Below are 245,716 nucleotides of genomic sequence, written 5' to 3' on the forward strand. Positions count from 1 at the left end.
ACTTGAGTACCAGAGTCGGCTAAGTGGTATGGCGAAACTGAGGAAGGATATAACAGAAATGGATGAGACTAACAGTCAGTTACCCTGCAAAGCCCAGAGAGGCATTATCGACATCAGAGAAATCATAGTCTAAGATTTCTAAGATTGGGATCTGAGAAGACCGGAGATGATTGATCGCAAAAGCATCCACTGACTTAATGTTCATTGCGAGTTGTCTTCAGAAGCAAGAGGCAGACTTATAAGATATTTTATTGTTGGAAAATAGTTCAATAAACATCTTCAATCTTTTTACTCAGCTAATAGCAAGCAATGGCAGGTTTCTCAATCTACGACTGCAGTCTGTCAAGCACCAAAATGTCCTTTGGATGAAGCATGAATAAGCATGATAACATAAACATATGTTCGATTTTAGTGGTAGGTGATTTTGGTCCATTGTAAGGGGGGCATGCAGTCTGTCGGATCCGGCCTCAGATAGGTGTGTTTCTGCTTCTCTGACTCACTCAAGCGCCAGCTCAACCATCAGAGGGAGGGGACCCTCATACTTGTTGGTCTTGATCGCTTTTAGCTTCTCCTGGTAGTCTTTTGGCAATCTGTTTTGCTCTGCCCCCATCACAATCACCTTCAAGGAGGAAAATAAAAATAAAATAAATGTTCCATTATTACAGTTGCTGCGATTGGCATTCATAATGTTGCCTGTAAGATTACTGCAGATTTTATTTGTAACTACGGAAGTGTGGAACTGCAAATTTTGGAGTAAAAATGTTTCACATTAATACATATTTGCAAGTACCGGTACATTTGAACATACTTGTAAATATGCATTAAAAAAAAAGAAGCTTTTTTGCAATTAGCCTACATTATATCAATACATTTGAAAGTTAAGTTAGCAAACATTCTTTATTATTATAGATCATTTTTATGGTTTTATCCCAAGCAATTCCGCTGAGCTACAGTCCGTTGCCGCATTAACTAAGATTAGAGATGGGCAACTTCAATGGTTGGCGTGGCCACAATTTTTAATAAGCGCCACACGGGGGGCACACAGGACCACGCACTTCGTAACCAGATGTACCGGTAATGTAAAAAAAATAAATAAATGTCTTTATGTACCGGGTAATTGTTGAGAAAAATTCACGCCCCCCCAGCCCCCTCCAAATACACATGGCATAAAATTCTTCAAAAAACGGGGCTTGAAAAACGAATTTTATCCCCTCCTGAGATTGATAGAATTTACATTATTTAACATGCTCCTTTGCCATACACAAACCTACATAAGCCTTAGTTGTCATGCATGTTATAAGCATATTAGCATTTCAAGAGAGCAAAGGTCACCTCTTGTAGGGATCCAACACAACAACAAAAAAAGTGTTCCACATGGTGGGCACATGGCGATTGAGCGCATACACTGTATGTCCAGTAGAAGACGGAGCAAAGGTCACAAGGCCATACTGTCTTCATCTGCATTCATTCTCTCAGGCATATGGGCATTATTTGAAGCTCTCAATGTCCACAAGAACAATCTGGCATTCTCACAAAAAAAAAACAACTGTGTGATCACGGAGCCTGGCAGAGGTGTGCGTGTAATGTGACCGATTGGTTGCTAACTGTAAGGTGACGATAAGGGCAAGCAGACTGAGCCCTTTTCTGGATGGTTCATGGGAGGAAAATGGTGAGGGTAAAGACGCGATGTTACATGACAAGATCCTATTTTCGGTATACCCTTCAATCCAATAGTAACTTTAAAAAAATATTTTACAGGACGATTTGGTAAATTCAAAAATGCTTTTGAGAGTATTCATCCACTAACACTGATCAATCTATTGATTAAAGGGGAAGTCAACCCCAAACATTTCTTCACAATAATATGTTCCATGTGCCTCCGCTAGTCTCAACATGGCATTCAGATTAATATTGTGCTTGTGAAATATGAGATAAACAGCAACATCCACCCGTTGTTAGCCATCTCAGGGGGCGGCCATTTTGCCACTTGCTGTTAATTGATTGACAATGACATCACAGTTGCTCAGGCTCAAGTAAAAAACTATAACGGCTCTCCTGTTTGTGTTTGTAAAAACACAATATTAATGAGAATACCGTATTTAGACCAGTGGGGTTGCAAAGAACATTTGTAAATAATTTGGGGGAGTTGACTTCCCTTTTATGGGGTAAGGACTAAACACTGTTGTTCCACCTGAACAGTTTTTAGGGCTTGGGGTGCTCAGCCTCCAGCAGATGCACAGGATGTGAGCGAATGCAGCACGTGAGCACAAAATTTCACAAGCACCTAAAGAAGACTGGAAATAAAGGTCAATATTAGATTTGCAGCATCATTTCAGCCGTGGGGGGGGGGGGGGGGGAGGGGTTGTGTTTTTTTTATTTAATACTGTACACAAAACATTGGAATTAGTCTATGGGTCAATATAATCAACCACAACTGTGTTGCTTTCTCAACTCATGTCCTGATTTACAGTTCTACAGTTCAATTTGGTTGGGGGAATAACATAATTAGTCCATTATCGATAAAGGTCATATTATTAACTGATGACGACCATAAGTGGATGGATGAATGGATGGAAATTTTAGTCAGCTTTTAGCAAGCATCATGGAAGTTGACATGCTTGATTTGTTTTCACGGCCCACATAAAATGATGAGGCGGGCCAGATCTGGCCCCCGGAACTTGAGTTTGACACTTGTACTTTAGACATTTATATGCTTCCAACATTGTGGGGGCAGTTTGGAAAGTGCCATTTTCGCTTCCAGCATGGATGTCAAAGCATGAGACGACCATAAAAGGAATCATTCTCCTCATTAGCTTTGTTTGCTCCTCATCTGGGAGAAATCATGACATACTGCTGCCTTACAGTGAGGCATGTGAAATCCATTTTGGCTGATCAAATATGGTTCCTCCTTGTGCTAGAAAGAGCAACAACCCAAGAGGGACTCAGTAAGTCAGTAGCCAAGTATGTACAAAAGCAACATGTGGCAAATGCCCACTTACCAGTAGGTACTGTGGTGACGGTGCGGCGTACACACAGCTGTTCATTAAGTAGGTACGACAACGAAGCTCCTGGCCTTTTGTCCTTACCGATATTTCCACAGGGCTGTACGCACCCAACATGACGTTCTCTTGACTGTGTGTGCATATTTGAACACACACAAACCCAAACGTCAGTTTCACCGGGAAAACATTACACTGTGTCAGAGTCACTTGCAAGATGGCACGTCACCTATCTAGCGACTTCAGATCAGACTCGTTCATCTTCCACACCACACCCCACACTTCATCTCCTGGACTGCGCTCGATAGAGGCCACACCTCCATGCCACCGCTCACTGGCGAGTCCTTTATAGTTCCCAAATACCAATTTATAGTCCTGAAACAGAAACGAGTTATCTGCGTACAACTGTGAAGTTTTATGTGGGACAGCTGTAGTGAGCGTACCTTGAGTCTGGCCACACAGTGCAACGTTGCAGACGGGTTCTTGAGCTGCAGTCGCTCCTTTAGCAGGTTGCTACCATATGCGAAGTACAAGAAGGTGTGGCTATCCTCCATGCTGTTTCCACAGTTATCAGGACGGGAGTCAAACAGTGACTAATATAAGCAATTGGGATAAGGTAAGGGTGACCCAGCTGGGTCCGAGCTTTGTGTGCGAGGCATTATGGGGCAAAGGTGAGAGAGCATGAGCTGGATTGGGATCGAAATGAACTACTGACCTTCCAGCGCTCACACACCATTCTCATGCTAATCCCCTGTGCTGCGTGTGAGGCCATGCAGTTGATGTTCACAGGGTGCCTTGTGGTTAGTCATTGTTCTAGTTAGTACATTTAACTGGGACTACAGTGAACCACCACTGAATCGCAGGTTGAGCATTTGCTGCCATATACTTCTAAACCTTGTGGTGGAAAGCCTTCCCAGAAGTGTTGACGTCGTTATAGTTGCAAAGGATGGTCATGTTGATTAAAACCTTGACAGTCGATCAAAATGGGATGTCACTGAAGTTCACGTGTGAGACATTGCAGGTGAGCGAACACCTTTGGCAATCTGGTATCTCTATTTAATTATAATACTGTATAGACATGTACATGACATATCTGAAAACCTATGCTTTTGTAGCTTGTAGTTCGAATCTCTTCACATGCTCTTTTCAACAAAGGGCAAAACAAATTGTGACAACACATGCGTTATTGGTGTGGGGTCATTGTTGTTGTTGTTTTACTTCAACCATCCGTCCATCCATTTTCTGAACCGCTCTATCCTCATTAGGGTCACGGAGCTAGCTGGAGCCTGTCCCAGCTGTCTTCGGGCAGTAGGCGGGGGACACCCTGAACCGGTTGCCAGCCAATCGCAGGGCACACAGAGTCGAACAACCATCCGCGCTCACACTCACACCTAGCGACAATTTAGAGTGTTCAATCCGCTTGCCATGCATGTTTTTGGAATGTGGGAGGAAACCGAAGTACCCGGAGAAAACCCACGCAGGCAAGGGGAGAACATGCAAACTCCACACAGGGAGGCCAGAGCTGGAATTGAACCCGGTACCTCTGCACTTTGAGGTTGATGCGCTAACCACTAGGTCACCGGGCCACCCTACTTCAACCAACCTATATAAAAATGTGCGTCAGGGTTTCATCAGAGGAAACTTTTAATTAAATCCACCAGAGAATAAATTGAGTGGAATCAAAAGAGCAGTGTGGGTTACTTCAACATGAAACCATAAAAAAATTCTCACATACAATATGCAGTGCTGTGGACACCACATTATATCGTGAGTTAAATGCACCTGTGTTATTTTGAACAAGGTAGACTTAAGGTCTCTCACGTGGTCTCATTTCACTGATTGACACTGATCCTCTGAATACAGTCATCTCAACAGTACAAAAACTCAATTAGATGATTCTAAGTTATTCTGAAAGCCTTTGGTGTCCTATTTCTCTTTGTGGTTGATGGCGAGTTGCACTGCTTCGATTATTCCACTTGCATCCCGGGACGGAGAATTGCTTCCATGGCTTCTGGTCAATGAACTTTCCCCAGTGGGTTGTGGTACACCCAACCGTCACCCTGTATACACACCAAAAAAATGAAATACTCTTTGTTTTCATTAGAGTGGATATGTCCGTCGAAATCTTTACAAACAACTTCATGGCTAAAGTATTGGAGAAAACATCAGTTTGTGGTGTTCCAATTCTAATCATGAATGACAAACAATGTTTGCTGTGTTTGCAATACCAAGTGAAATGTCATTTCAATCTTCCATTTCAAATGTTAATATGCTTTGTGTGCTCCTGCCAATTCTTATATGATTAAGATTCACATATAACAGTACCTGTAAAGCAATTGTATGTGACTTCATAAATGGAATGATTTCAACAGGAAGGGAAAAATACTGTTGCGATAGATTTGGTTAATAAGATAAGATAAGATATCCTTTATTTGTCCCACACTGGGGATATAAAATTGCCTGTATTGGAATTTTGCCATGAAGATCCATTTCGGTTTGCATTAATTGGGAAGAATTCACTGCATATGATTGTTTATAACATTCCTCACCTCTTTGATAAAATGCTTGGGCTTCCAAGGAGTTTTGGTGGCAGACCTCTGTTTGCTCTCGATGCGTTGCCTCTCCTCAAGTCGATGTTTGTGTTCTGCAGCGTCATCCATTCTTCCTGCCCTCAGAGAGGCTGTTACATGCTGCCAAAGGCGCCTAGACACGTCACACAAAAAACAACGAGGGTGTTATTTACAACCCAGAAAAGCCCAGCACATCTTCAAATATTCCATTGCCTTTGTTCCCCCCTCAAACGAACACTTAAAATGTACATCTCAAACCTCAGTGAAAAAAGTGTGCCTCTAGAAATGTTGATGTCCATCAACTGAAATTAGAATGGTCATTGAATACCCACATGAAAAAAACCACTGGATTCAGAATCATTATCAACATTAAAGTGGAAAGAGGAGATCACGAGCTTCAACTTCTGTGAATGTAGGCGCTCGCCGACGCGCACTGGGAGACGCGACTGAACGCAACTTTGTCGTGCATGGTTATGCAACTAGCTTTCTAAGTGGCCGACTTTTGGCAACTCGTTTTGAGGCGATTTTAAATTTGAATGGCAGATGAATGGCCTCCCATCATCACATATGAAACAGCCAACCAAATATGGCATGTTGTATCACATGAACTTTAACAACAAGAATGTTGTGTTTGGGTACGAAGCGTGATTCAGGTTTCCTCTCACATTATAAAAAACATGCACTGTAGGTTAATTGAACACTGTAAATTGTTCTTAGGTGTGAGTGTGAGCAGCATTGGTTGTTCGTCTATGCGTGCCCTGCGATTGACTGGCAACCAATTCAGGGTGTCCCCCGCCTACTGCCTGAAGACTGCTGGGATAGGCTCCAGCACGCCCCGCGACCCTCTTGAGGATAAATGGATTAGAAAATGGATAGATAAATAGATGCATGGTTCACTTTGCATCAGAAGTGAATACTGTAATCACCAAATGTTTGTATTCATTTAATTATGCATCTGACTAACTCACCGTGACTCATTCTGCTCCTGCTTCTCTATTGGCCTGATCTTCTTTTTGATGACAGGCAGCTTGGAGGTATCAATCACTTTGCTTTCTCCATTACTGTAGGTAAACTCCAGCACACCATTCCATTCGCCTTGGACTTTGCATACGATGTTTCCTGTCTGGTTGTGTTTAACTTCAGCGGTTACTCTGTAAAAGACAGATTTGTTTAAGCGAGAACAAGATTTCAAGTGGGATGTTTTAACGGCAATAGTGCTTACACGGGTTCTACTTTATCGCTATACCATCTTTCAACCACTGTTTGCTGACAAAGAAATTGTTATGACACGCAAAACACTCTTTGTTTAATGCTTATATTATACAGTGGACAGCGTCATATACAGTGGTCTGCGTCAGGTGCTGGGGAACCAGAGCACCTTGATGAAAAATGGGCTACTGGAACAAGCCGGAGATGGGCGAGATGCGATAACATGGCTCTGTTGGAATGCTACTACTCAAGCAACCCTAGTCAGAGGGGTTACATGCAGAGAATGTGGGCTAAATGGCTACTTCGAAACCCACAGTCACGGTTGACCACGAAACAACTAGTAGCTCAGTGTTCCAACATCCACAAACGGCAACTGCTGTCACAACTTGAGATTGATGAGGTACAACGCAGGTTCCATGGTGTAGGGCCCCAGGCTGCCAGATCAGAGGAGGAGGTCATACCAGAGATTGGGAGGCAAGCCCCAATGAATGCAGATGATGAGATTGGGAGGCCAGCCCCAATGAATGAAATGCTGAGCGAGGCAGCAACTGACCTGAAAGCTAAGATCATGGCGAGAATGAAAGCTGGGCAACCTAGAAACCGATTACAACGGCTATGTGAAGTACCACCTGAAAGTCTCATGGAAAGTGTGAATACAGCAATGAGGGCGATCCCTACCATAACGATCACGGAAACCAATGAGCTGATATACGCTTCAGCATCAGTGATCCTTGAGATGCTTGGCTATAAGAGCAACCATGGAAGCCATGAGATACGTTACCCACCATGGAAAAGACGGTTGGAGGCTAAGATCAAGGCGGCTCGGAAAGATGTGAGTCAATTGACGGAGGCCCAGAGAGGGGTGATGAAAAGGCCGATACCCGAGAGGTACATCCAGATGACCATACCTGAAGCACTCGAAACTGCCAAACAAAGGCTCCAAGCCTTGTCCAGCCGCCTAAAGCGGTACACGAAAGAGAATGAGGCCAGACGAATAAACAGGCTGTTCGTAACACAACCTGCGAAAGTGTACGCTCAGTGGCAGGGTCCTAACAACAGAGCTGACCCACCAAGACTGGAAACTGAAAGGTACTGGAAAGGCATATGGGAGAAGGAGGTTACACATAACAGCAGTGCACAATGGCTGGTGACCCTGAGAGAGGAGCACAGCAACCTCCCTGAACAGAACCCAGTTACCATAACAGTGGCAGACATACAGGAAAGAGTCTCAGATATGAAGAACTGGACAGCACCAGGCCCGGACATGGTCCACACCTACTGGCTAAAGAAACTCACAGCACTCCATGAGCGCCTAGCAGCACAAATGAACCAGCTGCTGAGGGATGGGACTCACCCAGGATGGCTAACCGAAGGGCGAACGATCCTGATCATGAAGGATCCCTCAAAGGGTGCAGTCCCATCCAACTATCGGCCAATAACCTGTCTCTCCACAACATGGAAGCTCATGTCAGGCATCATTGCGGCTAAGATAAGTGGACACATGGATCAATACATGAGCGAAGCACAGAAGGGCATTGGTAGAGATACCAGAGGAGCCAAACATCAGCTCCTGGTTGACAGAACAGTCGCACAAGACTGCAGGTCCCGACATACCAACCTGTGCACAGCCTGGATTGATTACAAGAAAGCCTATGACTCGATGCCACATACATGGATCACTGAATGCTTGGAGTTGTATAAGGTGAACAGGACCCTAAGAACCTTCGTTGCGAACTCGATGAGGATGTGGAAAACCACACTTGAAGCCAATGGCAAGCCACTTACCCAAGTGTCCATCAAATGTGGCATATACCAAGGTGATGCACTCTCCCCACTGCTGTTCTGCATAGGACTGAACCCCCTAAGCCAAGTAATCACCAAGACAGGCTATGGATACCGCCTCAGAAATGGAGCTACAATCAGTCACCTCCTCTACATGGATGACATAAAGCTGTATGCTAAGAGCGAAAGGGACATAGACTCCCTGATCCACACAACCAGGATCTACAGCAGCGACATCGGGATGTCATTCGGGCTTGAGAAATGTAGTCGGATGGTGACTAAGAGAGGAAAGGTAGTCCGCACTGAAGGGGTCTCACTCCCTGAAGGAACAATAGCAGACATAGAGGACAGCTACAAGTACCTCGGTATACCACAAGCCAATGGCAACCTCGAACTGGCAACAAGGAAAGCGGCTACGGCCAAATACCTCCAGCGAGTGAGGCAAGTCCTAAGAAGCCAGCTCAATGGCAAGAATAAGACCCGGGCAATAAACAGCTATGCCCTGCCAGTGATCAGATACCCTGCAGGAATAATAAGGTGGCCAAAGGAAGAGAATCAGACCACGGACGTTAAGACCCGAAAGCTCCTAACCATGCACGGAGGGTTCCATCCCAAATCCAGCACCCTGAGACTGTACGCAAGCCGAAAGGAAGGAGGCCGGGGACTAGTGAGTGTGAGAGCCACTGTCCAGGATGAAACATCCAAGCTCCATGAATACATCAAGGAGAAGGCTCCAACGGATGACGTACTCAGAGAATGTCTCAGACAATGGGGAACAGAAGATGAGGCGCTGGAAGAGGGACCATCATGGGAGGACAAGCCCCTACACGGGATGTACCACCGGACCATAACTGAAGTGGCCGATCTCAAGAAGTCCTATCAGTGGCTAGAGAGGGCTGGCCTGAAGGACAGCACAGAGGCACTCATCCTGGCTGCTCAGGAGCAGGCCCTGAGCACCAGAGCCATTGAGGCCCAGATATACCACATCAGACAAGACCCAAGGTGTAGGTTGTGCAAAGAGGCACCTGAGACGATCCAACACATAACTGCAGGGTGTAAGATGCTGGCAGGGAAAGCCTACATGGAACGCCATAACCAGGTGGCTGGCATAGTCTACCGAAACATCTGTGCGGAGTATGGACTGGAAACCCCAAGGTCAAAATGGGAAACACCTCCGAAGGTGGCGGAGAATGACAGAGCGAAGATCCTGTGGGACTTCCAGATCCAGACTGACAAGATGGTAATGGCGAACCAACCAGATATCGTGATCATAGATAAAGGGCAGAGGAAAGCCGTTGTAGTGGATGTAGCGGTCCCAAGTGATGGAAACATCAGAAAGAAGGAACACGAGAAACTCGAGAAATACCAAGGGCTCAGAGAGGAGCTGGAGAGAGCCTGGAAGGTAAAGGTGACAGTCGTGCCTGTGGTGGTCGGAGCACTCGGGGCAGTGACCCCCAAACTAGATGAGTGGTTGCAACAGATCCCGGGAACAACATCGGACATCTCAGTCCAGAAATGTGCAGTGCTGGGAACAGCAAGGATACTGCGCAGAACCCTCAAGCTTCCTGGCCTCTGGTAGAGGACCCGAGCTGAATGAGGGACGGACACCACCCGAGGGGGGGTGAGACGAGGAATTTGTTTTTATATACATATATACTGTATATATATGTTGTGTTGTGTTATTTTTGTTATTTTGACTTCAAAATGGCGCCGCGAGAGTGGCTGCCTTTCCAGCAGCTCCTATATTTTGTTGTTCTACTTCTTCCTTTCATAACTTTGCTGCTGTGAATCGGGAATTTCTCCATTGCGAGACTAATAAAGGTTTTCTTATCTTATCTTATATAAGTTTAAGTTTAAAAGTATAAGTTTAAAACTAATAAAGGTTTTCTTATCTTATCTTATATAAGTTTAAGATAAGAAAACCTTTATTAGTCTCGCAATGGAGAAATTCCTAATTCACAGCAGCAAAGTTATGAAAGGAAGAAGTAGAACAACAAAATATAGGAGCTGCTGGAAAGGCAGCCACTCATGCAGCGCCATATATATATATATATATATATATATATACAGTATATACACACACACATTTTAGGTAACCTATCATCTGTTGTTCACATAAAAATTCACATATTTGCTATTTGCCACGTTGAATATAAATATATCAGATTTAAGGTTTTTTTTCCCCCCTAGTCTGGAGAAAAAAAAGAAAATCTTAAATTTAACCAATAAGTAGACTGGATGAACGTCAAAGTTCTATAAATATATTGCTTTATTGCAGTCTTGTGGCATCATGGAGACAAGGAAAAATGTTGAAGTGAGAATCATAGCCTTGCCTTACAGGAACAAAGACACCCAAACTCTTTGGGTAGGTGCCAGTTACTCATGGAATGTTGCTATTCGTGCCGGGACTCGGTCCCCACCCCTTGGTTATTAGCAGGAGAGCACCATAGCATGGTATAGTGTATTAAAGCATAGTAAAAGGATCATACAAAATTGTGTACCTGTGAACTTTCCCTCCATAGAAAGGTTTGGTGTGGAACGTGACTGTCGCTGAGTATCCAGTTTTGGCACAACTGATTGTAACCTTTCCCCCCAGCTCCACCCAAGGCACGGCCAGAATGGAGCGGGCGTAGGCACAAGGAAGCGTGAACACATACTCTTCATTGTGCTCTAACAGATGCAGTACACCTGGGAACAACAAGGCAGAGACATGCTGATGACTCATCGATTTTTTTCCTTTTGATGGACAGAGACAACAAGGACACATGACTTGTACACTTCATACTTTGATTTTAAAATGCAATCCTTCAGTGAAAGAAACAAGCATTTAAGACGGTCCGGGACAGTTTCGCTTGACCTCAATTACAATATATTGTTATCTGAAAACTGCCAGCCACATTTCCCTACTGAGCACCCATCATGCTGTGCTCCCCTTTCCTTCCTGACGCTTATATAATGGCCAGCTGTCTTATGTCCAGGTCAAATGTATTCACATCTGTTTCCCCAAGACACACACACACACACACACACACACACACACACACACACACACACACACACACACACACACACACACACACATACACACACACGCGCGCGCACGCACGCACGCACACGTGCACATTTTTAGCTTTCCTGCTTTATACTGTCTTTGTTATTAATTTATTGTTTTGTTGTTTATTGTTGTATACATGATAATTGCTTCATGTACAGCACTTTGTATACAACGGTGGTTGTTTTAAAGTAATCTTGCGGCCCATGAAAAAATGGATGGCGGGCTACCAATGGCCCCCGGGCCGTAGTTTGGACACCTATGACATAACACATATAACTCTGCACTCAGACATACGATTTGTGAAACTTTTTGCACTGCGCTGCACATCTTGAAATAAGGTTGACAAAACATCACAGGTACTTCTTTCTGGAAACCCTCATGTCATCATATTGTAGATTTTAAAGGAGTAGTTCTTTTACCTTCTCCAACCATTGAGACTCCAACAGACATGCCCAAGAACTTGCTCTTGGTCCATACATGAGTATTAACACACATCCTCTTCTCCTTGCACTCGAAGTAAAAGCCTGATACAGGCGGGTGGTGAGACACCTGCTCTGCCACATAGCGAACCTGGTAACAGTCGGATTTGAACCCACTGCAACTCTCTGAGGAGTTTGAAGTCGGAGATGTGAAGGCAGCTGCTGATTTGGGAGCCGTGGAGTTGGTGGCTCTGAGGGATCGAACACACTCCCGAGGCACACACCAAGTACAGTGGAAAGTCTCACCCAGGATGGGGTTGTAGGGCTTTTTGGCCACCGCGCCCTTTCGGCCCTCATGGAAGGCAGTAAGATAGTACTCAACAAAGCGGATGATGCGCTCCTCTGACGTAGTACCGGTGGTGATCGAGAGGAACATGTCAGGGTGAGCCATGAAATTGGCATACATCTCTAGCAGAGAGCGCTTCTCTAGGATGAATGTCGGGAGCGCCACCTGTGGGGGCGAGCGAAGGGTGAAAGAACAAAGTTATTATAGTTAATCATTCTCCAGGCATTTTCTATAGCGCTAGTACTAATTCAGTTTACGGGTGTGCTGGAGACCATTTCAGTTGACTTTAGGTGAGAGGCGGTGTACACGCTGGTCACAAATCACCGTTCACGCAAATGGACAATTTATTGTGTTCATTTAACTTAACATCGATATTTCTGGAATGCGGAAGGAAGCCGGTGTACACAGAAAACTCACACAGGCGCGGGGAGAACATGCGAACTGCACACTGGGCTGACAGAGCTTCAAATGCAAACGCTTTTTTGATATCTTGAATGCAAATTCTTCTTAGCATGTTCATGTATTGTGGTTGGATGAACACATTCAAATCAAAACAGGCGATGGAGAAATATGATAAAAATGAAAATGCTTTTGAAAAACAAAAACTGAAACTACATATTATGTTTATATAACTAAAGCCATTATGCCAACTGAGGGGAGAACAACTGTGACTCTTGGAAAAATGCTTGTTCACGTCACAGTTCGTTAAAGGTCGCAAATGTTCAAGAAACATTTGCCAACAGTTTTAGCATTTTTTTTCTTCTCTGTCTTGTCAAGTCTTGTTAGGTTGACCTGTGCTTGTCATCTTGGTCTCTTGTGTTTTCCCGTCAGCTCCCTCAGCCACTTGTGTCTTGTCATTGTTTAGTCAGTTGCTTGTATTTGAGTTTCCTGGTTATGGGCAGAAGAAGCCTTGTAGACCTTTGAAGCTTTCCATCTAATTGGTTCACAAAAAGGTTCAATTTGTGAGACTTCATGTGCACATAAACCAACCTGTTGGCCAAAATTTTGATTGTCATTTGAACTGTGTGATTGCGTCTTTTCAGTGTCCACATGTGTATAATCATTTGGATCAAAACAAGAAAATTAGGTCTTCTGGGGGGTTAATTTCTGTAATCTGTTAATGATTAATTTGTGATTAACACTATGGTACACATGACATCCCATGTTTCTTTTCAAAGTTATGTTGAACAAAAGATTGTGACATTGAGTTTGATTGTGTTAATGAATGCTTTTTCTGAGAAGGATAAAAAATCTTTCTGAACTAACTGGGCTATATGCAATATTGCTGTACTGAACGGCGCCAGTCAATCGATCCATCTAGCCCGCGACCCTCAAGAGGGTCACAGGCATGCTGGGGCATATCCCAGCTGTCTTCACATGCTACAGAAAGTAACATGGAGTTGCAGCAGTTACTACTTGTAACAGATTTTACTTGTCCGTTCATGGATCATGCCGACACATAAACCAATTCTCGAGTCCGCATACATCACAGGTGTCCAACTCAAGGCCCGGGGGCCAGATATGGCCCACCACATCATTTTATGTGGCCTGCAAAAGCAAATCTAACATGTCAACTTTCATGATGCTTGCTAAAATCTGTCCCAAAATTCATATTCTCCTGTGTAATAAATAAGAGAGATATTGTTAGCATGTTCTTGTTACTAACCCCTCAGTACAGTAACTTAAAGCAATAGTTCTTGACTTCTTTATATGGTGTCAGTCATAACGGCCCTCCAAGGGAAACGGGAACTAAAATGTGGACCGCGATAAAAATGGGGTTGACACCCCTGGCATACATCATCAATGACATCTTTTATGTGGGACGAATCACGCTTCGAGACGTGCTTCAGAAATTCGATCTTGGATTACTCGACACACGCTTCTAAGCCTTGGAACATTTTGACCCATCACTACTGGTTTCTTTCTGTCTTTGTCGGTTCGTTGTTGGAATTGGTTTGTTGTCTCAGTCTTTCAAGTCAAGTCTACCCTAGTCAAGTCTTTTGCCTCATGTTTGTTCAGTTACTTTGAACCCTGTTAATTTGGGCTTCTGTTGATTTAGTGTTTGTGCTGATTCAGAGTACCTTGTTGGCATCTTTGGTATTCCGTGATAAAATTGTTTTCTCCTCCATCTCTGCATTTAAGTCCTCAACCCCACGTTTATTGTGACAAAATCTGCAGCTTAGAAATGTGGGACGATCGACTGGGGGATAATCGTTACGCGCTTCAGGGCAGTTAGCCCACTCATGTCCCCTGCTGCAGTCACCCATGCGTCCTGTTTACATGCCACCGCTTCATGATACCATGATACATAACGAAAACTTTCCTGCATGTGACTACACGTCATTCATTCTGCTTATTTGTAGAACACAAGGTGGTAGTACAGTAATCACTCACAACTGACAGGAGGAACAATTGCATTGGTGATACTTTACTACACATGCGGGCCAGAGAGCACTCGCATCAAAATCTCATGACTTTTAGAATCAAGCGTGACTGAGCGCTGCACGAATCGGCTGGTACCAGTGTACCCTTAAAAGGGACCTGCACGATGTGCCAAACACAATCCATCCATTTTTTATATACAGTCGCTCTATTTAGAGGAGGGAGCTATAAACAAGTGGATGCGTGCAGATGGACAGATGGCTCCAGATTTCGAGAATGGATGACTCCGATTCTGTTGACACTTTCAGCCGCCTGAGAAGCACACAGTCTAAATCCTTGTCTTTCTTCGATTCTATTCGATCAGCACATTCTTCTTGTGATCCAGACCAGTGGGTCATCAGTAATCACATTAGCTCATTGGTCTGAAAGAGTCACCATAATCACCTGAGCAGAAGCCATGTGATTGCAGACTACAACCAAAAACCCCAATAGTTGATAAAATAAGAGAGCAAAGTGCTTGCAATATAACAATTGAAATGCAATTGACTTTATCAATCTTTTTGGAGCTCACACCAGCGAATGAAAACCAGAGTTAGTGTTGATCCTTGACTGTCCTTTTATCCGGGTAGCCTCTCATCTTCTTTTTTTTTTTTTTTTTTTTGTCTCCTCAGACAAAACTTTGCGTTTCTTTGGGCGCTTTGCAGCTTCAGCCTTGACAGCAGTAATCATACACAGACATTTGAATCAACTTCCGTCTTTGTAACGAATGGAAAAAGGGGGAGGTGGCATATGGCGTAGCAGTCAGTGCATTTGTAGTTTTTTTGTGTAGCAAGGAGCCTGCCACCCTCCTCAAAGTTGCGTAGGGCCAGTAAAAGCAATACAGCCCCCCTCCTGGGCCAAGAGTAAGGTACTCTTCAAAGCTGTAATGTCGATGTTTCATCAGAAGATTGATGAAAATATTTTATGAAGGTTGAAAAGTTCCTTTGTGTTGATTTCAACTATAACATACAGTTAATTAAGAGTTTTATAATGGTTTGCTATTAGAATCGTTGTTTATAAAGCGTTCATCCTTCATAATTGGGGAATGTGGCCTATTTCCAATAGTTTTGTGTCACTTTAATAACTTTGTATATCACACACCATTAACTTCTACACAGAACTCTGATGATTATGTTTACTGTGACAAGACTGCACTTCTCCTTCACTAATTTAGCTGCATTCATGACCTCCAATTTTTCTATTGTTATACCTCCCATCTCAATACTCAGCCTCTTACAGAAAGTGAAGGTATAGTCCCCTAAAGAAGGCATAACAAAGGCAGAGAGGAGAAGCTCACCTTAGTGAGATCCATTCCAAGTTTGAGCTGGGACAATAGATGACGGATGATGCTGCGCTGCTCATCAAGAACTCCCAGGTCCTCCTCGTCATTGTCTTCTGTGTCTGTGGTCTCGTCACTTGGATCCAGGCTCTCCGGGCTGCTGGGCTGCTGTTTTCTCTGCTAATGGACATGTTTTGGTTATGCTTTTATTCAAATTGAAATGCAAAATCCAAAAATACTGCACACTTCGCAATGACAGTCTGCTGAGTGTAAATATTTTCCAGCATTCTGTCCCGTCTTGTACAGGCACAACTGTGGTCAAACATCCATTCATCAGTATACAACAGCAGGACAAAGTTGCTCTGTAAATAACTACACACCGTTCATACACCACCAGGCAATTATGAGGATTCTATTAGGTTTTGTACTGTGAGCGGAATGACAAACACCACGCACGAGCCACTTTTCTACTTTGCCACAGTAACTCAACTACTAACTACTGTACTATAAAACTGTAACACACCTACAATGTCTATAGCCCACAAACACAGACACAGAGCCACTCACTCTGCGAGGCTTGCAGTCAACCATTGCAGGCATAGGAGTCCTGTTGGATTTCATGTCCAGCATCCACAGACAGAGAGAGCGAGAAAGAGAGAGACAGAGAGAGAGAGAGAAGGAGAAATAAGAGGCAAGAGTGACAGAGAGAGAAAGAGAGAGAGAGAGAGAGAGAGAGGGGGCAGGAAGCAGGAAGGGGTAAAAAATAACTATATAGATGTATAGAGTGGAGAGCAAAGTTTAAAAAAAAAGTGGTATGGAAAGAGAGAGAATGTCTGTCTCTGTGTATTTTTGAGAGGCAGATTAACACCGATGCTAATGACGATTCTGTCTTGTTATCTATCCAGCTTTACACATAAGCCCCACCCCTTACATGCTCACCATGAACATCACAACTTGTCCTACTTTAATAGCTCCCTCTCACCTCCTCACTCTTTCATTTCCCTCAGGCATTCTGCCTCTTCTGAACCGGTTTCACTCATTTGCTTTTAACGCTCTTAACAGCAATATCATTTGATTTTGCTGTCTTTTGGAGTCTTGAGAAGTACGGCGGGACAGACATGTATTCCAACACATTCTGATGACTAAATCATAGATGAGACTGGTTGTCGAGATTTCTCATGACAAGTTCTACTTATTATTTTTTTTATTCAGAGTTCATGGCCATAACTACAATCCAGTAATATTTCCATTCCTCCCTTGTGATAAAAACATACAAGAATCAAATGTCAAAAACATGATCTAAGACACCATTTGACACACAGCTGCCTCAGATCGGTAACGTCTTTCCTGATGTTGAAATTTAGCTGAGTATAAAATTAGAGTATAAATCACACCGTTTTAAACTAAGGCTAAAAAAAAGGCAAATGTCCCTCACTGCAGTTTAGTCAACACACTAGAAGACTGTCACTGTGAGAAATCCTAAATCAAAATGATACTATTATATAGATTCGATTTGGAAGGTGCGAGTGTGACACAAAGGTGTGAGGTGTACTGTGACTTGCTGCACAGTGGTAAGACCATACTGATGTGCCTTCTATTATCTTTCTATTGATTAAATTATATATTTTTAATCTACTCAAACCTTAAGAAAAACATTCATCTATGATGAAGAATGCCACATTTAATGAGAAAATAGCAGAACCAACAAAGACATGCCAAGACGACCAGAGGCACAGTTGCTTCTGGAAAAGCAGATGTTCACCTGCGAGTGTCTTTTGTCAAATAAATAAATAACCAATGAGAACATATGCTCTGAGACAAGACAGTACTGTGGTTTGACTGCAGTGTAGAGAGGCGGCTAGGATGTCCATAATATGACAGGGACAAAAATAATGAAACAAATTTGCGTCATATACTTTGCACAGAAATGTATTCATCTGTACCAAACTGTACCACAAACTTGTTTTGCTTTGTATATTTTCCCCAAATATTGAACATCGTGAAAATCTGAATAACTGACACGCCCCAAAAGGTTTGTAATTGCCTATATATGCCACAAGATAGCAGCAAAGCACTCGTTTTGGCGAAATTAAGAGCCTCAATTCACTCCAACAACGTTTCTAGGCAGCCACAAGATGGCACCAAAGTAACACATTTTATATTTTGCCCTAAGCACAAAAATAAAAACAAAAATTGTAACTCATGGTTTGGCAAATAATGCTTTCATGCACTTCTAGGAAAATAGGAGGTTTTTTTTTTTGTCTGTATATGATATTGTGGTGATCTGGCAGTCAAGTCTTAATCAATTGCTCCTTCCACAACTTCACTAAATTGTGTTTCAGTTCTGCTCTATTTCTTCCAGCCCTGGGTACACATAGACAGGTGGAGATCACTACCCCGCCTGTTGCACACCAAAGACTTTCCCGCCCGTCTGTAAATTACCTCTGCCAGCATGTCTGATCTGCTGATGCGACTTGAATTTGCCTATGGCATCCGTAAACGAGGTCGGAAAACGTGTCTGAGCATAACAGATATAATCAGCTTAATCGATGAAGGCCTGAGTCTATATGTACTATCATACCAAAATACAATACAATACATGCTGATTTATATAGCGCTTTCACAACAGCGGCAGCTGTAACAAAGCGCTTAACAAAACAGTTAACATAAAGTAAAATAATAAAAGAAAGAAAGAAAAATGAACTTTGACAAACAGCAATTTGAAGTCACAGGAAAGAAATCACTGACTGTTGAAAGTTACATCCAGTAGAGTAAGGACACACACACACACACACACACAAAAACCCCCCCACACACACAATGTACAGATGTGACTGCCTTGGGTCTAATAATTCCGAATCAATAGGGTTTTTGCTTGGACTCAACAAAGGCGAACAGTAACAAGGTTAACACTGTCCTGTGCAGCGGTGCCAAATATACTTCAAAAGTCACATAATACTAATATACTTCCATCTGGTCAGAATTGTCTTTAAATTGCCTGTAAAAACAAATTTCTCTCCCCCATAGAGTTCCTGCGACTAAAATTACTCATCATTGCCATTTAGCTCCCAGGGTTTGCCCTTTCCTCTCTCACATGAGGAACATCAAGTTAATGCGTTATGAGGGTTTGGAGAGTGTGAAATTGTCTGTCCATCATTTTGTGCTGCAGAGCTGACAAAGTGGCTTAGCCAGCGGCCTCATGTTTAAAGCACATGGCTACATACACTGGCTTCCGTTTTCACCAGTAGGAGAGATGTACAATATTTGAGGCCATTGCGCCTTTTGCTTTCATATTAAGGAATCCACAGAAAAATCCATATTTTGTTTATCAATGCAAACAAACAAACAAACAAATAAACAACACCCCCCCAATATTTTCATGAACTCACCCAAGTATCATAGCAGGTCTGACATGAAAAAAAAAGTAATCACAATACACTGCGCATAAAGTTGATTTTTAACATGATATCGGAATGAATTTCATACCGAACTCAACAGCGGGGAGGAGTAATGCTCCATCAATACTGTTGGGTTTTTGATTGCAACATACTAAATGTCAAAAAGAAAAACCCTTGAAGTTATTGTGACTGTTTAGCTTTCTATACAAACATTCTCCAGGCCCTTGGTCAACAATTGTGATTGCCTCGTCTTCATCGTGTGGTGCTGGTGATTGAAACTATAACAGGACCAGTTCACACAAAAAAAAACTAACTTTAAATAACCACTGTCATTCATTCATTCATTCATCCATTTTCTGATCCGCGTTATCCTCACAAAGGTCGCGGGGGGTGCTGGAGCCTATTCCAGCTGGTTGCCAGCCAATCGCAGGGCACACAGAGACTAACAACCATCCGCGCACACACACGCACGCACGCAAGCACACACACACACACACACACACACACACACACACGCACACACACACACACACACACACGCACACACACACACACACACACGCACGCACACACACACACACACACACACACACATGGACGTTTTCGGAATGTAGGAGGAAACCGGAGTACCCGGAGAAAACCCACACACGGAGGCCGGAGCTGGAATTGAACCTGGTACCTCTGCACTGTGAGGTTGACGTGCTAACCGTTGGACTACCGGGCCGCACCACTGTTATGCTTTCTTAATTTTCTGTTTGCCCCAGATTGTTTTCACTCTCATCTACAACATTTTAAAAAAACAAACTGTAGCCTTAAGTTAGACATGGAAGAAATACAATCAATATCAACCATAAACTGACAAATACAGCTGGTCCAAGCTCCAAAAACTACAAATTCAATGGCAATGTTCCCGGAGGTAAAAGAGTACTTCAAAATCATCTGATCATGTATGAATGTGTTGTAAATGAAAATTTTTAGGGTTGTATTGTATTACAAATCCAGCACAGACAAAGGCTCACACGCACACACACACACGCACACGCACACACACACACACACACACACACGCGTTCTTAAATATTGCCATCTCCCTAACTATTGTTTGTTGTTGCTATGACATGGTAAAATTGAACAGAATGTGCAATACCTCAATACGATGGGAGCGGTGACTGGACATGGTCGGCTTCAATGCATCATTTGTCATCTGCTTCTGAGGAGAGCTGGTCCATTCAGTCGAACTGTCTGTAGAGTGATACCAAATTGGAAAAAGAAGATGAGCCCCTTCGTCATTTAAAGTAAAACATGAATAGTTCATACAAGTGGCACAAAAAAAGCAATGTTGTATTTGTGTTAGGGCAGAGTGTTTGTTTATTGGAGAAATGCTTCTAGGCTATGAATCAAATTCCATTGGAAGGGCTATTTTATTTTCCTTTTAAATGGTGCCACATTTTAAAGGAACCGACAGTGGTGAGATGAGCAGCAGAGCTGAATTTGAGAGTTGCGCTCATGAAAATTTTTCCAAATCCTTGGCAATGCCAAACTGTTTATTTCGCTGTTGCCATTGACTTGTGGTGCTCACCCATCTAGCATGTTTGGCATGTATTGTATTGGAAGAGAAGATACAAAAGATTTTCATGGACGCAAAAGAGTAATAAACAAATTTTCCATTGGTATAGGATTTTTTGCTAAAAAGCATTTTCCAACAAAGAAATTATCTACCAAACACAAATGTCCTTACTTTTTCTGATGTTGAGTTAGCAAAATTACCTTATGTTACGGATGACTAAAATGTCATTAAAAGCTAGAATATGTCCACCAACCTTACCTTATTAGAACTTACAGTTTCCATTCATACATCCATCGATTTTCTAATCCGCTTATCCTTACAAGGGTAGCAGCTGTGCTTGAGCCTATCCCATTGGTCTTCGGGCAGTAGGCAGGGTACACCCTCAACTGGTTGACAGCCAATCGCAGGGCACACATAGACAAACCACCATTCACGCTCACAACAACACCGAGGGACAATTTAGAGTGTTCCATTCACAGATGGTGCATGTTTTTAGAATGTGGAAGGAAACCGGAGTACCCAGAGAAAACCCACGCAAACACAGGGAGAACATGGAAACTCCACACAGGAACCAGAGCCGGACTCAAACCCTGCAACTCTGCACTGTGAGGCGGACGTACTAACCAGTTGTCCACCGGGCGTCCCACTTACATTATTGTTATTATTATTATTATTTTTTTTTTTTTTTTAGTAGTAGTAGTAGTAGTAGGAGGAGGAGGAGGATGTCATTCTGCCTTTAGTCCACAATTTCAAATCATTTTAGTGTCTGCCACTGTACAGTGAGCAGAGAAATAAACCTTCATTTTTTTACAAATGTGACCCAAAATATTCTCTTAAACCAAAAACCTTAAATGGTGACAAATCATATTGTGGTAGGCATATTGTGTTCTCACAAACAAAGTAAAGATGTGAAGTGGTCACTGTGATTTTGTTCATCTGACGTGAATCATAGAATATGGTTTGAGGTTTTCACACATCCCACTTCACAGTCTCTCATTTATAGGATCTTCAGTGATGATCTCATTGGCAGATTGCAGTCTCAGAGGACTGAAATCGGAAACTTGAGACACTTTATTTACACCGTGTGACAACAACGTATAACAATATAAATAACACCGGTCAACAAAAAAATTCACAAAACTTTATAATGAGAGAAACAAGTAAACTTGTCTTGATTTTTTTTTTTTGCACTGATGTTTGTTGAATCTGCTCTAGTTTTTCTCTAACACATATTAACAACAACAACAATAATATGAATAATAATAAGAACAAAAATAATAAGAAGAAGATGTTCTCCCAGGGCCTGCGTGGGCTTTCTCCAGGTTTCCTCCCACATTCCAAAAACATGTATGGCAGGCTGATTGAACACTCGAAATTATCCCTAGGTGTGAGTGTGAGCGCGGATGGTTGTTTGTCTCTGTGTGCCCTGCGATTGGCTGGCAACCGGTTCAGGGTGTCCCCCGCCTTCTGCCCGAAGACGGCTGGGATAGGCTCCAGCACCCCCCCCCCCCCGTAACCCTTGTGAGGATAAAGCGGATCGAAAATGATGATAATAATAACAATAATTTAAAAAATAATAACATGTAAAATAGTAATATATTTAGTAATATTTATGAATTATGGGTTAGGTTCATCAACGGGTTAAACAAAAAAAAAGATATTTCAAAAACTTGTACATGAAAAAAAACATCAAGCCGTTTTTTAAAAAAAATCAGCTTCGTAAATATAATTAGGGACAAATAAAGCCATTCCTGATTTAAAATAAAAAATAAATAAAATAAGGATTTACCTGTATTGTATTTCTTGTATTGCATGGTATGTACAGTATTGTCATTTAAAAAATTGCTGTTGACCAGCGTAGTACAGTCAATGTTTTGTTCTTCCTGTAGGTGTCAGTAGAACGTTTCTAAGTGTAGCCAACTGCCCAAAACAGTCATGAAGACTATTACACTTTACATCTGTGTACTGGGAATTTTAAAGCTTAAGGGAATGAAAAGAAGCGTTTGTTGACTTTATATGACTTATCATATTTAGGCTCACTCGGAAAGTGACACTACACAGTACTGGCGGCCAATGCCCATCAGTCAGGCCTGTATCTTCTCCACTGTAAAGTTATTTCTCACCTGCATTTCCCTCAGGACAGTCTATTTTTAATTTGATTTTATGTTTCTTTAACGTTTATTGTGTTCCAATTTTGGCTGATTCTTCATTTAAGTCACGTTTCATGTCCATTACCTTTCCTTAACATCTGTTTCATCATTTTCATTTTCAAGCACAACAAACACACAGACGTTGGCCTGTTGGAGTTTGAGGTGCTTTATAAATATAGTAAAGCATGATTAATCGCGAGATGTGAAACTAATGCTGATTTAATAAAAATCGATGACATTTGAGGCTTAGTTTGTATTGTTATTGCCCAACTTAAAGTAACAAATATGGACTTTCCAGGTAAAACACCTTTCATTCTTGATTCTTGTACCACTGCCGACAAGATGTTGAAAGGTGTCTGTGGACATTTTGCCATACTGTATGTGACATTGACATCGGACTGAGAGAAAGCGAGACTGACAATCTGTTATCATGTGTCCAGTGTGCCTGGATTGTATACATATGATACACTGCTAAAAAGCATTTGAAATCTAATATTTTTCATGATTCTCTCTAAACACACGCAGTCTGATCACCATCATCCCTCAACTCACCTGCATGACTCTGAATGTCGTTGTGGTCCTTCTCCTGTCTTCGAGTGTAGCTACAGTGTTTGGGACTTTGCTTGTCACTACCGGAGTGAATCGGGCTTTCATTGCTCGACTTAAGACTGCCGGGTTCCACCTGGTGCACGCTAGAGCTGCAGCGCTGATTCCAGGACTTGACTCTCTCTGCACAGGGTGTTTCACTCAAACTCATTGAATGATAGTTCTGGTTTTGGTTGTGGGCCCGAATACTGTGGTGTAGCAAAGTGAAGCACTCTCCCAAGCAGCTCAACGTGGCTGCAGAGGTAGCTTTGAAAAATAGTAAGTCCTAGAACAAGAGCAAGGAACAGAGTGTGAGAGGGCAGTAATGAAAATGTTTTTCTTCGTTTTTCCACAAAAAGTGGAACATAACGAACAATTGAAAATGTGCATGTTTCTATATTTTTGGGACATCTAATTGATAATAATCATCATTCCTTGTTGGCAATATAATGGAAGTTTTTAACAGAAAAAAATGAACATCTGTTTGAGCAGGTTGCTTTGGCTGCGGTCAAATTGTATTGAACGTTTTTTAATACCTCATTCAGAGAGGAGAGGGGTCCAGCTCTTGGGGGCAGAGATTCATTGGAGTTGACCAGGATCTTCTCTTCCCCTTGTGCCTCAGTCATCACCTACATTCAGATCCACAGACCGGATAAGACAGTTTACAATCATTGCCGATGGCGACCATCTTATGGAGTGTGTTGTTGCAAACATTGATTTGTTCATAAAAGGGCTGCTGTGTTTACAAAAAAGCATTGGTCACCTTCAAAGCACTGCTCACCTCCGTACCACACCTCACTGATGCGGTCATTTGCTCTAAAGTGGGTCACAACCAAGTGCCGAAGAAGGTTGACACTTTTATATTTTAAACCAGTTGGACCTGATTCTATGAGGTTGACCCTGAAGAAATCCTCAAAATCTATTAATTAGGCCTATCTTTGACCACCTAACCCAGCTGTCTTTGCAAGAGAGGATGGTCAGGAAGGTGGGCAGCATGTCTCCTTACAGCGTGTTTATTGTAAAAACAAACCGTCAATTGATTTGGCACTTGCTCAGACTCTCTCACAGTTTATGTTTCTTTTACAGTCTGGGACAATTAATGGTGGAGAGTGAGGCCAGCACACTGAAACATGACCCACAGAAGTGCCAACATGTGGGATTTTATTTTATTTTATTTTTACAAACAGATGTCTCTCAAATGCCAAGAGTAAAGTCTAAAGAAGTACAATTTCTTGAACGTAGGATATGTGCTTCAAAATTTGCAGCGCAGGCTACAGCTCAACTTCATGTTACTGTCAACTGTTCATTATTTTGCATTGATACAGTTAGTTGTTTGGTACTATTATTGCTAATTGTTTTGTCCGACACTGATATGAATTTCTTTTTCTTTTCTTTAACGTCCATTCATTTTCTAATCCGCTTAGCCTCACACGTGCTGAAGCCTCTCCCAGCTCGGGCAGTAGGCAAAGCACACCCTGAACTGGTTGCCAACCATTCGCGGGGCAGACACAGACAAACAAACATTCACATTCACAGTCACACCTACAGATAATTTCGAGTGGATAGATGGTACTGTATGCTCTTCCTGAGCACGTGTGCCACCCCTCGGCGATTTCACACAAACCAGTTTTCTATTTTGTGCCTCTAACTGACAAACCAACGGTGATCAAAACAGAACTCCTCATTCCCTTGTGATTTTTGCCCTTGGCAGAGGTAATACAACAGCAGAAATACTTCCATTCTTACAATGACGAACGAACCCAGGCAGACAAATGTAATTGAGAGCGAAGAAGACTCGTGTGAGAAGAGAGATAATGAGCACTTCCTGTGACCCTTGAATGTAATTAGTAATGGCATTGGCTTTCCAAGTACAACTGGGACAGCAGCTTATTTAACGATGATATGGGAGATGAACTGTGATGACTGTTAACCACATATACATCTGTGAAGTGATTTCAACAGCAAAGACAACAATTGATCAGAAACAGGAGTGTAAACACTCTTTCTCTACGACTGCAATGCTCTACTCCACAGTCAGCAACGTGGTGCCTGCGGACACCCGGTAAGCCCAAAGATCACAGAAGTAGCCTCTTCTACAATAGTTCGCCAGTGACGGGACATGGTGATTTCCTAAGAATGGTGGAGAAGTGATTATTTGAAAACGTAAAGACGGGCAGAGAAAAGTGGTTAAGATTGCACGACTGTTTGTGTCTTATGTGTTGTGTTGTATTATTTTGTCATTTTATGTGAACTGTTCTTTTGATGGCGGCGCGGGCACCCGCAGCGGCTCCTCTCTCTCATGTGGTTGAGAGGAAAGAAATGTCATCTGTGCTGTATGTTGCACATTTGACAATGAAGTTGACTTGAACTTGAACTTACCGGTAATAAAAATAATAATGTGTTGCATATCGATATTTATCTGTTGAAAATTAACATGTAGACTAATATCAACATATGAATGATGGTAATTTGGGCAGATGTGTTATTTCAGAAGGTTCTATCAAACTGCTAGCCTTTCGCACTAATCTGTATCCAAGACTGTATCTGTATCCTCGAATTAGCTCTCAATTTCAAAAAGGTTGGTGACCCCAGGGAAATATTAAAATATACTCTAAACTGCATTAATCACAATGGTGGAACAGTTTTAGATGCAATCTCAAATATTGTAATTTCCATATCTTGTTTTAGAAAGACATTGCCAAGATGCGATGGTCTTGATCTGTGTTTATCAGGGTCCTAAACACAGATACGGACGCTCCTCCCTTCTTGTCGGTAAACTCAGAAATCAATTCAATACTATTTATAGTGCACTACATGGTCATGCATCTGTCTAGAGATGCACTTGAGCATGACATTCAGCTCACTAAAACGCTCCACTCAAGGCCTGTGGTTTTATTTTTAAAGCTGCCTTTCAGTAGGAGTGTTTCTTTCTTTATTTCCGTCTACAATAGTTGTGATTGTTGTGTCTATGATTGTTTTGCTATTTTTATTTTACCATGAGCCAACGCAAGGGCTCCAAATAAGACTCCTGATCCATGTTGAGATCTCAAATACAACGACAATCAGGCCAAATGTGATCTTCTAAATATAACTGTGACCATGTTCAGCACACACATCTCTTCTGTAAACACAGTGAATGAGTTTCCGTGATATACAGTATCATACTTCTACATACAAAAATTTTTAAAAAGCAAACTAAGATTTGACCTGTGAAGCTCAAACAGAAAAAGCTTCATACACAAGGAGGTCCTATACTGAAGAGACAAGAACTACAGTTAACACAAAATGTAGGTTGGATAAGACAGAGGCAAAGTCGAAGTAAGTCTTTTCATAGCACCGTCACACACTCTCACACAGCATCACTCAACACTTGTCATTCTCAGGGGAGGGTGAGTCATCACTCCTCAGACAGCGAGGGAAAGATGCTAAGACACTTTCACAGTCAAAGTCCTGATGTAGCCAAATATAGACTTGGATTCATCACACAAATAACAGGTTCACGTCATCACTGCAAAAACAGGATGGCAAAACATGTGCACAAAATTTAAAGAAAGGAATCTCATTATGTCACTGAATTAACTTCAAATTGACAAAAATAATGGATGTGAATAAAGAAATAACATATATATGTATATATATGTAATCCAAAAGAGGAAAGAAAAGTGTAAAAAAAATATATTTCTACTTATACTTTAAAATATAAGTCTGTTGTTTTTATTTTAACGATTTGGAAAGCATCTTGCATCCTGTCTTTGTTCCCCTCAACACCTTCTAATTTTTCTCAGCGGCTTTCACGCATCATTTTCTCACTTAACCCCCTTGACTCATTTCTCACTTTCTTCTTTCACACCACAGCTCCTTGTCTCTTCTCCACCTTGATAATCAAGACTTTATCTAAACTTCAGCAAGACTTCTTTACTTTCTCCCATCCTTTCTTCTCCTTCCCTGACTTGACATGTTTATCACAAGTCCTCTTTTTCGAGCCAAAATTAAAAACTGAGGCTAAAAAATACAAATTCAAATAAATAACCAGCAGTTATCTTTTGTACCCTTGGAGATCTGGAAGAGAAAGCAGCAGCCACAGGAGGTGAAGGAAGTAGGATGAGAGGCTGTCGTTAACCTAATTCCTTTCTGCCTTTGCACCCGCTGCACCTTCAGGCTACACTGCTGCCATCTAAGTCTAAAAATGCACGGAACAGAATTGGGTGGAAATTAGCAGCCCATTAGGAAAGAGACACGAGTAGAAAGATATGTTTATCATGCGGAATAAAAGGATAAATAACAGGTTGTGGATAGAGTTGGGATGGCATGAGGCAGTGGGACTCCAAAGCTTTCATCCTGACGGATGACCTGCTGCCACCCCAATCAAAATGTGATCATGTGATTTGAGGAGAAGAACTTCACTTCTCCCTGTACTACGATTTCATCAATTTCAGCAATGACACCGAAAGAAGTCTCAGCAGCAGTTGCAGCATCCTGGATCTACCCTTGCCAACTACCACCCCGCCTCTGCCATTGCTAGTCCTTTGCCAGGTTGAATCCACCATCACACCACCTGTTTGATGGCATTTCCCATGACTGCTTCCTGGCCCAACTTTCATGTTGCAGCAGTTCAAATGATTCCAAAGTAACTTCCAAGCAGCACTGGACCGGGTATGATACAATACTTTCTACACCTTATCAGGCACTCCTCACTTAGACCAAGAAATAATCCACTAAATGAAAGCATCTGCTCAATGTTGTGTGGTTTCTGAATGGGTTTTTTTTTGAAAGGATAAAATGGTTGTACACTAAAAGGTGAATGAATTAATACATAAGAATAATCATGTATAGTCTTTACTATATACAGTAAATTTCATACTATGGATGTGTGTTAGATGTGATATCTTGCGATGCTGATTGATGTCTGACTGTCCAGAAGCACAAAGAAAAAATGAAAAGAAATGTATGTAGGTCATAGTGGCTTTAATCCTTTACTGGCCCTAGAAATGTATTGTTGTACATCATGTGAAATTGTTATTTTCTATCAATAAAAGGCCCATATTATTATTAGAAGTATTACCAACATATTTAAGTTATTATAATGAACTTTCTTCACTGATTGGCTGGGAAAAATCAAAGGGATTACTGTTTTAGTATTTCAACAATAGGTGATGGGGCATTTAACTCTCTGTAATCATAAATGCTGTATGTATGTGACACATAAAAAAACTTGAGTCTTGAGTGCTGGAGCGAGGCTTGAAATGAGTTTGCGAGCGAAATGCTCGTGAAGTAAAGCATCTGGTTACAAGACATGGCCACACGGTTATCGAGTTAAACACAGTACACGTAGTGCTCACACAGCACATTAGCAAATGAACCACACGAAGATGTGCTTAAATATATCAGCCGCCTGGTGCAGCTGTGTGTGGAGAAGAGTGAGCAGATGGGAGGCTTTCAGTGGTGAGATGAAAAACGAAAGGACACCAAGTCGTTTTGTGAGGGTGTAAAACAAAGCATCAGCGTCAAAGCATTTGGATTATTTCGGTTGTCCATTTAGTGACAGCAGGTCACGTGAAACTGTACATCACCATTCCGAGCCTGCGTTGCTTTTAACACACCTGTGATAGTCAAAACGTGTCAAAGAGCAGAAACCATTAGAGATCAGACATCTGCTTCATGCCTGAGTGGAGGAGATGTAGAAACTATAAGAGGCTGAATAAAACAAACTGTCTTACAAATACGGTAGCTAATCCAATAAGGAAGCAAGAAAGAGAAGGGAATTGATTGAAGATTGTTGCCTTGTGGTCAATGCAGAATTCAACCAATGGTTGAAATGACTGTGCGTGTGCGTGTGCATACCTTAGCCCCATTGTAAGAATGACATCGAGAACACAGCTGCAGCTTGGTCATCCATAACTCCTGCTCCGCTGCATTGGATGCTGAAACAAACAAAAAAAAACGTGCATGACAGCTGCCCTGCATTCATCAAAGACAGTAACAAAGAATTCCTGCTTGAAAGTGAATGAAATTTTGGTTTCATTGACGAAATTATCAAACAAACAAAAATGATTTAAGCTCTTGATTTACTGTTGCAATGTTTACATCATTGACAAAGCTTTTTCCAAGAACTGTTAAAAGGTTGTTGTTGTTTTCACTGCAATCAGTGAACAATGTTTGTGGAATGAAGGCCGGCAGGTGTAACAATAAAGTGGCTTTCAGCTGTCTGTGTTTAAAAGCTGCTGCAATATTTTTGATCGTCCATATGTAGTTGCCAAATAAAAAGGTTGCCGTAGGAACAGAAATAACGACCAACTGAAATTTGGTTCCCCGATTTTGAAAAAAAAAAAGTTATATCCGTATATCCGTAAAGTTAATACTGCTTACTGTACATTGAGTAGTGAGCTAAAATGTTCTCTAAAAACAGGTGGGTCCAAAATAAGCCAATTTGGGTCAAGAATGGACCAAAATGCTTCTTGGCCAATTTGACCCAAAATTCTGGGTTGTTTTGAACAAAATGATCCTATTGGAAGTGGATTGGTTCCTTTCTAAGAATGTTATCGGCCACCACAAGTTTTGTTGTAGCTGTTTTGTTTCGTTTGACACTGACGATGTCGTCGTTCAATTTCCTGTCTTCCGTGCAGGCTATATGCACCCTGTGATTGACTGGCGACCAGCCCAGGGTGTAATCTTGCCTATCACCACTTGGCTGGGATAGGCTCCAGAAGCCATTAAAATTTAGTGGAGATCTGGATAAAGGTGAAAAGAAATGTACCATTCCAATGACAGTATATGGTCATTATAGCGTTTTAATATCACAAAGTGAATGGTGATCCAAGAGCATTGCACAATACCGTTGCTGCAACAATACCTGTACCTCGAACAAAAGGTTTGAATGTATTTAAGTATTTATTTATTTATTGAGTCGCTAAATCCAGTATTACGTGTCACACTTACCTCTAAGTTTATAGGCTTCGCCAGTCGACGACTGAATAACAAACATGTAAGGAAAGTCACCGGCGGAGACAACCCGTGCTCCGAGTAGAGACAGGGAACCTCTTGGAGGCCGCTGGCTTTTGTTGTGTTCATTTCGATAGTAGTCAAGCCGGCTAACCTCGTGGTCAAGAACAAAATACCTGCAAGAGGGAGAGAATTATGAAAAATGACAGAGGAAAATCAAAATACAGTTTGTTTTTTTTGAGGAACAAATGTGTATAAGGTGAAAATCTCACTTTGAATTGAATGACACTATAAATTGTCAGCAAAATGACATCCAAGTAACATTCGGGAGACCATTTTAGTAGAATGATCAGACCATGCCACTGAAGTATCAACACTGTGATTGTGTAAACAACCTAATGCAACCACAACACTGGGAATAACAGATGCAGAGAATGCAAATATGTTTGTGTGTTAATGCTCAGTCAGCATTCTCAAATGGGGAGGAAAGAACAAACTGAGTGAAATATTTCACCCGATAGCTTTTCCCACAGTCAAGAAGCAGTCTCACATTTGGATGGTTCTATTGATCCAGTTGGACAGTTTAGAAAAGAGAGGAAGACAGTAACAGTTGGGAAAGGGGTGTGGGGGGTGGGTGGGGGGGTCTAGATGGAGAGAAGATGTTGGAGAGGAACAAATGCAGGGCTTTCCTGGATGACTCATTCAGTATTTCTGGGACACTCGCCCACACAGCTCCTCTCAGTAGTGTTCACAATACAAGCTAAAATTGAATTATTGGAAGCATGCACGAACAATTGAATGGCTACAAATATGATATAAGTAGGTGGGAGGTGATGAACAAAAGTTGGCTGCGAAGACGATTTATAGGACACACTGTGAGTGCGTGTGTCAGTCATCCACAATGACATGAGCACCGACGGAAACATTGAGCTCCTCGTTACATTTTTGATCGAAAATGTATGGGAAAGTGAATCGGGCAGGAATTATATTCAGTATTAGTGTGCTGTCTCCCATAAGAGGGCATTTCTTAGAAGTAATGGAACAAAATACTGATAATGTAATGTGTTGTACTGAAACACCGGAAGGACAATCAATGCCTCGATGAAATGAACAACAACAAAATAGGAGCATGTTACACTACTCCAGTATTTTTCCATCATTTTATTCATATCATCATTTGTTCCACTGAAACTGTTTCATGAAGACATGATACAAGGTGACCATGTTTTAAAACATAGACATAGAAAACATAGCTTTGGGCTTTCGGAAGAAGCTACTGCTTGGTTTTCAAACTATTTTAGCAGTCGGTCGCAATGTATTAGATATGATGGTCTCTGTTCTGACATTATATCTGTTCACGAGATTGTGACCCAGGGTTCTCTGCTCGGTCCACTTTTATTTACTATCCATGTGAAGAATCTTGGTCGAAATGTGGAAAACGCAGGACTCAACGCTTATGCGAATGGCACCACTGTCTACTCCTCTGCTGCATCCCTTGCACAAGTCTCTAAAGATTTGCAAAATACCTTCATGGTGCTGAACCTTGTTTCAAATGTAGATAAGATCAAAGTGAGTTGTCGACCCGCAGGCTCCTTCACTGGCACATCTTCATTTACACTACAAGGCAATTCTTGGGCTGCTTCCTCCCTATCTTTGTGTTTTTATCAGGCAGGAAAGTACCTGATTATATTCATTACATTCTCAGTACTTGTTCTTGCTTTGTATCCCAAATACAAGGATAGAAATTGGGAGAAAGGCTTTTGGGAATGTCCTGCAAAATGAAACCAGTGGTTCTATACTAAAATAGGAATTAGGTTTGTACAGTGTATGTTTTCCTTTCTTCAGTTGAAGAGAATTTTTTCTTCTTCAATATTGTGTATGATTTATCACTCAGTTGCTGTATCATGACACCATACTGTAGTGAGGGGCACTGTGACAGCACGTCGGGATACTCTGGTTTCATCCCAAATTCCCCAAACATGCATTTTAGGTTAAGTGAAGACCAGCATTGACAAATCCAGGTCCAGAAAGTAAAGATCCTGTCACGGTTTGGCTTTAGCTACGGGTCGTTTTCATGGTTGAGTCGAAGAACCTGTGGCTAAAACCAAACTGTGGCAAAATTGCACATCATATTTCATTATTATGAAACAGAACAAAATCCTAAATTTTGAAATTGAATGATTAATGTCGGCAACTCCTAAATTATTTCCCTTAAATTTCTCAAGCAGCCGTGTGAGATCAAGCTGCGATAAAGCTCTTTGCAATTATAATTTCACCTTTGGTTAACCTGACAATCTAAACAGAAATCAATAACATTTAGACATTGCCCATTACATATCTACACAAATTAATTTGGCATGCAAGTTAAACATTTATCAACGGCATGTTTGTAGTAAAAGTTTGAAAAGGATATACTGTACATATATTTTTTAATTACACTGCATTTCACTCACCTATTCTGCCAGCCCTGCAGGAGATTAGTGTATTTCCTCAGGACTCCCTCCAAATGCTGTTGTTGCGGCGACGAACCTGCACCACTATGCCCGGACTCGGAAACAGGTGGTCCAACTCGCCGTTCTTGCCTCTTTTCGGGATATCTGGCGGGGCTCTCTTGGCGCACGGACCGGCTCATGCTGCCGTTCCTGTTGCTGCTCAATTCTGTCTGTTCACGGTTGGTTACTATGTTTAAGTGTTTGTAAAGAGACAGGCAAGAAGTGTCAAGAGATTGCTCCTCAGCGATTCACTGCAGCTTTTAGCAATTGATGCAGTGATAATGAGATAGATAAGGACACAAATTCTACAAGTAGAGGTTTGCTGCTTCCTGACAGTGTTGACACTGAAGAGATACGGACTTATTTACTGCGGAGCTGTCCTCCTCCTCCCTCCTGGTGACGTTATTTTGTTTTTTTTCAATTTGGAAATCCCGGGTTGGTCACTCCCCCAAACCAGGAATACTCCCCCCTACAGTCAGTGGATATGAATTATTCAGAATAGCATTACGGTATCGCAGGCTGGGTGGGTGGGAAAGAACTTGCAAAGGAAAAAAAATATCAAAATGCTGTATTTAGGATCGTGTTTGAAAGCAATCTAAAGTTTTGAATATTTTTTGTATTGTAAATTGTTAAAATGTCCATTGTTATTGCATGTCTGCCATTGTTATGTAATGTTGTGAATCTTACCATGGCGTCATCAGTAGATGACGCTGACGTGTGCAGTAATTTAACCGCAGTAAAAATAACACTTATTGGTCGCTTTACTTACTCGCCATATTTTCGATTGTCCGTTTTTCGGACAACTTTAAACTTTGTACTAAATGCAACTGGAATGCTTCTGATGCAAAATCTCCATAAAAAGTCTCTTACTTGTAATAGTTCGTTTCTAATTGAAAACTGGAGCAATGATGACAAGGCATGCAAACTACTCATCGTCCCTTTGTTAGCTCCTTTTTTACGGTTGTCGCAAGTCATTTGCATATTTCACTTCCCACCTAAATTAAATGACTCTCCAATGTGAGTGATTATCATTGTGCATTTAAATGCGTTAGTTGTGGAAGGAAGCTTCGTGTACAGCAGCTAAAACGTCAGCATTCTTGCTGCTAGCACCAACAGTCAGCAATGCACGGGCTGTGGCGGTCACGTGACCATTGCCTTGCTTCTGGACTACAACCAACTGCCGCAGCTGCTGCATAACTGTCGTTGTATCCGCCAGAGGTTCATTTGGTGTTTCTACAATAAATACGTTTTCGCTAAAGAAAAGAAAAAAAAGGAGGCTAAACTCTACACGTGTCACCCATGGCGTCTCCGCTCAAAGTTTGCATTGTAGGATCCGGAAACTGGTGAGTTTTAACAAGATCTGAGAATCGCGCGACACAGATGATGATTTAACTGATTCAACCCGTTAGAATCCATATGGTTCAGTTTTACGTTTCTTAAATTCTGTACGTGGACTCCTCATACTATAGCTTGCCCGTTGCTAATGTGGGCTATAGCAGAAGCAATTGGGTAGTTTACGGCGTTGTATTGCATTACTGTATCATCATTACAACACTGACGGGAAGGGGCTCTGGTACAGTTAAGTAACTACACATTTATCTTTCAGCAGATGGTTGTTACTACAGAGAGTACGAAGAAAGCATTAGTAGAGCTGTGCTGTAACACTACCCCAAAAAGCCAATTTACAGAAAACAAAATCTTTGCGAAGTGTGGGCAATACTGGCATAAATTGGGCATTCCGTCTTTGCGTAAGTATTTAGTTAAAGTGAGTGTAAAAACCGACCTGTGTTTTGTTTCCAGGGGCTCAGCCATTGCCAGGATCATTGGAAATAATGCAAGGTCATTGCAACATTTTGCGACCACCGTGAAGATGTGGGTGTTTGAAGAAAGCATAAACGGTCGAAAACTCACTGACATTATCAACACTGAGCATGAGAATGTCAAGTACCTGCCTGGATACAAACTGCCGGATAATGTGGTAAGACAATCATCTTTTAGACCATCCTTTCGTTTTAAAATGAATGGGTTTCACACACGCAGTGACAGTATTTTAGTTGCCTTGTCTCTCTCAATCTTGAACACTGTCGTCTTGCCCCGGGCAGCTTCATCTCCTACCCAAATCATCCAAATTCATCCTTAGGCTAAAGTGCATTTCCTTCCTTCCTTGCTTGTGCTGCTTGCATTTGAACTGATCATACATGTCAAGATTTTTCAGCTTCAAATCAGCAAATCAAATCATCGCAGTGTAACTTGTATTTTTTCTGTGTTGACAGGTGGCTGTTCCTCAGCTTTGTGATGCTGCTGAGGGAGCAGACCTTCTGGTGTTTGTGGTGCCCCACCAGTTCATCAGGAAACTGTGCGACGAATTAGTCGGCTGTGTTCCAACAAAAGCTCGGGGAATCACTTTAATAAAGGTAAGAGCAATAACTCCACTTTAATACTAAACTACAAAGGGCCCAGCCCTCCCACTGACAGTGGCTATTTGGCTCAAACATCAGCTCATCAACAACCCCCACCCCCACCCATCACACACACACACACGGAGTGTTGCAAGATGTGTGAGTTCAGCACATTCCACGGAGTGAGTGTTAATTTCATACATTGTCGGACAAATCCTGATGCTCACACACAAGATGTGAACAAGGCTGATTGGCCATGTTATTTGTAGGGCTACGTTGTAAGTACTGTATGTCAGTGTTATTCGTTTAGAAGTGGGAATATAAAACTCAACTATTAAGAGCAAGAAATATTGTGAATTGTACACTCATGGTTCCCAAAAAAATATTTATGGCACTGGAAAGAATATGCTAGCAAATACAGCCAACTTTTCAGTGTATGCTGGTAAAAATGTCATCTGGTCGAGGTACTGGTACTTGATAGTAGGTGGGGCGCGTGGGAATAACAGCAAAGGTGCACTTACTGTGTGTCAACCTGTATACATGAAATAAATAGCTAAGTCGGGATGTGTACTTTGCCATCTAACTTAACTCGCCTTTGTTTTATGAAGGACGGCTTCCCTTTCAGCTTTCTCCCGTGAGCATCTCACATCTCAACAGTAGACAGTAGCTACTCAGTCTATAGAATCTAATTAAGATTATGAAATGCCATTCATCAGATTTTGTTGTGTTCAATGCACACATAAATTGGCTTTAAAAATATATATATAATAATTTCTCTCTGAAGTGACAGGCTGCCTACATTTTGATCAGGGACTTTTTTGAGCTATTATCTGCGGTACATTTTCACTATTGCATTTAAGGACTAAGATGAAAGCCAAGACAACACTTTGCCAAACAAGGTCTGTGTGTGCCCGCATGCAAAACTAAGACTGAAAGTCTTCACAGTATCTAGGTAAAAAAGCTGATTGAAAGAATGTGGACAGACTCATTAATTGGGCAGTCAGATTTATAGTATCGGTGCAACACTAGAACACAGCTGTTGGCTTGCATTGCACTGCATACACCAACTTTTTCAAATCCCTCTCACCAAGAAAAATTGCACTACGTCACTCAGTTCGTCCAATGCGCCTTTTTTGGGGAACATTTGAAAGCATTATTTTTGAGAAATGAGATGCTTGGCCCTTCCATATGTTTTTCTTTCAGGGGATAGATGAAGGACCTGAGGGCCTCAAGCTGATCTCTGACATTATTAGAGAGAAGATGGGCATTGATGTCAGTGTTCTCATGGGCGCCAACATCGCCAATGAAGTGGCAGCTGAGAAGTTCTGTGAAACCACCATCGGTAAGCAGAACAAATGTGAATGAAAAATCATTACATACTGATGTCATAGAAGGATCAGATCTGACCGTGCAGTATAGTATGAGTTAGAATACGTCGTTGCTAAATGTCATACGCAAACTAAATATCATGAAGGGAAACACAAGTACGATGCAAAGTCCTCGAGCAGATCTGAGAATTGAAGGGGCTGTGTTCAGTCATGGTATGGAAAGTTTATTCTAAGAAATATAAAATCATACCGCTAAGACTATAAACCTGGATGGCTTTAGTGTGTTTGGATTTTCAAAGCCGACCCTTAATTCAGGAAAACCACGATTCGAAAGATAGAAAACACATCTTTGAAATACCTCATCTGTGTTGTTAATTTTGAAAAAGCTATCCTGTCTTTGTTAATTTGTCATGTGCATACTTTTCGAGGCAGTTGATGTCCTTTTGTGTTCACGTTGACTTTATATGCAGGCAGCAAAATTCTGGAGAATGGCCTACTATTCAAAGAGCTCTTGCAAACTCCCAACTTCCGGATCACAGTGGTGGATGATGCAGATACTGTGGAGTTGTGTGGAGCTTTGAAGGTACACACAATAATAATACAAGTTCTCACTCATTCAGTTATAGTGCTAAATAATGATTGAGATCAACTGCACCACCGCATTTCTGAGGGTGTCTGTTTTTTTTTTGCAGCGTTCGCGTGAGCTGACTAATGCTTTTGACTTTGTTTGGAAGATGAGAAATGTGAAAGCAGCCTTAGTGCCGCCTACTCTTTTGTCCATCCATTATCTACAGCTGGACCCTATCCAGTCTGACACCGGGCAACGCATTGCATCGCCTCTCCATTTAAAAAAAGAATTCATATACACATGCCAAATTGCTGGAAGAAAAGAAAAGTATACAAAGCATCATACATACTTTTCATCAGCAACCAGCCCATACCTCACCTGGGATAAGTGATCTTTTACACTGCTCAAAACATAAAGGAAGCCCAAATCTCAATGAATCAAGTATTACAGATACAACTCTTTCTTGATTTCAAAGTGTACTTAATGGACAACAAGCACAAGTGAATTCAGAGAATCATACTCAGCATCAAAGTGGAAAAAGGAGATCATGATTCCAACAAACTAACCCCCCCCCCCCCATCCCACCCCATAATATATTTAATTGGGCATGAATTCTACATAGGTTTTTGCTTTTTATGGGCCATTCCGCTCCCTGTCTCCCGCGATTAACGGGGTTCACCGTTACTGAAAACTAATCGGATACTTCCTTTGTCTTCTTGTCTGGGTCAGAACATTGTGGCAGTGGGTGCAGGTTTCTGCGACGGGCTGCGTTGCGGTGACAACACGAAGGCGGCTGTGATTCGTCTGGGCCTGATGGAAATGATAGCTTTTGCCAAACTCTTCTGTAAGAAGGACACCGTTTCCACAGCGACCTTCCTCGAGAGCTGTGGTGTCGCTGACCTTATCACGACCTGCTACGGTGGCCGAAATCGGCGGGTGGCAGAGGCCTTTGCCACGACGGGCAAGGTATAGTAGGACAACATAAATCTGGTGGATGTTTGAAATGAAAACGATAAAGGACGAGTTTAATCTGCGTCTGCCTCACCGACCGCATCTCCCAAGACCATTGAGGAACTGGAGAAGGAGATGCTGAATGGTCAGAAGCTCCAGGGTCCCGCGACCTCAGCTGAGGTCTACCACCTACTCAAGCAGAAGGGCCTGGTGGACAAGTTAGTGTGCAACTTTTTTCTCAATCGACCATCGGTATTGAATTGTCCCTTGCAAATGCAATCATTTAATTATCAGTAGCCAGGAAGGTTATTCGGTCCTTAATGCGAAGAAATAGCTGATGCCAAACCACATACAGAATGAATACACTGGTCAACAGCAAATTTTAATCAGAGATGGCTTTATGTATCCCTAAATGTATTTTTGCCACTGATTCAAAAAAGAAATGCCTAGCACATTAGGTTTTTGATATATTTTCAATTTCCTTTTTTGTCTTGAAGTTTAACCTACACTGTCCACTGTAATGATTGACAACCCGAGTTAAGATGTGTTCTTTAACTTCTAATTAAGTCCTTTTTTTCTAAATAATATAGGACCAAAAAAAAAGATAAGAAAATGAGGAAAATAGAACATTTAATTCAAGTGCATTCATTCAGTGGGGAAAGAAATTCCACATTATTTTTAAAATATTTTTTTCACACTCAAAATTATTAGCAGCCTGATGTTAATATGTTGCACAACCCCTTTTGACCCCAAAACCAAATTTTCTCCAATAATGTTTCACAAGATGGGTGACTGCAAAAAGAGGAATCTTCGAGCGTTCCTCTTTACACAATCTCTCTAAATCATCCCGCGACCTGGGTCTTCTCTTCTGCTCTCTGCTCTTCAGTTCACTCCACAGTTTTTCAATGGGGTTCAGGTCTGGGGACTGGGATGGCTGTTGGAGGAGCTTAATTCTGTGTCTGGTACAATTTTCAGTATGAGAGTATTCTTCTGCAATTAAAAATGATGACATTATTATTTTAAGGCTTTCAACACATCTTAACCAGGGGTGCCAATAATTATGCAGGGCTTAACCGGGGCCAATCCACCTCAGTTCAACCAATGAGTGAAACCCTACTTTTTCAGATTGTGCTGAATATTTTGTGTACACGTACTGTATGTCCTAGCATGGAAGGCCAAATTTCAGCTTGATCGGGTCAACCTTTTCCAATATATTGCAATTTTATTGATTTATTTTTTTCACTTTTTCGTGGAAAATGGCCCTGGCTGCCAAATTTCAAATTGCCTTTTCTCCACAACTGCTGGTCCAATTTCAAAAGCCTGGGTATCTGTGGAAAGGGGCAATCCTAAGGAATCCAAATCCAGCATTTATTTTTGCACCAGAGTACTTTAGACATAAGTGTCCCCTTGACCTCTATTTCGACCTTGAAATTCACAATAAGGGAGACGGCAAACCTCAATGACACAAATATAAAAAATGTAACCCTGGGTGTCAACTACAACATAGAAAAAAAGGGGGGGGGGGTTCCTTTTTTTTAACTTCACTCATACTGTATCAATGTTGATGTTGACATACTGGGTACAAAATTCTTCAGAAGAATCCAATCAGTGTATCTCTATCATACATTTATATACAGTCTCCAAGCTGATGAACTTATGACAGTGAAATGTCAATCACAAACCAAACCTCACAAAAAAATTCACGTGTCCAAGTCTTATGGAAGCTGCAGTGTTGACTGTCATTTACTCCTTTTTTTCCCCTAACAGTGCTTAGAAATCTTTCCCACATATTGATGAGAAAGGATGTAGTTGCTTGTTGAAGGTGATTTCAAGACAGGAATGCTTATTACAGAGTGAGCATCTGAATCGGGTATCCAACAGAAGTCATCTCTTGATGGCCAGTAGAAGGTCTTGGCTGGTCCATATGTGTGCATGAACTTTACCCTGGAGTCACCAAATTCTTCTGAAACGTCCTCCACCAGACCAATCCATGGGAGGCTATTGTAGATGCAGCACAAAATGCATTCATGCTCATCACTCGAGGGTCCTTGAACATGCTGAACTGCAACCAAATCAGGAGGGCTTTCCTGTTGACTGAGTTTGTAGACATGCATCTGTGTCAAGGAGATGGGTTCAAACCGAATCGCGAGAGTACCGGTAAGTGCCTTTGACAGTCAGGGCAAGATTGAATCTGTTCTTCATCTTATTCTCACAACGATCCACATCGTCTAGCGGAACATGGAATATATAATGATGATGATGAAAACCTGATGTGCTAGAGAAAAATTAGCGTAGATTTGGAATCAGCACAAAAAAAATGTCTGGAAAAATATGCAACATCTCTACGTTGAAATTTGTTGACCAATGATATTTTTGTGACAATTTGAATTTTGGGCCCATATCAGACAGCTGCAGCTCCAAAGGTGGGCGTGCTTACTATAGTGATTTTGAAGCAGCAACATGTAATTATATGCACTGGTGTATAATGCCACCTACCGTAGCTTTTGAATGTGACTTCATTGTCCTGTCTCCAGGTTCCCTCTTTTCTCTGCGGTCTATCACATTTGTTTTGAGGGGAAACCGGTCCAGGAGATGATCTCTTGTCTGCAGTGCCATCCAGAGCACATGTGATAACTGCATGGACGTCAGCAATATTTCATGCTAATCATTTCTTTCTTTAGCGCGATGAAACCGCTGTCCTTGGTTATGCTTCAAGGCAAGTCATGACAGTATGGTCAATATTTGCACTCTGTTGAAGGCCAATGTAATTTGATCAAATGGTGCATATTCCAGTGTACTGGTCAAGCGATATTAAACTTAACATGAAGGATACTTTCTTTTTTGATGCAAAGAAATGTAGACGGGAAGGACTCAAGGTAGTAACGGTAGAGAAGAATAACATGACTACATACAAAACTTAACTAACAGATGAAAAGAAATTACACCTACAGATGCGGTTTGCTTTTACTTTTTGTAAGACATACTGGTATTTACTTCTATATATTATATTTACTACGCATTTTATTACTGAATTGTTTTGTGCATTTTTACATGGTATATTGCATTTTGTTATAAAACATAAATCAAACCTCTGTCAGTCTGCTGCAGTGAGGTGTATTATGTGTGAGCCAAACCTGCTTTTTGCTTAGACCCTTGATGCTTTTTTATTTTTATTTTTTAAAGGACAACTTGTCAGTTATCACATGTCCCTTCCAGTACAATTCTTCCCTCAGGTCTGGATGAAAGCTATAAAATGGCCAGTCTTTGACTCTTCAGCTAGAAATGAAATATTTAAAAGCTAGTTTTGTAGGAAGGTATTCTCACCTTAAAGCTTTCACAATAATGTACACTCCCAAGTTAATGTTTAAAGTTTGTTTCACAGAATTATAGCGTCAGTTGGCCTACCAGAGCTGCTAATGATCATATGCTCAAGACAACAAAAACACCAGCTGTTATTCCACTGCCAGACCGATGGTGCATAATTGTCTTCTAGATCTCTTTGTTTACAGTATGTCCTGGACTGAATAACAACAAAGAAGCCTTAATGATTCACAGTACTGAATAAGAAGTTATGTATGATTTGTCTGTCATTCAGATTTGTACGGTATTTATATGCCTTTACTTCTCAGGAAAATCAGTTTCAATGTTGCCTATTGTGAAAAGCATCTCAAGAGAAAAAAAACCCACATATCATAATCAACATGGTCCTGATTGCATCCCATTCAGGAGTTTTCGGGAGCTGACTGTCCACTGCTTTCTGTCTGAGGTCTGCCACTATAACAATCATATAATGCCTATCACTTATTAAATGTTTGCCTTTATTACAAAAATGCTCTTACACATTTTTTGGGTGTGTGTTTCACTAGTCTCTCTGAACATATATGAAACGTATCCTGCAGAATAAAATGTGCATATGTACCACTTCTCTGTTTTTGTCACTATGTGGGATAATGTCTTTTTTTCTGCAATGTATTTGATTTGAATAAAATGATAAAATTATGCATTTTAATGTGTGGGTGACAACAGATTCCTTACTTTCAAAGTAAAGCTCCAGGGCCCAGATTTGGCCTGCCACGGCCCTCAAAGCAAATAGTGTCAACTTTGTGTTTCTTCAGACACAAAACTAATTTAGGTGAATACCAATTGCCTGAAATTCTAAAATAATAAAAACAGAAAAATACAATGGCAATTCCTACGCTTTTCACTTGATGACCACTTCAACGTACGGTACAGTAAAGACGTCCATCAGCGAAGGCTCCTCCCGTCCAGCTGGAGGCACTAAATGGCGAATATTTCGCCAAAGAAGAAACCGGCGAAGACTGAAGACACCAACCAGCAGGCAGCTAACATGAGCACCAGGCAAGGCAAGGCAAACTCCAGTCAGCACAGTGCAGTATTTATCTCCTAAAGACTTTCACTTGCCAGTTTAATACCACCTATTAAATGTCTTTCTTGTGTCGGACCAACAGTAAGGATGAAATGTCACGTTCTCACGGCTAGTCATGTTATTGAAGCTCGTAGGAGCCATGACTTGGTGCATTTAATTCTAACGCAACAAACAGGAATGACAGTTGCACCTATTACGTAATATAGTTGTTTGGGCTGGACTAATATTGGTCATGTATTCAATTCCTTATTGCGAGAATGAATGTGTTAAAGACAATAACATCCTTGTGAAACGTAGTTTATGCTATCTCACCCCATCAATGCATGCCATAACTTGTCACGCAGGTGGCATATGTTCGACTTCCAGAATGTTGATATGAAGTGACTAAACTTTTACTTCTCTTGAAAATTGTCCTTTTTTTCAATGGTGTCGTATGAGTGGCTTTCGACATTAATGGTGGTAAAAGTTTTAACTGATCTATCTTGCTCTAATTTTTTATCGAACAAGTTTGAACAGAACTGTGTAGACTTTAAATATCCACTGCACTGTCATTTGTGACGGCAGGACTGCTGATGGAGCCGTTGCTGGGATCATGAGCTAAAGTTAATCTGTCCACCACTCAGCATCAACTATGTCTGTCCACTGCCTCCTCCGCTGCACCATCAGGTAACTGGAGCGCGTTGGGCTATTCAGAACAAAATCGATATTAAGGTTAGGTTAAAAGAGGTGGTGGCTTTTATCTCGAGAGCCACATGAACTACAGTTAGGTTAAGTTGATATATACTGTATTTTATACATTTGGGTGCTTTTGAAATAAAACAGATGATCGAGTATAGACATAAATCTGTACAAAGAGATTTAACCGATGCATGACATGTCATGTCATGGAGCATTCTAGAGTGATGTGAATTTCATGCAGAATTCATCTATTTTGTTGAGGGGCTTAAAAATAGAAGAACAAAATGTGAATTAATTGTAAATCTTTAATACTTCATTGAAACCTATTGACATCACCGATGGACAAACAAGTAGCCCAAAACCTAAATTGCTGCTTGTTTGTGGGTATTTTTCCTCCTTACTTACTCATTTTAAAATACACAGTAGCAATTCATTATTATGTGTCTATACTGTACTCTTTGTTTTATTTCCCTTTGCTATGTGACACACATACAATTCTGATTCTGACTTCGCTGAAGCTCTTGAGTCATGAACATACGATAACATACATACATACTTAAGTGATTATGTGGATCAGAATCAGAATCAGAATCATCTTTATTGGCCAAGTATGTAGAACACACAAGGAATTTGTCTCCGGTATAACACGCTGCATTAGTAGCATCGTAAACAACAAATCATTGAACCATTTTAGAGTAACCAGTAGCAGTATTTGTAGTACAAGAAGAGTGACTACGTCAGTGACTGTTTAAGGAGTTAATGGCTAGAGGGAAGAAGCTGTTTAAGTGTCTACTGGATTTGGTGCGCATGGATCTGTAGCGTCTGCCTGAGGGGAGTATCTGGAAAAGGTGGTGGGCAGGGTGCGGGGGATCCAGGAGGATTTTTTGAGCAATTTCCGTGTGATTGACTGGTAACTGTTCGAGGAACTATGCCGTGTCTCCCGCGAAGTCTGGTGGGATTGGCTCCAATTACCTGTGACCTTAATGAGGACAAGCAATGTAAAATATGGATTGATGGATGTATTGAACCAGTTCATGACGATATATCAGAGAACACTACTTTCATTTCTCTTCCTCGAAACTGAACAACGTGAATTAGAATGTGCTCCAAGGGAAAGCACTTCTCTTAGGTTGGCATATTAGTGTCTAACATTGTTTTTGTAGTGTGTGTGAGTGTTCAGTATTTTTATGCTACTCTTTGAAGAGGTTTCTCTGTTCATATTTTATTTTGTTTTGTTTTTTTCTGTAGACTGGAAAGAAAACATGTAGCCACACATTTATTTCTGCAAAGAGCTCTGTCTGGAGCAGACGCTGTCAATGCTCTCAGACCATTTTACTTTGCCGTCCATCCTGACTTCTTTGGTCAATATCCCAGGGAACGGGTAAGTCAGTCATTCATGCATCCAGAATTTTGCGTTTCCTTGACCTTGCCAAAAATCCATCGTGATTTGCTTTATGAATATATGTGCCTATGAATATAAGGTAGACTCTGGATGATTGAATGCAGTGGTTCTCAAGCTTTTTTTTTCGAAATGTCCCTCGCCCCGCTTTGGAGGATGCACCCCACAACGCAATATCTGTTGTAGCAAAAGTGGTCAAGGTTAACTTTTATTAAGGGGTTAAAAAAAAAGGAAATTTATTTGATTTAGAAGAGCAACCCAATTGGCATGAATGTCAGTTTCCGACAAGTCAAAATGTTAATATTATTTATTAAAATGCGATACTGCATATTTCCACTGAATTACCAACAATTCATAGTCAATGATCACAATCCTCATGAAAAGTTTCCGATGTGGAATATTTCCAAAATCGCCCAACTTACATTGCCATGGAAATTTACCCGAACGTTTCCATAAATCGAGCGAAAAATGTCTCCCCCTTTGCACCCCAGTCATGATGAGCAACACAAAGTCTGTGCCAGCTGCCACATAGACGATTGGTGGAACAACCTGGCCTTGCCATTCCGTGTCACTGCTGTTTATACTGGACAGGAAGATGGAAAAAGCCACAAATAGTCTTGTTTTTTGCATTGGAAACAAATTGGGCCGTTACCTGCCAGACCTAATGGATGGAGTTGTGATGAAATATAGTTTGTGTATGGCAGTGGGCATCCACTCTGTAATTTTCATCACCACCACCAACAAGACAGAAGTAGAACCATTGAATCAGGACCTCCATGACACCATGGTGGCGCTCTGCTGAATGGCATTTGAGCAAAATTTGTAATGCCAGATTTCGCAGAAATTCCTTCCTCGAAATCTGGCTGTCCCCAAAGGATTTGTCCAATGTTTGTAACGTCACGCCGCTGGAGGCTCGTTGCATTATATTTGTATGAGGTGTTTATGGGTCTTCCCATGGGCTCACCACCCATGAGAGGGGCCAAAGGGGTCGGGTGCAATGTGAGCTGGGCGGCAGCCAAAGGCGGGGACCCTGGCGGTCCGATCCTCGGCTGCAGAAGCTAGCTCTTGGGACATGGAATGTCACCTCTCTGGCAGGGAAGGAGCCCGAGCTGGTGTGTGAGGCAGAGAATTTCCGACTGGATATAGTCGGACTTGCCTCCACACACAGCCTGGGTTCTGGTACCAGTTCTCTCGAGAGGGGTTGGACTCTCTTCCACTCTGGAGTTGCTCAAGGTGAGAGGCGCAGAGCAGGTGTGGGCATACTCATTGCCCCCCGGCTCAGTGCCTGTACATTGGGGTTCACACCGGTAGACGAGAGGGTTGCCTCCCTCCGCCTTCGGGTGGGTGGACGGGTCCTGACTGTTGTTTGTGCATATGCACCAAACAGCAGCTCAGCATACCCACCCTTTTTGGAGTCCTTGGAGGGTGTGCTGGAGAGTACTCCTGCTGGGGACTCCCTTGTTCTGCTGGGGGACTTCAATGCTCACGTGGGCAATGACAGTGAGACCTGGAGGGGCGTGATTGGGAGGAACGGCCCCCCCGATCAGAACTCGAGTGGTGTTTTGTTATTGGATTTCTGTGCTCGCCACGGATTGTCCATAACGAACACCTTGTTCAAACATAAGGGTGTCCATATGTGCACTTGGCACCTAGGCCGCAGTTCGATGATCGACTTTGTAGTTGTATCATCGGATTTGCGGCCGCATGTTCTGGACACTCGGGTGAAGAGAGGGGCGGAGCTGTCAACTGATCACCACCTGGTGGTGAGTAGGCTCCGCTGGTGGGGGAAGATGCCGGTCCGTCCTGGCAGACCCAAACGTATTGTGAGGGTTTGTTGGGAGCGTCTGGCGGAATCCCCTGTCAGAAGGAGTTTCAACTCCCACCTCCGACAGAGCTTTTCCCATGTTCCGGGGGAGGCGGGGGACATTGAGCCCGAGTGGACCATGTTCCGTGCCTCTATTGTTGAGGCGGCCAATCTGAGTTGTGGCCGTAAGGTGGTTGGTGCCTGTCGTGGCGGCAACCCCCGTACTCGCTGGTGGACACCAGCAGTAAGGGATGCCGTCAAGCTGAAGAAGGAGTCCTATCGAGCCTTTATGGCCTGTGGGACCCCAGAGGCAGCTGACGGGTATCGACTGGCCAAGCGGAACGCAGCTTCGGTGGTCGCCGAGGCAAAAACCAGAGCGTGGGAAGAGTTCGGTGAGGCCATGGAAGCCGACTTCCGGACGGCTTCGAGGAAATTCTGGTCCACCATCCGACGTCTCAGGAGGGGGAAGCAGTGCACCACTAACACTGTGTACAGTGGGGATGGGGCGCTGCTGACTTCGACTCGGGACGTTGTGAATCGGTGGGCAGAGTACTTCGAAGACCTCCTCAACTCCACCAACACGCCTTCCTTGGAGGAAGCAGAGCCTGGGGACTCTGAGGTGGGCTCTCCTATCTCTGTGGTTGAAGTCACCGATGTGGTTAAAAAGCTCCTCGGTGGCAAGGCCCCGGGGGTGGATGAGATCCGCCCGGAGTTCCTCAAGGCTCTGGATGCTGTGGGGCTGTCCTGGTTGACACGCCTCTGCAACATCGCGTGGTCAACAGGGAGAGTGCCTCTGGATTGGCAGACTGGGGTGGTAGTCCCTCTTTTTAAAAAGGGGGACCGGAGGGTGTGTTCCAACTACAGAAGGATCACACTCCTCAGCCTCCCTGGTAAGGTCTATTCGGGGGTGCTGGAGAGGAGGGTCCGTCAGGAAGTCGAGCCTCAGATTGAGGAGGAGCAGTGTGGTTTTCGTCCCGGCCGTGGAACAGTGGACCAGCTCTACACCCTTAGCAGGGTCCTCGAGGGTATGTGGGAATTCGCCCAACCAGTCTACATGTGTTTTGTGGACTTGGAGAAGGCGTTTGACCGTGTCCCTCGGGGAGTTCTGTGGGGGGTGCTTCGTGGGTATGGGGTACCGAACCCCCTGATAAGGGCTGTTCGGTCACTATACCACCGATGTCAGAGTTTGGTTCGCATTGCCGGCAGTAAGTCGGAATCGTTTCCAGTGGGGGTAGGACTCCGCCAAGGCTGCCCTTTGTCGCCGATTCTGTTCATAACCTTTATGGACAGAATTTCTAGGCGCAGCCGAAGCGTTGAGGGGATCCGTTTTGGGGGCCTCAGTATTGCATCCCTGCTTTTTGCAGATGATGTGGTGCTGTTGGCTCCTTCAAACAGGGCTCTCCAACTCTCACTGGAGCATTTCGCAGCCGAGTGTGAAGCGGTTGGGATGAAGATCAGCACCTCCAAATCTGAAACCATGGTCCTCAGTCGGAAAAGGGTGGAGTGTCCCCTCCGGGTCGGGGAGGAGATCTTGCCCCAAGTGGAGGAGTTCAAGTATCTTGGGGTCTTGTTCACGAGTGGGGGCAGTAGGGAGCGGGAGATCGACAGGCGGATCGGTGCAGCGTCTGCTGTGATGCGGACGTTGTATCGGTCTGTCGTGGTGAAGAAGGAGCTGAGCCAAAGGGCGAAGCTCTCAATTTACCGGTCGATCTACGTTCCAACCCTCATCTATGGTCACGAGCTATGGGTCGTGACCGAAAGAACGAGATCCCGGCTACAAGCGGCCGAAATGAGTTTTCTCCGCAGGGTGTCCGGGCTCTCCCTTAGAGATAAGGTGAGAAGCTCGGACATCCGGGAGGGGCTCAGAGTCGAGCCGCTTCTCCTCCACATCGAGAGGAGCCAGATGAGGTGGCTTGGGCATCTGATTCGGATGCCCCCTGAGCGCCTCCCTGGTGAGGTGTTCCGGGCATGTCCCACCGGGAGGAGACCCCGAGGAAGACCCAGGACACGCTGGAGAGACTATGTCACCCAGCTGGCCTGGGAACGTCTCGGGATCCCCCGGGGAGAGCTGGAAGAAGTAGCTAGGGAGAGGGAAGTCTGGGCTTCCCTGCTAAAGCTGTTGCCCCCGCGACCCGGCCCCGGATAAGCGGTAGATGATGGATGGATGGATGGATGGTGTTTATGGGTTTGATTTGATTTACAGGAAGTGAATGAAAATTCCTTAAAGAGGTTAAATGGCTATTTGGAAAATCTCCTGAAACCTGGCTCACGTTCAGTTCAGCCGATGAAGCTCACTTTTTATGTGAGAGACACAAAAGACAGCAGTGACATGCAGCAAGATCTTCTGACCTCAGGTACAGATTTTCTACTGCAATATTGACCACCGTGTCCATCTGTTGTCTTACTATACAAGCTTGAAACATTCATACTTGGTTTAAGGGTTCCGTTCAGTGAGCTTTGTCTTGCGCACCAGCGATGTCCTGAGCACAGTGACGAATGTGTTGAAGTCCTGCAGTCTGCCCATGGAGCACATGAAGGAACTTGAAGCGGTTGCTAAATCTACCCAAAGTCCAGCTGAAGCCGCCATTCCTTTCTCCAGACCCATCAAGTGGGATAAGAGCTACTATACCTTCACTGGCTTCAGAGACCCTGAGGTGGAGCTGCAGCATGCCGCAAGAGTTGAGCCGACTCTCAAGTTAGTCACAATGGAGACTAATTTGTTTGACTGACTTATTTGCTTGTACACACATAGTTGAGTCACGAGACGAGTGGCTAATTGACATAATACCCGTCTCCACGCTGAATTTCTCTGTCAAAGATTTGGCAGTCTGCCACTTTCAAACTATGGCCAGGCTACACTGTCTCTCAATAGTCACATTCATGTAAGGTTGATAAGACTAAAACATTCATTCATTCATTCATCTTCCGAACTGCTTTATCCTCACTAGGGTCGCGGTGGGTGCTGGAGCCTACCCTAGCTGTCTTCGGGGGCAGTAGGCGGGCGACACCCTGAATTGGTTGCCAGCCAATCGCAGGGTACACAGAAATAAACAACCATGCATGCCCACACTCACACCTAGGGACAATTTAGAGTGTTCAATCCACCTGCTATGCATGCTTTTGGAATGTGGGAGGAAACCGGAGCACCCGGAGAAAACCCACGCAGGCCCGGGGATAACATGCAAACTCCACACAGGGAGGCCGGAGCTGGAATTGAACCAGTACCTCCGCACTGTGAAGTCGACGTGCTAACCTCTGGACTACCGGGCCGCCCAGACTAAAACATATTACTAATAAATACCGTACTGTAACAATCAAACTTTACCTTTTGAAATGGGAACTGTAATCTTGAGATGATGAATAGAAGGGGCGACTGGGGCAGATGGTCGTCAACGTGATACGCGTTGTCAATGACGTTTTATAAGCCATGGTTTCTTCAGCATGGTTTTTTTCTACATCTGAGGTGTCCAAAAAATAGGCAAAAAAGTCTTCAATTTTTTTTTAAGTAACATGGTTTTTTTTAATGTATTTTAACACAAAGATGATAAGTCAGCTTTCATAGAGGACTACAGAAATCTGACAATATATATAGATGAGAGACTGAAAATCTGAGGTTTTTGACAATTCAAACAATGGCTCTAAATGATTAATCGATGATCAAAATTATTAAGTTCAGTATCGATCAGGTGTCCATTAATCGTTGTAGCTCTTATTACATGTTTTCAACAGTTGTTGACACAATGACGGTGGGGGAATTTGGGTTTGGCAATATTTCCCCTGAATTCCTCACATATGCGTAAGCTCATGCACTAATTGACAACTGTGATTCTGTGACTTGATTATGAAGTGCTGTCTTCATGAGGGAAAATGCAATTCATGCTGTCTTTATCGGGGCTCACATTTTTGTTTTTGCGGTTCACCCTTGCTGTTTTTTTTTTTTTTTTTACATGGGGCTCAACAAACAGGTGATGAGGAGTAACCAAAACACTTCACTCTCTGTTGGTGACTGCTGGCATAAACTTGCATCTAAATGTACATAGTGTAATTTGATCTTTTCTTTGGCAGCATGTGGCTTCAAAACAATGAGTCAGAAGCGACGAAGAAGCACAATGATAGTCTTCCTCGGAGAGAAGAACTCAAACGGTTGAAAAAGGAACTGTGCCAAAAATTTGACCTGGCAGACATCAGGTACACTCATCGTTCACAAAAAATTCATGAAAACATCAAATCGCCTTGAACCAACACAAAAACAGATTAAACTGAGAGCGACAGAATTTGAGTCGCCAATTTTAGGACTTGTGACTTGTTTGGCTAAAACTTAGGAAAGACAAAGCATATAACTTTGATACATGTCATTTGTTCAAACATGGCAACCTACTGCATGCTAGACTTGCTGCTTCCCCAATGTAATCTAACTCGCTTCAAACCTTTATTTACAAACCCTAATTCAAATTCAGTTGTCAACATGAAAAGGATATTGCTTTAAAAATTTTTACAGACTTAGAGCATGTTTTATTTTGAATACAAAAAAAACCCATTAAACAGGCAACTACTTTACTACTAAGTAAACTACTTTTTGTTAAGATATTGTAAATAGCACCAAACAGATTTTTCATGCATGCACCTAATTGTGATTGTCAGTGCTATATGGAAGGGACTTACTGTACACAGGAATGATTACCTCCATCATTAGAGTAATTCGACTGGTTTTAGGGGTTAAAAGAAACGGTTCTTTTTCTTGTTTCCTTTTTGAATGAACATGGAACAAAAATAATTGTCTTTTAGGGGGGCTGGAACAGTTGACATTTCACTTCATTTTAAGACAGGATGAGTGTGCATCAGCCCACGGCAAATTTAGCATGTGTTGCCATATTACATGAGGTCCAATGTGCAGGTGGCAGCGCAGTTGGGGAGTGACCCACAGGTGCTCTCAGCTTCAGAGTCTGAATCGACTGGCTGTGCAAAATCCAGAGGCCATGTTCAACCTGCAAGGTAAAAAAAGAAAACTGGCACTGGGGCCATGATCAGCTCATTTCATGTGATATTATTCTGTCTGTTGGAACAACGGTCAGCGCTGCCTCGTTGAGATTCTTGTGGTCTATTACAAGCATATACTACTAAATGTTAAACTGTGTCATGGTGCGGTAGTATCCCTTCTTTTCAGATTTATGGATGTCACACTCCACTAGCATTAAGCAGTTTGCCAAGTCAAGGTAGGCGATGCTGACGGACCGAAAAGGATTCAATACCGGTAGTTTAATTAAAGGAACGATTGTGTTGACGCACATAAAATGTTACAACATGAGGGACAACCTTGAGCTGCCTGAAAATTGTAGATGTGTATCATATGCACAGTAAAACCAATGATAGCACTAAACAATGAATCTGGGTGTTTACAACAAGCCATACAGAAAGCCATTGCCATGTCGGGCATCTTGACATGGGGGCAGAATAAGTACATATTACACTAAGGGTGGGTTTTTTTTTCCAACGGCTCAATTCATAATCACCATCAGGTGCCTTCCGTGGTTGCATGCATATAACAACTCACCTCTTGCCTACGCCACTTGTCGAATGCAGTACGACGACTAGAGTTCCTGCTTCTGCGGGGGTTGAAGTCGCATTTGCCGAAAGAAAGATCATTGGCACGGGAGCCGGTTTCAGCCTGGGTCCAATTAACACTCGCGCACCTGATGTGATCTGCTCAATGTTTGCTGAACCATTATTTCTGTATCCCTTGGAATGGTGAAGAAACTTTTGCCACTCCCTTCACCATTAGTGCAACCAACTGCTACACAATGAAAGAACCATTAAGTGCTAATAAAGCACGTGGAGAGCGACTGAACATGAAGAGCAAACAACTGCATGCCACAGTAGCCACTAAATTGTTTGTCTTCTGAGGTCACAGCTCCGCAAATACCCGAAGACGAGATGATGCGAGATTGAAACCGCAGATTTGAATTGTACTTCGTGATTGAACTGCTGATTACCATTTATCGAATTACTTTTCAGTGATGGCTATGCATTGTAAAGGGGTTCTTGAGGTCTCAAGGAAAACGTTCCAATCTTTGTTTTCTGACCTCTAAGGTGAAATGTTGTACCGCCGTATCTTGTCATCCAAAAACAAGTTCCACTTGATGATGAATGAGCTCATGTCAATTTCCTTCCTTTCCTTTTATCATCCAGGTTACACCGTTGTGTTTGCTGACCAATCTGGGATGAACGCCTCTGGCCATGTCATGCTGGGAACTACGGACGTTCACCACCAGTGGACCAAAGTAATGCGCTTCCTTCCATCTGCCTTGAGGCATGTTAAGTCTCCCCTCTGTGCTCACCTGCGGGGCTCGTGTGCTTCACAGATGTTTGAGCAGCTTCCCGCCTTCCGTATCCTGCAGCAGCAGACAGAGTGGCTCAAGGAGAGGATCAGTCTCCTCCTGGGTGGGACTCGCGTCGTTCACACAGAGAGGCTGGGACCGGTAGAGCCCATCACAGAGCTCTATGGCACCCTTTACACCTTCCATAACAATCTGATATCGCAGAGGCTTTGTCTCCACCCCAGAAGCCTTGAGGGGCTCAACATGATATTGGAGAAGTACACGCTCTCATTTTTTTAATGATCAGTGTGGCCTGGACATTCTCGGTGAAGATGACATGATTTGACTTCATTTCCATCAGGGGCCGCTCGAGTCCCAGCCTTCATGAAATGGGGCACTTCATCATACCTACCAACTGTGACCCCCCCAAGCTGCGGGCTTTCCTCCAGAGCCACGCACCCAATGCCAGACAACGCAGTCAACGGAAAAAAATGTGAGTCGTACATAAATAAAGCAAAACTCATTTTGGTTCATTCGGTGTGTTAACAGCTAACTTCTTTGAAATATAAATAAGCACTTGTTTTAGCCAAAACAAATGATTTCTCAGGAATAATCAGGCTCAATAAAAATAACCCCAAATACTTATTTGACACGTTCAGAGGGAGACCCCCATCTCCGAAGGCCACTCTCTGCAGAGTTTTCATCTTGTTAAATGGATTTTTTATATCATTCTAGCAAACATTGTATACCAATATTGTGTCGAACGTTGCACACTCGGCATCCGTTGCAGCCTGGCCATCCTGGAAGGGGGATTCTCCCATCTAACTCTGGAACTCACTTCCTCCCAACATTCGTAATATTGACTCTCTTTCCATATTCAAAACCCAGCTCAAAACCCACCTATTCAGACTTGCCTACCCGCCTTAAATCTTTCTTTCTTTGTCTATTATTTTATCTGTGTTTTACTATTGCTCTTGGTTGTACAGTGTCCTTGAGTGTTATGAAAGGCGCTTGCAAATGTGATGTATTATTATTATTATTATTATTATCTGCGGCCCCTTCTCAAGGTTTCTCCCCCCCCCCCCCCCAGATGTTTTTTTTTTTTAGTTTTTCCTTGCCCCCCTGGTCAGGGGGTGCCGTGATCACTTGTCAACTGTGGTCATGTGAAGCCATTTAGGGTCTGTTTGCGATTCAGGGCTATATAAAATAAATGTGACTTGACTTTGTGTATGCGCAGGCTGCAGGCAGAAGAGGAGGCTGTGATGAAGATGTGTCTCCAGAGTCTTTCTCTTCGGGGTCTTTCCAAGGAGCCCAGTATCACCTCCAGCCAGATGATTCTTTGCTGTAAAAAGCTGTTGCAGCAGCGTTCACCCCTCTTGCTGGGCCTCCATATTTGTGTTTCTCACTTCTACTCAGTAATGCAGGACGGAGACCTCTGCATCCCCTGGGACTGGAAAGGTTGAACCTGAGGAGGTTCAGTAAGTCCGCAACGTACCGTTTGCAGTTTTGTTTGTACCAGGTAACAAGTATTTTATAGCAGTCAACAAGAATTGAAGGAGAAACAATGTAGTATTAAAGGCAGTCAGTTCACATTGAGCTAACTAAATGGCCATTTAGTTCACTGATATTTTAATAAATGATGAATCATTTAAGAAGCGGCACTTTATTCTTTGCTGAAGAGGACCAAATAGAGGATCTCTGTCAGTGTGTAAACTGTAAATAGGTTTTGCCATTGCTTTACTTGAGTATTTGGGAAACGTGATGATTCAGCCGCAAGTCTGTAACATTGGTTGTGTTCAGGTGGGATCAGTCAAGACAATGTAAATTCAACTTAACAGTTAGGTCTGTTTCATTTTGTACTTATGTACACGTGGCTCAGTCCTTTGGCAGTTATTTGGATACACGTGGCAGTGAACTGTTCCCTGTTTTGTGCACTTTATTGTGGAATTTCGTTTTAAACCAAAATAAAAGTTGCCTTATTCAACTGATCTGCTTGGGATTAGACCATGGCTCGTTCTTTCTCACTCATCCACCAGTTATATTGTCAAATGTTTAGCAGCTAAATATGATTATTTTGGATTCAGTCAAGCCCTTTTGAAATGTGATTTGTGAAAAGAACTATAATCAATCAATTGTGTGTGCATTCGTAGTGGCAGTACATCCGCCTCACAGTGGAGATGTTGAGTTTGAATCTTGGCTCAGGACTTCTTGTGTGAAGTTTGAATTTTCTCCACCTCAAAAGGTGTGTGAATGTGAGTGTTGTGAGTGAGTGAGGATCCAGGTCAGCTAATATCCCTAATTAGGAGAGGCAAAAGAATGCATGGAGCTATTTGCTCAGCACACATCATTCATATACTGTACTCATCTGGGTTTCTATGTGCATTGCTGTATTTACAGTTCTGGTGATAAATTTACATACTTAGGACAAAATTTGTAAAATGTGTCCCATTATGTCAAAGTCAAACACATTTTATTTTTAATGGGATTAAAAATAAACTAAGGTATTTCACCATCATGAAACAAAACAGCAATAAAGAAAATGAGAATGGTCCCAGCATGTTTAAAATATGGAAACTGTATTTATACTTATATGATACATATTTGAGACAAAGAGTACAACAGTACACATTTGCATAAAACTGATTATAAAAGCTTATACAGTAACATTCATGAACATTGCCTTCTGAGAGAAGCTAAGAGGCTTGTGTTGGTGACATAGAAGACGGCTCTCACTTGACTTGTAGGCTTTTGGTTGACTCGAAGACTCTACTGCTGGAGGTGCTGACTGTGTAGCCGAGTTATTTAAACTGGAGAAAAACTGGGTCGCACGATGATGTTCATCATGCCAATGCAATCAGCCAATGCTTTTTTTTTGTTTTTGTTTTTTTGTGAATGAAAAAAAAACCTCTTACCGAGCTGAAAATTTCGGCTGTCACTTCAGTCTTTGTCGGAGCTGTCACTGCTTCTTTGTGACAGGTCTAAAAAAAAAAAAAAAACAGCTGACCGGGTTGGGAAATCTTCAAACTACCGGCGTGTTAAGGCTACGAACCAACCTCCCTGCTGTCCCCATTGAAGCAGTGTGTCCGTTGATGGTGCCATCTTCGACGTGCGGGCTTACATGCTTACTTTCAACTGACTGGAATGTATCCATCCATCCATTCATTTTTGGAACCGCTTTATCCTACCAAGGGCCGTGGGGGGTGCAGGAGTCTATCCCAGCCGTCTTCGGGCAGTAGGCGAGGGACCCCCTGAACCCGTTGTCAGCCAATCACAGGGCACACAGAGACAAACAACCATGCATGCTCACAATGAGGGACAATTTGGAGTGTTCAATCAGCCTGCCATGCATGTTTTTTCGAATGTGGGAAGAAACCGGAGTACCCGGAGAAAACCCACGCAAGACCGGGGAGAACATGCAAACTCTACACAGGAACCCACGACCTCTGCACTGTGAGGTCGACACTGGACCACCGGGTTGCCTGACTGGAATGTACCGGTTTGAAATAGTCAAAGCAACTGATGAACTCAATCCAGCCACATAAGGACAGAGTAACACTGTAAAACAAAGAGTCAAACATGGTATAGTAAATAAAATTTTATTTTTTTGATTCAGGCCAATAGGCAAAATGAATTAAAAATGAGGATGACCTCAGTGAGCCTCAGTCTATGATCACTTCTCACATCCGGGAGCATTCAGATTTGCATTTCATACGGCTCTTGAGGCTGAAGTCGGAAGCATAATAAATAGCAAGACTCCTCAGAGTGAGTGTGTCAGTGGTCGAATGGGATCAAGGTGATTATGGAGGCTCATTTGCGCTGGACTTGTGTGAACGATGAAGGAAGCTGGATTGGCTGCATGGGTTTCTTGCGGGAATCTGGCGACACCCTCTGGACTGCCGGGGGCAGCAGCTGGTTGCGTTTGATGATCTGCAAGGCCAGCTGAGTATTCCCTGAAGACGTGGACACAGGTGATCGATCAGTTTTGAGGCCTCACTCGCATTTTGAACAAATGACGCTTTGGCCTGAGCACAAAGGCTGCATTCAGACTGCAGACATCTGATTCAGATCAGATTCCGCCTCAAATCCCATTTTGGGGACTGCCTGTCCATGTAGTTTTTAGCAAGTGTCCAAATCGGATTTGGCCCTGTTCAGACTGGGCCACATCATTGACGGATCTGACATGTTGCTGCAGCAACGGCATCGCAATGGCAGCGCCCTGCGTGCGTAGTGTTTAACGTCATATAATTGCAATAGTGGCAACACACAAAATACTTTCAGAAATGGACTTGTTTCAAAACGTCCCCTTCAAGCTTTGCTTGTTTCACGGTTTTTCGCTACAGTTGTTTTTTTATTAAATTTTTACTCTTGCATTTTTTAATTCAGTTTGAATTACATTTTAGAGCAAGTTTGTTTCGTTAAGTTTATGAGTTTTAATCGAGTGTTTTGAGTGTAAAATGTATTTTTAAAACAGCTACAGCTAAAATATATATATATATATAAGACACACACAGAAAACAAAAAAAATCCCAAATGACTCTTCGACCTCCCTTATTGTGTACGCCTGAATAGCAAGAGCTAAATACAGCTCACGTATGACACTGACAAAAACGAAGGACATTTTCAGTACAATTATTTTTAAAATAAACATTTTAATAGCTTCTCCATTTTATTTCATGATTTTCTATCAATATTTATGTTGGGGGGGTTGTGTTAATTTTCATTAACCATAGTAAAATTCAAATGTCTTTGCGTGGATGTCACTCTTTGAAGCCAAGGGTCACCAACGTGGTGCCTACATGCTTTGGACTGTACTAAAACTAGCTAACTTGTTTTGAGACAAGTTGTTTTCCTACGAAATTTGTGGAAGATCTCATTTGAAAAAGTTTGCAGAAATGTAAAGAAATAAACTGTTGCATATTGATATTCATCTGTTTCTTTATACTGTGCAAAATCATTACCATGATCAATCAGTGCCTTCACATAAATTATCATTCATTATTCATACAAGAGTAACATTATTAAAGGTAATTTGAGCCAATTATTCTAAATCTGTGTTTGAATGCAGGCTGCTGCCAGCAATGACTGCCTTGATGTGAGCCAACAGCAGTGAACTGGTTTCAGAAATGGAGGTGGCAACTGACCATTCTGTAGCTCCAAGTAGACTCCCAACAAGATGGCTTCAGGTGGAATCTCCTTAGTGTTCACCATTGATGCAGCCTGAAGACGACAACAAACAACATGAAGTGAAATCCCGGAGGAACAGAACTTGTTAAAGCAAACTCAGCTAGGCTGTTCTTGAAAAGGCAAGTAAGTTCATCCAAACAATGTACTCTTGAGAAGCGTTACACAGGGAACCGAGATAATAAATCACACGGGTGGGAATTAATTTAACAAGCTACAGTACAGTGGCAAAAGAGAAATAAAATATTGGACACTGGAGACGCAAAATTGGCTATGCCGCTTCCCTCGCTGAGTTGGAAGTGAACCCATGATGCCGATGTAGAAGACATGTCGCTTTGCTCTTCAAGGACCAATCAATGCCACGTGACAGCTGACTGCGTTTACACGGTTACCTGTTGAAGGCACTTGCGGGCTTTGTCATATTCACTTCGTAAGCAGTACGCACTGCCAAGGTTGAAGAGCATCATGGCTCGAGCTGAAGTCACACTGCTGGGATAACAAAGGGGGGTCTGCTTGCCTGTTGCAGAGAGAGAAAATACACAGTGACCAAAACAAGCTTCTACTCTATCATGTGGTTTTTTTTTAAATGCACAATAATCAGTGTCATAAGCTGCTATTTACCATTATTCATAAAATGCAGATGATTCTGCATTATTTTTGTTTTCTGCATTTGTTTGGGTTGAAGCTGAAATAAAATTTACTTACAAGATTCAACAGGTTCGTCACCTTTATCAGAACCTGCTGAGGAAAAAAAAAAAGATGCACATCAAATTTGGTACTTAGTAGAAAATTCTTGAGCAAATCATAAAAAAATGACCTCTGGAAACACCATAACCAGCCTGCAGACAATGCTTAAAGTTGAGACTAAATTTGAATCAAAATCGTTCTGCAGCCACACTATGGCAGGTTTATATTTCATTTGAAAACTTTTTTTCACATAAAAAAAATTTGTACAAAGCCAACGTGAACAGCTGAACTTTTGGGGTTAATGAGCTGGACTTGAAATGGTGGCAGTTTGTGACGACTCCCATTTATGATTTATGTTTGAATGAGATTTGTAAATTCCGAACACATCCACATCCCCAGGCGCAAGTTGATGGGCTACAATTTCTAAAACTTCTTCCACAAATTATTTTTTTTGGGGGGGGGGGGTTATAACAGACCTTGGCAAGGCTAGAAAATCATCCCTCAACAGAAGATATTTGCAACTACCGTCTGAACACTCAATGTATCCATTTTATTTATCACCCTACTCATGCGAAAAGTAGCAGACCTGGGTCTTGCTCATTGGTCAGCACCCCAATAGAAACGTCGATGACATTCTCTGGGTTGAGGTGTGCGATGGCATCAGAGATCCTGTCCAATGAAATGAGGGCCTCGGCCGCGTAGAGGTGACCGAGGAACCTGAAGTCAAAAGCCGAAAGTCAAACGATTCCAATCATCAGGTTGCTACAGTGGTTGTGTCTTGAGGTCAAGAAGCACTTTAACAGATCTTACTTGAGCGATCCCGAAACCTTGGGTTGGTGGAGCAGTTTCTCAGCATGGTTTAAAGCCATCAGGTTGTCTCCTAGTGCTAAGGCCACGTAGGCACTGCATGCCAAGATGGAGCACCTACAAGGGACAGATACGACAGCCCAATTACCTGAAGTTTTACACTTCCCGATTTTAAAATTTTGCAACTGGCCTATAATTCGCGGAATGGTTTGGGTCCTGAATACTTGAAAGCAAGGCTGATTGAATATAAGCCCAGCAGTGCTCTCATGTCTGTAGCCTTGGGTCATTTAGAGGAGCCCATAGTTCAAATTCAACTCTCGGAATTACTTCTGAATCAACTGTTGTGTTTCTAAATGCTCGTCGGTGTTTCGTTTTTGCTTGTGTGAAGAACGTAGAGTTGCCTTGTGTATGAAATAAAGCGGTCTTGCCTTGCCTTAATATTGTATTTGCTCGCACAGCCCTTAGAAGGTACAAATAGGACAAGTCGAATTACCTGAGGTTTTCCACTTCTTGTTTTCTGAGAGGAGACGATGGCGCCGCGGAGAGTAACCTGTCGGCCTCCTGACCTTTCCCACTGCAAAACAGATGAGGTTCGTCAGAGCACAGGAAAGAGAAGTGACGAGCATACATCGGAGTGACAAGTTACAACACACATGGTTAGGATGTTCACATTCACAAACACTTGTCATTGTCTTGCGCTTTTTTGTCAACTTACGATAAACGTGCCGCACACAGCTATTGAGATTAGATTTTTTTTTTTTTAAAAAAGCTTGATTCGTTAAATAACAGTCCAATAAATTGCGGTAGGTATATTAGTAACGTCTTCGCCATGCATGTGCTTATATTTGTACGAATATCTTGTAGTATGCGTGTGTATGTCAGACCTGCAGGCATCACTGTTCTCACTGCCACTCTCGGTGCTTCCTGACTGACTTGAGCTTTTGGAGCTGTTCTCCATCTTGACGTCCTGCTGTTGATGTTCAGGCAGCAGCAGCAGAGAGTTCCTTAGGCAAATGGCAGCAAACTCCATACTGGCTACTGGAATGGCTGCCGACTGGCCTTCACTGCGAGAGAGACACGCAGAGCAACGTAGAAAATCCAAAAAGGGAATACAATTCAAATGGTGTTAAAATTGCCCTTGCAAGTCCCATCTGTATTTCTCTTGTTTAATCGTATGATAAGATGAATGATGAGGTAGTGAGCTTGAGTACTAACCTGTAAATAGTATTTTGCATGGACTGGGATGCCAACACAATCTTGCGATGGTATCCCTGTCCGACAATTGACTGAACAATGCCTTTTTTACACGGTAAACCCTTGCTCTCTTGTTCTGAACCCTGCAAGCAAACAGTGACAAGAGTCCTATTAGAAAGCAAATAGACCAGACCACAAATATACTGCAGAAGGGTATCAATGATAAAGTAGGGAAAGGTGTTCTCTGTATTAAATATGATCCAGTTTTGAAAGGCATAACATCAATTCTTTTTTTTTTCTCTTTAATTCTTTCCAAATGTTAAGATTTCAATACAAGAATACAAAAACACTTGTAGAAAAAGGCACAAGTGCAACACGAAAGTTGGGTTAAACACTTCATCCCAAAGGAAATCACAGAAATTTGATTTGGCATACCCCTTTATTAGCAGAGATGCAACACTCCGCAAGTCGTAGCCACAGTCGAGGGTTTGAATGGTAAACCTGCACCGCCTCAATCAGACACTCAAAGGCAGCCAGAGGCCTGCCGATGTGCAGCAGCTGGATGCCGCAATTATACAAAAGCTCATAGCGTTTGTTGGCTAGTAGAGCACACATGGGGATACCTGTGAATTTCTTGGCTACAAAGGACAAGAGAGCAGAAGAAAAGGTCAGTTATTAAATATAAGCACAACACAATCACTGACCAATGCGCTCTAAATAAACACCGAATTCAAAGGACGCTACAATTCCAAAAATAACGTGCACATTGTTTGACATAGTCATGGAGGGTGCACGCACGGGAGTTCGCCCAACCAATTGAAATGTGTTTTGTGGAATTGAAGAAGGCGCTCTTCCGTTTCCCTCAGGAAATTCTTTTGGGGGAGGGGCTTCGAGAGGGTGGGGTACCGAACCCCCAGATTCAACCCTTTGTTAATTTTGTGCTATTCACACCCTTCAGATTTTCGCTTAAGTCTCCATTGCAGCAGTGTGTAATTTTCAATAGGCAATCGGACAATCCACAGCACGTGCCACTTTCATGCTTCCGAGGTATAAATGTACTACTTGAACAAACTTTCTGTCAATCACCTTGCCCATTGCCGCCATCGCCGAGCTGTGCACAAGTGTGGTCGTTTTCTTGTAATGCCTTCTTGAAGTAGAAAATTCCGAGGTTATGTTTCCCCATTGCAAAGTGAATGCAGCCAAGATTGTTCCAGAACATACAACGAACACATTCACCTGGATGGGCACAATTGTAAAGGGAGATAGTAAGAAAACCTTTATTCGTCTCGCAATGGAGAAATTCCCAATTCACAGCAGCAAAGTTATGAAAGGAAGAAGTAGAACAACAAAATATAGGAGCTGCTGGAAAGGCACCATTTTGAAGTCAAAATAACAAAAAATAACACAACACATGGGACACAGACAGCCGTGCAATCTTCACCACTTTTCTGCATACACTTTGTTGTCTGAAGCAGTTGTAGATGAAAGAGGAGAGGATCAAAGTGTCCTTTCACCAGTGGATCACAGACGTCATGCTGAAAATGTGCACACGTCTGCTACAAGCTAAGTTTTGAAAGCAAACACGAAGCTGAAGCGTCCATTGACGAAAAGAGATTAGTTCACTTCTTCTGTCCCACGTAATCCGCTTCAAACTCCAAGCCGCGACTCTGCGCTGACGCTCCTTTCTTCTCATCGTCGGCTTCTCAAGCCTTGCATCTGTCCAGCCGCAGACCGTTCAACAGCACCGATCTCTCCGCTGAACAAAGCGGGGCTGTGAAAAATGCTGCCCATAACAGGCGCAAGACACAAGCGCCCCGGGACTGTCCAGCAACGACAGTCAAATGGCGCCGACATTCCTCCCAGTCAAAAACTGTGCTGGTATACCCATGCTGCCGAGAAGGCGCAACCACCAAGCACAGAGTCTCCTCCTTGATGAATGTCATGGCCAAAAAATGCTGGAAAAAGTCCACATCAGGTCCACACGACGTAACAACAAACACAAAGTGACAAAACAAACACAAAAACAACAAAAAGAGCAAGGCTCATGAGAGCACTTGCCGACGGCTGCCTACTCGGGCGCCATCTTGGACTTCAAAAAAGTAGGTAAACAACTGGAACCAGAGTTACAGGACACAGAGAATTTGCAACCGGAGAGTAGAAAAGGGATTCGTTCTAGCATCAGTGGCATGTGAAAACAATGTTCGAACTCGTGCAGAGAAAGACGATCATGAGAGGAAAAGTATAGTCACAGTTACCCGTTTTGATGGGTCCCGGGTGTTCGGCTATATTGGAACTGTTGAGCAGCTTCACTGCTTTCCGGTAGTTTCCTCTCAGATATTCAAAGTTGCTCTTAAGGAAAAGAGACGGCGCAGACTGACATGGAACAGGAATAAAGGTTCATGAAATGTTTTTTAAAAAAAATACATGTCAAAAGCTTTTCAGAGTTTTGATTCCTATTTTACATACCGGTATATCAAAATCAATATTGAAAAAGACAACAGGGATTCCTCGATTTAGGACAACATTGCTGCAGTGGTAACAAACAATTCCCTCCAAATGTATTGGAACGGCAATCCCATCATTCTCCTACGCAAGTTTTAACATATGAATGCTTTAACATGATAATAGTCATATTCCTCATTGGACCTCTTAACTTAAAAGAAAGTGAGTCCATTTAATTTACACAGTACATGCACGTTATGGCGCATGGTCAAGATGGTACCACCTCTGCCTCAATTTGAGTCAGGAAAGACCTTGGAAAAATCCAAGTATGGTGGTGATCTGGCATGCCTTCTAATGCCACATGATACATTGTCATGTCCATGTCCAAACTAGTTCCTTACACGCCATTCCTCACCTCGAAACGTCAGAAACGTTATAAACTGAGGACCCCTCTTATTTAACATGTTATGTGATCGTGTGTATTCCTGTGAATAAATACAGTTCTGTAATTGAACAAAACTGTTAGAAATAATACCTACGTAAATGCTCAGTCTAACATGAAAATGATTCAGTCCTTCAGTTCTTTTATTAAACCAAGCTGATTGATTACTTTACATCGAAATTCAAGCATTTCTCGGGTGACGGTATACTACAGAAAATAAAGATTAGACCATCTCTCTTCCACAATCATTCAAGAGAACTTTGGCTGCGTTTTGATGTGAAATTCGCATTGTATGTATTGCTACGATGGTCCTAAAGAGCTTCTATACGACGAGAAAATAGTGTACTGGAGCGATTTTAGCATTGTTGTGGCATCACAAACATATTCTCTCCTGGGCAATGTGATAATGGGGTTCCAAAAGAGACTCACATTTCCTGCTGTGTTCATCACTGACTTTATCTCCCTTTTACACGCTTTGGAGGATTTCATCTGAATGTGGGCTCTTACTTTGTACTGTAAAAGGAGAGCATGAGTCATTATGGAGGGGAAAGCAGAGTGTCAAGTACAGTATCTAGTTTAGATCTTCTCAAGCATACCTGGTGCATCTTTGATTTAGCTGCCTCAATCATGGCTGAAAACTCCGCCTTCTGGTTCCCACCATCTTTGTTGTTCTGGAAAAGAAACAGGCTTACCATACAGCAAAAAGGAATGGGTGGGCATAATGTTAATCAGTCAAATAAATGTTGAGAATGTTGTTGAATGTGTATTATTTGCATCTTGCAGCAAAAGGGAATTCACGACTTGCCCCATCCCGCAGAGGCGCTGTGGATCAATCTCAACGAGTTTGTGGTCAAAGAAGACCATGACCGACATGCAAAAACACCTCCACATTGGCACAACTGCTTAGGGTAGCTTTATTGTGTTCATTTCGAAAAAGGTCTCAAAAGGAGTTCATTCGCACACAGAGAGGGAGTCTCCTGTCAAATTAAAATACATTTTCTCGAACATTTTATATTTCACTGTGTGTAATGAATCTATGATACGAGATTCCATGATTGAATTGAACTACGAAAAGTTTTGACTTTTCGTCAAGCTCGTCTGACTGTTGCTTGGCATGTTGGCAAGCGGTAAACTGCGAAATGGTTCCTTTCTTTGCAGGTGCCCTAAATGTGGCAAGACCAGACAAAGCTGTTGCCTTCTTTCAAATCTGGAAAGAAGGCAACAGCTTCGCAGCTGTAGAGATGTCTCACACTTTGAATGGTCTTCACATCCCTGGTCAGTCTGAATTTGAAAAACTGTGCAAATGTGACTTTCAATCTTGAAACCGAGTACCTCTCCTTTGCCGTTCTTGTTGCTTCCTTGTACAGAGAGCTTATCCAGCACAGCCAACAGGTGGAGGGCCTTCTCTGGCTGGAACGTGAGCAGGTACAGATCCACCAGCAGGAAACACACAGCCTGAGCAAACTTCTCTTCTAGGACAAATTACAGAATGACTCCATGCCAAACTGGATGGCTATGTGACTAACATCTTTACTTTGCAGATTGCATACATTTTCAAACGCATTGTCATTTCACCACAACATACCAAACGGTTCCAGAAATTGGTAGAGCTTCTCCCCGATAGAAATGGCTTCTGAGTACTGCCGCATATGATAGTGGATAATGGCTTGATTGTAGTACAACAAACTATTTTCAACATCATCCAACCCATCAACATCTTCGGTGGCCGTGTGAACCTGAATGAAGCGATGGATCCAAGGAGGGAAGAGTGTTACGCTATTCTTTACATTTAACTTCAAATTTACAACATTATAAGATGAGAGGAGCTGGAAAAATAGGATCCCCAACCACTTACCTGGGTCTTCATTGCCATTAGGCTTTGCTTAAGGTTTCCTGTGGTAGTCTGACCACTTTTGTAAAACTCTACAATGGCTTTATTCAAAGCAATCTTGTAGTCGTCTTTATTCAACTCTTGCAGAGCATCAAGGTGTCTCAAAGACTCATCATACTTCTTAGCCTGTGAATACAGCGAGGTTGAGAGGGTTACTTTCAAAATGTATTCTGGTACAGGTACCTAGTTAAAAAAAGCACAAACATAATCCAAGTAGCAGAATATTAAGGTAATATAACTTGAATACTTTTCATTACTTTTGAATTACGCCAATAACAAATAACACAAAATAAGAATAAATATTGCTACAAAATACATTTGTATACAGTGGACCTGCGGCTATTTGCGGGGCTGACAAAAAGCGAAAATCCATTGATAGATAGATCATTGATTCGCAACAGTGTGCCCCTGCTGGGGCACAATAGCGTAAGAGCTCTTGAGTGCCACTGTAAATGATGACATTTCACTGAACTGGTTAAAAAAAAATATATAGACAAATAGATGGATGGATGGATGGATATATTCATTCATTTTCCGATCCGCTTATTTAGAGCCCATACCAGCTGTCTGCCTAATGCCGGGGTTCGGCGGGGGACACCCCGAACCAGTTGCCAGCCAATCGCCAATCGCCAATCGCAGGGCAAATAGACGAACAACCATCCGCGCTCACACTCACACCTAGGAACAATTTTGAGTGTTCCATTAGCCTGCCATGCATGTTTGTGGAATGTGGGAGGAAACCAGAGTACCCGGAGAAAACCCACGCAGGTCCGGGGAGAACATGCAAACTCCACACGGGGAGGCCGGAGCTGGAATTGAACCCGGTATCTCTGCACTGTGAGGTCAGCGCGCTAAACACTGTACCACCGGGCCGCCTATCTAGACATATATTTATATTTTTTTTCTACCGTATTTTCGCAAATGTAAGACGCGCATAAAAGTCTTACATTTTCTCCAAAATGGACGGAGCATTGACCAATGCAGGTCACCTTGTGTCTACACCAAGTTCCGAAATCTGTGAATGCTGTTGTGCAACTTCGATGGAGGGCCCGGCCGCTTGACAAACTGATGTTGTGCCGACACGTTGCTTATAAAGAGGAAAGGCGAACTTAACTGAGGACAGCATGCGTACGTAAAAGTGGGAAGGGTGGACGTGAAAGAGGACGCTAAAGGCAAGCCCCAAGTAGGTGCCCATCGGAGCATTGTGCAAACCAACATCCCAAAAATCACACCTACGAAGAGACACTCTTTTACGAAACACAGTTTAAACTGCAAACTATCAGCTTCGCCGAGGACCATGGGAATAGAGCAGCCGCGAGAGAATTCAAGCTCAAATAATCCATGGTGCTTGGTGCTTTTGTTTTATGAAATGGCGCCATCTATCCATCTTACTTAGGTGCAGACTTTGCTACAGCTCAATGTTTTCTTTAGAAATGTTATTTATGACAAATCTTCAGTGAGTGAGTATGTTCCAAACAGTCAATAGTGGTCAGCACACATCTTGGAATTGCTCTAAATGTCAAATGATACATCATAAAGTTTATCTTATCTTATAATACTCAATACATATTTGAGATGCCAAAATATTAAGTTTACCCAATAATTCGTCTTATTAGCATTGAGAATAATATTCATCATTGTGGCACCCACCATGAAAACCAGCTGTTAATTACCAATGGAACTTCCTTATTAGTAAAGATTTCTCAATTATTTTTGCGAGGGGGAGGGCCCATGTTGTTCATGGAAAACACTTTTTAGAGGTTCAACCTGTTTTTTTTCTTTCAGTAATTTTTGGGGTTTAAAAAAATAATAATCCACAAATTAATTCATACTGTGTGTCAATTATAAGCAGATTTTCACTATTTATAGTGTAGCCCAGTCCCTATCCTGTGTGAATAATGGGGTCATTCGTACAGTTTATCAAAATTAAAATGGGAACACTCACCACAAACGATTCATATGCACTGGCTGCCATTTCTTTCTCTTGGTCTGTCATTCCAGGTGATGATGAGTTGTCATGCTTTGCCTCATTTTGCTCTGATCAGAAAGAATGTAAATGTGAGAAAATGTGCAACATGACAGTTCATAGTTTTGCGTTGCATTTACACTGTACAGTGGTCACATCAGCATTATCAGTCATATTGTTTGAGCGTTTTTTATTCATTCATACCCTCCAAATCAATTTGAAATGGGTTTGATATCGACATTGCTTTGTTGACCTTCATCACAAAGCACTCGACAGATGCCTATGAAGTTGGAAAAAGAATGTATACCAAGACACAGTTGGGCAACCCAAAGCTCCAGATCTGCTGTGGTCTTTGCAAAATAGAGGAGTAAGAAGAAGTGACTTTTGGCTTTTCCCCGTCAGGGGTGGCCACAGCAAGCCACTCATATGGTATATTTTGCACGGTTTCTACGATGAATGCCCTTCCTGACGTCACCCAACAATTTTTTTTATCTGGACTTGAGGAGGGCAGTGGCTACGAATGGACGTGTAGAAGAAAGGTTCTTCAATAAGTATTTTTTAATTAGTTCATTTTTATTAATTCGAAAATTACGGTTATCATGAAAATAGATTTTTTTGTTGGTCAAAATATGCACAGCTCACGTCTCACAGATCTACAATCGCCTGCAATCATATGTGAAGATGAAGATGATGACACTCACATTAACAAGGTAAAGTGAGGACTTGAATGGCTATTATTTTGTGAATATACATGTTATACTGGCAAATGAAAGTCTTTTTTTTAAGTCAGGCTTACAGCTGACTGCACGTGATGAAATTCATGACGTCATATAGAAGAAGACTCATTCTTAGGTTCCTGCAGGTGGATAATTTCACTTTTGCTTCATGCACGATTACGCATATCACCATCGACTATTTTATTTGAAAGTAAACATTTCTGTTGCATGCAGATTTTTTCCTCTCTGGAGCAGTTAACTGACTTCGTAATTGTCAAATGCTAGTTTCTATTAATACAATATATTTTTCTTTAATCGTGTATGAAGTGTTACCCTCACTTTCGATGTTATAAAGGGTTCTCTTTGCAAGTATTCTTAAAACGTTTGGGAGGTCAGCAGTCATGTCATCATCAAAGCTGAAAGTTAACGAGGTGCAGATATGCTACGTAGCCAAACAGCTCGGCAAAACTTATACATATCTAAAAAATAAACAGTAGCATTGGTAGTCAGGTACAAAATAAGTTAATAACCACAGGACTGACAAACTGCATCGAAGTCCATCTTCTCACGGATCGTATCCCAAGTTTAAGTGCTGGTTCAACTCCTTTGACTTGCTAACTGGCTAACGTTAACCGATGCCCTTACCTGTGTTTTCTGCCATGTTTTGACCTTTCTCACTTCAGATAGAGATGCGCAATCTGCATGTAAAATGAAATAAACCTTCAATTCAACTGATTTGCGGACTACGCGTAAATAATTTAATCATAAGGGACCACTGTCTTCTGCATTGAAGATTGCTCCAACAACAAAAAAAATCTGTCGCGTTTCATATGCTTCTTTGTGGGTAGGGTGCAGTTTGCAACTAAGGGGTAAAAATAAAGTAGCGTCCTCTGTGGGTTGGAGTGAAAACAACTCGAATCAACCCACAAACGCTTAACGTTGGACGCGAAACAATAACATTGTCAATTGTTATAACAATTTTATTATTTCAGGACAACACGGATGATGATCAGACATCAGAGCGTACATTCAGCATCACATAATGTTTTGATTCCATAGTTCACTCGTAATGTGTTTGGAAATGAAGGCACAAACATTTTAGCATGAATTGCAACTTTTCAATAGAGCTGTAACTATATACTCATGAATAAACCATTGCTAGATAGTTGACACCTGCGGGTGTTGGTGGTTTGATGGGGAGGAGGAAGAAGACTGCCTTGTGATGTCACACACTCTTACATTTAAAAAAAAAAGTCAAACGGCAGTCAGAGTCAGAGATGGACAAGTTTAATGCAGTCCTGAAGATCGCAAACAAACAGACTAACCTTGGTTTTGGGTTCGTCTCCTTGTTGACGGCTGGAGGAGAGCAGATCTTCTCCTCAGTGCTCTTCAGGTGTCCTTGCAATGAGCTGAACTTCCTGTACGGCATGGTGTTCCTTCTGGTGCCTGCTCTGGCTCTACTACTGCTGGCTTACATCTTAAGTAAAAAAATGTGGAAGATGATGACAGGGTTTTGCCAACATGGAACTAATTGGTCCTGCTGCAAGAGGATATCTCACTGTCTGAAGATAATCTTTCAGATCAGCACCACAGCGCTGGTGGCACCATCCAGTTGGATAGCCGTGGCTCTGCTAAATGGGAACTACTTTGAGTGTGCAATGACAGGTCTCAACGTGACTGATTACAGTGAGCGTCTCTGCGGAGGTGCCACTTCTCTGGTCGAGTGTCGAAAGGAACTCCACAAGTTCCCTTGTGGGAGAGGCAGCAGTATCAATGACAGAGAAGCTGTCCTGCTCAACATCAGGGCTCATTCACAGGTGAGTTTTCAGGTACTCTAAAGCAATGCTCAGCTTTAAACCGTATTTCATCCTTGAAACATGGGAATGTACAGTATATGCGAAAATAGTAGGAAAAAAAACAATACAAAAAGCACCAAGTCAATACAGTTAAGTCTTTATACACCACTGGAATGGATTAATTTGAAATAAAACAATCATGCCACTGAAGTGCAGTCTTTCAACAGAAGAGGAATTACATTTTTTTTAATTGAAATTAATTACAATTAAAATGGCACATTTGGAAATATAACTGTGTTTTATACTTGGATAAAAATCCTTGATCCTCAAATCTGGAGATCCGGCACTCAACCACACTCATTTTCCTTGACTGAAGTGTAGTGTTAATGTTCAAAGTATGCATTATGTTAATTAAAGTGGCTTACAACAGTATTAAATATACTTTTTAGTCATAAAAACAACAACAAAATCTGGGCCTTCTACCCTACTATATTTTAATGTTGGTCATGAAGGTGATTTATTTAACGTTTCGAAATGAGAAAGTAAAAACATGTGCTGAAATAATGATTCAATTCAAATGTAAACATTCCATTTCCTCTTGTTCTACATATCGTGTTGCCAACATTTACAGATCCTTGGCTGGCTGTTGATTGCATCTGTCATGTTGTCCAACCTTTTGTTGACCTGTTTGGCTCGGTGCACCTCGCCCGTCAGCTACCTACAGCTCAAATTTTGGAGGGTTTATTCTCAGGAAGAGAGCAACCTCATGGACTCCTACAGCATGATCCATGCCAAAGAATTAGCAGAGAGAAACCTGGAAAGTTTCTTCAAACAGACAATGCCCCAACATGTCATCACTCCCTCCAACAAAGATTGGGAGAAAATCTCCGCGCTCTACAATTTCAGCACCAAAGACTACTACTACAGCACGTTACACAAGTATGTGGAGACTGGGATGATGCCAATAGCCTCAGTTAAATCAACGGAGACACCTGCAGACAATCCTGCTGTTCTTAATTTTGTGGATGAAGGTGGGGTGGGCTTGTAAGAATGTCAGCTGGGCACCCTTATTTTAGACTTAACGTTTGCCAAAATACTGGCTATGTTTTTAAAAAGCTTGTTTAGGTCAGTCAGGTTACATGAATACACAGTGTATTTTCATATACTTGTGAAAATAAAGTCTGAGATGTACAGTCTACATGCTCTGTGGTTTTAAGTAGGCCAAACTTCCTGTACATGGGTTGCTGGTGATGTTCAACTCCACACTGTGTATCAAACTAATGGCAACACACACACACACGCGCACACACGTGCACACACACGTGCACGCACACACGTATGCGCGCACGCACACACGCACACACACACGCATGCACACGCACGCACGTGCACACGCACACACACGCATGCACACGCACGCACGTGCACACGCACACACACACACAAACTAGGATTTCTTGTTTTGGTTGTACTTTTATTTGTCTCACACACAGTCGCTAACCCCACCCACGTGTTTCAAAAATGTTATTTGAATGTTTTTTTTTTCCACCAATGCATTTCAGTTGGCATCAGTTATACATAGATTTCAGGTATTCGTGGGCAAGCCCTATCCCCTTGCAAATAGTGGTCAACTGTCACTCAAGTAAGCCCCTTCTCAATTGTGTGTCACTAACGGTCTGTTTTTGCTTTCCACTACAGTGGTGGGTCAAATGCAGAGGTCAAATTTCATGCTCATTTGTCAGCATAACAAATATAGCTAATGCTTCATCTTCTTCTCAGGTACAACCGCAGGTCCATTTTATCCTACACTTTGTGCCTGCTTCAATCCTGAGCTGAAGTTTTGGAGTGTGGGATTTTCATTGGGAGTGAGAGCCAATTGTTGATTAAAACAAAAAAACTACTGTATTTCTCAACTAGTTGGCATCCGTGGCATCTGTGCATTAAGTCCAATGAGTGTTTGTGCCAAAAGCAATACTGTATATCCTATTATGGATTATGCATAGTTCATGTCTTGCTGGGATTTCACATTAGCAGGCTTTTACAAGGCACTTTGTCTGAGTAGTCACTGTTGTGAGGCTTGGAACAGACAAACCACTGAGAGGATGTGAGTCCATCTTCATTCTGCTGAGCTGCTGCTGATGACTGGCTGTGTTGCAATCACAATGGTATGTTCTGTATGGAAACATTGAATAGAAGAAGTACTGTCATTCTGCATGATTTGTTGTTTGCGAGACTCATTTCCTTGCATGCCGTGTCCAAATGGATGATTTCATCATCATATGATGGTTTGTAATTTTGCTGCTAACTTTCAACTGTGGGTTGTGGTAGCAGGGAGCAGTATATATTCTGACTGAAACTGATTGTTTAACTTGAAAAAGGAATACAAACTGGAAGATCAGACTGGTTGGATTGAGCGCTTTCCGTGTGTTTACCTTTAACGTGATCAGGGCATTACAGTAAAAGCGAGGCTCCGCTTACAAAGCTGCATTACTATCAAGAGACTTGGGTTGCTCATCAGCAAAACTGGATATGCAGGATTTTCATGGTACAGTTGCAACTGAAGAGTACAGACAAAAACAAAGGGAAGTGGTATTCATTCTTAACACGCAATTGCAGCCTCTCTTTTACTGATGGCTACTGTATTTTGTGACTTCCCTTTGGATAAAGACTAGATTTGTTGAATGAAAAACCCAGAAGTGGGTAGGAGTAGCTGAGGGACAGAGGGAGGAGTCAGAAGGGAAGCGCACAAACCAAAGGGAGGGGCACGGTTTTTGTCTTCAGCTGTAACAAGGCAAGACCTAGCACATGCTTGTATCACTTGCTCGTCCATTTTTTTCATTCTGCCGTCTCTTTGTTTTCTGGTTTGTTACATTTGGAGCGCATCTAAAACCCCACTGGTACCATGGATAAATTCCAGACTGTCCTGCGTTTCTTCATGAACCAGAAAGCCACAATTGGCTACAGTTTTATGGCTCTCCTGACAATAGGCGGGGAGCGAGTCTTCTCCATGGTCTCCTTTCAGTGTCCCTGCAACCATGACCAGAACTTTGCCTATGGGCTCACATTCCTGCTTGGACCTGCAGCTGTGCTCCTTGTCTTGGGTCTGTTCTTCAGCGCCAGATTGTGGAGGCTTTACACTGGGTGCTGCCTGAATCCCATGAAGCTTTGTCCCCGTGGAAGATGCTTTGGATGCTTCAGAGTGTTTCTAAGCATCTTTACAGGGGCTTGTGTAGCTCCTATAATGTGGCTTTCCGTGGCCCTGCTCAATGGAACTTTTTATGAGTGTGCTGTCAGTGGTCTCGACGAAAACCTGGTGGTGGACCTCTTCTGTAAAAACAAGACCATGAAGTGTCGAGAGGAGCTAGCCAGAGTTCCCTGTGGCAGGTCCAAGTTATCTGATGAGGAGCGCATGGATCTGCTGCTGATGTTCAGGGCCCAATCTCAGGTAAGGGAATTTTGTCATTTCTTCGACTAATATTCATCCATCGTTTGTGATGTGTACTATGTGCGTATTATATTTTCCATGGTGCCGGAGGCGCCCGACAGAAACAAGCCCCAACACGTAACTTAGAAATGTTGGCTCTTGTTACACCTGCCGGTATATTCTCTCTAGCTTTGTAATGAACAGTCTGTAGTCTGGCTCTCGATTGGGATGAGAGGCAGGGTACACCTTGGACCTAACCTAACCAATAATAATAATAATAATAATAAATTTTATTTATAAGCGCCTTTCAAGACACCCAAGGACACTTTACAATAACAAAAAACACAAAACCAATGCCTGACATATAAAGTTTCCTAAAAGATAAACATTCACACCCTAATTTACACTTACGGGTTGTATTCAGTGAACCGAATGTACATGTTTTTGGGCTGTGGAAGGAAGAGTGAATCCACACAAAAACGGGTAATACTCAATCCCATCTGATTTGCTGATTCGTCATGCTTCGATTTATACGATGCGAACAAGATTGTGCTTGTTTGCAGGAAGTGCTTGTTTGCAACAAATTTGCAAATGAAGACACGATTTGAGAGGCCTGAACTCTGAGTCGGCAATATGGCATAAGAAAAGCAGTCCCCTGCTAGGAAATGTGCTTTTCAAACTTTTGAGAAGACAATTATTGGTATATTAATGATTTTTAGGTAGACAAAGTAGAAATCTCCAGGCTTAAATTGTGTCATAAAATGTCCATCTATCCATCCATTTTGAATGCCACTCATCCTGATCAGGGTCGTGGGGAGTTGCTGGAGCCGATCGCAGCTGACTTTGGGCGGAAGGCAGGCTACACCCTGAACTGGTCCCCAGGCACATAAAGAGACAAACAACCAGTTACACCCACATTCACACCCTCACTGAGTGGGAACCAATCCCACGGTGGCCCCACACAAGTCCGATGGGTGGACCACCACAACATCAGTGACGAGTCATAAAATGTTATCTTTGGTAACGCTCCACTTTCGAAGATTTCATATTGCAACTTTGGCAAAACATGAACATGTAACGGCCATTTAAGCCCCAAGTCTCAGTCAGTTTATATTATCTGAAAGGCCAATTGGAGACTCATAATTGTCCTTCGGAGTTAAGGTGGGTGTGAATGGTTGTTCCCTTATTTGTGCCCTTTGATTGGCTAGCAACCCGCAGTTCAGGATGTATTCTGCCTTTCACTCATGTTAAAATAATCACAAAATTTAATTAGATTGAAATGGCTGTTGACTGCCCAGTGTGTACTTCGCCTTTCAATTTTGGGATGATGGCTAATTGAAAATGAAATGCAATCCGCCGATGTACATTACTGTGTAAACGTTTTGGGCTACATCTAGTGTTGTATCAAGCAACCTGAGTACTGTATAGTCTTGTAACTCACAAACAGATGGATAAAGACAACAAACATGATGCTCCACCATTTTTGTTTATCCTTGGAGTTACATATAACATATACATATATATATATACATATATATATATTCTTTCTGCCTACATTCTTGCTGCTGGAGGCTGTAAATTTCCCCAGTGTGGGACAAATAAAGGATATCTTATCTTATAATCAAATGTAATGGCGCCTCCAATTGTTACACAAATATATATTAAAAACCCTGTATGATACCTTCCATTTTAACCTATTATTATACTTGCTATTATTAGAGATTCATATTGGTGTTTCACAGACTACAATGATGCACAATCATGGGCAACACTCATGTATATTTGCTTTCTTTGATGTCAATATTCTTCAACCTCATCAGTGTAGGGGGGATGATAAAAGTTGAAAGGCATAAGTATCTGGTATGTGTTGAACATCATTTTGTTTTGGTACCTGTGTGCAGATTCTTGGCTGGTGCATCATCATCATCGCAGCCACGTTTGGGCTTCTTGGTACCTGCTACACTAACTGCCGTTCAAATGTTAGTTTCCTGCAGCTCACGTTCTGGAAACGCTATATGGAGAAAGAAAAGGAGCATTTTGATGCCTACGCTTTGGAGTATGCCTCCAAACTGGCTGAAAGAAACCTACAAAGTTTCTTTGAGAACAAGGATCCCGATCCATTTCCTTTTCCCAATCACAAGGCCTGGGAGGAGATTTCTGCACTCTACACTTTCTCAAGGAGCGAACAATATTACAGTACTCTGCAACGTTATGTGGAGAGAGTAGACAGGGACTTTGCACCAGAGAAGAGACCTGTCATGGACTTGGAGTATGGAATTGAAATGAAATAGTTTTGTTTTTTTAATTTTAAGGAGGGTGCAATGAAAGAGCAGTGTGTGGAGACTGTTGCAGAATTAGTGAAGGGGACAACCACTCCGTTTTACTGCCTTGTTACTTTTAATGCCTTCTACTATATAATTTTATAAAATCCATACTTTGGATCTACACATATACAAATAACATGTTAGAAAACTGAATACGTTGTGAATAATATTCAGTTACTCTTTGACTGACAATACCTTGGATTTTCTTTGACATTCCAAATTTGGATGCAATATTTTGATATGGTGGATACATTCAAGTGTTGAAGACAATGATTTCGTGACCTCTGGATAAAAACGCTTAATCTTACATATGTTTTTTATGATGGCGCCCCCTGAGTGGCTGCCTCTCCAGCAGCACATATCCCTGTTTGTTTGTTTTTTCTTCTTCTTTCTGCCTACATTCTTGCTGCTGGAGGCTGTAAATTTCCCCAGTGTGGGACAAATAAAGGATATATTATCTTATCTTATCTTAAAGGTGAACCCATCATCAGTAACATGCTTAGTATTTAAAGTAGTTAAACATGTTTTGGTACATCCACATGAGTAAATGCAGGAAAAAGCTTCTTTTGTGTAAATATAACTGGATTTTTGTTCTGGGATTCTCAAAGTTGTTAAGTGTAATAAATTCAATGTTTGAAACACAAGTTATAAAATGTGGTCAATGCATTTGCTAACTGATATGGTTCTAAGCTTTGATTCTCTCCTCTTTCATCTCAAACTGCTTCAAACCAAAGCGTGTGACGGAAAAGTGGTTAGGACTGCACGACTGTACGTGTTTTATGTTATGTGTTGTGTTTATTATTTTACTTTATGTTAACTGTTTTGTTAAGCGCTTTGTAACAGCTGCCGCTGTTGTGAAAGTGCTATATAAATCAGCATGTATTGTATTGTATTGTAAGCTAATCAAAAGACCTCACTGTTATAACTCGTGTTTGGATTGGAATAACGTGTGAGCCTGGAATTGAACCCTCCACCTCTGCACTGTGAGGACGTTGTGCTAACCAATTGACCACCATGCCACTCACCCAGTTTTTTTATTTTTAAATTTTTTTTATGAAAGTAAAACAGATCAGATGCTTTGGGTGCAATGTACATGAACACAAAAATATCTAAACTTAATAATACGCATCCAGACACACAAATCATTTTTTTCCATTTCTCCCTAAATCCTCAGCGATCGACTTGGGACCAGTCCGCGGAATACCAGTCAACCGCGATCGACCTGTTGGGCACCCCTGAGCTAGGAGGTGAATTTAGGCAAGTGGCCTCACATGGTAGACGTGGAAAATGAATGCCTGGAAAGACAAACTACACATCCAAAGCCATATATCTAGCAAGCAGATACAAAAAAACTCTGCCGACAACCTGCTGGAAGTTTGCAACAGAAATGGGAGTGCAAGAGTTTGACTTTTGACGAACAATATTATGGTCTGTGGCCCCTGATACTAGAACCTCTAATATTAGATTGGAAATTGCAAGAAATTAAACGTAGAAAGTAATTAGAGTTTCTTAGAAATTAATGTTATGAGCAGGGGCAGAATAACTACAGGGATCGTGTGCAGATTTTGTTGCAATACTTTTCTACAGGACGAGTGGGGGTCCAATAGAATTGTATGCGATAGAAATGGCTTAGGAGTCGATAGAGATGTGAATACTGCATCGTGTATGCTTGCATTTGTGTACGTGTGAGCAAACCTCAGGAGATTGGGGATGTGCAAAATTAGTCACCATATTTAAGTCCTCGGCAATCCCTTCCATTTGTGTTGAAGTAATTGTGTTTTAACGTTGCCTGCAAGCTGAATTCTCGCAGTATTTGTTCACAAAACCCCGAGAATCTATCTTGTCCCAAGCCAACTGATTTGCTCCACTGGTTGTGCAGCCCAAGCAACAATGTGTTTGGCGGCGGGATATGCGGCTCTGACGAAAACAACAAGCGTCAAGGGCGGGGGAAACAAACAAACCAAATATAATTTAAAATAAAAAAAATATGGCAACACCCATGGACGAATGCATGACGCTGCTATTGCTTATCAATAAAAAAACCTTTATCCGTACATTTACATTACCAAGGGACAACTGTCACTCAACTCCACGCTGCATCTATGCCAATCATCGCGATGACAGGACTCAGCTACTCAAAACAAGGGACATGCCGGTGACGACATTTTCATCCGTTGACGTGATGGGTCAAAACAAACGTGTTTGGTAGGCGTGTACGTGTTGGCGTTTGGCGTATCGACCAACCAGCTCTTAGTATTATACTGAATGTCCCACCTTTCCCGAGCTGTTTACAGTGGAGCAATAACAGGCACTCATGGCGACAATGGGTGTGCGGGAGAAATGTTGACAGCGAAAATTAAGTCAGTAAGTAATTAAACATTTTATTCGTATTTCGTATGGTTTTCTGCATTGCACGATTTCCATTCGGCCAACGTTTGTAAACGTCTGCCAAATGCTAATGTGACGTTCCATTTGCCCTCGGTCGAAAAGCCCTTTTTTCGTCAACTCTTAACGTGTGTACCAAGTGCCGTCGGACTCTTCGTAGGATGACTACATTTTCGGCATTAAAAACGAGGATGCAAGGGGAATTCTTAGAACGCCAAATTATGGCTCTTCTCTGCTCACAGTAAACGCAAAAGCTGTTTGTCTCTTAAAAGTCTCAAAAGATTTTTGCCTTGATTTCCCGTCCCTTGGGATAGTTAGTGTTCCTCTGGGTTCATCACCTACCATCACTCGGGGCTTCTTACCCATCACCCATTACCCATACCAGGGCAACCAAGCCTGTGACAGGATGAGAGCTGTGTATGAAATGGGCCAGAGAATGTGGCTGGTCTGAATGCTGGTTTCCTTGAAAAGTGCAAAGTGCGCCCGAACACATAAACCCAAACATTGTGTAAAATCCACCCACAAAAAAATGCTACACTGTGTCACTATTGTCAGGTAAAACTCACTTGAACACATGGCTCTTGAAAAAAAAAAACAGATGAGAGGAAGGGAAACAACCATTCCATTCATGACATCAGTGAGCACCCCGAAACTACCCAAGGACTCATGCAACTCAGTCATCAGCAACACTATGAAAATCACAAGAACTGTGTGGGTGAAAATCACCCAATATATGTGTTGCAGGGTTCAGGTGGTGGTTCCAGGAGAAAGCTCGTGAAAATCAACTGATAATAGAGCATGTTGTGACTTACTTTCAATGACCATGCATTGCTTTCGATGGAAATGTTGCCCCGCCGATGTATGTGATACGTAGGCAGTTAGAGTGTGCTGGTGTTTCTCATTTTGTATTCAGATCAGTGACCCGCACCATTTAAAGAAATGCAAAGCGTGTTGCAGCGAGCACAGAACCCCTTGGAGTTGTTGGCGCTCACAGTCCGAATACAAGTTTAAGACTTTCTTTAGGCCTAAAACTAGGACATCAACATTAGACAATGTTGCAAATTCACCCTCACGGTAGATTGCTGTGTACTGTAGATCCCTGTTATGGTTGAAGATAAGGTTTTACAGACAGTGACGTGATCCACTTTTCAACTGCCATGCAGAAACCATATAAACACAAAACGGTTCTGAAAAAAACCAAAACAAAATAAAACTGTCCTGAAATGACGCTTTAACTTTTGGTCTGTTCAATTCGTTAAAAATATTCACTTCTCTGTCTATTATTTCTATTCAGTCGTCCAATAAAATCTTGCTTTCTAGGACAAAATGCGCGATTAATCAAGAAAATGTATTATCCTGTAAATCATTCCTTTTTTGTTTGTGTGGTTGAGTCCCATCCCTACATCCCTACACACATTTGTTTTTTAAATTTCACAACACTCATGATTCCTGAATGTCTCTTTTCTAGATCCACATTGGTCGTCAGCACACAAATCTGAGGAGATGGAGAGGGCAATGGAGGCACTTTGTACTTTCTTGAGACGTCGCAATATTTGCGAGGAGAACATAGTCAAACTACGAGATGACAAAGTAGGTTGTCTGAAGATTCATTTAGCTCCATTCACCGTTGCTCAACTTTAGAACCTTGCATGTCCTCTGTGAATATACAGAGGTGAAATGCCATGTTTATCATACCCATATCGTCTAAATCCTGTTTTACAAGTACAGAAATGTCCACACATTTTCAGAATGTGCATGTCACTCACACTTATTTGCATGATAGAAATTTGTTCCCAGGAATTGACAAATAATAGTGTGATAATGGGGGGACGGTCACGTGATTTTCACCTGATCTGGTATCGGATGAAAAAGATCGGTTTTATTCATTTTCTAAACATTAAAGATCAAAAAGATACAAAATACTCCACATTTCTACACCTGCAAAATAGGATATATGCAAATATCTTGCCAAATGCAGTTGTATGTGCAAGACAATAATAGCCTAGTTTTGTATTACACAATGTTCGTTTCTATTTTCTTTGTTTTATTGATTTTTTTATTTAGTAGTGGTGTTGTGAGTGACACTAAAACAGCTGCAGGCGCGCGCACGCACGCACACACACACACACACACACACACACACACACACACACACACACACACACACGCAGCCACAGACAGGTCTCCTCCCCTGCGCTCAGCCCCCCTGCAGGCAGAGACAGAGTGGTGGGGTTGATTTCATAGATTGCTTGGAGGGAAAGGCAAGCCAAAAGATATTGCTAGATACGTCTTGTCTTTCCTGATATAAAGAAGCCTCCTCACAAAACAGCATCATCAAAGCATTGAGAGAGCGACCGTCAGGTTCATGACAGGTTTGGCGCGTCGAAATGACCTCACTTCACTTCAAATAGAAGTGTAACGATTGTAAATGATTTGGTGACAAGCAAGCCTCTTCCCCACTGGTTGCATTTAACACGGTGATGAATCGATAGCGGTGTTTCTGGATAAGTCACGCACGTACCCAACAACAACTACATAGCTGCATGGAATCTTCATTTTAGCCCGCACAAGCCTATAAATGACGATGTAAATGTATTGCATATATTAGCATTGGATCAATCAAATGCACTCTATCAGAGGATGTCGTCATTCTATAGGTGAGCTCACCAAATTGTAAAGTGTCCTCCACCTTGATATGCATAAGGGTTAAAGTTACACATTCAATTCACATAAATGCTGTGGCTGTAGTTTCTGTGTTTGATCATATTAATGCTACAAACCCAGAGTTTCAGAACAAGAACAATGACATGGGGGGATACACATTTTGAGCTGTTCAATACGTGTATCATCAAATTTAGCGCTGAATAAAAAGAACTGAAAACAAATAAAACTTGAGTGTATTTTGAGAGTGTTACAAAAAACAATTGGCATTGATTTTTTTTGAATGGTCCACATAATACAAATAAAACAACAGAAAAACATACAAATTGATGTATATACATGTCTGTATATTATATTTTAGAAAAATCAGATGCACTGTCTTTTTTCTCAATGCTTCTATGTATCGTATCGGGACTCTGTATTGGCAGATACTTAAAACCAAAGACTCAGATTTCATACTCGGGTGATTAAAAAAAGCTTGATCGGGACATCCCTAGTTAACCTGCACATGGTTAAATATGCAAAACAAAGAAGGCTTTGAACAATATGGCCTATATCTTCAATTGTGTGACCAGGTTATCCATGATTTCACAGCAGCCAAATGTTGTTATAAAAAAAGAAAACGATTGCGTGTGAGACAACTTCAATTGCCTTTGCTATATACATTTTGTACATCCAGCTTTCGCAATGTTTAAGCTATTCCAAGTTTGCAGTCTACCATTTTCAATGACTTGATAACCACTGTCATCATTTTGCTTGATGTTGCAGATAGACTTCTCCGTTATTGACTTGATGGACGACCGCACCCTGGCTGCGTATATTCCCGCCTACGGGGACAGGATAGCCACTCGAAAATTTTGTTCTGTGTATCAAAGAAAAGGTGGGAAAGATACACAAAGGAAATCGCTACTGCAAAAGCTAAGACAAAAGATGGCCAGTAGTAAAGCCTCTGAGGAGCGCGACGAGGGAGAGCCAGGGCCATCTTTCACACATTCCCGACCACATATGAGAAATAATAAGCTTGCTCTTCGACTCACAAGGAAAGTAGAACTGGGGTGGATACATGAGGGGAAACAGCAACGAAAGAATCAAGGAGGTGGGACAATCAGACTTGATGTGTCAAAGGACACCAAAAAAGCGGACATTTTACAAATAGCGCTGGATTTTTTCTTTCCAAATGGGACTTCTAGAAAGGGGAAATTAGAAGACTTCTGCGTCGATATTTTAGATTTTCAAGAAGATGCGGTATTGGATGACGATGTCAGTGTAGGGGAACTTTATTCTGTGTTCAAGATGGGAATGCTGAGGTTCTACCTCTGCACAACATTAAAGGAATTCACAGACTCTGTCCTCACTAAGCCAGAGGGAGGAAATACCTGGCCAGAAGAAGAACACAACGGGCCAAGCGACCCCACCGCTAATACCAGTGAGCAGCATGACGCTGTAATACCCAGTGCTTCTTTTTCTTCTGCTGACATTTCTACCAATGCTAACTCTGATCGCACAAACTGTCAAATCACCAACGTCAACATAAAACTTCACAGAACAAACCTTCTGGATGAATTAATCTCCAAATTCATCGATCCTAATCTGCTAGTCAGCCCTCTCACATTCGTTTACATCAATGAGATCGGTGGAGATGCCACCGTAATGTCTCGAGATGTTTACTCTGCATTTTGGACCGAGTTTTTTGATTATGCGACCGAAGGGCAGGACATGAGAGTCCCAATCCTCTCACCCAAGAGGAAGGAAGAGGAATGGAAATCTGTTGCTCGCATCCTGATGAAAGGGTTTCAGGACCACGGCTATTTCCCTTGTAGGCTCGTAAAAGCATTCACGGTCGCCCTGCTGTTTGGGGAAAACACTGTCACACCAGACTTGCTGTTTGAGTCGTTTTTGTCATACATCAGCCAGGAAGAAAGGGATCTTGTGAACAAGGCTTTAAAGGAGGATCTTGATGATGAAGAGCAGGAGGAAATGATTGATTTTTTAGGCCGCGTGGGAGCCAAGTGTATCCCGGCCAGGGAGAACTTGAAAGCAACACTTTCAGGCGTTGCGCACAAGTTGATTATCCAACAGCCAAAGTATGCTCTCGATAAAATGTCAGAGGCTCTGGGTCCGAAGCTCAGACAGGCTTTTGATAGTGTGGACAGTCTTCAACAAATCTATGAAAATGCGAAACCCACCACAAAGACATCTCTCAAGTTGCTGGAAGCTTCTCCCTCCACACCAGCCGAGCATCAAAGTCTGTGTTACTTAACAGCAGTATATCAGAGGACTCGATAGGCATGGCCTTAGGAAGTTTCAGACGTTTACTGCCGGCACTAACTACTGAATTCTGAATAAGGTTCAGAGCTTCAATGAGATCTGCCATGTTAGTGAAGGCTGTGTTTTTAAACTGCTGCGAGTAGAAACTGTTTTCGGTTAAATATTGGAGAAGATCACTTTTGGGTTTTTCTCAGATGAAGCCGTCGTCATGACAAGATCCCTTTTAATGTCCGAATGCTCATGACAACTCCACGAAGAGAGCAAAGTGAAATCAATATTTCAGTATGGTTAAGTCCTAATAACATGTCGTTCCGAAGTCATGCGAATAATCCTCCTGTTCATGTCCATGATGAGTCTATTTTGTTGTTGTTTTTAATCCTTGCAAATATGAAGTGAGGGTGTTGTCTTCTTTCACATTTTTCAAAACAAAAAAACTGGCTTGCAAGCCAGAGGGAGACATTCTACACAGAATAAATTGACACAAAATTAAAACTCGGGAGTGTCGGGGCGCTCTATTATTTTTGTATTTCATGTCTCTTAGGACATGACATTGGTTGAGGGAGGAGACTAAATTCAACAAAGTTTCTTTCCCTTGTTGTTATGATCATAAAATGACTCTGGAAGAACATATTTTTGTAAAGAATAGGAAAAACATGCAGTCTAAGGGTACCATTGTGCCGTGGTACCACCCGATGACAGCTGTGTGACAATGTGCAGAGTGATGCAGGAATCAACATTTTCTGGAAGCAATGTCAAAATAGTTAATTTTCACTGTTTGTGAGCTTGAGCCTTTTCACCTGTGAAGTGCCTGTAGTGGACAACTGCACATGTGCAAGTCAATAGCCCAGTCCAAACTGTTTACTCCTCATTAGCAGTTCCACGATTCTGTGTTATTGGGTATTTCCTTTCTTTATACATTTTTACGAATTATTGACCAATCTAAACAGCTGAAAATGACTTACTCCAGATGAAAATGCAGTGTGGGTGGTTCAACAAACATGCCATTTTTAGGGTTTTCTGAAAAGCTATGATTTTGTAGTTCTGTTTGTCTGATGTATCAAATACTTATATCATGCAATAAAATGCAAATGAATTATTTAAAAATCACCAACTGTGATTTTCTGGATTTTTGTTTTAGATTCTGTCCCTCGTAGTTGAAGAGTACCTTTGATACAAATTACAGACCTCTGCCTGCTTTGTAAGTGGGAAAACGACTCACCACTGTGTTTGTGTGTGTGTGTGTGTATTTATACGTATACATTTAAATTACCTTGATTGGCATGGTTATGTCAAATACCATACCTGTGACGTATTATGTCTGAAAGTTGGCTAGCTAAATTTGAGATGTAGAGGTCCCTGGTGCATGCGACCAAAGCCTGAACATTTTGTTGTTGTTGTTGTTACTGCCGCGTGGCAAGGCCTTGAATACTGTACTAATACTTGTAAATTTCCCCAGTGTGGGACAAATAAAGGATATCTTAATTAATGACCAGTGACGGCAGGGATGGACAAAATTCTGGCCAAGAATATGTTTTGACAGCAGCCGTCATTTGACGAAAAAAATCATGGGTTGGCGGCCATTCTGCCCAGAACCAGACCGGAAATACACCGGCCATTCGGGAAAATAAACATTTCCCTGAAATTTCCAATGGTTACCCCGCTCCTGGGTGCCAGTGATTTTGGGTATTATCATTTTTGTAGTGTACTATGCATAATACAACTTTCAGTTCGGCAGTCTGGCACACATATCTCTATTGGTCTGGTTATTGCTGATTCCTGCTCCGTTTTCCTTCTCCCCCATATAAGACCGCCACATCTTCCACCGATGCAGTTGAAAGATGTACACTTTTCAAAATAGGAACACACGATTAAGGACTATGTCAATATGGAAAAGATGACACAATGGAACATGGAATTCTACATTGTACAAAATATGATAGGAATAGATGACAATTGAAATTCAGTTGGAAAAGGTGACGTTCAACGAGAGACTGGATATACAATTGTTGACAAGTAGTAAAAGTTGTCACATTGTATATTACTTTATACAGTCTACACATCATTTTTAGGAGATTATAATTTTTTTAACTGGCTTTGTAGTATGAATAACGTGTTTTTTTTTCTTTATACACATACCTGTCAACTTTTCGGAGCGCCAACCTGTATAAACTACCAAAAAAATCCGTATAAAGAGCAAAAAATCCTTATAACATACCAAAGCATTTTATGTCAAAATAACGGCACAGAAAAAAACCCCACGAAATTTTCAATTATATTTATTGTAGATCTCCATAATACAATGTCTGGTTAATGTCTAATCATCATTCTACTTAGTGGCATTACTGTGTTCAGAGTTGTATTCCGGAAATGAAAGCATTCGAGTAGACGAGCACCGTTCTGGGCAAAAGTAAACGGAACTACCTGTCGGAGGGGGGGGGACGACGACAAAAAACGGAAATTTTCAGAATCCGTATGATTTGTGCGATACGGCCATATACGTAAGATTCACCACAAAATCCGTATGAACTATGGCTAAACCGTATGAGTTGACAGGTATGTATACAGTACTTGGATGTTTAATAGGTATATCTGGATCCCACTCCTTGCCGGGAGGTGGCGGTAATGTATCTTAACGTTTCTTGCCAACCGCTATATAACAACGAGAAGACAACTCACAGACAGAAATAATCGAAAACATGAGTTTCCTGTTTCTTTCACGAAAAAAAACACGTAAGAACATTATTGAATGAGGTGTAAATATACAATTATAATCAGAATATTATCACATGGTGAAACACTGCCCTGATTATAGATCGTTTTAAAATTAGCAGGGGGTAAATATAATCGATCGTCATCGAACTACCGGAACACGCAGCATGTGATGGTGGCTGCCTGCAACACCGTGGTGATGATTTTGCTAACTGGTAGATAACCTGCAACAACGCGAAAATGACAGACTACGCTGAAGAGCAAAAAAATGAACTGGAAGCAATTGAGTCTATATATCCAGACTCTTTTACAGGTGTGAATTCATTAATGTTGACAGTGACAGACGGCTTACACTTAAGTAGCTACCACGAGCAATAGACGAGAAAAAAAAAACGTTAACATTTTTTTGTTTAGGTATCTTGAAAACCTATCCGAAGCGTTTTTAAAATACATTTTGACATTGCATTCCATGACATAGTTTATTATTTTTTTAAATGTTACCTTGTAGCATAATGTTATGTATACAGTATCACGTACCCACTACGAACTCAGTCAACTGGGATGGACTGAATTATCTCTGAGGAAAAGTGGTTCAGAACATGGTTGGAGGGATTTCATCACATCAATAAATTTCATGCAATTGCAGTGCTTTCAGAGGACCCCATCAGCTTCACTATCACTGTAACGTCGGACGCGGGGGAAAATGGTGAAAGTAAGTACTGTATGTTGTGGATGTTAGTGAAGTAAACCGTTTTGTCCTTTGTAAAATTATCTTGTCCTTATATAAATGTTTCAATTAAGTTCTGGTTGTGATGATGGTGGTTTAAAATGGATAATACAGTGAAAGCTTCAAAGTTTCTTCCATGTTACTGGTTGTCTTCCAATCAATCTTTATATTTACAGTAAAGTGTCAGGGTTCCATTGTCAACTTTTTGCCATTCTAAAACCTTTATTGACTGTATATTCAATTAGAAGGTGTGTATGCGGACTCTATATAATGGTTTTTCGTCCCCCCTTGCAGCTGTGGAAGCAACTTTAAAGTTTACGTATGTTGAAAAATACCCAGATGAACCACCACTTTGGGAGGTCCACTCCCAAGAGAACCTGGAAAACAATGATATGGATGACGTCCTCACACTACTGCAGCAACAGGTCTGAACATAACTTCACAACTGTGTGTAAATCTTCCATGGAAATTGACGCCTGATTTGGCTTACAGTATATCTTCCTCGCCCTCTTGCCTTAAAATCAGTCTAGGATGTTTTGAGTGCTATATAAATCATCATGTATTGTATTGTATTGTTATAGGAAAACAATATACGAACTTGTTATACAGATTGTATGACAAGGCCTAATTAAAGCGAATCAAAGACTTGTCTTTTCATATACTGTAGCTCTCTAAATATATTTATGCAGTATATGTTAATGTACTCTTTGACTGGTATTTTGAAAATAAGATAATTCAGTCAACTCTTTATAGTTGTTGAACTGCATTCTACGAGTGTAATTAGTTTCAACACGGGATTTTGTCTTTTCTTTTTCTCTACAGGCAGAAGAAAATCTGGGAATGGTGATGATTTTTACCCTGGTGACAGCCGTGCAGGAGAAACTCAATGAAATTGTCGACCTAATGAAGCACAGACGAGAAGAAGAGAAACGGCGGAAAGAGAAGGAGGCAGAGGAAGCAGAGAAGGTACCAGCGGGGCACGACACTGTATAACATTGTCTTTTCGTCTAAAGTTGTTTTTCCTGGCCAAAATTGAGGCTGATGTGTTACCAGGCTGACCAGTTGCACTCCTCTATATCTAGCGCCCCCAACTGGCTCAAATAAATACCTAATCGGTGAATGAAAGATTGAGATGATTTAGTTTTTTGTTTTGTTTTCTTAAATCATTTTGTTTTCTACAATCTTGAATTAAATTTCAGGAACTCTGTTCGATATAAATTAAATCATAAATAACAGCAGGGCTTTATGCATACATTTAAATGTGGTCCTGTTAAAGGTTTGCCATTTCACAGTCAGAGGCCAAATATGTTGTCTTCCTATTTTTACTTTTATAAAATGAAAAGTGTGTATTGAGAATGAGTGTCTTCACCCTTTTTTGATTATGCAGTATAATTTTGAGTTAAGAGATTAGCCTCTTTGCAAATGCAGTCTGCACCGGGCCTGCGAGGGTGATTGTATTCAAAAGGCTCAAGGTCAGAACAACGCATCTGGTGTAATTTACTGAGCATGCCTCTCTTAGTATGTATGAGCCCAGAAGGTACCAGCACTCCAATAAACCGCAGAGCGTAGAGCACTACAGTATTTGGAATGATGATGATGATGACGTGCAATGGAAGGTCTCTTAATTCGCGTGGTGGGATGCCTCAGAGTGGCGCGGTGGGGGAACGCCGGGGCTCATGGGCCCCAGACGCGGCTAAATGCCCCCCAGCCGGCGGGGAAGGAGGTGGGATCTCACCGGAAGGTGAGGCGCCCAGCGCTCACCCCGCTGGAACGGACGGGCGTGGGAGTAGCCGCGCCACAACACTCCTTCAGCAATAATCAGGCGAGGGCCCTTCCGGAGCACGCAATGGGTGTGAACCTCGCGAGGCACCAGCGAGAATCGTACAGGGTGTGGGACCCGGGAGGGGGGGCAAGTCCCTGATGGGGGCTGATTGCCCAGGAGGAGTAGGAAGAGGTCTCTTAATTTGAATATGATGAGGCTACTGCACATGTGCTTGACAGGTGGCGTTCCAGGGCACAGTGGTAACAATTGAGAACTTCCTGGCATGGAAGGCCAAGTTCGAACTCGAAGTGGCTGAAATACGGAGGAAAAAACAGAAGGAAGAGGAGCAATTGGGCAAAGCAAAACTCACAGGTAAATGTTTCAACTTCCACTTGCAGCAGCCAGACATTGGCTTTTGGTCTTGACCCTTTACCATCAGAAGTAGCGTAATTAAATTAGTCTCCAAACAGTAACGTATGAGATATTTAGATAACCTTTTTACAGATTTAAAAGAACACACAACACCAAATTGATTTTCCTTCATTCTATTAGGCAGTGTGGATGAACATTAAAAAAAAGCAAATCTCAATGGCATCTGATTCCCAAAAAAAAGGTTTGTGTCAATAATAATGACATACCTTATTCGCTGCCATATTGTACATCACTGACGTACCGTGAATACCTGCTGTAACACGCTCCTGTTCATTTTGGGCTCGTTTCCACGTCTACTATGCTATATAAATGCTGTATGCCATAATTTAGAAGGCACTCCTAACCATCACAGGTTTCATATTCTTCCTTTGAGAAAGAGAAAGAAAAAAGACATGTATTGCTGAAGTGACTGCCATACAGCATTTTTATAACACAATAGACAAATAAATATGTCGTTATTTTGATAGTTAATCGGCTAAAACTTTTTTTCAGAAGAATTAGATGCATTGATATTTGTACTTTTATTCTTTATGCACACTGACCAATCCAAGTCTGGAAATTGAATTTTGAGGAGTGTGTTGCTTTAAACATTTGCGTTATCTTCGACTTCGTGTTTCCTAAATGAGATCAAATGATACCAAAGCTCTGCAAGTCGCAAAGCTTCATGAACATCACATAAAAAGTTCGGTAAGGGTTGTTGTGATGGAAGCAAAAAAAAATAAATTGGTTGTACACAAAGATACATTCTCTGGAGTAACTGCTGAGTTTTCATGACAGTGTTACAGATTTGAAGTTTGGATATTGATGCTTGAAATTTAAAGGCACATGTTTTTACGCAGGCAAACAACTGTTTGAGACGGACCGTAATCTGGACACATCAGACATCCAGTTCCTCGAAGATGGTAAATGTGTTGATGACGAGACAGAACTCAAGTTTCTGTGGAATAGCGGAATGAAAGAAGCTGATTTCATAGTTGTAACTTGTAGTCTTGTTTTAAATTAAGTTTATTTACTTATCATGAAAGGTTACCGAGCAGTGTTGGGAGTTAGGTCAAACTTCAACAGTAACCTCAGTTGAAGAAGAACATTTCAAGACCAATATAGCTAAAAATTAAAATGCATATATGGTATGTAGTGAAGAAATAAAGTGTAAATGATGTTTTTCTTCTATCTTTGCTTGGGTAAATGGGCAAATAGATAAATGTTGAAATATTTGCTGTTATATTGATTCTTGGTCAAAATATATTTATTCATAACATTGGGGAGGGTCCTCAGCTTACAACGGCTTTGTCACGTGGCTTTTCGTGTTTTGGAATGGCATAAGACCATGTGGTAATGCAGGATAAGCTGATACGCTCAGTATTTGGAGTTGAAAGTCACTTCTGCCGTCTGCCCTCTCCTCTTTTTCAGCTGGAAACAATGTTGAAGTGGATGAATCGTTGTTCCAGGACATCGAGGACTTGGATTTGGAGGATGACGACCCTGACTTTGACCCTTTAGAGATGGGCAGTGATGAGGACTAAAGCTGTAGTACCATAAAAGGGCTGCAGGCGACTGACAGAAGCACCATTTCTCTTGTCTGAAATAATGATTACTTGACCAGAAATCTGAAGATCATCCAATGCTAAGACACTACCAGCAGTTAGAGAGGCAATCTTTGTCAAAGCATCGTTAATTTCCTCCCGTTAAAATGTGCTGTATGAACGCTTGACTTCTGGTCCTATCCAAAAGGGTGAAATATAATCTTAAGTATGGCCATGTAGTTTATACCGGTAGTGCACATATGTATTCACTGAATTCAAAATCGCAAACAAAAAAAGCAAAGCTACTCCATTGGACAAGTGTTCATCTGAAGTACCGGTATTCCAGTTTTGTGGGAATAGCTGGAGCTTATCTTAAATCAACTTCATGTGTTATGAATAACACAAGTTGAATCTCATTTTATTGTAAAAATCATCTTTTGACATAGAGTACATTTTTTTTGTCATCTTTCTGCTGCTCAGCTCATTTCGGGGCCATCCATGCAGAGATCAGGAGATTCTTATGATTTGAAATCTTCATTTACCTGGACTTTCAGCTCATCGGTAGTTGCCACATAATTTGCTTACGTCATCTAAGCTTTCATAGTTTTGTTGACCCAACGTCATCAGGGATGGGCTCGACCAGTTGGGTTGAGAGCATCTCAGTTTATTTTAAACTGTTAATGATCTTTCAATTTCCTCTTGCCCAAATTATACCATATAAACATAGAAAATAATTCAGTCTTCATTTTTTTTCTTATAGCAATAGTATATCAGTCACAAATGCATAAATAAAAAAAGTTATAAATGTGCAAAGTATTTCATCCTGGCAAGACCCAAAACATTATAGCTGTATACTATACCATAGGCGTTATCCCGCCTGTTATTAGGGGTGCTGAAACACCCCAAAACAAAAGCTCCACCAAGATGTAAAAAAAAAAATAAATAATTCTGTATATTTTAACTTGTGTTGTTTATAACAATCTGGACAAAACATCTTACAAAGTTGAAACGTCATATTTTATAGACAAAAATACAGTACATCCCCTTTTGCTGAGCTCAAAGCACTGCTTCACCATCCTATCATGTAGAGCAGCAGGCCGTGAACCGGTACTGGTCAGTGGGTCATTTGGTACTGGGCCGCACATAAAGGATAAATAACTTATATTACTTCCGGTTTATTCATTGGTAAAGAGAGAGGCACTGAGGTATCCAGATGAAGTGTTCGATAACGATTGGACATCCGGTGCTTAGTAGACAGCTCTGACAGCAGCACTGAGGAAGACAAAACACGTGACAAGAGGCTTGAAGAGGAAGAGGGTTCAATTCACAAGCAACAAAACAGTATTGGAGAAGCAAAGTCAAGAGAAGACATATCGCTGCCGAGTCAAACGGGCCAAAAGAACAAAAATCTGCAAAGCAAAATATGGAGAAAAAAACGTTCAGGTGGCGAAAGGCAGAATTTGACCCAACAGGTATTCCATTTTTGAAGAAAGGTTTGGTCATCAGACCGAAATGACTGGTTGCCAATCATAGTCCACATATAGACAAACAACTTGCTCACCTTTACACCATCACAAAGTGGGAACTGAACCCAGGAAGTTAAGTGAACCACTCCACTATAGGTGAGTAATTTTGAACATTTATTAGCAAATGACTGCAGCATACTATACATGTTGAAATGATATATTAATATTCACATTAAAAACAAAAAGATGGTGAGAAGCTTGGGGGTTTGGGGAAAATCACGTTTCAGTTCATGGGATCCTTTCAGCACACAGTGTTCTGGAGTTCAAGATCCGAATCTGTTAAAAGTAAAAGAGCAAAAAATAATCACTGTTGTGATACTTCAAATCACTCAAAATATCATTAACATACAGTACGGTGCAAAAGTCTTGTTTTTATGATCATTTGGACAGCAAAAACACTAAATATTAAGACATGCATTTAGCAGGATCATGTAAAATTTACCAAGGGATTTCCACAAAACTTTGTCGTGGATTAGCTCATTCGCCGATGACAGAATTTAATTTAAATATACTGTACATATTCAGGAATTTATATTCTTTGAATGCCCCTCCCCTACCACCCCGCAATATGTTCATCATCACTCAAGAACCCAGAAGCAGCCTGATAATGCTGTTAAATAGATGAACAGACCACAACTATACACATTTTTCTCCCACCTTTGTAAATGATGGTGGTCTGGGATCTACTAAATCACATCTTAATGTAGAATTGCAAAAAAAATAAAATAAAATCGAATGGCGGGCTGACACTTTCACACGGTACTGTCAGTACAGTACTATATACAACACATCTAACCTGTTTCTCTTCAGCAGACAACACACCCTCGACTCCCACTACCTGGTACTGTTTATGTTTCAGGCTGCCGGGAAGCTTTCGGACATGGCGGATGGCTGTGGATGCAGTGTCTCTACTCATTAACTTCATGGTGTCTGACGATGGTGAACCAGGATCCAAAAGCAGAAGGCACAGGCTTCCATTCTTCCGCTGCTCCAAACCCACGATAGAGCGACTATGCCCTAGGGGACAGAGTAACGAGGAAACCTTTGACATAATATGGTCGCAAAACATTTGTAATCTTATAATAAGGTTACCGCGTTTGCCAAGTGGTTGAACATGAATCGACAGTGTGTTCGTCTTTCCATCCATTTTACATATGGCTTCTCATTGGGTGAGCTGGAGCCTATCCCAGATGTACACCCTGGACTGGTCACCTCACGATGGTAATGACACAACTTACTGCAGTTTTTGAAGGTACCAATTGTTGGTTTATTTTTAATAGTTAAATTTTTTTTTGCTTTAAGTTGCCAGTGCAGACTTGAGATACGAGCACTCAAAGTGTTATACACATGCAGGTCAAAACCCAGCTCAGGTTAAATTACTTATTAAGGAGAAGAGTACAAAATAAGATAACACTGGTCAACATTTAAAAAAAAAAAAAAAAAATCAAACGCAAGTAAACTTTTCTAGATAAATTTTTTTGCACTAATTCAGAATCTGCCCTTTGCGCAAGCTTTTACAGGTCAAACTAAAAAAAAGGGGAAGAAGAAGAAAATATTTCAAAAACCTGATGTGCATGAAAAAAGTAAAATATATTTTTTTAAACCAACGTCCAAAATACATTCAGGGAAAAATAAGGCCGACTGATTAAAATTGGCTGTTCACCAGTGTAATATATCCAAGTGGCCACATGCAGTGTGCAAATCTTGGGGTGCAGTATTGCTGTGTGTGTGTGTGTGTGCGTGCGTGCGTGTATACCTTGATGCTGCAGGTAGAGTGGGGGCACTAAGGTCTGGATGATTCTGGGGGGCAATCTGTTACTCCTGCTGGATTGACTGAAGTACTGTTTGACCCACTCGAAGAGCCGGGGATGGGTACCTCCCGGACCTGTTGGCTGGTGGAAGTCAACGATGCGGCCACTGAGAAAAAAAAAGATTTCATTTATACCTCCTGTATCATTTAAATCAAGTTATTTCACTTTGTACAATAAGAGGATCGATTTGCACAGGGCTGTAGAATTCAAAGAACTTAGTTGAGACCAGACTAATTGAACTGTGTGTGTGTTGTGCAAAAGGGGTAATTAAAATTACAAAGCAAATGCCTGCCCACAACCTTTGCACAGAACTGCAAGATATACAGGATGCCAAATATGACATATTACTCAACACCTGTACTTGAACATCAAGAAAGAGACCGGTGGTACTTGCTCTATGCCATCTACTCTGCCTTTCTAGACATGTGTACTGTAGCACTTTAATAATCAATTCAATTCACATTCATTAACAATATTGGTTGTAATTTGTAAAAAAGTTTTGGAGTGAAATGTCTGTTTTTTTTCTCCATGTCCTGAAAAAAAAAGTACAGACTGCTTTAGAAGACAGCAAGTGTATCTTTTGAAAGGATGCTCATGAGGACATCCAGTATAACAGAGCTAGATGATCTATTAATTAGAAAGACTATTAATAGAAAGTAATGCAACTCATATATGAATCAAGTGAAAAATTGTAAATATTGTAAGTTTAATGGTAAGCACCTGATTCCGAGCGACGTGAGAAGGACGTAGATCTCTGTGGCACCAATCCAGGCTCTTGTTCCCTGTAGCTTATGGTTAAAGTGGGATGCACCTTGAGGATCCAGTCCCAATTTCCATGCATCCTCAATCATAGTCTGCACCCGTGGGATACTTGGCACTGATTTGTCTGGGGCAAAGAGAACATCAAATAAATAAAAGTTGTGTATATTAAAAAATGAATGATTATCTTTTCATTTGCTCTGATATGCAACTGTTTTGGTACTATGATGAAGTTTGTGGAAGAAATGTGCGTCAGTTTCGAGAAAATAGCTGCGTTATATGCCAAATTTTTGTGACATTTCAAAAAAAAAAAAAAGGGGGGGGGGAGACCAAGATAAATCATTTTGAAACCTTTTTCCACCAGTGTGACCTATAACCTCTACAATTCTACTGGAAAAAAACAACAACAAACTTTTTTAAAGACAGCTGGGATAGGCTCCAGCATACCCGTGACCCTTGTGAGGATAAGCGGATTGGAAAATGGATGGACTTCAGATATACAGGTTATCGGTCACATTAATGGTGGGAAAGGTTTTGACATGATTTATCTTGGTCTCACTTTTGGTGAAACCTGAAACATGGCATTTGAGCAGGGGTATGTAGACTTTTTATATCAACTGTACGTAGCAGGTAACTGATGGATGGTGATTGTGTACCTTTTCTCTCATTCCTGCCTAGTGTACCATCAACAGAAATCTGCCCTTGTGCTTCATAGAGTATTTAAGGGGTACTACGTTTGTGCTCATTTCAAATTGAACAATTTGCTTTTAGCGTGTAATTAGAGCCAACTGTGTAAATTCAAAATTAGATGTTCATATTAGGCTAAATGGCGCACCTTGTAAAGAGGAAGCAAATGCATCTAGTCTGTAAAGGGAGGAGAGCAGCATCTGGAAGTTTCTGTAACCGCAGCCCCAACCTTTGTCTCCCGGCGACGAGCAATAGTGGTCAGTGTCAGCGCTCAGCCACACATGCGCACAATCTTTGCATTCAGTCTGATAGTACTGACACAAGGCTCCAATGACACCTAGGCAAAGGTGAACAAAAATACATGGGGAAACTATAACAGTTCAGCTGAAGGATATTCAAAATGGCAGATCAGCAATTACCTCGTGCTGAGACTTCCTCAATTTAACTATACACCATCAATTCCTAATGCACTGTACTTGAACTGCTAGCAGATATAACAATCGAAGCAAATCATTAAAATAGTGATCATACTGTACTGTACTTGGATACTAGCTAACCTTATCATACACAAATTTAAAATCACCTGGTCTACAAATTAAAGAAATATCTGCTAGCACAGACATGCATTTTATTAGGAATATTGTAGTGGTGAGGACAGTCAATAAATTACTGTATTTATTGTTACTCACTATTTCCTGAGTTTGTTTTGTTTGCTGCGAGCAGAGCTCAAAGCTTTTTAGCTGCATGCCACAAAACTTTGTAATGGAACACAGGCCAAGGGAAATTATGTTTAAATTGAGTGCAGACCTGGATTCTACATTCAGGATAATCATTCTTCATAATGAAAACTCACATTCACAGATCACTGCAGCCCTTGCATTTAAAGAAAATATTTGTTTTGTTGAGGTGGCAATTCTCATTTGTAATAGAGCATCCTAGTTGGAATACCGCCAGACCTTGCCTGTCCCCGCAAAAAAAAAAATGCAACTACTTGATGATTGTTGAGATGCTAGTCTGCATCCGGACTAATGCCTGCCACACTCCAAAAAGATAAACAGCTATGTAGCAAGTTTAAAAATCATGTAACTAAATTGATTATGCAGTGAGCATACATTTAGCCAACCCATTCTTATTGGACAATTGTACAGATTAAAAGAAGGAAGACTTGGTCCAGTCGAGGCAATGTTGAAGAACTGGTTGAGTGTACATACATAGGCTGAAATCGAAATCAAAAACGCGTCGTTACATCAATGTCCATTATTGTACTGTAGTATAGGAGCAAGAATGTTCAATGGTAATTGTACACCACAAAACACTGGAATGCTTATTGGATGATGGATAGATTTCCCCCCGTCCATGTAGATCAGAGACAGAATGACGGACAGGCAGATAGATTTATGGAAACTCCATTTCTGTCAATCCGGCGGTGTCTTTTCACTTTTTGCAGAATGTCGGTCGAGACGCAAAGACAGACACTTACCTTGAGTTCTGGTCCTGCCGTCATCAACCCCTGAGGCAAGAGACTCCATCATCTCCACCTTCTTAAAATGATACTCTGCGGGGGCCATGATGCCTCTGGCCACATCTCTCTCCATGGTTTTCTCCATCTGTGCGCGATAACCGCCACTGCCGTCGAGTCCAAACTTCCTCTGCACATGCAACATTCCACACGCAGGTCCAACCGATATGCAGAAACTTTAGAAAAGCACAAGACAAAACTACACAAGCATGTGCTACCGCCATTAAATAAAATGTGGAAGTTCTCAGCTACTACATTTGCAGCGTTCTGCTCTGAAAACTTCAGACCTGCAACTTTTTAAACTGCTCCTTCTCTAGTCGGTTCTCCTCCTCCCTCCTCTTCTTCTCCATTTCCTGCTGAAGTCTCCAAGCCAGTCTTGCGTCTGAATCAGAGCTCCCTGAAGCAATGGCAAACAAGTGTCATGTGGTTATAGTTTACTTTAAGATGAATGGGTCTCTATAATTAGATACATTAGTTGAAATCATGCTAAAAAACAATCCCACCTGCTCCATTGTCTAAATGCAGTTCCACATGTTGCTGCAGAGAGGCGCTGTCGCTGCAAACAGCTGGACACATTGGGCACTCAAGTTTCTCGGCTGCTAAAAGACATTTTGAAAACCTCATGTCCTGTAAGTCCACTATTAAAATAACAGTCTACTTAACAATTTGATCTTTGATTTTCATCCACCTTGGCACATCTGTGCTCCAAACTCAACATTTTAACCTATGTCAGGAATGCTCTGGGAGAACCAGAGATTATTTTTGACTACGAGTCCAGTTTCTTGGTACATAATTTTAACTAAAAGGACATTGCATGTCTTCTGAGGAAAGCAGCAAACCTTGTCTTTCATATTCAGGCAACATTAACAAATAACCCCCCAAACAGATTCATTGTGCACATTAAGGTGATTTATCTTGTCTTAATTTAATTTGGATAATCTATTTTCAGTATTATGGCCTCTTGACACATTAGTCTGTATTACAAAGTACCTTCAGCAGAGTGCTGTTCCTGCAGGTGTAACTCCACATGCTCCTGCAGAATGCTGCTGCTGCTGAAATCTAGTGCACACATGGGGCAAGATAATGGCTCTGTTAAAAAACAAACAAACAAACAAACAAACAAACAAACAAAACTAAAACATCAACTCTATCTTTTAACTCTTAAAAGGATTTCGAATTTTAACATAAAAAATACCATTCTTTGGAGAAGCTTGGCGCTTTTGTTTGGGACTTTTCTGCTCAGATAAATATCCAGCATTTTCCACAACAGGAATGCCCAGGCCACCACCACGCTTTATTTTGGGGTTTACAGATGATGAGATGGCTGAAGTCCCCTCTGATGTTAAAACCCCTTTAATTTGCATTGGCATGGCATCTGCTCTCTCTTTAAGTGGGAATGAGTCACTGGATGATCCGCAGGGTTTTGCTTCTGAATCTGTACCACAGCTACCTGTAGTCTGGGGATATTCAATTTCTGTAAAACCAGTGCTGGTTGTAGAAGGACAACAGGAAGTGGAGTGAGATGACTTTTGGATTTTGTGCTGGTAGTCTGGATGTGCAGAGCTAATATGGTAGCAAAGTTCATCATAGGACACTCCATACAAAGAACATAGAGGGCAGTGCATGTCATTTTCCAGATGGCTAAGGAGCATATGTGTCTTCATGTCCTCTTCCAGCATTATTTCCTCACTGCATATCACACATGTCAGCATAGCCACAGCCTGTTGATTTAAAATAGAGCCAGATTAATAATTTTGAACGAAAAATATCAAACCTCTGAATAGGACACCTACATTTTCTGAGATATTGAGGCACCACGTGAGCTACTGATTCATTAACAAGTCACCAATTCACAAGATCTTTATATATGATTTATTGATGAAATGCCAAATTGTTCCGCATTTTCGGGAAATGTGAAGTACTTAAAACACAGCAAATCATCTCTGAATAAATGTTGAGCCACAGGCTATTCAACGTTATAAAGATTTTGAAATGTGGACTTCGAGAGCCAACGCGAGTAATGAGTAAAACGCTACGTGATTATTTACTAAGTCATACAGTGCTTGATGCAAAGCGACAAACTTGAACACACGTATATTGTTTCAAATTTACACGGCAGTGGTTGCATAATAACATGTAAATTTACTTACCGTAGGAACGATGCCCTATTATATACAGTACATTAGTCAAGACATTTCTCGTCTCAGTCATGCGATTCAAGAGACTTCCGGGCTCAATTTTCATTATAAAACAAAAAACAACGTGCAGGCAATGCACTAAAAAGTGGATACAAAAATAAAAATGTTAATTTTTTTCCCTCGTGTCTTTGTTTATTTTAAGTAAACATTTATATCATAGGACCACTTAATATCTTCTCTAATGGCAGGGGATTACCGTCAAGTTTATATTTTGGTGCCTTCGAACCGGAAATTAATCGACAGCTGGCGGAAATGACGAATGTCTTGTTGTCGCGAGGTGTTTTCTGGGAAAGTTATCTCTAGGACGCCATTTTCCTCTACCGACAGGGGTGGCAGATTTGTAAGAATTTGAGTTTTTCAACAACTGCAACGTTTTCAAGTCCGTCAAATCTTGAGTGGGTAAGAATCAAGTCCTGTATTCGGTGTTGAATATGTTGTTATCACTGTTGGATGTAAACACACCAGTGGGTGAGAATAGCTGCTTCTGTAAGAGGCTAGCCCTGGTGCTATACTAGGAACAGATTCAGAATAGCCTAACACAAATATTAAATAGTAGCAATTCCAGAAAACCAAGTCGAAGTTTTGAAAAGCACACCCAAAAGCCATTTTGTTCGGCTTTTTTAAACAGTAGAATCATAGTTTCGGAAGATGCGTGCAAGGACTAAAACTGCAACTTTAGCATTTGACAGCCGTTTTAAGGGGTAAGCCCTGATACGGGTAACGGTTGATAAACCTAAATATGTCGTGGAAAGATTGACATTGAATCGCTGTAGTGTTTTTAAGTGTTTGTCGGAAGCCCAATACAGTCTAACGAATATAAAGATTAATTCTTTATCCGCGTTCTGCACCCAACACAAGCCCTTTACCAAACAGAGTGCTGTCATTCTTTTTTTTGGGGTGTGGGAGTAGGTGGGGTGTCTTTGCTCATTATTCGTCAGTAGTAGTGCGGGAATTGGATACTTTCACGAGCTGTTAGGATGAATTAGAAATGTGAAAACTTCTAAAGACGAACATTGCACATTCGTCTATGATCAAGTAATTTTAATGAGTGATTGATAGACTTAGAATTTCCAACCAGTATCTGCAGCAATTGTTAAAATGAAGCGTCACAATGTCACTTTGTCAGGCATCTTGCCTCTTCAGACCATGGCGAGTCCAGGGAAAGATAGCTACAGGATGAAGAGCTACAAGAACAAAGCCCTGAATCCTCAAGAGATGCGTCGAAGGAGAGAGGAAGAAGGAATCCAACTGCGCAAACAGAAACGAGAGGAGCAGGTAAACACTCACCTGGGATGGGACCATGGGTGTCACAATCACATACTGGTGCTGTTGACTGAACTGAGACACAATTGTCACTTAATGCTCATGTGCTGCAATTACGAGGAAGTAAAAAATGTTCTGCGCATGACAAGATGATGCCCAGTTGATTGAATTGGAATTTGTCAGTTAGTCTTTATGTACCGTGACTTGTGATTGGCTGATGTAAGAGTTAGTTGCCGTATGCCATTTACTCGGGAGTGGCTTCCGTCTGGCCTCTCTACCATACAGGACTGAAGGGGGGAGTGCTGCAGGGATGATTTACATATTGGAAGGTTCTCCCTTTACAGAGAACCGTTGGAGCTCTGAGAGAGGGACCATTGGGTTCTTGGTCACCTCCCAGACTTAGGCTCTTCTCAATTGCTCACTTTAGGTGGGGCCCCAGTTCTAGAAACTGACCTGGTTGTTTGTAACTTCTTCACATCCAATCAACTGCATTTACCACAGTTGGATTCCAATTAACGTTTAGGAACCTCTCAAGGATGACCTGTGAAAACATGATAGGCCTGAGCTTAACTTGAAGCTTTGTTGATTTTTAATAAATAATATATATATATACACACACACACACACACACACACACACACACACACACACACACACACACACACACACACACACTGTAGGATAGGAAAGTGGACCGGATATACCGTAAAGTGACATTTCTGGCAAAATTTAACAGTTCCATTAGCAAGAGAGGAAGGCTGTGTATGATTGACAAGTGAACCAAATTATCGTTGCAAAATGCCAAATAAATGTCAGGTAGAAGGTAAATCATATTCCAACAACTATGCCCACAGCTGTTTAAGAGGAGAAACGTATGTACGCCGTCAGGTGACGAATCAATGTTGGAATGTCCAATCCAGGATCCAGACATCAGCTCAACAGTACCTGTTGCCAGTGTAAGTCATATTACATGCATCATCAAATCTTTGTTGAATCAGAACAGTGAGTATTCATCATTGTGTGTTTACTTTTTATTACTGTCTGCATATGTATAAACATGAAAACATCTTTCCTCTACTACTGTGGCTACTTTTATGAAGGCCATAATTCTTGCGTCCATCTTATATCTTTATTGATTGTTTTTATTTATTTAGCTGTTGTAGTTGATGCATAATGTGTATATATAGTTATATGCTATATTTTGTGTGTATACCAAGTGTCCATATTGCTGCTTTGTTTAATCTGATATCGACAGGATGGATTCATAACACCTGATATGATTCAGATGATCTTCTCTGAAGAGCCAAACCATCAGCTAATTGCTACACAAAAGTTCAGAAAACTACTTTCCAAAGGTTTGTTTTTACTCTCTAGAATTTCTAATATTTATTCTCCTAAAGACAGTGAATGTACAGTACAGTGGAGTGGAAATGTTAGGCAGATCTATTTTATCCCACATATTCTTGGTTGTCATTTTTGAGGGGGGGGGGGGTCAGTTGCTGGTCCCTCTCTTTGGAATGACCTCCCTATAAACGCTAGGCAAGCTCCCTTACTGCCCATCTTTAAAATTAATTTAAGGGTAAAAACTTTTTTTTTTGCCTTGTGTCTCAGCATGACTTGATTTTAATTTTACTGTTTTTGTGCTTTTTACTGTCTTTATTAATTTATTGTTTTATCGTTTGCTCAATGTTTAGCACTTAGTATACAGTGGTGGTTGTTTTCAAGTGCCCTATTACTACAGTTGAGTTGAGACTTTTTTCATGTTTGTGATTTTCAAAACACCGCTGCCACATTGTTTTTATTTTTTACATTTGTTTTGTCTTAAGAGCTGTCCAATTCCTTCTTTTTAATTTGTTATTGACTGACGGTAAACATGTACTGTATGTTAATAACGTTTAGCGATATTTGTATTTATGTACGTGTGTGTGTGTGTGTGTGCATGTCATTTAAAAACTTCACTTTACATTTCTAGAGCCCAACCCACCCATAGATGAGGTTATTGCCACTCCTGGAGTTGTGAATCAGTTTGTTGAGTTCCTGAAGAGGAGTGAAAACTGCACATTGCAGGTAAAAAGCTTTTCTTAGCCACCCAATGCTAAACGTGTGTGCTTAAATTTTGACACTCTCAAAAGTACTTCAGTAATGTTTTTACACAGCAAACAAGATTTGCTGGATTGTATTCAAGTGTCTCTGTGTGTTTTATGTTTGTTTGCAGTTTGAGGCAGCCTGGGCTTTAACCAATATTGCGTCAGGCACCTTCCAGCACACCAAGGTTGTGATTGAAACAGGAGCTGTGCCTATTTTCATCGAGCTGCTGAATTCTGAGTACGAAGATGTACAAGAACAGGTGAGAACCATTGTACGCAAACGCAAACATGAGTAGACAATGCATTGTCAGCAGAATTGTTGATTCCCTAAAGCTACATCACACAGACAGAGAGAGAGAGAGAGAGAATATCCATCATTACATACATACATACACACACGCGCACACAGTATTTTATGCTTAGCCCTTAGATCAGTGATTCCAACCAGTGTGCCGGGGCACTTAGGTGTGCCGTGAGAGCTCCAACGGTGTGCCACGAGAAATGATCACATTTCATTTAATTGGTGAGAAAATGATATCTTAAGAACAAATAATGTATTTTTGTCCCTCGATCTATGCCAGCAATTTATAGTGACAGAAATGTGATGAGACTTTAGGTAAATCTTTTGGCGGCATAAAGCTGATTCATAAAAATGAACAAATGCATTGCGTGACATTTGAAGATGCAAGTTTCAAAGTTTGGGGGAAAAGTAGCGGTTTATAGTCCGGAAAGTACAGTAACTGTTGACAAAAACACATTCTAAGAGAATCAGCTAAAAATGAGTTAATGAGGATTTAAAATCAGGCCTGGGGACAAGTATATTTGTAAGTTTCACTCCTTTTTGACTGCTATTCTTGAAAAGTAATGAAATTAATTTGCATGCGGAACAACGCTCGCTTTCATAACCAACAATGTACAGTCCAACAATATCAACATCGGTTGTCTACCTTTTGGACAAGCAACCAGGAAATGTTGAGCTCCTCTGGTGGTTCACAAGCACAACAACAGTTGGAACTCTATTGACCGTGGTGTGTTTCAGGCTGTGTGGGCGCTGGGCAACATTGCTGGAGATAATGCAGAGTGCAGGAACTACGTACTCAACTGCGGCATCCTGCCTTCACTACAGCAGTACGTTTTTCTTCCTGACACTGTTCTGTCATTGTGTTGAACATTATTGAGTCACATCTAAATAATCCTGCACGCTGCCGCTCCAGGCTACTTGCAAAATCCAATCGTCTCACAACAACTCGAAATGCAGTTTGGGCTCTGTCCAACTTGTGCCGTGGGAAAAACCCGCCACCAGATTTTTCCAAGGTCAGTTATCGAGACTAAATGGAGGAATACAACAATTGTGCTCCATCTTCTAGTTTTTCTTTTTGAATGTGACTTTATTCCTGAAATTAAGATGTTCCTGTCTTCTTTTAATTGCTGACAGGTGTCGCCGTGCCTTAGTGTGCTTTCCAGGCTTCTTTTTAGCAGTGATCCAGACGTCCTCGCTGATGCTTGCTGGGCCCTGTCCTACTTGTCTGACGGTCCCAATGAGAAGATCCAGACAGTCATTGACTCTGGGGTCTGCCGCAGGCTGGTAGAGCTGCTCATGTAAGAAACATTCAACTTATCTTTGCAAAAAATAATAAAGTCAATAAAAATGTGCTGAAAATTAAATAATGAAAGCAGGCATTGCTTTTGAATTGAGGTTCAAAAAATGTATTTAAAAAAACAAACTGATGTAGCAGCTATGGACAAAAATGATGATAGCCTCAACTTACTATTTTGGTGCACAACCTTTTGATATAGTTACTGCAATCAAATGATTTTTGTAACTTTCAAGAAGACATTTGCATCTATGAGTAGGTGTTTTTATCCACTTCTCAGGAGCAAACTGCTCCAGTTGTCCCACATTTGAAGGGTGCTTTCTTTCTTCAGATGGCATGTTTCTGGTCTTTCCGTGGATGTGAGATCAGGGCTCATAGAAGGGCACATCAGAATGGTCCAATATTTTGCTCTCGACTGTTTTTAGTTGTTGTTCGGGTCCATTATCCTATTGCAAGACCCATGACCTGCGACTGAGACCAAGCTTTCTGACACAGGGCAGCACATTTCCCTCTGGAATATCGTGATAGTCTTGAGATTTCATTGTACACAGATTCGAGACGCACTGTGCCATATTCTGGAAAGCAGTCCCAGAACAGTGACAGTGTTCTTATCTCACTATGCCTTATTTTTGTATCTGAATATTGAGCTGATGTGGCTTCCCAAAGAGATTTTTTTTCTCATCTGACGATAGGACATTCTCCCAGAAGCTTTGTTACGTGTCAACATGCAGTTGCATACAGGTAATTTCCAGTCGCACCTTTTAATGATTTTCAAAAGTGATGTCCTTCTGGGTTGTCTTCCATGAACTTCACTTGGGCTCTTTTTAATCTCCTGCGTCAACTCTCTCCTTGGCTTCCTTTGGTGCAGTGCAGGCACTGCTTGTCACCCTTTAAATAGGAGGACTGACCGTTTACAAGTTTGAAGTCACCTAGGATGCCCTATGGCCTCTTCTAGGTGTACAGCAATCCCTCGTTTATCGTGGTTAATGGGGACCAAAACCACCCGCGATAAACGAAAATCCGTGAAGTAGCGACCAATTAACATACAGAGGTAATAAATAAATAAATAAATAAACAATTAAGTCCTCAAAAAGTCTGCAAACAGTCCAGGAGAAGCTGCAAAACAACAGCGAGTCACATAGAGCAACATATTCAGTACTGTACTCCATGTATATGAGAAGAAAAACTTTTTTAAAAAATGAATATGTTTGAAAAGATCCGCGATGCACCGAATCCGCGATAAACGAACCGCGAAATAGCGAGGGATCACTCTACCTCATTTTTGTCCAGCCCTATTCTTCAAAATAATTTTGTTAAACCACAATTTAAAAGCAATGTCTGATTTTCATTGGTTAATTCTCATCAAAGTTTCATTTATTGTTACTCTTGTCATATTCAAGTTATTTGTGTGACCACTGGATATTTCTTTCACGAACAGAATGGTATCAACAATTGTGTCCATGTCAGCTTGACAACAAAGACAGTTGTTTAATTGCTGTGTTTGTGTGTGTTTTCTCATAAGGCACAGCGACTACAAGGTCGTTTCTCCTGCTTTACGGGCAGTGGGCAACATTGTTACAGGAGATGACATTCAAACGCAGGTCGAGTCCAACGAATCACTAAGCTCACACGCACTGGATTTATGTCTTGCTTTTGTTCTTCTTGAATGTGGAGTAAATGTTGTTCTCGTCTCTTTTTCATCACAGGTGATCTTGAACTGTGCAGCGCTGCCTTGTTTACTACATTTGCTCAGCAGTCCCAAGGAATCTATCAAAAAGGAGGCCTGCTGGACTGTGTCTAATATCACGGCTGGAAACAGAGCTCAGATTCAAGTAAATGCTGCTTAAAACAGATTCCATTTTTCCTGTCTCAAGGCAGGTGGATTTATTTGATTGCTGTGTTCGTCTTACCAGAGTGTGATTGATGCCAACATCTTCCCGATACTGATTGAGATTCTTCAGAAGGCAGAGTTCCGCACAAGGAAGGAGGCAGCGTGGGCTATAACCAATGCCACCTCGGGCGGCACTCCTGCACAGATCAGGTAACAAATGTTTTATACATTTCCTCTGGAAGTGGGCAACATTTGTCACCATAAATAATAAAACTTTACGTTGGACAACTTCCTGGTCAAAGACGAACGGTGCGTATGTCCAATCAAGTCGTCCCTCTCATCCACTCAGCCATGAGTCTGATTTACCCGGCCCTCATCCCACATACCAGACACTTTCGGAAACACTTAGGAAAATGTCGATGTGATTCCTTATTTATTCATGTTTTTTGGTTTTGCTTTTGTGTTTACTTATTTGTGTATTGTGATTTTTGATTTGCGGTTGCGTTGAATTTTTCCTTGTGATTTTTTTTGGGGGGTTTTTTTGTAATTCTGTTTTGCATTTTTTTTCATTTGCTCTTGTTTATAGTTTTTTTTGTTGTTGTTTTTGTGTTTTGCCCTTCAGGGCCTCCATACTTAACTTTTATGGGGCGCTCATTTAGCTGTATTTAGATGTAAGTGCCCAACTGGGGCATCATTTAATAGGAAAATAAGCAACCTTTCCAACATATTGTGACAACAGAGAAACATAACACAACAATTGCAATATTGTACATATTTTTCAGTCCTTTCATGTAACTTTCAAGGTCATTCAATGAAACTGGCTTACTTGCTGATTTCTCTTTTGTGTGAATAGGTACCTGGTTTCTCTGAGTACTATCAAGCCCATGTGTGACCTTCTCACCGTGATGGACTCTAAGATCGTGCAGGTCTCTCTGAATGGTCTGGAGAACATCCTCCGACTGGGAGAACAGGAGGCCAAAAAGAATGGAACAGGCATCAATCCTTACTGTGCGCTTATCGAGGAGGCTTACGGTACAGCTCTGTATTTTAGCACCCAGCTTGCACAGTTGGACATGACCAATGTTACCAATCATAAGATATTCCCAATACACTCACTGGGCACTTCATTAGGTTAGTTTAGGTTGAGCGTCAGTAAGGACTGCATCTAACATTTTTACTTTATAAACATAATGCTCAGTTTTGATGGAAACAGTAAGATTAGATTGGATATTTTTTCAATACATGATTTGCTCTTTGGTTTGACGTGCTCATCCTCAGCTCGCATGTTCAGTCCCACGCCGGGCATCAATACAAATTGTACATCCATGCACATTTTTAGGCAGCAAAAGAAACAGACTGAAGGTTAGAAATGTTTAAAAAAAAAAAGGTAAACTAGGTGAAAAACTTGACAAAAAAACAGCATGGCTGCCAACCTATGGAAATGCTTTTTGAGAACAATTTGTCTGAATTTCCATGTTTTTAACATTTTCAAAAACATTTGGATTATAGCAGTTTCATGGTTCGTTCTGCGAACCGTCTCAGCATAGATGAGCAGACAGATGAGTGCTGTGCTTTTCACACTATTTAACCATCATTAAATCTGAGCATAACTCATTGCGATCGTTTCCTCTTTTTTTTTCCTCCCCATTATTAGACCTCAGAATGACCAAAAACGCCACATAAAACTCGATGTCTCCTCCAGCGGCAACAAATAGAAAGCTCTCGTGTGCAGCCGGAAATTCCACCTCTATACACACTTCTTTCTATCCCGATTCCAGCCGTGACTGCCATTAAGGCGGCAAAAAAATAGATAGGTTTCCCTGGATCGTTTTTTGTGTCTAACAAAAAAATAATAATACAAATAATAATACAATAAGACAAAAAACAGGAAGAAATGTTATCAGCCAACAAATGTTATCGGACAATTGCACTTTTCCGAGCTTGTTTATATTTTAAAGAACTGGTCACAGTGTTCATCGAAAGTGATCAAAACATTCTCATGTGGCGAATGACCATTAAGAATGATTTGGGGGGAAAAAATTAAATTGACCAAATTTGGCCTTTGAAGATTTTGGCGAGATGGCAACAATTTGCACATGAATTGAAAATGACATCCTGCTCCTTCACCTCACATCCCATCCTTTTTTTGTGTGCACATCAGGCTTGGACAAGATTGAATTCCTGCAGAGTCATGAGAACCAGGAGATCTACCAGAAGGCCTTTAACCTGATCGAGCACTACTTCGGTGTGGATGAGGAAGACGCCAGCTTGGCACCACAGGTGGACCAGGGTCAGGGCCAGTTCATCTTTCAACAGCAGGAAGGACCCATGGAGGGTTTCCAGCTCTAACATTCACGCCCCCCTTTTGCCGCTTCATCATTTTCTTGATGTCAAGGATCTCGCTATCTGACAAACTGGGTCCTGACCTAGTCTCTCCAGGGGTGGCTCCACCAGCTCCCCCCGAGACCATCCACATCCTCCAGGCCTTCAAAAAACGACCATCTCTGAAATGACGTCGAGATGTGTGAATACTGAGGTAAATGTGAGAGCATTAGGCCCATTGATGCTTCCCCGACACAGGCGAGCTTGTAAGGCGTGGTCGTACTTGCACTAAGGGGGGAAAAAAGCATCCTGTTTTGATATAGTGTATCTTTTGGTTTCCTTTGATCGGTCACAATTGGAAACCAGTCTTAACAATTCACATTCATCTCCGGATTGAAATGTGAATTTACTGACCTCTTTAGTCCTCAGATGGGGTGGTAAAATCCTTCAATAATCAGGGAGGAATTTACTCTGTTCTGGTCATATTTTGAAGGGGTGCCTGTCCGAAGACTAAACGGGTACTGGATGTAAATACAGTGCAACTATTAAGTCCCCAGGGCGCCCCTTTCCTCTTGATGGACAACTGGGTGGGTTCTGTTCTTATTTATTTACTGTACCTTGCGTGAGGGCTGAGTAGATCCCATTCAAGGATTGTAGCCTAAACTAGCAATGTACTGTAATGGTGAAATGATTAAGGAGGATTGATTTGGAGGGCCCTGTGTAGCCTACATACGTGTTAGAGTGTTTAAATGACAGTGGGATGTCAGTGTATGAAGATGTAGTGTTTACAGTCATGACTGCTTTTCCTTGATACCTCAATAATTAGGAAGAGGTTCATCTACTCTGAACTTGTATGCTTTTTTTTTTTTTTTTGCTTTGTATTGGGACATGGGTGGTTGAAGTTGTGTAACAGAAGCACAATGTTAGGGTTTTTTTGTGATCTCTCAACCATACATTTACCATATTTCTTGCACATAAATGCACAATTGATTACTGCAATGTTAATTGGTGGACAACAAGAAATGATCTATATTTACATGGAAATATTTGTAATGCAGAACTTATTTCATCTAGCACATTCAACAGTGTATAGTTTTCTAATATTTCTGGTTTGTATGATCTTATATCATTTTTTTTAGGTTTCATCAGTACATTTCATATTTGAGAATTCTGTTGCGGTGTTGTGGCTCTCAGTAGAAATCCAGATAGACCTGCAGTAGTCTGTGTACAGGTGAGACATATCCTTCAGCCAAACTTTGAGACGTTGATTTCGGACAAGTCTGGAAGTGAAGCTGCATTATGCTGCTGGCAATGCCTCTGTCTGGAATACACACCTGATATTGTCTGTCAAGAACTAATAAATGGACCCGTTGGATATAGACTGCACCCACATTCCTTTTTGCATTATGAGTTAAAATGTTGTATATACAGCATGAATTGCAAATTGTTATGGGCACTTATGCGAACTTGATACTGTACTACCAGTGGTCCCCAACCAACGCGGACTGGACTGATACCAGTCTGTGGAACATTTGGGACTGGGCTACACCGAAGATCAACAAAACAAGATTGGAGTGTTTGTCAGATTTTGAACGTTTTCATTTTTAGTAGGTTAGAGGTGTGGGTCTCAAATGAAAGACGATTTGATACTGTAACGTATAGCCATACATGGGGTACCATACGATTCAAGAACGTTATATTACTCAGTGTGTTTATGAGATTTTAAATGGCACAGCTGTGTAAATGATACCATAATAATGAACAAAATTTGAGCAAATGTGTTATTTTCAGAGAAAAAAAATAGTAGCTCTTCAAATCCATTAGTACCCAAAAGTAGCTCTGGGTTACAAAACAAGTTGTTGACTCCTGGTTTATATGAAACTGGTTTGTAGTTGTTCCCAAGCCATTGGTGCTTTTCTTAGGCTCCAATTAGCCTTATTTGCTGACGTCAGCATAACTTGACACCACATCTCCATTTCACAACATGGCATTTGAACCATCAGATTTTGATTCACAGCCAATCGACAAAGAAATATGATACCGTCATGGGAAAGCATCACTGGAAACAAATTCCATGATACATGCAGGGTGCACTGTCCTGTATCTCCCACGTTTTACATGGTTTTTGGTATGCGTAAGTTTTGTACCACTTGGGAGGAATCATGTTCTTGCGTGTATTGACATGGCCAGCGACCATCCATCCAATCGTTGGCTTACCTGGGTTCGGGGCGTAATTAGCTCTCCCCTGCCCATTCGCACAGTTTTTCCGGGGGAATCCGATGCAGTCCTCAAGCCAGCCAAGAGTTTCTCCAGGGTATCCTGAGTCTTCTATTGGGCCTCCTGTTGTGATGTGCCTGCCACACTTGACCAGGAGACATTCTAACCAGATGCTCCAGCTGGTTAGAATGGCTTCTGGCTTCTTTTGATGTGGCGCAGCAGTAGCATATAAAAGGGAGAGCCCAGACAGACTGCTGTAGTCGCTTTGGAATATTTTCTTATGTGACGTCACTGACGTGTCTTAAATGAATTTCCCTCGTGGATTAAATTAATATAATTACGGTATATTATACATTATAATAATACAATATATTGTTTTGCAGGGTGGCACGGTAGTCGGCTGGTTAGGACGTCGGCCTCGCAGTGCAGAGGTGCAGGGTTCAATTCCGGCTGCGGTCTTTCTGTGCATGTTCTATCCTAGCCTGTGTGTGTTTTCTCCGGGTACTCCAGCCCCCCCCCACATTCCAAAAACAGATGTAGCATGTTTTAAATTGTCCCTCAGTGTGAATGCGGATCGTTGTTTGTCTATGTGTGCACCGCGATTGGCAGGCAACCAGTTCAGGGTGTACCCCGCCAACTGCCCGTTGACATTTGTGATAGGCCCCAGCATGCCCCGCGACCCTTGTGAGAATAAAGCGGATCGGAAAATGGATGGATGGATACTGTTTCACATAGGTCAATGCAATGTCTTCCTGTCGCGCCAGTTTTGGAGAGAAGACAGAAAATTTGTCAAGAAGACAATAGATCGCGCTTCCATGAAGAAGCACTGCTGACCTCACCCTCCCTTACAAAAAAGGAGTATGTAAAGTATACTTTATAAAGCATTAATTGTATTTTTTATATATATACTAAATTTGAACAAATTAAGATTTAAAACTATACTCTTAAGTATCTGTATACTTTTCAGTACAAGCCAAGTATACCTAGCTATACAATTGGGAAGTTTATAAAATATATATTTAAAAAATATAAAGTACTGTATAACGCGTATAAAAATAATGCATGTCACATTCTGAAGCACAGTTCATATCTCCGTTTTAAATGTTTACAGTTTAGTTCAGTACTCTTAAAGTCATTGATTTATAAAATACAGTACTGTATACTGTATCTGATGTTGGATATGGGTTGTTTGTCGCAATAGTAGCCTATTGAAAAGAAAGGGGAAGTCAAGTCAAAAATTGTCTTCATATGTTCTATGCACCTCCGTTAGTCCAACAGCGGCATTCGGATTAATATTGCGTTTTTGCAAGAAGAGCAAAACCAACCCATTTTTAGCCTTTTCATGGGGCGGCAATGTAGCGGTTTTGGGTGGCCGGTTTTAAATCTTTCGTCCCTAGCCCCCGGATGATTTCACCAGTCCCATTGTTTTGTTCCACTTTTACACGCGTCCTGTCCCAGTATTCAAATTCAAGTTTAAGTCAACTTTATTGTCAAATGTGCTACATGTGCAACATACAGCACAGATGAAATTACTATCCTCTCAACCACAGGAGAGAGAGGAGCCGCTGCGGGTGCCCGCGCTGCCATCAAAAGAACAGTTAACATAAAATGACTAAATAATAACACAACACATAAGACACAGACAGTGTCTTATCTGTATTTAATTTTTGTCCACTCAGCATGCCAGTTGTTTGGGCCAGGTGTGTGTCAATCACTCAGAGTAGCGACTCGTACGATAAACCAATGAAAAGGGAATTTAACTGTTAAATTCCTTCCACTTCTACATTTGTGTCACACCAAAAATCGAACTACTTCCTGCTTCTCTGTCAAAGAATCATGGGGAATGTAGTCTGACCGAAACACGAGTGCAGTGTTACTGACGATGCGTTTCCAATGTGACAATTAAATGTGGGAGCGCAATGTGATGTTCTGTCAATGTAGTTGCCCCTGACAAAACTTTTATCCGCTGCCGCGGGAGCACGCACAATGCTAGAAAGCAGCGTGAAATTACTAAACTTGTTTGCATTTCAATACACGAAGAACACACTTTTGTGTTATTTGCTTTTCCGGTTTTTCAAAAAATGAGTGAATGAAAACAAACATCATTTGGCAGATCTGGCCTTTTTTCCTTTCAATCTCAGTTTGTTCTCCCAACATGACGGACAAGCAAATACAAATTACATAATCTACAACTGCGGTAGTATTGCAGGGTTGGGCGTAGCTGTGTGCGGGAAGTTTATTTGTGGCGTGACTTATGTAAAACAATCATTAAATAATGTGGAATTAATTGGATTTACCACTCCCTTGTCATTTCCTCTCTTCCTCATTCCACCACAGTTATCAAAACAGCTGTATCCTTGTGACTTACTGATGAACCAGCTCCACTGAGCACCCCCCTCATGGCCAGACCTTTTAAAAATGACTGTGAGGTGGAAATACGTAGGACAGGTATTCTCTCATTGAACACACCTTTTTTTCCTATGGGCAAAGGAGAACTCACATGACGTGACAGCAGACAGCAGCAAAGGCTAATTTTAGCTGCTCCTTGCCTCTCAAGTCACACACACCCACACATGATTTTCGTGAAATTTGATAGAGTAGTGCCATGGAGATTGATACAGAAATACCGATACCCCCAAACCAACTCTTTGTGTTCTAAAATCGATTCTCAAATAGAATTATTCATACTTTTGTTATTTCTGTCATTTGAGGGAATGTACAGTTTGTCTTGCCTCTTTCTTCTTGCAGCGCTGTGCGCACTGTGTACCCATTTTGTTTTATGATTGTGTTTCCTTCCTTCATATTATATTTTCTTGAAAGTTATTCGGGTCATCTGGGTATTACATCGCTATTTTAACTACTGACAACAATACAGGACTTCACTTCTGCTTGATGGCATCCATCACTTACGGCACCGTTCTGGGGTTTGAAGCAAAGGTTCACGCAAAGGTCAGCGCATTTTGCCTGGCAAGTTTCTCGTCTTCTAGATTTCAACCTCCTTATGCTTTAGTTTTCTTACCATCACCTCTTGTCATCACAGCCTTTTATGGTTTGAAATGCTATGCGCAGCTAGCTCAAATAACTTAATAGGTATTACCATAAACATTTCCAATGGTCGATAAGATATTTCCATCAATTTAACGTTTCATTGAATTTCTTAATACTGTACAGTATATCTTTTTAAAATTCTGTCATTCTTTTGCACACCACTAACGGGAGCCTTACCCCACTTTGAGGATCGCTGCTTTCAATGTGAGTCGAATTACTTAACTGTCTCACCAAGGCGGTTGCTCACCTTGGCGTGGTTGTCCCAAATTTCACAACATCGATGCTGTACTTTACATACAGTAGAACATTTTTATAGACATTTCCAGCTTCCCCTCTGTGCTCTGTAGACAATTCACAGCTTGGCTTTTGCTCACATATTCTTTAGCAGCTGAGGTGTTGTCTAAACAGCTACAGAGCTTTCCAAACCGTTTGACAAATGTTCAATCAATGTATAGTTTACTAACATGATTTGATGAAATGGCAGGTCATCAGTTAGATTTCCCGTTGTCCAGAAATGCCTCTGAATGACGTTCATATATTCTATTAAATGTGCAACCGTAATGTTTTCATATTATTCTTATTTGTTGTTGCATACGTGCTTTAATGTGTTAAATCTCCCTGGCTCTGTTCTTGCCTGCTCGCATTTACTTTTTTTCACTTTCTAACATTACCACTATGATGGGGGGGGCAAAGTGCAGTATTTGTGCGCTTGCCTGCCTCACAGTTGGGAGGTGAATGGTTGTTTTTATTGCCCCCTAACGTTTCCTGCCCAAAAGTCAGCTGGTTTCACCTCCAGCTCACACACAGCTGTAATGAGGAAACGCGATAAAGAAAATGGATGGATAGAAGACAACTATGAGCCATTACACCGGTAATTGACAGCATTTATTGACGTCACCATATCACAGTTACAACCGCATCGAACAGAATAGTTACAATAATGTATTGTAAATCCTTCACAACCACTGTTTTCTTTGCTTGCTAACAGTATTTGGTGTTTTTCTTTACAGAAAGAACAGGCAATTGGAAGATCCATGTATTCACTCTATCAGAGTGTACAGTATGAAAATAAGGTCGAAATTATTCCGATTTTTTAAAAAGTATTCTAGTCATCAGTAAAAATAGTGCACTAATGCATACCTGTCAACTTTTCGGAGCGCCAACCTGTATAAACTACCAAAAAAATCCTTATAAAGAGCAAAAAATCCTTACAACATACCAAAGCATTTTATATGTCAAAATTACGGCAGAAAAAAACCACGAAATTTTCAATTATATTTATTGTAGATCTCCATAATACAATGTCTGGTTAATGTCTAATCATCATTCTACTTAGTGGCATTACTGTGTTCAGAGTTTTATTCCTGCATTACTTTTTTCACCAACTCCAAATCATTTGGAGTTGGTGAAAAAAAACCCGGAAATTTTCAGAATCCGTATGATTTGTGCGATACGGCCATATACATAAGATTCACCACAAAATCCGTATGAACTATGGCTAAACCGTATGAGTTGACAGGTATGCTAATGCCTGCTACAAGTGGAAGATAGGGACCCAGCACTGCCACGAGCAAGTGCCCCCCCCCCCCCCCCACACACACACACACACAAAATGGAGAGGATAATAATAATAACTAAAACATGATTGTATGATGTCTACAGGAGTTCAATGTTCAGAGTGGCAATGTACAATGGTGTGTGCTCAAGTAAAAGAAAAAAGAAAAAAAGGATTGGATAATTTACTATTGCCTGTAACAACAAAGAAAAAGAATCATCAGCAAAGCTCCAACACCATGCATCTAACATGTACACTATTGTGAATCCTTGTTTCATAACGATTGTGTTCAGTAGTTAAATTCTTCAGCAGAATCACATCACCTTGCATGAGGCTCAGCGATCGTTTTAGCTAGCACAGTGAGACGCGAGCGCAAACTGATGTGACCACACACATGGACAAACAAATATGCATACTAGAACTTTAGTTTAAAAAATGGTATGTCTTTAAACTCACTTTATGGTCATTTACACACAATAATTAATGTCAGGGAATACAGGCAAATAGTTAAGGCCCATTCTAAGTCGAATACAGGGGCTAACAGCTGCAAAATGAGAGAAGCAAACACAAACTTTGACTTTCACTGTTCCTTCATATATGGTACATTTAAAGACTGCCAACAACAGTGGACATCTCATCCACAAATGAAAAAAACAAACAAACAAATGAAACCTAACAATAACACCAAAATGCCAAAATAATACTTTTATTGCTTTGGCCTGGCCCCATTCCAACCAAAGTTTCTCAGTAAATAATGGACGATAACCCCCCCCCCCCCCCCCAATAACACTAATAGGTGAATTTGTCAATGCTGAGCCATGAATATGCGGGGCTTCACTGTCTATAAAAGCTAAACAAAAATAATGTTAAAATATTTTGCATAGGCCAATATTTAAAGACTTGTACAACCAAACCCCAATACTTACGTACGTCATTTTACAAATGATTCTTACGCAAACAGACAGTATAATGAACTATGGGAAACCACCATCAAGTTGTTCATTGTGATAAAGTATTTGGAAATCCTTAACAAAGAGAGGACACTGCAAGCCATTTCAGCTCAGTTACATTTTCAAGAAAACTTCACATTTCTGTTCAGGTTTTAGGGGAATTAGCCGCTTGCATCCCTTAAATCTTGACCCAGAGATTTTCTTTTTTTAATCATTTAAATGTTTTGGTAAAACACCACTTTCCCATATGTATCTTTTGACATAGACACAGTAATAAACGGACAATGACTGAGACTGATTTGATGGAATTCATCGAGGAACAAAAAGTTTTCTTCAAGCTCCCCGCCTCTCAAATGTGCCGTGTCTTTGTCAAAAACTGGACTGACAAGTTTGCAGTTGAGGCTTTTCTGTGTGCGTGAAACATGATGACATGCCGCACCTGAGGCTGTTATGTTCTTGCTCTGACACCAGTAATCATTTGAATTAATTCATCTTTTAATCTGATTTCCCGACTGTGGGAAATACCTCAGTGGCCTTGATGGACACAAATAGGTCAAAAGATTAAATCACTCGCACGCATCTAAAAATAAATATAGGTTTCGGCATGGCATGCGTCGACGCCACTTCTGTTTCCTGATTGTTTCATAGAAGTGACTGAAAAGGATGTCCTTCAAAAACACAATAAAGAGCACAAATATCGGACACATATAAATTAATCCCTCATCTTTTTTTTCACCCGAGATGAGGATTTCAAGCATGTGTTAGATTTATTTTAACAAATTTTATGACCGGCGTGGGTGGACATTACTTCAATTCTGTTCATGGCTAAACAGAGGTTTACTCGTTTTGGGAGACAAAAATCCACCTGACCCACACGTACTCGTGGTTCGGCACTTGTGAATTTGCATTCTTGTGGATGATTTTGTTTTTCAATTAAAGAAAAAAAATCTTAAATATTTTTTGTGGTGGTTTGGGATTTTGAATGAACTCATGCATACTCGCAATTGACACTGAGCACAGACCGATGACCCGAACTTGGATAAGCACCAAAATTGAACACAGACGCCCACCTGCTGCGTGGGCCTCCGTTGTGCAATGAACGATTCACAAAGAAATTGCAAAGAATGCCCTTGCAAAAACAGCGGGGATGAAACAGATCTACTAATTTATCTAGTTCCACTCCCAAATCGAATGGGTTCCCGATATCGGTACACGTCCCAATTGCACAGTACATCATAGTTCCTTGAAGTAGTTGGTGATTTTGTAATAGTACAGAACGCCATGAATATGTAGCCTCACTATCTTAGATGCAAAGAAGTTGACAGTTAACTCTTAAATCAGATGTTTGACGAATTACAAAATCTGAGGTTAAATCGAGGAAGTAAAGCAGGATACACTCAGTACAATGCTGTACTGTTGAGCTGCTCTTTACATGCGCCATCAGCACAAACAAAGAAAGCCGACCCTTTTTCAACCGGACTCCATTGTTGTTGGACATAGCGAAAATGTGTTTTTTATAAAGGTCCCTTTGCATTACCTACCGTTCTGAAAGCTGTGCCAGCATGTTAATCAAACAACTATGCATTTCGTGCGAACAGGATCTAGTTTCACTTGCGCCGTGATGAAGAGTTCAGTACTTAGCTCGTCCACATTCCTGAATGCCAGTCAACGTCAACATTTTTCTTGAAGGTATTCAGGACTGCAGTTTCTTAATCCAAATCACATGTGAGAACCACAAGACTGACACCTCATCACCTGTGTTCTTGTTTTTTCAAGCTTATTGGATATACAGTATAACTATCCATTTTCTCTATGTCCACTCAATCACAGGATACATTGAGGCAAACACGTGTTCACAGTCACACCTAAAACCCCTGGCAAAAAAATGTTCATGATGTTCATGGTAAAAAAAAAATAAATACAGAATCACTCATCTCAGAAGATGTTCATTCAGTTGTTTCAATTTGTATGAAAAAAGTAGATCACAGACATGACATAAAACTAAAGTCATTTCAATGGCAACTTTCCGGCTTCAAAGAAACACAAAAAAAAAATCAAGAAAAAAATGCAGTAGTTACATTTCTTAGACCCAACAAAGTCCAAATATTATGGAATCATTCAATTCTGAAGAAAAAAAAAATTGAATCACCTTGTCAATTTCCATTCCCAAAACTAATAGCTACATCAGATTGGAACTGCTCGTTAGTCTGCAATTAAACACGAGTGAGTACACCTCGGAGAGCTGTTGCACCAAGTGGACTGACATGAATCATGGCTCAATTAAAACAAAGGGGAGGATTACCAAACTTCTGAAAGAAGGTAAACCATCACGCGATGCTGCACAAGGTGATTGTTCGCTCGCGGCCACCTGTGTCTAAAATCCAAAACAAGTACAAACAACCGGGGAAGTTTGTCAAAGGCAAGCGCTCTGGTACTGTAGACCAAGGAAGTTTCCCCAGTGTGGGACAAATAAAGGTTATCTTAAGATAATCTTATCTTATCTTAAGACATCAAAGCATCAAGCCATTTAAAAAAACACTCAAGGAAATGGGATTTATATCCAGAAAAGCTAAACGAAAGCCATCAATAATAACACCTAAACAGGAAAAAAAAAAACAAATGTACAGTGGGCTAAGGAAAAGAAATTGTAGACAATGGATGACTTAGAAAAGTGATATTCATTAATGAATTGCGATTCTGCATTGGGCAAGGTGATGACGCTGAAACATTTGTTTGGTGCCGTTCCAATGAGATTTATGAAGATGACTGTCGGAAGAAAACGTGAACATTCCCACAGTCATTGATCATAAGGGGCTGCGTGTCAGGTAAAGGCACGGGGGGGGGACGTCTGCCATTACGTCTTCAATAGAAGCATAACTTGTCACTGACGCTTCAGACACTTTTCTTATTCCATCAATTGAATGGACGTTTGAGGATGATCAAGTTGAGTATGCATCTAGCCAAACAAAGACAAATAAGGTCAACAGCAAAGCTCCAACCTGCAAAATTGATCTGGCAAAAGCAAGGTGAGAAAGTTGGCGCCAGATTGAGCTCTGTTTATCACTAATTAGAGCTGTTAGCAAAGCCAGGGGTGGTGCAACAAAGTACTAGTGGCGTATAGTGAAGTGTTATTTTCCTCAGAATTGAGTGATTCCATAATTTTTGTGGGGGGTTATAGGGATAATTAGAGAGCAGGGGTCACCACCGGGTAGCCCCCAAGGACCACATGAGTAGCCCGCGCGCTTGTTGTAAAAATAACTCACCAGTGGAGCAATCTTTTGAAAACGTTAATATTTGCAGAGATTCGTGTTGTCTTGTAACACCCTCATGAGCTAGATAATGGATTGACAGTTTTTTGTTTTTAGTCCGGGAAAGCCGGTAAGCTGAGGCTTCTTCTGTGGGAACTGCATCGATCGCTGACTTTATTTTGCCCTCTGTACAAAACTCTGAAAGTAGCTCTGTTGCTGTAGTTTTTCTCCGCACCAGGTTTGACGAAGTCCTTTTCAGACGGGGAATGTCCGACACTCTCCTTATTGTTAAAATGTTTCTCTGACACCGAAGTCCCAGACACAGAAAACGATTCTGTACTTTTGACATTATACTGATACAGCTTTTCCCTGAAAGCACTGCTGGTGTTTTGGGCTTTCCGAAAAAGAATGATGTAGCACTTTGGGAGGAAATGACAGCCAATGATGCCATAATTGGAGATGAGAATGACCACCATTTCCACAGCCGGAAGATACACTCCATCAGCGGTGATGTAGATGGGGACGAAAATCATCCAGGAGGTGAGGTAAAGCAGCATGCTGAAGGTAATGAATTTCGCCTCATTGTACCGCTGCGGTAATTTACGCCCCACAAAGGCACAGACGAAACAAACAAAAGCCAAAAGTGCAATGTAGCCTAGCATCACGCCAAAGGCCACGTATGATCCTTCATGACAGTATTCCAACATAGTTTTGGGCTGCAAAACAACATGTTTATAAGGGCTCTTGAGGATCAGCCAGCAGATGCAAATAATAACCTGTAACGCTACACAGGCGACGACAATTAAGTAGGACTGGTAGACTTTCCGGAGCGCTCCTTGCATGTCGATATTCGACTGGAATGCCAGAAGGATCTTCAGGGATTTGACCAGGATGCAGGACACGCACACAGTGAAGCTGACGCCAAAGAGCACTTGTCGCACTTTACACTGGAGGGAGCGAGGCCGGCCGACAAACAGCACGACGCTGATGAAACTTACAACCAAAGAGTACAGGATGACCTGAGTCAGGGGTCCTCCGGCGGCTCTCACCACAGGGGTGTCTCGCTTATGGAGAAACAGTGCCGACACCAGCAGAACTAGCAGGATGCCCAGACCTGAGAACGCCAGGAGCGCCAGGGCAAAGCGGTCCTGCCACGTGAAGAAGATGACAGTTTTCGGCAAGCACGTGGCGCTTCCCTGAGGAGACCACTCCGTTTTTTTATCGCAGCTCATACATTCGTCCATATCTGGAAGAAGGAAGAGGGCCGTTGGTGAGTATCCAGTGAATTCAAGCGGTTCGTTTAAGACAGGGGTGGGCAAACTTTTTGGCTCGGGGGCCGCATTGACTTTTAAAATTTGACAGAAGGGCCAGGTCAGCACGAGCTATGGTACATTAAAAAAAAAAAAACTGCATTTGTTGACAGTCCATATCAAACATCAACAGAACAAAAGCATGAACGTACTGTATTAATATACTTTTTTAAAATGACGACAGTGTTGTTGATGACCTATTTTAGCCTGTGCATTTCTGCAGATGGGTTGTGATCAGACCAGTAGAAGTAGAGCGATACAGAGGTCCTGGGTGGTCGAAAAGATCCCGCCCCCCCCCCCCCCTCCCTGTGTTCTGCAACTTCAAGTCAATGCGCCACCTGGCGGTGAAATGCCTGTCATTACAAGTCCAATTGAAATGAATGCAATCATTCACATCGAACCTTAATTGTAGACCGACCTTCGGCGGGCCGGATTAAAAAGACCAACGGGCCGGAGTCGGCCCGCGGGCCGTAGTTTGCCCATCTCTGGTTTAAGACAATGAAAAGGATGGAGACAATGTGTCGACAATTGTGTGTTGGAGTTTCACCGTGCAGGTAATTTGCAACTGCTCTTTCAAGAGCACTAATTGTCTCTTTTGACCCCCTAACCCTGACTTCAACTTGGAATAGCAGACGGCAATCACTTGCGCTACACAATAGGGTCTGGAGCTTCAAGCAGGAACATCAAATACTCGGCGCGCTGATAACAATGATGCACAAATAACATTGTCACACCCAAATTAGGTTTGGAAAATGAGAAACTCTATTGAATGAAAAGCATGCAAGTAGCGTGCGAATGCAACCAAGCTGCTTCCCGTCAAAGCCCTCCAAACCTTCCACTTTCTTGTGCACGCAAAACAGGTTTACTTAGCACTCGAGCTCATGTTAGCATCGAAAGCTTCAAGTTTGTCTCGTTCCCTGTCAGGAAATACACTAAGAAGTAATAATCCGTTCAATGTTTCAATCAACCATACCTGTTTATCACAGTTTATTTGTTTGAGATTTTGTCAATTAACTTACCAGCTGATTAACAAACAAACTTTCCTGGAGTGAGAACGTTGTGCTACCCTTGATTAAAAATCTAACTATTTAAAGGTCAAAAATAGTTTTAAAAAGACAAAGAATTTGATCTTTAATGTTTGTCCTCTTTCATTCAGGTGTCCCACGGCTACAAGAGAGTTGAACTGCATATTGCAACACAGCACTGTGAAATGTGACATAAAAAAAAAAAACGCATCTTAAAAGGAAAAAAAAGGCTCCTCTAAGTGGCGCAGTGAGTCTTTTTCACAACTATCTCATATCATATTTACGACTTTGCTTATAATCAAACCAAGTGAAGCTTGGCTCACAAGGTGCGTGTGTGCCTTGCCTGACTGTAGGATTAATTAATTTCACTTTGTGTTGGCGCACGAAAGTGGAAAGACGCCCTGTGTGCAGTATGACTGCACCCACGGGCTAATTACTTGCCTGTGTCGTTGGAGTAGTAATTCTCCGTACAGTTGATGCACTCATAGCAACAAGTGTGTAGCCCCTCCGACGTTTTCTTGAACTCCCCAGGCATGCAGCTATTGGAACATTTTGATACTATTCGCTGTAAAGCAAGGAGAAAACATATTAGCATTCTTTTCGTCTTTTTTTTTCCGCTTCGCCAGCGCTGTGTCAACGTCATTCGAATTACTGCTTTATGTAATGAGTAAGATTTCACCGAGGCGGGCTTCTTATGTGAGAAGTTGCTCGTTACAATTCAGTAAGCATACACTGTGTTTGTGTTTTACAAAGTGATATGGAGGTGGGGCAGAGGGGTCGGGGGGGGGGGGGGGGGGGATCACCTGCAAGTCGTGAAAACGACCCGTGGAGTTGCTGTCCGTTAGGGTGAAGCTGCTGACTTGTGGGCTGTACTCAGCCACGATGTCATGGACGTCAATTTTCCCTTCAATTGACCTCCAGAGGGTAACATCATAACCTTGGTTGATGTCACCTTGGTTGTCAAATGTGTATTTCCTCCCATCGGATTCAAATTCATTTCCGCGAAGCACTTCCAATACCTGCAGAGAAATAAAACCTTAACATGACTTTTTTTAACCACAATATTCCGGCTGTATTTCGTGTAGGCTTTTTCTTGTGACGATACGATTTTGTCCAGACATCCATTTTGTACATGCTGTTTAAATTCATGTGTGTGGGGGGGGGGGGGCACTTTCAGGCACATTTTAAGAAAATGTATGGTTAATGAAGTTTACCTTCATACTTTTTTGTGTGCGTGCAACAAAATAAAATGGCATACACCAGTTAAAATGTTTTTTTTTTTTCAATGTGAATGTGAGCCACATACACTGCTGGTGTTATCAGTGAACGAATCAAATTCCTTGTACGTCTTCAACTTGACAGCCTGTTTATTTAAAACACAGATTTAGATGTGGATAACCGGGAAATAGAGCATCATCATACTGAGATGTTTGCCTAAATCTAATCCCAACAATAGATAAGCCACTTCATCTCTTCTTCTAAGTGCACATCTCATAAACATTTCAAGTATTTGAATCTCTTTCAATGTTTTTAGCTTTCACTTTGTATTTCTTTCACTTTACAATTGATTTCCTGTTTCCTTTGGACTTACCCCAAGCCACCTCTTCTGGAAATCGATTCATTGTTTACTCAATGACAATGTTAGCATTCGGTTCAAAGGTGTGTATGCGGTTGTTCTTCAATATTAGTTTGGTAAGTGGGTAATATTGACTGTACCTCCCAGGGTTGCAGGTTGCCGGGAGTTTTGCAATCTCTGCTCCTGCAGAGAGAAGCTATAGCTTGAGCTATAGCGGCCACAGCCAATTCGACACTCAAGACCGTGGCCGGGTTCATGTTTTCTCTGATGGTCTTCACCGCTTGAGATGCCAGCAAAGCGTTTCCGGAAGGGTCGCTGGTATTTGTCAGCATGGTGAATTCTTGCAGGAAGGTGTCGATCGATGTGTTGTTGGAGCCAGTCGCCTCCAGCCTGTCCAGGTACTTGCTGAAGGATGAAACTTTGTTGGTTTTGAAGTTGAAGCCCACGACCTGTCCTATATCCGCGAGGCTGAGGTCTCCTTGCACGTGGCTCTTCATAGACCAGCTGTCACTGGCCAACCACACTCTCCTCATGAACTCCATGCTTTGCCCTTTTCTCAGAACCTCATTCCTCATTTCCTGGTAAATGTCTTTCATGTGAGACGACTTTGAAAAGGACACAATGACCTGCGCCTTCGGATTTTGATAGATGGTTTGGACGGCCATTCTGAAAGCAGAGTTTAAGTCCTCATCCGTACCGGTGCTTGGAAGGATGCATTTGAATGCTAGACAGATTCCGCTTTTCGCGGCTTGATCGGCAAAGTGCTCAAGTGCCGAGCGACCGTAATCACCATCCGAGATGACCATTCCCACCCAGTTCCAACCGTGGTGCTTGATGAGTTGGACCATGGCGGCTGTCTGGTGCTTATCATTAGGAACCGTCCTCATGAAGCTGGGGAAGCGGTGCTTGTCACTTAGAATCACGGCTGTTGATGAATAACTGATCTACGAACATATAAGGCATTGTTTGTTATCATCGGGAAAGGGAACAGGTTGAACATGAAAAGAAGATGAGGAGAATTAGTTAGTCATGACAAAGACTGCTGTAACAGAGCCTCGATTTAACCACCACTCTTTTTTTATTTTTTATTTTTGTATTGGGCAATGCATAACTATGGTTGCATAAAGGTCATGTGTGGAATACAAAGATCGCCCGGAATAAAAATATTAGAGGAATGTTTTAAAATATACAGTATATGTTGATTATTATTGTTGTAGTATTTGGTGGTTTTTTACATGCACTTTATCACACCAAGGGGTCTTCAGAAGCATTTGCATTTCTTTTCAAATACGACAAATTCAATACAATTAAATGGTCTTGTAAAAGAACAGCACTGATGCTGTTCAACGGATTAAACAAAATTTGTTTTGTAGAGAAGCTGTGCATGGACAAAGATAGAGGCCACTAGGTTTTTGTGAAAATCAAGATAAATTGAAATCATGGAACTGTCCGCCTCGAGATATATCGAAATAAATCTAAATCAAACTGAGTAAAAACTCCAAACTTACTTGAGGAATCATGTCAAGGGCTAGATGCCTGGCAACAACAATCGACATTTCAGAAAAGGACGAGCCCAAAATGGCCACAACTGGTTGATCACATGTAGAGCTTGCGTGTCCTGTTCCACACTTGGTCTGCTCGATGAAGTCAGCTGTGGCTCTCAGACCCATGCTGACATCTCTGCAGGAGTCTTGGACCCGGTAGCCCAGAGTGATGTCCAGATCCATCAGGAAAGGAGATTTATTCATCGAATCAATTGCATTCATCATAGCCAGCAATAGTACAATGGCCCCCACTGATATCCTGTGTGAAAAAACAAAATAAAAAAATGAATACAACACTATGTACTCTTGCACATTTTACCCAAATGCATTTTTCTCCACTGGCCACTGTACATTTGCACATTAACAAAATGGGATTACAATGGTGCAAAAAGACATGGAAAGACTAATTGTGAGGCCCATTGGTCAGAATTTCAAACATTCACAATGTGTCACGACTGACTGAACTATCCAAAGCGCAATTTTCAGGGTCCTAATATTTGTATTTTTTTCAGATGATCTAATTGTGAATTGTGTATATCCATTCATCCATTTTCTGATCCACTTATCCTCACAAGGGTCGCGGGCATGCTGGAGCCTATCCTAGCTGTCTTCGGGCAGTAGCCAATCGCAGGGCACACACAGATGAACAAACATCTGCACTCAGTCTCATACCTAAGGACTACTTCGAGGGATCAATTATTCTACCTTGCATGTTTTTGGAATGTGGGAGGAAACCGGAGTACCCGGAGAAAACCCACGCAGGCTCGTGGAGAGCATGCAAACTCCACACAGGAAGGCCGGCGTCAGAATCGAACCCTGCACCTCTGCACTGTGAGGTCAACACGCTAACCACTGGCCCACCGGGCCGCCCGAATTGTGTAGATACAGATTTTAAATAGCAGTCAACAATTGTATGAAGCCTGGAGCCCTTACAGACCTCAGTGATTTCTGTGTTTTCTCCCTGGTGATGTTTTGCCGGACCTTCACTACAACTACCTTCACTTCCTTCTTGTTTGTGGGTTTTGCTGCCTTTACTCGCGGTAGGTAAAAAACACGCTGTTAGATTGGGATCAGACCACTGACTTGGCCTTCAAAGAATACTCGTTCTTTTCCTTCAAAATGTCTTCATTTACTTCCAAGACTGACTATGATTGTCAGCATGAATGTGTGACACCTGATGTGGTATACTGTACTCTTTCTTCCTTTCACCATATTTTTCTATTCCCATCATTTTGAGTCAAATTATCCCTGGATTTATCTGTCCCCAAAAACATTCCAGGTTCCCAAACATCGGGGGCCTTTTAGATGTTTTCTGGCAAAGACAAGTTTGGTTTTCCTCTACTGTACTTCAAAATTAGCAATTTGAAACCATTGCTTAACCTCCATCGGTAATTCATGGAAGCATCTCCACGACCGTGCACCGTGTAAATTACGAAGTGATCCACTCCACATCATCCACTTTAGTTGTGTTGTTAGCTACTGTGAAAAATGAATTTAGAAATAAATAGTACAGAATGGCCAATTAAGTTGCCTCATCACAGGGCCTGCATCTCACTTACGGGAGACCAAGTGGAAACAGGAAGATACAAGCCACAAACAAACATATAATTTGAGGTGGTTGCAGTTCGAGGCTTGGCACCCTCTGCCGATTATGACGATACTCGGAAGGTGGTGATTGATCCTCAGTTATTGACAGCAAATTATTTTCATCTAGGTATTACAATTAATTATATATAATATTAAAAACAATTCTATATTTAGAAAGCTGTCAGTGGATTTCATACTATTGAGTCTGAAAAAGCTAATGTAATAATTACATAATAAATGCTATTTTGGGGGAAATCTATTGAATTCAAGCTGACTGTCTGTACTGTATGCTTATGTCAAATCTGTTGTGTGGGGTGGATCGTGGCCGCTCATCAAAAACGTTTCTACCTCATGTCCTTCGTGTTAGCAATGAAAACATTCTAGTCCAGTGACGTTTTTTGTTTCATGTCCAATTCTTCCTTTCCTCATCTTTCATAAGCATCTATTCCTAGAGTGTGACTTCAAAACGTTTGCACTCACAAGGCCGACACATTCAAACGTGCCATTAACAAATAATAGTTGACTCAGAAAACATATTGTTGTTGAGGGTCTAAATGCATTTATCTATTGGATAGACACAGTTTATATCCACGCACGGACAATCACACCATTACAATCACATAAACATGATAATGAGACCCATTATCATGGGAATAAATAATGCGATTTTAAAAAAGAACAGATGCCATGAGAAAGCTGCACCAAATGTCTTGCCTTTAGAAAGCTTAAAAAAAAACTTAGTCTTTGATTGACAGTCACTGAGGTATTATGTTTACACAAGGTTCATAATTGTAGTTTTAGGTAATAGCGGTGTACAACTGTGCTGTATCATATTGAAAGATGTACCATATTTTGGTTACCTCAATTAGTTACATGAGCAAGTCGGGATCATTAATAGCAGTTAAGTGAACATTATTATCTTTTGATGAATTGTTGCACTATATCTGAGTTATTTTAAACATCGCATTACAGTAGTAGTTGTAGTAGCTGTCGGTCAGAGGACACATCAGTGGTGGAATAAATGTGTCTTGGTTTCCCCTTTATTTAGTATCGATCACAAAAACCTGGCATCTGAGCCGATGTGGACTTTTTTTTAATCCACTTTACATGTAAATGCAGTATGTAAGTAACTTGAAACCTACTTGGAAAACAAATTCAACAAAACAATTAAAAAGGATATCAGAATGAATCCGAATTAACATTCAGAGATCAGAGACACTAGAGCATATGTCATAAGCCACATGGTGTGGAAAAACATTGTTGCGCATTAGATTTACACGGAAGTCGAACTTACCCAACACACTTGTGAGACTGGGGAGCAAAGGAACTGTTATATGTGTCAACACCTCGATGGAGGGGGAACATTCCTCCGATGATAACATGTCCTCTTGCTGTAACTTCTGGTGCTTTAGTATCATATTCCAAGGCCACATTACTCAAAATAATACAACAAACGTTGACGTACAAATAAAGTACAGCTGAAATCTGTGCCATAATTGTGGCCTCTATTTCCCTCCCTTCTCTCACCGGCTCGTCTGCACCTCTTTACCTCAGGCAAAGTGATGCATTTCTATTTAAGCATCATTGCTGGGGCCAAGAAAACCACTCCTCTGGCTTTGTTATTCTCAAATCTCTGATCTCATTACCTCTCCGTTGGCCCTGCCCACTCTTATGTGACAGCCAAGTGACTCAATGTTGCAGGAACATATTTCTTGTTGTGCATAAAACATATCTTCTCCAGATGATTAGAGGGCACAGTGGTTTAGTCTCTGGATGGAAGTAGCACAACACGTTAAACATACTTTAAAAACTCAATGAAATTCAGGATTTCATATATGATATTGTGTAGAAACATGGTGAAGTGCATGTGAAACTCAAATGCAGTGCATTTTTCCATGACAAAAAAAAAAAGAAATTGGGGACCTCGAAGCCACACACCATGTACACACAAAGCGCTAACCGATTACCATATTGTGTGCTCGCTTAGTGCAGGCACACTGCAACTGAATGTGTAAGAACTATGCATCGTGTTTACAGTGACTCACTCTTCTTCGGCGTAGATTCCGTGCGTGGAGGGAATGGCCCCAACGCCTGAACGGCTGCTATGTGTCTTGCTAGCTAATTTAGAGACGTTAACGCTGGGGGTTGAGTGTCCTTCGAGCGACCAGGATTGGTGGAGGGAACCTCAGGCAAACACATGCATCTACAAGTAAGCAATGAATATTCACTTAATTTTCAGCGGAATTGACGTCACAACATTGACAAAAATTGATCCCAGGTTTCGTGAAATGACAAATGTGCCCAACACATTCTCAGATATGAAAGCACGGCACTCTTAAACCAGTGACCGGCATTGTGTATCATTGCTATCATAACAACCGCTACGCTCTCATTCAAGAAAGAAGCACAAAATGGCGGCATGAAATTTGCGCTTGGAACATCCCACAGGTGAACAGGCAAACTGGGAACAGGTGGGTGCCATGATTGGATGTTAAATTTGAATTGCTCAGTCATTCACAAGCAAAGATGGGATGAGATTCAGCTCTTTGTGAACAGCTGTGTGAGAAAATAGTTGAACAGTTTAGGATATACTGTATGAATTTCGGAATTAGGTTCAGAGAAGCTGGACAAATCACGACATGCAAGCGGCAAGGACGAAAACCAACATTGAGTGCCCGTGACCTTCGATCCCTCATGCAGCACTGCTTCAAAAACTGACATCAGTGTGTAAAGGATATCACCACATGAGCTCAGGAACACTTCAGATGACCAATGTCAGTAAATACAGTTCGGCGCTACATCCGTAAGTGCAACTTAAAACTCTGCTCTGCAAAGCAACAGCCAGAAACAATCCCTGCTTCTCTGGGCCCAAGATCATGTAAGATGGACTAATGCAAAGTGGAAAGAGTTCTGTGGTCTGACGAGGGCAAATTTCAAATTGATTTTGGAAATTGTGGACATTGTGTCTTCCAAAGAAGAAAAGAACCATCCAAACCGTTATGTAGTTCAAAAGCCAGCATCTATGATGGTATGGGGCTGTTAATGCTGAAAGGTACATGCAGGTCTTGGAGAAGCATATGCTGCTGCCAAGCAATGTCTTTTTCATGCCCCCACCCCGGTTGGGCTGAACCATCCTGCTATTGGGGAGACTCTGACTTTTTGGGATAGTTAAATTGAATAGCTCAATGAATAATACATCCATCCATTTTGAACACCGCTTATCCTTAAAAGGGTCACATGGAGTTGCTGGTGCCTATCCCAGCTGACTTCGTGCGGACGGCAGACTCCACCCTGAACCAGTCGCAGGGCACATATAGAGACAAACGACCATCCACACCCATATCCACACCGTCAACGAGTGGGAAACAATCCCACTCTGCCCTCACACAAGTCCAACGAGTGTACCACTACACTATCAGCGACTGACTGAATATACACTTAATTTTATGAACATATATTTTTCTGAAATATCTAAAATATTTTTGCATGGATGCTATTGTATAATATATTTTTCTCACGTACCCCCTGGAGTGACTTCACGTACCCCCATTGAAGAACTAATGCTCCAGTCCATTGTAGAGTTCTGGAAAGATGCCACCCCCAGCCGCAAGGTGGCAGTATATTGTCCTGCCCCAGTCATAACACAAAAGATGGACGCCGCCGTGTTTATTCTGTCACTGATCGACTGTTGTGCACTGATTTTCCTCGCGGTCTATTTTGTATCCTTTGCTGTGTATTTTTTCTTGTTTGTACGGAGAGCCTGTTTGTAGAAGGTTGTACCAAGTTTGAAACGTTTGTGACTTTTGTCTTCTTAAATCGTCAAATTGGTGAAAAACCGAACTACCATGGTAACACATTAGCCATGTTGCTATCATTTCCGAGGCGGTGTTCCTCGCAAACGCAACAGAAACATAATGGCAGTCATTAGTCAGTTGGACAGTAATTTGTTTCCATTGGACCGGCTACGCTCAAGCCAAAGTACATTTACGCTGATTTAATGATAATTTAACGTAGTTGTCGGGTAGTAGTAATAGGAGTGTCTTACTCATCTGTGCTTGTTGTTTATATTGTTTTGCACTACCTTGACTTAAAGGTCAGATTATTACCTTGTCTGATTTAGAATGTGACTACATCAACGCCAGAGCATGTTGCTCCAAACTCAATAAAGTAAGTCTGCATTGTTTCTTTTGGGACAAACTACACGTACTAGTACCATTATGTGCAGTCAATGTTTTACAAATCAACAAGGATCAATTTGTGTACAGTACCTCAAGCGGCATTAATTTTTAACGTCTTTGATTTCTGTCAAGTTTCATACACTGTACATAGTGGGTGTGTTATAATTAAACAAAACAGTGACTATGAACACGCACCGATTTGCCTCATACTTAGCATACTCAGAATTTTAGCATGTGCAGTGTCAATGAGCACAATTCAGTAGTGACTGCTTGATTGTTTTTAATGGTCATGTATTTGTTTACTTTGACTTAATATGGGTCAGCATCCTTATGTTATCCTCACTGTGTTTGGGATGTTGTGTTTTCAGTGGGTAATACCAGAGATGGTTGGCCAGTGTCTGTCCACTGTGCTGATGCTGGTCTCCACACACTGGTTCATCTTCTTCCTCAACCTTCCCGTAGCAGCCTGGGACATTTATAGGTAAACCAGTTTCTTATTTTTTCATGATTGGAGCTGCTAGATATGGAACAAAAATCGTCGATCATGATGTAGGCCATTTTATATCACGATAACGCTATGCCATGATATATCTTCAGCAATTGTATTAAAAATACAAAACAAAAATCATATTAAGACTGCTTACCTTTTCTCATTTTATTTTGAAGTGACATCAAGCAGATCTGTATCAAATGAGAAATGCATCCAGTAGAGATGCTTTACAAAATTATCAAATGCAAACAGAAGCACAGTCGGCAAAATATTTTATTTTTAACTGATTGTGCGGACTGCAAAACTCAGGACTGTATCGTGCAAACAAATCACATTATTATATCAATTCTATTCTTGTTTTCTATTTTTGTTTGCTGGTTACCCATGAGATGTATGTAATATGAAACAAGTACCTTGTTCAGCAAAGCAATACTCTCCTAAATAAAAACCCAAATTATTAAATAAGTCTTACACGCTGACCATAGACTGACATGTTTAAATAATCAATGTTTATATCATCTTTCTTTATATAACTTGATATAACTCAGTCGCCACATGGTGAAATTAAAAAACTGTTTTCGGTGCAGATACGTGAAGGTCCCGATGGGCAACATGGGCGTGTTTGACCCCACTGAGATCCACAACCGGGGGCAGCTCAAGTCACACATGAAGGAGGCCATGATCAAACTGGGATACCACCTGCTTTGCTTCTTCATTTATTTGTACAGGTAGAGGACCACACAACACAATGGCATGTTGAAAATGGTACGAGTCCCCATGTTGCCTTACATTGTTAACTCATATGGTCGGCCTCTGTTTTTAATAGCATGATTCTGGCTCTGATCAACGACTGAGGCCTCATGCTCGCAGCGGGACCTCCGCCGTCCTTCCTCACACTCCTGGATTTAACCTTTCCCTCCTCCCATCCTGTGCTGGATGCCTAAAATCGTTCCAAACTGCTCTCCTGACAAGTTGAATCGTGTGCCAAAGGCATACTCTTTCAAAAGAAATGCTTAGCATCTGATACAAAGATATCAGAGCCCCCCCTCTCCCATTAAAAAAAAAGTTCAAATGACTACAGATAAATTGTAATGAAATTGTGCAAGGGAAAGCAACAAACTATGTGAATAAAATAACTTGACAAGATCCTTAACTGTACTCATCCTGATGCAGGTGTACAGTGGATTCTTCAAATATTTTGACTTTGTTGTTAGAAAGTCATATTAAAGCTAGGGGTGTTCTTTTGCACTGAATCTGTCATGAGCACCCTGCAGTCGCTGTTTTACAAAAAAGAAAAAAGTGAGTGCAGATATGTTAAGTGTGCACAAGTTGAACATTGTGTCTATTCACTCACACTTTGAAATCCCCGGCTCATATTTGAACATGATGCTCATCAGACATCCAGTCTGGTTTCATTGTGCTAAATAAACAAACGTTGTTGTTCTGTCTGAACAATGACTTTGTGTTCACGCTAAATCAAACATTCCTCCATTTAAAGGTTTCCGCCATCTTGTGCATTTTTTGGTTCTCATTAGGATGCTGCATTTGTGCAGTCACCTCTATTTTGAAAGACTGCAGTATGTTTTGAAATGACTCCAATGAGAGGCATGTGTTAACTGACATGACTGCTGGTGAGCTTAATGCCTACTTCTCACTTGTCTGAAGCAGTGTTATTTTTTTCTTGATCATTTGAGTTTCATAAATAAAACAGAGTACAGACAATGTGTCTTCTTATGTACATCCTGTTAAATTGTCATTAGTTTCCTCTGTGAATAAATGAGATGACCTTTTAGAAGCACAAAACTATATATATACAGTATATATATATATATATATATATATATATATATATATATATATATAATTTGACCATTTAGATCAAGGATGGACAATTGGTGGCTCACATGCTTCTTGACTAATTAAAAAGAAAAAAATATCTCAGGAAAAATTCCAAATACTGTATGAACAAATCTGCGAACAGGTGCAATGTCACCGATGACCACTAGTTGGCAGACGTCTTTGTTCAGTTTAGAGATGAACAGGTATTTTATTGTCCACTGGGTCTTGTACACTGCCCTATACTACGACAACAGTAGGCCTAATATTTTTTGCAGATTTAGAATGATATGGAGGACAATCAGTATTGTGCTTTGAGATTTAAATTTTGGGTGAGTTGATTTTTGTGAAAATTCTTGCTTTAAATGATGGTTTGCTCAGCAGTTTTGTGGTACCTTGATTGGTAGTATTTATGCAAGAGACTCCAGGGACAAAAAGTGGTTATTTTGTTGGGTGCTTCGAACCCTTGGTCGTTGGGTTAAGATAGTGGATCTTTTGTACATGCATTGGAAAACGTATTTTCACAAATGAAATAGAGTATATTAAGGCATGCATTTTGTCCATACTTAAAATCAGATTTTTGTCATATATCTGCTTGGGAAGTGTGTGGTCCAATGTGGCCACATTTTAAAGCACCTTCCTATAAGTTTTGTAAGTATCCGACATTTGAGCAGACATCTCAAGCCTCAGCTTACTTTGAAATGTTGGGACCGCTTTTAGCTTCTAAAACTGGACGAGGAATTTTAAAACCCTGACTCTTTATTTAAAATTTGTATACAGAACAATACAGAACAGTACAATCACTTTTGGAATAACACGCATCTGGCAGAAACTACCTGCAAGCAAAGGAAGTTCCTACTTTTTGTCATTTTACAGCAAGAGAAGCCTGAACCACAGAATCAAAAGAAACCATAGCAGAAGAGACTTGCTCACCACAGCTGTGACTGACCGAAGTGTGTGTGTGTGTGTGTTAAGTGATGATGATGATGATGTTTACACAGAAACAGGGTTCCCATAATCGAGGCAAGTCTTCAATGGCTTAACAGTTTTTCCTTTTTACCAAGCCATTTATAAAAGCATTTTAAAAACCTTACTCTACGATGGTGAAATTAAACTGTTGTGAATTGTACATCCCAAATTGTTGATTTTTTTCCAGTGCAATCTGATGTCAATATAAGACAGTCTTGTATCTCATGGGAAAGGCTCCCGGAAACATTTTTGACATGGGGGGGGGGGGGGGGGGGACGTCAAATAAAAATGCAGGAACCCTGTGGCATATTTTGTATCCTGTCTTTCTACACAGCCTCATCAAACATGCCATAACACAAATATACAGCACACACAACATCAAAAACCAGATTGTTCACTTGAGTCTATGAAAGGAAACACTTTGTACAAGTTGGTGAGAATCTTTTTTTTTTTTTTTACAGCGTGGAAAGTGAATAGCTCATTGTAAAACATGACCTCGGTAGCGCTGTGTACAAATTTAAACTGCCGATCTCGCAAACTGAAATATACGTTCACGATCAACACATCACGTGCATACCTGAATCCCGACACCCTCTGGGCGACGGGTGCATTAGGTGACATTCCTGACCGCACACAAATAAGACGTAAATCCATCTCACCGCCAGAAATACTAACTAAAAGTACCGGCATTGAAAGTAGCTTACAACAGCTGTATGAAAGAAGATGAACAACGCCAATGTTTTAGGAGATTATTGCGGCTTTATTTTAACTCACTATGTAATATTTGTGAATGTTTTTTGTGGGGGGGATGAATTACAACTTTTCTTGCTTTTTTCGGTAAGAGACAAGATGGGGGAAAAAATTAAACTTTCAAGAGACAGACACGGTTGTGTTTTGACATCCTAATATTTAGCTTTGGCTAAAAAAAACTTTTTAAAAAAAGGAGTAGGTCTAACTTTAAATGTTTAACCCCATTTATAATGAGGAAAAAAAACCCCAATAAAGAATGAAACGTGGAAAGTTGCAACTAAACAAAACTATACTAAAACAGGTGGACTGCAGTTTGCAAGGAGAGATGAAAACAGGCAACAACCAAACGAGAATTCGTGTACTGTATAAAAGCAACTAGTGAAGCCATAATAAACGAAGGAATCTACACCGACAATCCCAATGTATTACCTACCACAAGTTAGTTACTCAATGTCTGACGAGATGGAGGACATAATGTAAGTGGACCATCAATCATGACATTTTTTTGTGACATCTTGTGCAACATGCTCATTAAAGATTCTTCTGTCTACGCACGTCAGCAACAAAGTGGAAGGTAAACCAAACTATAAAATCTCTTCTGTACTTTTAAAATGACAATTTACCGTAGAAGATCATTCATTACATCCATTGTGTTCCTGCAGGTAAAATCTCAAGATGTTAAGGTGAAGAAAGGATGCAAACAACACACACACATACACGATCGCGCGCACCCCCCCCTACCAGGAGCTGTTTTGCCACTTAATAAATTATGTCTCTGATAATAAATAAAGAGAAGGTGGGTGGATCCAGTCAGGCGAAGGTGTGTCAGATGACGGACTTCCAGGTGTGGTCTCAAGAAGTCGATGGGACCTCCCGATACACAGCCACCGCTGCTTCAGCCGCCGGGGTGCAGCTGTTTGCCGATCAAAACTCTTCCTTGCTCCATCCCAGTCAAGTGTCACCAGAGTCATTTAGTGCTCGTCGCGTTCACAGCGACATCGGCAGCGGTCGCACGTCATCAGCTGTCCATGCTGCAACAATCTGACAGGACGACAGCACACGTTCACCTCGACAACTGCTCTCTTTACAACTGTCATTTCAGTAAACTTCAAATGACCCAGGCGTGCTTCTAATCACGGCTATTCCGATGGATGCAGCTACTGTTGGCTGTGCTGTCATCTCCTCACCATCCATGTAACAAGTATGTGACTTGTCTTTCTCTTCAATCCCCTGTGGTTGGTGGCAGCAGTGCCATTCATTGCACCTCTGCATTTATCAGCAGAGACGTCCGTCATGGGAGCGGACCGATATCGTTGTCGTTGCAGTACACATGGGACTATCTCTGTTGTTGTGCCCATTGCTCTCTCATATCTCCCTCGGTCGCTTAACCCTTCTATTCTGCGGTCGCTGTCTAATTATCTGCCGTTTCACCATCTCGATTTGCACCAGCCGAGGCAGACAGGAAGTAGATACGACGTATCTCAGCACTGGTGTCACAACATATTTATTTAAAATGCAAACTACATTCAGACAAAGAGTTTTCCCCTTCAGCGGTCTGACCCTGTCCGCAGCCAAGTCCTTTCATATACATATCCTCGGTGTCAAGTTGACAAGCAATGAGCAGAATGAGCGATGATGAGACCAACGATTGCTTGCTCGAGTCATCAGCAGTGAGGAGTCACGGATCTTCGAGCACAATCGGCAAATCAAACGCCAGCGCCGATGGTGTGAGAGTCTGACATTGTCAATGCCAAAGAAAGAAGTCTTTATGTCCAAAGTCATGTTACGGATATTTATTTGACTTGAGGGGTTCTCATCCATTGAGTAGGCTTTCCACGATCAGGATTTTGGAGCGATGACTCCAAAATCAAGTTAAAAAAACAAAAACAAAAAACAAACAAAAAAAAAAACCCAATCACTGATAACCAATCTTTGATGGACCAATCTTTGAAATCTATTTAAACATCTTTTAATTACTGTACAGTCAAAAGTCGAATTGAGAGTTCCTGCTAGCACGTCCACAAAGAGATCCTGTGGCGTTCAGTGTGTGACGATTGAGAGTTGTGGCAGGGCAAATGGTGGGTGCTTTCTCATGACAACACGCCATAGTCGCAAAGCTCTGAGCAGCGGCCAAGAAGAACATTCCTGTGCTGGACCAACTTCCTGCTCGCCCATTCGAAAGAATTGTGGAGCGTGACAGTTGTTTGAGATGTTAATTAGCAGGTTAACTCCTGGCCTGTGGGAGGCCACATAAAGACATTACAAATACAAATTACAAATGGCCGGTGTCATTATTTATTCTTGAGAGTGTTGTGGCATGGTGGAACCCCCCCACCCACACCACTCCCCCCTAGACTTGTGCAAGTCTCCTAGTTAAGGCCAGAGTAGACTTTCTTACCGTTGAGTCCGTCTGCGTCTTGGACCTCCAGAAAGGGGGCTGGTCCCCAGATTCGGATGGTTCCGTCATCGGAGGCGCTTGCCAGGAGACCAGGCAGGACGGGGTTCCAGCTCACACAGTTGACCGTGCGCGTGTGTCCAGTCAGTTCTGCGATGGGCAATTCGCTGCGCCTGTGCCAGATGTAAACTTTGTGGTCTGTGAAAGGACAGCTCTTGTCAGTTGGCACCAGGCGCTAGTTGGATATTGGTGGATAGTAATGCTGTCAGAAATTCTGGAACATCCTGATGGTGAAACACAAAAGACACCGAACAAAGATTTCAATCAAAGCTGATGTCTTGCCTTCACTGCCGCTTGCAATGAAGTCCTCATTGTGGCCCCCAAAGCAGGAGTGAATGGTGTAGAAGCCCTGTGTCACCCCTTGGTACTTCCTCACCAGCACCCGATCCTGCAGGTCCCAGAGGTGCACTCCCTGCCAACACAGTCGAGATCACATTACAGAAAAGCGTTGAACTCAAGAGGGAGCCAGTAGCTTGAGCTTCACAACCTTTATGGCGTTAAGTGAACAGCCACTGACCTGGGTAGCAACGTTGAGCAGAGCTAACCTTCCATTCTTGGAGACTGTGAAGGACATTATTGGATGGTCCTCCTGGACTCTGAAAGAAACCATCAACCAAAGTCAGACTTTGGACTCCTTCAAATTACTTCTGTCAAATGAAAAAAAAACCCTCTCATTCTTCTATTGGCAGATATTATTACTATTATTCTTTTTATTGCAAGAAGTTAGCAATTTGATGTGTCCCTTCTTGTCCCTCAGTTGCATATACTGTGTGTGTGTGTGTGTGTGTGTGTGTATATATATATATATATATATATATATATATATATATACACACACACACACACACACACACACACACATACATACATACACACACAGACACACACACACAAAAAGGGACAAAGTGGGAAAACTCCAGAAGAATGCAGCTGTGTGAATTTGTCACAGTCATACCTCAGCGGCTGAAACGAGCTTTATGTGCACTAAGTGCTGCTTTGCGTGACTGACATACATGTTTCTGTCCGTCAGGTCCTCAAAGTTGTAGCCACGAATGCGCTGGTGGGTGTCAGAAGCAAGGACGGTGCGTCCGTCTCCCAAACACCACAGGCACTGCACACGAATGCCTTCCCATGAGTCCAGAAGGTTTCCATCCAAGTCCTGTTCAAAAGACACATCATGAAAAATTATAAAGAGAATGGAAATCAAATCCTAACAGGCCACAACAACATTTCGGAATGAGACATTCGATACTCAATGTAACTGGAGTAACGTGAATAAGATGACATATTTAATTTGACAATAACCTGAAGCAGAAATTCCCTCCATCTGACTTCACTTCTCTCTCATGGAATGATTTTCCTAATTCTACCCGCAAGACCACTCGCTGTTCTTGAGCTGTTACAGTACTTGGGCCAGGTTCAGAACCATCGCTTAGTTCTGTAAAAGAGTGCTACCGTCCTAAATCATCTCTTGTAGGTCAGTGCTTCTGCATCTGGTGCTTCAGTCAATGAGCTTGAAATAAAACGTATGTGTCTGTGAAAAAAAATAAACGTATGTCCATTTTTGTCTTTTTTTTTGGGATAAAGACATGAAATGCAAAATTTTGAGTCTTGCCCTAATTTCTGCGGAACTTTGAAATCCACGGCAAATGCCGCACTCGTGGTTTCCTTCAGCGACTATCAAAATATATGATAGACCAGTGGTTCTTAACCTGGGTTCGATGAATCGGTCACAGGGCTTCGACAAAGCCTCTACCATACAAATAAAAAGACTTACGTCTTGAATTGGGATTTACTTTTTTCTGTTTTTAATAAATGCATTTTTTAATGTCTTTAATTTGTAAAAAAAAAAAAATCATATTTTTATTTTTCGCGAAAGAAGGGTTCGGTGAATGCGCATATGAACTGGTTGGGTTCAGTACCTCGAACAAGGTTAAGAACCACTGCTATAGACATTTTGATCCCATGACACAAAAAAGACCCAATAAAAAAATATTTTCCCAACCCTTTTGCAGCCAGTCTGCTGAATGAAAAAATGTTTCGAAATGTATTCAAATGTTTGGAAATAATTTAAACAAACATAGCGCGACCTCATTCACCTATCGTTCACACACATTTGTACACTGAATCGGGTGCTGACTATAGTTTTTTAAGGATATTTGGAGTAGCTACAGTGCCCCTAAGGGAGGTCGTTTGGTAAACCATTCAGGTTTTGCAACAAGCTAGTTACATAGGGGAGATTATGATTTGACAGTATGCATTTTATTTAAAAAACAAAAAACATGACAACTACAAAATAATTCGGAACGTTTTTTTCCTCTTTTTATTTTTAATATATGTGTTAGTATGAGCAATCAGGACAGCTTGATTATCAACCTCAATGATTAACCGTTTACCACTGCTCAGCAGTGAAATTGTATTGTTTGTGTGAGCTGTAAATGCGTATTTGTGAGTGTGTTGTGAAAGATACTCACACATTGGTAGAACTGGCCTCTCTGCCCACCAGTGATGAAGCGTTTGCCATCTGGATTCCACGCCACGCTAGTGAGACTATCTTCATGAGATTGACTCATCTTTGTTCGTAACTCCCCCGTCTAAACAACCAGAGAGGGAACACGTTGCACTAAATTTCAGTCCCTTCAGGGGAGGTTGATATAATGTCACCCACCCACTTTATCTCATAAACGTGAGTGAACATTCACATTTTTGTAAATAACACCCACCCACGTGGACAACATTGTTGGCACAGCTGGTCACATGATGATGTAGTTGCAAATGGGCTAAAATGAATTTACCTGTACATTCCACAGCCATAACTCAGAGCAATCGTCAGGACCACATGCTATCAGGTAGGCATCATCAGGGCTCCATGCCAAGTAAGAAACTCCATACGCATGACCCTCCAGAGTCTTCATTAACTTCACCTGCCTTGTTTCCTATTAAAAAAACAACACACACACACACAAAGTTCCAGCTCTAAAGTTCCAACTCATCCCAAATTGACGACATACAGTAGCATGATGACAAGTTAAATAAAACATTACCGTGTCAACATGCCATATAATGACAGTAGTGTCTTTAGAGCCAGTCGCCAATTTTGTGCCATCATTGGAGAACTTGCAGAACCAGACTTCATTGCAGTGTTCGGTAAGTATTTGCTGGGTGTAGCAGGGAAACTGTTTCCTAAAAACAGCAACATACAATTATTGCACAAACCATTTTAAATTTAATTCATATCAATTATATGCATTATTTCAAAATAAAATGTGTCATTGAAATGGTGATATTTACACTCAAAAGGCTTTGCGACCCTTTGGAAAAAATATCTTGATGACGATACAGCGCATTTTATTTCACAATAACGATATACCACAGTATATATTTCTGTTATTCTGTTAAAAAAATTTACAGCACATTATTCATAGGAAAATGAAACTTGAAATTTGCTTCATGAATCAGTTGTATTTTTTTTTACTCTTCTAGATGGGACTGTTGGTTTAAATATGGGGGATTAAGAAATGACAAGTCATTGTAGTTTCAGCCCAAAGTTGAACTTCTAGGCCACTCCTTCTGGCTAACGTATGGGACACTGGACCATTCCTTGTTTAGCTGTGTACCGAGTGTAATTTTCTCTCCAGACACTTACAGAATTGTCTGTTATTTTGTTTTAATGCAGTTCCAGCGATACCTCTGTGAAGTGAACTCCATCTCCCAAGCACTTAATTAGTTTTTTCACAATCGATAACATTACATTAGCTTAGCAAGTAGCATGGCTTCTCTGGCCTTTTCTCTGATAATTTCCATTTTCTGATCCGCTTATCCAATCCCAGCTGTCTTCGGGCAGTCGGCGGGGAACACCCTGAACTGGTTGCCAGCCAATTGCAGGGCACACAGAGACGAAAAACCATTCACACTCACACCTAGGGACAATTTAGAGTGTTCCATTAACCTGCCAAGCATGTTTTTGGAATGTGGGAGGAAACCAGAGTACCCGGAGGAAACCAACACAGGCATGAGGAGAACATGCAAACGGGCAGTTTATTTTCCCCCAAAGCAGTCGTATTCGTTATTTGCATTCACCCATCTCGTGATTTCTGAATTTTCATTGACTTTTAGATTTTAATGTACACTTTGGATCTGTAACATAGGATGATTGTATATGTTTCACTTCCTCATATTAATGTTCAGTCCGCCACAAATCACGCTTCTCTGCCAATCTTATAATTATGCGGTTCGCTGCAGATGACAAAATGAAAAAAAAATCACAAACTCACTTCCATCGCCGTCACATTACATATCAAATCGCCAAGCTCTACCAAAAACTGTCAATAACTTTTAATAACAAGCAGATCAGAAAGACTTTTTATACACTGTGTGGATTACCGGCTGCAGCCGTGGTCGAGCAGCAAGGAGACAGAGTCCAGTCCACTGTCTAGCTTAGTATTGTGGTAGAGGCATCGCTCCCGCTGTAGTTCCACCGCTTGCTTTAGCAGAGTCTGCAGTCTGCGAGGAGGCAGCATCACTGACGGAGGCAGGTAGGCTGCACACACGCAGAAAGACCACACTGCATTATAAACAGAAACGGCCTTTGCTAAAACAACTTTTCATAAATTGACAAGATACATTTATTTACTTCTGCCAGGCAACAATCACACATGGAGAGGGGTTAAAGTGAAATAGATGAAACATTGATGGATTTTATTTCCGCAAAGGAAGAAACAATTCGGTCTTGGTTCCTGTCCGGTTGGAAGTGAAGAGAGAACAGTTTATTTTTGTCATGACAGTCCAACTACAGTGAAACAACAGACAGACACCACATTGAAGGGAAGCTCATTTGTATATCCTGTTCTAGTAAGTGACACAATGAATAGTCTTGCTACTATACTGTACAGTGACTGTCACCGTCAATCTTGTGGAAATGGTGAAATACAAATGGGGGGAAAAACAAATCTGCTTGGACATGTTATTTTTAAGGCAAATACAAGAACAAAGAATCAGACATGCAACTATGTCTAACTGAAATAATAGGATGCATTCTATGAAAAATTATAACGGTGTTAAAAGTAGATTTCAGCGGTTTTGAACTCCCTTAAGCGATGCGTCACACTGAATTACTGTGAAGACGAAAAATGTTGACTTAAATGAATCCATAGAAAATCATTTTCCTCTGAAATGTGTAAGCATCTCATCAATTGTATCAGGCAACATAATCACCCAAACAAAATGTTGATTACACCAGAAACAAAAGGTAAAATGTAGAAAAGGAGCTGCAGGATTTCAGCAAAGGCATGATAAGTACAAGGATCAGTCACTGTAGAATGTACAATACACTGTGTACACTTGGTGTGGATGAGTCAGGCTGTACTCACTCTGGAGTTTGTCCAGCAGCTTTGTTCGGGATACAGTGCCTTTGCCTTCCCAGTCCGCTTTGGCTCGCAGGTCCTCTGCGTGACTGCACATCAGGTACCTTCAAATCACACAATCAACTTCCTTAACTAGTGTCAAAGACAATGAGTTGATATGACTGTTGCAAAAATCGAACCCTCCCCCACCCCTTTCAAAATAATTCTCAATGTCGTGCCGTAGGTCAAATCTTCTTTGGTGCCTCCTCCATCAGCAATTTACAAACACTAAGAAATTAAAGATCACTACTATTAACAGTGTAGAAGGTACACCTGTGACCCAATTCAAAATATAAAATAACATACTGACTTTACACAGATCTGATTAGCTGGATCGGATCGACCAGTATTTTGCATTTTATGCAGATTTTTTGATCAGCCGTCATGTCTTTAATCTGCTTATAGATCAATGATATTATTGAGCAGATCTGCAAAATAAAACATCACAGGTGAAATTTTGCAAATGCTGATGATGACCACGCAATGCACATCACAAGTATCCACTTTTTAAATTGCTTCAATTATATTTGCGTGTATATATAAAATTCCTCGTCTCACCCCCCCTCGGGTGGTGTCCGTCCCTCATTCAGCTCGGGTCCTCTACCAGAGGCCAGGAAGCTTGAGGGTTCTGCGCAGTATCCTTGCTGTTCCCAGCACTGCACATTTCTGGACTGAGATGTCCGATGTTGTTCCCGGGATCTGTTGCAACCACTCATCTGGTTTGGGGGTCACTGCCCCGAGTGCTCCGACCACCACAGGCACGACTGTCACCTTTACCTTCCAGGCTCTCTCCAGCTCCTCTCTGGGCCCTTGGTATTTCTCGAGTTTCTCGTGTTGCTTCTTTCTGATGTTTCCATCACTTGGGACCGCTACATCCACTACAACGGCTTTCCTCTGCCCTTTATCTATGATCACGATATCTGGTTGGTTCGCCATTACCATCTTGTCAGTCTGGATCTGGAAGTCCCACAGGATCTTCGCTCTGTCATTCTCCGTGTGTGTGTGTGTGTGTGTGTGTATATATATATATATATATGCGCACACACACACATATATATATATATATATATATATATATATATATGCACACACATATATATTTCAAAAATAAAATAAAAAATTTAATCTTTTAAATGTGCGGTCAAAAATTTATTTAAACAGACATTTGGCTCCATATCGCAATCAGATATCATTTTTATTTTTATTTTTTTTAAACTCGGTGATCAGCAATCTGTGACTGGCTCCCAAAATTCTGGTCATCTATAAACCTAATATGAAGTTACAGTATTCTATTGACGGAAATTATCAAATAATCATGTAATAAAAATTGCACAATTGATCTAAGATGAGATAATCAATCCTTTGATAGTATATTACCTATTAATGAAAGTGAAGGTTTATTTTTCCAAGACGTTTGAAGCCAAAATGTCCACCGGTTCTGGAATGAGCCCTATGTATAGGCCATTGCGTTACATATGAATGTTAGCGTTACATATAACAATACAATAACAATAACAACCAGTTTTTATATATTTACAGTAAAATGAACTTGTTTTTTTCCCCCTGATTTTTTGACAGGCCCTAAAGATCACGGCGCCCTAAGCATCTGCCTATGTTGCCTAATGGATGAAGCGGTCCTGGTAAGAACCTTTATATTCATTCAAGAAAAGGGGAAAAAAAACACAATTATACTCTTTCAACCAAAACAGGGGATTGGAAAAAAATAGAAAGGCAATACAAATCATACATTTTTCAAATTTATCGGATTACAGATGTGAAGGATTTGGTATACTGACCCGCTCAAAATATGGATGCGCTCTGTGTTGTACTTGAGAGGCGTGAGTTCGGCTCTGAGAACCTGCAGAGCCTCCAAGACTTTACCATCCTCGAGATACTCCAAATACTTCTGCTGCAGCAGGAGGAACTTCATGCGCTGCACAGTTCAATGTTCAGACAGCAAAGAAAAAAATGGCAATGTGAATCCCACATGATATGTATTGCACATTATACACTCTAACCAAGCAATTCACGGATGATCAACACTGACAGTAAAACCCTCTAGACTAAGTTCGACAATACAAAACATCTGCCACAAGAACGTTGATAAAGCTCAAAGCAGAGACGTGGTCAAAAAAGTTTCCGGCGGGTATGGTGTTAAAATCCCAACTCGAACAGGGTGTTTGGATATCAGAGCATGTCGGAAATAAAGAGAAGGGAATTTAAGAGGGATGTCCCGATCCGATCACGTGATCGGAAATTGGGGCCGATCACGTGATTTTCAGCTGATCCGGTATCAGGTGAAAACACACACACACACACACACACACACACACACACACACACACACACACACACACACACACACACACATTTTTCTTTTTTAGTAGTGATGCAGTTGCACACACCCACATACACGTCTCCTCCGCTGCTCACAGATCTCTTGCAGGCAGAGACAGAGCGATGAGTTTTTCTTCATAGCTCGTTTAGAGGGAGAAGTAAGCGAAAAGATACTTCTTTTGAGAGTGTTACAAAAAGCAACTGGCACTGATTTGGTGTCATGGTCCATACACATTGATGTATGTATATTTCGATATTTATTTGAGAAAAATCAGGGGCATTTTCTTTTTTTCTAAATTCATTGCCGAGGTTTTGGACTTTGTATCAACAGACACTTAAAACCAAAAACTCTGACTCGGGTGCCCAAAAAAATGATGATTGTGACATCCCAAGAATTTAAGGCTTGGACCTGTTACCAAATGGAACAGCCTGATTATAATCTGCATTCTGTGAGCCGCCGTGGTAATCATAGCAAATCATGATCAATTGAGTAGTAATTGATGTGCTACAAAAAAAAATATTGTTAAGGGCCAAGGGCCCAAGATCTCTGACTGTGGAGCGGACATGGGAACCGCGTGCCTGGAACATGTCAAACTTCAACGCTACAAATAAATAGGTGCTACTTTATGCCTCAAAGTCTGCAAATGAGCAAGTTGAAGAGCTAAAGTGCATTAGCCCCGCTAATATAATTGGTGGGTTCATGGTGCGCATACAGACAATTGTGCTAATCTGGAGCCCATCTGATTGACCCATTATGGAGCTCAAACCACTCCACATACTCAATCTGATGTCATGTCCTTCATTCATGAATATTCATAACCGTAAAAGAGTTTAGGTGTGCTGTCAGTCTGAGGTACTCACCACTATAGCAGTAGGAGAATGCATCAGTGCCTTCAGCTCATTTAGATCACTCTCCGCCTAAATTAGGAAGGTTAAGCAAATTCATTTATTTATTTCAAATGACAAATCAAATCATATACTATATAGTTGTACTCATGGGAACATGGCAGAGCAGTAAATCATTTGTTTCAACCTTGTCCCACTCTCCTTCCATGACATGATTGCGAAACTTTGTGGCAGAGGGATGCTCCAGCCTGCACCCAGATTCTTGCATGAGGAGGTCCACCGTCTGACTGTTAACAATAGACGTCACAGAGGACAAAATCAATTCACATCATTGACCTGTAAGTACACCCCCTCTCATGACATGTGACTTTTTGTGATGTGTGTGTCACACACACACACACGCGTGCACGCGCACACACACACACACACCCGTTTTTATTTAAGTCTCACTGTATGTCCGTATGGAAGAAGAAAGGTCGAATAGTAAATTTGGAATTTTACTTTTTTTTCCAACACAATTCGTATCGTGACATCTTTTTTTTATCTTACAATTTGGCAAATACTTCCATCCATCCATTTTATAATCCACTTATCCTCACAAGAGTCGCGGGTGTGCTGGAGCCTATCCCAGCAGTCTTCCGGCAGTAGGCGGGGTATGCCCTGAACTGGTTGCCAGCCAATCGCAGGGCACACGTAGACAAACAATCGTTCGTGCTCACACTCACACCTAGAGACAATTTAGAGTGCTCCATTAGCCTGCCATGCATGTTTTTGGAATGTGGGAGGAACCTGGAGTACTCGGAGAAAACCGCAGGCACAGGCAGAACATGCAAACTCCACACAGGAAGGCCCTGCACTTCTGCACTGTGACACCGACGTGCTACCCAGCTGCCTACAAATATTTCATCTATTAAAAAAAAGAACTAATACAAAAATTAATAAAAAACAAACTAAAACAAAAGCATTGTCAAAATATAAAAGCTAAAAAAAACATCTGCTCTAAAAACTAATTGAATTAAAAAAAGTCAAAATGAAAAACTTTTACAATCCTACTACAGCGGTAGAGAAGGGAGCTAAAATCATTCAATTCATTTACCTAGTTTTCTCAGGCAGTCTGCCTTGGTCAAATGACATGTCAGTGTTTGTTTAAGAGTGGTGCAATCAGATATTGCTTGAGGTTTTGCCACCTGACAGTACATGACATTACGGTGAAAAGATCTACAGTATCATAAAATCTTACCCAATTCTAATACAAGGGAAGCTCAACTAAGTTCCAAGTTATTTCAGAAAGACAGAGCCATCTAGTCGTATTTCAAAGCTATTTTTGGCATTAATATGCAATGTATGATTGTCTGTCAAAAAAGGCTCCAGAAGAAACAAACATGTGCCATTCATCTTTTCGATGACGTCCTGTATGCTGATGGAGTTTACTGCACATGGCGGGAGTCCACTGTATAGAAATGTATATTGTAGCAACATCTATTTTTATTGTCATCTTCATTACCATATTTGGCATGAGAGTAATCCAAAAGTAATTAAAATGATTCAAGTTACATTACTATATGATAGTAATTGGATTGGATTGCTCAATAAAATTTACAGCTAACTGGTAATTGTATGACAATACATTTTAAAAGTAACCCTCTCAACCCTGATGATCTTTATAAATTCAAATAGTGAAGAGAGAACAATTGAAATTGGTTCTCTTTGGCTATCATGTGTATGGAATGGTGCAAATAAACATACATGTTGTAACACACAAAAACAAGACCTATTTGAAGTTACATTGTTGATATTCCTGAATTTTTTTTCTTTCGTGTGCCCTCAATGTACGTCCTCTGTATGAAGGTGTATTATGAGGTGAGATTGATGCTGTAAAACCATATCTGGGTTTCCTGATCTGACCTGCACTATTTCTTCCTATGTTCTCGTTATTTTATTATATTGCTTTGTTGTCTATATGGAAATGATCAAGTTTTCTTTAAAGTGCGTTATACTAACTGAGGTGATTATACTGCACAATGTGTCTGTGCTCTAGAAGTCAAGGTAGTCAGTCACTCATCATGCAAGCGGTCATTGTGGTGGGCCAACAGGCTTTAGTTTCAACAGCGTGGTCCATGTCCCGACTTCATGTGACACGAAGCTATTCATTGAAAACAAGGTTGCAAATACGTATTCCGATGGCTCACTTGTTATATGTTCGGAATTCACGTTTGACGGCGCTGTCATCCCATAACTGACGTTAGTAGCGCATTGTCGTCATAGAAGACAGAACTGACAGAATTTTCTCCCCAAAATAGTTGCAAAATTTGACATCTGCCACCACGCGCGCGTCCCGTATTGATGCACATTGTAAAGTCCACTCCAGTTCACTTACTTGAGACCCAAATCGTGTAAATGTTGCCCAATGAGCCTGATGACGTCTTCCTCAGACTGAGACAAGCGCTTCTTTTTCTTGACGCCACAGTTGATGTCGCCCGAGCTGTTGTTGATGTTGTTGGACGCGGGCTGGGCTGACACTCCGTTGTTGTTACTCACTGGGTTTCCATTGTTGGTGGCTGACACAAGTCCATTGGAGTGAGCTGCCCCAGCGGCGGACGAGTCGCCGTTCGGGGTACCGTTTCGGCTGGACACTTCAGGGTCTCGGTCCGGCACTGCCCCGTTAGCCTGCATGTTAGCACACTTTGTATGGCGAGTACAAAAAAAAAGGACGACAGACGCAGTGGGACAACGCGGGGGCAATGAAACCACCGGCAAAGCCGCCGACAGGCCCACTGACCCAGATGCAGCCCCCAACTGTCTCGTTCCCTCGCGGCCGAATCTGCTGCTCGATACGCAGCAATTGCTGCGACAAAAAAAGACGAACACTTCGACTCGGAGGACCAAAAGACGAAGGCGACAATTATTCCTACCGCCACATTTTGCGAGATTTCGGAATATTTGGCGCTGTCATATAGCGCTTCGGTCGCGTTGAAGTTACTGGTTATTACGGCTTGTTATTGTTGCTTCCAGACAGCTGCAGCCCTGTTATGGACTTACGCAGTGACGTCAGCGGAAATTCCTTCATGTCTTTTTGTACGTGCGGCGTCACCGCTAGGGGCGCACAAGTGCCTGATCCCTCCATGTCCATTATCCGCACCACCACCAATTACAGCATCACCCTGGATGCAAGTGCAACCAGAGGGCAGTTCAAGGAGAGCCAGAACCATAGAAAAAGAGTCGATGTGGGACAGTTAGAACAGATAACTAACTAATCCTTATTTCGGGTTAAGTTTCAAACAATCGGTCCTACAACTATTGGGCCCATTTGTTACACAGTTTCATGGTTCATGTACACATTATTCCAGTCTGAAAGGCTTTACACGAGGCTGCCGATAAACTGTAAAATTTATTTCAAAATTCTGCTACTGGTCTATAAAGCCATGGTTTGGGTTCTGAATACATTAAAGAAATGCTGATTTAACATAAACCCAGTAGGGCTCTGAGATCTGCAGACTTGGGTCAATTAGTGGAGCCCAGAGCTCAAAGTAAACATGGTGAAGCAGCACTTAGCTGTAATGCTGCATGCAAATATAAAGCCAAGTTAAAACGTTCATTTCTTTACTTTTAAATGATGATTTTTTTTTTTTACATTTCTGTTAGTGTTTACATGCCATCAGTGTACACCCTTTAAGTAATTTTGGTAAGATACTTTTGTTTTCTCTGCTTTACTTCTGAATGTCATTCGCTGTTGTGTTTATAAATGTTTTTAGGTGTTGTCTTTGCTTGTGTGAAGCACACTGAACTGCATTTGCATTGTGTATGAAATGTGCTACACAAATAAAGCTGCCTTGCCTTTTGTCCTCACAGGTAAGAATTCAGCACACTATGTAGAATGACTATGTTGTACTGCCATGTTTTCCACGATTGCCTTCCAACGCTGTATAACATTTTAGCAGAGTAATTGGAAAAGCTTTACTTACTAGTAAGGCAACTACATGTTACTAGTGAGACAAAATTGCACAAAATTGTATATATAAAATAAATCTGCACAATTGCACACTTCTTGTCCTACAAATACTGCTACTGGTCACTTTAAAATGGTTCAATGATTTTCTGCACCAACTGTAATAGTATTGTATTCTACCACTGATCACTTTAGGTCTGCTTGATACTTTGCACATTGTCTCACAGTTGTCACTGGGTGGTACCACTGCACTACGGTTCACTTACATTACGAAATGTCCTTCCTTACGTAATTTTTTCATACTTATTTGTCATGTCCTTGTTTATGATGATACTAATGCAGCGTGTTATATCGGAGACAAATTCCTTGTGTGTTCTACATACTTGGCCAATAAAGATGATTCTGATTCTAAAACTCCACGCCACCAGTACTACCAGTGACAAAATGCTATTAGTTTACATGTAGTGCTTCACTAGGACTGTTGTACTATCAGCATGCAGATGTCAACTAGCGCAGTTTTACATAATAGTGACATGTAGTCCTTACTATAGTGAGGACAAAGAATATAGGCCTACCAGTAGACGGACTTTAAGGAAGAGATCAGGGAGTTGTTCGAATATAATATGTTGCTGATTTCAGTAGAAAATGGTTATAAAAATGACAGGTTCACATTAAAAAAAAGAAAAAAAATCAACTCACTTTATTATGACAACTGAAATGAACAAGGTAACATCGACTTATAAGTATTTAAAATGAAAAAGCATTCTCGGCATCAAATGTTCATAACTGATACAGTAGACCTCTACAATATATCAAGTGGGAAACAGCGGTGGGCTCATTGTCGTCAAGTCGAGAGTCAATGAAAGTAAATTGGGGCATTGAGGGGGACTAGAACCACTTGGAGAAATCTATGCAGTCTTTTGGTGCTATTCGCTGGATTTGTAGTGCTTTAGCAACATAATATATGGAATTAACATATCATTTAAAGTGCTATCTTGTTCCCTCGATGCTTTGAAAATACAAACAAGGAAACACTCTCAAATCCATGTTTTGCCTTTAACAACTAATAATTTCATGAGAATTGGCACTTTCACATGAGTGTACAAAAATGTTCCAGGTGTTTGCAATTCATTCATCTCACCCATAAATACTGTTTTGACTCTTATGTACAACAGCATCTTGGTTTTTTTTTTAAATGGAGCACAATTTTACATTATATTATAAAAATATGACTTAAAGGGGAAGGTATGACTTATCCTTTTCTTAAAAGAGCATGTCAAGGTTTTCAGAGGAAACTATTGCACTTTGATCCCGTTCTACAGCAGAGGTTTCCTAAACACACTGAATCAAAACCGACGTAATGTTTACTAATTCTCCTGTGTGTCCCGGCTGCCACCTTGTACATCTAAAATGGCAACTTTATGCAGAAGGATGCTGTCATCTCTGCCAACACCTGAAAACAATGCATGCGCTGCTGACTCGACTGTTCTATTTAAAGGTGCTGAAATGATCACATTTTCCAACAAATTTGACCAGAAATGGACAAACTGACATGAAATGGTTCTTCAACAATTCCATGATGTTAAAATTGGTCAAAGTAACAGGACTTAGAACTTTTGCTTCATTTAAAGAAGCAATACAACTGGACTGTTGGTTTGAATATCCTACGTAACGGTATTGGTTTTGCATTAAATCGTCCCAAAAAGACTATTTCATGCAAAAAATATATATATTTGTAGTACTGTACTTTGCATGAAACCCACTTGTTTACTTGAATGGTTGTCAAACCTTGGGTGGTCCCATTGTAGTGTGAAATTCCTAATCACAAAATAAAACTTGGAAATGAACATCTCAATAAATTAAACATGACAGAAACTACACACATTCTTTTAAAGAGGACACGGAGAGGAACATTTCAACAAAAATGGCATCGTGTGTACAATTCATGTTTTTTTTGTATACAATTTTGACCTGAGAAGTAACTAAAGCTGTCAAATTTATGTAGGGAATCTAAAGCAGATTAATGGCACAAACAAATTTAAAGACTCAAGTAAAGTGCAGGTACCTCAAAATTGTACCCTTGTTAGTATAATTCCATGACCTTCCATCACCGGTTTGTTTGCCAGTTGTTGAAACTTTCAAGTAGTGTAGTTATTTTCATCACTGGTCAAAACCAAAAGGAAACGGAGGCTAGCCAACTATTTAGAATAGATGAGATCCCATTTCCACCAGTTATTTACTTGGGTGCAAGCACAACATCAGCAGTCACCGCTGCCCCATATAAAAAAATAAACGGGGAAAACACATTCACTTGACTTATTTTGTCCCTCCTCTGAACGAAATTCTTGTCCATTTCCTTGCCCTGGTGTTAAAGGAAAGACATTGTACGACTGCGTGGCTCTTATTTCTTACATCCCCAAAATGACAAGGATGTTGGTCCCATACAAAAAAAAAAGTTTGAGGATCTAAAACCAGAGGTGATCAATTGGCAGACTGCAGGCCTTTCTATGTGGAGCCAAATTTTGATGAATACTTTGATTAATTTAACCAGGTCGACTTTGGGGGGGGGGGGGGATTTAGGTTGTCTAATTTAATCCTGCACAGCTTTCTGGTATTTTTTATGATCATCGAGTGTACTGCATACACAGCGGAAATGTTGTGTGCACGATATCTCCTCCAATGTAACAACTCTGCCAATCAAATGGCTTAATCAGAGTGGCTTTGCGAGTGCTGCAAGTGGTTTTTCAGTGAGGTAGGAAAGGGGCGAGGATAACTGGGTAGACAGATAATGGGACACTTCAAAACAAGTTTTGTTAAGATTATTTCATATTGTTTATGTATTATTGTTGAAAAAGTATTTTAAGAAGAACAAATGCAGCAACTCCGATTATACTCACATGCAAACCTTTGTCTAAGTTTCTTTCATATTTACTGTATTTGGTTCATTTTCTAGCCTGTTTTAAGCATTTTTGGGTGTATGCATTTGAGAAAAGTTCTTGTCCTTTTGTTCAGTGTGAAAAATCACTGAATGCAATTTCCTGAACTGGACCTTTTTAAATCGAGGACCCCTGATATGAACAAAAAGAGGTCAAACAAATAGCCAAAGGCCTCACATATCAGCAATAAGTTGAACTTGCAAAGAAAGAACGAAAGAAAAAAAAACCCTCAAGTCATTGTAATCATAATTCTGAATAATAATGTACTGGTAGTTTGATTTTTGGCTAAAAGTTTGGTTAGACAGTCTAGTCTACATCTGATATTGCTGGGCCGACAGTAGTTTCAGAAGCTCACTGTGTATAATAATATTATCATCAAATGCCTCGAACAATAACCCCCCGCTGTCGCAATAAACTGCCATTCTCCTTTAAAAGCACAGTCAATAGACAGGAATAGTGGACTTGAGATAGTGGAATCCTTCATCTGAAATTTGGTGATCACATCTGTGATAGGCACTTCTATCTACCAACAATGAGTAAAACAAACAGTACAGTATCTGCTCTGTGGCTCCAATCTTGTCTCTGTCTAAAAATATGCACAGTTTTATCTATTATTCATGTTGATGGCCCAGGCCAGCAGTTTAAGTGTGCTTTCGAGATCTCATGAACAGACAGGAGAGGACAGGACAGTACGGACTCAACTAACCTATTGCCCGGCCAAGAGCACGGGGAACCAATACATTGACTGAGGAAATCCAGCAATGCAGATACATACACACACACACACACACACACACACACCTATGAACGCCCCCGCTCCACAGGACAGCTCGCTTCCGGTCAAATTTTTGGGGATTGCAAATATAGATAGTTGGATGTTGAAGTCACAGTGTGATTCCAGTCTGCGGTTTGTTTTTCAAAAACACACTTTTCTCCCATTCTTTTCTGTCTGCAAATTCCATCACCATGAACTTAATTATGTAATCTTTGGAATGAAGTGTCACATGTTTATACGACTGGAACATAATTATGTGTTATGTTACACTTTCACAAAGAACTCCAACCGGGCGGTATCCCCCTCACAAACGTTTCAACGATGGCACTGAATTACAAGTACATTCTCTAGTGGCATTAAAAAAGGGAATTGCTTCCCATAGAGGTGAAAACATCGTCAGTAAAGAGCGGCTTGTTGACACAGACGGCTGTTTAAGCATGTCCGCGGTAATTAATTGGAGCTGTCAACCTCGTCTTCAGCAGAGCCTGCAAAAAGATGTGGCTACGCAGAGATGTGGAGGCAGTGTCGAAGGATTATGAGGGCATTTCATGGTTTCAAGGCAAATGACTTTGCATTCAAAAGTTCTTTGCACAACTTCTCTGAATTTAGCATACATGTGCTGTTATTCTTTTATGTTTGAGCTTAGCTGTCCACAACTTGATGTGGAAGAGTGACAGAGGAGCCATTCAGAAAGGAACCTTGTTTGTCCCTTCCCTTGAGAAAATAAGTGAGTAGCTCCCCCTTTCCCTTCACAAAGATAGGCCCCCTCCTCACAAAGCGGAAGCCATACTCTTTGAGAATGTTGTAGCAATCCTCCACCACCTGGGGGAACACACACACAACAGAATACAATTATCCAGATTTAGCTACAGCGCTACATACTCTTAGCACACATTCGTTTTCCCAAATATTATTGTTAAAACCATAACCTCCTAAAATTGATTATATTAATATTTTCCATCATAAAGATAACATGATTTTTTTTCCTTCTTAAATATCTACCCCTCACTATTCAATACTTTTAGAAGCCCCCAAGCCAGCAATTGCAGCCTCAGCCCTTTTCACAATGATGTTACAAGCCTAGCACGCCTTTTTCTGAGTAGTTTCTTCCATTTGTCTTTGCGGATCTTGTCAATCTTCATCAGACTGGATGAGGAAGTTGAATCTCAGCCAATTTCAGATTCCTCCGGAAATGCTGAGGTCCACAGTGCTCTGAAGTGTACATTGCTGTATCATTCTCGCTCTCACGTCTGACTTTCAGCTGATGGAAAAACATCCTCAGAGAATAATGCTGCCACCATCATGCTTGATTGCAGGCATGGTGTTGGCCAAGAGTTGAATGCTGTCATTAAACCTGCCTTTAGACATTAAACTTGGCATTCAGGTCAGAGTTTAATGATTGGCTGCATCAGACCAGATGAGGCACATTTTGGCAAACTTCAAGTATGTAATCATGTGCCCCACCCCTTCTCCTGTGATCGATCAATGCACTTACGAAGAGTCCTAACTGGTTCCAAAGTTCTTCTACTTTGAAAAGATGGAACCCATCGTGTTTGCAGTGGTGTCATCTATGCCATAGATTTAATTTTTTTTTTTAAAACCTTTGCCCAGATCTGTGTTTTGAGCAAAGTAATCTCTCACAATGACCAGACAATTCCTTCAAAGGAAAAGTGAACCCCAACATTTTCTTGACAAGAATATGTTTTACGCAGCCGGGCTAGACTAAATATGGCCTTTTGATTGATTTGGGGGATATGAGTTCAGCAGTAAAATCCACCTATTTTTGTCCATCTCAAGGGGCGGCCATTTTGCCACTTGCTGTCAACTGAAAACGACATCACAGTTGCTCAGGGCTCAGGTCATGACCAATCCTGGCTCAGCTTCAGAAAACGAGTCAGGGGTGTAAAAAGGATACATCGGAGGACAATTTTTGGTGTCACAGAAAAGTACTACATTTACAGGGTTCGTTGAAACAACCCAAGTGCAGGGAATCATTTTTCGTTGTTTGCTTTGCTTTGATTCTATTCTTCTCATCTGCGAGTTGATTTAAATCTGACAGAGTGCTTAGAGTGCTGGTTAGGAAAATATTAGGTTTTCTTCAAATGCAGGTTACTCTATAGTTGCAAAGCTGTACACCCTAAAGCTAAATTCAGTAACATGTGAAAGAGTATGTGATCTTGACAATAAGGTACAAACTTTTACGATACCTGAATGTTTCCCATCACCCCTGTGGACTCCATACGACTGGCAACGTTCACCGTGTTACCCCAGATGTCGTAGTGAGGTTTGCGGGCACCAATCACACCTGCTAAAACTGCTCCTTTATTCAGACCTGATGGAGGCCATGGATAAAAACAAAGAAGCCAAAAAAATATATATATATATATTAGGTATTGCATATTCCAAGTGACTGAGAATCATACTTTTATCGATGTATATTTTCCTTCCTTCCTTTTCATTTCGTTCCGGGTTTCATTCATCAGTACAGAACTGAAACCATCGTTGGTTCGTGTACCATATTTGTATTTGTGTCATCAGACAGCCTTTTTTGTTTTGTTTTGTTTATTGTACATTGCACTATTTAATTAAAGGACTCCAGAGATATGGTAATACATTCAAAGAATATACTGTATTTGGGAGTGAGATAACTCAACCGTACATTAATAATGCATGGGAAATTAGACTTCATAAATGGTCATTTGAAGGATACCATTCAAGTCCCGTATCACTCTGGAATTCCTGAAGAACCCCTAAAAGGCTGACGTGCCAGATGGTTTATTTCACGCAAAAAGTTATTTTAACAAATCAATTTAGCAAATAGCAATTTCCATGAAGACATTATGGGTTAAAAGCAAGAATTTGGTCAGTCAGGTCCATTCCAAATGAATACGTGCATTTTTTATATATTTTTTCATTCACTGAAGTAATATCAGCACAGCGTAGAGGTGCAGGGTTCAATGCCGGCTCTGGCCTTCCTGTGTGGAGCTTGCATGTTCTCCCTGTGGGTTTTGTGGGTCTCCCTGCGTGAGTTTTCTCCGGGTACACCGGTTTCCTCCCACATGCCAAAAACATGTATGGCAGGCTAATGGAACACTCAAAATTGTTCCTCTGTGTGAGTGTGAGCGCGGATGCTTGTTTGTCTATGTGTGCCCTGCGATTGGCTGGCAATCAGATCTGGGTGTACCGACTGCCCGAAGACAGCTGGGAAAGGCTCCAGCACACCCGTGACCTTTGTGATGATAAAGCGGATGATAAATTTATATAATCTGCTGGAAGCCCACTGATAGATTTGTGATTACAAATCAGACAATGTTTCTATGCCAAATTAGTACTTTCATGTCATGCCAATGTTTCTCCTATAAGCTTTTATTTATATATTATAATATTACAGTGTAGGGCGGCCCGGTAGTCCAGTGGTTAGCACGTCGGCTTCACAGTGCAGAGGTACCGGGTTCGATTCCAGCTCCGGCCTCCCTGTGTGGAGTTTGCATGTTCTCCCCTGGGCCTGCGTGGGTTTTCTCTGGGTGCTCCGGTTTCCTCCCACATTCCAAAAACATGCATGGCAGGCTGATTGGACGCTCTAAATTGTCCCTAGGTGTGAGTGTGGGCGTGGATGGTTGTTCGTCTCTGTGTGCCCTGCGATTGGCTGGCAACTGATTCAGGGTGTCCCCCGCCTACTGCCCGGAGACGGCTGGGATAGGCTCCAGCACCCCCCCCCCCCCCCCCCCGCGACCCTAGTGAGGATCAAGCGGTTCGGAAAATAAAAGATGAATATTACAGTGAACCCTCACTACTAGTGAGGGATCGGGACCGGCCTACGAATAGTGTATTGGAGGGAAAAAAGAAAATAAATAACCCAAATAAATAGTCCCCAAAACACAGATGATTCAATATACATTTTCCCTGGAAAACACAGGAAAAAATGTGGGGGATCACCCGCTAAAACCATAATATACCACCACAAAATGAAAAATATTGAGAAAAAAAAAGGTAATTTGCGGATACCAAACTGCGAGTATTCTGGGGTCCACTATATAATCAAATACAAACCACATATGAAAGCAGCTAAACTGTGCAGACGTACCGATTCGTAGCATGAAGTTGTTGAAGGATTGGTAGTTTATGTTCATGAGTGTGACCTTCATGGCCAACGCAAAGTCCGCCAGGTCAGCCAGGTGCTGCCAGCGCTCTTTGTCGGACTGCTCCTCCTTCTACCGAACAATGTCCAAATTAGTATGAATATATTTTTGTGGTAAGTTGATCAGTGACACAGAAAAACACAACAATGTCGAGTGACCATACTGACCTTGGTACAGGCGTACCCATTGTTGACGTCAGGAGTAACACCTGACGCGGCCATGTAGGTGCTTCCAATGGTCTTGATTTTTGTGATGTAGCGAAACTGAGGCTCATCCAGCAACTGTAATGGATTTTTTTGTGCCTTAATAAATTAAACTGGCATTTGGAAACTTCATTTTGTATTTCCTTGGGTAGTCTCTGTGTGATATTAAAAATGGTTTGATGAACCGAAACCTTTGTATGTGATAAATATACAAAGAACACAGAAATGAGGAAGGGGGCAAATACTATTTCACAGCACTGTACATCAAACACAGATATTTGTACCCAAATCACGATCAGGGTATACTTTGTACCCCAATTTAAATTCATTCTATGACCCGAAGCGAGAACCATTTATTTTCCTTTTTGAAGTCGCATGACCAGTAGAGAAAGCATTACCCACAATTTGTGAAGGAACTGGGTTCTTACAACTTCGGATGAATTGCAAATTTAAGGGACATTAATGTGTAAAACAAAGAGATGAGGTGAGAATATGTGAAGGGTTCATTTCCAGTCCATACGCTCCAAATCCTCTAACAAGAAGGACCACTGGCATTGGTAGATAAACTGATATATTTACAACTAATAAATAATAATCCATTCATCCATTTTCCGATCAGATTTATCCTCACAAGGGTCGCGGAGGGGTAGGTGGTGGTGGTGGTGGTGGGGCGGGGGGTGCTGGAGCCTATCCCAGCTCTCTTCGGGCAGTTGGCGGGGACACCCTGACTCGGTTGCCAGCCAATCGCAGGGCACACAGAGACAAACAACCATTTGCGCTCACATTCACACTCCACACAGGAAGGCCGGAGCCAGAAACGAACCCTGCACCTGTGCACTGTGAGGCCGATGTGCCAGTCGGCCACCCTGTCGCCTGTCGAAATGTTGTTGTTGTTTATTCCTTACAGCGTCAAACAAGTAATGCAGAAGAGGAAAACTTTTGGTAAACCAACTTACACTGTCAAAGTCTGAGATGATCTCGTTGAGGAAGCGTAAGCATTCAATGCCTCCATTATTGATGCTCTCCTCTGTGTAGAAGTCGGAGAAGTTTGGGATGGACGCAAACATGACTCCGATCTCATCATACGACTGACTGTACAACTCCTAGAACACAGCAAGTTAACAGGAGATTGAGAATGTTGGTAATGATCCATATCTGCAGGACCCAATAAATCATGTACTGTACGAGCAGAGTGAAGGACCATTTGGGGGGGGGGGGGGGAGCACAGTAATCTGTTGATGTCACCTCATCTCTTTTCTTGGAGCCCAGGAAGTGTCGAGCAACATGTTCAGGAAGCATGTTGGTCACCAAGGCTTCATTCCATCGTCTCATCTCATATACCTTCTCTTTTTGCTCATGAACCTCAAGCTTCCACAGGAATAGTGTGCGAGCAAGCTTCTCCACCTTCAGGGTAACAACAGCTCATCATCACAAGCTTTGTCAACATAGACCTTTCTAATGTCTAAAATGTCAACACAGAGACCAAAATTCTCATGATATTAGAAAAACGGTTGTTATATAATACTGTATGGCAGGGGTTCCCCAACCTTCTTTGACCAAAAATCTACTTTTCAATCAACAAACCTCCCGCGACCGACCTGCTAACCGCACGAGCACGCATCGCGCGCTCATGCATACGCCGTGATGAGCAACGGCCATAACGGCCTCTAACATGAACAAAACAAAAAAATAAAGTAGATTCAAGAGTTTCTGAGTTTGTGAAAAGGAACTCAGTGCCTACCTTACTAGAGACCTGACGCAGAGGCAGAAACTATCGTATGTATGTGTATCGTTTTAAAAAGCTTCTCATGGCGCTCCAGATTCCCATTCTTTGCCAGTGCCATCGGTGAATTGTACATGCAACAATTTGAATGGGGAATTCAAAATAAATAAATAAATAAATTATATATATATATATATATATATATATATATATACATACATACACACACACACACACACACACACACACACACACATACACACACGGACGTTAAGACCCGAAAGCTCCTAACCATGCGTGGAGGGTTCCATCCCAAATCCAGCACCCTGAGACTGTACGCAAGCCGAAAGGAAGGAGGCCGGGGACTAGTGAGTGTGAGAGCCACTGTCCAGGATGAAACATCCAAGCTCCATGAATACATCAAGGAGAAGGCTCCAACGGATGACGTACTCAGAGAATGTCTCAGACAATGGGGAACAGAAGATGAGGCGCTGGAAGAGGGACCATCATGGGAGGACAAGCCCCTACACGGGATGTACCACCGGACCATAACTGAGGTGGCCGATCTCAAGAAGTCCTATCAGTGGCTAGAGAGGGCTGGCCTGAAGGACAGCACAGAGGCACTCATCCTGGCTGCTCAGGAGCAGGCCCTGAGCACCAGAGCCATTGAGGCCCAGATATACCACACCAGACAAGACCCAAGGTGTAGGTTGTGCAAAGAGGCACCTGAGACGATCCAACACATAACTGCAGGGTGTAAGATGCTGGCAGGGAAAGCCTACATGGAACGCCATAACCAGGTGGCTGGCATAGTCTACCGAAACATCTGTGCGGAGTATGGACTGGAAACCCCAAGGTCAAAATGGGAAACACCTCCGAAGGTGGTGGAGAATGACAGAGCGAAGATCCTGTGGGACTTCCAGATCCAGACTGACAAGATGGTAATGGCGAACCAACCAGATATCGTGATCATAGATAAAGGGCAGAGCAAAGCCGTTGTAGTGGATGAAGCGGTCCCAAGTGAAGGAAACATCAGAAAGAAGGAACACGAGAAACTCGAGAAATACCAAGGGCTCAGAGAGGAGCTGGAGAGAGCCTGGAAGGTAAAGGTGACAGTCGTGCCTGTGGTGGTCGGAGCACTCGGGGCAGTGACCCCCAAACTAGATGAGTGCTTGCAACAGATCCCGGGAACGACATCGGACATCTCAGTCCAGAAATGTGCAGTGCTGGGAACAGCAAGGATACTGCGCAGAGCCCTCAAGCTTCCTGGCCTCTGGTAGAGGGACGGACACCACCCGAGGGGTGGGACGAGGATGCTGACCGCGAACAACTTCTGGTGATGTGGGTCACGCGCCACCGTTGGTTAAAGTGGACCTGCTTTTTTATTGTGTGTGTGTGTGTGTATATATATATATATATATATATATATATATTTTTTTTTTTAAATACTTTTTGGGAGAAAGTAAAACTGATCGGATGCTTAGGGTGCAGTGTACACAAACAAAAAATTATATCATGTTAATCACACGCACACAGATACACAAATGTTTGTTTTTCTTTTTTCCTATTTCGTTTTTCCAGCCCTCGTGGTCGACTTGGGACCAGTCCATGGGCTACCGGTCAATTGCGATGGACGTATTGGACATCATTGTTGTATTGGCATACATTTCCCTAAAAATATTACTGGTACTGCGATTCCTTCGTGGATGAATATAAGATATGGCTATTTAAAGGTTCTTACATGTCAAATTACACAACGGCTGAGAGTACAAAGACATTCATTAGTAAAGCTTTTATTCGAGAGGAATCCTTAAGATAGTTACTAGTTAGTAGAGATGTAACGATATCCAAACGTCACAATGTGATATCATGACATGAACCTCAGAATGTTGTGTTTTTGGACATTACAGCAGTGACAATGAAATAGGGGGTGGCATTTTATTGTCAATTGCTCTGATTGTCTCAGCGTCGAAAAAAATCATAATCTTTTGAGTTCACAATGCCGTGGTTGGCTGATAACACAACTAATACTTAACACTGAGGCACTTTCGTGCTAATGCACACACACATTGTGAATCAAGTAAATTTGAAGAGGAAGCCAGTGCTCCCCTTCATCTGACGATTAGTGTGGGTCTTAAACATAAGTGGCCAAACCAGGCCTAATTCAAATTAAACTGCACTAATAAACTAATCCCCAGAAGGTGCTGGAACTGCACAAATGGAGAATAACCTGGCCTATTTAACAGATGTGGTACTTTTAATCTTGTGGCATGACTGCGATGATAATGTGCCAATAACAATATTCTGATATCGCACTATTGCCGTGATCGTTACATCCCTACCAGTTTGCATGGCTGCCCTAACACGGTTCTGTCACTGACATCCAGTAGTGTAGTTTATGTATTAGTAGTAGTAGTAGTAGTAGTAGATTTTATTTATAAGCGCCTTTCAAGACACCCAAGGACACTTTACAATAACAAAAAACACAAAACAATACGGGTTGAGCAGCGGCAGCCAAAACGCGCCAGCGTTCACTCAACCCGAAAGTCAGAAAGTCCCAACCATGTATTTGGGACACTCTACTGTACAAAACACAATCTATGACTGAACGTTTGGCAACGTATTTGACCGGAGGACATACTGTATTGTACACATACACATGAAATTGCACACGAAAAGGAAAACAAATGCACACGCAAACACACAGTGCGCTCGTTAGCTTGACGGATATTTGTCGATAGACATTCACAGACAAGACAGACAGTGCATTTATAGTAAGTAAGCAATGTTAACTTACATGTCGGGAGAAATAATAAAAGCTGACCATCATAGTGAAGATCATAATTGTCATGGTCAATTTGGATGGCACTAAGTATGTATGACCTAGGAAGAAGAACAATGATATCCAAATATTAAAACTTACAAAAATCGATATTACATAAAATGTGTGGGAATGTTTGATGAGCAAAGAAATCAAAACATAACCGGTACTAAAAATCTATGCATGAGCTTTTTTTCCTCACCTGTAATCATGAAAGCGGGCTATGTCATAGCGGTCAAAGATGTCCCTCCAGCTGTATATATTAACGACACCAGTAGCCACTGTGATAAGCAGCATCAGCGTGAGTTTGACCATGTGACTAACTTGAACCAGCATGGTGGTGGCCATCAGTGCGAGTACAGCAATGTAGCTGTAATATTTGGGGTTGTTCAGACAACCTTCAGGGCTCGACAAGATGGAGGATAAGGAGGGCGGGGATGCCACCGAGGTGCTGACTGACAAAGGACCTTGAGGCAGACAACTCAGCTAGAAGATGGACAGAAATGAGTAATGAGCTCAGTAACTATCCATCTCAGATCAGTGCCTCCTATGATTAACGTGCAGCTCGACAGCTCTCCACTCAGATATAGCTTTTGCGGATATTGCACAAAGCTTACCATGTCAACAATGTCAGCCATGGTAAGTATGAAGATGGCTGCCATGGCCCAGGTGTTACGAGCCCAGCGAGTGTGGTCAATCCAAGTTGAGAAACCAACAAGCTTCTTTGGAAAAACCTTACCAAAAGAAAAAAAACAATGTCTTTTTATGAAACAGATGAAAACCCTAGGAAGGATAAGCGGTATAGAAAATGCATGGATGAATGAAAATGCCAGAAATGAACATTCTCTCATTGTTGGCTGAAAATGGCCCAAAAGTGTACTTTGAGTTTTCAGATGAAAGATTTTTGTCACTGAAAAACCGTGGCCGAAACGGGGTGTTGCGATAACGCAAGCAAAAATTCCCCGCAGCCGCGGCAGTCAGCTATCGGACCAGATCAAGAAGGCTGTCTAGCCAATGAAGACCTCTGCGGTGGCCTGGGTTCAACTTTTTTTTTTTTTTTTTTTTAAAAAGGTTTTAGGGTAGTGTAATTTATTTCAGTGTTTTGGTTTTCTGCCTTGATCCGCACTATTTATATCCGACAAGGAAGACTGTGGTGACTAACAAGCTAATGCTTGTTGTCCAAACTTCTGAATCAATTCTGCCAATAAAATGTTAAACTTAAACCCAGTCCTGTGAATAGAGAAACATTGCTGTCTCACACACACAAAAAAAGCCTCACTGTCACTATCTTGTCATTATCATTATTACATGAAAAGTGTCATGTTAGCCCGTGGAAGTAATGTGCTTACTTCACATTATGATCTAGTTAAAACAAACAAACAAACAAAAAACTCCCCCAAAACAATTAACTGTTGCGATACGAATACATTCTGGCACATTCGCTGAGTTGTGTAATTCCTGCAAGGCACTTATGCTCATGACATTGCAATGTGATGTAATCTTGATCCTGATAGAAGAACCTGGAAAAGTATTAACATTGACTCATCTTTATACTCAACTCAGCACAGTCATTTATTGACTGTGCTGTGAATTGGGCAGGCGATCAATTCTGCTGGATCAAATGCATTTGAATTTCCATGGTGAAGAGGTCTGAATCTAAAGTAGTCCTGTGTGCCAAATAACACATCGACATTTCTCGTGGGCACGCGACCACATTGAAGCATTCATTTAAGCAAATATTTAAACAAGTCGTGCCTTTATGAAATATTAGCATCTGTCTTCATACAATATACCAAAAGGTAAACAGGCCCATGTGGCTTGGCCTTACTGCTAAAAACCTCTGAGAGAGGATCGATCCCAGCTTGGAGCTTTATTTTCCAACAATCAATAGGTACATCCACTCACCCTAACCTGCAATAATAATAATAATGACTAAAGACCATGCGTTACCATCTTAACATAATTCTGGTTTCTTTTGCTTATGTTTGTGGGACCCTCGACAATTTCTCAAGGGGCAAAGGAAAAAAACACAGATGATACTGTTAACACACCATATACTGCGTTTGCCATATTTATTTTATGCTAATTAAATGATTGCATGAAAATGACTAGAGCCTTTTGTCTTTTTGTTGTTTCGCACAGAAGGCAGCAAAGGCAGGGTGTGCAGTATAGCATTAGATTTTATTTTATGAGTAGATCAGGGATGAGCAACTTAAATAATGGAGGGGCCCACCAATTTTCATCAGTGATATTGGAGGGGCGACACACTACAGGTTATGACAACTTGACAAAATGATCCTCAAATCAAATCACAAAACTCCTTCGACTCACCCTGGGAAAGATGGCGGCCATTGAACAGATTGTCAGGATGAGGAGTAGGACTTCCCCCACTGCAAAAGTGATGTAATTTGCAATCAACCTGTTAAAAAGACAAAAATCTTGTTAGTTAGCGGTCAACAAGCAAGAATAAAGTGGAAGATTCAGAAAATTTAAATTTCCAATAAAGTTCAATAATTCAATGCCCAAACAGCACAATTAGTGAGTGCTGTGGTAATCAGTAAATGCATGTTGTTTTTATTCAGCGTTTTTTGCATAATTGATGGGAAATGTTTTTGTATCTGAACCCAACCTGGGATCAATGAGGGCCTCCATGGCAGCAGTGAAGAGCAGAACCATGCAGGAGCAGCAGAAGGCAGCTCCACTCTGCTTCTCCTTCTCCACCGAGTAGCGAGTCTCCAAGTCGGGGTCAACAAACCTCAGGGAGAGACGGTTTGTGTGCTTCCCCTTCAAACTGAGGGGGAAAAGAGGACCTCAATGCTCACATCAAACATTTCATTCTGAAACATCGTAGCTATAAATTGCACATGGGGAAATCTCCTTTTCGCAAGCTTTTCTACGTCAAAACTTAAAAACAAACAAAAAACAGAAAATATCTCTGAAACTTGAAGTGCTAGAAAAGATGAAAGCCATTTTTAAATCAGTGCCAAAAAACATTCAGGGACACAAAAAGCCATCCCTGATTTAAATTTGCTGTTGACCAGTGTAATTGACAGCAGCACATACAATACAATAAAAGACATCTTTATTTAAAGCTTTCGCACATCATTGACTCATTATTTATGTACAGTGATTTAGATTACATCAGGCAGCAATGTACTAGGCTATATAACTATTCATTCATCGTCCGAACCGCTGTGCCCTCACTAGGGTCACGGTGGGTGCTGGAGCCTATCCCAGCTGTCTTCGGGCAGTAGGCGGGGGACACCCTGAATCGGTCGCCAGCCAATTGCAGGGCACACAGAGACGAACAACCATCCACGCCCACACTCACACCCTGGGACAATTTAGAGTGCTCAATCAGCCTGCCATGCATATTTTTGGAATGTGGGAGAAAACCGCAGTACACGGAGAAAACCAACGCAGGCCCGGGGAGAACATGCAAACTCCACACAGGGAGACCGGAGCTGGAATTGAACCCGGTACCTCTGCACTGTGAAGTTGACGTGCTAACCACTGGACTACCGGGCCCCCCGCTATATAACTATAACTCTTCAAAATGGCTATCAAGTGCAGTGACATCATTTCACAGAATTCTCGTCATTATTTTTATTGGTCAGAGTTATTGCGATTTCATATTATTAACTACCCCACTGACCAGGGATAGTCAACCTGAGGCTCTTTCATCCTTCTCTCGTGGCTCTTTGTGTCTTTGCTGTGACACAGGAGCAAAAATCACATTAACCCGTAAAGTCATTATTCTAACGGGCTATTACTTCCCAAATACGTATTTCATATTGTTAAGTGAAATAGTCCTCGCTCCACTTTTCAAAGTTTTCATTACATGCAGAAATACAATTTTGCTTTCTCTGTAGCAGTTAACTCGTCTCATAAATGTAAACCACGATAGTTTTTATACATAAAAAGGGATGGAGTCCAAATGGCTCTTTACCTATTTAAGGTTACCGTCCCCTGCCATTGACCAGTGAAATCATTGGGATAGTCAGGCAGAGTCACATCGAAAGTGCCCCTGGACATAACAGAGTCCGATGGATGGAAACACAATTTCACAATTCACTCTGCACGAAATATAAAATACGTATTGACCGAAAGTCAACTGGAATAGGCTGCAAACCGAATGAGGACAGGTGGTACGGAATTAAATGGACGGATATTGCAAATAAATAAAAACACCATCTGCTAGATTGGATTACTCCCTACACCCCTAATGCTGTTCAGTTTTGGCATCTTATTTATGAAAGCATTAACATATTTTCATTAAGTACTCTATTGAATTAGGCAACTACCGTAATAAACTTTTTGGTGGGGTCTAAAAGTAAACTCTTATTTTTTTTCCATTGTATTTTTGCTTAGGCTCCTAAGCTAACAGATAACCTTTAGATGGGGGAAAAAAATTAGACTCACGCTTGGACAGTTTCTCGCTCCAACAGAGCTTCATTTAGCAGCTTGTTGAGCTCCTGTTCGTTCTCTTGGGCATCGATCACCCTTTCAGCCAGATCCCGCAGCCGTAGCCTTCGGCGAGGATTTGGGAAAGAGGGGTTGACAACCTGCGGGTCACCAAATTGCTATCATTATCAAGGTCATGTCATTGTTCTTTCTAACACATCGCTCAAGAAGAAAGAAAAAGAAGTCCAAGACAAAATCTGAACAATCTGATCATGCCACCAAAGTTAGCAGAATTCCAGATTCGCGGAAGGTTTTTTGATTAATCCAATGTTTGATTTTTACAACAACACTCTAAATAGTTTTTTTTTTCATCTTTTTATTTTCTTTTTAATTAAAGTCTTTGGAAAGTATTTGAGAGTTCACAAAACCCAGTGAATCCATCTTGTCCCGAGCCCGCTGATTTGCACTGAGCCGCACCACCGGCAGTGCGGACAAATCACAGAGCAACGTGTTTGGGGGTGGGATATGCGGCCGTGATGAAAATTTTCTCGGTTGGCAATCGACTTGATTCAAAAATCAACTTGTGTTATTTTAAGACGCCTTTGATCCACTACCACGCAATGCCATGATGCCATCTGTGCCAATTGAGATAACAGAACTCAGCTGGTCAAACGAGACACATGTCGGTGATATTTTTACCTGTTGCGCGATTGGTAAAAACAAAAGTTTGGTAGGCACAAATTGCTATATCACCCAATCAGCACAAAGTACGACTGAATGTCTCGCCCTTTTCAAGGAGATTGTATTGGAGCAGTCCCACTGTGGAGAACCTCTTTGAGTGATTCACGTACCAATATGGCTCTTGCCAGGTTAGAGAACTAATGATGTTTGTTTTGTAAAATGTGTCATCTGAAGTCGGATCTGAGAGATTATGACTGTTTACCCTGGTGTCCAGTTCTTCAGGTTCTTCTGGTGTGGTGCAGGCGGTGTTCACGCTACCATTACACTCTGTGGTGTTGATCAGCAGAGGGGAGTTTCCATTGGATGAAGTTACAGATAATTTCTAATTGGAAACAGGTAAAAAAAAATAAAAATAGAATGAACACTTAATTGTAGGGGAACAGTTAGTTTTGTGTAAAATAGTAGTCAGCCGATGTAATGAAACATACCTAGGCAATAAAGCACACTTGTCAGTCACATGTTCCAATACTTTGGCTCACATGACAAATAAGTAGATTAAAAAAAAAAAGTGCAAACTTCTAATCTTTGTCTGAGATCAAAAATTAAATACCTGGAAACAAAAACCAAAAGGCCGATATCTCCTTACATACAGTATTTATTTGATTCCAAACTCAAATGGTTTCAGTCTACAGTAGAAATAAAATGGAATTGGCCTCACTTATTCTTTGGGAGTGGGATTCCTGGATAGGTGCGCGCGCGCGTGTGTGTGTGTGTGTGCGTGCGTGCGTGCGTAGTTTCTACTCACTACACTGTTGATGCCGTTTTTTCCCACGGGTCCTTTGGAAACAACTACCAGGTAGGTCTCGAGTCCTCTCTCCCTCAGGTAGTCACAGCGCTCACCTCCATTCCCTGGCTCAACTTCAAATTCCCCATGAAGACACTCCATGGTGGTCTGTGAGATGTGGACACGACTAATCCACACCGAAAGAAGGGGGGCGGGGGGAATATTTTTTATTTTTGTTTCAGGCAACAGCAAAAGCAACACAGTCACTGTCGTATTTCAACAATAACAAAAAAAAGCAAATTGGTAACAAAAGTCATTTGCGTCAATATACGGAGGGGAATAGGTCAGAGGTCAGGCAATTCAGGCGGGGGGGGGGGGGGTTATCTTAAAGGACCAGCCATTACAGTTGATTGCTGCACTTATGAACCACTGTGAAAAGGAGAGCACTGCTCCCTAGGTAGACAACCAGGTAGACATGCACACACTCCTGAATCATAACCAGCCACCACTCAGGGTTTGCGTGGCTCGCCCTGAGCCGAAGTTATACTTACAGTTCTGAACTATGACAAGAATCCTACCACACTTCTTTGTAGAGAACTTGGGCACACCTAATGCTGTACGTTCACCACAATAGCAATTCTAATATGAAGCCTTGCCAGAGCCATAGAATCGTGTTCCAATTGCAAGCGCTTAATTTTCTCCCACTCCATTGGAATGAAATGTGCATTCGTGAGAACTTAATACACAATACCAAAAAATAATACCACATCAATAAAAGAGAAAAAAACAATTTGAATCTGATTCTGACAAAGAAAAAATCATTGGAAAGAGTCAGCAATCTAGGGAATGATTTGATGGGGTGTGCACATATAGTAGATCAGGGATGGGCAACTTCAAGTGGACCATTTATATTTTATCTTTTGACCACCACAGGTAAAACTTTAATGCTGGGGGGGACAGTTTTTCATCAGTGCTACAGCGAGGCCACATAAGACCACACACTTCTTAACCAGATGTATGACAAATATGCTATTTTACTGTAATAGGGAGAAAATACACACTCTTAATATACTGTATTTCATTTTTGATCAGACACTTTTCAATACATGTACAAAACATCCACTATACTAACCCAACAAGAAAAGGCTTGAAGCAAACAACAACAAAAAACCCACAATTTTTTCCCCCAATGCATCAAAATGACCATTTAAAGATGGCACAAAACTGTTGAAGAAGAACCCAATATTTAGTACAAGAATTCCTTTTGTACGTCAACTCACTCATTTTTTAAAAATAGGAGGTACTGTTCTTTTCCCCTGCATATCATTTCAAATCCGCAAAAAATATATATTAGGCCTACTCATGTTGTAGTCCAGTATAGGGCAGTATAAGACTTAGTGTAAGTGCAACTAAGACATGTCTGTCATCTAGTGTTGAATAGTAATACTACAACTTAAAACTACAGTTGACCCCTGCACATTTGCAATTCGACACCTGTGGATTTGCATATTTTTTCATATTTTGGATTTATCCCGGTTTTGCCGTGAATTTTCCTCCATTCTCCCATTGTTCATGGAGAACGTTTTTGAATGTTTATCAGCTCATCGGCTGCCCGCCAGCTGCCCATCCCTGCAATAGATGGCTCCAGTAAAAGTACAACCTGTTAATATGTTGACAGAATGAAAATCCTGGTCTGGGGAAACAATTTGACTCTTATGAATTTGGCTTGGTGGCTGAGTTCAGAAAGTACATACTGATGCAATTCATTTTCACAAATCTATAGAAAGTTGTATAGGATGGCACAAATTGAGGCATGTTAGGCCTAGTTAGACGCCTGTTGTCTTCAGAGTGCTATTCAAGATTTTAAAAAGCAACCACAGCGTGTTCTTACCCTGGTATCCCTCCAGCCTCCATCTTGTTGGCTACAGTGACATCAGTGGACCACACGTCATATTGCCATCGTTTCTGACCAAGCACTCCACCCAAGACTGTGCCGCTGTGCACTCCCACTCGCATGTCAACATCTGTTTGGGTTTTCTCACGTACATACCTAGTGTTTGTTTACAGATACATGGAATCAAATGAATGCATTGTTAAAAATACTGTCACCGCACCAGCAGGAAATAAAACAAATAATCACACACGCACAGGCACTCATGCAGAAAGATCCCTCAACTAATGCACTTTCTTTCACGGCCACACACAACAAAAATCTATGTTAGTCTGTCTGAGTGATCAATTTTCCATTGAGCATGTGACAGACCAGCGCGCTTCACAAGCGAATGCGGTGATTGCCTTCTGGGAATTTGAAATACACAGCTCGACTGTACACTCACGAGATGGCCTCAACCATGGCGAGGCCCATCATGATGGAACAGGCGGCATGGTCCTCCCTGTAGTCTGGCAGCCCGCAAATACAGTAGTAACAGTCTCCGAGGATCTTGATTCTCAGCTGGTGATATTTCTGAAAAGGTGGTTGGGGTTTTAGTCAGAGCAAGGATATACTTTATCTTGCATGAGTTTAAACTATTGATGATTATTTTTAAAGTGCAAATTGGTGTTGGCTAACTATTCAGTTCAACTCTGATTACTTTTACTGATAGCAAACATGTATAATTGGTGCAATTAGAAAGAAATAAAACTCACGGGCTTAGCTTTGTTCTAATTGAAAAAAATGCCCGCAGCTTTAAGAAACCTAATACAGTAGTAAAAGTAACAGCAGAATATTGTACAAATATGCTAAATCCCATAAACTAAATGTTGTTAGTTATCCGCATCACAAATCTATACTGTACAAAAATTATCTCCCGATTGTCAAAAAGAATGTAAATGCACGTGTATAACCGGATTGCTTAATACTAAGACTCACTGCAGCTAGTTTGTCAAACCGAGCAAAGAGTTCATTGAGCAGTTTGACCAGCTCCTGAGCGCTGCATGATGATGACAGCTGGGTAAAGCCCACAATGTCTGCAAACAAAATACTGCACAACAAGAGATCGACACAAAGCAATGCATCAGTACAATGACATATTCATTTGAAGGGTGATGACTACTGTAGACGTCAATGAACCATGCAGTAGTTGTCAAAATCTATAAGTAAAATTCTTGTCACGTTTACGTAACATCAAACATATTTTGTGTTTTTCAAGATGAATAATTAAAATGACTTTATGGGGGTCTTAAGTACCGTATTGGCCCGAATATAAGACAGTGTTTTTTGCATTGAAATAAGACTGACAAAGTGGGGGTCGTCTTATATTCGGGGTCTGGACATTATACCCATTCACGACGCTAGATGGCGCCAGATATCATTGAAGCGAATGTTGAACTTGACTCCCCCGGCCAAAGTGAACCCGTCACGAAGAATAAAAATAAAAATAGCGGTAGCACGAGTAAGAAAAATAAAAATAGCGGTAGCACGAGTAAGAAAAATAAAAAATAGCGGTAAGAAAGAAAAGAGAAGAAAATAATGGAAGGGATATCAGAAAATGGAGAAACGTAGCGACAATCTGGAGAAAAGTGGGTCGAAGATTGGCCAGGTTAACCGGCAGCTGAGGAGAAGTTAACATGTAATTTAGATTTCAAAAACCAGAAGCCATTCATTTACGAATGTGATTGCACTTTAGTTTACATATTTAAATGTTCAGATATTAAGATTTGAATGAGGCAAAATCACATGCTTTTTCTCTCAAATATATTGTTAGAATCATTTGTTTCAGATGTACTGTAATTATTTTCTGTATAAAAAGTAATTTGGTGTTCAAAAAGTTTTTTCAAACTTGAGTCTTGAAAAAGGGGGTCGTCTTATAATCAGGGCCGTATTATATTCGGGCCAGCACAGTACAGTGATCCCTCGCTATTTCACGGTTCGTTTATCGCGGATTTTTTCAAACATTCATAATTTTTAATTTTTTTTTATGAAGTCCGCAAAAATCAGTGTCTAAGTGTTGTTTACTATGCGTGCTAGTGTGTGTGCACTCTGCTCAAGCGTGGAAGGTCCACGTGGGCCATGTGTGTGTGCATGTGTGCGTGCACGCATGGTCGCGCAGGTGAGTGTATGTGTGTTGCTGAGAGAAAGAGAGAGAGAGAGAGAGAGAGAGAGAGAGAGAGACGGACTTATAAGAACAAAAGCAGGTCTCTCCATCCTTAATTATCTAAACAACCTTAATTGACGAATCATAAACAGTCTTGCTGCATGCCCGCGGGATCGCTGGCCTGTGTGTGTGTATGTGTGTGTTAGTGCGCTCTGCTCAAGCGCAAAGGCCCACGTGGGCAATTTTTTAAAATATATATGTTAATTGGTCGCTACTTCACGGATTTTCGTTTATCGCGGGTGGTTTTGGTCCCCATTAACCGCGATAAACGAGGGATTACTGTATATTGAATATTAGTTGCTACATTACCTGACATTTTCATGTCTGTACATGTACATGGTGTTAAACTGTTGCATCTCTTTCTGACTGGGCTCCTTTTTCATGTCCTGCAGCATCTCGTCAGCTATGTGTTTGGGAAGGATGGACAGCAGCAGGCGTTCCTAGAGAAGAAACAAACCATGAACTCTCCTTCAGAGGAAGCACACAGCATCAATCGTGATTGAAATAAACAGTGCTGGCACATCAGATCAACATATTGTTCATGATTTGGGAATGAAAGAATCAACTCGATAGGGAACAATCTGAATGATAAAGATGTGCATCCTAATTTCTGAAAGAATAGGTTACTCAGCTGAAGAAAATACTTAAATATTGAATCTTGGTTGAAGTTGGTTGTCCCCCCCTTCCAACAATGCATACATGTGATAGCAGGCTGGAGGATTTCATGGTAACGATCGTTTCCAGTATTCTATTGTAGTTTGTAGTTTGTTTGTTGCTGACAACAATCCCGAAACCTTTCTAGCACACCTCATGCCGTGCTGTATGTTGCACAGATGCACAATTGCGCATGCATAAGCACAACTGAAGTACAGGGGGAGTAAGGGAGGCACATAAAGGGTTACGTAGCGGCGCGTTTAATATGAATCCAAATTTCACAGTGTGGCGGATAAGAAACAATTAACTGATCGGGTTGACTTTGTGATTGCACGTATATCATCTTGGGAGGTTAATTGTCATGGTAACAGACAGTACAACATACTCCATCCTTGATTGGTTGGTGGCCCTCATCTGCCAGCAGCCTCAGCATCCCATTCTGAAGATGATGTACTGTACTGTAATTAAGTCTGATATAAATTGAGAGAACGAGATCCCTCTAAATGTCTCGAGTCTCAGTCAGGCTCATTTTCAGGCTTGAGTTGTATTTCGAAGCATTCTGACAGACATTGCAAAATTTGACACATCAACATGACATGGAGGATCTTGGTTAGCTAGCACATTCTTGATTGAAACAATTAACCTCAGTAATCCCGAGTTTGTTTTTTCATATTTCACTGCAACCAACTAGAACAAAATACAAGGAACAATACTGAACATTCACGAGTCTTACAAATCAAGCCAATGATTGTGCTGTTGGTTGAAACCAGTAATTGATTTATTAATGATTACCAGTAAGTTAATCTTTGCTGTGTTCGACTGGAAAAAATTGTCAGATTTTGCGGTACAGTATATGCTATATTCATGATGCCATATGAGTACAATAAAAGTGTTAAACAACATATTTTGATCCATTTATTTTATTGAATAAACCTGGCATACACAGCTGTTGATGTAATGTTCATTGATAATGCATAGTTTTCAAACATTTACCTTTTAAATATTATTCTTTTGAGTATCAGAATTGTTGATGATGAATATCAGTCAAAATAGAAAAGTGGGTTCCCATGATGAATGTTTATGGAACCCAAAATTATTTACAGTGGTTTCCCATTGGGTAATCTAACGGAACCGTTAATTTCTGAAATCCTCAGGCCTGAAGCCAAGAGATGGCAGCTGAGATGTCCACGTCTTGTGAGCAACGCATTACTTCCTAGCAGCGTCAGCATCATCAAAAAGGCTACAAATGCCTTTTGAATGTTCACTACTTGAAGTTAAAGTAGTTGACATAAAGTTGTCTGTAAACGCAGACATATTGTATTATTTGACCTCTGACCTGTTGCTGGCTTTGCTCCTCCAGGTTGAGTTTGACCTCGAGCGATTGTCTTGCCTCAAGAAAAGCCTTTCTGTGCTTCCGGTCTGCCATGTAGTATGACATGACGCCCACGGTGATGGCACAAACATAGATCACAATGTTGGCCAGGAGCTGAGAAAAAACAAAACAACAACAAGGACACAGTTTGCTGAATGGTTTTCGCTAACACGCTTCTGACAAAAGTATATTGACAGGCCGTCGAACCAGCCGCTTATTTTTTTTCCATTATCATGATTGGCCAACGGCATATTCTAAAAATAACACAGCCCTCATAGAACATTCAACTTGATGGCTGCACTGTACTTGTAGCTTTGAGTTTGCCTTATTCAAGTCAAAGAATTACACCCAAAGAAAAGGCACACATTTAGAATAAGCGCTTATCTCAGGTCAAATGTTTCTAACATGAAAATAAAATTCTATTTTTACGATATACAAATACATTTGGCAATAATCGGTGCAAGTGGTTCCATGGTTGCCTTCCCAGGGGATCCTTTCTAGCTACATGCAAAAAATGTGCAAAGAATGTATCTGTTGTTTAGCACGAATTAAACCCGAGTTGCTCCTTGGAAAAACAATCGCCAGAAGGGTCAGAAAAAAAAAAAAGAAGTCGTTCAATATACTGACCAAAATCGCAAAATTTGCAACCGTGATTAATTTGATGAATGACCTGCTCTGTGCCTGCAGCCATGTTGTCAGTGCAAGCAGTACACATCGTGGGGAAGCTCTCGGAACTTCAGAAGTAGATGAAAAAAAAAAATTAAATTCACAAAAATTGTTTTGAAAAATTAACTAATGAATTGCCCAGCCCCGCATACCAGGCAATCGAGTACCGCAACACCTGTTCACACTGACGTTTAACCCCCCCCCCCCCCCAAAAAAACCCACATTCACTCGTGTGAGAAGCCAAGCATTGAAATATTTTGCAGTTGTTCTTAGATATTTGTGAAATGCAACCAAACACAGAACACAGAATCAATGTTTTTTGAGGTGACTTTAAAATATGAGGACAGTAATTAGAGGATGAAAGGTGCCTAGTAATAGTGAAATATTTAGACCTTCAGCAGTTCAGAAAGAGAGCGCAATAAACAATGCAGGAATATTTGTGTTAATTTTATTTCATTACAAAGACAAAAAAGCAGACGGTTTTTCCTGAAAATGTCAAATTTGACAAGAAGCAGGTAGAAGAATCAATGTGATTTCGTGACAGGGAATATTCACTTTTCACATACTTCCATTCAAAATTGGGTTTATAATATATATACTATTACGGTAAATGAATTCAATATTGTGCCATGATTTAAATTTATGTACAATGAACGTGTACCGTATTTTACAAAACATAAGGCACACTTAAAATCCTTTCATTTTCTCAAAAATCGACAGTGCGACCTATGTATGGACGAATGTCGGCTTTTCGGTTTGTCATCTTTCATTCAAATTCCTTCCTATTACATTCGCATTGTTATTCTCATCCAAATCTAATCCCCCCGCAGGCGTCGATGTGTTTTCGTCACACAGGAACTACGACTGCTACTGTCTTCGAGGAAGATGGAAATTCCGACTCTTCTGACCTACAACCAGGAAAAGTGCACTGGAACGCTCCTTTGAACTGGGTGATCCGAGTTACGTCAGATTGAGTCCGAATCGGCTTCAATCTGATGTTACTCAACAATGGCGACCTAGACATGGAGATGCAGACCGTGAATGGAATAAAATAATTTTCAAGGTTATAATCATATATGAATCTATCATTATTTATTGTTAATTTAGTTATTCAAAATAACGTGAAATTTCGGTAAAATGAGTCAAATGTTTTGAATATAAGATATTCCTTTATTTATATAAATAAAGCATATTTTGAAGAATGTTTGCTGGAGGTCAAAATAGGTTGTGATGAACGAAAACAACAAACAATTTATCGGCATCATACAGCTTTGTCGTTTACATTCCCCGAATGCTTTGAGGTCGGAATTGGGACAATCCAACTTCCCCCCCTTCCTTGAATGCTGCATTATTCACGTTTCTGTGTCATAGAACATGGGAATTGTAGTCCTATTAGGTGGTAAGATCCGACGCAAGTTGAGCTTTTCTGGCAGCATATTTCCACTGTCACAACGTGGGACCAGCCTGGCGCAAGGTAAACGACACAGCCAGTGTTTCCACTTCCAATAGCGGCCGAGACTGAGCAAAAAAGGTTGGATAATGGTGAATGCATTGAGTTGTTTACAGGTGTTGAAGTGACAATCGAGAAAGACTTTTGTAACGATGGGAAAATAAAGCTTCAAATTTGCTTCACGAACCAATTGTTTTTATCAATTCATCAGTTAAAGCTCAAGGACAAAGTATTGTAAAACAGTCAGATGTTCTGCCTGTAATTCAAATTGCTGTTCTTTTAGGCCTTGAGATCCCCAGGAAAGGCATTTGATTCATTCTGTATTTTTTAAATTCATTGGCCATCCAAACAGTTAGCATATTATTTTTTTCTGCCAAATATCGGCATCAAGCTTTAAAAACAACAACAACAACAACAAAATCCAGATCCATCGGCCCTCATACGAACAAGCTGAAAACGTGCATGTGAAGTAGGCGTGCAAGTACATATTTAAACAATCAGCTTTATGATTTTGTCATGTATTTCACTGCAATGCAATGTGTTTATTTACTATGCAAAGCTCTTTTTCAAAGGGTTGCCTGTGTTGAGTCACAACGGCAGTAAAACTGGACTAAAAATATATCTGCAACATTTGTTTGCCATGTCCTTATTTGCATGATCAGCTCGGACTGGTTTTCATTTTGTTCTGCCCAGTTTGTGCAGTAAAACAAACAAAAAAAAGTACAGTGACGCTCGCTGTTGTACTATGAATTCTTTTAAAGTGGAGAAAAGAAGGCACAGAGTAGTATCATCTCATTTTACTTTTCATTGATGGCATTGCAAATAAAATGGTGATTGTCACATTTACCTAATCAAGGACAGTTGGTTTGATCGTGGCAGGGGAATCGTTTTTGCCTACTTGGTGCATTTTTTTTATGCACTCTGTGGGTCTACCTTATAAATATCAACAAAAAACTCAATTGACTTCAAATGTTATTCCTGGTTTAACTTGTGATTTTGCCAGAGTTTGTTAGAGACTTGGTCTTCTGTTTTAAAAATAAAGTATTCTAGTTGAAAATATACATATTGTATCTTTTTAAACGTCATGTTGATATTTCAATAAATGTAATACATAAATGAATAATTATCATTCAGAAGACAATAAAATGTGTGATAAGTTATTTCTTGAACTGGCTAGTTCACTGATGATGATATCAAGTCAACATAGCTGAGAAGTCAGAGTGATTGTGAAGTTAAAACATTTCTAAAGCTACAGTATACAAGAGAATGCTCATCAAGTATCCATAATATTACCAAAGGCCAAAGTAATGACGTCAACATGTTTTTTGTTTGTTATTAGCCTCTTGTAAATAGAAGCCGGACATGTACAACCACATATACTGTAGGTATTTCAAGATTGTATTTGTGCCATTTGTGCCCTGATTTTTTTTAAGCACATGCAATGACGTCCCGATTGTTGCATTTCAACTCATTCCATTGTGGTGGTGCATTGGGAAAAGCTCTTACTCCACTAACTGTACAGAATACGCAGTGGACATAAAAGATACTTTTCACCGACACAACTGTCTTACCCTTTGAGTTTAAATATCCCCGTTTTATGTATTTATTTGTTTACCAATCATTAAAAAAAATATTGCTCAGCGTATTCCAAGAGTAGCATGATTTATATTTTTCTTCCCTTGTCAAGTCTCACCTGTCTGCCAAGTGCTGCTCCCTGGATCTCCTCCTGTTGCTGCTGGGCGATGGTGACACCCAGAACCAGGGTGTGAACCCCGCAGGTGACAGTCGTGATGAGCACGATGGGAGTCAACCTCAAAGGCAGTGTCAGGAAAAAGGAGAAGCTGAAGAAAGCCTGCCAGCCCACTGTGTCGCTGGCCTGGTGAAAGTGGGCATAATTCAAACCCAGGTAGCAGAATATTTGAGCCGCTATGAGCACCCACAGGGCGTAGGGCACCACCCGCCTGGAGATGCGATCTGGCAGCAGCCCGAAGCGGCACAGCAGGTAGAGGAGGATGTCTGCTAGCAGCCCCACAGACGCCACCAGGACAGGTGCCAGCTTGTCACTGGTGTAGACCACCGCACACATGACAATGATGTAGCTGTCGAAGAGAGCCGCGAACACAACCAGCACCAGTAAGGTTTCGTGTCTTTGACGCCTGAAGTAGGTCTGGTAGAGGTTCTCCAGGGACTCTGGTGCAAAGGTGAGGCGCATGAAACGAGGTAGGCAAAGGCAGCAACCTGAGCTCCTCACCGTGACCTCGTGTGTTCGCCCAACAGCCTGCCCAGGGTCAGAGGGCAGAGTCACGGAACAGTCTGCGGAATACTCAGCAGAGTACTCGGGCTCTGAGAACGCTCGATTCCGAGGCATAGTGGACATTAAGTGTTGGAGCTTCCTGTCTGCTCTGTTGTCTCCTCTTCAACTTGAGACCCGATGGTTTTCACACAGACGCTGATCAAGTTATTGAATGCTTCACCAGCTCGCCCCTCCTTCCGCTCTGAATCCACACGTGTGTATGAAATCCCTTCCGTGTGTTGATTGTCTTGTAGGACTGACACTAGAGACACATCCGCTTACATCGCTGCGTTTGTGGTCACTCCATCGAACGCTGTCGTTTGGCTCAGTCCTGTGTCCTATCCACAAACTGGGCACGCCTCCTCAGCAACATGATCCAGAGATTGTCTTTTTTTTCTCATTCAGCATCAGCAACATGACTGCTTCACGGTCTCATTTCCATTGAGGCTCTCCACAGTAATGCACACAGTCTGAGTGGTTGAATTGAAGTTGACATCCCTTAGGCAAATGTTTGCATGAGCTCCCGTTCCACTGGCATGGACAGTATTTTGCATGTTGGCCTCCCAGTGTCATAATTCACATCTCCTGAATGAAGGGCAAGACAGGGGAAATTCACAATTAAACACTGCAACTTGTCACGATCATCAGGATTGCTATGGATGCGTGATCTATGTATGATCATGATGGCTCCTCTGTCATGACGAGTCTGTTAAAGAGGTTGTTGCTGGATATGTATCGATACAACTATGAACATTTTTGTTTGGTCAATATTTGGCGGATTTTCGGCTCTGTACTGACGGCAAAACAGAAGAGTAAAGCATTGGTCGCTTTTGTCATCATTCGAAGTCCAGGCCCTGTGCTGTGGGCCTACCTGACTGACTGACCGACTACATGTTGCGTGGAGCCACGGACAGTTCATAAAAACACTTCCACTTTCTTAGCGTTGTTCTTAGCCACAATAATCTGCATCCAACTGACCTTACTCAAGTCTTACAAAGGAATGAATCTATCTTTGCCGTATAGAATTCCTATTTCCATTGATGTTTTAGCATTTGGGAGACTAAGAATGCATAGACTATTTGTATGAGATGGCAATGTTTCCGTTGCGCTTTGCTGTCCAGAGTTAGTATTTTAGTAAGCTAATTTTAATTCCTTTGTAACGCGAGAAACTGATATTTTGGGTCCATTCTCCCAGATGTGAAATTGTTCACTGATGCATTCACCTACCTTAACGTAGAACCAGATTTCGTGGGCTATCGTTACTCCTGAAATACAGACGCGGTTATCGTTTGCAGGAATCACACGAACTTAGATATTTTGAGCCCCAGTTTGCAGAGGATAAAGAAGTAAAGTAGAAAAAGTAGCCTCGGCATGAATTCATTTGCTGTGTCCGTGCGTGTTTTCTCCTGCTTGGGTGTTTTCCGCAGACTACACAGCTTTGTCATGAATTGTAAACACCACGAAGACAATTTCCGGTCCTTCGTGGTGAAATAAATGTGTCTTAACTCAAATTTAGGAAAACATAAATGACACATTAAAGAAATTAATTCAGTGATAACGATACATGTGTGCAAAATGGTATAAAGTAATCATACTGGTCGACTGTTTTAGAATTGTTACCTAAAGAAAACGTTTGATATTCAGGTGATTAGGTGGAGTGGTGGTGCGTGAGAAGTGTAACTATGCGAATTTTCTTTTTCACCTTTTTAATAGGTTACAGTCCAGAACCTAAAATAAAATTCAACCATACAATTATCATAAATATAATTAAAGCTAAAGCCATGAAACAAATTCATTCAGAATCAAAATTGATTCCGTAATTGATTCTTTTGAGTATTTTTCGGTAAGGAAATTGAAACGCCTGTCATCTATTTGATAACAAAGTTAGCTCTTGTTTTGAAGGAAAAGCTACTTCACTTCCAGAATAATTCTGCATTTTCTTTGAAACTTTACACTCTCCACATTTTCTTTTGGTATCCCCGCCCCTGTAACAAATTACAGAAGTATTATTCTGTAGATCTCCCCCACCCCTTTTTTAAAAATTCTGGATATATTTACGGATGAGGACACAACAGTTGTTTTATATCTATATCTATCTATCTATTTATCTCTCTCTCTCTATATATATATATATATATAGATAGATATATGGCCCGGTGATCCAGTGGTTAATTCTTCGACCTCACAGTGCAGAGGTACCATTCAATTCCAGATCCGGCCTCCCTGTGTGGAGTTTGCATGTTCGCGGTTCTGCGTGGGTTTTCTCCTGGTACTCCGGTTTCCTCCCACATTTAAAAGAAATACATGGCAGGCTGATTGAACACTCTAAATCGTCCCAAGGTGTGAGTGTGAGGATGGTTGTTCATCTCTGTGTACCCTGCGCTTGGCTGGCAACTGGTTCAGGGTGTCCTCCCGTCTACTGCCTGATATATATATGTGTGTGTGTGTGTGTGTGTGTGTGTGTGTGTGTGTGTGTGTGTGTGTGTGTGTGTGTGTGTGTGTGTGTGCGTGTGTGCCAGTCAAGATGCTTAATTGTGTCATGAATCTGACAGGACTGACATTATATCAAATGAACAAATCATACTGAGCGCACTTGATTCTGACTAATCAAATGCAGATTCACACTTCTATTGCAACCTTTCTGACAATTGCTGTACATTGCTAGACTATATGCCTATTGATTTTTCCTCTGAACCTCCGTGCTTACCATCATCACTACACACGTTTCAGAGTATTCCTTACCGTTAGTGATATCAAATCTTGATTTTCTAATATCCGTGGAATGTTGGTTGCTGACATAAACTGCATTAGAAGTGTAGTCTACAGGCAATGTAGTGTATTTAAATGTATTCTAATGCATCATAAATGAGTAATGCACCCAAAACATTAAACAAAATTAACATGCTGCTGAGGAAAACTGATTAAAACCTATCACTCATTAATCAACTGTAATGTAATTGCAACCGCAATGGTGTAGCCACGATCGATTATATTTTGGATGACATCGTACCCAGGTTTGTCTTTCTAATAGTTGTATTCCACTCTCGTTATTTTTTAAGGATTAGCCTATGATTTATTGCACACATCCAAGGTAAACAAGCATGCAGTTTCATCCATGCCACTAATTCTTCTCATTATTATTTTAAATTTTCTATCACCAGAAGCTATGATTCGGGGCACGCAATGCAAATGACAGTCCCTTTTGAAAATGATACACGTATTTGTTGGTGTTAAAAAATATGAGCAGTTTTGTGGTAACGTCCTGGCACAGTTTACGTCGACGGTAGTTGCTGACGTGTTCGGGAAGTAGATGTGAGCTGTCCGAACGTGTCGTCACTTCGCGTTGCATCATGGACGCGTCGGCCATTTTACACATCACAAGACTTTAATCGAAGCTGGTCATAATGAAATAATCGGCCGTAGCACTTTGTAACCCAAATGAAATGCCTACATGAGGGTTACGGAACCATTTGCACAGGTAGGCGACCTCAAATGTAATAATCAAACGTGACGGTATACTCGCAGCGAGTCGTGCTAACTTGCCTTTAGCTATTGAACGAGAATGCACACTTGGTGGCATGTAACAGTTCACTCACTCATCTTAAAATAATGCTTCCTAGTGAAGTGTTGTGCTTGTTTGTACATCACTACACGTCGACGCATTAATTAGTCTAATTTGCTGTCATTTCAGAAATTAGCTGTTTAAAGTGTTTAAATTGAATGGATCTTTTGATCAGGAATTAAGTAATCGGGTAAATCTGACATGTAACACAATGATCTTCACATGAACTGTTTTTCTCTGATATTGCCATACATTCGAGGAGAACATTTTATTTGACAAATAGAGACAGACTATTTTGTACAACCTCCTGGGTACATTTTTTTTAAACAGGTTGCATTTACTGCGTGAAAAAAACGTAAAAAAACAACCTACAAAGTATTGCAAATGGAAAAAATTAAGATAAATAAAATCAAGTGTCACAGGTGATACTGTTTATTGTGCGCTGGCGCTTTAAGAGAGGACGGAACCATTTTTGCTGACAAGGCAAACATCCTTGATAACTTGCAAACATTGACGTCACCTTTAGCATGTTTATTTCTAGATTTAGATTAAAAAACAAAAACAAAATATTGACTCCCAAAATGCAATAACTGCACCAAATGAAAACTGAAAATAACTCAAGCATGAACAATCTTGTGCTGGTAACTTCAAACTTTAAAATGTAAAGCTAGTAATATGTATGTGTTGAATTAAAATGTAATCTAAAATAGCTGCCTCACTGCCAAGACCGCCACAACCATACGAGAGACTCTAATGGCTTAAGTCTTGATTAAACTGACCAAACCAGTAATTAAACACAGCAAACCCATATACAAACATATTCAAGTAACAGTGTGGTTAAAACAAGTAAAACGGGTTTTGTGGAGATATTGAGAAAGTCCTCACAGCGTCACAATATTATTTATTATAGAGCAGTCTTTCTCAACTGGCGGACCGCGATCCACGACCGGACCGCCGACCTCTGTCCGGACCCTCGAAAAATTGTATAAAATAAAAAATTATAAAGTGATTTTTACGTTATACATTTTATATTTTTGGACTATCATCTGCGCATTACCGCGATCGCTTGTTAAAAATTATCCGTTGTATTCTTTGCGTGCACTAACAGATCTAATGCAGAGGACTGCAGCAGCGCGACTTTGTGTGTATAATTTTTGACTAACTGGAGACACTGGCTGAGCAGGGCATGTCGGGGATAACGATGCGCTGATTGGCTCCTCTGAACTGAAGGTGTGCCCATATAAATGCGTCAGCATATACGATGCGCTGATTGGCTCCTCTGAACTGAAGGTGTGCCCATACATAAGCGTCAGCACGCGTCTATCCCAATACACACGCATTCAAAATGGATCATTGTGTCAGGAAACAGACGCATGCGCGACGCCACAGTGTGCTCACAGCTTCAGCCCAGGAGAGCCGCACACAGACAATTAGACAAAACGAATCGCGGGGGGTTTCGATTGTGTGCAGTTCTGCTCCCGTCTACCCGGGGATCTTTGCAGCTGTTTAACAGCAGAACACCACAACATGGTAAATGAACATCACAATGGCGTCCTCAAATAATATTTCCATGCCTCAGACATTGCATTCACCTTTAGTGGAAAAAGAGCACTGCACATTCCTGTGCTCCCTTGTGTCAGTATTTAAAATGGTTCTTAACTCCTCTTCTGATATATTTTTCAGTGATTTCAGAGGGGATGTGAAAAGGGGAATTGTACAAATGAAAAGGATATTTTTGTTTTCATGTTTAGTATTTATTTTGGTAAAATTAGTATTTTGTTTTGTTTTTGTTAAATTAAGGGAAAAAAGACAACTACTGTTTAACAAAGTTAAAGTAAAAATGTCTTATTTCCCTAAAAGGGCTATTTCTATTATTAAGCAGGCACAACTTAACAAAATAAAAGAGTTCCTGTGCCTCAACACAATACCTCTCATTATTTGCTGTATACTGGCAAAGTGAATAATTGTTATTTTCATGCACCCCATTATTGGTTGGTTGTGAGGAGTGTTGATTTGTATAAGCTTGGCTTTACCATACTAAATGGGCATATAGCCCTGCTCCCCATGACCGCCGTGCATGGGATCGGACCTTGGTCTTATTTAAAAAAAAAAAAAAAAAAGTGGACCTACAGCATTTCTAGTTGAGGACCACTGTTATAGAGTTTTATGCGGATACACTATTCAGCGTTAATAAATGTGTTTGACACCATGAAGTAATGTTACCATAACATACAGTTCGACAACTTTCCTGCTTCAAGCTGTTTCCTGACGTGCAGCTGTATTACAACATCGGTAATGTTACACCACTTCATTAAGTCAATTGTGTCATTCTACTTTATGAAATAGGCATGTTATAAATTAAAACATGGCTCTTCCTCCTCCTGTGCAGAATGTTTCGTGCCCAGGTCAATCAATTTGAAATAATGACAAAATGGGAGTTTTTGTCATTGTTTATTTTTCTGTATTTTTTTTTCAAGAGAGCACAAAGATCAGGTGTTGCATTTTATTTCTATCATTTACTTAATTTCCTTTAATTTTTTTTCCAGACCTTTCCAAGCTCAACATTCTGTAGGTGACACCTTTGAGCCTCTGCTCGCAGATAAAAAGGGCAGAGGTGGTGGGGGAAAAAAACAAAAACAAACCAATGCTCATATGTTTTGCTACAGGTGGGCTTGAATGCAGAGCTTGTATGAAGAACTGTGAGTGAATTGTAGGCCAGCAATGGGCAAACGGAAGGTGCCAGATCTCTACAGAGCCCCCTTTCCCCTGTACTCCATAAAAGTCGATCCTAAAGCAGGACTCGTGGTGATAGCAGGAGGAGGGGGGCCTTCAAATACTGGCATCAAGAATAGTGTGGTAAGCACAGTGCAAATGTTATGCATGAATGTCTATCAACTGACACGTCTTGTGCCCAAGTGATTCCTGACTGTATTACAGCACTTCCTGGAGCTGCAGTTGGTTGGAGAAAGCCAGTACAGTGCCAGCCTGCTTCACTCACACGACACTGACACGCGTGCCACCATGAATTTGGCGTTAGGCGATGGGGTGATAGCTGCAGGTCAAGATGGAACATGCTCTTTGATGAAAGTTGATGACTGCACACAGAAAAGTGAAGGCAAGGCTGCTGCTAATGATGGTATGCAGTGCGACTTTGACCTAAATCTCTACTTCTAGCTCAGAGAGGGCGGAGGTCCATCGAAGAATTCTTAAGAAAACCTCCTAATCTTTTGTGATGTCCTTCTCAAAATCTTTGCCTGAAATATGTAAAGTCTCGGGACTATTCATTCATTATCCTGCAGCATGTATCATTCTTGTACGTATCTGTGCAAAATGCCTACATCCTGCAAAATCTGTGTCTTCTATCTAGAAAACAATGTGCAAAAAGGTAATGCCAGGCAACGAGGTGGGAAGAGAAACAAAGTTGAAACGGACGTGGCTGCTGTCTCTCCGTCTGATACGAAGGATGAGACAACACACATCTCTGTGACGGAACTGGCTGAACTGCAGTCAGATCTGAACCCTGTGGACCCACTCCAAAAGGTGGTCAGATTTAGTCATGACCTGAGCTTGCTCCTGACAGGAGGCACAGACGGACACATCAGAGTTTGGGAGGTAAGCATTACGATGTCGTCATCTATTCAGGATAACTTCAGGAGATGTCGATTCTATGTATCCTATTATTTAAAGTCGTTGAAATCGGTTCAATCCTAAATATATTTTCCTTCCAGTTTCCATCCCTAAAGAAAAAGCTTGACTTCAAAGCGCATGAAGGGGAAATAGAAGACCTGGATCTGAGCTCAGGAAACAAGGTTGCGCACAAAAGCCTCTTTGTCATACTGTACTAATGTGACTTGAAAAAAAACAAGACGTTTACTTCTTTGTTACAATATCTATTGTCTCCATGCAGCACCTGGTAACTGTTGGCAGGGATTTTGCTTGCAGTGTGTGGCGCAACAACCAACAAGTTATGGGTCTTAAATGGCATGAAACCATGCCTCAGATAGCTGAAAAGGCATATCGATATTTGGCTTGCAGGTAAAAAAAAAAAAGCTCCTCTATACATCATCATCATCTTGATCATATCAGGGGAACGGTAAATGTTTGTCATAAGGACGACAATGACGTGTTAACATGAATGTGTCGTGTACTTCAGATTCGGAAAGGTAGAAGACCAAAAAGATGCACTGAGGCTTTACACAGTTCAAATCCCACATAAACGAGACCGAAAACCTCCACCGTGTTACCTCACTAAGTGGGACGGCAAAAGCTTCCTGCCCATGTTGACAGCTCCCTGTGGGGCAGAGGTCATCTCAAGCCTTGCTGTCAGGTAAGATTAAATTCCACGGAGTGCGGTTGGGTCGGGCCATCTGTTCCAGACGATCAGGTTCAACCCATTTTGTCTCCAACAGTGACTCTGGAACATTTCTTGGACTGGGAACAGTAACAGGATCAGTAGCGATCTACATTGCTTTCTCCCTTCAGGTAGTTGCATTGTTGAAAGACTTGAACGATTAGAATGGCCCTGCTCTCATGATAACTTTGTCTTTCGTCTGTTCATGTCTGTGCAGAGGTTGTATTACGTGAAGGAATCCCATGCGATTGTCGTGACAGACCTGGCGTTCCTGCCCGACGCATTCAAAGGCCAAAATATCAAAGGAAACAATGAAACTGTCATGTTGAGTGTGGCTGTCGACAGCCGCTGTCAGCTACATGCTGTCCACAACCAAAGTACGTCCCGCACTCCCATCAATTTACAAGCCTAATTCTTATGAAGTTGGCATGTTGTGTTAAACATAAACCCATGTTCAGCTTATATTTAATTGAATACACTGCAAAGACGGGCAAGATTATGTCATGCTCAAACTGATAAACATTATTGTTTCCAGCAAATAACTGCAACCCGTTCCAAAAAAGCTGGGACAGGTGGCCAAAAAGACTCAGAAAGTTGAGGAATGTTCATCAAACACCTATTTGGAACACCCCACAGATGAAATATAAAAAGAGCTTCCTTGAATTTCTCAGTCTTTCACAAGCAAAAGTGGGGCGAGGTTCATCACTTTGAACAATTGTGTGAGAAAATAGTGGGTTAATTTAAGGACAATGTTCCTCAACGTACAATTGGAAAGGAATTTAGTGATTTCATCATCTCCGGTCCATAGTATCAAAAGGTTCAGAGAATCTGGAGAAATCACTGCTTGTATAAGTGGCAAGGCTGAAAAACAACATTGAATGTTAGTGACTTTTCGATCAATCACGCGCCATTACATCAAAAACCGACAACAGGCAGAGTTCATAAACCAGCATCTGTGATGTGGAATGGCACCGTCGTGTTCGTGCATATGGGATGGGCAATTTAGACATCTGTGAAGGCACCATTAATGCCGAAAGATGCATCCAGGTTTTGGACAAACGTGTGTCTTTTTCATGGACGCATCTGCTTGTTTCAGCAAGACGATGCCAAGCCACATTCTGTATGTGTCACCTCACCGTGGCTTCATGTTAAAAGAGTGCGGGTACGATACTGGCCTGCCTGCAGTCCAGACCTGTTTCCCATTGAAAACGTGTGGCACATAACTAAGTGTAAAAAACAACGCAGACCCTGACTGTTGAACAGCTTAAACTCACCATCAAGAAAAAATCTTGAAAAATTCCTCCTACAAAGCTTCAACAATTACTGTCCTCCCTTCCCAAATCCTGACTGTGTATTGTTAAAAGGAAAAGTGATCTAACACAGTGGTAAACATGACCCCTACCCAGCTTTTCTGGAACGTGTTGCAACCATAAAATTCTAAGTTCAGGAGTATTTGCTAAACACACGAAAGTTGATCAGTTTGAACATGATCTTGTCTTTGTAGCGTATTCAATTAAATGTAAGTTGAACATGATTTGCAAATCGTTGTATTCTGTTTTTCATTTATATTTAACACAATGTTCCAACTTCATTGGAATCGGGTATGTATTATTAGAGTGGATCAAAGGAGACAAATCTCCATATGAACTGACCTGTCTTTCTTGTTCTCTTCAGGAACATTTCCCTTCTGGTTGGTGATGTTCTTCTGTGGACTGGTGGTGGTGGGAATTGTCCTGCTCCTCGATTATCTCTTCCCAGGCTTTTTTTGAATTTTCTGCATTCGCACAGGTTATTCATGATGAGCTTGCGCACACGCTTTGCAGGCCGATCTATCCAACACATCCAAATCCACCAGTGTTGCACCACTGACTTTAAACTGCTTTTATGGTGCCGACATCTCCCTATGTGCCTACTCAGGGTTTTTTTCCCGCCATCTCTGACATGATAGCAAAACAGAGACACCCAAAATGGGATTTTAAGTGTTTTGATTAATACCATTGGTCACCTCTCTTGGGAATTATGTTAAAGGTCACATTTGATATTGAAAGTTCTTAGTATCCATATTTCTAATCAACATAACGACAAATGATCGATATACATATACATAGACATACATATATAGAAATGTAATATTGACTAGATAATATAAATACACAGGTTTACAGCTCCAAGAGAGCCCATGTGTGTCAAATTTAATTTGTTTACTCTCAAGAGACCGCCATTTAACTTTTGTACACTAGGGGGCGGCATCGACCAGGGCAGCGTACATCTATCATCAAGGGCTGGTTGCAAATGAAATGTATTCTGGGATGTGTCTTTTTCCCCGACAAATACTGGATTGGTAAATTATAAAAATAGAGCCATGTGTTTTATTCACCACCACTATTCATGGTTGAACCTTGCCGCACATTGGCTCTGTTACATTGTTATCAATGAAACAATATTTGATATTTTGAAACAAAAATGTTAGATGTTGCCAGAATGATTAAACCTGTCATGTTGAAATGAATTTCAAAAATTCTGTCTGCAGATGTAAAAATGTGAATAAAAGTTTCAATGATTTCAACTTCTTTGAAGACGATGCCGTTACTTGCAGAAAAAAAAAAAAGTACGGACCTGACTGACTACGGGAACCTCAAGTCTGCATCTTTGTAAAGGAATCCATGAATGCATTGGCCCTCTTAATACAGTATAGTAGCTATGAATCCCATTACGAAAATTAGTACTTTAAGCATGCACTTGGAATTCAAAGTGATGAAAGCCAGAATTGAGGACAATGAAGAAATTTAAGATTTGACCTGTGTTTTAATGGATAACATCCATAATCAGTGTGTGTTCCATGGGCCTGTTACAAATTGTTGTGATGGAAGTTTTGTCAGTGTTCTGAAGAATTAAGGGTGAATAAACTTAATACATTTATTCATTTTCCGAACCGCTCGATCCTCACAAGGGTCACGGGGATGCTGGAGCCTATCCCAGCTGTCTTTGGGCAGTAGGCATGGGACACCCTGAATCAGTTGCCAGCCAATCGCAGGGCACACAGAAACGAACAACCATTCACACCCACACTCACACCTAGGGACACTTTGGAGTGTTCAATCAGCCTGCCATGCATGTTTTGGAATGTGGGAGGAAACCTGAGGACCCGGAGAAAACCCACGCAAGCTCGGGGAGAACATGCAAACTCCACACAGGAAGGCCGGAGCTGGAATTGAACCCGGTATCTCTGCACTGTGAAGTCAACTGCTGGGCCGCCCCTTCATACATTAAAAAAAAAGATTAATTTAAAAAGGTCTATTTTGTTTATGGAAGTTTGTTTCAGTTGTGTTAATTGAAAGAGGGACGGGGATGACTGCAGAAGTTTGTTTTGTCCATACAAGTTTTTTATTTCCAAATCTCTCTTGTTGATGACATTCCATTCCCAAAGTCATTTATTCTTCTGGGCTCTCGAAAGCGGCAGGTGTGTGTCATGAACTATTTTTCTGTCGCCAGCGATTACAAACCATGGTAGATGCAATGCCGTAAATTAATAGCATAATTTGTTTAAAAAATATATTTTGAGAGATTTGAATGTCGCCCTCTGCTGGGCACATGCCACTCTTACCTGAGCATGACTAAAATTAGATAATGAGTGCAGGGTTCAGACTTATTGCTATTTTGCAGTGCATAGAATCAGGCGGCATAGATGACAAGTGTGTACAGAGATTGATTATTTGGTATTCCATTTTCAAGCATGCAGTCTGGAGAATTGCCCTTCAAACTTGAGACATACGAGAGTAGTTTGCTAATGAGGAGTGGGCAATAAGTGCCAAAGGCAAATGTACATCATATATATGCAAAATCTAATTTTGCTATCCAAGTTTTAATGGCATTTTCAATGGCTGACTCTAAGATTGAGGTCCGCAATTAAATACAATTATGGACTATCGTGGCGCTGACATAGTGCATTTCAAAAGTAAAGTTCAAATTCATCTTGGTTTACCGTTGTAGACCCGCCTCAATTTTAGATCCAGCGTGGTAGTGGTGGTGGCAGAGGTTGACGTTCCCTTGAAGCATTTCATTTTAGAGTTTAGTATTTATTGAACTTCTATCAAGCTTGTACAGGTTGGTAAAGAGCGGTCCTGCATCAAGATGAAGGGCGGCGTGTCTCAAGTGGTGGAGTGGTCATCTCCTAACCCGATGGTTGTGTGGGTCTAACCCTAAGCCCTTGTGACCATGTTGCAGTATACTTAAGTGAGGCTCTGAACACCCAATTGCTCCCCATGCTGTGATCAGAATGTGAATTAGAAGACGGTGTTAAAGCACTTTGAGATCCTCGCCCGTTCCTCCTCCGTTTGTCAATGACCACGAAGCAAGAATACACACGGTATTTCACTTGTCAGTTTGATGACACCATAGACCAAAGTCACACATTCTCTCTGATGATGTCATAAAGACCACCTTTAAACTATCCCTTGTCACATTGCAGATTTATTCAGAATGCTCTGGAGTGAAATAATTTGATCAGAATTCTGTGCCATTTGGATCGCAGACAGTTTCATGATGGGGAACGGCGACCGGACAATCGGATGCACAAGTTATAGATCCTGGTTTAAGCAAGGCAGTCTAGATTGAACCACAATGGAGACAGTTGTGGGCAAACAGGTTAAGGGGCAAGGAGACAAGGCCGTGGCAACTGAAAAGAATAGGTTTCTCAGGAAGGAGCTACCCTGTCTTGAATTATATGGCATGACGATGGAAAAGGGGAAAGACGACTTGAGGGCACAACTTCAAGTTCTTGAAGAAATCAAGAGTGTTCTCGATGAGCAATATAGGCTCCTCAATGAAGCGCTGTTGGAATGCCAGAAATTGAAGATGGATACAGAGAATGGACAGTTGAAGGAACAAGTCAAGTATTTACAAGAAAACGATGACGGTCTTTTGAAGGAGAATGAATTTTTCCATCATGCACTGGCACGTCTTCAAAATCAGACTGTGAGAATTGGGAAACAAAATGAAAACCTTTGCGCGGTAGCAAAGGTTTTGAAAAAAAATGTCATCATCATCAATGAAAGCACAGAGAATCTAATTTCCGACCTGTACCAAATTGAAACTCAGAGTGACAAAAATCAAACAGAGATTCATCGTCTGAGAACAGAGTTGCAGACAGTTCGGTCCATGCTTCAAGATCAAGACGACTTAATCAGGCGGATGGATGAAGCTGAAACTCTCATGAAGAGTGGATTTGTGGAGAACAAAAATTTGAGCAACAAACTGCTTGACCTTGATGAAAACAATACCTTTTTAAAAAAGCAGAACGAGATGATCAGAGATGAGCTGGAAAAAAACAAATCAGTTCAAACTCAACAGAGTCAACAAATTGCACACCTAAGGTCAGCTTTAAAGGACCATGAACTGTCCAGTGAGCAAGTTCAGTTTCTCCTCTACAGTAAAGATCATATGATCGAAAAGCAAAAACGGGAGATAGCTTATCAACGAGAAGTCACCGAGGAGCTTAATACCCTTGTCACCAGTTTGAGACAAATAATACGGGATCTTCAAAGTCAGCTGGAGCAGATGGAAGAGTTATTTGTGACAAAAAAATGTAACGAGTGTCTCTTGAAAAAAGCGCACATAGGGGAGCCTTTTGACAGCGCCAAATTTGAACTGGAAGCGAACACTGAGGGCAAAGACTTTAAAGAACAAATGAAGGATCCTCAACATGACATTCCGAGGGAGCAGAACAGACTTTTCAATCTTACTACGGTGCTGTTTGAATCGCCGAGTTTCAAGATGGAGACAGAGAATGAAGACTTGAAGGCGCACGTTAAAGTTCTCGAAGTCACAAAGAACAGCCTAATGGATAAAATTAAGTCCCTGAGTGATGAAGTGGCATTGCTCACATGCCGGTGTGAGAAGATGGAAACAAAGGAGGAGGAATTGAGGACACAAGTTAAGGTTCTCGGACATAAGTGCACTCTCGATGATAAGAATACATTCCCAGATGTGCTGGCTGATGTTGAAACCCAGAGTGTATGGATCGACAAACAAAATGAGACTTTGGTAACCCAAGAAAACATCCTCACAAAAAATGACATGAAGAATAAGAGCCGGGGGACTTGGCTTGCTGACTCGTCACATGCTGAATCTCGGAGGGACACAAAACAAAGAGAAATGTACTGTAGGAGAATGGGGGCGCAGAGCCTTAAGGCCGAATTGAAAGATCAAAATGACATCATAAGGAGGATAGATGATGAAGAGAAGGGATGGGCAGAGAATGAAAAGTTGTGCAACAAGCTGCATGGCCTTGAAAACAGCAACCTCTTAAAAGAGAACGCTATGGTTAGTGAAGAGCTTGAAGAATATAGATCTGCCCAAAATCAACAGAATCAAAAGGCTACCCACATGAAAACGTCTTCCGGAGATCCCGAGGTGACCAGTGATGAGGTTCGCTTTAGCCTCTTCTGTAAAGATGACATTTTAATATCGCAAGAGCGGGAAATAGCTGATCAACAAGAGGTCACAGAGGACACTGACTCTCCCAATACGACATTGATACAAAACATCCATCAAGAATTATATCTCTTCGACAAAGCACGTGAAACGGAAACCTTTGACGAAGGGCAGTTGGAAGCAAAGATGAAAACTGACAAAGACTCGAGGGCACAAATTAATGATCCTCAACGACACAAAGACACTCTGATTGAACCTTGTCAGAGCTTGAAAAGTGATGCAGACAATGAAAACCTGAAGACACATCAGGAAAACAAGAGTGTAAAATATCATGTGGTGAAGACGGAGGCAGAATTGAGAGCAGACAATGAAAACAGGAAAAACAGATACGAACCGACACAGACCCTCAATGACAGTTTGGTATGCAGACACTTCCAAGAGGACCATTATAATACCGACACCTATCATCTTTCAACAGAAGCGCAGAGCCTCAATCCTGCATTACAAGAATGTCATGACCTCACAATTTGTATGCATGACAGCAAGTCCTTCATGGAAAAAACATGGACAGAGAATGAAAGGGTCAGAAATAAGTTACATGGCCTTTATGAGCAAAACAAAATTGTGAGGCAGCAGCTGGAAGAATACACATCCCTTCGAGAGCAACAGTTTTCCAACCTGAAGATAGTCATCATAGACCCAAAGTTCCCTATTGACGAAGAACAATATCAATACTACTTTGAAAATGAGCAAAAAAGGGAACAAGTTTATCAACACGAGATCACAGTAATGAAACATCTCATGATTCAGTTGAGGCAAACTAATCTTGATCTTGAAGGCCGGTTTGGGCCAAGAATCAAGGATAAAACGTTCGCTGCAGTTTGGAGGAAGACACCAGATGATCCTGTCCACTGGTTCCTTGGAGAGCCAAGGACTGAGGAGGATCCTGCTGATGAGGGCCTCCTCGAGCCAGGAACTGAAGAGGATTCTGTTGATGAGGGACTCCTGGAGACAGAAAGTGAGGAGGATTCTGTTGATGCTATCCTTCTCGACCCGAGAACTAAGGGCGATTCTCTTGATGATGGCCCACTAGAGATAGAAACCGAAGAACATTCTGTGGATGAGGGCCTCCTGAAGACAGACACTGAGAAGGACTCTGTTGATGCAGTCATTCTAGAGCCAAGAAACGAGAAGGATCTTGTTGATGTGGACCCTCCAGAGACAGAAAACAAGGATTCTCTTGATGGAATCCGTCTAGCGCCAAGAACTGAGGAGGGTCCTGTTGATGAGGGCCTTCCAGAGCCAACAACTGAGGAGGATCCCTTTGATGAGGGCTTTCTAGAGACAGAAACGGCAGAGGATCCTGTTCTTGAGGGTCTTCTAGAGCCTGAAACTGAGGAGGAGTCTATTTATGCGGTCCTTCTACAGCCAAGAACTAAGGGTGAGCCAAAAGCTGAGGGTGATCCTGTTGATGAGGACCTTTTAGCACCAAAAACTCTGGGCGTTCCTGTTGATGAGGACCTTCTGGCGCCGATAACTGCAGAGAATCCTCTTGATGAAGGCATTCTAAGGACAGCAACTAATAAGGATCCTGTTAATATGGGCTTAATAGAAACTGCTGACGTTTCATTTGATATGGGCTCAAGAGAGACCGAGGATGGTCCTGTTGATATGGGCCACACAGAGCCACCTAAAGCGGAGGCTTATTTGGAAGATTATCTTAAAAAGCCAAAAATGGGTGCGGCTCTTCTGGAAAAGGGCCTCATAGAGACAGCAACTGAGGACAATCCTGTTGATGTGGTCCTGAGTGAGACTGAGGGGGATCTTGTGAGTACGGGTGTAATATTGTCATCAACTGAGGAGGATCTTTCGTATGAGTGCCTTCGAGAACCAACGACAAAGAAACAGGTTCATGAGGTGCTGCTAAAATACCATCAAGTTCGAATCACAAGTGTTTGTTCTCGCTGTGTTAAAAAAGTTATGAGTGGTGCTAAAAGATGCTTTTTCGCACTAGTCATTTTGGGTGTACTTATTTCTGGGGCTTTAGTGGCATTAAAAATAGGTAGTACCTTCTTTGAACTCTGTGAATGTTTCGATCCCTTTAGGAATTATTTAGAAAATGTAGTTTTTTAAGTGTTGAAAGTAAACATGATAAAATACATCGCCAATGTCTACATTTTGAGGTTGCATTTGGAGTGATTTAAGAAGACTCATTTTTCAAGTGTTTCATATTTGTACATAAATCATTCAGTGTCAAAGAAACAAGGATGGATTGAGTTCTTTGTCAGCCTTAAATAATGAATTGGATCATCCAAAGAATCACACAATTATACCACTGAAATAGAACATCTACCGTATATACTGCATATAGAGGGCATAGAAACATTTTAAGATGGAATACTGTCATTAAAAACAACAACAATGAATGCAATATGGAATGCCAATTCGTAGTCAAAATGAATACAACAGGCTGATTGAAACAGGGCTGAAAGAGAAAGAGTGTGAAAAGTGTTCTGTAATTCTTGACTTACGGAGTATTTTGGAAATGCATGTCACAGACTCGCGAAGAAAACCAGGACCTCTTTTATTTGTGGTACAATTGCGAAAAGCATAGAGACGGCATGATTTAGTGAAACTTGTTTAACATACTTTGTTTAATACAGATGCACTTGCAGGGGCATGTGTCCTTCTGTATGCTTCAGTCCGAAAAGGTGCGCAGCTGCAGACTTTTTTGGCTACCTCGTCCATACACGCTCACCGACTGCCCATCGGCCGCAATGTTTCTCCTGCATTATGCCTACGGCTGAACGATGATGTCATATCTAATTTAATTGATGAAAAATGATCAGCACCAGCAAACTTTGTTTTCAATTCTGAGGAGCATTTCTGCATGCTGATGGAGACTTGGAGTTTGAAAGTCCCGATCACAACTACAGTGGCAGTAATAACGCCGTAAATTAGATTTGGAATCATTTGTTTTTATTTGGGCTATAATCAGTCGAGACTGGCTCGCGTGTGGCGTGATGCAAGCATGGTTGCATCATCATCATCATCATTCACTCGCTATTCTGATGTACTTGATCAAAAAATGTGTCTAGTCATGACCACAGTCTTCTGATTAAATGACTTAATGTGATTTACAGTATAACTTCTGCATCGCACGCTCCGGATTTGTGGTCCCGGTATTTTAGGGTTTTTTTTTTTTTTTTTTTTTGTAGGGTGGGGGAGAAGTAAATGTGACCGGCATTTTGCAGAATAGCACTCAGTTGAAATCATAGACTTATATGCAACTAGATTAATAATTGGCCCCGAAGAGCTGAAGCCAGAGGGCAGCCATTTTACATTCCCATTATTACCGACAACTTCAGTGACCCGACCCCACCTACTTAAGAGAAAATACTTGCGAAGCATTAGGGAGTCTACTGTGGAGCTTTATTATTTTTTTTTAATGCAAATTTTCACAAATCCGCAAATGTTTTGGGGGTGACAAATGACCAGGCGAGACGGCCCGGTGGTCCAGCGGTTAGCGCGTCAACCTCACAGTGCAGATGTAACGGGTTGGATTCCAGCTCCGGCCTTCCTGTGTGAAGTTTGCATGTTCTCCCTGGGCCTGCGTGGGTTTTCTTCGGGTACTCCGGTTTCCTCCCACATTCCAAAAACATGCATGGCAAGCTGATTGAACACTCTAAATTGTCCCTAGGTGTGAGTGTGAGCGCGGACGGTTGTTCGTCTCTGTGTGCCCTGCGATTGGCTGGTAACCGGTTCAGGGTGTCCCCCGCCTAGTGCCCGAAGACAGCTGGGATAGGCTCCAGCTTCCACTGTGACCTTTGTGAGGATAAAGCGGATTGGAAAATGGATGGATGGATGACCAGGCGAGTGGCACCTGAAGGCATCGTGGGAAGTGTGCCAAGGATTTTGAACTCTGCTCCCATCAGTTCGTCTTGCAAACATACACTGACTATCCGACAAAAAATGAGTTTCTCCTCCTCACAAGGACAAACAAAGACATTGAACTCTGCTCTCATCAATTCATTGTGCAAACATACACTGCCAACCCAACAAAAAGAATGAGCTCCTCCTCACAAGGATGAACAAAGACTTTGCATTTTATGCGGCTCTTTGCTTGACTGAAACGTCACTTAATCATCCCGTCGCAGACACCGTGCTACAGTTGCCCGACTTCCAACTTTGCCCTGCGCACCACGTCACGGGACAGGTGGCAAAATATGCTTCCTACATCATCCAAAAATGGTCTCCTGATGTCACAAAGTTCAATGCACACTACTGCCCGGACTTGGAGTCACTGTTTTTTTATTGTAAGTTCCTTTATTTATTCTTACTCCACCAGGGTTAAACCTCTATTTTTAAGATTCCGATTTTTTTTTTTTTAACATCCACAAACTTCCACGAAACCCATTGTCAAGTCAGATATCAGCTCACTCCTCAGCAAATCCAGTTGAGCTGCAACTATTTTAGTAATTCTACTCTTTTCTTAAATTAAACCAGGTCTGAAAGATTTTCACACAGCACTGTGTTTGTGCTTATTTTTAATCATTATTATTTGCTTTTTCAAGATTTAAGACAGGACTGCCATTGTTAGTGTAGTGGTTCAAGTTCATGTACTTGCCATAGCAGCAGTTCCCACGCAACGCTCTCATCAGTCATCTTATTGACCGAAAATCCGCCAAGGGAATAAGTGCCTTTCACCTATCATATACATCTGGAATAGCCTCCGTCATGATCCTAGACAAGTCGTACAGAAAATGGATGGATTTGAAATATATTGTTTTTGTTTTCAATCCGCACTTGAGTCACGTAATGCTTCAAATATACGAACTCGCATCGAGTTGCCTTGACTAAAGTAGCCAAATTTTATGAACAGTGGCAATGACTTATACTTGCCTCATCACAAGCCAGTGTCTCGTCAAAAATATTTTGAAGCTGTTTTCAAGTGAAAAGACTTTGACTGCATAGTGTTGCTTTAAACAAATCACGTGTGAGTGAGCGCTGAAGAAAAGGACTTTGCGAGAACAGAGTGAAAAACATCTGAGGCTATACATCTGCTGCTCAATATTTGGAAACTTTGGAAAGATATACAAACTAGACTATATGAAGTGTACAATTCTGTCACAGGCTTTATATTTGTGTTTTGTAGTGAGACACATTGTAGTAATACCACACCAGTCTACCATCAGTGTCAATTACAACATCTGGGACAGACACGCTTTCTTTCATGGTTTGTGGCAAACACCAGAAGCGACCACCAATGCTGTCACACGTCTCTTTTTAAATATTGACAAATGAAGACAGAATGACTTAGATGTGCTTTCCAATGGTACATGCACGCGGTATGAAATGTTCCTATTATTCAGTCAAAGCATCATGACAGGCCTCAGTGGGCATAAGTCACCCTTTTGTGGTTCAAGAGTACCTCGGAGTGAGACAAACAGACGATCGCGGGTCAAGCCACCCACTCTTTTCTTTGTCTCATTTCCACTTTTGGTCAAAGACAAAAACATCTCCTCCGAATAAGAAGTGGTTTGCTGTTCCATGTTTGTTTTGAGAAATGCTTAAAGTGGCCCACTATAAAGGCAGGGTGTGTACATGTTTAGGGTTGTCATCACAGTGGAAGAATGGGTCACTGACCAGCTCTTCACATTCTGTCTCGTTAAAGAAATGAAATTTGGGTTTGGGTGAAAATAAGCAGAGGAGACTATTTCTTTTTTTTTTTTTAACAGGCGGGATGGGAAAAACAGAACGCCATGGCAAAGAGTAATGTTTTGCAACCTTTATTGAGCTAAGGCATATTTCGATGATAAAAATCTCACGGCACACCACCAAGCGAAAATGTATATAGTGAAATATAGTGAAATAATGATGAGGTCTCAATTTATTTATGAGTATGTAACCTGGGCCTATTCAGTTGCTGCCATTCTGTTACGTGTATCAATGCCAACAGGCACATACACAGATTGGGGCGGCCGTGGCACAGAGGTAAGAACCGGTCATTCGGTAAATGGAGGGTCGGTCCACTGTTGGAATCCCGCTCTGTCCGAGTCATGTGTCATTGTGTCTTGGGCAAGACACTTCACCCACCTTCCCTCCAGTGCCACTCACATACAGCTGGGCTTAAATGTTTGGTGGTGGTCAGAGGGGCCGTATTAGTTTTAGTTAGTTTAAATGTATTTCAGTTTTCGCACTGACAGCTCAGGCGAAGGCTGAAGTGACAGCCGAAACTGTCAGCTCGTCAGGGTTTTTTTTCCTTCACTAAAAAACAACAAAAAAAACTAATAATAAGACAAGATGAACGTCATAAATGACCATCACCATGTTTTTCTCCAATTTAAAAACCTCAGCGACACCGTCAGCGCCTCCAGCCTACGAATCGAATCAAGTGAGAGCCACCTTGTATGCCACCAACACAAGCCTTTTTGCCTCTCTCAGTAGGCAATGTTGATGAATGTTAATTACTGTATAGCCGTGAAATCCCAGTTCACATTTAACTGAATGCAAACATTACATCCACATACAAGCACAAACTTTCCGGGGGGGGGGGGGGGGGGCAAATCCTACTTCTCGGTTCTTCACTTTTCGCGGGGGAGTCCTGTACCAATTAACCATGAAGAACAAGTGATTGCTTGCCATTTTATATTACTTGTCATGTATATGCCAGGATCGTGATGATTATATTTAGTTTGTAGATAGCTTTCTCACAAGAGCGGCATCTCTGCTGCATGGGGCCACAATGCATCTGGCATCATATATTACAAAGGATGCCTTCCTTAATATGTCTCAGCCAGGTGAACTTGTCCACCCACTGGTGATCAAAACCGCTGGCCTTGTGTTTTGCAGAAAATCTGAAAAACTGTATAGCAAAACAGAAACCACATATTCAACAAAAAAAAAAGTCATGAATTTTACACTTTTTATTCAGCATACAGTATGTCAATGTTGTTCTTTACATTAGATCCATCACAGTAGTTAGGATGGCAAGCAGATGCAGGAGGGGAAAACTAACAGTCTAGTGCCGGGTATAGTTTTTTCTTTCTTTTTAGGGGTGGGCTGTGGGGGGGATTTGTGTGCCTTACTCAAAAGTACCTAAAAACATTGCAAGAAGAACTACATGCATTAGCTGCTTTGGTAATCTTAGGATGACTCACATGTTCATTTTAAGGATGGTCAAACAGCCCCCCCCCCCCCCCCCCCCCCCCAGTGTAGCATACTGTATAATGGGCACAAAGTAAAAGTAATGATTAATAAAGAGCCCTTTTTATTGGCTGCTGAGCTGGGACAAGAGTTAAAATGATGGTCGGTGTGAATGAGCTGGAGCTCCATCTTGGGACTCTCAAAGCACAGAGGAGCCACTGTCAGATGGCAAGAGAAAGTTAGAATAATATGTATGTTGGATATGGGCCAACTCATGGGGTCTACACACGGTAGTTGTTTCAACTTCAAAGAAATCGCAATGTCTCTGTGATGTCAAACCCCTCCGAAATGCCTAAATTGAATCAGCGTGAGTGTCGAGGGGAGAGATTGGAAACAATAAGATACATCAAATTCGATTTTCTCCAGTGATCAGGTTCCATGCTTTCACTTTCAGGCAGTAGACATACTGTATGTGAACTGGAAAAAGGAGGAGCGGAAAAAATGCTTGCCGTACTTCATGATTTAATCATGTTAATAGGACAAAATTTCAATGTGATCCCTCTTCAAAATAAGCAAGGCTCGGGAGGGGCATTTTGTGATTGAAGGGGTTTGCTTTCATGTGTTCATGTTTGAACTCATTCCAACAGTGAGTTCCTGCTCACTGTTTCACAAAGGCTTTTTCTGGCAACAGTGATTCGAACCGTGTCAAATATAGGCTCACACGGTTCAAGAAATTGAGAGAGTTTCTGTCACCCTGAGTACTTTAGCAGCATGCCCCCAAAACATAGAAAAACATGGCAGCCCCCGCAGGGCCCCGAGTCAGTGGGCCTCTTTCCTTCAGTGAATGCTCGCAGCTGCTATTCCAATCGCAGGGAAATGATTGTGGTCACGCAGCAGCACATGCGCACGCACGCACGCACGCACGCACGCACGCACACACGCACGCACAGACACACACAGACACACACAGACACACACACACACACACACACACACACACACAATACCTACTACTGTGGTGATAACATGTAGTAAACTGAAGCAAATCCAATTTTGAGTTGTTTAGGGGTACGTGTGTAAACACAAAGGAGACTGGGCCTTTCATGAGAGTCTTACCCTCTTTCACACAAAATCCATCGACGGTATATCAATTTTCTACACTGTATGTGGCATTCAAGATGGCTGGGGATATTTTGAGTTAAAACTATCTTACCTGACCTTACCCTGAAATGTCGCCCATTCATATAAAAATGTAGACTTTGTGGAATATCAGGTCAACCATGGCGCATAGATGGAGACACCATCACTAAGTGTTCACCGAAAACATGCTGCGTGCACTGAAGTCAGGTAAGGATTACTACCAGCGACCTATGCAGAAACAGCATGAACAAATTATATTTTCACCCACGGTGGGGGTTTTTTTTCTGTACAGAGCAACTAATTTAAAAATGAACTGCTGTTTATAAATCCTCCCATTAGGGACAGGAGTTTGACTTGGCCATTTGAAACCATTGTATTTGTTTTGGTTTAACTGTCCCACAGTGGAACAACATTCACGGTTAGAGTTCTTGTCTTACTGCCTGATCCACTTTCTTCATTTAAGTGATGCATTTCCTTAACATTTTCCGGGACAATTTTCTGGTAAATTTCCTAATTCAGTTTCATCAGTGATGTTGAGTCAACCTGAACCAGATGCAGCAAGACAGGCCCAAATCATGAAAATGCCACTACCATGTTCATGGAATGAGGTTCTTGTTCAGGATTGTTTTTGCTGAATGGAACTGTCTAATACAACAGCATACATATGCAAAGTTTGTTGAGCTGAATGGTAACAGGAAAGAGTTTGCCATTTTCTGTGCAACGTCCAGAATGTGTATCCACAGAGATGTGCCGTCTGTTATTCATGAGCAGTCAAAAAGCCTGGACTCACTTTTTAATAAGTCTGTAACGATATCTAAATATCACGAAAGGATGTTATCACATTATGAACCTCACGATATAATAATGATCACAATATTGTGGGGAGTTTGACAATATACAGTAAGAAAAGCTAACGATGCGGTATAAAAACTCACAATATTGTGGAAAAGCTCATATTGAGAAAAATAGTGTTTTCTCCATAAATAACAGCAGTGACAACGAAATAAGATTGGCCAGTCATTTAATTGTCATGCGCTCCTATTTGTGCTCTTTTTAAATGTCCTAACATGACGCCAATGATAACGTGGCTATTTTAACATTGCGGTGCTGCTGTTATCATTACATCCCTACTTTTTAGTGCTATTGACTGATAAATATGTCCAAATTTATGACTGGTAGTGAATATGGTCAGACAGTGTTTCCTTTAACGTTGAACATTCCATTCCGGGATGCTGGAATTTTCCCCCACAGGAAATAATGAAAACCAAATGTATCAATTCCAGGGTCAAACATTGATAAAATCTTTAACTCTTGAAAATGTTTTGAAGTATCATTCTTAATGACCATACAAGTGTAAAAAGAAGTTAACACTTACCGGTTGTTAAAGGAATAAATCTAACATGGTGTCATAACAAACCAAAAGTTTCATTCATTGGATTTTTGCCCTTTGAAATGTTAACCCCAACACAAATGGGAAAAAAAAGGTTTTACCCTCAAAGTAATGTAAAACATTACAAGATTGAAATCTTACTTTGGAATTCCTACATATGCCTTTCTATTCGAAGCGGTTATATATGAAAGAGTAGAGAATTAAAGTCTCCTTTAACCAGTGAATCAGAGATGTCAGGAAGCAGCTGCTTCATGCTAGTAGCTAGCACTAACTTGGACCCCCAAGGTTTTATGTGATTTTGGTGTCATATTTCCCCCCAAACTTTGTTCAGGTTCCAAGTTGTACAGCCTTTGGACTGTTCAAATTGCGAGGTTCCTTTATATAAAGTTGCATTTTCATGAAAATCTGTTCTGCACTGGAGAACAAATCTAACTCCAAAATGCAAACGACATTTAAGCGTGTTTACTCAACGTAGCTTAAACCCAATAAACAGAGAAAGTTTTAAAGCCTTGTTAACATTGCCTTGCTGTCCATAAATGCATATCCTCTGGCAAGAGGAAAAGGGTAAATTGAATTACTTCGATTGTGATGAGCTAAGCTAAAACAGTGCTTTAATGATTTGTGTATGGCACGATTGCCCCAGAGACTGCAAAGGGGGTTGATGAGGTATAATTTTAGGGAAAGGGGCGTAGCGCTGGAGGACAGCCAGGATTGAGGCTCCTGATGGTGCCGCCTCAGGGTCAATCAGCTCAAATGTTTTCATGTAGTCTTACTGAAGCTCTTCATCTGATGGCTTTTGGAATCAGAAAAAAAACAAAACGGAAAAACAAGAAGCCTACTTTGAACATCAGGGTGGTCTACTAGTCATCATTGTAACTGTTGTCTGGCTCCCTGCATCTGCCAACTTATTATGAGGAATTTCTCCACAGCCTTCTACCGCTACACACTGTGACAGCTAGCTGACGAGAAAATCGTAGATAAATGAAGGAAAACGAAATTATTCTGAAAACAACGTGTCTTTAAAAAACGGTATTTCATTTTCTGTTCATCTAAACTTTTAATAGAATACTAATAAATCGCTTTCTGACATTTGACGACGACAATCTTCGTAATACCTAACGAAGGAAATGCATTAAGAAGGTTCTGAATCAAATTTGATCTGACATTGTGTGGGTGAGATGGCACTGTGACTACTGCAATTGGGACCCAATTATTTGTACAAAGGCAAATGAAAAACTCAACTCATCCATGTGGTATCGAGCTTGTCCTCGTTCAGGTCGCGGATGAACTGCTGCTGGAGATCTTAGCTGGCAATCATTCACATTCACATGAATGTACAGTTACAGTCTTCTACAGTTAACTAAACGTGTTTTTTTTAAAGGGACAGTGTGTCGAAGTTTTGCATTCATTCATATTCATTCATTTTAAAAAATACACTAGAAATTTCAATAAAATGAACAAAAATATGTGCTCAGTCACATTAATCATACGTTTAGCAATCATGAAATATATCACACGGGTTGCGCCTCACAGGAGGCTGAAATGTTTTGCCGCCATGTTTCTGCTACGGATACATGGAGATCATAGATCATAGAAATCACAAAATTGCTGCATGAACAACTACAGCCTGTGTACCAATGCGTTACTTCATAATTTGAGGGAATACTAAGTCATTTATTATTACTTGCCAAGTGCGGTCTCTCCAAGGCACTGAAGTGCACGTTTCATAATGCATGCGCTTCAAACTTAGGTCATTGCATTTGGTACCATTTTGCGCGCTGCACCTTAAAGGATGTGGGAGGAAGCAGGCACAAGCCATGGCGGCAAATATGAAAACTCACAATTAAAAAAAAAATGTTAAGGCCAGTTCCGACTGTTTTTATGACATCATCTTTTTCAGATAAATGTGGGGGGTTTTGTGTGTCTTGTTTTATGAAATTGAGCGAAAGACTCATGACGTATGAGCGATCCTGTATGCAGAGGGTAATTAGGCAAGGACTGGAATTCTCACCCATTTTAGTACTGCACTTTACACTTACAATTGATGCCTAAAATATCATAAACCGTTGTCTCCAAAAGCTAACGGGAGGCATAGCCTAATCTGAGAGTCTTTTCCAGTTGTACCTTTAATTCAATAAATTATACGACTCAACTGGTCTCCTGTGTACTGTGTGTCTGTATAGTCATTGTCAGACCAGCTGCACACAGAGTTGGCAACTCGCACCCACACACCTGGCGAGCGAACATAGCATAACACACACCAACTGGGAACTAATGTTGATTGAAAAACAAAAAATACGGTGCAACAGTTCACTTGCATTAGGCCGTGTCCCTCGGTGCACCATGGTCATAAGGTCTAGCAAAATTGAAAGTACACTGTAGAAAATGTCAGAGGTTCATTGGTGAACAAGCAGGGACACGACTAATTTTGAATATCTGAATCAAACTGACAAAGTGAAAATGTCAAGAAATCTCCCGTGTTGTCATGTTTGTTCTTTTCCAAGCACTCGTTCCAGCACTTCACTCAATGATTATGGGGACTACTGTACACTGCGGTTTACAATTTTATTGTTTTCAAATTTTTAAAAAACATGTCACGTTACCAAGCAGCTCCAATGTGCGAGTATGGTAACATATTAACTACTATAATGGCTAAAACCTTGATCTGTGATGATCCCATCAATTTATGATCTAAACTGAGGGGGTGCGGTCAGATGAGCAATCTGGAATCTGTCAGCACCTTAACTCCCTTGGTCGGGAATTCCTTCTTTATCCTGGCCACTTTGGAGCAGTTCCACATGGAAAGTACTGTGCAGTGGAAACTGGCAACAAAAAAAAAACCCTCTGCACTCCACAAGATGTCCAGATTTGCATTCCTTCCTTGTGACACAAAAGCAAGGGAGAACACCATAATTTGACCAAGAGGGGATGCACTTTTGGCTCAGGGAGGTGGTGTGAGTGATGCAAAAAGAAGCTTACAAACTTGGTAAGTGGCAAGAGAACTAATATGAGAAAGGATAAGTGAAAGAAAGAGGAACTTTTTTTTTTTTTTTTGCATGGACAACAAAGAGAGATATTTAATAAAATGTCGACAAAAGCTTCATGGCTTCAACTGTTGCCCAGAAAGGTAAGGAAAACGTGAAAACAAATCTCATTTTCCTCTCAAACCTTTTTTATTATCATAACATGACTGAGCAACCTTGGGTCCTTTCACCTAAGGGGGAGGAGAGAAGGCACATAGAGACGATTGAGGTGGTTTCGTGACTCGTGAGGGATAATGAGGAGGTAGGCAAGTTCACCAGAGGAGGGGTATGACTTGGGGAGGTGGGGGGCATAACTGCTGGCTTCTCAACAGTAGCATTCTTTCACACTTGCTGGAAGCAATCAGTAACTGGGGCCAGAGCGAAAATCGGAGCTCCTTGTGTTTGTTTTGGCTGCAACTCCCCCTATATCTCAACTTCTCCACCTTCACATGCAAAAGCCTCATTTGCTCACGTAGTTGCAAGTGAGCAAATGCCTTCAAACACCACCTTCATCCAATCGTCCACTCCAAATCACCTCAACGTAGTTGCCTGATTAAAGTGTAAGTAATGTTCACGATTTCACCTGATGTAAGTCAAATAAAGACAATAAAGGAAAGTAAAAAGAGAATGTAGGACACTGATGTTGAATGTAAAGTTGGCAGGTGAGGTGCTTTCCTTTTCTAGGACGAGTATCCATTTAAATAGATTTATGCAAAAGACCTAATGCCAGGCAAAGTCCAGAAAAGGATTTTATATATCCATCCATCCATCCAATTTCTGATCCGCATCATCCTCACAAGGATCGCGGGGCATGCTGGAGCCAGTTGTGTTGGGACACCCTGCACCGGTTGCCAGCCAATCACAGGGCACACAGACGAACAAACATCCGCGCTCACACTCACATTCACACCTAGGGACAATTGAGAGTTTTCAATCCGCCAGCCATGCATGTTTTTGGAATGTGGGAGGAAATCGGAGTACCCGGAGGAAACCTATGCAGGCACGGGGAGAACATGTAAACTCCACACTGGGCTGGAATCGAACCCGGTACCTCTCTGCACTGTGAAGTCAACGCGCTAGCCACTTGTCCACCCGGATTAAAAAAAAATATATATACAGTATATATCTATAAATAGATAGATAACTACCGTTCAAAAGTTTGGGGTCACATTGAAATTTCCTTATTTTTGAAGGAAAAGCACTGTACTTTTCAATGAAGATCATTTTAAACTAGTCTTAACTTTAAAGAAATACACTCTATACATTGCTAATGTGGTAAATGACTATTCTAGCTGCAAATGTCTGGTTTTTGGTGCAATATCTACATAGGTGTATAGAGGCCCATTTCCCATCACCCCAGTGTTCTAATGGTACAATGTGTTTGCTCATTGGCTCAGAAGGCTAATTGATGATTAGAAAACCCTTGTGCAATCATGTTTACACATCTGAAAACAGTTTAGAGAAGCTACAAAACTGACCTTCCTGTGAGCAGATTGAGTTTCTGGAGCATCACATTTGTGGGGTCAATTAAAAGCTCAAAATGGCCAGAAAAAGAGAACTTTCATCTGAAACTCGACAGTCTATTCTTGTTCTTAGAAATGAAGGCTATTCCATGCGAGAAATTGCTAAGAAATTGAAGATTTCCTACAACGGTGTGTACTACTCCCTTCAGAGGACAGCACAAACAGGCTCTAACCAGAGTCGAAAAAGAAGTGGGAGGCCGCGTTGCACAACTGAGCAAGAAGATAAGTACATTAGAGTCTCTAGTTTGAGAAACAGACACCTCACAGGTCCCCAACTGGCATCTTCATTAAATAGTACCCGCAAAACACCAGTGTCAACATCTACAGTGAAGAGGCGGCTGTGGGATTCTGGGCTTCAGGGCAGAGTGGCAAAGAAAAAGCCATATCTGAGACTGGCCAACAAAAGAAAAAGACTAAGATGGGCAAAAGAACACAGACATTGGACAGAGGAAGACTGGAAAAAAGTGTTGTGGCCGGATGAATCCAAGTTTGAGGTGTTTGGATCACAAAGAAGAATGTTTGTGAGACGCAGAACAAATGAAAAGATGCTGGAAGAATGCCTGACGCCATCTGTTAAGCATGGAGGAGGTAATGTGGGGTTGCTTTGGTGCTGGTAAGGTGGGAGATTTGTACAGGGTAAAAGGGATTCTGAATAAGGAAGGCTATCACTCTATTTTGCAACGCCGTGCCATACCCAGTGGACAGCGCTTTATTGGAGCCAATTTCATCCTACAACAGGACAATGACCCCAAACACACCTCCAAATTGTGCGAGAACTAATTAGAGCAGAAGCAGGCAGCTGGTATTCTATCGGTAATGGAGTGGCCAGCGCAGTCACCGGATCTGAACCCCATTGAGCTGTTGTGGGAGCAGCTTGACCGTATGGTATGCAAGAAGTGCCCATCCAACCAATCCAACTTGTGGGAGCTGCTTCTGGAAGCGTGGGGTGCAATTTCTCCAGATTACCTCAACAAATTAACAGCTTGAATGCCAGAGGTCTGCAATGCCGTAATTGCTGCAAATGGAGGATTCTTTGACGAAAGCAAAGTTTGATGTAAAAAAAATCTTATTTCAAGTACAAATCATTATTTCTAACCTTGTCAATGTCTTTTCTATTCATTTCACAACGTTTGGTGGTGAATAAGTGTGACTTTTTATGGAAAACACAAAATTGTTTGGGTGACCCCAAACTTTTGAACGGTAGTGTATATCTATAAATAGATCGCTCGATCGATAGATAGATAGATGCATGCAGTCTCACGGTGAGCTATTTATATGCCATTTATCCAATAAAATATGTTTGGGGCCTACAATTATTAGTTGGGGAGTCGAGGGTTTGATGTCACACTTATCACATGTTTATATATTTCTTAAGAATCAATAAATCATATCTGAACAAAATGTGCATCAGATAAAAGACCATATTCTCAGGTATGTACCAACTCAATTCCAATTAAGTTGGGACATCGTGTTAAACATGAATAAAAACAAAATACAATGAGTTACTTTCACATGTTTGGAACATCCCACAGGGGAACAGGCAAACTGAAAACTGGCGGGGGCCATGATTTGGCCGAAAAGGAGCTTATATGTATACACACACACATATATTGATATCTATCTATCTATATATACACATATGTATATATCTATATATATTAAAACATATATATAATTTTTTAGGGGGGGGGGAGTACTTATTCACACAGTGCCAGGTAGCTTTGAATAGTTTTTTTCCCCCTTAATAAAGAAAAATCACCATTTAAAGACCTATGTTGACCTGGGTTGTCTTTGTTTGATATTTACATTTGTTGACTGACCTTAATCATTAAAGTAGGGAAACCATGAGGGGAAAAAAGGAATCGAACAAAAGTTTTTCACTGCACTGTGAAGTTCCATAACATTTATCATCCCTGATTCTCAGGTAAGGATGGTTCAACCGGTGGAGGAGGCCCATACTCAAAGTGGCCCGTTGATTATTTGTGACAATGATACAAATGTTGCCGCCGAAGCAACTGACCAGTTTTAAGTGATAATTACCCGGTACAGCAGAAGATGGTAGACATCACACAACACTAGCGCGTTCTTGATGCGGTCCACGGAGGCTACATGAGGATGAGCCTTTGATGGCGTTGAAGGACTCAGCCTCCGAATTGTCTTTCGAGAATTTGGAAATCACGTGCAGTCGAGTTGCGTGGCGAGTGACATCATGCAGCCGGAAATGCGGCCTCCGGCGGACGCAACCTGTGACTTTGGACACAGCCATAGACAAAACATCATTCACTCGCACAATCACACCTCGGGATAGTTTAGAGTGGTCAATCAAACTACGGTGGATGTTTTTGGAATGTGGGAGGAAACCAGAGGACTCGAAGAAAAGCCACGCAGGCACAGGGAAAACATACAAACTCCATACAGGAATGCTGGGGCCGGATACGAACCCATGACCTTTCAACTGTGAGGCGAACGTGCTAACCAGTCGATCACCATGCCGTCCCATTCATGATTGTGCGAAGTGGAAAATAAGCAAGTTACGCAAGACTGCACGTACTCCCTGGCCTTGAATTAATTAAAGTGCACGTGATGGATTCCAACCAGCTGCTGATTTCAACAAGAACTGTTGACAGTTGTTGAACGTGCATGAGGACATACTCCAAGTTGTGTACTCCAAAAACACCGCTTCATTCAAAGGCGTTAAAAGTGTTCTCAGCGGGTATGGTGGGCAAGCGGCTTTCGTTAAAAATGGTGCCATCGGCTTCGCAGGTCTCCTTCAACAACGACAAGTGAACGGCTGCGCGAGTGGGTAGGCCCATTCAATTTGAATGACATGCAGGACAAACAGAGTAACATTAAAATCTTTCATTGAGCTGATCTGTATGAAAAAAATGCACCTAATGAGTTCTTGCACTTAATGTTCAATTGTTTTGTGCCTTCATTGAATTTGTTTTTTTATGTACAAGAGCCTTGCACTGGGGAAAAAATATTAAAATAATTACTGGTATGTGATGTTCAAATAATGACTATCTTCTGCTTATATGAACACCTTTACATGCTTTCTCAATAAAGAATGGCAACAATAAACACAACAAAATATATATATTTTTTACAAAAATAACATTACACACACAATGAGGAGATGACAGGGGTCAGGATCAGCTGGATGGAAGTTTTTGGAGAATCCAGGCTTTCAGCAGCTCCATCTCTTGCAGGGAGATTTGGTGGTGGAGACCAGGAAGGGAGTGGAAAGCGGTTTTCATCCCTGCCTTCTGTAGCAATACCGATGTGTCCTCTCCCCACTGATGAAGCACCAGCTCATCACTTGTCCCATGGCACTGGAACAACTCCGGGAGGGAGTGTCCCGCTCTGACGCGCTCTTCCACTGCCTTCATGACACAAAAACTACACAAGTGAGGGCCAGTGTACTGTGAATGTTCACAAGTAATCGTAAATATAGTGGTTTGACTGCGCTGGAGTAAGCAGAGTTTTGCGGGGGCTCCCACAAGGCCTTTTACAACTTCCACTTTTAGTTCCACGGTAATCAGCAAAAAAAAAAAAATCTGACCTTTTCACACTAACACCAAAGACTCTGAGGAATAACATCCAGATGGCAGCCAACCTACGGAAGTATAGATTTACTGGCGCCACCAATACTAGGCCCAATGCATCCTCGGAGCAGAGTGCTTCCAGGTGTCCCGTCGGACAACCCCCTCGCCCTACAAGGCCCCTGCAAAATGCATCTTTCAGAATTGAAGTCCGAAATTGGCATATATTAGCTGGAGGTGGCTATATTTGTGATTAAGTCAATGTTATGAAATTCGAGATTTTGACTCAAATCACAAGCAATGAAAATGGATACAGTATTTATTACCTCCACTCACGGGTGACCCAATTGACCCTATATGTGGCTTGCCAGGATTTTATTTATTTATTTTTTGCCTTGTGAGCAATTTGAGTTATGACCCTCGCCCATTAGATGGCAACAGCAACACATGTAGACAGACAATAAAATTACATGTCGGCATCTATTCTTTATCCTCTGCAAACGACTATCATTGCAGACAACTGAAACAGTTTTGAATGAATTGTATGGTGCCCCAGAAGGTGCATAAAATCATGATGCATAAACTGTTTTTTTTTTTTACATCTTTACATTCCCTTTAATTGTGGGAATACAGGATGTATTTCAATGCATACAATGCTGTGTAGTGTTACTTTTCTAATAAGATGGTGGTTTTTTTTTGAGAAGCAGGAATTCATGGCATTTCTATTCATTTCAATGGGGAAAAACAATTTGAGGTACAAGCGTGGTCAAGGAACATTATTAAACTCAAGTCAAGGCACAGTAGTATCTGGATTTCTGCATACATTTGCCATAGAATTTTAGCACAAGCAGATAGTTTGGCCACACAAACATTAAAATTGAATAAAACCAGCAACATCCAATTAGTTAGTTGGAAAAAGAAAATGGTGTTTGGTGATTGTGACAAATGATATTTAGAAAAGAGTTGACATACTTTAGCTTGCAACTGTATGTACAGTATATAAGCTCGTGCATGTACACGAACACACCAATTTCAATTCAAAGCACTAAGTATCACGTCTGTCTATGGACTCTGGACATTCATTGAAGTGGAATATCCGGGGCTCCTGACTTTTTTTTTTTTTTTACTCGGAGCACACCCCCAGACTTAAAATTTTAGGGTTGCTGAAAGAAAATTTAGGGGTGCACACTGGAAATTGACTCACAAAGTGAATATTCACGTCGCTCCATTTTCTCTGTATTACTGAGGAATACTTGCAGTAACTACAACATTTTCTATTAACATTTCATCGTGCAATTTTCCACAACATAAACCCTCTCTATAAGTTACACAGTGGGAGGTATGGCACTTTCAAATTTCATGTATTACTAATGGCTAATAGAGGAAGTAGTGAATCTCAGTTGAATATTTCTTGAGGATGCTTCAATTTAATCCACAGGTTCTATAATAATAATAATAATAATACATTTTATTTATAAGCGCCTTTCAAGACACCCAAGGACACTTTACAATAACAAAAAACACAAAACAATAGCCTTATGTTTGAAAGTACCTCGAAAGGGTAATTTTGAGTCTGAGCAGTCAAATAATTGTCCACACAGTGGAGATACTCTCAGTTACGATTTGCAATCGGAATCGATCTTTTGACTCTATCAAACTTTCATTTGCAGCACCAGAGACAAGAATCAATATGCTCACTCCATCTGTGCTTGATGACACTTTTGATACTCGCTCAGAAACCAGAAAAAGGGAAACCTTTTTATACACAAGAGATAGACAAGAGATTTGCCTCCTTTGAACAGTTATTAAGACAATTCAGTGTTCATAGTCCAACATTTCTGGCATTGGCAGCAAAGATATTTCAATATATTCAACTCAGACGTTTACGCAAAGACCCTCTGTTCGGCATCCCAGGGAGGTGGAAGGAGGTTCCAATTTGTTTATGTAAGTTGTCTGTTTGTTTATGTGTCATAAAAAAAACACACTTAAAATAATAATTAAAACGTCAAACACTTTGATCACGAATGTAACCAGAAATAACAGGGAGTGACTTTGTATACATTGATGTGTTGTACCTGAAAAGCAACGGAGTCTTTATTGAGGAAACCTGAGAGCGCATAAACCCCAGCGACATCAGGGTGGTAGCGACATGCCAAGTGGAGGGCCATAGCGCCACCCATGGAGAAGCCCCCTTGCAATTGGAGAGACAAAGAGAAAAATAATTGATTATTTCCCCCCCACATCTGAACTAGGGATGGACCCATGCTACTTCTCTCAGATAAAGTACAGGAAGTTACACATGGGAGCTTGCCGATACCGAGTACCGATACTTGGTCAGGCCATTATGTCTTTTTACAATTTTGATCACAAGTGACAACAATTTTATTCGAATACAAAATATATATCAAAGGAAATTAAAAATAGGGTGGCATGGTGGACAATTGGTTAGCACATCCGCCTCACAATGCAGAGGTGCAGGGTTCAATTCCGGCTCTGGCCATTCTATGTGGAGTTTGCATGTTCTTGTGCCTGCGTGGGTTTTCTCCGGGTACTCCGGTTTCCTCCCACATTCCAAAAACATGCATGGCAGGCTAATGGAACACTTTAAACTGTCCCTAGGTGTGATTGTGAGTGTGAATGGTTGTTTGTCGATGTGTGCCCTGCGATTGGCAAATAGTTCAGGGTGTCCCCTGCCTACCGCCTGAAGTCAGCTGGGATAGGTTACAGCACACCCACAACCCTCGTGAGGAAAAGCAGATTAGAAAATGGATGGATGGATGGATATTATGCATTTACGCAGGGCAACTCAAGGCTCACTTTAAAAAAAATAAAATAAAAATAAAAAAGAGAAAGAAACAAATCATAAGTTTCACATCATCAACTTTTTGGTCTTGTACTTTGTAATAAACCATCCAATTCTATCCTTAATCTTTCACATCTGTGTATACCCGGGAAAGTGTCCAAAGTACCCAAAATCACGTCAAACAGCTGAAGGAAGAAGAGTGAAAGGAAGAGATGGTAAATGTGGACTCATGAATTAACTGACCAGTCCAAATGAAAATGATAATTGGGTGCAATTATGAATAAGTGCACTTAGCAAATTTTAAAAATTGCAAACATCTCTACTCAGCAATGCTTAAAAAAACCCTTTACACCTCCTTACTATGGAAATGGAAAGTAAATTGAACAAATTGCGTGTCGAAAATACGTTCTACTTCATCACTTGGTGAGTCCAGTGAAGTTCTCTCCCACACGCGCGCGCACACACACACACACACACACACACACACACACACACACACACACACACACACACACACACACACACACACACACACACACAAAAACCCTCCTACTTTTGTTTCAAACTCTCCCCTTACCACAGATATGGAAAATGAATTGATCAAATTTCTTGTCCAAAATACATTCTACTTCATTGCTTTGTGAGGCCAGTCAAGTCCTCCCACACCAAACTCTTTGAACCATTATAGGTAGAGTCTTGAGGCGCTAGGAGGTGCTAGAGCTCCTCCTGCAATAACCGTCGCACTCCACCGCAAACATTTTTGTCATTAATTCTTTAATTTCTTTATCACTGGGAATGCTACAATTTGTTCAACAAAAGTAGAGTCAACACCATATGTGCGACAAAAGTAGTCACGGGGACAAAGTCCCTTTCGTTAATTTGGAGACGTGTCACAAGACTTTTGCGCATTACGCCCACTGCCAAACTACGACGCAGACAAAATGACGATGCTCGTCTTATTGGATCTCAGTCAAGCATTTGATACAATTGATCATAAGATAGTGCTGAACAGGTTAGAAACTTGGGTGGGATTAATTGGACAGGTCCTAAAATGTTTCAGGTCCTATGCGGAGGAAAGGAATTACTTTGTTTTGAATTGAAAGTTTTGAATCTGATTGTGGAAATGACATGTGGGTTCCCTCAAGGGTCAGTTCTTGGAACCCTTTTGCTCACTCTGTAGATGCTAGCTTTGGGTCAAATGCTTCAGAATGCCAACGTTGGCTATCATGGTTATGCAGATGACACAACAGCTACAGTATATTTGTCAATGTCGCCAAATGATACCAGATCAATTAACAATCAATTAATTCACTGTCTAGAGCAAATGCACAACTGGATAAACCAACATTTCCTTTAGCTAAAACAAAACAAGACAGATGTAATTGTTTTCGGCAATAAAGAGGATTGTTTTTAGAAAACACCTGCAGTCACTCTCTTGAGAAACCAAATCCGAAATCTTGGGTTGCTGATCAACTCAGACCTGACTTTCAGATATCATATCAAATCAATGACTTACACACCCTGTTAGTAGCGGAAAAACATATCCAGATTGACGGGCTGCATGCTCCAAGCAGACTAGGAGAAAATGATCCATGCTTTTATCTCCAGTAGACTTGATTATTTTCAGGAGAGCATCAAACAGCTGCAGCTCATTCAGAACGCTGCAGCTTCAGTTCTGACCACAACAAAGAGATGCGAGTATATTAATCCAGTCCTAAAGGCTTTAAACTGTCAATTAGCTGTAAAATAGATTTTAAAATGCTGCTATTGGTCTATAAATCAGTGAATGGTTGGGGTCCTGAATACCTCAAAGAAATGGTGATTGAATATAAACACAGTAGGGCTCTGAGATCTGCAGACTTGAGTCAATTAGTGGCGCCCAGAGTGCAAAATAAACATGGTGAAGCGTGAATAATATCTTCTGAACTCATTTCTTTGTTGGAAACAAGTCTTAGTTTCTTTACTTTTAACTGGTTTTAATGGTTCTTGTTAATGTGTTGTAATGTTGTCCATGTACATGCTTTCGGTAATGTTTGTAAGCGACTTCTGTTTTCTCTGCTTTGCTTCTGAATGTTGTTCACTGTTGTGTTTGTAAATGCTGGTAGGTGTTGTGTCTCTGCCTGTGTGAAGCACATAGAGTTGCCTTGTGTATAAAACGTGCCATATAAACAAGGCTGCTTTGCTTTGCCTTACCATTGCAGGTCCAATATAATTTGGCTCAATTTCATGGTTGATCTATGTTAGGCATGGTTCTTTTCCAATCTGCAAATGTTTCAGTGTCCCCCTTAAGCGTACCAGAATAAAATTTTGGTTTCCACAGCCCCTTTTCTCACCGTTCTTGGTTTTCGGGGTGTTCACCACAGGGCAGGGCACAGCAGGGGGCAAGGATGACGGCGGCCCATCTCAAGCGTGTCCGTATTTGGCACTGGTTGCTCAGCTTTCAAACAGGTAGTCGGCATAATTTGGTCGTTAGAACAGAACGCTTTGGCTTAATTTTCAAGAAGGGGGAAGAGAAAAATGTGATCCAAGTGAAGCATTAGCAGCTCCATTTTTTTTTAAACTAACATTGTGGAACACATTGCTGATAATTGCATCTTGAAGCAACTGACGCAAAATACTGTAATTAGGTGCCTCCAGCACAGGCGTTGTTGATTCAACAAACAACATGACATCATTTATGGGCAGCTAGGCTCTATCCACAAAGACGTCTACTGTTGCTCCTCTGTACCAGCATGATTCTGCTCAGTTTAACACCAGCATCAAAACAAGTTCAGAACATTCAATTTCACATTCCATTAAAAATACAAAGAAAATAATGAATCAATGAACTGTCATCGACAATCACTTATCACTACAACGAAGAAAACCATTGGATGTTCATCCCACACGTCTGTAAAAAGGGTTTTGTTTTATATTGAATTCAATTCAATTGTATTTATAGAGCACTTTCGAACAGCCATCGCTGCATACAAAGTGCTGTACATGGAGCAATTTAACATATACAATAAACAGTAAAACAAATTGGTAACAAAGACGGTAGAAAGCACCGAACAGTAAAACCAAGAACAAATCGAAGTCATGCTGAGTCGAATGCCAAAGAATACAAGTGAGTTTTGAGGAGGGTTTTGAAGATGGGCAGCGAGGAGGCTTGCCGAATGTTCAGTGGGATGTCATTCCAGAGAGAGGGACCAGCAACAGAAAAGGCTCGATCCCCTCTGAGCCTCAGTTTAGTTCTTGGTACTTCTAATAATGTCTGGTCCGCAGACCTGAGGCAGCGGGCAGGTGTGTAGGGGCGGATGAGCTCAGAGAGGTAAGGTGGCGCGAGGTCATTTTGAGATTTGAAAACAAATAAGAGGATCTTGAAAATAACTCTAAAATGTATGGGGAGCCAGTGAAGGGATGCCAGAGTAGGAGTTATGTGCTCCCTCTTAGGAGTACCAGTCAAGAGGTGGGCAGCGGCATTCTGGACCAGCTGAAGGCGCTTAATGGAGGACTGGCTGACTCCAAAGTAAAGGGAATTGCAGTAATCGAGCCGGGATGTGACAAAGGCATGAATTACTGTCTCAAAGTGTTCATGAGAGAGGAGAGGTTTTACTTTGGCCAGCTGTCTAAGGTGAAAGAAGCTGGATTTAACAACGGCACCAATTTGCCGGTCAAGTTTGAAATCACTGTCCAGTTTAAGGCCCAAGTTTGAGACTGTTGACTTAAGATAAGGAGACAGGGGGCCCAAGTCTACAGGATGGGATGTAGAAGGGCCACTGGGACCAAACAGTATCACCTCTGTCTTCTTTTCATTGAAATTCAAGAAATTTTGTGCCATCCAGGTTTTGATTTCTTCCAGGCAGGACAGAAGTGGCCTTAACGAGAAGGTGTCTTTTTTGCTTAGTGGGACATAGATCTGGCAGTCATCTGCATAGCAGTGGAAGGGAATACCATGTTTCCTTAAAATGGAACCCAGTGGGAGCAGATACAGCGAGAACAGCAGAGGCCCCAGAATTGAGCCCTGTGGAACACCACATGACAGGGGAGCAGTGCGTGACTCAGAGCAGCCAAGGCTGACACAAAAGGTTCTGTCAGATAAATAGGACCTAAACAAAATTGATATCATATCCTAACCAATAGATACAGATAAATGAAATTGTGATTTTTAATTGTGACTCTGTTTGTGCCGCCAGGTCAATGTGACTATTTTGTATGAACGGGATCGACACCGTATGATGTGATGTAAGATCGCTGCAAGTATAGCAGAAGACTTTGAGAAGATTGTGAAAAGGTCCTTGGACAACTATCATTGAACACCTGCTCGCATTTGAAGTTAGAGTTTTTCGTCACAGTCTAGTCTCAGATTGAGTTTTCACAAAGACTAGGAATTTTGCAGGGTCACTATTTACAAGACTACAAATGGAATCTTTAAACATTTTTCCCCACAAAGTAAACTTCTCCCATCATTTTTTTTTTGCCGGTGTTTTCCCTTCGTCCATGCTGATCGAGATTGCAAAATTTCCTGTTTCCGGTTTTGTTAGAGCTCATTTATTGGCTGTTGGCAATGTCACATCCCCGCGACATTACGCCAAGACTAAGAAAATACGTACCTAAAACAACTGAGATGACCACCTTACACTAGTCGATCAAGATGACAGGAGTGCACTGAACTCCAGTAACTCTCAAACTTCCATCTGATTTTCAGTTTTTAGTCTGAAACTGTGAAAATCGTTCGGGGTTAGCCCAGCATTAGTTGACCTAGTGGTTTTCTGCCTTCAGAGGTATCATGAGCGCTCCAACTATGCTCAAGGATATTGTGCAATCCCAGAAGTGGGTGTGAAGTTGTTAGAGGAATCTATGAGCAAAATTGTATCATGTTTAAAGTTTCATTTAATCTGGGCACATCTAAACGTTTGGGTGCGTATCCAGCACCCCCAAATGCCTGTGCACAAAGCCGGAGGGCTGTTGAAGTCCACAATTAGCACGTCAATACAGGTGGGCGATCACAGGGGAGAGGGCGAAACTCGGTCACAAAAGGGGAATGGATAATTCGGGAACAGCGGGTGAACAACAAAAGACGAGTTGAGAACACCCGTCGCGCCCAGGCGACATTGGCCAAAGTCTGCAACATGTTAATTCAATGTAGACCAGACAGAAAAGGCGCCAACGTACTGGTGGTTCAATGTTTAAAACCAATCACCCCGGTTAAATACACGCAACGCCCACCCGATGCGACGGAAAAGACACAACGCTAAAACAAGTTTTCACTTCGCGTTTTTTGATCATCAGATTCTAAACGGCGACGTGTAAGTGAGTTTTTCTTGCCGTGCGTTTTACTGTAATTGTGAATGATTTTAACTTTATTCACTTACGTCCTGGAGAACGCGGCACAAGCTTAAAAGCAGCACCCACTCGACTCGAAGAAACGTGTTCGCTTCGCTGTTTTCATTCATCAGATTCGAAACGAAGACGTGTAAGCGACTTTTTATTGGCGTGCGTTTTACTGTAATTGCAAAAGATTTTAACTTTATTCAATCACGTCGTGTAGATCATCGCATCGAAACGTAGAAGAACTGTAACGACTGGAGCAGAGCGAGTGAAATGCATCCGTTTGAGCGAGGCTGGACACAAAGTTAAAAAGATCCAGCAGACACTTGGAGTCAGAAAGACGCAAATCTACGAAACTTTAAAAAACAAGGCATCGATTCAACTCCTGATGACAAGCCACCATCCAGCAAGGAAGCAATGCAAATGGCAACAAAAATCCTTCAGTATGCACAAGAATTACCAGACATCGGTGATCAACGGGACAGTTACTTGCAACTAGCAAGAAAACTGTATGACACGCAGGCAAACATTGTCATAAACCAAAGAATGCATCCAATAAAACAATCCAAAATACACATTTTTTCCCCAAGACAGAAAAAAATAAACATTAAAATACTCTATGTGATTTTTTTGGGATACACCTGTATTGCAGTTTTTGTTATATAAACAGTTTTTGGACAGTATATTTTTGTATTTTATTGATTGTGTTGTTACACGTGCATTTTGTCAACATACTTGCAGGTTCATAAAGGACATGTAGCATGCTCATTTCCCAAATGAGGAATTTCTGTTATCAGGACAAATTGGACAGCGCAAACACGAGTCCGTACTAGAGAATATTTACTGTATATGCAAAATTTGTGACATAAAAAAAATCTATCAAAACGTCACGTCGTCCACTAAAAATGACTAAAGCATCGATCCATTTTCTTGTTTTCTTTTGTTAACTGTTAACAAATGAACACAAGAAAATTGATAAAGGGTACTGAGAAAAGAATACGGCATTCCACGATACTGACAATTAATGGAATGTGTATTCAATTTGAAATTCCCTCTCCTTATACCGGAACAGCAGCCTGCCCCCTCAAAAATGATTTCCATAGAAACTTCAAGTGCTTGTCGATCAGCCAGGGAAGTGCACTTTGGGAACACAGGGCCGCATTTCTACAGAACAGCCAAGTGAATCCACTGAGTATTTATAGTTAATGACAAAATGTTATGATTTCGTAAGAACGTATTTCAGCACTTTCCCATGAGCACATGTTTTTTCACTTGCAGTTCTTAGGAATCAAGTCGGGGAGCATTTCTGGCCCTTAACACTACGCCTTTCACACAGTTTTCTCAAACCCCCAACCTCCCCTGCAGCACTACCTTCATGGTTTCACGACTTGAAGGTTAACCCTTTCCCCACCGCTCTCAGTAGTTTCCTCTTTCAGGGGTGACCAGCAACCGTGAAATTAAAACAGTTGATGGCCTACCATATGTTTCCTGTGGGAACTCTTACCTTACTCCAGTCATAATATTTATAGTACATCATCTGACTCATTGTATTTCACAGTGATTTAGATGGGCTTGATAAGAGTAATATTTGAAGCAAAAAGCTTTTTAGGGCAGAGAAATGCCTTGACAAACGCTTTATTCACTGTTGGCAGAATATAAAAGGCCTCAGGAACTTGATGAGTCGCATTCTTTATTTTATATCATGACCACGGGAGGCAGGGAGTAAGGTTTTGTGACTCTCTACGTGTTTGTGTATGTGAAGGGGAACGGCATTAGAGGAAAAGAGATACTGTGAGAAAGGGAGGGCTGTGAGTGAGTGAATGCCTGAAAGGGATAGAGTGGTTGTGTTGGGGGTTGACAGATTGCATCGCCACCATCCAGCCAAAGTAAAAAGATCTGACATAGGGGAGGATGTTGAAGTCAGTTACTGATATGTTGTCACCATTTTAAATCACTCTCACTTCCATTCATGATGCTGTGCAGAACAATATATTAGACCCCTTGTTGACAAAAATAACTCCTCTTTTTTCCCCACCCATCCATTTTCGAATGTGCCTATCCTCACAAGGGTCGCGGGCGTGCTGGAGCCTATCTCCGGGCAGTCGGCGGGGTGCACCCTGAACTGGTTGCCAGCCAATCAGGGCACACATAGACAAACAACCATCCGTGCTCACAATCGCACTACAGGACAATTTAGAGCAGGGATCACCAACCTTTTGGAAAATCAGAGCTCCTTCTTGGCTACTGATTAATTCAGAGGCTACTGATTAATTTGCTCGAACTACCTTCATATGGTATAAGTAATGATTCATTTTTAACACAATGTCCCAACTTTACTGTAATTGGGTTGCACAAAACATGCTTCACTTTTCAAACAACAGTAGCCGCGAATGCTAAAGTCAATGTAATATTCCACCGAGATGCTATCTTTGACTTCAGGAGTGATATCCCTTCAAATAACCGTATATTCACGCGCAAATGCTGTGGAAACACATACACACAGGGAAGAAGACACTTCACCAATCTGTGAAAAAATAACGAGTTCAATTGCAACCTACTTCTTATGCCATTCTTGTGACAGTGCCCATAAGAAGCCAAGACGGGCCTAAACAGACGGCGTTTGTTTTTATTGTTTTTTTTCTCCAATTGCTATAATTTTTGTACATTCTTATTTTACGTTTCTTATTTTTTTCCATTGTTTTATTGCTCCTCTTGTTTTATGTTGAGAGGGAAGAAATTTCATCTGTACCGTACAGCACATTTGACAATAAAGTTGTACTCAATTCAATTCAAAATTCAATTCAATTGTTCTTTCAAGTTATATTTTCAGTTGAGTTTTCAAGAATTCAAGGAATTCTCCTTTCCAAATATTTGAGGATCCAAGGACTTTTTTGTCATACGAACACACATTTCCACAGGTAATGTGTGGTGAAAATAAGATAAGATTAAAAAAGAAGGCCGATGCTTATTCGAGGCTTCTAGGTGGGCAAAGATGAAAGGCATCAAAGATGTGGATGTCGCAGAAAAATGTTAGAGGCATGAATTTCACATGATCAAATCCCTCCTCAAAACTCACTTGTATTCTTTGGCATTCGACTCAGCATGACTTAGATTTGTTCTTGGTTTTACTGTTCAGTGCTTTCTACCATCTTTGTTACCGATTTGTTTTACTGTTTATTGTATATGTTAAATTGCTCCATGTACAGCACTTTGTATGCAGCGATGGCTGTTCGAAAGTGCTCTATAAATACAATTGAATTGAATTGAATTTAATACTTGACAAAAACACGAGCGAGTTCAAGAATAAAGTATTCAACATGCAGGGATGAATGGGCATGAGGCTATGGAGTAGTTGAGTTTTAGTAACTGACTAAAGACTAAGTTTTGGTTTCATTCTCAATCAAAACAGTCGTGATTATTATTTTTTCCAGAATCGTCCAGCCTTACCCTTTCTGCATCATGCATCAAAAAAAGCCAATTACTGCAGTTCCAAGCAATATAATACGATAAGCACAAAACACGGATCATGTATTGAACTAATAGTGTCACAGATTCATACCGATGATTATTCGATGTTTGGGGATCCCAGCAAGGACTTCGTCCTGAATGATGGACCCTAAGGTGCTGCACATGGCATCTATGGATTGTAGGTGCTCTGGGCTGTCGTATGAGATCTTGTATCGGTCAAACCAAACGGTGGACAGAGCTCCATGCATTGGTGTGTATGGTCTGATTGGAATTAAGGGGTCAAAGGTCAGCTCAAATGACAGTAACATGGTAATTATTAATTATTTAAAATGTTCACACACAATTTTCTAATTGCAGAACTTTAAAGGGAGACAACAATTGCTTTTGGAATGCTAGCTGTCCTTGGATTTGTTCACATTTTCCTCACCTTCAAATTTAACTTTCTACCTCTCCTGTAACACTTTTGAGGTCAGTTTCCAAATTACATGTCATTCGCTTTTTGAGGTTCGACTGTCTTGTGCTTGAAAAGGAAATTGTTTGGTAGCAAAGACAGAAATCAATGTCAATCAGTGTCAACATCCAAATAATTTTTTAAAATTTGTTAAAATCGTCACTGTAGTTATCGTAGCTAAATAAACAAGGTTCTGAATGGACAGTATTAGATTAAGGATTGGTAAATTCTGCTCTGAATGTATTTTAAATACTGTACACACTATCACACGGCTAGGTCATATTTTCATAAACAACCATGTCAATTGAAAAGGATTTTCATATCAGCACCGCCAGTGTTCCTGGTTTTGCTCCAGGCACATGATCAAAACAACACCACACCCACTCACTCGCTGTGAATTCTCTCCACAATGACCTATTCAGTTCACACATGGACTCAATCGGATCTTACACAGACTTTGTACAAGGAGGCTGGCACGGCTGCTTAATATCAACTTTAAATCTGTCTGACTGATTCAGACATATGCACTCTTCCAAACGCCTCCAAGAAGACTATTTCAAAGAATTTTGAGTCGCCTTTGAGACATATTTAGTACATTGACAAACAAACACACACTAACCATACCTTGCTGGGGCTGTGGGGTAAATGACTCTGATGTGGGCAAAGGTCAGACCAGGCATCATCACATCTCGAACCCAAGATCTTAATCCTTGCCCTGTGTCACCTAGTTGTGGAAATTAAGACCATCAGCGTACCGACTATGGGAATCATGGAAATTATGTGTTGATATTGTGTCCTGCGTAATGTACTGATCTCTTCAACACAATATCCTTTTACATAGTATGATTCACTGTAGAAGGAATCCTCCAAGTAAATGCGCTGCAATACATTACATGAAAATGCTGCACAGCTGTTTCAAGGGCTACTTTATTCCTTAACAGATGCTAGATTATCTATGTGGACCATAACACCACAGACGTTCTTAATCTTAGTGCTAAAAGTAGTATTTTTAAATAGCAAAATCCGTGAAGAAGTCCGTCTTGACAACCTTGAACTATCCGACTGACTATTAAAAAAAATAATCAAGGTAAAACTTCTTGCATACTTGAGAGTTTCAGAAACAACGCACCTGAACCATGTAGAAAGATAACCGAAGCGGAGTGCTTCCCTGTGGGAGACACAACACACTTGCGAAGCTTCTGTATAGCAGCCATGACGGTAAATACTGTACCGGTAACTTAATCTCGCGAGAGTGCGCGCAATGCAGCACGGGATGGAATCTTTCTTTCTTTTTTTTTAATTAGTATTGAACATTTGCACAAAAATAAAAACAAAACACGATGACTATTTGTCTCTGTCAAATGCAAACACGTACACTCGAATACAAACAAAAAAATAGAATCTTTTTTAATCATTTGTTTTCAATGTTTCTCAGTTGCTTTGAAAATAAAACAACAAAATAAGATAAAATAAACAAGATATCCACATCACAATCAATCTTGGTCATGCTTGATGTGTGTGAAGCTCTCCATCTCCTGTTGAATTTGAGCTGTGACCAGCCAGTCTGCACCAAAGTGTCTGAAAAGCAGTGTGGAGTTTAGGATTCACCTTGGCTTTGTCTTTAAAAGCATTGCAACAGTCCTCCCCAGTTGAGACATAAAATCTCAGCAGGGCGCTACAATCGTCAAGGCTCAGTGAGTCTCATGGTTCTGTCATACAGTACTTGAAAGGATGTGATTTTTTATCTTCCAGAACTGTGGTAAAAATGAATGAGAGGGCGAGCTTGCTGGTATGGTAGAGGATCATAAAAATGTCTGTGCAAGGTGTTCTCAACACACAGGATTTATACCCCCATGTAATAGCCTGGTGGAAGTACAAGACAATATGGTTGTTTGTCTCCTTCTGGTAGAACCACAGTACATCTCCAAAGTCTGGATCTGTAACAAACACATAAACTATCTACTACTAATATAAAATAGCAATTCATGCATATGACAAAAACACAATTTCAAAACCATATTATCTGCTCATCACTGTAGAGCCTATATATAATATTTTTCCTCAAACCATTGTATGTTGGGTGTCTGCTTAAGTCTGACGTCAACTTATTGATTTTAGATAATAGATTTTCTATCATAAAACACCACTGCTTTCATACTATTTTCAATCCGAGTTGTTTGCCTCATAGCTCTCCCAGACCTTGACAAGCAGGTCTCATAGCTGCTTCTTGTTCAGTTTATTACCGAGGAATGACTTCAAGTCATAGGGTGTGTTTGTGTGTTTGGACCATCCGTGATGTACTTCTCAGCAAAACCATGCCTGAGTCTGTCCTTGGCTTTGAAATCTGTCTGTTACTAATCTGTGGAGAGCACATAATAAGGCTTGGCAAACATTAGTTCTAAGAGCTCCATGTAAATCTCCCCACAAGTTGGTGGGAGTTTGGACATCATTTGGAAAAGGGCATGTAAGTAAAAGGTATCCTTTGGGGTAGGCTATTTCTTCTTTGCTGTCCTTTGGCAGATGCTGAAGGGCACTGGCCTTGTTTGGTTTAGCAAACTAGCCATCGGGAGAGCTGGGGGCATGTGAAACAGGTGAGAGGATGAACCACATAACTTCCTCAATTCTTCAATCTGTGACCTTATGAATAGCTGAAAGGAGAAGTTACTCTGCTGTATTGCACAGAGAACTGTAAACGAGAATAACCAAATTAGGAAGGCATGGATAAAACATACCTTTGAAGAGTCTTTTTTGTGTCATGCAATGTGACAATTAGATTAACTTTAATCAATATCCAACTTCCACGTGCGCTGCAGATGTTAGTTTTAGCCTTTTGCTGCAGTGATCCATTGTCTTGATCTTATTTTTTATTTTTTTGGGCGGCCTATGAACCCCTTCCTCTTGGAAACGAAGCAGTCTTGGATGAACTGCTCTTTGGCAGCCTCAGCCTGCAGCACGTCAACTTCAAGTTCTGGATCGATTGGAGCCCCAGATACTGGCAAGTGCAGGCAGCATTTGACAGGGATTCTCCAGGGGTTTGTGAAGCCTTTGATGGCAGCGATGACACTGCACTGCCTCTTGAGACTTTTTGATATGGGTCGGCTCCAGCTCATAATGGTTGCCTGCCATCTCAGCGTTGTCAATCATGCCACACATCTCAAGAGTAACCTCATAGAGCTGAGCATGGGCAGAGGTTGTGCAGCACCACTTCCGGCATGGGCCGCAATTGCTGACCAGAACGAGTAGGCCACCTGCAATGTAAAAAGGGATCATTCTGAATTATATCCATCACAACCAACATCTTGTTGTATTTACAGAGAGGTGATAATGGTTTTATCTACTGGTACATACTGACATACATGAGACTCAGCAAACTTTATCAACGTCTAATGCATCGTTTTGCTGACTCCTGCGAGAGCGGCAAGGGCACAGATGATGCAACAATGATGGCTTTGTGCTTGATGGAATGACCAGAATTAACCGCTCCCCAATGTTTGTTAGAAAGACCTCAGACAAGGTGAGCGCCTGCAGGAAATAAAAAAAGAACAAAATATGATACTAAAAATATACTCCTACTTCACTTAGTGTTGCCAGGAGGTCTGAAAAAAGAGCAACTGCAGTGATGCAAAAGTTCAAATGTCTTGGTTTTCATGGCTAAATAGCAGTAGGGGGCAGTCAGTGCATCACTGACGGACTCCCGAACAACAAAGATGACCTTCGGCAAATAATGTTTTCTGGCACACGTTAACCACGTGACGTCCACACTACCTACATTTCTTCTTGTATAACAATATATGTATTTTTTTCTGTAAAGTGGTTCAAACTATTTGAAAATGGCCTTCTGCAGGCACCCACTGATATGTGAAAATAATTGCGAGAAAAAAAAACACAGTCAAGATGTGGTCAAATATACAAAAAACAACTATTTCAGTGGGCGGCCCGGTAGTCCAGTGGTTAGCACGTCGGCTTCACAGTGCAGAGGTACCGGGTTCGATTCCAGCTCCGGCCTCCCTGTGTGGAGTTTGCATGTTCTCCCCGGGCCTGCGTGGGTTTTCTCCGGGTGCTCCGGTTTCCTCCCACATTCATGGCAGGCTGATTGGACGCTCTAAATTGTCCCTAGGTGTGGGTGTGGGCGTGGATGGTTGTTCGCCTCTGTGTGCCCTGCGATTGGCTGGCAACTGATTCAGGGTGTCCCCCGCCTACTGCCCGAAGACGGCTGGGATAGGCTCCAGCACCCGCCGCGACCCTGGTGAGGATCAAGCGGTTCGGAAAATGGATGGATAGATGAACTATTTCAGTGAATTCCCAGTATTAAAGGGAAATGTGTTCATTTGTCTCCGTAAGGGACTTATATCAAAAGATACGGAATTTTCCATGTCTTATATAGACGTTGCGGTTGTAGGTTGGGTAAAGTAAATGGTTAAAAATAAGGCTTTTCAGACATTATTTCAGCTTGGTACCTGCGAGATTCTGAATATTTTGACACTTCATGGATAAGAAAAAACAGGCAGAACTGAAAAAAAAGCCTTTTTTTCTTTTTTTTATCCAGACAAAAAAATATATATATTTTCCATCCTAGACTAGATGAGCAGTATGGAGACTGAAAGGATGGATTTCTGGTTTTCATAAGTCCTAGGGCTTTGGGGAAAGAGACAAACTTACTATCAATGAGGGGTGTGTCTGTTGATGCACTTCCAATTTCCATATTTCATCTGCGGCAGTAGAATTCCAAGCCCCCTTTGGTAAGGCTTGAGCAACTTTCACATTTTGTTCTTGTGTTAATGTAAAGTGTGGCATACAAAAGTAAGTATAATTCACTGCGAGTGTTATGATTCCTCTTTTCGTGGATTTGCCATTGTCGTTAGTACGATAGTATGCATTTTCTCCAAATTACTTGCTTTTCACATGTGGGATAGGGAAGCCAACATTTGGTAATGCCACTTCTTGGAGAGGATTGGTGATATAATTTTCATAATCATAAACAGACAATATGCAATGAAACTGAATATTATGAAATAATATCTAGATTAAATAGAATGGTCTGCCATTGTTTAGGTATGCACAGTCATGAATTCCGCACTGCCGCTGTTATCTTGATAAATACAACATGTTTTCCAGCACTCTGTCATACTGTGTGGTGACCTAATGGAATGTCTGGATCTGCATATCAGTTTAAACACATTTGAGCATCTTATCTTGTATAAACCTTGGCCTAGTTAGCTTGAATTCTGGTCATTTTCCTAAGCCATGCACTCACTGGACCACACAAATTGTGTCCCTGCGCTGAACCCTTCTCTGATAACACAATGAGCAGGGGAAAAGTGTTGCTTTAAAGGGTCTAAAGCAGGGGTGTCAAACTCATTTCACATGGTGGGCCACATACGGCCTCGGTAGATGTCAAGTGGGCCGGACCATTAAAATGATACCATACTTTGCTATAAATAACCAAAACAATATGTCTAACCTTTGTTTTGGTATAAAGAAGCACAAGAACATTAGGAACATGTTGAAATTTAATGAACATATCTTTTACAAAACATTTCATGAAGCACCTTACATTTCCTTTGACAATTTTCTTTTATCATTCACATATATGCATTGCAACTGATCCCACTGATTGTACAAACTTTAACAATTAATTGGTTTTGAAAAATATAGTAATGCACGTTAAGATTAAATGAGATTTATAAAGAAAAGAAGTTTTAAACCATTTACACGTGCATATAAAATCTAAATGTAATCCCTGCCTACACCTTACAAACTAAGGAGAGTGCTATTAAATGTGTAAATGTGAGAGTGCTATTGATAGCGTCTGCTGTCATGGGTCTGTCTCAGTGACGGACTGAGGCTGCTGTTGTCTTCTTCTCTGATCAAAACTGTGTCCCCTAGCGGATACTCAATGAATTGCACCTTATTAAAAATATTAATTCTGTGTCTTTTATGCATTTTTTTCCACTTTTAAATTATCCTGCGGGCCTGATTGAACCTCCTTGTGGGCCGGTTCCGGCCCGCGGGCCGTATGTTTGACACCACTGGTCTAAAGCAAATAGAGTTACTGCTTGTACTCATTGTATTGAGATTTGACGGTGTCACAATGCTTGTGATGACCTTATTGACAGACAGAATCTCTCAAGAAAAGCTAATTACAAAAAGACTTAACTTAAAAATAAATAAAACAAATGCCTTATGTTTATCCACAAAGTTAGCATGTGTGTGCCAATATTAAGTGTAGATGAGAGCCATTTTTCATTGAGAAATTGTATAGTGTTACTTTTGGCTTGTCCCATCACGAGCCACCACAGCGAGTCCCTTTTAAAAAAAAATTTTAATGCGGGATGCCCTTTTTTTTTTTACACAACCCACCCATTTTTGATCCAGGGTAGAAATAATGAGGCTAATGAGGCAAAGGCCAGATGGATGAAAGGCAGCAGCTTGTACTACTACACTATCAGAGTACTGATGAACCTTGTGTAGTAATTCAACTCCAGCAATTCCAAGCTTCACTGATCGTTCATTTGACCACAAATGGGCCAAAACAGAGAGGTTTCGCAACAAGTAATTATGCGTGAGTCACACATCATCCAGAGGAAGAGGTCATTGATAAACTGACAAATTCCTTATAACTGACATTCTTAATTCTGGCTACTGCTGAGGAAGTCCATGGGAAAAGTTCAAGTTTGGCAGGGACGTAGCCAGTAAGTTGGGACAGAGCTGAAGCTTTTCCTTCTTAATATTCTGTATGACAGGCTGAGTACACACTGGACAGATCAACAGTCAAAGTCAGGACTGAGGCATTGAGATAGACAACTATGCACATTGAAAGAACTCAGCTCAGAATCAAACAAATCACAGGATTACCATGTTTGAAAACAAAACAAATCCACATTTTACTGTATTTGTACCATTGTACATTGCTTCGGTATTGAGATAAATTGTTTTATTTCAGTTAGCTGTCAGGAAAAGTGCCAAGAAAGAACCTATTACATTGTGATTCACGTCTGGATAAAAATGCATGCTGTAGAATTAATTTTGTCGTTCGTTGGTACAGTCTGCTTGCATTGGGGCATTGATCGGTAAAAAAGGCTACCTGTTTGTGGCAGTTTTCTCCCTGACTGAGAAGTGTTTTATCGGTACCTACAGGACTGGAGTGGAACAGTATCACCCAGTTCATCAGTTCGACAAATGTGTGTTTAGGTTGGTAGGGCTTAGTTGTGATCCACTTTTATTTGTAATCAATGTTCCTCTCCTTCCTACAATGTAGAATTTGGCACAGTGGTACCTGTCTAACCCCACTACACAATGTATGCGCTATTCACCTAAGTATCCTGCTTCAGTCCAAATGTAGTACGCAGCCTTGGCAACTTTCTCTAAGCTTTATGGCTCCACATCAAAGACCCCCTCCTGCACCCTTGCTGGAGAGCGCCACATAACTCAACCGACATGAAAGTACTCCTGAGTGTAAATTTTTTATCGCGAGGAAAAAAGTAAAAATGCAGAACCTTTAATGTAGTAAATAACTGGGTGGTTGGTCAATGGGTGGTGCAGTGACAATACTAGAATGTCTCTCACAATTTGAATCAGCGCAGTCAGCTTCAAGTCGGCATTTCATTGTGTCTTCAACAACCTTTAATTTCTCTCACAGTACCACTTGTTTTGTTTGAACTCAGCATTAGTCTCAGCATTCGTAAAAAAAAATAAATATATATATATATATATATATATTAACCGCCACAGGAGCAGAGGTTTTGGAAGTAGAGGAATGCTCACTGGAGGCCAAAGAATTTTCTGGCAATATCTCTTTATTCTCAGGCCTTACTCTGATGGGGATGGAGGTATTCTCTTTCTAGAAAATTCAAAGTATACTGTACATGTCAGTCCAAAAGGTCAACAGGAACAACACGATACAGCCCAATTTGGTTGGCCCCATCAAACTGTCCCAAATCTATCCCAAATGCCTAAATGAGAATTAAATTAACTTGACTATGACCGTCTTTAAGACTTGATTGATTCACTTTCAAAAATGTTTTTTTCCGCCTGCAGTTTTCACACTTCTCACACAATGTACAGTTCTTTCTCTTGTGCAGTATCCATTCCTCAGATGAGGCTTGGCTGATTGACGAAAGTAGTTCTGGCCAGATACTGTATGCACAGCACTGAAAATGGGAACAGTGTATCTCATTCATATTGAGCCAGGTGGAATGAAATGAATTTTCCTTATCCTGCAGAAAAGGAATAAACTATGTTTTCAGAACAGTGATACTCACCTGGCTAAAAGTATTTTTAGAAACTAAAGATGAATGATCCAGTAGTCTTGGTTCTCTGTTCTACTTGGGTTGGGTTGGAAACTTGGTATATCCTCTCTTTAATTATGTGTTATAAATAATAACTTCAAACCAGACCAATCCCATCATCTCAAAGCAAAAAATAAATAAAAAATAAAAAATAAAACCCACAACCCCCCCCCCCCCCCCCCAAACACGATGGGGGTGAAGTAATCATTCATAATGTACATTTTTGAGCAATGACATTCATGTAATATGCAAAAAATGGACATACATGAGTCAGAGAGCAATGGGATGCCAAAGTATGCCTCTGGGTGAAATGGGGACCACTGGGTGTCAGCAAAAACATGATTATAATGCTGCTACATTGCTGGTTGAACTCAGCACTCACGATCAGATGTTGATTTAGACTTGAGAGCAGGGTTTCTAAAATAGTTCGGTTCGAGACCCAAATTAGCGATAAAGTGCTTTCATCCTCAGCACTTAACTTTACAAGTTCTTGGCCTGTCAAGTAGGTTTTCAATTCTTTTTATTATTTTATTAGATTTCCATTGCAGATTTCTATATCTGAGGAAAATGTCATTGTCCCAAACTTGACAACAGAATGAAGGTGAGGTATTTTTAGATGTTAGTGCCACTTTTGATTTTGTAGGTCATGATTTGCTGCTTGAGTAACTGTCTGCATGCAGATTTGGTATAAGACCACTAAGGTGATTAAGAAGGTATTTAACCTGTCACAACCAGTATTTATTAATGGAGTTATTCCACTCCGAAACATTTGAAATGTGGCGTGCCCCAAGGCAATTTACCTAGGACCATTGATTTTTCACTTTTCATTAATGACATGCCTTACATCCTGAAGAGGTACAGTACAACTTTCTATGCAGACGACGCTACAGTTTATTATGCTGCATGGAATGTATTAGAGCAGGGGTGCCCAATACGTCAATCGCGATCAACCGGTAGTCGATTGCGAGGGGTGTAGAGGGGAAAAACAAAAGAGTGTCTGTGTGTGTATTATGAATATGATATATTCTTGTGTTAGTGCACAATGCACCCTTAGCATCCCATCAGTCTCACTCTCACAAAAAGTATTTTCAAAATAAAATAAAAAAGCACTTCACCTTCAACCTACGGTGCCGCGTGACCTACATCACCGGAAGTTGTTAGTGGTCAGAAGTCTGCAATTGCATCTTGCGATCAGAGCTGTTGCGCTATGCAGTGTATGTGCATTCTGACTGACTGGTTACCCAGTCCACTTTACAAGCCTTATACTTTTTCTGATGTGCAAAACTGCTTTGACTAATTCAATGTTTTAGCTGTCATAAGTCTGTTTTATTTTTTATTTTTTTTTGCAGAGAATATCCAAATTGTCTACGAAACTTCAACTGCGAGATTTGCTCCAACGTGGAGTGGGCCGGTGTCCACTACGCTAGGTATACATCCCGTAGGCTAGCTGGAAAAGGACAGGAGATGGTGATGAAACAAAGTGACGAAGAGGATGAAATGCTCCTTATTTTTGAGAGCGCTGATGTAGAAACAATTATGGGTGCGACTTTGTATAGTAGCAATGAGCCATTTGTTACAGTGGTTAGATTGCAACATTTTCTGGAACATTTTTGTTTCCTTTAAAAAAAAAAATCACAAACCCCCAAAGCATTGAGAAATGTCAAGATTGGGAACTTGTTGGAAATTGTTCTAACAATCAAAGTTAGAAAGAAGTTGAGCCTTTGGCTACAAGAGCAATATTTTGAACATGCACCGCAGACATGGAGAGAATGTTGCTGTGACAATCAGTACAATTTCCAGGGCCTACCCACAGATGAGGAACACAAGGGGATTAGTCTGAAAATCCTAATTTGAAAAGACCACTGAAACACACACACTCTTTTCAATTTGTGGACAAAAAGCCCACGGAGCAACATGTGTATTGAACTTTCTGCTTGTGTTACAAAAAACCCCACCAGAGAAGATTCGTCGAGTGCCCCATGAAGATTGAAGACAGTCAGACAAGAACGTAAGGTATACTTTCACGTGTATGGAGTACCAACACTTTAGCATAAATTGTAGCAACATGTTGTTTTACATTTGTCTTAACAGTTAATATGTAACATACAGTACATGCGGGCTGTTCTTGCACAATATAAATTGAATAAGCCAAGAATCTCAGCACAGACTCAATACATTGGTCAATGAATTGGTATTTTAATCTTACTCTGCATATAATACTGTTGCAGTTATCATGTACCAGGTTTTCCTTCATTTTTAGTAGCGCATGGTCAGTGATGTGGTTTTCCATGTAGTAGTGGGGTCGAGATTAGATGAAGGGGTTGGCTTGGTCCTATATCTGCTTTCAGGTCTTTTTGTGTCTTTTTTTAAATTTTACCTTGACACTACTATTACTACTACTACTACTACTAATATCACTTGTACTATGACAAAGTACGACTAATAACTATTTTTAATAATTGAAAAGTATATATAATATAATATTGAATAATAAATATTAGCATTTTATTTTATTTTATTTTGGTTGATGTTTTATATTTGATGTAATGTACAGCACTTTGTTTCAGCTGAGGTTGTTGTCAAAATGCTCCATAGATGAAGCTGAGTTGGGTTTACTAAATTGGGTAGAATCTTTCTCCTTTTCACCACTGGGCAGCAATGGGTATTATTAAAGGAAGCAGACAAGTCCCCATGCCTTGTTCCAATAGGACTGGATTAGGAATGAGACTTTGAAGAAAAGGGATACATTTCAAAGAGAACCATTGGTTGTGTGATGGAGAAACATGAGACTGAGAAAAATAGAGGGAAGGCATGATGAAGGAGTGTATTTTTATTTTAAGATAATGCATGATTAATGACAGATGAGTTCTTTTCCAAAGTCACCCCAATGAGCATTTAAAAAAAATACAAAATAGTCATGATGTGTTCTGTCAGTAATGTATGGAGTCTGAACATTTCTAATTCTAAAAAAAAAAAAAATCATTCATATATGTTGCTGATTATACTGGTATGAATGAATGCATTCCGAAAAAACGATGTGATGTCTTAATCACTAAGAACTAAGAAAACGAAAAAGGAGACAAAGAAGGAGGAAGAGAAGGTGAAGAAGAAGCAGACGATGAATATTTAAAGACAGGAAGTGATGTTCAAGATGCTTGGATTGGATACACACACACACACACACACACACACACACACACACACACACACACACACATACATGCATACATATACTATATATATATATATATATATATATATGTATATATATATTAGAGCTGTCAAACGATTAAAATATTTAATCTAATTAAAAATGCAACTGTCATAATTAACTCAAATTCACTAAAAATTATTCGTGATTACTCACGCGTTTTTGATCGTTTCTGAATTTCTTTTAATATTTTTTGTCCTATTTTTCCCCATTTAATGCTCTCATCAGCATGGAATCATGAATCAGTTTTCTACGTGCAAAATGCAAATATTTACTGAAATAACAATTTCGATTTTCAATTTTACATGAATATTTATATTTTATATACTTGGAGCAGTTATTCACACATAATCTCTCACACAATATTACTGTCCAACAACCGTGAAAAAAATATTTTGTCACACAACAGCTGCTTTAACAGCTCTTTTTATGGAATCAAAACAGAGCAATATAACATTATAAAATGCACATCTAAGGTAAACTAGTACTCAGCCTATAGTGGATTGAAGACATGGTTGCATACTTCGTTTTTCTCAAGTTTGTTTTGAACACAGCAGTCAGGCTATGTTGATTCTGTTGGTCCTTCTTGCGCGGAAGTCTCTACGGTTTTGTGTAGACATCACCGGAGACGTTTTATTTTCAGTATGGTCGATACGACTGCACCGCTGAACCCTCGAGGTGCCTAAGCACACCGTCAGTCAGACGAACACAGAGAAGAACAAATATATGGACACGGAACACTGTAACCTTCCACACAAAAGAGTTCCAAACAAGTAACAATCGCGTCAGTGGCATACATCGTATTCGACAGGCTACCTGCTCTTTATTCTTATTTCTCTCCCGAAACAGTGTCTTCTCCCGCTTGGTGTACGTTTGCCTTCTCCGCTACGTACAATCTCTATACACAGCTTATAATGGAGGCTCTCGCTGGCAATCCGTTGTGGAGTCGTTCGAAGCAATGCGAATGATTTCAGCTTGAGTCGAGCTGTGGACAATGTTGACAGGCTTGCATGCAGTAGCCATACATTTAACTATGGCTTCAGCAAATTTGTTCTTCGTCGTGTCATCCATTTTCTTCGTTTTGAAATGATCCATAGCTGTCTGTCTGAGACGAGGGGGCGGAGTACTCACGTCAGCTGTGTGCTTGGCTATTAAGTGGTATTTCAAACTCGACGTGCTATGATGATAGCTCAGTTTACGACTGCAAAACATACAGGTAACTTTGGTCTTGTCAGTGGAACAATCTGGCAACTTTTTAAAAGTAAACTTTCCATTCATAAACTCTTTAAGTATCCGTTTTTGGTGTCTAGCGCTGCCGTGGCTGGCAAAACAAACGTGCGTGGACCTGTGCAGTACGCTTGTTGTTTTGTTTCTGGTTTATTTATTGAGCAACGTAACATCTGCTGTGACGTGTGCCGGGTTAATCTCGCGAGAAAATTTTTTATCCCGTTAAAATTTATTTAAATTAATGCCAATAAAAACGCGCTAAACTGACAGCTCTAATATATATATATATATATATATATAAAGAAAGAAAGAAAGAAAGAAAGAAAACCACACAAGAAGGAAAGAAAAAAACAACAACAAACAGAAGTTAAGCGACTCCAGTCAATATTTCAATTACACTGTCCAACAATCTGTTGTGACCGTTGCCCTGATTCAGAAGTCTATTGTTCTGGACAAAAAGGCTGTACTTATATGAGACTACAGTGTGTGGAACCATGTGGTGTGCAGATGTAGTTTGTATGCATTGCAGGGTTGATTATTATTACTACTGTTTGTGTCCCTGGTTCAGGTGATAAGCACAGAGGAAAAAAGTTGGGAATGTGTAGGAGTTGACTACCTTATCAAGGGAAAAGACGCATGAAAGATAGCGTTGGCATTGGTAGACCTGGTGATTAATGTACACAATAACGCTGACAGCCGCACCTCCCCCTCTCATACCTCTCCCAGGAGCGAATCCGATTTGGCACAAAAAGAAAAACAAGGTAATGAATAATCTGGTGTGAACAAGGCAGTCAGATGAATCTCAAACCCTCCTTTACTATTTTCCATCTGAAAATGTTTTGAAGACATTCCAGCTCTGTGGAAAATGTGTGTGGTAAGTGAATAAACAGACACTGATTCAATTCCAGCGTCATATAAGCTTGAACACGATCCTTGGAGGGGCTTGGGAGGGGGATCTGTGGGCCCGAGGCCTATTCGAGGGCGCCCAAGTAGGCTACATTTTTTTGGGGACACTCAATAAGCAGTATGTTAGGTCAGAGGTTTAAGGCTCATATTGTCCAGTCAGTGACAACATAAGTGATGCAAGATGGATTAAGTCGAACTCCTGAGGCCAAAAAATTCAGACGACAACCCACAATATATACAAATTGTGTCAGAAGAGTTTCGGAACTGGTGTCACAAAAGATACAGGAGGACATTTCAACTCCAAACTAAAAACTACAATTTTGTGGCCCAAACGATCCATCAACAGGCTTCTGAGATTCTGCTGTTTGCTACATCCGGTGTGCGAGAATCGTTGAAAGTGGTGGCAGGACTACATGAGGCTGCTGCAGCATGGTTTGCACATTTGACCGTTCTTGATGTCCGTGCTGGAGCACCTGTTCTCATCAGCCTGGCCCCTTGTGTCTACCAATCAGCTTGTGGGTTCATTGTTTCCATTGAGGTTGCTGTCTTGTTTCCTTATATGGTGAGTTTATTACTACGTTTGGTTCCATACGTTCATTCTCATTTTGTTGGGCTTTGTTCATTTGACATCCCAAATTGGTATTGTCATGTTTTGGCTCTGTCTCTGTTTGTTTTCAGCACCGCCTGGAGTGGAGGATGTGCCTCCTCAGCAACTATCAATGGCTATATAACCAATCAGTGGCTTGAAACACAAGAGTCTTGGGCTATGTTCACACAGGAGGGCAAAATGCCCAATTCAGTTTTTTTTTTTTTTTTTGCTAAATTATATCGCCAGAGTAGCAAGGGTAGAGGGGGTCGAAATATTTTGGGAAAATGAAGTGATGCTCCTCAATGTCGTTTCATGGAGACCTCTACTAAAGATGACGTCACGTCATTGTCACGCATAATAAATGAACAAGTCTGCTTGGCTGAATTATTATCATCACCAGGTCAACTTTATGCTTCATGTTTCAAGTGGAATTAATTCAAAGTTAACCAGGTTGGATTTGAAAAAGAAAAATCTGAATTTTACTGTTTACACTGCATGAAAAAATGTGATACGTGTCTTATGTGGACATAAAAATTGGAATTGAACTGCCGTGTGAACATAGCGACAGAAAAGATTGAGGTTCACCGATTCATATGCTAAATATTCAGTGGGAAAATCAGCACTCATGAATGCAGAGCCCAAAGCCAAAGGATATACAGTAGAAAGAAATTTTTAAAAATGCCAATATTTGGGTGCACATGACCTTTTATTCCAGTATTACACTGGGGGGACCCGTAGTTACTTGATGGATGAGCTGTCAAACAACCATAGTCACTTTCTTCGTTGGAAACAAAGTGCTCTGAAGTGGATCGACCCTCCGTCACGCCACACACAACCGACAAGTTCACGTGTTGTGGTGTCTTGATTTACTATGATGGAAAATGGATGGTTATAATCACCACAGTATGGACAAATGCTTTACACATCCAGACTGAGGAATATGCTTTTATTCTTGGTGGGAAACAAGACTGATTTTGACAGAAATTGAAATTTCAGAAACATAGTGAACTGGCCACGGTTATCAGATTGCAGAACAAAATGAAACAGGACTTATCACCCCTGGTTGCCTATCAAACACTATGGGAAAATTACTAAATTGTGTTTAAAAAAAACCTGGAAAGTATGGTGAGCAGTGGGCAGGCTTTCCATGTTTGGTTGGATTTCATGGTTTTCAACATGTTATGTTCATCACAGTCAAAATGAGTGAAAGAATCAGGGAAAGAGATACAAGTCACTTTTTCCACTCTCTCATTACATTGACCTCAGCTTTAGTGATCTAGGGGCCTGTCATGTAAAACAAGATTAGAGTGAAACAGCTGGGACTTTAATAATATCTGGGAGGATTTGGGGGAGTGAAGGACACCATTTGCGCTCTGTAAAAGTAAATGAATAAATCAATGGGAAAATGCTGCTTTAGCATTGCAATTCAACCATAGTTTTCTGGTAAACCGTGGCACTAATGTCACACAAAATTTCGGCGTTTGAGTCACCATTATGCTCCTGCACTGTGTTCCAAGTGTGGTGATGACCATAGAACGAAGACTTTCATTTATTCTGATACAGCATAGTAACCAGAAGTATGTTCATATCATGCTCCTCAGTACTACGCAGGTATCGTGACAGTACAGGCTGCATTAATAATCACTGTGAGTAGACTGAGTAATTTAAAACTGACCCAAAAAACACGCCTGGTCCATATCAAGCAACTCCTGCAGTCCTCTACTCTGACCTGTGACAGAGAGGCACAAACTATTGTTTGTGCCTACCACCATGACACTGTAATACAGCAGTGTAGTCTACAAGCCCCTCACCACGAAACTCATTCAATAGACTCATGTCTGCTCCAAAAATTAAAGTTGTCCAATATGATAAATTCTTATTACATATTTTCATACGATTCATTAATTTTTAGTCTTAACAGGTGTTTTATCTTGAAAAATACGGTAAGTGATGAGATTTACAACCAGTCATTTTGCAGCTGGCTACTGGCTAAAATGAGCCCTTTCAGCTCCCACAGCAAGTTTTATTTTTTTCTTGTTCTATTGAAACACAAGTAAGCATTCTGTTCCATACAATTTCTATTTCCATGTTTGTGCTACAGCTGTACCTAATGTCTGTTTGTGAGGGCAAGAACAAAGACACAATCACCCCTTTGAATGGGGGGGGGGGGGGGGTCCAAATCTTCACCTTCAGGCAATTTCATACCTTATATTGAATACCCGTCTCTCATAGTGTGTATTACACTTTTATTACAAAAAAAAAAAACAAACCCCAGAGAACCCTCAAGTAAGTGAAGTCACTGGTTTTAATAGTGACAAAAATATATTTATACAATTCTAAATCTATTTGTGAAGGGACTTTTTAGAAATGAAACAAATTTGAATACCCTTGAGCAGGGATGGCCAAATTAAATTCTGGAGGGGGCCATCATTTTTCCTCCTTGCTACTGGGGGGGGGGGGGGGGGGGGACATAGGACCACACATTTCTTAACCACGTGTTGAATAAAAATGCTATGTTAAATATGGACAAATTGCATGCTCTAAATATATTTAATTTGATATATTTTAAATAGATTGAGTCACTGATGGTACACTCACCTAAATTGTGTGTGGGCAGCATGGGATCGGTTTCCACTCAGTGATGGTGTGAATGGTTGTTGGTCTCTGTTTGTACCCTGCGACTGACTGAGAACCAGTTCAGGGTGTAGTCTCCCTTGCACCCGAAGTCGAGCAACCCTCCGCGACCCTGTTCGGGAGCATAAATGACATTTTTATTCCACAGCAAAGGGTTTTCTTGCATTAAAAATGTATCATTCAAGGACTGTATGAAACTGCTGAACATGAAATCAACATTTGGTCCACAACAATCATTCATTCATTCATCTTCCGAACCGCTTCATCCTCATTAGGGTCGCGGGGGGTGCTGGAGCCTATCCCGGCTGTCTTCGGGCAGTAGGCGGGGGACACCCCGAATTGGTTGCCAGCCAATCGCAGGGCACACAGAGACAAACAACCACGCACGCCCACACTCACACCTAAGGACAATTTAGAGTGTTCAATCAGCCTGCCATGCATGTTTTTTGGAATGTGGGAGGAAACCGGAGCACCCGGAGAAAACCCACGCAGGCCCGGGAGAACATGCAAACTCCACACAGGGAGGCCGGAGCTGGAATCGAACCCGGTACCTCTGCACTGTGAAGTCGACGTGCTAACCACTGGACTACCGGGCCGCCCACAACAATCATCTCACTCTAAATTTTAATATTTGCAGGACAACCAGTACCTCGATAATAAGTCCCAGTGTAATCGCACCTGAGAAATGTCTGCAATCTACTGGTGATTATTGATATTACAACTTAAAACTACAGTTGCCAGTTGCCAAGTCTGCCCTCGAGTCTTGACAGCTGTCTTTTATTTTTCGAAGCATGGGAAGTACGGTGTAAAGTAGCTTGTGCTTTATAGTTTGTATTTCTATTTTCCAACTGAGCCAATTTGTAAAGAGGAGTACCGTGTGGAAGTGGTGCATGTGGGCCATGGGACGGTGCTTTTACCCGAGGCGAAAAACGACATTGTACACGTGCATGAGTTCAGGGATGAGAATATAGCGATTAAGTAACCACTATTATATGCAGGGTCACTGACCCTGCGCAACCTTAGATCTGTGTGTGTAAAATCTCACAAAAGATAACAATGGATTGTAATTAGGAGGAAATCGGGGCTAAAGGAGAGCTGGAAATGCTCGTTGGTGCCTTGAGGTGTGTGGAGAGATTGGAATAATGTCAAGGAGGATTCGACTCTGCACTGGGGGCTCATGATATTTGACAAAGATCTGGTATTGACATCATGGGATACTGGCCCACACATCTATTGCTAACCTCAGCATGCTTTTTAAAGCGGATTTTGAACTGAGCAGGCAGAACAACGTGCATTCCTCTATTGCACATTCATAGTTCTAGAAACTACAAGCAATCGTTTGAATGCACGATGAGTGAATAACCTTGAATTTCTCTTCAACTTGTGAATATTTATGTGATAGCGAAATTAGATGAACATATGATCAACAAATAATCAACAAATCACCAATTTGCATCGGATAGTGATACTATAGCTATGAATGACTAAATTATTTATTTCGAAAAGTAACATGAGAAAAGAACAGCTAAACAGACAAAAATGTAACTAACGTAAAAGTAAAATTTTATATTCGATTGTCCATATCTGGCTCGGATAAGCATGCATAGACATTCGAAAAGGTGTAGGAAGAATGTATTTACTCCTACCCCTTCCTGATAACTGTCTATCATTTTTACAATATGGTACTATAGTATTATAAGAAAGGCAAATCTAATAGAACTATTGATATGTACACATCTTATTCCTCTACAGCAGTGGTGTCCAAACTATAGCCCGCTGGCCATCTGCGGCCTGACCAACTTTTTTTTAGCAGCCTGCCAAAATACTCAAGTAACATTTGACATGGCCTGTGATGCTATTTACAAAAGGTTAGAGCCAGTGTTATACAAGCTTAGCTGTTGAAAAAGTGGGGGGACATGAGTGATGGGGACTGCTACTACTACTACTACTACTACTACTATTCCTAAGGCCTCCTAGACAAGAAAGGACATAAATAAATTTCTAGCTAAAATAGTAACAGAATTTCTCTGGCGAATCAAGATTATACAGTTTGAGGATCAAAAATGTTTTCCTCCACATTCTGCTTAGTGTCAAGGTCCGATTTGTGCACATATCACATGAATGTTCCTCACGTGTGGTCATCTTAATACAGATTGCTCTCGATTTATTCTGCCAGAATAAATTCAATTAAATTGGTTTGTTTCTGAATATGAAGATTGCATTCAGCTGCTGCTCAGTGGAGGTGCGGATCTTTTCTTGTGGGATGCGGGCAGAGGTAGGAGCAAGTCGTGTATGAAACTCTATAGTCTGAACCTTCAAGTCTCAAGTGAGTCCCAGGTCACCGGGGAGAAAAATCAAGTAAATCAAGTCGTATCGCCCCCAAATCTTAAACAAGTCAAGTGGTAAGTCAGGTCATAAAAATGTTGCTCAGTCACAACACATGCCATTTTGCCCCTTGCTGTCGACTGAAAATGACATCACGGTTGCTCAGTGTTCAGCTTCAGAAAACAAATTCCATTAAGGAGGAAGGAGGTAGAAAAAGTTTTGGAATAATGAGACGATGGCTCTTTGATGTTGTCATTTGATGGAGACTTCTGCTATGGATGACATCACGTCATTGACGCGTGTCACAAAAGGTGTCAGAATTATTACCATCACCACAAATGTCCATTTTATGCTTTATGCTTCAAGCGAGATTAAAGTAAAATATTAACACTTTTATGCTTCACAACTTTGCAGATGCGCTGCTCCTCATATGACCTTCGATTGGTTGCCATGACAACAGAAGTAGATTCAGTATGAGAGAGGACTTGCTTTTTTTTCATCAATGACAAAATATTTGTGCTTTTTTTGTTTCTATTCATGCATATTTATTTTTGTTTAGTTATTTGCCACAGGCAGGAACTTGTATGCCACTTCTGGTTGTAACTAAGAGATGACACTTAAGACAGTTTGGCTGATGTAGGTGTACTAAAATCTTATTTGAGTTGGAATTGAAGATGGGCCTCTACATTTAGCAGTAAATCTATCCACCACTCTGACCACAATACTTCAACTTTCCACCAGAATGTTTTGAACACACACAACTAACTCCTCTCGTCATACCTTATTGACGTTTTGTGGTAGGAAACTGTCTCTATTTTATTCAGGTCATGTGGCAAATATTTTGTGATGGAAAATGGTACACAGTGAAACCCCCTCCATCATGCTTTTGGGGTTCAGGGTATTTCGTGGAATTTTTGTTGGAAGTGTTATTAATTTTGTATGTTTAACGTTTGCCGGGATTTTGAGGAGCTGTGTTGAGTGTAAATCACACACATTACAATAAAATACCTGAATGTACTGATTCAACCAATCAGAGCGTTGCTATTGTTTTTTTTCTGCCGCTGGCTGGCGGGTGTATTCTGCCCGTAGACACGCTTTGCTGCTTACCTTGCTGATCCATTTTGGTGTTTTCCATTGCTGTATGGATTGCAAGGTAGCGGAGTGGAATCCTGACGTGGGTCGTGCAAAAATAGCATTGATGGAGCCACCCAGGTATACAGAAGAAAAAAAACACAGCCAACGAGCCCTGCTGAAAACAAAACAGCATAGACCAGGGGTGTCAAACTAATTTTTGTCGCGGGCCACATTGTAGTTACGGTTTCCCTTGGAGGGCCGTTATGAATTTTGGGAAGCCATATAAATGTTTAATCACCTCCACATATTACATACACAGAGTACAACAAATTGATGGACAACTAGTTTTAAAATCAGAAGTCAAGAATAATGACTGTTATTGTGGATTACATACGGCAATTTGAAATTTTGGTTCAGACTTTAGCAAGCATCATCGAACTTGACATGCTTGATTTGCTTTCGCGGGCCACATAAAATGATGTGGCGGGTCAGATCTGGCCCCCGGGCCTTGACTTTGACACCAGTGGCAGAGACCATCCTGGTTTTGTTTTGTTTTGATTTCGTGCTGGTGTAATACAAACAACAACAAAACAAAAAAAACACAATATTCAAACAAGCAAAGCTTTGGTTACAGGGCAACGCCCCCAATGAACTGAGCCACGGTCGCCCAACAAGACCATAACATTGCTGAGATAGTCATAGCTGGTGACCAGCCAGTCTTTCTGGCTCTTATTAAAGTATTAAATGATGGAAGATCGAACACTGACACAAGGAATGTATCCGTGTTCGTCTTATTCGATCTCAGTGTGGGGTTTGATACAGATGAATATGCTGTTGAACAGGCTGAAAACTTGGGTGGCAGTAAATGGAACAGTGTAAATGGAACAAAATGCTTTTTGTACCCCATACCTTTAAGAAAGTATCAGAAAATGCATGTTTTGTTCATTTTCAGCTATTGTTTTATTTATTTATTTTTTTGCACACAGAGAGCACTAATGCATTCAACAAACAAACAAAAAAACACAATCAAACCAATTCTATGGCAATCGCTGTGCGAAACCTTTTGGGAGTCCAGCATAGTTGACTGCTCAATGCCATACAATTCCATACAATTCCAACTACATCGTGCAGGAATTGTGGATGCATGAAAGCAAAAAATCACAACTCACAAGAAATACCTGGCGCCTGAGTGAATGGGGTGATTTATGGAACTGAGAAAATGCATGACTTCCTCTCTGAGCCAAGCAAATTTACTGTTTATTCTTCAAGAATCATCATACTGATCTAAATCAGCAGCCGATTAGTCACATGACAATAATTTTGTGATACGGTATTTGCAGCGCTGGTAAATGATTGCTGACTTGCTTTTCATTATGTTCACATGTCTCAATGTGATAGACTGTTGGTTTGAAATGATTTCAGTGTTGTTTCGGCAAGGCTACGTAAGAGCCGCAAGAGTAAACGTGAATAAGGTTCAACTATCCCCTGTGGCCTGAACCCCTAACTGAATGGAGCATTGTCCCTCAAGATGGCCTTGATTTGCAGCCAGGAAACCTTTGTCCATCAGTCTGACAAGCTTAGCTGTAGCTAAAGCCTGGGACTCGGCAGAGGAGGGCACGTGAATATAGATTTACAAGTGGGGTCTGCAGAAAGCTGATATAATGTTCGTTTGATGGAGTTCAGCTTGAAGGTATTTATTTACACTGAAAATAAATATAAAAGCAACACTTTTGTCTTTTTTCTACTTTTCACAAGCTGAAGGATTTAGACGTGTTCCAGAAGGAGTGAGTCTTAAAATTAGAGAAGAAAGTTTTACACAAAAGGTCTATTTTTTCACACATTCACACACAGATCTGTCTAGATCTGTGTTCATGAACCAAAATAATGGATCCGTCTCACAGAGGTGGGCATTTCAAAACACAACAGTGATTATTGTACAGGTGTTTCATAGATTGGCCACAATAAAAAGGGGGCTTTTTTGTTGTTGTTTTTTGTGTTTGTTTTGTCACTTTGTGTTGTTTATGTCGTGTGGACCTGATGTGGACTTTTTTCAGCATTTTTTGGCCACGACATTCATCAAGGAGGAGACTCTGTGCTCGGTGGTTGCGCCTTCTCGGCAGCATGGGTATACCAACACTGTTTTTGACTGGGAGGAATGTCGGCGCCATTTGACTGTCGTTGCTGGACAGTGCGGGGCAGTTGTGTCTTGCGCCTGTAATGGGCAGCATTTTTCACAGCCCCGCTTTGTTCAGCGGAGAGATCGGTGCTGCTGAACGGTCTGCGGCTGGATGGATGTAAGTCTTGAGGAGCCGACGATGAGAAGAAAGGAGCGTTAGCGCGGAGCGCCGATGCGGATTTGGAACTGGGAGTCGCGGCGCGGATTTGGAACTGGGAGTCGCGGCTTGGAGTTTGAAGCGGATTACGTGGGACAGGAGAAGTGAACTCATCTCTTTTCGTCAATGGACGCTACAGCTTCGTGTTTGCTTTCAAAACTTAGCTTGTAGCAGAGGTGTGCACATTTCAGCATGACGTCTCTGATCCACTGGTGAAAGGACACTTTGATCCTCTCCTCTTTCATCTACAACTGCTTCAGACAACAAAGTGTATGCAGAAAAGTGGTGAAGATTGCACGACTGTCTGTGTCCAATGTGTTGTGTTGTGTTATTTTTGTTATTTTGACTTCAATATGGCGCCGCGAGAGTGGCTGCCTTTCCAGCAGCTCCTATATTTTGTTGTTCTACTTCTTCCTTTCATAACTTTGCTGCTGTGAATTGGGAATTTCTCCATTGCGAGACTAATAAAGGTTTTTCTTATCTTAAAAAGTGCAATTTTACTGAATTGGTGCAGGTGAGAGGATTGGCTCGGAGAGCGAGCAGAAAACCTGTCAGTACCTACTGTGACCACACAGTGCAACACATCTTAGCATCGGGTTCATCGGGTTGTTGATTGTGGCCTGTGGAATGATGGTCCACTCTTCAGTGACTCTGAGATTGGCTGGCAACTAGTTCAGGGTGTCCCCTACTGCCCGAAGAAGGCTGGGAAAGGCTCCAGCACCCCCCCCCCCCCCCCCACGACCCTTGTGA

General features: G+C 41.3%; 17 protein-coding genes across 32 annotated transcripts; 9 read left to right on the forward strand and 8 right to left on the reverse strand.

Moving 5' to 3' along the window:
- Positions 1–231: 231 nt before the first annotated feature.
- Positions 232–3,902, reverse strand: ggctb (gamma-glutamylcyclotransferase b). Of its 2 annotated transcripts, none has more exons than XM_086113010.1 (4): positions 3,443–3,902; positions 3,229–3,374; positions 3,000–3,132; positions 232–619 (listed from the first exon to the last, which is right to left on the reverse strand). In XM_086113010.1, the coding sequence occupies exons 1-4, from the start codon at positions 3,551–3,553 to the stop codon at positions 497–499; spliced, it is 513 nt and encodes a 170-aa protein (XP_085969136.1). In that variant the 5' UTR covers positions 3,554–3,902; the 3' UTR covers positions 232–496. The 2 variants fall into 2 exon arrangements, with proteins under 2 accessions (XP_085969136.1, XP_085969137.1); XM_086113011.1 differs by lacking the exon at positions 232–619 and adding an exon at positions 2,384–2,914.
- Positions 3,903–4,625: 723 nt separating this feature from the next.
- LOC147203485 (oxysterol-binding protein-related protein 10-like) lies at positions 4,626–33,555 on the reverse strand. The gene is made up of 12 exons (XM_086113007.1): positions 33,173–33,555; positions 30,717–30,895; positions 29,622–29,701; positions 24,317–24,409; positions 23,748–24,066; positions 20,626–20,720; positions 16,099–16,260; positions 12,035–12,545; positions 11,062–11,248; positions 6,538–6,720; positions 5,549–5,702; positions 4,626–5,059 (listed from the first exon to the last, which is right to left on the reverse strand). Exons 1-12 carry the CDS (start codon positions 33,349–33,351, stop codon positions 5,015–5,017), a joined length of 2,187 nt encoding a protein of 728 aa, XP_085969133.1. The 5' UTR covers positions 33,352–33,555; the 3' UTR covers positions 4,626–5,014.
- An 800-nt stretch (positions 33,556–34,355) lies between these two features.
- gpd1l (glycerol-3-phosphate dehydrogenase 1 like) lies at positions 34,356–42,456 on the forward strand. Of its 2 annotated transcripts, XM_086113008.1 has the most exons (8): positions 34,358–34,554; positions 35,012–35,189; positions 35,485–35,625; positions 36,814–36,952; positions 37,409–37,521; positions 38,236–38,472; positions 38,569–38,675; positions 40,992–42,456. In XM_086113008.1, the coding sequence occupies exons 1-8, from the start codon at positions 34,511–34,513 to the stop codon at positions 41,086–41,088; spliced, it is 1,056 nt and encodes a 351-aa protein (XP_085969134.1). In that variant the 5' UTR covers positions 34,358–34,510; the 3' UTR covers positions 41,089–42,456. The 2 variants fall into 2 exon arrangements, with proteins under 2 accessions (XP_085969135.1, XP_085969134.1); XM_086113009.1 differs by lacking the exons at positions 38,569–38,675; positions 40,992–42,456 and having other exon boundaries at positions 34,356–34,554; positions 37,631–38,316.
- Positions 42,457–42,694: 238 nt separating this feature from the next.
- Positions 42,695–55,027, forward strand: tcaim (T cell activation inhibitor, mitochondrial). Of its 3 annotated transcripts, none has more exons than XM_086114011.1 (11): positions 42,695–42,821; positions 43,409–43,510; positions 44,771–44,903; positions 48,929–49,079; positions 49,165–49,420; positions 50,791–50,913; positions 51,620–51,717; positions 52,912–53,003; positions 53,085–53,317; positions 53,401–53,532; positions 54,277–55,027. In XM_086114011.1, exons 2-11 carry the CDS (start codon positions 43,476–43,478, stop codon positions 54,500–54,502), a joined length of 1,479 nt encoding a protein of 492 aa, XP_085970137.1. In that variant the 5' UTR covers positions 42,695–42,821; positions 43,409–43,475; the 3' UTR covers positions 54,503–55,027. The 3 variants fall into 3 exon arrangements, with proteins under 3 accessions (XP_085970137.1, XP_085970138.1, XP_085970139.1); XM_086114012.1 differs by having other exon boundaries at positions 42,797–42,836; XM_086114013.1 differs by having other exon boundaries at positions 42,811–42,925.
- A 1,592-nt stretch (positions 55,028–56,619) lies between these two features.
- cnot10 (CCR4-NOT transcription complex, subunit 10) lies at positions 56,620–69,190 on the reverse strand. 3 transcript variants are annotated; one of them, XM_086113903.1, is made up of 19 exons: positions 69,011–69,190; positions 67,629–67,720; positions 65,648–65,809; positions 65,378–65,528; positions 65,125–65,261; positions 64,389–64,463; positions 64,222–64,305; positions 63,164–63,281; positions 61,995–62,144; positions 61,344–61,546; positions 60,930–61,051; positions 60,599–60,778; positions 60,208–60,288; positions 59,718–59,831; positions 59,494–59,624; positions 58,926–58,961; positions 58,613–58,737; positions 58,181–58,256; positions 56,620–56,989 (listed from the first exon to the last, which is right to left on the reverse strand). In XM_086113903.1, exons 1-19 carry the CDS (start codon positions 69,024–69,026, stop codon positions 56,847–56,849), a joined length of 2,196 nt encoding a protein of 731 aa, XP_085970029.1. In that variant the 5' UTR covers positions 69,027–69,190; the 3' UTR covers positions 56,620–56,846. The 3 variants fall into 3 exon arrangements, with proteins under 3 accessions (XP_085970029.1, XP_085970030.1, XP_085970028.1); XM_086113904.1 differs by having other exon boundaries at positions 58,926–58,958; positions 65,125–65,264; XM_086113902.1 differs by having other exon boundaries at positions 65,125–65,264.
- A 452-nt stretch (positions 69,191–69,642) lies between these two features.
- calhm6 (calcium homeostasis modulator family member 6) lies at positions 69,643–71,361 on the forward strand. Its single transcript, XM_086113905.1, has 2 exons — positions 69,643–70,182; positions 70,793–71,361. The coding sequence occupies exons 1-2, from the start codon at positions 69,643–69,645 to the stop codon at positions 71,207–71,209; spliced, it is 957 nt and encodes a 318-aa protein (XP_085970031.1). The 3' UTR covers positions 71,210–71,361.
- Positions 71,362–71,867: 506 nt separating this feature from the next.
- Positions 71,868–76,553, forward strand: calhm5.1 (calcium homeostasis modulator family member 5, tandem duplicate 1). The gene is made up of 2 exons (XM_086114689.1): positions 71,868–73,606; positions 75,487–76,553. Exons 1-2 carry the CDS (start codon positions 73,064–73,066, stop codon positions 75,874–75,876), a joined length of 933 nt encoding a protein of 310 aa, XP_085970815.1. The 5' UTR covers positions 71,868–73,063; the 3' UTR covers positions 75,877–76,553.
- Positions 76,554–78,167: 1,614 nt separating this feature from the next.
- On the forward strand, positions 78,168–84,710 carry LOC147203491 (uncharacterized). The gene is made up of 3 exons (XM_086114588.1): positions 78,168–78,273; positions 79,763–79,884; positions 81,724–84,710. The coding sequence occupies exons 2-3, from the start codon at positions 79,798–79,800 to the stop codon at positions 83,239–83,241; spliced, it is 1,605 nt and encodes a 534-aa protein (XP_085970714.1). The 5' UTR covers positions 78,168–78,273; positions 79,763–79,797; the 3' UTR covers positions 83,242–84,710.
- Positions 84,711–86,074: 1,364 nt separating this feature from the next.
- On the forward strand, positions 86,075–91,189 carry rwdd1 (RWD domain containing 1). The gene is made up of 7 exons (XM_086112951.1): positions 86,075–86,245; positions 86,579–86,644; positions 86,954–87,084; positions 87,482–87,625; positions 88,661–88,793; positions 89,693–89,755; positions 90,264–91,189. Exons 1-7 carry the CDS (start codon positions 86,173–86,175, stop codon positions 90,374–90,376), a joined length of 723 nt encoding a protein of 240 aa, XP_085969077.1. The 5' UTR covers positions 86,075–86,172; the 3' UTR covers positions 90,377–91,189.
- A 489-nt stretch (positions 91,190–91,678) lies between these two features.
- Positions 91,679–98,973, reverse strand: zup1 (zinc finger containing ubiquitin peptidase 1). 6 transcript variants are annotated; one of them, XM_086112947.1, is made up of 11 exons: positions 98,829–98,973; positions 97,874–98,399; positions 97,669–97,737; positions 97,182–97,244; positions 96,966–97,075; positions 96,640–96,808; positions 95,308–95,496; positions 94,434–94,599; positions 93,659–93,819; positions 92,699–92,919; positions 91,679–92,178 (listed from the first exon to the last, which is right to left on the reverse strand). In XM_086112947.1, exons 2-11 carry the CDS (start codon positions 98,388–98,390, stop codon positions 92,131–92,133), a joined length of 1,713 nt encoding a protein of 570 aa, XP_085969073.1. In that variant the 5' UTR covers positions 98,391–98,399; positions 98,829–98,973; the 3' UTR covers positions 91,679–92,130. The 6 variants fall into 6 exon arrangements, with proteins under 6 accessions (XP_085969073.1, XP_085969071.1, XP_085969070.1 ...); XM_086112945.1 differs by having other exon boundaries at positions 97,182–97,274; XM_086112944.1 differs by having other exon boundaries at positions 97,182–97,277.
- Positions 98,974–99,142: 169 nt separating this feature from the next.
- kpna5 (karyopherin alpha 5 (importin alpha 6)) lies at positions 99,143–109,355 on the forward strand. 2 transcript variants are annotated; one of them, XM_086112948.1, is made up of 14 exons: positions 99,143–99,275; positions 100,003–100,151; positions 100,994–101,095; positions 101,395–101,494; positions 102,112–102,206; positions 102,355–102,486; positions 103,266–103,354; positions 103,441–103,540; positions 103,662–103,825; positions 105,344–105,422; positions 105,528–105,653; positions 105,735–105,862; positions 106,506–106,684; positions 107,814–109,355. In XM_086112948.1, the coding sequence occupies exons 2-14, from the start codon at positions 100,023–100,025 to the stop codon at positions 107,999–108,001; spliced, it is 1,611 nt and encodes a 536-aa protein (XP_085969074.1). In that variant the 5' UTR covers positions 99,143–99,275; positions 100,003–100,022; the 3' UTR covers positions 108,002–109,355. The 2 variants fall into 2 exon arrangements, with proteins under 2 accessions (XP_085969074.1, XP_085969075.1); XM_086112949.1 differs by having other exon boundaries at positions 101,425–101,494.
- An 8,315-nt stretch (positions 109,356–117,670) lies between these two features.
- gprc6a (G protein-coupled receptor, class C, group 6, member A) lies at positions 117,671–127,583 on the reverse strand. The gene is made up of 6 exons (XM_086113901.1): positions 127,329–127,583; positions 124,412–124,706; positions 123,044–123,847; positions 122,131–122,346; positions 121,769–121,892; positions 117,671–120,238 (listed from the first exon to the last, which is right to left on the reverse strand). Exons 1-6 carry the CDS (start codon positions 127,526–127,528, stop codon positions 119,106–119,108), a joined length of 2,772 nt encoding a protein of 923 aa, XP_085970027.1. The 5' UTR covers positions 127,529–127,583; the 3' UTR covers positions 117,671–119,105.
- Positions 127,584–129,620: 2,037 nt separating this feature from the next.
- Positions 129,621–132,424, forward strand: cnih4 (cornichon family member 4). The gene is made up of 5 exons (XM_086113401.1): positions 129,621–129,753; positions 130,133–130,201; positions 130,581–130,693; positions 131,290–131,430; positions 131,529–132,424. The coding sequence occupies exons 1-5, from the start codon at positions 129,685–129,687 to the stop codon at positions 131,554–131,556; spliced, it is 420 nt and encodes a 139-aa protein (XP_085969527.1). The 5' UTR covers positions 129,621–129,684; the 3' UTR covers positions 131,557–132,424.
- Positions 132,425–133,945: 1,521 nt separating this feature from the next.
- Positions 133,946–148,348, reverse strand: wdr26a (WD repeat domain 26a). Its single transcript, XM_086113400.1, has 14 exons — positions 147,675–148,348; positions 145,485–145,584; positions 145,313–145,369; positions 143,911–144,047; positions 142,082–142,179; positions 141,096–141,252; positions 139,757–139,895; positions 139,508–139,648; positions 139,187–139,306; positions 137,726–137,871; positions 137,230–137,308; positions 136,995–137,124; positions 136,656–136,850; positions 133,946–135,298 (listed from the first exon to the last, which is right to left on the reverse strand). Exons 1-14 carry the CDS (start codon positions 147,968–147,970, stop codon positions 135,276–135,278), a joined length of 1,818 nt encoding a protein of 605 aa, XP_085969526.1. The 5' UTR covers positions 147,971–148,348; the 3' UTR covers positions 133,946–135,275.
- A 1,580-nt stretch (positions 148,349–149,928) lies between these two features.
- Positions 149,929–179,657, reverse strand: adcy3a (adenylate cyclase 3a). Of its 2 annotated transcripts, XM_086113632.1 has the most exons (21): positions 179,466–179,657; positions 177,639–178,823; positions 173,794–173,943; positions 172,113–172,243; positions 170,579–170,690; positions 170,046–170,173; positions 169,601–169,759; positions 167,731–167,896; positions 167,188–167,307; positions 166,263–166,405; positions 164,470–164,631; positions 164,172–164,259; positions 162,458–162,574; positions 162,041–162,326; positions 161,817–161,896; positions 158,542–158,700; positions 158,253–158,399; positions 157,261–157,374; positions 157,039–157,165; positions 155,162–155,286; positions 149,929–153,776 (listed from the first exon to the last, which is right to left on the reverse strand). In XM_086113632.1, exons 2-21 carry the CDS (start codon positions 178,320–178,322, stop codon positions 153,597–153,599), a joined length of 3,378 nt encoding a protein of 1,125 aa, XP_085969758.1. In that variant the 5' UTR covers positions 178,323–178,823; positions 179,466–179,657; the 3' UTR covers positions 149,929–153,596. The 2 variants fall into 2 exon arrangements, with proteins under 2 accessions (XP_085969758.1, XP_085969757.1); XM_086113631.1 differs by lacking the exons at positions 161,817–161,896; positions 162,041–162,326; positions 162,458–162,574.
- Positions 179,658–181,550: 1,893 nt separating this feature from the next.
- Positions 181,551–188,717, forward strand: preb (prolactin regulatory element binding). Its single transcript, XM_086114339.1, has 10 exons — positions 181,551–181,716; positions 184,467–184,656; positions 184,738–184,936; positions 185,168–185,412; positions 185,529–185,609; positions 185,708–185,835; positions 185,954–186,127; positions 186,210–186,282; positions 186,369–186,528; positions 187,826–188,717. The coding sequence occupies exons 2-10, from the start codon at positions 184,522–184,524 to the stop codon at positions 187,918–187,920; spliced, it is 1,290 nt and encodes a 429-aa protein (XP_085970465.1). The 5' UTR covers positions 181,551–181,716; positions 184,467–184,521; the 3' UTR covers positions 187,921–188,717.
- Positions 188,718–209,884: 21,167 nt separating this feature from the next.
- Positions 209,885–223,607, reverse strand: lyplal1 (lysophospholipase like 1). Of its 3 annotated transcripts, XR_015101220.1 has the most exons (6): positions 223,509–223,607; positions 223,004–223,103; positions 222,020–222,189; positions 212,423–212,538; positions 210,368–210,529; positions 210,052–210,188 (listed from the first exon to the last, which is right to left on the reverse strand). XR_015101220.1 is itself a non-coding variant. In XM_086113946.1 (5 exons), exons 1-5 carry the CDS (start codon positions 223,591–223,593, stop codon positions 209,958–209,960), a joined length of 702 nt encoding a protein of 233 aa, XP_085970072.1. In that variant the 5' UTR covers positions 223,594–223,607; the 3' UTR covers positions 209,885–209,957. The 3 variants fall into 3 exon arrangements, 2 of the variants coding, with proteins under 2 accessions (XP_085970072.1, XP_085970073.1); XM_086113946.1 differs by lacking the exon at positions 210,368–210,529 and having other exon boundaries at positions 209,885–210,188; XM_086113947.1 differs by lacking the exon at positions 210,052–210,188 and having other exon boundaries at positions 210,193–210,529.
- Positions 223,608–245,716: the final 22,109 nt, after the last annotated feature.

The sequence above is a fragment of the Hippocampus guttulatus genome, chromosome 6 (genome assembly GCF_054856545.1).
Source record: "Hippocampus guttulatus isolate MCC_2025c chromosome 6, RoL_Hgut_1.0, whole genome shotgun sequence".
Classification (NCBI taxonomy): domain Eukaryota; kingdom Metazoa; phylum Chordata; class Actinopteri; order Syngnathiformes; family Syngnathidae; genus Hippocampus; species Hippocampus guttulatus.

Excerpts from the sequence above, each read along its gene's own strand:
- ggctb (XM_086113010.1), bottom strand. The coding sequence starts at position 3,553 with ATGGAGGATAGCCACACCTTCTTGTACTTCGCATATGGTAGCAACCTG. Across the intron at positions 3,133-3,228 it reads GATCTGAAGTCGCTAGATAG|TCAAGAGAACGTCATGTTGG; the intron begins GTGACGTGCCAT and ends ATGCACACACAG. Across the intron at positions 620-2,999 it reads CGTCACCACAGTACCTACTG|GTGATTGTGATGGGGGCAGA; the intron begins GTAAGTGGGCAT and ends TCCTCCTTGAAG.
- LOC147203485 (XM_086113007.1), bottom strand. The coding sequence starts at position 33,351 with ATGAGCCGGTCCGTGCGCCAAGAGAGCCCCGCCAGATATCCCGAAAAG. Across the intron at positions 29,702-30,716 it reads CGAAGCCTATAAACTTAGAG|CATCCAATGCAGCGGAGCAG; the intron begins GTAAGTGTGACA and ends TGTTTGTTTCAG. Across the intron at positions 11,249-12,034 it reads AGTCTCAATGGTTGGAGAAG|GTGTACTGCATCTGTTAGAG; the intron begins GTAAAAGAACTA and ends TGTTGTTCCCAG.
- gpd1l (XM_086113008.1), top strand. The coding sequence starts at position 34,511 with ATGGCGTCTCCGCTCAAAGTTTGCATTGTAGGATCCGGAAACTG. Across the intron at positions 35,190-35,484 it reads ACAAACTGCCGGATAATGTG|GTGGCTGTTCCTCAGCTTTG; the intron begins GTAAGACAATCA and ends CTGTGTTGACAG. Across the intron at positions 35,626-36,813 it reads GGGGAATCACTTTAATAAAG|GGGATAGATGAAGGACCTGA; the intron begins GTAAGAGCAATA and ends TTTTTCTTTCAG.
- tcaim (XM_086114011.1), top strand. The coding sequence starts at position 43,476 with ATGTCTGTCCACTGCCTCCTCCGCTGCACCATCAG. Across the intron at positions 49,080-49,164 it reads GCAAGATCTTCTGACCTCAG|GGTTCCGTTCAGTGAGCTTT; the intron begins GTACAGATTTTC and ends ACTTGGTTTAAG. Across the intron at positions 53,004-53,084 it reads TTCACCACCAGTGGACCAAA|ATGTTTGAGCAGCTTCCCGC; the intron begins GTAATGCGCTTC and ends TGTGCTTCACAG.
- cnot10 (XM_086113902.1), bottom strand. Across the intron at positions 64,306-64,388 it reads CTAAATCAAAGATGCACCAG|TACAAAGTAAGAGCCCACAT; the intron begins GTATGCTTGAGA and ends CTCCTTTTACAG. Across the intron at positions 59,625-59,717 it reads AAGGTTTCGGGATCGCTCAA|GTTCCTCGGTCACCTCTACG; the intron begins GTAAGATCTGTT and ends TTTTGACTTCAG.
- calhm6 (XM_086113905.1), top strand. The coding sequence starts at position 69,643 with ATGGACAAGTTTAATGCAGTCCTGAAGATCGCAAACAAACAGACTAAC. Across the intron at positions 70,183-70,792 it reads ACATCAGGGCTCATTCACAG|ATCCTTGGCTGGCTGTTGAT; the intron begins GTGAGTTTTCAG and ends CAACATTTACAG.
- calhm5.1 (XM_086114689.1), top strand. The coding sequence starts at position 73,064 with ATGGATAAATTCCAGACTGTCCTGCGTTTCTTCATGAACCAGAAAGCC. Across the intron at positions 73,607-75,486 it reads TGTTCAGGGCCCAATCTCAG|ATTCTTGGCTGGTGCATCAT; the intron begins GTAAGGGAATTT and ends ACCTGTGTGCAG.
- LOC147203491 (XM_086114588.1), top strand. The coding sequence starts at position 79,798 with ATGGAGAGGGCAATGGAGGCACTTTGTACTTTCTTGAGACGTCGCAAT. Across the intron at positions 79,885-81,723 it reads TCAAACTACGAGATGACAAA|ATAGACTTCTCCGTTATTGA; the intron begins GTAGGTTGTCTG and ends TTGATGTTGCAG.
- rwdd1 (XM_086112951.1), top strand. The coding sequence starts at position 86,173 with ATGACAGACTACGCTGAAGAGCAAAAAAATGAACTGGAAGCAATTGAG. Across the intron at positions 86,246-86,578 it reads ATATCCAGACTCTTTTACAG|TGCTTTCAGAGGACCCCATC; the intron begins GTGTGAATTCAT and ends ATGCAATTGCAG. Across the intron at positions 87,626-88,660 it reads AGGCAGAGGAAGCAGAGAAG|GTGGCGTTCCAGGGCACAGT; the intron begins GTACCAGCGGGG and ends TGTGCTTGACAG.
- zup1 (XM_086112942.1), bottom strand. The coding sequence starts at position 98,390 with ATGCTGACATGTGTGATATGCAGTGAGGAAATAATGCTGGAAGAGGAC. Across the intron at positions 94,600-95,307 it reads ATTTGCTTCCTCTTTACAAG|ACAAATCAGTGCCAAGTATC; the intron begins GTGCGCCATTTA and ends TCTTTGCCCCAG. Across the intron at positions 92,920-93,658 it reads ACTCTACCTGCAGCATCAAG|GGCATAGTCGCTCTATCGTG; the intron begins GTATACACGCAC and ends TCTGTCCCCTAG.
- kpna5 (XM_086112948.1), top strand. The coding sequence starts at position 100,023 with ATGGCGAGTCCAGGGAAAGATAGCTACAGGATGAAGAGCTACAAGAAC. Across the intron at positions 101,096-101,394 it reads CAACAGTACCTGTTGCCAGT|GATGGATTCATAACACCTGA; the intron begins GTAAGTCATATT and ends TGATATCGACAG. Across the intron at positions 103,355-103,440 it reads ATCCTGCCTTCACTACAGCA|GCTACTTGCAAAATCCAATC; the intron begins GTACGTTTTTCT and ends CTGCCGCTCCAG.
- gprc6a (XM_086113901.1), bottom strand. The coding sequence starts at position 127,528 with ATGGCACAGATTTCAGCTGTACTTTATTTGTACGTCAACGTTTGTTGT. Across the intron at positions 122,347-123,043 it reads GCAACCTGCAACCCTGGGAG|GTATTGGAAGTGCTTCGCGG; the intron begins GTACAGTCAATA and ends ATTTCTCTGCAG. Across the intron at positions 120,239-121,768 it reads TTACTACTCCAACGACACAG|ATATGGACGAATGTATGAGC; the intron begins GCAAGTAATTAG and ends TCCTTCTTCCAG.
- cnih4 (XM_086113401.1), top strand. The coding sequence starts at position 129,685 with ATGGACGCCGCCGTGTTTATTCTGTCACTGATCGACTGTTGTGCACTG. Across the intron at positions 129,754-130,132 it reads TTTTCCTCGCGGTCTATTTT|ATTATTACCTTGTCTGATTT; the intron begins GTATCCTTTGCT and ends CTTAAAGGTCAG. Across the intron at positions 130,202-130,580 it reads GTTGCTCCAAACTCAATAAA|TGGGTAATACCAGAGATGGT; the intron begins GTAAGTCTGCAT and ends TTGTGTTTTCAG.
- wdr26a (XM_086113400.1), bottom strand. The coding sequence starts at position 147,970 with ATGCAGGCTAACGGGGCAGTGCCGGACCGAGACCCTGAAGTGTCCAGC. Across the intron at positions 142,180-143,910 it reads CGCATCCATATTTTGAGCGG|GTACCTGATGTGCAGTCACG; the intron begins GTCAGTATACCA and ends TGTGATTTGAAG. Across the intron at positions 139,307-139,507 it reads TATGGCTGTGGAATGTACAG|ACGGGGGAGTTACGAACAAA; the intron begins GTAAATTCATTT and ends CTGGTTGTTTAG.
- adcy3a (XM_086113632.1), bottom strand. The coding sequence starts at position 178,322 with ATGTCCACTATGCCTCGGAATCGAGCGTTCTCAGAGCCCGAGTACTCT. Across the intron at positions 164,260-164,469 it reads GAGGCCCTCATTGATCCCAG|GTTGATTGCAAATTACATCA; the intron begins GTTGGGTTCAGA and ends TCTTTTTAACAG. Across the intron at positions 157,166-157,260 it reads ATGGGTACGCCTGTACCAAG|AAGGAGGAGCAGTCCGACAA; the intron begins GTCAGTATGGTC and ends ATTGTTCGGTAG.
- preb (XM_086114339.1), top strand. The coding sequence starts at position 184,522 with ATGGGCAAACGGAAGGTGCCAGATCTCTACAGAGCCCCCTTTCCCCTG. Across the intron at positions 185,413-185,528 it reads GACACATCAGAGTTTGGGAG|TTTCCATCCCTAAAGAAAAA; the intron begins GTAAGCATTACG and ends TTTTCCTTCCAG. Across the intron at positions 186,128-186,209 it reads ATCTCAAGCCTTGCTGTCAG|TGACTCTGGAACATTTCTTG; the intron begins GTAAGATTAAAT and ends TGTCTCCAACAG.
- lyplal1 (XM_086113946.1), bottom strand. The coding sequence starts at position 223,593 with ATGGCTGCTATACAGAAGCTTCGCAAGTGTGTTGTGTCTCCCACAGGG. Across the intron at positions 222,190-223,003 it reads TACCCCACAGCCCCAGCAAG|ACCATACACACCAATGCATG; the intron begins GTATGGTTAGTG and ends AATTCCAATCAG. Across the intron at positions 210,189-212,422 it reads AAGACTCCGTTGCTTTTCAG|GCAGTGGAAGAGCGCGTCAG; the intron begins GTACAACACATC and ends TGTGTCATGAAG.